This window comes from Corvus hawaiiensis, chromosome 1 (assembly GCF_020740725.1).
Source record: "Corvus hawaiiensis isolate bCorHaw1 chromosome 1, bCorHaw1.pri.cur, whole genome shotgun sequence".
Lineage (NCBI taxonomy): Eukaryota > Metazoa > Chordata > Aves > Passeriformes > Corvidae > Corvus > Corvus hawaiiensis.
Window position 1 is genome coordinate 15,966,700 of NC_063213.1, and position 212,086 is coordinate 16,178,785.

Sequence of the window (212,086 nt, forward strand, 5' to 3'; positions counted from 1 at the left end):
ATTGGGAAATGTAACTTGACTTCGTGGATTTAAATGAAAACTTGCATATTGCCTTACATGAAACTTGCCTTTGTTTCAAATAACTTCTGCATCTGGTTGTGCGCAGCCAAATGTTTTAAAGAGGCATCAAAAGCCATAGAACCATTTAAATTGGAAAGAACCTCCCAGATGGTCAAGTCCAGCCATTAACCCAGAGCTGTCAAGCTCACCAGTAGACCATGTCCCTAAGTGCCACATCTTTCAAATAAATAATAGCTGCTTGTGCTACTTGATGCTACCTCTGCTACATTGGGATTGTTACATTGAGAAGCTATAATGTAACTTGTAGTTAAAATTATCTCATTAGCATGAGCACAAATTCCCTTAAACTAACTAAAGTACTTGTGCAGTGTTACTGGATTTCAAAATGGAAACTTCTGATTCTAGTGCTGCAGCCTGTATAAGAGCAAAGAAGGTGACAAAAAAAATTTAAAAATTCTGGAATGAGTTTTGAGATATTAATTAGAATTTAATAGGTACCTGAGGATTTTATGCCACAAGACTCACTGAAAGTTAGGGGGTTTTGTGCTCTGCTTGCTGTTGCTCTGGTTTTTAAGATTCAGGATTCTTCATGCATTTCTCAAAGGCCTGGCTCCTGAAATCAAGGCATTTTCTTTGTCCTTCTTCCCTCTACCCTCTGAAGTTACATTTCTGCTTCTTGTAAAGAAAAGGCTGAAAGCGCAAAAGCAAGTAGAAAGGCTCAGAAATGCAAATACAAATAATTCTAAATATTTTCCATGATTTAACAACAGTCTCACACTTTGTGCTTGGCCTGATGTGTGTCATTTTCAGTGCCTGAAGCTGGTCATGGTCAAAGTCCTTTTGAAAATTTCACACCATGTTATACTTCAATCATATCAGATGCAATGATGGCTTTAAGAAAGGCACTCATAATCCATGTCTGTAGGACATAACTGGCTTTCTGTATATTTAAATTCCTCTCTTAGTACCTTTAGCAACTACACCCAGCTTTCCACAGTCATTATGGGTTACTCAGAACTGTCAGGGAAGCCACTTTTAGTCCAGCCTCAACGTGATCTGCAGGTGACAGGGAACAAGGTCTGGTTTGGAGACAATTCTGGAGCTTCCAGGCCGGCAGAAGCTGGAAGCCGTATGGGATGGCAGGGGGAGGAGGGCTGCTGACTCTGGGAGAGTGCATGCAGCAGCAATGAAGAAGACATGGTCTGTCTTCTGCCAGAAGTACCGACCTCACATGATGCTTCCCAGAATCAGGAATGTTAGAGGAACCAGCAATTTCAGGGCTGAAAGAGGCTCCAGGGGATCTCCTAACATCACAGTGTATTTGTCCCCTGGATAATACAAGCAAATACACGAAAGGTAAATGGGTTTGTAGTCCTTGCAGAGTACTACAACAAAAAGGGGTTTGTAGTACTTGCAGAGCTTGCTTTGGAGTCTGAAAGGCCAAAAATATGATCACGTATTTTCAACATGTAGCTGAAGACTGAAGATGGGATTTAGAAATGGAACAATTTATCAGACTGAAGCTAAAGATAGAAGTAAGTATGCTGTATAAAGGGCAGGATGAAGACATTTCAATAAAACTAACTCTGAACAAGAGAGAATAAGCAGCTGACAACATCCAGAGGAATTTTTCTGAGAGGAGAACATCAGAAGAACTGCCAGAATTGTCTAATTTTTGGATTTTTTTTGTTAACATACAAAGTTAGTATCTAACGTGAAGAAAAATTTATCACAATAGAAATAATTAAATCCTCTCCAAAATTAACATGAATTTTTATGCCATTCCACAATTATTTTTGACAAATGCTTTTAATTTGGCCCAAACAATAGCAAGGAGGCTTTGTGGTGTCATAATATGCAATCTAGACCTGAATGATTTGTTTCAGTCATCATAAAGAGGGGACAATAGAGGAAACATGACAAAAATACAGACAACGAGTAGGGCTGCACATAATTTTGACTCTCCTATTTTTATAATCTCTTTGTGGTTTGCATAAAGCCTCGGCTCCCAGATTCATGTAGTAAATAATCTAAGATTTCATTACACAAAAACAAGTTTCTAATTTCTGCGATTGCAAAAAAAAAAGCTTATACAAAGCAAGAAAAGGAACCAAAATACAACTTTTTTAGAAATAAAAAATAAAATCCACCTTTACTCTAAAAAAATCCAAAGGTGTAAAGACTTGATGCTGATATTAGAACTCAGGTCAGTATTTATAGTGCATTGGTTGCTCGGACAGATATTGCAAAGCCTTGTATCCCTCCCTTTTTCTTTCCTTAGCAACGTTCTCTCACAGCCTGGAAAATAACATGCCTCTGCCCTCTGTTTTATGTGCTTTTTCCTTCAGCAGATGCTGCTGAGCTCAGCGTCTGATTTCAGTTCTGATCTGGAGTAACTCCAGGGGCGTGCACGAAGCCATCTCACTTCTTCCCTCCTAACGGCCTGGTGGCAGGGAGGAGACTCAAGACTATTGTTCTCCCTCCCTGTGTCCCTCCTGTAGCAGCAGCCAACATTGTTCCTTTTTATTTACTTCCCCCTCTCTGTAAACCAGCAGGGCTCGAAGCAGAGGGATGCAGCTCTCCTCATTAATTAGGCTGATTTATGAGATAGTGGCACAGTGAAGGAGAGCTTTCCTAATACAGTGTTCCCCACAGGAGGCTGGGCACTCACCCAGCTGCTGGCACGGCAGTGCTGGGCCTCCCCGCCAGCTCGGACTGGAGGGCCCCTATGTCTTTGACCTTTAACATCAGTGAAAATGGACAAATACATGCAATAAACACTTTTTTCCTTCACATTATATTCTTCACAAGTTGTATGTTCCAAGTTAGAAGTCTAATTAAAATAGAGGAGAGGGATCCTTCCTTTAACTAAGTGGAAATTTTGGTTTATAAAGTACTCCTCAAGCAGGTTTGCTGTGTCACTGGAACAGCAAGAGCTGGTAGGGCTTTGTTCCTCTCCTGCTCTGTGGAAGTTTTGCATTACTTTTAAGAAAGGCCTATGTATGATGAGTTAGGAAATTTCCTTCTTCTAGGGAAAATATTATGAGTATCCTTTGAATATACTTGGTATCTTCATGGCAAAACATAGTGTATCATCGGGAAGTCCTGCTGCACTTTGGAAGTCCCATTTAAAATGTACATAGGCCTATTTAAAAATACATTTAAGCTTTTAAAAAATGTATTATACAAGCAAACAAAAAAATAAGATATCATTTACAATTCTGCCTGTTGTGTTTCTGCCAGGCAGCAGGATCAAACTTGCAAAACTTGCCAGCTGCCTGCACTTCCCAGTGCAATATTTGTGGTCACCTTTATGAAAGAAATGTACCCATCACTTGTCCTCACTAACCAGATGGTATTTGTAGTGCCTGAAGGGCAATAAAATAATTTTGTAATCACCCCCCAAGTCTACAAGAGTATATTTTGTCCAGGAGCAGATTGATGGTGCTAGAGGCATGTTCAGTAGCCTCTCACATTGCAAACTCTGTGAAAATTCTTAATGAACCCAGGGAACTGCTGGTAGAAGCAAGCCAGAGAAGTGAAAGCAATAAAAGAATGAAGAGTATGTTACCAACCAACATGAAAAATCTTACTGCAATTGTAAATGCCTCAAAATGCCTCATAGCACCCACAGGAAAAAACACATAAGCATCCAACATTTTCTGCCACCATCACGTTGTCTCAAACACTCTCAATACACTCTCCACTGGAACATTTGCCTCTGTCTTTTGCATACACAAAAAAGCAGTGCAAGCCCCAGTTTCATTCATCCCATTCCCTCATGCAAAGCCTTAGTGTATTTTTGGCTGACACAAAGTTGATCCATGAGGAAATATACCCTCCTTTTACAGACTTGCATTCCAGAAACTGAGCAAAAACATTCCTCTTCATTTTGTAAGATAGGAGAGAGATGGGGAGGGCAACCCCTGAGACCTTTACAGCTGGAAGAAAAAAAACTTTGGTGCTTATTGATACCTTATTAGTCTGTGTTCACCACGAAACAGCATCTAAAAATGTGTCCAAACCAACAAGCTGAGAGGTCACTGTTTTGATAGGTAAATATGCAACCTGAATTTTTGTGCATCCAGACACAGTGATTTCTCTGATGGATATGGGGCATTCCCATGGGAGGAGCTCATGGTGTTGCTGTGTGCAAGGGCAATCCGTGGGGAAGAGACAGAGCTATAAAATGGAGAAATGGTTAAAACACTGTGCAGTGTGCCTTTCTCCTAAACAATCATACTGTACTCGATTTCCTTCTCAGAATTGCTGCCTTGGGGAGGTAACGAATTACCATTGCCATAAATCGTAATCAAGATCAGATGTGCAAAGGAAAAGGCCTTGCTCAAATATCAAAAGGGTCTTAAACTGCCAAAACAGAGCAAGAGAGAGAAATCCTGAGCAAATCAGAGATGTAATTTATGACTGACCTTCATTTTAACTGGGAAATGTGTGCTCTTGAATGGCAATGCTCCCATGAATGCATGTTTTGTTTTGTTTCAGCTTATTGGGAATCCTTGCTGCAGCAGTATTGATCAAGCTCTCAAACAATGAGCCAGGGACAAGGAATCACATATGCATTCCAGAAACATTTTTCTGCACTGAACCTGTCTCAGCAGTGACAGTGCCTGGCTTTGTCATCCCCTCTGCCACAGCACTGCCTTCTGCGGCTCGCTTCTTTATATTTGCATCATTGCTTGTCCAAATGACTCCACATTTTCTGCATTCTCATAACCCAGTTGTCTGGGAAAAAAAATGAAGTAACAACTCTTCAAGGGGATTTTTGCTGCCACAGGAGCAGTTGATGCTTGGATGAGCTCTCAGCCATTCAGAGTCCAAGCAGTACAAGAAAAAACAGACATATTAAGTCTTTGCAGTCAAATACAAAATCATAGCACCACAGTGCCTCAGCTTCCCATGTGCTGCCTCCCTTTCTGAATTTCACAGGGTAACATTTGGGGACCCACTGTGCTTCAAAAAAGTTAGTTTAAAATCTAGTTCCAAACTTGTCTTTGCAATGGACCCATAGTGCACACCAAACATTGGGGAAATTCAGATTCACATTTCCATCTGTAATCTTTATTTCATGGCCTAATTCCAGCCATAGTTTAAAACAAAGATGCTTTGCTGCTGTTAGCTGAAGTACTGTACTGGGTTCCCTTGGCTTCCCATCAGATATGCTGTTTTAAAGCAAATACTCGTTTACATCATCTCAGAATTACACTCTGAATTCTTTTTAAATTCCAGTTAAACATTTTGATGAGAAAGTATATTTTCTAAATTCTACCTTATGTGTATGAAACTAACTTAACAACAGATAGGTTTGATGGCTGATTTAAACAAAGTGATCTTTTAAATGGAGCTTTTTCAGGTAAACCCCCCTTTGGAGTTAATTGGATGGGAGTATTTGGGTTATTTTTCATCACTGCAAGATGTTTTTCTGCCACACAAAATATGTCCATTTTCAGTAAATACAGAGACGTCTGCAACAAATTAACTTCGGAGTTTTGGAAACACAGATGGTATTTGTTGCACTTTCCCAAAGGGCTACATTTGCTCTACAGAAAGCAGAGATTTTAGCTATTCTGTTATTTTTAGGAGTTTGTTCATCCCCATCATTTCCACTTCACTCAGAAGAGATAAAATCTGCTTTGCCGTTTATCTGCTACCAAGCAGGCAGATTAAACAATTCATTTTGTCACTCGCGCTGTGTTTCTGCCGCCTCAGGCATTTAATTCTAAAACTCAGTATGTCTGTAAGGGGAGCCATGGAGATTCTGTGCTCGACAGGGAAGTCTCAGCAGCATTCGGTACATCCTGGGTAGGCAGAAATCCCGCCGGCGCTGTGTCTTTGTGCGCTTTGGCCCTGCCCGGGCAGCTCGCCGGGACCGCCAGGAGGGGGCGGTCCTGTATTTGGGAAAATAAGAGTGAAGCATTTCATAGCAGCCTTTGCAGGAGCTCATGTTCATGACTGTATACATTTTTGGAATTTTCACCCCCATCATGATGTAAGACATTTAATTTAGGACACTCCCTGGAGGGCAGAATTCCTGCGACCTTTAGACAGAACGGGCAATGGAAGGACAGAGCGGGCAGCAGGGCCTGCATCCCTCCCACCTAATCACGGGCATCCAAGGGAGAGGGCTCACTGGGAAGCCAGCTTGTCTTTGCTTCCCTCTAGAGTCGATGGATAGACCTGGCTCCTCCGATGAGCGATTCAGCACACACAGCTGTCAAAAGCACCACTCAGTTCATCATCCCTTGCTCCCAGGGGAAAAAGATTCAGACTTTGCAGGCAATAAAACACAACATGTTTTTTTGTATATCCTTCATTGTGATGCTTAAGTCATTCAAAGTGAATACTGTGAAGTAAATCACTGCTTTTTCACTTACCATGTTAGAACACACACAAGATGGCTTAAAGATGTAACTTGCCAGTGACCACCTGTTAAGAACAGAAATACTCTTGTGGCAGAGCTGTCACTGATTGACTGATAAAATATGCAAATGAAACCAGAGAGGAATTCAGAAACCTCTCAAGTGACAAATTCTTACTGAAAGTAAGATCAAATTCTTCTCTCCTGAATGACACATTTGATTTAACAGTGTTTATAATAAGCAAGTGGTGGGTTTGAGACAAATATGGGGGCAGAGCAGGACACTGCTCCTGCTTGGCAGAGCAGCAGGATTTCCCTCTGTGCCCTGCAGATTCCTTTGACGTCTGGGATTCCTCTGCCCTTCCTGATTTGACACTTTCCTTGCTGTTTTTGGGATCAGAGAAAACACATGTTAAATGTTAATCTTTTACAACTCAGTTCCTGTAGTACTGCATATGGCTTTAGGATCACTCATGGCCATAATCCTAAAGGTGTTCAGCAGCGCAGTGAAATTGGTCTCTACTGCACAGGAACTTTTAAAGTCCTGATGGGTGCCTACCTGCCTGTGAAGGCACCTGAAGTCCTTTCACAGTCTGGTCCTTTAGTCACTAGCTGTTTCATTCCTCCAGCTGACTGATGACAGTGAAAAAGCAGGATTCAAATCAAGTTTTAAACCTGTAGACAGCCTGACTGCAGTATCTTGTATTGCTCAAAGTATGGTCTTTTTCCATGGGTCCACTTTTTTTTCATTTGAGATTTTTCTAACTGTTATGTCTTGTATTCTTTTGTTATTTCTCCTACTGAACAAATAAAGAGAATAGCTGTGCTAACTTAAAGCCATCCTTAGTGACATGTTCTCTGGCCTCCTCAAGGAGCTGCATGGCATCCCTGAAATCCTTATCAACAAGTCAGGGATGCAATGCAGTAATCTGCATGGATCAGAGAGAGAATGAGCTATCCCCAGAGCTGGTCCCACAATCAACATCTCCCACTTGCTCCCCTGGGAAGCTACACAGCAGTGGCTGTGAGAATGGCTGCAAGAACACAACCTACGGCTTCCAGTCGGCAAGAACAGGGGCAGATCATCAGAGGGTAAACACAAAACTGAGCCAGTTCAGAAATACTGTATTGGTGGAGCCTACACTGCGGATTTGGCTACAAGCACCATTGGGGGATCACACCAGAGGAGAGGAACTCATGGGCGAAGGGTCACTGCACAGAAACAGTCAGTCTGGACTTCCATGCAAGTCCCAACTTGCACAGAATTCCAGACTTGCTGCATCTGTCCTCTGGCTACCAAGATGGTGAGTTCATGGTTCCACATGGTTGCTGTCAAGGCCTCACAAGGGTTTGCACAGCAGTCTTTTTGCAGGTTCAGCCTTTATTCCTACAGGCAGCACAGCTCCAGGGGGAAGAGGAGCTTCCGAGACATTCTCAGAAGCTTGATCGCTTAATGCCGTGGCCTCTTTGGAATGATTGATGTTCACACAAAACTGAGCACTGCTGTCCTTTGTGGAGATGTAAATTTCAAACCATTGTTCACTTGCCAGAGAGCTGTTCCTTCATATTGCATGTGACCCACAGTAGCACATACAGACAAACTTTCTTCTCAAGGCAACTGGCAAGCAGTGCTACATCCTCATTCTGTTGTCACTGACCTGTCCAGTTGGATCTTACACTTGTAAAACACCTTTACAGAAATTTGCAGCTAAGCCACAAACTTCCATCTCTGCTGTATCTTGCTTGCAAAACTGGATGGGTCTTCTGATGTGTTGCTCAGCAGTGTGTGGTATATCAGGTAACAGAGTGAACTGCTCAGCAGAAAGGGGCTGTGCATGCTTCGACCTCAGGCAGCTCCCATACGTCCCTGCTGTAGCACATGGATTCTCTGCCCAAAGGCATCCCATGTCCCAAGGCCTCATCTCTTGCGGCCTCAGATCTCATTGTGTCCCACTGCAGAATAAATTGAAGCACTGCTGGTGTAGATGTGACCCTTAAGGTGGTTGGTTTCTTGTCTGACACTCACCTAGTGGTTAAGGTAAGTGTGTGTTTGCCACCAGAAGCAAGAAAAGCATTGTCATTTTGCACTTGGGCAAAATGACAATGGGAATTCAAAGAGGAAGCAGTCAGTATTTGCTCGTAACCTCTGCAGAGATTATTTTCTCTTTGTTGCCTAAATCAGGAAAATCTATTACCGTAGTTAGGAAAGGGAAATATTTCTTTCTGTTTCTAAGCATGTGAATCAGACTCCCCACTGGCAAAAGGTGCCCAGCACATTGTGTTCAGTGATGTGTAGAGCCTGCAACTGTACACTGCACCAGGAGCAAAATGTGTGGCAGTACAGGAATCTGGGAAAGAGCCTAGCAAGACAGGAACCTGGGCTAGCTAAGCCCCAGATGGATCCTGCTTTGTGTAAGCCTTTGTTTTCTTTCAAAAAAAAGGTAAATTACACCAGTATTTCATTTCCTTTTTTTACCAACAAGAAGTTTGGTGTTTTCAGGATGTGGCCAACTTCTGATGAATAATGTTTTGATGATGAATGCAACCATTTGGGAACTGATAGAGATGGATAGAGAGAGGGGGATGTGTCTTCCAGTGGCAGGTATGGTGTCATACCCTACTCCTTTCCAGGGAAGCAGGGGAATGTGGGTCTGAACAGAACAAAAATTCACTTCAGTGACTTGTCAGGACTGCTCGTGTTTCCTGGCTGGTTATGAAAGCTCTTGTGGCTCAAGTGTAGCCACACTGGAATAGCATTTGATGGAGCTCCAGCCTGTTAATGTCAAATGAGCTCAAGATAAATGTCAGCTCATGACAAGTACAAGTATTTAATTTACTTCTTAACTTTGAAGCTAGTGGAAAAGACCTTCAAGGGATATTGGCAATTACCAAATTTCTGTTAAAAGTGTTTTACTTCTACAGCAGCATCTCTGAAGAAGCACCAATTGAAAGGGAGTTTTTTCTTTTCTTCTGATCACTTCTGAGTATTTATGAGTCTTTCCACTCCCACTGTTTCCACCTTAACTTTATTTTTTTCTTTTTTTTGTTCTTGTGGTACGGGTCCATGACTCCACTATCATCAGATGGTCACAGCAGACCAGGCATCCAGCCCTGAGCTCTGGCATGCAGTAGAGGACAACAGAGGGAAGTTGTTACAGCTGAGGCCAGAACTACCCAGTCTTGTTTGCAGTGGTAGAGAGGACTCAGGCACACTACTTGGGTGGCAGGACAATCTCAGTGGGAGAGGTCCAAGAAAAAGTTCTACATGCCTGAAGCAAACCCTGGGAGAAATTGTGATGCCTCAGCCCAAGAGACCAATCACAAAAAGCTTGTTTATGTGCCTGAGTTTATGGGTACCTAGGCATCATTTGTATCCAAACTTCTATTGCCACACTTGTCCAGAGATGCAGCCACCTTGTCAAACTGAGCAGCTCCATGCTTTCTTCCCACCTAAGACAGCAGCAACTGTGACAACTTTCACTTCAACACATGTAGGTTTGCATAACAGCCTAGAGGCTGGGACTTTTGCTCTGGAAATAAGCCATCACTTAAACTCCCTTCTCAACTGAAAAAAAACCTAAGTCAACAGTTCCAATGACTATAAGTCAGTAGGATACAAAATTAGGTGGGAAGAGAACAAAGTCCTCTTTTTGAAACTACGTCAGTGCAAGTCCAAGAGTGACATGGCTAGGAGGATAGGAAATGTAATGAAGCCATTCTGTAGTCCATAAATTAGGAATTTAGCTAAGTGTAATCTCAAAGCAAAAGAGGTGTGTTAGTCACTGAGATGGCAGTGTAATCTCAAGGCAAAAGGGGTATGGGAACTAGTCCCATAAAAATATATAAAGTTTCCAGCAACCAGAATTCACCAACTCCTGACCTGAGTTTATTTTTCACTGACTGCATCCCCATCCTGTTGCTTGTGGGCTCTGCTTGCAGTCTATTGTAGCAGTTTCAAGAACAGTTAATGAAAATTTTCAGGTTACTAAAAACAAAGGCTGAGGCCAGATGTAAAATGAGCAAATAGATTTTCTAGGTTACAATCGATCTTCATTTGCAACTCTCAAATCTTAAAAATAAAATGCCTGAGAACTTATCTCCAAAAAAACATTATTAAGGAGGACAAATCTAAATGGCTTGTTATGGGGAAAATACTTAAAACGTCCTTCATGGATGTTTCTCTGGATCTCTGGAACTTGGATGGTGTATTTCTTCCAAAAAAAGACTTTCTCAATGAGAAATCCTCTCCCAACCTGTACGTTCATGGCAGCAACATTCTTGAACTGCTCCACTAGTTCTCATTCATGTGCTACTGATGAGTATGGAAAAGGAGGCATGACAGACTTTCATCTTTTTTAGTCCCTGCCTGACTTCATAAAGCTATGAGCCCTGTCAGACCTTATTCTTCCTGGGAGCCTCAGGGTAATTCTGAAAGACTTTACAGTCCTCTCTTTGAACTTCTGCAATCATTTATGATTTATTTTCTTTTAAAAACAGCAAGTGGGAAATGAGTTGTCCTGTTCTGATTTCCTCTGACTGTTGTTTCTAGGGGAGGAGGCCCCTTTTCAGGGGGGTGCAAAATGTGAGCTCCAAAACTGCCACTGCCTCTAATGGAGTGGAAGGTCTGAGCTACAGGGAACCCCTGGAACATGCAGAATGCTCTCTGTTAGGGTATTTAATGCAACATTCAGTATTCATAGTGCTAAGAACAGTATGTCTGCTTTTCAAACACAGGCTTCTGAAGTACAAGGTTTACAGGTAATGCAGTAGTAACACTGCCTGCCTGTTATTTGCTCTGAAATTCTCAGTTGTGGTTAGCATGTGTCTTGAAAAATTCATTCTTAGCTGAGACTGGGGTGTCAGATAAGGGACATGTTGCTCCGGTGCTGTGACTCAGAGGCTCTTTTATTCTTTATCTGTGGCAGTGGGAGCACAGACAATGAAAGATGTATCTATGACACTTCCCTTATTGAAGTACCAGGCTTATTGTACTGCCTGTAAAGTCATAGGAAAGAAACTCCCCAGGTTTCTTTTTATTTCCCTTTTTTTTTTTTTAAGTTCAGACATGTTTGAACCAAGGCATTCCTGCTTCTTGTAGCTGCCAGCTCCTGAGCACAAGATTCAATGTTTTTCTTTTACTTGCTATAAAATGCTTAATCAAAGCCCTCCCTGCTCTGGTATAGCTGTTCTTTTATTTATTAATGTAAAAATATGAATTACTGAACTCCAGCCTTGGCAGATAAGTGAAATTGGAATGAACTTTCAGCTCTTTGGTTTCAGAAGGTGAGTAAATCTCTGGTGGAGTTTGCACACATGGTTGGAATAGTTCCCCTCGTTTACCCTGGCACAGCTCCACTGACTGCTGCTGCACTGCCCCAATTCACACTTCTAGCAGCAAGGAGTTAGAAACTCAGGGGCCTAACACAGATGTAATTTTTTCACATCATTTGTCCAGCTTACCTTTTAAAACAGAAAATTGAAAATCGTATGTTAAGAGAATGGTTATTTTTCTCCTTGGCTATTAAGGGGGACTTGACTAGAGTGGGAGAGAGGAAGGAGCTATAAGTAGTGCACTGAGGCTGACCCTGGAAGAAGAAATTAAATAACAGTATAAATATCCTTTGCTTCTCGAACCAAGTCACACACAGCATTTCTCATCTCTTTTACATAATGCCCTGGCAATAAGGAGTTCCTTTTAACCTGGTTTCCCTAGGAAATGTAGCATGTATGTTCACACCATCTGCCCATCACCTCTCCCCAGCCCTCTTCCTGCCACCTGCCACTTGTCTGCTTCCTGGCGTGTGACAGAGAAAGTCCAAAAGTGAAACCTGGCAGCTGTGTCCAGGAGAGATGAATGCCTGGCCTCCCCAGCAGGGCAAAGGGAACAGCACCCACTGGAGAAGGAGCTCTACCAAGTATAGCTGCACCAGGATGCCTCCAGACTGTAAGAGGGGACCCCCAGGACCTGGAGATGCCACAGGAAGGAACAATGGCACTGGGGGGAAGGAACTGGGAGGGTAAGGGGATATGGGAGAGAAATCCATAGGAAACCAGCTTATGTGAGCTTCACTGCACAGAGCAGTGGAGCCTGACACCAGACAGGCACTAAACTAAAGAAAATCCCTTAAATAGATAGATGTGTTCTTTCCAAAGTATTTGCTAGTAAAATAAATGAAGCCAGTTAAATTAAGCTTCCATGTTAGCATTCAGCAGTACAGCTCACCGTGATTTACCAGTCTGCTTAACTCCAGTCAGCAATGTAAATCTGGCATTTTATAATTTAGGATGGTTGATTTAAGTGTTGCTTGACGTACTGTCCACTTTTAAAAACCAGGGAACACGAAGCTGTCTGCTTGCCTTTGGAAAAGGAAATAAATATTAACTTATCTGCACAATGTGTGAGCAGATCTAGCCCTGTTGCAGGAAACTCATTAATCTCACATGGAAAATAAATAAACGAGGAGAGAAAAGGATGGGTGGGATTTCAACTTCCTCTATTTCCGTAAATCGTTATTTTATATGAACAAGTGCACGCCAAACGTTTTAAAGAGGAAAATTACTGTAAAGAACAAATAAGTTCATTGAAGCTTTTAAAAGCTTTGCAGTGGAGGGATAATTTAGGGTGGCAATGGGAAAACCCACCTGTTAAATGCTGCCTGATAGTTCCTGCTATTAGAGCACATTTTCCATTGCTGATGCCATTGTCAGTCTTGAGCCACCAGGGCTCACATTTTCCATGGCAGGTGTCTGCCTAAGGCTGGATACGTATGATGCATGTGTGCTTGTATCAAGAATTGTCTCAGACTGAATGTAAAAATTTTAGCCAAAATGGTTTTGCTCTTCAACAAGTATAAGTTTCCTTCACATTAAAAAGAATGGCAACCTCATCTTTAGAAAGTCCCAAAGGCCTCATACTTCAGAGGAAAAGCATGAAATTTGGCAGGAGTGCCTTAGCCACCCTGGAAATTCAACTCAGCCTGGGTGAATGATGAGCCTCAGCAAGATCATTTTGGTCTTGATAGAGCTTCACAGCTTGGTGTTTCAAAGATCCTGCCTTCAGTGATTCTGTGCTAGTCTGGGGCTAACTGAGATGGTTTTCTTCAGCAAGATTCTCATTTACTCCTTTTGACCCTGCTTCTGCTTTGGGGAAACTCAGAAGAAATAATCACCCAAGGAAGGAACAGGCTGGAGAGGGAGAGGGAGAGGTGTCTAGACAAAGAGCATGGGGCAAGGGAAGAAGGTTGGGACGAGAAGCCAAAAATGGTGATGTAGCACAGCTGGTGTGAGACAGGAATGTAGCAAAAGAGATGCTGGATGGGAGAAAGTGATCAGAGGGTCCGTGGTCACTTTACCCACAGTCAATGATCAACACATGTGCCATAGAATAAGATAGAGGTAGTTTTGTTTGCTGACAGGGGTCAGCTGACAGGATCTGACAGGGCACTGACAGAGCATTTAGAATTACACAGTTTTGAGAGCTACAGAAAGCATAGCTCAAGCTCAGTTTCAGTCATGGAAGGGTTGGAGTTTCAATGTATAGCCATATTAAAAAAAAAAATAAATAATTGGGAAATAGGTGATTGGCCTTTTACTTCCATAAAAATATGATTCTGCACCTGAAAACAGTCACTTGGTCAGTGGTGTTCTTGTGCTTTCTTCACAGGTGGGAGATATTGTTCCTCAATGCTTTGGAAATTCAAATACTCACTGAGATGCCTTTAATATGGCTTTAAATGTTGGCCTTTCTCAAAGACAGATATCTGTGACTGGACTAGCCAGCACTTCCACAATCATCCATGTATTAGTCAATACCTCTTCAGCATTCTAGATCTGCTCTCACATAATTTGAAAAAGTAGAAAGAGGGAAAACAGAGTGCACACTGAGCAATCACCAGTTCTCTCTGAGCCCAGCGGTTTATTCTCTGATCACTAAAGCAGCTTAAAACTGAGTAATTTGTATGGCATTCACTGCCAAGAGGCACCTGTTCCTTCAGATTAATCCATATTCATTGGTAATCTGGGATTGTTAATAGTAGTAATTTCTAACTTTGAAATATAGCTATAAATATTCTTCTTTCAGGTTTTATGACAGCCAGACCATTATGTGCTAAGGACCCCAAAAGCCATTCATCACAATCCAGATTTATATTTCTATAAAGATGTAAAACTTAGAAAAGCAGGTTTAGAATATTTATGAGAAACAGAGAACTTTTAATTTAAGCTAAGATCTAGTGATAATGCCAATTTACGGTCATAGGATGGGTGTGCCACTAATTCAGACAAATGTCTTCCTGATATGAATACAGGAAAAGCAAATGAAAGCCAAGAGTGAAAGAGACACAGCCAGCCTTAGGGGAGTGCAGGAACATCTGCAATCAAATTAAAATAGCAAATAGCATATGACCACAGGACAGCTTTTTTACAGTATGTATTTGGCAGAGCAGGCAGGGGGTAGTTGAAATACTGGTTTGGATGGCAAATACACAAGATTCAAATCCAAATCCATAAACTTATGTTGTGTTCGTTGGGAGGCAGGAATTAAATTTCAGAGATGCAGATTGGGGGACATTGGGACAGCACAAGATGGAAAGGAAAGGAGGGCACATGGTCATATGAAATGGTTCATCCCTGCTTTCACTCTACACCAAGTGTCTGTACTGTGATTCCCCCATTTTCTATCCATACAAAATTTTGATGGAAGCTTTTATAATGGTTTGGGTGCTGACAGACATTGCTCTCTCCCCTGAACAGACTCCTTGACACCTACTAAGAGCTGAGCTCTTGCAGTTTTTCGGTGTGGGGTCACCAATTTTGATTTCTTTCTTCTCTCAGCTGCCTGTTTTCACAAAATTAAACTCACCTTTGAGTAAATTCAAATATATTTGAGACCTGAGTCAATTCTGATTCAAACTTGGTAACAAATCCAATAAATATTGGGGAGACACAGACATCTAAGCCTTTACTCTTTAAAAACTAAGCAGAAAGGGAAAAAAAACCTAAACAGAAAAAAAAAGGGAATAAAAGAAACTAAAGAAACTAGACATTTAAAGATCTAATATTTTGTATGTATTGACAATCTGAATTGGGTTAACCCAAGCACATCAAAGGCTAAAAGTCATTAGGACACCTTCAGATATCACTGCAAAATCCTCCTCCCCTGCACAGCTATTTCAAAAGCTTCAGCACAGTAGAGGCTCTGCAGCTGTGGAGTGCAGTCCTTACACACAGTTCTGTGCCTTGCATTTGTTTCCTGCATGCTGATGGGAGCAGAACTGCAAGAAGTAGTTTGGAAGTCTGAAGTACTGCAAACAGTGAATCATGGCTTCAGTGGATCATCTGTCTGAAAGCCCTGTCTCAGCAGTTTGTAGCTGTTTCTGACCAGAAATCATAATGATCCGTTCAGTGGATCATTACAAGCTTCTACTGCAATGAAAGCTACCTCCCCAAAATACCACACCAGTCAGCCTAAACTCACATGCTTGGATTTTGCAAACTGTTTGCAAAAAGGAGTCTTCTCCTTAATGCCTGGATATACAGCATGAGCATGTAATATTCTCTGGATGAAGTTTAAATTAAGTGATATGGTTTCATTTACCAACTATTTTGGGGCAGGAATAGGGTTAAAAAAAGTTACTTACCTAGCTGGTTGTATATGACTACATTGGAATTAAGTTTTCTGTCTTTAATTTAGATGTTAAGAAATTAACTGAAATGAACTATACTTGTTTCTGATCTCTATCTTGAGGATCTCTGTGAACAATATATCATAGATGCACTGTGCTGAGACCCACAACAGAAAAACTGGAACTTTTACTCAGGGGTGCATAACTCTTTGATTCAGGCATAAATGTTTCTTTATTTATTAAAAGTTGACCAGGGGAAATCAAGAATTCTGGAGAAGAAATTGCACATGTTTCTGATCATCTTGATACATGCCTGAAGAAGAAACTACTATTCCCCAAACAAAAACGGGTAATTAAAAGTTATCCTTTGTGACTCCAGAATTTGAAAAAAAAATCATATGGTGCCTAATTAATGCCTATGTAAGTACTTTCATGTCTTTTCTCAGGAGTAAGATATTTATAGCCACATACAAAAACAAGAAAAAGACCTAAGGGAACACAAACAAAACCTCACCACCCAGCACCTTAACTGCAGCATCTGCAAGCCAGCAGTCATGGAATACTTGATGAAGTGCTTAAGGCTAGGAAGGCTGATAATGAGATTTCTTTTAAGTTCGCAGCGCTGCACATTAAAGAGACATTGCCAACCTGATTCTGAAAGGAAATAACATTACATAGCACAAACAGGCTGGGGGTTTTTTTTAATAGAAGACTCCCTTTCATCACCTTTTGCTGGTGTCTGGAAAGACAAACAGGTTTAGTAAGCAGCATACTCGGTCCACAAGTTTTCCCTCAATATTTTTGCATTTTATTTGTGTATTTAGTAACACTGCAGTTCTGATGCTGTGTCTGGAGAGTGCTACAGAGAGAAGAGTGATTCTGAGCTCCCACTCATTCAGTGGGCAAAAAGATGGAATTCCCCAAGATACTACCTTACACGGAATATTCTAAAGGCCACCTGCACACAGTGACACTGACTGCACACAAAGTGCTGACACATGTACAGCATAAACAACCTGGAATCAGATAGTTCCACCTATCTCTCTCTCTGGTCTGTTCAGTGGTAGAAACTATCACATTATTTGCTGCAAGATTAGATCTGGTATTTCCAGAACTACACATGAATCATCAAGTTGAAGAAAAGCCAATCACTTACTTTGTCTACTTTTCAAATCTTTTTTATAACACCAAATCATATTTTCTGGTGCAGAAGCCTTTTATAGAGGGACTATAATGTTTCTTATAAAACAGCATATGTGTAGTCCTATGCTTATCCCAACATAATTTCTTCCAGGAGTTTGTTTCCAAAAATGTCCTTGAACACTTTCTGTTGGCCTTTCCCATTCTAAATGGCAGTGAAGTGGTAATGCCAGCATGTTCCAGCTACCTGCATGGACTCGTCCAAATTAACTTCCCTGTTTTTCTAATCTCCTATGATTCTTTCTCAGCACCCCCTGTGAGGATAAAGACCGTGAGCTGACAAACAGGTAGAACACAAAAATGGATCAGTATTCAGAAAAAAATACATTCCAACAATATTAATATTGCACAACCAAGCACTAAAACTTGACAAAGCTAATTTTGTAATTCTAACTTTTAGCATAGTTTTTATTTATAACACTGCATATTTACTTTTTGGGCCTGGTGTGGGTATGAAACAATTTCTGAACCAAAAGTATCTGTTGTCTGCCAGACCCTTGTTCCCATTGTTGCAGAAGATGGAAAATGAATGGTGAATGATGACACAGGCAACTGCATGAAGAAATAGGATGGCTTTACAATTATGGTAGCCAAATGCTGTCACTGGGGGAATGGAGTCTGCTTCTGCTAGAAGGTTTCAGCAGAGGAGTTCTTATTGTGCTAATCCTTAGTTTCATATCCCTTGTTTTGGGTGCCGACTTGCTAACCTAGGATTTGATTTGTAGTCATGCTGAAGATAACTGTAGCTGAGGATGCAGAAACTGTGCTTTGAGCATACAAAGTGCTATATAGCACTAGGTACTACCAGGAAAAAGATCATAAAAATCACAAACTGAAATTAGGGGATATTTTTAATCTAGCTTAATATGCAGGTTTTACACTGTAATGCTGTAAGGGCTACAGAAACTGGAAAATAAGTGCTCATCTCTACACCCATCTGATGCTGCAGGGCTGGGTGCCCACGATATGGCAAAACACTACTGAAGACAAAGGTGCCACTTCAAGAGCACTGCCTAGTGCTCTCCTGAGGTGCAGCCCCCAATGTCTGGGGCCAGCTCTCCTGGCAGGACAGGTGCCATCCATGGCATGCCCTGGTAAGGTCTCATGAGGGTCATGTTGTCAGATTTCCAGCTGGAACAAAACACCAGCACCATCCCAATCACTCTGTTAAAAAGGATTGTCAAGAGAATGAGAGAAATGTAGCTGACTTCAGCTCAGAATAACCCCTGGTACCATCTTATCAGGGTCAGATCAGTCCATGGATGAAGCCTTCAGTCATTCTTTCTCAAAGAGTATCAATGGCAACTGAGGTGTTACTCTGTGGTAAACATTTTCAGTGGGCTGTGTGCAATGAAACTACCCCTGGAGCTCCAGAGAGTGATTCCTACAGTCTGTGCTAACATCAGCCTTATTAAACGTATATGGTCATCACCTAGAAAATGCCACATATAAGAGACTCTTAAATGCTGATGGAACGTGGTTGATCTTAAGTGACAGTAGATTAAGTGACAGGCTCAACCCAAATGGTGACATGTTGCTGCAGAGAGAAATTAAGACCAGCACCATGCACATGAACCTGTGTTCCATCTGTGTGGCATTACAACCTTCTGCACACAGAAACCTGGAGACAGCTGGAGCTTTTATTAAACACAGCCCTGAGTAAGAGGATCAACCTACCTTGAACACTCACAGTCATGCCCATACACCTTGGTCACAGGAGGAAGATCAGGAACTATTTCCAAAATAAGTGCAAGGATCTACTCAAGAAAGCAGCACTAAGTATAAAGACAATTATCTACTATTCATTTGATGAATACTGTGATACATTTCATCTACAGCAGATTTCACCATTTTTATCTTGCTATAATTAATATGATTGATAGATTAAAATCATTAAAAGCCATATTGTAACTTGAGATAGCCAGAACCTCTGCTCCTATTGTCTGGAGTCAAAATGCAGCCAACAGCCTGACCACCAAGTTGTGGCAAGTGGAAAGCTAGTAAAAATATCATTAAAAGATCTAGAGGGTTCACCCTGGAAAAGATGCACACATAGCAGGTGATTTTGTTGACTTGCCCTGACTACAACAGTGTCACTTCCAGGAATGCCCACAGTCATTGGGCTACCCACTGTGGGCTCCCACATCCCTACTAGAGCGTTGAGCGGGCACAGCATGGTCCCCTCTGGCAGTGGCCAGTTCAGCATGCAAGTAAGTGCAAGGGTGGATCCTGTGTCCAAACAAGGCAGCTGCTCATGTCCTGGGCTCTCTCTTGTCTTCTTGGAGTGTACATTCATAGGTCTTTGACAAAAAGATGATAATTTGGCTACTTTTTGTTTTATTGCAACTGTTGCCTTACTTGTTTTGTTCCCCAACACTCATTAAAAACAAGCCCTTGTATTCAAACTCCAAGCTGAGCCAAGCATTTATTCCACATCCCCTTGCTCAGGTATTCTGAACTCCCTCCCGACTCTTTGTCCTGGGTCTCTCTCATCTGGGACTGCTCACTCTATCCACTTGCCAATGCCACCCACATCCACTGGTTTCTAGGGCCAGTGTCTTTCCTGGGACTGCATTCTCAGAACATCTCCCCTCTTCATTCTCTATCAGTTTCCTTTTCTTGTGCCTCAGTTTCTTGAGTGGTTTGTTTCCCCCATCTTGCATCCACCTCTTCAGCCTACAACCCCTATATTCTTCTGGATCTTCAGTCTCTGCCAGTTGTCATTTTCTCTGGTGGCTTCAAAACAGTATTCCTGTCCTGCCAATCCTGCAGAGTTTTTGTCCTCTCTGCAAGTCCCACTTTTTACCCCACATGCTCCTACTTCCTGTTCAGCCTGCTGGTTCTCCACAGAAAGGCCTCAGATCTGTCTCTTGCACTGTTTGCCTCTGAATCAGACAGTTTCTTCCTTCACATTGCCTAGATGCCAATAGAGAGGTCACTGAAAGTGCAGGAAAGTGTCCCTGCTCTTCATTCCTTGCTTGGCTCCAGCTCAGCATGTGGCAGCTGGAAACAACCATTATTGGGAAATTCTGTCTCCATCGTGTAATCCTGGGCTGCACCATGTGTAGTGGCTTTGTACAGGGAGTGCATGCCCAGGCTAAGAGCTAAGAGGGGCTGGAGAGCCTTATTTGAACTGTGGGAATGATGCACAAACAGGACTGTAACTGTGAGAGTCATAAGCTTGCTCTGGGACAACCTTAACCCTTAAGCAGTAGCAAGTGTCTCCATAAACTGAGATTTGAATTATCCTGAAATTTGGGCAAATGAGAGTAGATTTTCTTTGGTGCATGAAAAAGCATCTGACAAAGGCCTCCCTTGCTCAACTTCAAAGCAAACTTTCTCCATAAAAAGTTTAATCTTCTCCTATTGAAAACCAATATACTCTTCCTAAGTTTAATTTCAGAAACTACTAAACCCTTTGGTTGATATTTTCCCCAGGCAAGAAAAATACCCATGTGACTATCGACTTATCCAGTGTGAATCAGGGTAGCCTGGCACAAAGAGCTGAAAGCTAGATCCTGCACTGGAAATGTCAAACCCTGTGTAACAGGCTGTATGGGCTCTTTAAAAACTCGGCAGAGCTGCTCACTCTACCATGTGGATGTGTTGGGAATCAGCTGAAGGGCTGATTCCCATCAAGCAGATTTAAATAGGTTTCCAGCTTAGGGAGAGAAATGGATGTTTGTCTCTTAGGGGAGCTGTTCCTTCCTCCCACCCCTCCCTTCTGTGTGCACATACATACACACACAAAAAAAAAAAAAAAAAAAGAGCAGAAGGGGGATAAAGGTATTCTCCAGGCAGGAAAGACCAATCCCCTATAGAGGAGCAGCACTTCTGGCAGACCTGGACAGTACTAGAGTTTAAGTGAGTTGAAAATAAAAGACTTATAATGAGATTTTGCACTAGATTGGCTGGCTTGCGCTGGCAGGCAACAAGCACAGCCAGCCTGCTTACAATTCACTCTAGAGGAGATAAGCAAAAATAGAAACCAAAGAGCCACAATCTGTTATCCAGCCTAGAGAGGTAAAAATGTTTACTTGACCACCACTCTCAGACGAAATGACAGCTGTAAGTTGCAGCCACTTGCCTTTCTCTCAGTCAGATTCAGAAAGCACTAACCTTCCACTTGCAGAAAGAGTAGAGCTCCCAATTCAGCCCTCTCCAGAGCAGACAGAGAGGAGTGTGGCATTCACCAGCTCTGGTCAGACTCATGGTCCCTATTTCTGCTCATGGTCCTGTTGGGTCTAAATCACCTTTCACAGCCAGGAGCTTGTGCCCAAGCACAGGATAGGAGTTCTAGGAAGGGTGAGAAGCAATGACTGCTTCACCCACGAAGGAAGAACAGGTTTGCCAGTGGATTTATCCAGAAGACACACTTCTTACTGGATGTGAGCTTTGCTGCAGCCTGAACTCAAAGCATCTCTGCTTCTACTTAGGAAGAGGTAAATCTGAGACCATCTTACTACCACCTGCAAGGAATTCACCTGTACTTGAGTCATCTAGAGACAATGAATGAGCACAGATTTGAAGTATCTGGCACTTATCAGGAAGCTTCAAAGCTTGTGCTGTTGAGGCACTTTGGTGAAGATTAAGAACAGCATAGCTGGGTGCAATACTGATATTAAGAGTAGGTTTTAATATATCTTGTTTGGTGAAAGAGAAAGGTGTAGGTCTTTCTGGGTCCTGGAGGAAAATTTACATTAAATTCTGATGTCTTTCCTGGTACCTGGAGGAGTACATGGCTCTCAGTTTTTGTCACACAACCTTAGTAAAGAGTAGTTTAGCTATCTGATAGAGAACAAGTATGCTTGATAATGACTGGTAATAGCTGGATAGATAATGAGCATCTTTTATCTTACATTACTTATCAGTAATAGGAACTTATTTTTCAGTCTAGAAAACTCTCTCTACAACTCAGTAAATGCACAAGTGCTGGTGGTGCATCTCAGGCACTGTGGCTCCTGTTCTGATATCCCCAATTTGTAGCCACATACATAGCAACTTTTGTGAACTGGGATGGCAAGATTAGCTCCAAAGGAACCGTCTTTCCCTCTGGAATAGACTGTTTGACAGAAGCACTCAACATCAGTTGCCCCATGAGAGAATTTTAATCTCAAAACATGCCACAAGTGTATGCCAATTTGTGAAAAAATGAACCTGGCTCCCTCTTCTTTATTAGTTAATGTGCTTTTGTGAGACTGCAGTTGCATATTTCCTGTTAATCTTGGTGTCATGTCTGTACCTGAGCAGTGGCCTCTTTTCTAATGCAATTCCTAAACCTTTAGCTCAGTACTTCAGCTGTACGTGATGATAACCTAGGATATACTAAAGGGAGATCTGTTTTCTGTTCAGTTCCATGCACTGCCCAAAGGCAATGAGCAGTAAACTCTGCTTCTTGCCTTAGCTCTGGGGAGGGTTAGACAGGGCTTAGTGGAAAAAATTTAGGCAAATGAGATCAGGCAATCAGATAGAAAATTAAAATGAAATGATAACTGCATATCTGACTATATTCTTCACACTTCTCCTGCCTGCCATTCAAAAACGTGTGGATCCCGCTCCCCAGCTTCTGACTTTGAGCATCAGACTTCTCTTTAGTCTCTAAGTGGAAGACTAAAATGCAGATGCAGGATCACACTCATGGAACAGCACATTCTTGGCTTTCAGCCACATCCAAATTCATTAATAAAAGTAGTTTTCTGTAACTGCCAGGAATGATAAAGAAAGCAGTGACATTTTAACTATCTTGTGATGCAAACAGTTCACCCTCCCAGGAGTTCAGCAAAGTAAAGTGGAAGCTTAATTAGGGATGATACATTCTCAACTTCACATTCATTATGTCTTTAATTCTTTCACAACTCCTCCACAAATCCTGAAGTTGTTTTGTAAGAAACTTTAGAATGAGCATTTAACTCAAAATACACCCTTTTTTTGGAAGTATTTCAAACAACTCTGTATTTTCTCCTCTCCAAATACCATTTTAAAATACAATATTAACATTAAGGGGTATGAAGGACATGTCTGCTTTTGGTACAGTGCAGTTTGGTGATGGTAGGTGGCTTAGTTAAGCAAATCCAAACCATTAACCAATATTAAATAAGGTACCAGTAGGTGTGCCAGGGGTCAGGAGGTGGCAGCAAAACTCTGAGAAGTTTGGTTTCTGCATGTCAATAATGGAAGTATTTTAACTGCAAACCAGAACTGATAAATCATGTAAAATTCTAGTAAGAAAAACAAGGGATGGCCAGACACTGATCATGCAATGAGGAATTTTATGAAAACTACTGAATTATATGAATTGAAAACCAGCCACCATTGAAACATGAGATAGCATTAATAATTAATGTAATAACCTAACAAATGTAACTTTTCAGAACAGGAAGACTCCAAGTTGAAGAAAGCTCTGACAGAACTTCTCAAGCTGGATGGAGTAGCATCAATAGATGTTTTGCAAAGCTCAGCAAATTGGACTGTAGTCTCATGATTGGTCAAGTTTACACACATATATATATATATAAGTAGCAATACAGAACAGCTTATCTGATATGGTTTGGAAGCAAGTTCCTGAGGAACACATCCAGGAAAGAATTCAAAGTAAAACAAAATTTGAAATGCCAAGCTGACAGGCAAATTTTTGTGAGGCAAATTGTTGTATTTCTGTTCCATCAATTTATTTCATCTGTACTTCACAAGTGAGAATTTGGTGGTATGAATGGCAGAAGGGACATCAACGTGGTTTGTAGTAAGGAAAACTTTAACGCTGAGCAAGAAGAACAAGACATATTTGGAGAAGGGACAAAACTGAACTTGGTTATTTATCAGAATTGCATGAATCTTCAAAAAAGCTTATGCACAACAGAAACATCCACAGTAAGCTCACTGAGCACGTAGAATAAAAAGGTCAGATCTGAAGATGTGTGTACCTCTATGATAGCTGGATCCTGAGGAGAAATTATCATATACTAGAAATCATAAAGGTGGTCCCACAGAAAAACACTGGGTTCTGGCTGACTACACTGAAGGTTGGTACTAAGAAAAAGATTTGAGATCAGAGAAGAGCAAACTTAGCTCACTCAGAGCTCAGGTGGGAGGGATTCCGTGGAGGATAAAGGAGTTAGTGAGCACTTGGAGTTTTTCAAGAATGGAAGCACAAAATAGTCATCCCCTTTAAAGGCAAGGAAAGCAGGTGGAGCAGAAGACCCCCTTGGCTTAACTGAGCGTTTCTGTGGCTGCTCTAAACCAAAAGAGGCTTGTACCAGAGATGGAAAAGTGAATGAATACTCATTGAGAACTACAAGGGCATTGCCAGGGTGTGCAGAGATGCAGTTAGAAAAGCAAAAGCTTAAGTTGAAATTGGCCAGAGATGTCAAAAACTGTAAGAAAGGGTTCTTCAGGTATGTAAGCAACAAGCAGAAACAGAAGGAAAATACTGGCCCACTGTTAAACAGGAGAGGTGAATTAGTCACCAACAATACTTAAAAGGCTCAAGGCTTTCTTCACCTCTCTCTTTACCAGCACTATTGGGTCCCAGGCCTTGGGAACAAAAATCCTGGTTGATGCGAATACAGACCCACCATTAGTTAATGAAGAGTTGGTGGATGAACTCTACAGGAGCTTGACCCCTACAAATCAATGGAGCCCAACAATATCCACCCAAGGGTACTATGAGAGCTGTTCATGTTATGAGGCCACTCTCCTTAAGCTTTGAGAAGTTATGGAGACTGGGGGCAACCCAGAAGACTGGAAGAAGACTAATGTCATATCCATCTATATGAACGGCTTAAAGGAGGCTTCAGGAAATTATAGGCCCATCTTTAGGTCTTACTTCAGTCTCTGGGAAAGTTATGGAATGAATCCTTCTGGGGCTATCAGATGAAGCATGTGGTTAGGAAAAGCCAGCAGGGGTTCACCAAGGGCAAGTCATGTTTGACAAACCTGATCACCTTCTACAACAAATTAACCTGTTCAGTTGATGTGGGATGAGCAGTGGACATTGTCTACATGCCTTTCTCCAAACTCTCGATACAGTTTCTGTCAGGCTCCCTCTAAAGAACTGAGGCATTATGGTCTAGACAAGAGTCCATGCAGTGGGTGGGGAGCTGGCTGAGTGGCTGCACCCAGAGTGGGGCTCCAAACAGCTCCTTTTCAAACCAGCAACCTGCCACAAATGGGGCCTCCCAGGGGTCAGTATTGGGCCCAGCACTGTTTAATATCTTCATATGCAATTTGGATGATGGGGTCAAGTGCACCCTGATGAAGTTTGCTTCCCCTAAACTGGGTGGGAAACTGGACACTTTGGGATGAAGAGCCACCCTGCAGGAAGACCTGGATAGGCTGGAAGAGTGACCTGCCAAGAACCTTATGAAGTTAACAAGTGTGAGGTATTGCACCTGGGAAAGCATAATCCATGAGTGCAGCACAGGTTGGGATCTACCCAGCTGCTAGGGAGAAGCTCTGTGGGAAGGAACGTGGCCCAAGTGGACAAGCAGTTGAATATGAGTGCACAGTCTGCTGCTGTGGCAAAGAAGCCAACAGGATCCTGGGCTGAATCAACAAGGGCATCACCAGCAGAAATAAAGATGTCATTATCCCACTCTACTCAGCACTTGCCAGACTACACCTGGAATAGTGAGTTCAGTTTTTGTCCCCACTGTGCAAAAAATAGGTGGGCAGCTGGAGAGGGTCCAGAGAAGGGCCACAAAGATGATCCAAGGGTTTAAGCCTGCCACGTGAGGAAAGGCTGAGAGAACTGGGCTTGCTCAGCCTTGAGAACAGAAGGCTCAGGGGAGACCTTATGACCATGTTCCAGTATTTAAGGCATGGCTACAAAGAAGATGGAGAGTCAATTTTTAAAATGAGACACACGGAAAAGACAAGGGGGAATGAGTACAAGTTACTTCTGCGGAGATTCTGATTGGACACAAGAGGAATATTTTTCACGAGAATAACGAACCATTAGAATAATCTCCCCAAAAAAGTGGTGTATTTCCCAAATTTGGACACTTTTAAGATTAGTCTGGGCAGGCTGCTGGATCATCTGGTCTGGATGACGGTTTTGCCAAGAAAGGTTGGACCTTTGGACCAGATAATTCTTCAGGTCCCTTCCAACCTAGCATTCCATGACTAACACTATAGACAGAAAAATTTTACAAGGTGAAGGGAAAAAAATGATGTATTTTGAGACTTTTATAAATAAAATGAAAGAAGAGCTAGAAAAATTTCTCAACCTACACCAACAAAAAATAAAGTTCAATATATTTATATTATATTCAATACATTATATTATATATAATATATATTATATTCAATATAATATTTATTCATATTAATGTATTTAAGCTCCACATGCCCTACACACACATGACAGATTTCTACTCTATCAGTCAGAAATCTGGAATCTCTAGAGCACTTTTTTGCTCTAACAAACTAGGATTTTACTACAAGTTGCATCTGTAATAGGAAGACCAGGCAAATAATGTGTACACATGAATGTGCATGTTCTTTCAATAAAATAATTTGCATAATTCATTTACTATACCTAGATATACTTCAGAGTTTTGCTGAACAAAAAATTTCAGAAGGTTTTGCAATTATAATAGGAAAAAGTGAGAAAACAAAGTATGCCTTTAATAAATGAAACTATTTTAACATATTTTCCAGTATCCTTGATTTGCAATGACTGAAACATTATATTTTCCAGTATCCTCAGTTTGCAATGACTGAAACAGATATTTTGCTGGTTCGAGTTCTGTTCAGCCAGTCCTTTGTGCTAGCCACAAGCCTGTCTGCTGAAATACTGTGAAGATGAAAGAGTAACACAAAAAAATAAGTATTTAAAATGCAATAGGAAAAAAAAGATGTCTACGACTACTTATTTCACTTGCACCACCAATACTGGAATTTGAGATGAAAAATAGAATAATAACGTTTATACTCGTATCAGAGAAAAATCAAGGAAATAAACTTGGTTTGAGACAGTTGTCTTAAGTATTTTTGGAGCAAATCAAATAGATGTGTTTGAAAAAAAACCCCACCCAACCTGTTCTCTAGAAAATTTTCTAAATAAGCAAGTCTGGTGAACTCTTCAGTAAGTGTAATGTAACACAGACTGTGTGCCACAATCCGGAGAACACAGCTTGAATGCTAGGAACAGAGTGGGAGACACCTGAGATGGCTCTGTTAAATTATGCAAGAATCTCAGCTATGCAGAGCAAGTGTGTCAGTGTCAGGAGGTGAATAACACCAAAGCAGTTTCTAAACACACACAGCTAAACATATTTGAAGCAGGAATTCTCAAATTGTCCCATAGGGCTGGCCACACTTTGAAGAGAAACTGGCTCAGTTTCACTTCCCATTAATGATCGTATAATATCTTTTTGCCAAATACAGCAATTGCCTGCATGGAAAAATAATTTCAGGAAAATATTTAATATGTTTTTAACTGCCTTGTAACAACAACTTAGCAACTGAAAAGAGAGATGCCAACACCTTGTGATGGGCTAAACCTTCAGAACTAACCGGGAAGTTTCTGTGGGAGGAATGTGATAAGCAGACATGGTACCACCTGAGATGTCTTTCTACTGCTGCATCCCCCTGAGAGAGATGTAGAATGCTGCCTTTGCAGATTTCCAACCATGTCAACGAGACAGAAGAAAATACCCCAGACATATCAGTCGTATCTGAAGTGTTTTGGGGACCAGTGTGTCTCAACAGCTTCTGAAGTGTCTTATTTCTTCTTGCCATTTTCCACCAGAAAAAGCTCTAGGAGGAAATGAAAAGGAGCAGGTCATCCAACCTGCCTAAATGTACCTTCCTAACCATATTTTACTAGTCTGACTCTTAGACTTTCAGACTTGGACTGATTTAATAATTTTGAGATGCTTAGTTCTTAACCAAAGTCACACTGAAGAATGTTCTTTGAAGATTGTTTGGAAAAACACCCTGGGTTTGGAAAAAGCACTGCCCTGTGGAAAGTTCTTCATTCTCTCCTTAGTTTCATCACGTTTCCTATTACTGAGTGTTCAGCTTACAGGAGTTGCTTTGCTTTGGATTTGTGGAGAATACACCCTTTTTCACAACCAATAGAGGGCTGAGGTCACTCCTGCCAAACCCTACAATAGGAAAGGAAGGATAATACATGGATGGGTACAATGGCAATTCATCTTTCTGGCTGGAAGCCTTGTTTTGGAGTTTTGTTGCTTAGTGTCTGTCAGCACTTTCATCCTGGGGAATTTCAATTTCTCCAACAACAACAGCCTGACAGCAACTAAAAGTTTGCATATAAAGCATCAGAACTCAGAACTATTTTTGGTAAAATTAATTTTCCAAATGAGGTTAAGTGTTAAGATATGAAAAAGTACTTGGGCGGTACTCAGCATAACAAGAAGGAAATTATTATCTTGGTATTTGTTTAATCTTGTGAAACATTTCTTTAAAAGGACAGTGAGATGAATATTCAAAATGTGATCTCAAACCCCACAAAAAATATAAATTCATCAGGAACTGAGCTACATTTGATGTGTCTAGCATTTCTAGGCACTGTAATTACTCTACTGGCTTTGAGAATAACTTATTCAAAAGCTAACCATGTATGTTCAACAGGTTCCTTTCAGGAATGGTTAAGCTGCTGATGGATCACAAAAAGAAGGACCATGTCCTGTCTTTGAAGATATGGATAAAAAGGAAGTAATTATTAATGATTTGCCCATCTAAACAAAAAATGATTGACAACATAATGAAATCATGTAATCCTGTAGTGTGACAAATATTGCTATTTTAAATTGAATAGGAAGAAATGTTGAAGGAAGCTGAATGAGAGTAGTTGCATTATACACCACATAACCATATGTCTAGTAATAAAAATGAGAGGAAACTGTAAGAAACTAGTCTTCTGGAACTGCTTACGTATGTCAATGAATTTTTGGCACAATTACACACTTCATTCAAAATGCTACTTGAAGACAATGCCGAAAGGCCCCTCTCAGTGCAGGAGAATTACAGCTGTCCAAAATCACCTGTAATGATGTACTTTGAGGAGATTAGCCAGGAAGTAGTATCAGTACAGCATGCTGTAGGCTAGGAAGCACTTCTGCAGGCTGACAGTCCAGTGCACTAAATGCTGAGTTTTGTGGACATTGGACAGCACTGCTGATGCAAACACGTGTATTTATAATACCAGTGTATTCCTTTGCTTGGAAAAGACTGAAAGAATCCTTGGCATATTTTATTATATGAAAAATAAACCCATTAAGAATAGATTCATTGAACGAGTGAAGTGTTCTTTCATACACAAATAGGACTGCAGCCTCTTCTTCTGAGGAAGCCACCACTGCCCTTGCCAGCTGCCAAGCCCTTTCCATCTCTCAACCCCCTCCCAATAGACTTTCTCCTCCTGCTCCGCATCCTGGCTCCTTCCTGGAGCAGCGCGGTGTCCCCCAGTCACGCAGCACCGAGCGGTCCCACATCAGGGCTGAGAGCACAGCACAGGCACACGGAGCCAACCCGAGGGATCGTATCCGGTATAAACACGGAGGATTCAGAGTGAAACAAAACAGGAGGAAACAAAACCCAGGAGGAGAAGCAAAACGAAATATTGTTTTCCCACCGTACCTATTAAGGAAATTTTCAATAAACATTAGAGGAACATTGTCTCATTACCACAAGATATTTGGATTGCAGTGAAATCATGTGGTTCACTGCTAGCATGTGCATTAAACAGAAGGCACGGAGCTGACAAATGAATTAATTAGCTTTGTCACTACTGCTTTCCGGGCTTGGACAAATAGCTGCTGCAGGTCACTGCTGTTCCCCTGTGCACAGCCCTGATCGATGGTTTGCAACCTTTGCCTGCAGGTCTGAGGGCTCTACTGCTAAAATGGCCCAAACAAGAAGCGAGTTCATATACCCAGCAAACAATTTAAACAAATTTCTAGAGAGGAAAATATGTGCATGCAAAGGTGATCCAACTCAAACACTTCAAATACATTGGCGTAATAAAAACGGGAAGAAGAGTAACAGCACAAATGATAACTGTGTGATGACCTTTGCATTCTCTTTCCTGCAGAGCCCTTAATGAATTTCTGGCACTCGCGGGGTTCCCGCGGCCCGCGTTAGCCGTGAGGGGGCTCATCCCCCGGGGCTCCCGGCGCGGCCGGACCGGACCCGCGGCCGAGCCTCCCCACACGGCGTCACGCGCCCCCCGCGGGCGGGCCCCCCTCCGCCGCGGGCCAATGGCGGCCCGGCCCCTCCCGCCGCCAGCCAATGGCGCGCGGGCCCTGCGAGCGGGCGGGCCGTGGGCGCGCGGCCGTTGGGCTCCTCGGGCCCCGCCCCTGGGGGCGGCGCGTGGCGCGCCCGGCCCGACCCAGCGCGGCGGCGGCGGCGGCGGCGGCGGCGGCGATGCGGAGCCGGGGCGAGCGGAGCTGCGGGTAGACGGAGCTGTGCCGCGTCCACCCATCAGGCCCGGCCGCAGGTACGAGCCGCAGTCCCGCGGGGGTCCGTGAGCTGCCGAGGGTCGCGGCGGGGGACTCCGAGGCGCCCGCGGGGCTGCGGTGCGCCGGAGGGATTTCCCGCGGGAGCGGTCGGCTGGCGAGCGGGGGGATGCGGCAGGTGCCGGGCTGTGGCTGCTCGGTCCCGGCGGCGCGGGGGGGGGGGGGCGCCGGTTCCAAGATGGCCCCCGCCCCCCGCCGCCGCCTGCCCGGGGAGCCCCCCGGGAGCCGCGCCCCTGCCCGCGGGGCTCCCTCGGGCGGGCGGCTCCGTGCGGGCAGCGCCGGGTCCCGGAGACCCCCCCGCGGGCAGCGCTGGCCGTGCGGAGCGGGCGGGGGAGCTCACGGTGGATCTAATCACGGCGAGTGCTCCGGCTTTTAAAACCTGCCGGGCTGCCGGGATTCGTTGCGCAGAGCTCGTTCTGGCAAGTAATGGACGTGACTGAGCCATTAAGGGACACCGGGCTGCGCAGCCGAGCTCTGGAGACCTATCAACTTCAATTTATGGGGTATCGGGAACAGGAGGCGTTTTTATGAATTGGCTGGTAATAACTTAAATCACCTGTGAAGCCAGCTCCTGTTAATGCTACGTTTCATCTGTGTGGAGCAATAAATAGATATTAATTTGGCGTGTTGCATGTGGAGAAGGTAGATGATATTTGTTGAAAGAGCTGGGAAGAGCGGTAGGTGCCTTTGCATGCTACTTGTGTGCTCTCACTTCTGAATTCCTAGCTTCGTTTTCTTTTATCTGTGTTAATAGCAGCCCGCCTTTCAGTGTTTCTAGAGCTTTTTTATTGTTTTGATTTCTTAAACAACTTGCCACATCTTTGTCTTTCCTTCCCTCTAATAAACTGTAGAATAACTTCAGGGACAGTAGCTTTCAGTGATCGTAGAATCGTCAAGGTTGGAAAAGACCTTTAAGATCAAGTCCAGCCGTGAACCCGTCAACACTACCACTGTAACCCCTAAAGCACTAAACCGTATCACCCAGCACTCGAATTCTTCTCTTTGATGAAGACTGAACAGTCTGGACAGTGGTGATCAGCATCACTAGACCTCATGCCTATCTTTGATAGCTGAATTCAGAATTTGTTTTTTACAGTTAGGTTTTTTGCATAAGGTCTAGGGTTCTTATTTTAAGTTTACATAGATCAAGAGCCCCATTTTAATGAGGTATGTTGTTTTGTAGGTGTTCATTCTAAAATATAGTAGTTAGAATTTTGGTATGAGGTCTCATGATCCTTCAGGTCCCTTTTATGCAGGGATGTTTATATCTTGGCCATATTTATAGAAATATTGTAATTTACAACTAGGTTATTCACTTACTGAAAGTATTCTTTGTCCTTAATTGATGTGGATGATCAAATCTATTACCTCACTTGGAATTAACATTAGGATTTTGCTAGATGTCACTGTTTGGATTGAGTAAGATTTTTTGCATTCAGGGTGTGTGATTCCATGTATCTTCTAAAAAATGTCTTAAAGCAACAGTTAATTTAGGGTTTGTGATTTAATCGTGCAGAGCTAGGAAATGAGTGAATGAGAGTCATCAGTTTCAACTGTGCCAGTTTATTCATCTGTATGAAAAGGAGTAAAGCAGTAACCTAAATGCTGAGGAGTTGATTTAAATGGTTTCAGACATCAAATAGCTTTGGACTTTATTGTGAATGTGTTTATATTTACATGTGTACACTTAAAAGGAGACAGGAAATCCTGGAGCTGCATATTGCTGTCAGCTGGGAAAGTACATCAAGGAATGGTTGCTGTATGTTTATTCTGTTCGTGTTCTCTTCTTTACGCATCCACTAGCAGTACTTATTAGAAACAGGATACTGTGTCAGATGGACCTTGAACCTGAGTTAGTATTGCGTTTTTGTGTTTGTAATAAAATGTTTTCTGTGTAGGAGCGTGTCATTAGGAAGTTAAATTTTAACTTAGGCAGGTGTCAGAGCTGTAAGTTTTTAAGAGTATAGTATAAAAGTCAATACCAGGTACAGAAAAAGCAGGCTAAGGAATATACTATTACTTTGGAAGTTTATTTGCATTTTTGTTAACATTTTTAGGGCATCCCAACACCTGATAGGAAATAGTCACAAATATGTTTTCTAAGCAGCAACTTCCAGTCCTTTCCTGAGTGCCTTGTGGGAATGCTGTGCTTCTCATGAAGATGACACTGAATCTGCTGCAACTCCCATCTTATGATGTTGCAATGTTGCCTTTCACTGAAACTCCAGCCTTAGTTCTGCTTTCATGCACTCAATCTCCCCTTTTTGTGTGGCAAGCACCCGGGCCACGCCTGAGCCTTTCACGTGTCTCCAGCTGTGGAAGGGAGCAGAAGGGATCTATAAAAACTCATTCAGTAGCCTCTTCTCTCCAAACTGGTTCTTCTGTGTTAAGTTTTACTGTGGAACTTGCTATGATAATGAGTAAAAGCAGGAAAAAATCCAGTCTTGCTGCTAGCAAAGTGTCTTTTCATTGCCTTCTAGAGTATCTTTTGGAAAGTTGTTGCAGTTAGTTAAGCAAGTTTGACCATCTAGAACTACATGAATTATGTGTAGGAGTGATGAAAGCTTCCCACATAGTTGTGCTAATCCAGTTTAATCCCAGGCTGTGGTGTATATATTCTTCCTGACCACATCTCCTGCTTGATGCTGGTTTTTGTTTGTTAAGGAAAAGATGGAGTATATAAATTGAGTCCTCCTAATTTTAGTCTTAGAAGTACAATAATATAGCTGAATTTATTTATACCTGCTTTCAGTGAACTGTGGACATTTCTATCACAAGTGATATCATATACTCATCTAATACAGACCTTGCTCTGTATTACAGAAATAGATAGGGCACAAACATTACTTAATACACTTCAAATAACTTTTACACTGCAGTATCCTTAAAAGCCCTTGACAGCCCAGACCACTAGGTCTGTACCATGTCATGTTGGCCACATGGCAGGTCTGAGAACAGTTCTGATGCCATGTTTTTGTATCTTACTGTACCATTTTTGAGCATTACCACGAGGTATTCAGTTAAGCTCTTTGAAATATGAGTTTTCAAAGACAGCAATAGGTGATAGATACATTGACATGCTCTTTATTTTAGCTGGCAGTCTTGCATTTGGGGGAAAACCAGCAGAAATAAAAAATAAGGCATGTCTGAATAGGCACAAAACTTCAATGTTCTTGAATATCTGCTTTCATTATGCTTAATTACCAAAGAACACAACTTGAATTTTCCCCCTGCTTTGGTAGGCTAACAGATTCCATGTGTTCTTAAGCAGTATCATCAAGCAGACTAGTCCTTGGGACTCCAGGTTTTGTCCTGAAAATGTTTTATCAATTTACATTGTGAATCATAGCTAGAATCAATCTTACCTCACAGTTGTAAGCTCTGAAGAAAAGATGGGCTGCTAATATACAAGGGTTTTTGGTATATTTTATCTCTTGGGATCCCATCTTGCTACAGTGGCCAACATTTTTTTTTTTTTTTTTTTTGGTCAGTGATGTAATAAGCCTGCAGCAAAAAGCTCACAAAATGAACTCTTTGTTTATATTCTCAATGACATCAGTATTTAAAGATAATGATCGAATCAGTCCATAAACTGTAACTACAAACTATATTAAAGAGGAGTTATATTATATATAATACAAATTGGTGATCCGAACTGCATTGTAGTTTGCAGTGTGTGGAGGAGATGGTGTTACATGAACATGGGAGGAATAGGCCTGCTTTGACCCTGTTTTGACTGTCAGGTGCTTGCCATACACGCACCAGGGCTGCTGTGTCCTGCTCCCCACGTGTGTTCCATGGTCTGCTGCTCCAGTTGTGCAGTTTATTGCCAGGAGGGAGACATGGGTGGTTTTGGTTTGTAGGAGGAGTAGGCAGTGCATAATGGAGTGTTGACATTTGCTGAATGTTGGTGTGCACAGCTAGTTATGGTCTGGAGGGTATTGCTGACTTTCAAACCAGAGTAATTAGCTATCATGAAGCAAAAAAATGAGCATCTTTACTACAGGCAAGAAGTCACAAGTACTTAATTTAGCACACATTTGGTGTAGTGGTAAAAGGCTTACACCTAAAATTTTGTACCAGAATTTGCATATTGTTCATGTATAAAATGGGATTATATGTCTGAAGTCTTACAGATGTTTATATCTTAGATAAATCTTACCTGTAGCTATTTTGAAATCATTGTTTTGCTTAATTATTGTTTTAAGACAAATTTATCTAGGACAGGTGTGGAGGCAGAATAAATACGCAATTTGAAATCCTCTCTCCCCCCAGCTAAAATAAGTCTTAACTTCTGTTGTTTCTGCAGGGCTTCATAGAGAATCAGATATTTGGAAGTTAACTACTTTAAATTTATTCTCCTAACTTTTAGAATGAAAAAAATGAAAGTATGTAGTATGTCATATTACTATTACCTTTTCCCTTTTCTTTCAGACTCCATAGATTCTCATCTTGGCAATCTGAAAAATGCATTATCTTAAGCCCCTGTTGAAGTGAAAAGTTATCCAGGTAGGACTCCCTTGTGGTGACTCTTGCTCATTGTTTTCTGATACTGAATCAGGCTGTTGGTTGTTTTCGACAATCCTGAGCAATAAATAGATGTGTGTAGATTAGTATTAAAGACCAAGAATAATTTCATATTGTGCTTAATATTAATAAATAGAGTTGTGAAAGTGTTGTGCCATTATGTGGTATAAATACTGTGTGTTGTAGAATTGTGAATTACTTTATTGTCTTGTAAAGACAGCCTCTTTTTTTGAGTCAAGAATGACTAAATTTTCTTATGTTATTTCATCATGTATGATAATAGAGGTTTTGAAAAAAGAGGAAAGTTTTGCAAATACAGCCAACAGTTAGTGAGGACTGACTTTGAAACATTGCATTATAAACTGTGTAACAAGCTTAGGTGTAGAGTAAAACTGCTTCAGAGCTACTAATTGTGTCTCAGAATTTGAAAACCCACATACCCATTTATAAAAAGAGCATAGAAAATCTTTATTGCTTTCATAATATATTGTTTGGTGGATTGAGCTTGGTTTAGCCAGTGAAACTGTTCTGAGAGGAACAATGTAGTTTCAGATACGAAATGCAGAGCTGCTGTTTCAGACAATATGCCATGAATGCTATCTAAAGAAACAGACTTGACATTGCTAATTATACACGAGAGCGAAGTATATTTATTTCATACATCGATGAGACTGAATTAGAAGCTTCAACTGGCGTATGGAGAGGGGTTTTTTGTGTTTTTAGAAAACACCTTACAAGTTCAGCTGGTAACAAGCCTTGCTTATTTATCACGGTCCAGAATAGCTGTAAAACAGGAATTAAATCTGGTCTAATTTTGAATCTAAAGAAACAGTCCTGAATTTCTTCAGAGGTTTGACAGTTATAGTAATGAAGATTTTCAATGGCTTAATAGATACTGTGATAGACATTTTCAATGAATAGCTGTTCATGAGCAGTTAATTATCTCATTGTAATCTAGGTCATTTGGGAAGCTGTGAACACAGTTAATTTCTGTGTTAGGATTGCATTATATGTGAAATGTGCATGTGGAAGGGGGAATGCAAAAGCTTCATCATTTTGAAACTAGCAAGGCTGGAGAAGTGACCAAAACCTACCTCTCATTGAGCAGCTTGCTACCTAGTTGACGTGAATGAAGGCTAAAGCTTAACGACGGTGTGAAATCTCTACTCTAAATCATATCTAAAAATCTTTGCTCCTCTATTAATGCTTTCCCTCCTACCAGCCCAAAGCAGTTACAGCTGCTCCCACCAGGACAAACAGCAGCCCTTTGTTAGCTGCCTTGCCTGGGGCATACCCTGTCCTGCACTGGTGCTGCTCTCTTGCCATCTGGGAATCCCAGAGACCCTGAAAGGAGCTTTTTCCTGCCTAGTCTCCAAGGTTAACTGATGCAGTAAATCTGTGTTACCTCCAGTACACATCGAGCTAACCTGTGACTTCAGTCCCAGCATTTAATTTCCTGTGGGGATGGGAACATCCAGTCTGTACCACAGATTGTAGGCTTCTTAATCAAAGATTGGTTACTCCTCCAAGGATCCAAATCTGTGACTTTAATAACATCAAGATTATACGTGCTAGAAACTTTGTCTTGGTATTGAAATGACACTACAAGTACTACAGCCCGTCGAGTCTGAAAGGGCCCTGCTTAAGCTGCAGTTCGTGACTCCCTGCTTCGAAAGCTTGTGAGTGTTTGAAATACGATACAGACGGTGACTTGGACCACCTTCCAGCTGCCTCCACCAGTCTGAGCAAGTATCGAAATGGCAAGCAAACCTCAGAGGATAAAACTGTGAATGGCATGCTTTGAGCGAAGTGCTGAGGGTGCCTTTGGTCCCCCATCTGACTGCTCTGAGAGTCATGTGTCTGTGCCGTGGGACCTGGCGAGACACCCTGGGTGCTTCTCAGGGAAGACTGGCTGGCTTCAAGAAACCTTGATCGTTAAAATGGAGAGCAAAAATCATGTGCAGCAGCTGAGTACTGAGGCAAGATAAAAGTCAGTTGTCCAGCAAACACATTTTTGGATTGAGTGTAGAAAAGACAGATGTTTTACTTTGTGTAGAGCCACGGCTACAACTTGCAAGTGCAGATGGTTGAATGCTGTTGTAGTCTCCATCTGTTTATTGATGCTGGAAGATGGTGGGCATGCTGGCAGCCAGACTGAGGGAGAAACTGTCGCTGGAAATAGCAGATTTCTGGACTGCAGCAGTGGAGGAAAATGTCTTCCTGGGCAGTTAGATGTGCAGAGTTCGGCTGTGCCACAAAGGGAAGGATTCACAAGGCAGTTACTGGAGGAGGGAAGTTACAAGGCACAAGTTACAAGTGACTTACTGGGAGTCAAATGACCACATTGATGACTGGATAAAAGTTGAAAATTTTATTGTGCCAGCTGTAAAGGCTTTTGCTTCCCAGAAGCTATGGAAACTGTTTTCTAATGCTATGTACTGTATTAAACATTATTTAAACTCCTGATTTCATGACATACGCATTTATTACTTAAGGAAGATAATGAAGATTCCTTCTCATTAGGGCCTTTTATTGAACTTGTTCACATTGATACAAGAAGATTATTAAATACCTTCATTTCCAAAGGAAAAAAGCTTGGGATAGAAACAGAAGGCTGTTAGAAACCAATACAGAAATTTGTCTGAAAAGAAGACTCTTCAGCTGACATGGCTGTGGAAGAAGAGTTTAAATATTTCAGGTACAGAAAGATATTCTAGCAGAGTTGTAAAACGTACTTTTTTCCAGATACCTGATTTTAAAAGGCATGTGCAGGCATTAATATGGATTTTGTTAAAAAACAAGTCCACACATTCCACACAGCACAGGAGTCTTAGGTAATACCTGTTAGTTAGGAAAGGTTTGCAAACTCAATAACCTTTTCTCACAGTAGAAGCTGGCTCATCTACTAATTATATTTAATAAGTCATAGAATACCAAGGGAACTTAAGAAATTTTGCCAAATGCTCTTTTTCTTTTCATATTTAGAGAAGAGTCATGTGGGGTGTGAGCGACCCAAATCAGTACTGGCTGGTTATCATCACCTTAAGTGACTGAAAAAAAGTATGGAGAAACATACCAACATGTGTAATATGAAGATGGGTCATCTCAACCCAGTAACTCTGAACCAGAGAAGTGGTTCACTTATGGCTCAGCAAACCAAAGGTGGTGTTAGCTTTTTCTTATGGTCCAGAACTAAAGCATCCTGTAGGAAGATAGGTTTAGGTAAATACTCTGTTTAACTGTTCTGTGAATAGAGGTGGACAGCAATTGTAATACAGTGTTTAATTCTGTAGCTTTGTTGTATAGGTGGACATGTGTAATCGCTCATGGCTGTTGAGTAAATGTCACTTCATTAATGTTGAATTTGTATTTTACTCCTCAGACTTTCAGCTTTATCACACTATTTAATGAATTCCAGATAGCTGTTTTGACTTCCTATGGGTGATAGCAATTACACTTGAAAGAAAACCAGATCCATTCTGGTTTCTTTTTCCAAGGACTGAGCTCACCATTTTTAAATGCTGTGAACTTACATCAGGGAGTTAAATGTCCCACCTTATTAAATCACTTACTCTGTCTGCTCTAAAGCTTTCATTTAGCTTTGATATAGTATTAATACTTAAAATGTATATATTGGTTCAATAGACACGCGCATTATTTATCAAAACACTGCAGCTTATTAAAACAAACCTGCTGTCATCACAGGTGAGAGTCTAGAGTGACACGTAGTGCCAGGAAGTGTGTTGTACATTTTCACAAGCTGGTTAATTGGAATGGTGGGTACTTCAGGAAGAAAAAACAAAAGTTGTGGATGCCTTATCCCTGGGAGTGTTCAAGGTTGGGTCAGATGAGGTTTTAAGTAACCTGATCTAGTGGGGGGTATCCCTGTGGTGGAGTTGGAACTACATGATCTTTAAGGTCCCTTCCAACCGAAACCATTCTATGATTCTATGAAAAAAAACCACCAGTTAGGTAATACGAATGGAGTATCTCCAGAATCTTGACAAGAAAATGCACGTTAATATGGTCTAAGACTAACAGACTATAGTAACAGGGAAATATTAAGTAATTGGACCTTCTGTGTCTGTTTGGTGTGTTTGTATTAATCTACTGTGTCAGAGCATCTACATGTTTTAATTGAGATTTCTTACATTTGCCCACATTGTAAAGATCTAAGTAATAAATTTAGTTATCCTCAGTTGTCTAAAAGCAAACCTAATCTCGTGTGTGATACTTACGGTTAGACATTTGTTTAGCTGCTAATTTGCAGCTCATAAGGTCGCTCAGCAGTGGGTTAAAAATAAGTGTGTCTTTCTTCAGTGCCTGCACAGGCATGGTTGGAGTTGCTGCGGTCCGTCTGCAGGATTCCAGCACGCTTCTGTTGCTCCTGGCTCCCAGGCTACAAGGACAGTGTCCTCACTACAGAGACCAGACTTTTTCATCCATGTCCTTGTACTGGGGTGCTTCTCATTCACTGGCAGGTCAAATTCAAATGCTGATTTCCCTTATTTTTTAGGTGTGCATTTGAGAGGACAGTGAGCCAAGGGCTAACCTTCCCTTTGTGCCCTCTAATTAGTGCGGGCCTCCCAACCCACGTGCTGGCCATCGCACATGAATGAAAAGCATACTGTCACCTTCTTCCTTTCTCAAGCAGGGCTAGGTTTTGATTCTGCTCTAACAACTGTTAATACCTCTCTGCTGTTGTTCCTTTTATCACTTCCTGAATAGTGGAGATTAGGAGAATATTTTCCTCTGTATATATTTTGCTGCCTTTAGAAAGAAATAGATCCCTCTGTAGTTCTTGGAATGCTTTTTAGAGGCATTAAATAATATATTGTTCTGAATTAGTAAGTAATAATATGACCTTTTCTTCTTGAGAACTCATTCTTGAATTGTATGCCAAGATGTTATCTTCCCACTTGAATGCTTGACTAGAGATCTGAGATTTGATATGGGTGTGTGTGACAGGCACACATAGCCTGCCTTCCCCGTGGAGAAGTAAGAACATGCCACAGCCTGACTGAAAGCCTAATGTCTAATTACCTTATGCTAAATCTTGTGATGTTTTTTACTATGTTGTAATAGGAAAGGTAATCCAAAATCCAGTGTTTACATGTTGCAGATGGCCTCACAAATCTAGAAACTAGAAGTTACAAACACATGGGAAACTTTGTAGTTAGATAATTTTTTTCCAGGGGGATTGGGTGTTTCTATGCATAAACTCTCTTATATGCACATCTACTATACATAAAAATTCTTTCATGATGTATGTTTTAAGTACAAGACGGTCCTCACTGCAAGGAGACTGAATGTGTGTGGGTATATGTGCATCTGCAGCTGTTATCAAGGGAAACATTTGACCTTGAGTTTCAGATGATTGTTGTATCAAACCTCTCTCACTAATGGGTCTTTCCCACCTTCCTCTTCAGTGAAACCTTTCTCAGGCTGGGGAAAAAGGCAAAAAGAGTGACGAAGTGCAGAAAGGTAAATATCAGATGCTTGCCATTCTTTTTGTAGAATCAGCACATTTCAGGAGAATTTCCTGAACTTCTGCTGGAGGGGAACAGGGAAGTAGTTCTGGAAATAGTAAAGCTAAAGGAAAAGCTCAAGTAACCCACTGGATCCTAGAGGAATCTTGTAACAAAAGGTGGATAGTAAAAACTTGAAATAAAAGCCTCTTTTTAAGGGGTCAAGGGATGAGCTGTTTGGGTCACCAGGTAAGGAACTGGCTTCAGCCCTGACATGAATTGATGTAGTGGTACCATTGCCTAGGTCAGTGGTTCCCAGTCAGTAAGTTGCATTGTCATGGGGCATAGCATTTGTTCTGTGTTTCCTTTTCTTTGTTAGACAATGCTGAAGAGAGAACAAACAGTATTGTCAGGCTGGCTTGGACTTCTCCTTGTAGCAGTTCCGTAATTGATGCTGAGACATTTCCTTCATGTAGCTAAACTGGGCTGTGTTCTGGCAGTCAAGGTGAGGTAGATTTCTTTCTCTGTTGCTGATGTCTTATCAGAGGGTTCCGGATCTGACCTATTTTCATGGGAGTCTTTGGCTTGTGACTTGGCATGGGATTGAACTCTCAGAATGTCCTATGTAGTTTTACAAACTTGGAATTAAATTTAAATGAAGAAAGAAGAAGAACCTTGCCAATAAAAACTGCAGGTTTGTGTGACTATCAGCCTGAAGCCTAGCATAAACATCTATACCTGAGATCCTGAGAATGCCCTAGTCATATTTCAAAGATAGCGTTTCAGAAAGTATTGTTTCAAAATAATATACTAAAAAATGGCTGTGCTACTTGGGACACAGCATTTCTTTGCTGTCATTGCAGTGACATAATAAAATAATTCAGGCTGCCTGGAAACTGGTTGGGGTGAGTGTAGGAGAGTAATCAGGATATCTGAAAAGGAATTCTGTAAATAGTTCATGGGTGCAGCTTGGAAGAAGCAGACACAAAGCCAAGAGTATTTTGAGATGGGTACAGTTCTTAATATCTGTGTTTTCTGAGTGCTCTAAGTTAGTTTTGTATAGACAGCTTTTCTTTTTGTATGCTTTGCAGTGCTTACAGTGTTTCTGAAGAGTTCAGTTGCCTTTTTTAATGCTTACCTTAAGGGAAGGACCTTTTGTGATACAAAATATTCTTGGTAACTTTATTCCACTTTAAGGTAAGTTTCTACAAAAATGAATAGCACTTCAAGCAATTTGTGTATTTACAATTTTGTAATATTTAGTGAAATGAAAACCAGTTCAAGTAGGTTTCATCCTCCAGTTTATCTACTTTTGTATCAGGCTGCTGAATGTCAAAATTTTATTGTCAGAGGATCTATATATTATATTGCTGTAGTTTTGTATTTTGCTATCTAACACTATGGCAAAATAATCAAAACAGTCTACAAACAGTTAACTGAAATTTATCTAGCAGTATCCAATATATCCCTTTCTGCATGTGATGGAGAGAAATGCAGCTAAAGTTGAGATGAGTATTCCTACTTCGTGGTGCAAGGGAGATCAGCTGGTGGGTTATGAGGAGGCTGTACGGAGGCCAAGAAGCAGAAATCCATTTGGCACTTCCAGATGAAAAATGATCAAAGACTTGAGGTGGAGTGGCAACAAAGATGTGAAAGTGGTCATTTGAGCTTGGCATCTGCTGCTAAGGACCAGTTTGCCGAGATTAGTAGGGTAGGTCAAGTAAAATGTGTCTGCTCGTTCTCAGCAGGGCTAATGGGAGGTCTTTTATGGATCTTTCAGCACACCTTTTTTCAAACTTGTCTGAAATATGCAGCCATACATCTAGAATATACTATAAATCAGATCTGTAGGCTCTCATATTGAGTAAAAGAGTGTATGCTGTTTTGATGACAGGGTTAAAAACCACTGGTATTCTATTATAAGCAGATGAACTAAAATGGTAGGAGAATGCTGTGGTGTGATATAAACTAACTGAAAATGGATTGTAATGCTGTCTTGCAGCTACCACGCTCTGTGCTTCACTAAGAGAATAAAGCTAAGAAAAATACAGATTGAGATTAATTTACATAAACCGTATGGCTCAGACACAAGTTTTATTCTTGTTCTGAAAAACTTTCCAAGGGTTTAACCACAATAGTTTTGCAAGGAATAGGGATATATCTTTGAATGTCAAGCAAGTTGAAAGGCTGGTATGCCTGAAAGACTGACTGCTCCTTTGAATTATAAAGGTTAGTCTAATAGAATATGTTATTCCTGGGACTGTTCATGTCTAAGCAATTGTCTTAGACCTTCATGATTGCTGTAGTTTTTCTGGTTAATGATGTGAGGGCTAAAGTGGTGATTTGAACCTTTCACCAGCAAAGCTGTTTTTGACTCCTGCCTGAGATGAAGATAGTAAGGGTTGTACCAAATAAAGAGCCTGTTGAGCATCCTAGATGTCATATTGTTTGGGCTAAGATGATCTTCTCTGTGTGTGCAGAAGGCTAGGGGTGCAGATCATTGGACTGCCTGGTTGCACGGAGACCAACTAACCTGAGCTCTTTCAGATTTGTGAGTACAGCATGAGAGGTGTACTTTCTGAAGAGGCAGCATGAACTTACGAGAAGTGAGGTTATGGGTCTAAGATATTTATGAAAAGACACTCTGTGAAGTTTATTCTTGGCAAAGTTTGTCCTGCTGTGGTATTAATATCTGGTTTTGCTTTCTTTTTTTTGTGGTGTAATTATTCAGGGGCATTGCCTGACAGATGGTTATATCTTTGAGTTGTATCGGAATGATGTTATTTGCTTGACAGTTATTGTTCTCTTAGGAACGTGGGACAGGAAAGGACCTGCCTATTCATCAAGTTTATTTTCATGCTCTTGTAGGTTTTATGTCATACAGATACAGACATATGGAGCACTGACTTCAAAGCAGCTGAGCCTTTTCCCCTTGCTATTTTAATTAGAAGCCTCTTCCAGTGCTAAATTCCTCAACATGATGAAACTGCTTACAGTGTTCAACCTAAATTTATTCATCATCAGTTGGTAACAGTCTTGTGCCAAGACTGTCCTTTTATTTTAAATAGATTTTTCTTACTGTTTTATAATTATTTGTGTGTTTATACACAGCCCTTGCTTTTCTGCTCAGCTTTATTTTTGTTAGGCTAAGGCCAAGTCCTTGCAGCCTCCCTCAGTTCTGTTGAAAGAGCAAAAGGAAGGAATGGGTAGTTGGAGACTTTTCAGCTTTCCTGTAGCAGGTTTTTCCAGTTCCCTGAGAAGGGTGTGTCTTATTCTTTGTACTATTGCTGATAAAAGAAGTGAGTAGTAGCTTCCTTGTTATTGTGGTGCACCAACAGAAACACAGAAAATTTTGTATTTTAAACTCTCTGAAAATTGTCTTTGAGTAGCAAGATTGTTCAAACAGTAGAGACTCGTGGAGTATCCTCTGATTTAGGAATGCAGGCAGTCCTATGAAAATGGTGTTGAAAGACAGGCAGATGTTTGATTGCTTCAAGTGCGTGGGTTCCATTTTATGTTTTTTGTGTTTTTCCTTAGGCTGTTAAATGTTCAGATCAGTATTCTGTGGCTGATCTGTGCACAGACAAATTCTTTGTGCATTTTTAATGACTTACTGCTAAAATACGTGATCAAAGATAAATCAGACCTGTTACAAAGGAATCAAAAACTGGAATTATGTTTAAATATTTTTCTGACTAATATTTATAGACACTTGCTACTTGTAAGGCTCTTAGTAAATCACTGTGCTCTTCAGATATTTATATTCAAAAGATATTAATGGCAGATGCAAAAGATGGATACATTTTTCAGAATTTAGGTACAAAATTTTAAGAAAAAATAATTTTAAAAAGCTTCAGTAGGAAGACCTGACCTACTTTCTTCCCATTTAAAATCCTAAAGGCTGTTGTGTTGGAAAAAATAAAGCAAATACTGTTTAAACTGCAGTGGAAGGTTTTATGTCCCAGGTTTAAAAAAGAATGTAAGCCTTGTGGTGTTCAACACCACAGCCCGTAATGATCAGGCTCCTGGCTAAGAAAGCATGGAGGCAGGTATCTAAGGACCATATGATGATGAGATTCTGATTTCCTGATTAGAATTTGAAATCTGTAATGTGGAGCACTAGTGCAGTGAAGGTGGTTGGTAGGAAACCAGGGTATACCTTAGACATTTGTATGACCCTTATGAGAAAATAAATCCCATACCCCTTTCTGCACTTTTCTCTTAGGAAGATGCTTTTGGTACCTATCTTATACATAGTAGACTGGCAGTTAATTAGCTGAGGAGTCCAAGAAGTAGGAGGCCTTGTTCCTAGGTCCGCCTCAACCTGAGGGATTTCAAGCCCACATTTTTCTCTTCCGAGTGGCATAAGCCAGTGGTTTGTGCATAGGTGGGGTATCTAACACCAGACTGCAGATTCAGACTTCTTGCCCACTGTGTTCAATCCATCAGTGTGCATTTCTGACTGCATTCTAGAATCATCGAATTGTTAAGGTCAGAAAAGACTTCTGTGATCATTGAGTCCAACCATTAACCCAGCACCACCATGCTCACCACAAAACAGTGTCCCCAAGTGCCATGGTCAACTTCCTCAGGGAGGATATGGCAGTCCTGTGTAAAGTATCCTGCAGGCTGATGTGCCAGGTATTCTCTTGAAACATGGACTCAATTCTTTTTCAGGAAAGCAAATTCTGCTACTGGGGAGAAGGAAAATCAACATCTAAACAATGTGGTTTTATTCTAATTTAATATTCTTAGCAATTGTTTGAGTACTGTTTCCTACTTAATGTTTGACCAGAAAATTTCTTAACGGCTTGAGGTACGGTAATAAGGAAATGGAATAGTAATGGCTGTCATTGATCATGTACTTCTGGGTGTGAAATTTGAGTTGTTTCAATTCATTTTTTTGAAACAATTCATTGTTTCAATTCAAATTTAAAAAAAAAAAAAGCCCTTGTATGTATCTTTCTTTTCAAAGACAGACATTATGATTTTGAATCCTGATACAGGAAAACAAATGGGAATTTATAGCTCTTATGGTTTAAAATGAATAAAAGATATTTTCTATATTTGCAGGCTATACTGGAAAATCCAAGTGTGAATTTACTCATAAAGTTAAATAATTTCTTTTCTTTTTTGTTTCTAAGTGGTGACATAACACTTCTGCAAAAAAATTCCTACTCTGTTCAGTTAAAGAAGGCAAGATTACAGTGAATGGGAGACCTTAGAAGGGGGCAACCTAGCTGGGAAACTTACTGTTAAACTTCAAAATAATTTAAAAAATTTTCTTCACATTTTTCTATGGTTTTTTGGTCCCCTGTGTGATAACCCTTAAAAGTTAGGCTTCTACCTGGGAAAAGTTGTAATAGAATGAAATTTAGTCAATTTTGGCTCTTAAGGAGTTGCATAGCTTGAAATTGAAAAAAGAATGGGAAGAATTTTCCTCAATGAAAAAAATTAAAATGATCATGCTAACTGTTGGGTTTTAGCTCCAACCTGTTAAATATTCTGTGTTTCTCAGTGTGAGACAGTGGTTGCCTTCATGCATGAGTGACTTCTTGAACAATACAATTTCTGGATGGTATGAAGCAGAATTAATGAAAAAACATGTTGAACACTGGTATGATTGCACACTTTTGGGGTTGGCTGTAAAGCAGAAGGAAACAGTGTGTGCCCAGATGGCCATTATGGGATTGGTTTTTGTGTCCTGTATTGTCTGGAATATGAAGAAAGGGCAGTCCATACATCTGATCTGCAAGACATCTTACCTTAAAGTGGTTTCGTTGTCATAGCTGGCACAGTTCACAGCAAGGAGCACATGTGCAGTGTCTGAGATACCTCAACACGGCAGCTTCTGCCAAATTTCACTCAAGTTTCCAAATGTAATATTATGCTTATGTCCTATCCTGTCTCTGACACTGAATTAAAACAGCACCTGTTAATATTAAGAATAAATGAAATTACTGTAATGTTCAGGATAAAGAGGTTTTGGTGAAAGAAAATTGGATATGAGATTTAGATTTCCTGCCTAATTAAATATTTCAAGTGGTGGTTCTACTTCAGTTTTATTTAGAAGTTAGCAGTATTACAATGCTAGCACGTGCCCTCTTACTTAAATCTTTTTTCATGAGCTGGTTTTTGCTGACACTCAGTTCAAATGCTTTTAAGGAATAATGTGAAACACTCTGGAACATCATTTTTGTTTTTGAGATAAGTGGGGTTTTTTTCAGAAGCTTGTTATTCCTCTGCATGTTGGCTGATTCTCATTTACATTTAAATCAGCTTTAGCAGAGTTGTGTAGCTTATTGGTGTTCCTCTTCAGTCTGACAGCTGAAGAATAGCAGATGTAAGTATGAACATTAGGCTAAGGCTTGCATTACGCAGCCAACATTCATTTGTTCTGGTACTCTGGAGTAGAAAGTTAAAACACTTTCTAGTTTCTGCCTCAACACACTGGTTTCTGCCTCAGCTAGTGAACATAGCTGAGTTTTTTGGGTTTAATACTGCTTTTGAATAGCGCTGAAATTACTAAAAGTGGTGAACACCTACTGTGGATTTTAGTGCTATGGGTAAAGAAAGGTAAAGCTACTGATGCACAGCTGTTTTTCTAACACCATAGCTGTCTTTCAGGATATTGTTTCAAAAGAATGTGTTTTCTTTAAGTCTGAAGAATATCTTGAAAAAAAGATCTGTTCTGGACTCTGTAACTGAATTTCTGTGAAGAGTGGTAGATAAAGGACCATGATCATCTAAGCACTGTTCTGTTTGTAGTGGGAAGAAAGAAGTGGGGGCAAGAAGATGATAGTACCTTTATTAGGATGTCGGCAAGGAGATGACTGGGGAAGAGAATACTTTCTGTTGCTGCTCAGAATGAATGGTGTGTGGCTCCTTGGATGGGAAAGCAGGAGTCGCTGGTTGACAAGGACCAAGAGATCCAAGTGGATCTTAAGTTGGGCAATGTCTACCTTGCACTGAGAAATGCAGTTAACATGACAGATTCTCCAAAAGATTAATTGTGGAGGAGTTGTCTGGGAAGAACTGAGATAATGTGGGAGAGCTGGTTATGTTCCTTGATATGACAGTTCAGTACTTTCATCTCCTAATATCCATAATGAAGAGCACTTGAAACTGTTAGAAAAGGAGCAGAAGAACTAGTGATTTTAGTTGAAGAACACTGTTTCAGAGGTTCTCATGAACGTGCATTGCTTTCAGTGGAATTAATGGAGTAGAAAAACCTGTCCTCCAGATTTTATGTGATGATAGAAGTACCTTTCTTGTCTTCTTGGAAAACCAGGTTTACTTCTGTTTGATATACTGGTGCCTGGGTGTGTCTTGTTCAAATGTCAGTCCTAACTTAGAAGCTACAGAGGTATCCTCCTCAATAAATCATTACTTGAGGGTAACACACACTAGGATTTTTTTTTTTTTAATTGAAGTGGATATTTTTGGACAGATACTATTTTAAGATTATTTTAATGGAAGGGCTTCCTCTTCCTATTTTTTAAGTTGCTCACTCACTAGTGACAATAACAGATGAAAGCATTGCATTAGTTGATATGTTGGGGTGCAGAAGAAGTAAGAAGGTAATGAATTGTAGTTTGTTTAGAGGGGAGTAAAACCCCTTTGTTTTTATTTACCATGTTGTTAAGCTCAATGAAAAGCTTAAAAATAGTATTAGTAATCATAATATTAATAATAATTATTATATTTTTGTCCACAAACCTAAGTTTAATTTAGAAAGGCTGAATTATTTGTGTGTTATTTTCCTCAATCATCACTAGCAGTTTCACCTTTTTGTGATGTGTTTGGGATGCAGATTTCACAATAATTTGTTCAAGACTGGAGTTTGTAAATCGCCATTTTAAGATTAAATATTCTGACATAATGTCACTAGCTAAAACTGTGATTGCATCAATTATAAAAATGTAAAGTAAATTTTTCATTGCTTTCAATGTCTGAATACATACTGTGAATGTCTAAAAAAATGGTGTTAAATTGCACTGGGAAGTATTTTGTTAGTATTATTACTGGTTTTCAAGTAAATTTTTGGAAGCATTTGTAATTTTAAAAAGTATGTTGCTTTCTTGAATACAGTTCATAATATAACATCATTACCATTTCTAAAATTCCTTTTATGTCCTTTCATGTTTTTCTGTGAATGATACCATTGTTCTGTCACTTACTTGAGCTCATAAACAGGAAAATATTTTCCAAATTCAGCATCATGTCAAGGCTATATTTAAGTCTTAGTTATTTCAAATCCTGTAGTACTATCTGTAGGATATATTCTTTCCTTTGGAATAATATGGCATAATCTCTTTTGTCAATTGCTGCAATGTATTCTCTGTTCTTAAAATACACAGCACAGCATCTGCTTGTGCTTCTCTCTGAGAAAATTCTGCTGCAAAAAATTTACAAGACTGTTGATTGTATCATGTAATTCTTGGGTTTTTTTATATTCTGCAGAATCCCTCTTTCTATACAGTTCTATACAGGGTTCCAGACCTCCCTTCAAACTCCTTCCCTTGTCTGCTCCTGTCCTTCCTGTCATTAAGTCACCAGTAATCGGCTGATACATAGGGGTCCACCTCCAGTCAGCCCTTAGTGACTGCCTTCAAATCTTCACGTGAATGTCTTGAAGCTTTCTCTCACAGAATATCCTAAACCAGAAGGCAGCTTGACTCCAGATTAGTGGTGACTTGTTTTCTGCAGTGGGGTGCTGAGGGGAGATCTCTGTGCCTGTTTTGTGGAGCAGTCCCTCAGTCAGAGCACAGAGCTGGGAGCGTTCTGTCTGCTCAGAGCATGCAGGTACTTTGGATTCCAAGCAACCTTGCACTGTAACTCATAGACATACCGTAGTTTCATAGCTGCAGTTAAAACTCTTCTAGCTTTCTAAAGTGGGTGGTATGTATTTTGCTAGCCTTTAATTAGATCTTAATCACAAGTAAAGAAAGTTCTGAAGGAGCTGTCTTGAAACTGGATACAATGTGTCCAACCCAAATCTATCCTATTGGGATCTAAAGTCACAAGCTGGAGTGGTAGTTACAGATGCTAAGGGCTTAAGTACCTAAGTGTTTTCTTACATAGAACATAATTACTGGAGCAATACAAACAACTTCCAAATTGAAATTAACTTGCTTTTTCCAAATAGGCAGGTTGATCAGGTGTAGAGAAAATAAACAAAGACATGTTGTACTAGAAACTACGATTATATAAGGCCCAAGAAACATAACAAAAACCAAACACTGGAATCTTCTAATTTGTTTTGAATAGTCATATAAAAATACATGGTTGTTAAATTTTTTCTTGCGTATAAACTTTTACCAATTTATACAGGAATTGGTCACAAATCTAATGTAGATAAGTATGTAGGACAGATGAAAGAAGATGCATCTAGAGAAAGGCAGAAATAGTCACGTTTCTGTGCCTCTGTTAATAAATTGGCAAAGACAAAACATTCCATTTCAAAACAGAATGAAAATGGATCCAAGCGCATGTGCAGATTTATTTTGTATCACAATGTCTGTATATTAATAGAATTCAGAGAAAAGAAGGCAAACTCAATTTGCTAATTTCAGTGAATAGATTTATTCATCTTCCTATTGAGTAATTGCAGAAGGCATTTTTCATTTTAATGAGTATTCAGAATTCTTTATCTCTTGGTTTTCTCTGTTTCCCATTAGAAATTTGCTGTCTTCAATGTGTTTGTTAGCACTTTTGTCAATATTGTATTTATTTCTATATCAATTAAGAAGTGATTGTAATGTGCAACTTGTAGACTCACTTAAGGAGGTATTGAATTTGAAAGACTTTATTATGTGATGGTGAGTTGTGGTTTAGTATGTGAACTTACTAAAATCTTCTTTCCTAAATGGGAAAAACAGCTTCTAGAAAGTGTCAAATGGTAGCTCTACAGTTTTAAGTTAGATAGATAGATCTTAAGTGTGTCAGAACTTGGTTTGTTTCAAAATAACAATTTCCTTGTTATTACATGAATAAAAAGTACTCTGGAGAGACAGCTTTTTGTAATATATGGTCTTGGCTGTTGCATTCTAGAGTCTTCACAAGCTACATGTAAAGATACTGGGTTTTCTTTACTATATTCAACAGATGTGTCAGGGAAAACAGACATCTCTGCTTAAACATAATACTAAAATACTGAGGGTTTATGTGTTTATTTCATAGTTGATGACTGATTGTGACAACCTGTATGTTGTTATTCACATCACAGTGATCTGCTTGTGATCACTTTCATGTGTAGTTTGGAGCTACTGCACTTGGCACTGTGGTGCCATCTCTCATCCTGTTGTAAATGGTTTTGTTTCACTTTTGTCTGGGATAAGCCCAGAAAAATGTGTATATGCACATCTTAGGCTTTACAAACTCTGTTTTCTTTTAACATACATTACTATGAAAACTTGTTTTTGAATTGCATTATGAAGAAAATGCCCACTTTTGAGGTTTGGGTGACAGGAAAATGCTTGGCTTAAAAAATTGAGAGACCAGGATAACTCTGCAGCAGGGTGGTGAGGCTGTGGGCTCATTCTTTTTCCCTAATCAAGAAAGATAAAAGAGATACAGCATCTTGTAATCAGCAGTAGAGCATGTGTCCCTGTTCCATCACCTGCTGCAGGTCTCATAATGAGATGGGTGTTGAATTCTGTGACCCAGTTACTGTGTACAGGCAGGTTGGGCCCTGCCTCCTACATACTTGCTGAAAGTACGGCAATGTTTCTGAGCTTCTGTACAGACAGAATAGAAATCGAAAAATCTACAGCCTGTTTCTAAAATCCTGGGCAAAATTATTTACCACCAAACTTTTGTAAATGCTTGAACATTTGCTTCTTTTCGTGGACTGATGTAATTCTAAATCTTCTGGGATATTCAGCCCCTGGAATAAAAAGAGAGATAATGGGGAACCTCATGAAATGGCTTCTCCATTAAAAGAGAATTTTGGTTTGAAGTTGAGGTGCTTGAAGGAGGACATGAAAGATAATTATAAATAGTGGGAGGAAATTAATAGGAAATTATTTTTTCACTATTTCAAGAATTTGGGGTACTGAACACAATGCAAAAAAAATGCTTTACACTTGACATGAGTTATAGAACTTATTTTCACAACATATTGTGAAGACTCAAAACAAAAAAACGGGTTCAACAAGGAGCTTTACAAGTCTGTCAGTGTTAGTGGTGATAGTCCAGAGTCAGACTGACCCACGTGGATGCTGTGCTGCTGATTGGTGGGGGAAGAAATAATTTTTATTTGTGTCGTCTTCAGTGTGTACTACAGTGCTGGCTCTCCTGAAGATAGGATCCTGTACTTAGTGGACTGTCACTGTGGCTAAGTATTGAGTGGTTTGGGGTGTTTCCTTAGTTACTGTTTTTATCTCCTATTTGAAGTTGGCTGAAGAGCAGGAAGGTGGTGTCACACCTTTGCCATCAGTGGGGGAATGTGAATCGGTCAGCTTGGGTCACCAGACGATTTTAGATTATCAATGACTTGCTTTCATGTTGAGGACATAAAGCTGACTTTCCATCTGTGTGCACATTATTCAAAAGTGGATCAAAAACCAGCAAAACAGAGACAGGGTAGTGGTGGCAGTGGTTGCAGATACATTCTGGATTAGTAGAAACTTAAGTGGCTGAAAATAAGTGCTAGATATTGATAATTTTATACTAAAATACAAGTCAGTTACTTTCCCAAGTTTTATTTTTCTAAACTTCCTTTTCCATAAAGTATCACATTGAAGTGGTCTAAGAACATTTGAGTTCAAGCATTTCCATGTGGAATGGAATGGAAAAGTCTGTTATCACTGGGTTCCAGTTTGTTCTGGTAGGACTGAAAAGACACCTATAGAGTGTGCAGGAGGGTGACAAGGTTTTGCTCAGCCTTTCTTCCGTATGCACCATGTGATGGGAATCAGGACAGGTGATTCCCAGGAAAGAACAGTAATTGCTGCTTTATTAGCTGCGGTTCAGACTTGATGGTGGCTAACGAGTGCCTAAACAGACAGTGTGGGTGTCTTACACTCATTAAGATAATATTTTAAGTATTGTTTTAAGAAATTTTCATTCCTACAGGCCAATTATACCACCACTGATTTGTGACAAATGAACTTAACCTGAATGACAGCTGAATCTGTCTGCACAACCAAATAAAACTACATAGATGAAAACATTCAGGAAGTGTGGAGAAGTCTGGTGGGATCACTGGGTGAGGTGTACCTTTTTAAGATCTCAGCAGAACGTTTTATGGTGCTTCTATCAACTGCTAAAGCAAAACTTGTTATATCATTACCTGAATTACATGAAATACAGAAGATTGGGACAACTGCTTCTAAGGTACTAAGCAAAGTTATAGCCCTCAAAATACTGGAATATACCTATGTGTTACAGACGAATTGAGCAAAGGAGTATTTTAATACCTGGCATAGGAGTGAGAAGGAAAAAGGGAGACTTCTTTTCAATAATTAATGTCTGTATCTATTTTATAAGGGTAATCATTCAGCATGTTCAATGCTTATTTGTTTTTGAGTGTACTTGAGATTGTCCTGCAGTATAAACATTGTGTTTACAGAAAAATCTGGTTCTTTTTGAGTAGCTTGTCCTCAGTGCAATGTAGAAATCTGTTATTGCAGCTGAATTTTAAACTACCTGATTCAGCAGAAGGGTTGTTGGCTTAGTGGGGAGATACTTGATTCATAATAAACCAACCATCAGTTCTGTTTTCATTCTACTCTAACTTCAAAATGAAATAAAAATGCAGTGGAACATATGAATGTGGTTGAATGTAGGAGTAAAAGATACAGTGATTCTGTTCATATCAGATATTTCTGATAACTGGGAAGTGTTGTCATTTTGTGGGGAGGGGCAAAGTGGCAAGATATTTGTTCTTTTTTGTGATGTTTTTAGAGAATTATTTGAAACAGAAAAAATGTAATATAGAATTATTTTAAACAGGAACATGATACAATTATTTTAGGAATTGTTTGTCAGTAGATTTGTAGACATTTCTGTCCCATGTTTATTTAAGTAGTCTGATCCTGTCTTTAGGATGTAAACTGATCTGTCTACTTGTGAAACTAGAAGTGATGCCTTTTATTTCTCCCACAGTTAACTTTGAAAGCATTTTAAGAATGTGGATAATTTCACTCTTCTCAAGAGAGGCTGACAATTTTTTTTTTTATTTAACATCAGCAATTGACTGGAAAACTTTAAAATGCTTTCATATGCATCTTTGAAGCCAGGAGTGAACAAGTATGTTTCCTTCCTTTCTAGAGAATTCAGGCGTCTGTTCTTGGTATTAAAATATGGAAACTATAGCTTGAATGGAAACTCAGAACCAGTCATGGTTTTGTCTCTCTATTACACTCTGATAATTTAAAAAATAGTATTTCTTGTTTAGATCATGTGAACTTGCTGAACACAGTAAGACATTTTGGTCCCTAGAAGGTGCATGGCAGGGTATTCCAAAAGCACTTATAACCAGGGGACTTCTTAGTTTTACTTCTTTGAAGTTTCTATTGCAAATTCCCGTCCTGTGATGGGAATGGGGACCACAGTAGGATTCCTTGGGGAGCCTCTGCTTCTCTGCTACATGGTTCCATCTGGTGAATTAAAGAGCTTTTGAAATAATAGCATAGAGTACATTCAGTTACTTAATACTTTCCTGCACGGTGTTTTTTTCAATGTGTAAATCTGGTGTTTCTCCCTCAGGTCATCATTAACTTGTTTGTGTATTTGGCTTAACTGACTTTACAGCCTCCCAGCACCTCCTGCAGATTAATAAGAGCAAGTTTCACCTTGGTTTTTTTTAGTCCTTTCATGACTTTACATGTGACATTCTTTCTGCTGATTGTCCATGACTAGTGCTTTCTGAGCGGCTATTTTAAAGAAGATGTGGTTTCTTGAAAGTGAGGAGAACAAATAAGGTAGCTCAGTTTATTGTGCCTAAACAAACCTTGATATAGATCTCCCTCTCCCTCTGGTGTTAGGTTGGTTTGTGTCTTGTCATCTGGAAATACAGGAAAAAAATTTGCATTTTCTCCTTCAGTCTGGAAAGATTTTCCTTTCTAGTGCAAGGAGAGCTGTGGAGTCTGAGAGACTTACACTAAAGTTTTGGAATATCTGTATATTGTTTAGGAGTGGGCCAGGGAAATTTTGTCTTTTTATGTTTCAGATTATGCTGTGTTTCATGTATTCTGCTGAGCTGGTTTTGCATCCATGGCCTGCCAAAAATATATGAGCTGAGAAGGCCCTTAAGGATATGTAGCAGAGCCAGTAGTGCCAGTTTTTGTGGGGTCCAAGTGTAGTGCCCTCTTGCTGCTGTCTCTGTGTGTGGTGGTAAATGACTGCTGCTGGTTACTGAGCACCAGCCACAAGGATTCGTGCAGGGTTTCAGAAAGCCCCAGTTTGTTCAGCTCCTGAGCCATGGAGGTGTTGGTCACTTTCCATGATAATGTAGGTGAATTTTGTATTACGGCTGTGGGAAGCTGTTTCTTCACAACCAAATTTGAAAGAATATGAGAAGAATAGTTGTCAGGTGCTCTAAAATGGAGCAGTTCTGAGATTTGCACTTACAGCTTGAGTTCATTTTGTATAAGTGTTTTGATGGTCCTACATCACACAACATGCTCGTTGAATAGATGTCTCAATCTCAGTTATTGTCAAAGTTGTAAGACTATAGTAAGGCCAGGTGATTACAGCTATGGCAAAAGGTTGGGGGAAAGGGAAGGTCAACAATCATTATGGCATTGGAAACTGGAACAGAGAAACACATCATGCCCCTGCCTCTGCAACTGGGGTGTTCTAATGAGTTTAATCACACTTTAATTAGCATTTCTAGGTAATTAAAATTTTTCAAGAGATGCTGTTAAATAGATATATTTGAGTTTGAGTTTCCAGTGTGTGTCCTTGGAAGCTGGCTTCCAAATATCCTCTCTCTCTGTTCCACAGAGGCTTAAGTTCATCGTAACTGTGGTGTTGCACATACAGGTATTCATTAAACTGTCCTTAAATGTTAGATCATCTCAAAAAGGGTAGTAGAGATTAATCAGTGCTCCTGACCAAAGCCCATCTGTGCCTTCTCTTCAAACTTGGGGATTAAGTACAGTGATGCTTTCTTGAGTGAATATTTTGGAAATGTGTGAAAACTGTGAAGCTACAGTATAGTACAGAGAACTTACATAAGTCAAATTATTTTGTAATAACCAGATTTTACAACAATTTGTTAGCATTTACTTGAACATAAATTTCTAGATTCTTATTTGCCCTGAAACATCGTGACCTTTTCTTAAGACATTAATTCCTTTTTGTTAATGACACCTTTTTCCTTACAGAGCCATACAGTGTACTTCCATACATTTTTATATAAGCAGTTGGATAGCTTCACATGAATTTTCTTAATTTTTTTTTTATTTTACTGATAAGAACAAAGGGAAACTTAATTTTTTAATATAATAATATTTTTGCTCTTAATTTCAGTAGAAGTAGCCAGTAAGTCATTGCTGAATTGGAAGTACAAAGAATTTAATAAATAATTTTATATTTCAATTAAAATTCAGATATACATTCCTATGATAGCACTTACCAGTAAATATGAATATAGTTGCATTTAAAAAATGAAATACTAGCCTCCATGATAATTTAGAGGAATAAATAAAATTTGCCATCTTTTGAGAAAGCAGAACAAGCAGATCTTCCTGACATGCTAACTTTTTCATTTGTATACAGGAAAACGAAAACAACCATTCCTGTATTGAAGTTCTGCTTGGTCACTTGGATTTTAGGCTAATTATTGAATTGAACTAGTTGAGTAATTTGAAATCAAAGAAATATTCTCTGCATATGTAAAAAGGCTGTGATACTATCCAGGGTAGTATTTCAGAAAACTCTGTCCATTGGAACCTATTTTAATATCTTCTATTGTTAGACTTTGAAATTTAGACAATTCTATTGTATGAATATTTTTAAAGGTTCTTACCTTCTGTCAGTTTGGGTCATGATTAGGTACTTACAATAACAGGTGTCTTTTTGAAATGCACTTACCTTCAGATTTTTTTAAAGTGAGAAGTTACTTCTAATGTTTCAGTATCTTTTGGTATATTGAGCAAGTAGTATGGAAGTGCAGAAGCAGCAAAAGGTCATCCTGTCTTCAGAGCTGCACTTAGATGGTTTGCAGCAAGTAAGGCCAATACGTAAGACAGTAAAGACAAATCGAATTCTCAGTGAGCATGGATTGTCCATACAGTGAGTGAGATGGGCCATATTTTGGGCAGTGTGAAGACAGAGAATGATTACTTAGGACTGTAAAATACGGATTTAGATGCAAGATAACCCAATGCTAACACAGAACATAGGTTGTTTTAAGGTATACTTGTTGGATTTTTATAGGAGGAGCCACCCTCACTTCCAGGCTAGCTTTTATGGTGAGATTAGATATTGCAAGTGTTTTCATCAAGGTTAGGAAGTAAACCTGATAGCAAATGCTTTGGTCATACTTGCTTGCACTTTGTTTTCAGGGATTCTTTTAGCTCTCAGTGAGTGCCAAGGCAATTTTTTTCTCCATTAGCCTCATACCCTTCTCCCTCTTGCACACATAAAGACTATTTTGCAGATTGCCTAAAACCCACAGGCAAGGGTGGCTTTATTTGAGGTTGAAAGATAAGAACAATGAAGCATGCGTAACTGCTCATTGCAGACTGTCCTGCTGAACCACTTCCAAGAAGTGGCTGGTTATGTATAGCAAGGTGGCAGCTTTCTGGTGTTTCTGCTACAAGAGATGGTGGTTGGGCTGGGCACTACTGGCATCTGGCTTCAGGAATCAAGCTGACTGTTGGGGTCCCTCCCTCCTGCCATGTGGTCCTGGGAGAGGGGCCCTGGGGGCACAGACACGGGGTTTCCCTGCCCCTGTTCAGCCTCGTTCCCACTGGTTGTTTTGTGTTCCCTGCGCGGGCAGGGACCCTCGGGTCCCCTGACTGAGCAGTTCCTCGGCAGAGCCCCGGCCATGGGGCTGGGGAAATAAACATCTCTGAAACATCTAGCAAGAATCGGTCCGTATATATATTCTTTCCACGGACCTCGTTGTCTGATACACGTGTTGCAGTATCCCTGCTGTAACAATGGTGGATAATGCAAGCAGAACGATCCCCGATCCCTAAGTACAGCGACGGATTTGTGAGTAAACTCCAGATTTCTCTTCTTGTTTTTGTTTTGCTCTTCCATCTCTAAATTATGGAGGAACTGTGGAAAGACTCTTGGCTCTCAGAGCTGCATATGGACATTTATCTTAAACTTGAAAAGATTCTTGAACAACGATTTGTAAATTTTAGCTTAATTCAAGCTCAAAAGGAACTGAAACATTTTGTTTCATGGTTGTTTAAGAACTTTTTCTACGTTTCTTGGAACTTGATTCTTACCGAAGACTTTTGGAAGACCGTTTGGACACAGTTAATTTCTGAGTCAAAATATATGCCAATGGAAGAGTATTTTCATGATATTATTTAATTACTGAGACTGTTGAACAATGTCAGCTGTGTCCTTGTGAAGTTAAAACTGCTTCAGGGACCGTGCAACCCAGGCCATGTGGACCGAGCCCTCTGCGAGCAGCAGCGAGGCAGTTCCCGTGCGCGGGCGGAGCGACGTGAGCTGCAGTGTCGGCAGCGGAGTGAAGTGCGGCGGTGCCCGCCCGGCCCCACACAGCGCGTGGTGGAGCGAGCCCCGTGAACGCCCGGCCGAGAGGGGCGGCGCGTGGCCGGTGGCCAGCGGCGATGGCTGCGGAGCGGAGCTGTGCCTAGCCGAAACATGCGCTGGGGCAGGGCGCAGGGGGGTCACCGCTCAGAGGCCCGGCTGAGACGTGGATGCAGCGCCTGGCAGCGGCAGCGCAGCTGTGACCGGAGGAGGCGGCGGTGTGCGGGGAGCTGAGCAGTGTGGCCCGGCCCGGGCGGTCCCAAATGCGACCGCGGGAAGAGCGTGCAGGCACGAGCAGCCCCGACGGCCCCAGCAGCCCTGGCAGTTCCAACACGAGAGCAAGCGAAAACGAAAGAGAAAGCAAAAACACAGCGAGACAGAAAACAGCAGCCACTTGGAAAAAGGAAAAAATCATCGTAGCTAAGGTTTTAGGAATAGTAAAATGGTATAATGTTAAACAAAATTATGGAGTTATAGCAAGATGTGACAACCAAGAAGACATATTCATTCATAGAACTGCTATTAAAAAGAATAACCCTGAAAAATACATCCCAAGTTTAGGAGATGGAGAAGTAGTAGAGTTCAAAATTGTGCAAGGTAGAAAAGGGTTACAAGCAGCAGAGGTCACTGGGCCTGATGGTGTTCCTGTAAAAGGCAGTATATATGCTAAAAATCGTAGTCATGTTAGATAGTACCTCCATTGTAAGCCTCCCTCTACAGTCTCCCTTTCCTAATGCCACCTTCCCTTTTTACCCTATATCCTATTACCCCCAGTGTATTCCCAATCTGTTTTTTCACCCATGGTTTTCCTCACAAAACCATGCCTTTGCCAATTGTTTCCCCAAAAATCCCTTTCCAATGCCAAGTGGGGAATGACGAGAGTGAGGGAAGAAATTAACTATTGTTGTTTAGAGTTCCAACAGGTACAAATGGAAGAAACCCTCTCCTGCCTCAGTTTCCCCACAAAGCATGCTCAGAGAGTCCTGTCTCCCTTCTGTCAGCCTTAAGATGTTCCAGAGAATCTGTTTGGACATTTAAAGACTCAGGAGGGTGGCTTGTTTTGTTTTGAAACTGTCCTTGTTTTCAATGTTAAGTTTTAAATCTCTTTTGTTAAAAATAAACAGGTGAAGTGTCGGGGTCCCTGCCCCTGCTCAGCCTCATTCCCATTGGTTGGTTTGTGTTCCCTGCGCGGGTAGAAGGACCCTTGGTACCGTGACTGGAACAGTTCCTCGGCAGAGCCCCGGCCATGGGGCTGGAGAAATAAACATCTCTGAAACAGCTAGCAAGAATCTGTCCATATATATATATTCTTTCCACCAACCTCGTTGTCTGATACACATGTTGCAGTATCCCCGCTGTAACAGCTGACCAGCTGATACTGGTGGGTTGTCAAACTCCTTAGGTCCGAAAAAGCAAAGGGAAGAGAGTGGTGGCTAGGGTGGCTAGCTCAAACTCCACCTGTCTGCATCTATGTCCAGTGTAGAACAGCACGTTTTCATGGTTGTGAAGAACTTACTGAGTGCCTAGTTGGTGTATTTTATTATTGTATTCAGAGTTAAATCTATAGCTTGAGGCTTTGTTATTTTTGTAGGTACTTCCCTCTCCCATTTTTTTAAAGTTCCCCTTCTTATAGCAATAATTTATTTTTCAAATACTTGTGCATTTGCACATCGATAACTGTTCCACAAGTGCCTGTGTCATTATTAGTAACTGATCAACTATCGATCTGACGGCTTTTGTATTAAAAGTGATAGCGTTATCACAGGATGTTCAGTGAGTCAGGTATTCTGCAAACCCTGTTGTTCCTTCCGATTGCCCATAACTGTGGGGAGGTTAGAGGCTGGGCATGCCCAGTGTGGTTATTCTGTATTATTCAAGCATAGCAGTACAACAGATATTTTCTTAAATCACCTATCAATGCTCTGATTTGGTATTGCTTTCTAACCTAGAGGTCCTAGTTCTGATTATTTTTTCTATAAGTTTGTAGTTCATGAGGGCCTGAAGGGGTTTTGTGAGTGTCCAGAAGAGGAAGGAGATTAGCAACTCTTACTCATCTTCATTTGTGACAGTATATAAGATAAGTATTCATCACAAAAGTGCACTCTACTGATCTTCAAAAATGCTCTGTTTAATTATTTACATGTACTTGTATATTTTGTGTGATTAACCCTTAGGGTGGGGGTTGGTTGGTTGTTTTCAATTTGGTTATTATCATTAATCTGTTTGTTTCTGTGTACGCTCTCTGCTTCAAATAGTGTGATGTGGTGCTTAGGAAAAAAAGTTATTCAGTAAGCTGTGTTTGTCTACAAGCTGTGAAGTTAGGAGTCTCTTATTTCTACTTGTTTTCACACTAGACAACAGTGTGAAAAGAGTTTTCTTTCTTCTCGCTGCTACCTTACTTTCTCAGCTAGGTAGGGGCAGGGCAGAGGCAGGAATTGTAGAAGAGACTTTGATGACCAGTGGAGCTGACCTTGGAGAAGCACAACTTGGGTCTTCAAGAATGTCTTGAGTAACAACATAGTTAAAACAGAATTATTTCGAAAGAAAATACTTTTTTTTTTCCTTAATGTGTGCTTGACATTTAAATGAAAAGAATTTTCCTTTTGAAAAATGAATTTGAATCTCTAAAGCTTTGGCCCATTTACCTAACAATAAGGATGACTGGATCTGTGTTGTTTCTCTATGTGTTCAGTTGTTTCTTCCACTGGGCTGTTGGATTCAGGAATTTAGGCCACACTGAAAAACTCTTCAGAGAGCTTATGTGCTTCTGCACTTCCATTTTCTTGCCACTCCCTGTGGCTGTTGCTGGCTATATTCCTTTCAGCTGAAAGGTGGTATTTTGTTTTGTTTCAAGCTGGTGGGCTACATAATGATGAAATATCTTCTGTATCCACTTCATAACTTCTAGGGACTTAACTTCCAGGTCCTAATGTTTGTTTAAGCTAGTTTATAATGTTATGAGTAAAAATTACAGTATTTGTGAAAATTAAGTTACATGTCAAAGCCCCCTTAGTATTCTTTAATCATACTGCCATACCCGAAATGAGCTGTGACAGTGATACTTTGGCAAATAATATACCATAAAAAATGGTTATATTCTAATATTTTCCACAAATCTGAAGCCTACTGATGAGTGAGAGATGAGTAGTTATGAAACTGCATGAAATTTATACTACATAATTATATTGCTCTACTGTAAAAGCTGACAGTGATGTGAAATTTGGCAGCAAATACTACTGCTGCATTTGCCCTTCTTTTGATCTTTATGACTTTTCTTCTTCTCCTCCTTCACCACCCTAGCTGAAGGTCACAGAAGATGCAAAGGAAAATTTTGGAGCATCATTTTTCTCTATCATGAGGCCAAATTCCAGATTTTGTAAAAGAGTCTACTGATTTTGCCATTGATGAGTAGATTCTGCTGTAAATCAATTCTGTTTTCAAGCACAGAGCATTAGTTCAAGAATATTGCAGTTGTCAAATGAGAAGTTACATGGACCAGATGGCTAATTGCTTGCTGGAATATGATGATGCTAGGTTTTATATTTCTGATTAAGCTGAGAGCTGTGTGGGAAACGCTAATACAGTCATCAGTAAAGAGTGGAAGTAATTAGCTTCATTTCCCCTGAAAAGAAACACAGAATGTTGTCACTTTTACCATATAGAAAATGAAACCATGTATCAAAGTTGATACCTATCAAAGCATTAGTCAGGGAACCTGGAAGGCTGAGAATTTTGATCAAAATAGAAGAAAGGGATGTGAATTGGGAAACAAGTGCTTACCTGGAACTTAAACCATTGGGAGAGGCAAGTATGTTATTTCCTATATACACCAAATTACGTCTTACATTTTTGACATTATTCCTCTTCAAACTAGCATATGCTTTCTAGTGAGGAGTTCTCACAGATTGACTTCTTTCAATGGGTACAAATTTCTTGGACATCCTTACAAGACTTAGCAAGGGCTGGCTCAGTCTTGGACATTTTAACTGAACAAGAAACACAAGTTATCTCTAGGATTAAAGTGTGTTAGTTCAATTGTAAACTAGGCATTTCACTATGTACATGTAGTTTGAAGAGAGGTAATTTAGAAATTTGCCATAGTGATAACTTTCAAGTACCTAATCAATTTTATTCCATGAGTTTTCCCTCAACCTAGAAAATGTAACTGGTATCACAGTGATAATGCTGGTATAATGAATGTGTTCTGATGGAGCACACAATGAAAACCTGTGTTTTGTCCCCTCTGACTTTTTGGTTGTCTGCTTTTACTTTGAGTAAATACTGCCTTTATAGTATGGAAACAGACCACAAAATCTGTGAAACATTTTTCATTTATCCTGATTAGAAAAGGAGAAAAATAACCACTTTATTAATAGTTATTCTGGATTGAAATGTTTTAAAAAAACTGCCTTCATAAAAAGATGAATTGACAAAATGCAACTGTGGCAACATTCTGCAATAATAAATTGCAAATATTTGTTTTAGCTGGCATTTCCCCAGTTTCCTAACTTTCTTAAAAGTATCAAAATCCAGTCCCTAATTTCTTGTAATTCTAATTTAGTCAACTTAGAAATAGGAAGAACACCCCTTTGCTGTTAGGAAATTCAATGGGCTTTTGACCCAGTGTGTTATTGTTTATAGATAATTTAATTTCACTTCTTAAACAGTTTTGAGACAGTTATTTCAGTAATGTTGTTTATGTAATGCAAAAATGATTACTTTTATAAGGGGGGGAGTAAAATGAATTTTAATGATTTTTTAGTCAATACCAGTCACATATAGTTAGAGCATTATATATCCTAAAGTTTCATGTTAGATTTTTCTTCTTAAGCAATCAAATGCAGACATGTGCGTGGCATGAGATGAAAACTGCTTTATTTTTTCCAAAGACAAGATGAAATCCGTGTTGACCTATTTGAAAAGTGCAGGAGCTCCCTCTCCTGGCTTAGAGCGCTGTAAGTTGCAAGTTTCTGGGAACTTTTTCAATTCATCACACATTTAAAAAAAAATACCTTATTTTGATTACTTACCTGTAGAGATGTTTTTCTGGTATCTTGGAAGTCATCGCAAGAATTGGTTTTGATGCCCATTTGGATTTTGCTCTGAGTACTGTATTTGTGTTTCTGCTACCTGGCTCTGTAGCCTGATAGGCAGCAGATGTTCTCTCTTGTCAGTGTGGTAATGCTGGAATGGTCACGACAGCAACACTTAATGTACTCGTAAGTTACAAATCCAATATGTCCCTTCATTAAGCCTTACCTGTGGTTTTTCACAGCTGTTAAGAGTCATGTGAGTCCTTGATGGTCACTTAGTACAAAACCCTATAAATCATCATAAGTTTGGAAAGGAGAAGTCTAAAAAATTTTTAAAAACTTTACAGTTGATGTATATATTGTGACTCCTTTCCTCCCATCCCCTCCCATCCATCTAGAGAGCAGTAGGAGAGAGGATGCTTCCTTGCTGTTTGTTTATTCAGTCATTCTCCTTTCATAGCCTCTTCAATGTTGCAAATTCTCAGAGAAATCAGATGGTTCTGTAGATACTTAAATTTGGTAGGGTCTTTTATGCAACATCATTCTCAAGGGTAGGAACCTGACTGGAAAAGGTAGCACTGGAGACAAATGTCTTACCTTAGCTATTAAAAAAAAACCCCAAACCAAGCAAAAAACCCAGTTAATTTCTGAATTCTGAGAAAGCAGGATGATTAAAACATGTATTTAATTTATCTCTATCAGTGCTGTACTCTTAAATCATCTATCAAAATAGGAGCCAAGAGTGCCAGATGAGCCCTAGCCCCTGTTCTCTTCCATATCTTACCATCTGAAGGATACTAATGCAAGGAACACACATCAATACATACCCAGTGAGACCAGTTATTTTGAAGTAACTACAATTTTTTTACAATATATGTGTTAACTGAAGTAGCTTCACTTAGCTGAACTCAGTTATCTGCCATTTCTCTGGTTTTCTGGACTTCCTAGGTATTTTTATCTTTTAATTCAGAGGCAAGATTGACCTCTGTTTACACCCTGTTACAGGAGCATAAGGGAGTATATGACATCTGTGGAAACAGTGCACATTCCTGTATTAACTTCTTCAGTGCTGTTAGGGAATCTCCAATGACAGCATCTCAAAGAAACATTTTACTGTAGAATAGTTCTGCATTGCATCATCAAAATTTCTGTATTCACAGTATTTTATTTTGCAAAGCATTATATTTATTTAAGATGTTTATGCACTTTAATTTAACTACACTTGCTCGCACAGGTATGCTTACTGCTTCATATAGCACCTTTTTCATTTCCCAGTAACTTCAAGATATGTAAGTTATAGAGGACCAATGAATAACAAAAAATGTTGAAGGCTCAGTAACAAATTTCTTAGCTCTGATTTATACAGTTTCAGGCAAGAAAAAAAAAAAAAAGGAAAAAAATACTTCGGTATTTCTAGCAAATGCCAAAATAGAATCAATGCACTATTGTTCACCTAGTTAAAATTCCAAAATCCAGGAAATGCAAACATTAAGTTTCCAACAGCAACATTAACTTGGACTCTTTGCATATCCTGTGTTTTCCTGGTATACATTAAGACTTAAAGCAATGTATTAAGCTGTGAGTTAAACAAGAAAAACAGAAAAAAAAAGTCTTCATGTAGGTACCACTGCCAAGTTTAGTTCTGTTAGCATTTGTGTTTATTGACCTTCTATAATTTTAAATTATTTTCTTCATAAAGATTGAACATGATTTTTTTTGGCCAAATGAAGTGAAATCTGAGAGCTTGTCTTCACTGCAGTGTGTACTCATCATACAGTTTACTCCTTGCCTTAAACCTGACTCTTCTTCATCCAGCAGTATCTCAGATTTGAATTAAGTGGTTTTTAATCTTGAAAATATGACTTGAACCTCAAAGGCACTCTGATTGCTGTGGGACTATAACTTAGACTATATAGGTTGGCAAGACAGAACTTAGAATTAATTCCAGGTGATACCTTTTTTGCTAATTAATTTTGCACATAACTGAAGTGTGCAGAGTAACTTAACTCACAGAGTAAATCAAATTTAAAGTAAAGATGGACTCTAACTGTATCTCCTTTTAATTCTAATGTATATTTTGGAAACTGTATATCTTATTGGTTCCAAAATTTTTAGAGTATTGCACTTGACTGTAAGTAACTGAGGACACAGGAAAGTCCTGCTCTGAGCGTGGTGGTTCCATCTCGGAGATGGTACAGAGCTGCAGGTAGACAGATCTTCATATGTGGATGTTCCTGTCTGCGACTACTGACATGTGCCACACACTTTAGGTTTCTTGCCTGTTTGAACTTGGCTAATCCATGTTCTAGAAGAAAGGGAAAGAGCCTTAAAGGAGATATTTGGAGAGTAGTAAAGCAAGGACGTGGCTGGTTAAAAATAGATTGGGAAACTGACTCTAGGTTTGGAAAGCAATGGTGTGTCATTCACATTTTCATGTGTGAAAAATGGTGTAAAAGGTCAGTGGGTTGGGAGTGGAAATGGAGACAGGACAAAGTGAAAACTGTAAGGGAAGTAAAAGTAAAGTGTCAGGAGATGGTACTATTTATAAAGAGAGGGGGTGAAGGCCAAGTTGATTACTGGAGGTTCTTGGATTCATGACAAGAATAGTGAGTACGTAGCAGTGTCGTACAAGGAAAAGGTAAAATGGATATAGATGTGAAACAAGAAACTGCAAGGCGGAATTGGGCCTGAGAGAGGGAAGCTTCTCTCCTGGAAAGAGGGAAATGGAGAAAGTGAAGATAATGAAAATATAAGTGGAAGGAAATATGTGCAGGGTGACGAGTCATACAGTGGCTTTGATGCCATGGTGCTGCCAGAGTTTGCCAAAAAGGAAGAGGGAAGAGTATGCAGCAAGGACAGAAGAGCTTTTCAGTGGCATTTGGGAGTTAGATGGAATTGGAGAATTCAAAAATGAAGGATGGTCATGGGTAGCTGTCAGAGAAGAGAGAGAAGACTGCAAGAAGTGTCTGGTATGCTTGACGTACCAGTAGTGCAGAGGCACTGGAATGTGCCATTGCTTGGCTATTCACCTTCACCTTTCTTTTCTTCTACAAACTTAAATCATAGAAAAGTTTGACTTGCAAAGCTTGTAAACTGCTTGTCAAACTTGAAAGTCAAACACAGACTTCGTCTGATTAGCCCTCTGCCCATGTGCAGTACGCTGTTTTTACTATGCACATGTACACATAAGGAATACTTTTTGTTACTTATGCTCAAGATGCAACTAATAAATTACCACTTAATAAATCAAAATGCTTTTGAAAATCGAGCTAAAGATGTACTTTCCAGACTGCTCACTGAATTTTAAAACTTCACATTGATAAAAGCAATCTGAAACCGATTAAAATGGAAATTATTGTAGTTTGGTGGTTTTTTTTTTTTTTTGGATAAAAATGTATGTTAAGAAAGTGGGGTTTATTCTGATTTTGCTCTCATAAAAAAACCCACCATGCTAATTATTCATTCATCTCTTCTCTTTACCCATCCTCTCCTCTATCAAAAAAATAGATCATCACATTTAGACAGAAGAGGATTATGGAAAATTATGCTGAGCAATGGAGAAGTGTTCAGAAGATTAGTTAATCTGAAAAAGGAGTGATCAAAAGTTCTGTAATAAAATTTGGAAGCATTGTAAAACACCTGTGCTTTATTTGGCTCTAAAGGTGTTCAAAATTTTGAGTTTGAAAAATAACATTCTGACATTGGAGGGGATATTTCTGAGTTTGAAGTAATAATTTAAATACTTACGTAATTATGAGGATTATTTTTGGATATGGCTGTTTAACAGACCTGAGAATTGGTGCATACATGTTTGTTGCACTATGAAGTAAACAATGCTGGTGACGCTAATATGTGGCTAAACTATTTAAATCAATTAGATATTTAGTAGTTTATTTAGGATCTCCTTAATCCTGGTCCTACTTCTATCACAGATTTCCCATCCACTTTTTAAAATGTGGGATCAAACTGCATTATAATACTATCAGAATATGAAATATATTTCTGAAATTGGAGTTGCACAGCCCCTTGGTGCAAAACATTTTTAATTGTTTGTTAGGGAGTGTTGAGGTTATTGGATGACTCATTGCAGCAGGTTTTACTAAACTCTTATTTGTAGAAAAATTGTCAATTTTTTCAGTATTTTGGGGGTCAGTAAGGTTTATAATTTACTGTAGTTACTTACATTTTTCAAACAGACTGTCAGGAAACCATGCCAGAACAAAACTATTTGTGCAGGTAATTAATGGAGAGGCTGTGGTACCTGCTGACAGCTATTTTCCAAGGAAAGGAATGGTTTGCAGCTAGGGGAAAAGTGTTAAAAGTGTGCCCAAACTAGTAACTCAAACTGAAAGAGCAACCTTTGATCTGAGACATAGTTTAGGTCACATTTTAATGAATAGCTTTATTAAACTAGTATATTAAACTAATATTATTCTGTCAGTTGGTACATTTTATTTGCAGAAAATTGGATCTGTCTAAGGGTATCTGACATCTACAACAGTGATGCTGTTTAAAATTAAACTGGTAGCTTTAGTGTGTTTCTTTAAAGGAATGTTTTCATGCATTTAAAGGAATGTGTTCAAACACTGACATTAAAAAATCTAAGTCTGGACAGAGCTCATGTAGGGGTTTTGTTTAAAGACAGGGAAGGTGCAGGTTGCAAAAAGTCTTGCCTCTTGTAATACTGCTACTTATTGAACATACTTCACATTTAGCATGGCAGTGTTTTCAGGATGCAAGGAACTGTCTAAAACTTAAACTGTAATACATCATAATACATAAATTAATAACAATATTACCAACTTTTGTATATCTTAGTATATTCTATATTTTATTTCTGTTTTTTCTATGTTGTATTGACTCATTGAAATAACGTACTTCTCAGTTATATTTAGAGAGGGTTTAGATAATGGTGGTTTCTAGATAAATGGTCCCTCTTTGGGTGAAGGAATATTATGGCAGAAAATAGTCTGAAAAAGGAAAATTGTGATACCAGTTTCAGTGTTGTATAGGAGTTGTTTAGGTAAGTGAGATTCTTCTGTTGGCACAGGATTACTCTCTTCAGGAGGAGAAACCTGTCTATTGCTGAAGTTTTGAAGGAAGAAGATTTTATCCTGTGCTCTTCCTTTTCCTGCCTGTCTTCTGAGCCCTTTGAACAAACTCAGTCAAACATGAGAGAGGATCTTCTTCATATATGAGCTTCTGGCATGTTTTTGGAAATGTGTGGTCAAGTTGATGCCTTTTGCTGGTCTTAAAACCAAGAGTCAAACACGGTTAGAAGGGAAAAAGGGATTTTACCTTGGTATTTATTTTAAGGATCCTTAGGTGCACCACATCCAGGTTGAATGCACCTCAATGCACACCGCAAGGCACACCCCCAAAAGATCTGGCATAACATTATAGGTCTTGCTAATTAGCATATCTATCAAAGATTCCCCAGTGAGAGGCTCAAGTGAGCCCCCCTCCCCAAGGAGCCTTCCCCTGGACGGTTCTATCTTAGTTTATAGAATGTGTTCTGGAGAGGACCTTGGGGTCTGGGGCACACTGATCCCTAGCTACGAAGCTTCTAAAATGTTTAGTCTCCTAGCCTGACAAACAAGTACAAGAATGTAGGCAAAAAGCACTAAGAATACAGAAGTTGTAAAAAGGTATAAAAGAAAAGGCAAAAAAATCATCATGGCATCAAATTAGTGACTGAAGTTGTGTGTTTTCTGTTAATGATCCAGTGAGGGAAGTATCTAATGGGAGCTCATCCTTGAAAAGAAAGAATAAAATGATAAAGGTTCAAACATGTAGCCTAGGCACCAGTCAGGACGGCCACTCACTGGAAATCAGCCTTACTTCGTTCTGGTGTTGATCAGACTGCTGGAAATAACCACACAGACTAATGGGGTATGAATTTCTACTGTCTTAATGTTTTTCAGCACATGAGTTTTTAAGTACTCTCTCTTTTTATTCCTTGTAGTCGTCAATTTTATCATTTAGATAATCTCTTTTTTTTTTCCATCTGTAAAAATTTTCCCATAAGTAGAAACCAGAGAGATCTTTCTCCTGGTTCAGTGACTTCACAGTCAAATTTGAGCCACAGAAGTAGAAGTCACATTACAAGACAAAATTATTTCAGAAGTTTTTTTTCCAAACTGTTGTTTGTTAAAGATGTAACCACAAATGTATAAATTAAATGTCAAGCAGTTACACATTTTCAGTGGAAGCTTAAGAGTGTCTAAATTATTATCTACTGTTCTCAAAGCCTTTTCACAACATCCCTATGGCATAACCTAAACAAAATGGAGAGCACTGATAGAACATTATACAGGAAAATATGCAGAAGCCTTTAATTCTTCTTATGGCTGAAGATTGATATGATGACACAACCATGAGAAAGTTAGTGAAGGCAGCTGTTGGCCTTTTCAATTTGGGACAGTCCATGTTTTCCATGTTGGTGTATTAGTTAATAACTTTTGGTTGTTGCCGTAGATATTCCTGGGTTTTTTAAGTGGACTTCATACAAAGAAATTTTTGCGATTGTTTTAGTTTTCATTACACACACAGCTGAGTGAGTGAGAGGTAGCTTCTTGCTTCTGCAGCATCCTTGAAGTCCCAGCACATTTGTGCACCATGTCCTCTATGCAGTAATTAAAGTTGAAGATTTTTTGAAGGTTCCTGTTGCCAGCAAATATGTATTGCCTGTAGGGGCGGCTGAGCAGCTTTGGAAGCCCGTCAGGAGCCACAAGGAAGTTCCAGTAGCCTGTCGAAGACCATGTGATTAAGGAGGTGAAACCTTCAGAAGAGTTTTAAGAATTCACTAGATCCCATTACATTAAAACTTTCAAAAGAGTAGACCAACATTTTCAATTCAGATTTTGTCTGCCAAAACAGATTTACTTCTCCCAGTCTAGAAAACCTCCCCTGGCAATTTCCTGTGCTCACTAGGTTTTGAAGACTTGTATACATGTCTGTAGTCACTCAATTACTTGCGGCCCCATAATGAATACAAGACTGACTGGCTGTCAAATTTCCTGTCTCCACATGAAATCTCTATCTGGTGGTTCGAATACCATTTGCAGACATTCTGGTGTAGTCCTGGAAATCAAGGTTATAGTCGTCATAACTGTAACATCCTTTAGAAAAAAATAGGCTGAATGCTTCTTGTATCAAACAACCTGGGTTTATGTGTCCCATCCCCACCCTGCCCCCCTCCTGATTTGTAGCATTGCTATGTTCATACTTTTTATGTTTTTATCTGTCATAAATTATTCAAAAGTCTTCAGTCTGCTTTTCAAATGTGAAGAAAATCCATTTATAAAGTGCCAAAATATTGAGTAACTTGTAAAATACCCTTTCAGAAATAAATATTATGGAGTTTATTGAGGTTTGTGTGAGGAGTCTGAGGTACAACCAAGACTTCATGTGTTCTGTCTCCAAATGCATGGTGCTTGCCATAAATATAAATTTGAATCAGCTTTCCTACTTCATCTTTTCTCAGAAAATGAACTTGACTGAAATAAAGCATATGCATGACTGATGGAGTCACTTCTATTCACAAGTAATAGACCATGCTAGAAAGAAGCTACTCGAGCTGAAATTACATGGAAGGCAATTCATCTTGGCACTCTCCAGCTGCCTCCCACCTGCTTGCTCTATCTGCCGCCCTCTGCCCATTCGTACTGGTCTTGTATTGACAACGTGGGTGATCAGGGACAAGATTTATCCCCTCATCCTTTGCTAAGGGGCCTTTCTTACGTGTGGGAAATGCAGAAAAATGGTTCCCTTGGACAGCTGTAATTCTGGAATTTTGCAGTTTTGGAAGGTGCTTCTGGGAGTCTTCTGCCCCACTCCTGGTCTTGTGTAGCCGGGGCATGTGTCACCCTCGTAGTTATGTCACTAATAACCTCGGTGGCGAAGGTGACTAGAACTGTGTCTGGCTTGATGACCGTGTAGTGTGTGGGAGGTGTCGGAAGACAGGGGAGCATTTCTGTGCTTTTTACAGGCATCGAGGCTTTTTTTTTCCTTAATACCTGCCGTTCAACCAGAACGCCCTAAAATAGAGATGTCTTTCACTATGCAGATAAACAGAGGCATAAAAAATTAAAATGATGCATTTTACTATTTCATGTTAATCCATTACTTAGGTTTTTATTGAAGATATTAAAAGCAGAAGCAAGGAAGGCGCGTGGCGCCTTGCAAGGAGCTCCTGTGGGGAGCGAGGGCGGGCGCTGCGCCTCCCGCGGCCGCCAGGGGTCAGGCGGGAGCCGTGAGGGGCCGTGAGGGGCCGGGCGGGCGTCGCTGTTTCCAGGCGGCGGGTGCCAGCAGAACCCGATACGGTGCGATCTATAGAAGCAAGGTACGACTGGAATAATGAAATTTCAAAAATAAGCCCTTTTTAAAGGCTGGTTGTAACAGTCCTGCTGGGTATTGTAAATGCCTCAGGTGCACTTGATACTGCTGTTACGTTCCTGGCCCTGGCTCCTAATTTTTATGGAAAGATGGATTGAACTTCAATTTAGGAATATTCGGTAATCCCTCTCAGGACATACTGTAACAGCTGGTATTTCTGTGTTGCAGCAAATCGATTCCATACAGCAGTCAGCAATGCCTGTGGCTGGGGTCCGGCAAAAACTTCCAAAGCATTTTAAATAAAGTGAGCCAAAGAAAATAGCATCATCACTGCAAAAATGTAGCTTAATTTGCACGTTAGGAAAAAAAAAAAATCCCCATCCCATTCCAGCAAAATATTAAGCATTTTACTGGTAAGGATTTCATCAGGTCATTTATTTTTCATTAATATATATTTAGGATCTGGGGGGAATAACTTTATGCTGTATATAAGTTTCTTAAATAATGAGGAGCTTGATTTTTTTTTTTTTTTTGTACTGAATGATTTACTGTGAAATAAAGAAAAATAAAGAAACTGATGGAGATTAAATATATTGCATGTATGTAGATTAACAAGATTTTCTACATTTTGCAGTGAACCCTTTTTAAGGAACCTGAATTTCTGGTTAATAGTAATGTGCTTATAATGACAATGCCTTGTTTGGCTGATTTTGGTTTTTTTCTGTTTTGTTTTTTTTTTTCTTTTTAATAGATGAAAGTATTTTAAGATGTATATAAATCAAAGATGTTTCATTAGTAGTCAGTAATTTTGTTTTAACCAGTTTCTTACACATCTTAAAGTAAAAATGCCTCCATCCTTCATACGGCTGCTGTGGCGTGTTCACGCTGGGGACTGTCCCATAGTTTGGGACAGGACTTGTCCTTCATGTGTTAAACAGAAGACAAGCAGAATTAATGTAAAGTGAATATGTTCCTTCTTAATTGGTACAATGTGTCCTTGGCTACGATGTCTTTTTTTTCTTTTTCCTCTTTTAAACTGCACCCTGGCTAGCTTTGCATATAGATGTTTTACAGCTCTTGTCATCATAAGATGAGCTTTCACTCTGGAATACTTAATTTCCTTATCCATGTTTTAAATTTTAAGTTAATGGACTTTTGTGCTGATTTGATTAATATCGAAATATTTTCATTGAAGCTGATTTTTTTTTTACTGAAGACTTAGTTTTTTTCTTCATAAACTTCTATAACTAAAAAAAATCCTAAAGCCCTAAACAATCTTAATAGATAGGCTTTTGACTTTTTATTTGGTTCTTTTCATCATAGAAGAAGTTGTCCAGGGAGGTAGCTTCTGCTGTATTTGCCTTCTTAACCAAACCACCCAGATCCACTGGGTAAACGCTTATGGGACATAAAAAACCTCATACTCAAAAAAAGTTGCCAGACTATTTAAACTATAGGCTTATGCCTGGGGACAAGCTAACAACTAACTTACGTCAAAAAATTGATTTAAAACTTATTGAACAAAATCTTGTGGATGGCCCTTAGTATCTTGCCATACTTTTAGAAATGTGGGGATTTTTTTTGGTGAAAAACAAAATTTTGAACAGCATACACTGTTTACAGCACCTGTATATCACTCTTCCACAAGACTGTTGCCAAGTTAAAATGGGTCCAAAATATGTACTTTAAGAGCCAAGACGACTTCAAAAGTCATTCTGATTAATATGAATGTGTTCAAAAAAAACCCCAAACAAAACACAAAAACCAAACCAGCAATAGTAGCAGCAAAATGCTCTTCTGTTTATTTTCTTTTCCTGAAACAGAACTATGCTGCTTTCTCTCTTCAAGGATCCTTTTTGTTTACTGAAATCTGGAAAAAACCCCTTATATTCTGCTAGCTTCTACTTCCCCCTCTCCCTGCCTTTTCCCTGCAAACACATTAGTCCCTGCCCTGCTCTAAGTAGACATATTCTGTCTTAACTCGAAATTTCTTTTTGTATGTTTGCATTCCAGTTTCATATTTTAACATATTTGAATTCAAATATGTTCACTTACATTTGAAATTAGTTTTAACTTTTGTTACATGTGCTCTGAATTTTTCTCAAGAAGTGGTTAAAAGAAAGACCCCAAATTTACAATCAGTAGACCTGTACAATTATTACAAAATATGTGTTAAAAAAACACTGACTTTGTCGTAATGAATCACAGAAAAATTCCTTACATGGTAATGGCTCCATCAACTCCACGAATCGAACTGCTGTTTACCTTAGAAAAGTATTTGCTCCAGTCCTACTTTTTACAACTTCAGTTAAAATTTAGATTATATTTCCAGGTAACAAAAAAAATCTTAAATGACTTGAAAACAATTGAAAGGAGGTTAAATAGAAACACTGAATAAATTACTGTGCTAGTAAGCAATTTTATTTTCCTGAGATAAGTAGTAGGAAAATTTGAATGACCTCAATTATTCACAGTTTTAATAAAATACCCCTAGACTTTATTTCCAGCATGCCTGACATGATGGAGTTAGAGTATAATTTACACAAGAGAAATGTGTTAAATTATCCTTAATGCAGAATGGGATTACAGGCTAGACTGAAGAAAACAAAACTTGTTTCACCTGGGGGAAACAAAAATCTTAGCAGCCATAAATAAATGCATAGCACTTGGTTTTGAGAATATTAAATAAAAGCTTATTTCATGATAATTATGTGATTTGGTTAGCTGCAGTAATATACAATTTAACAATGTTCTTAATTGTAAAATTCTGTTTCTGTTCTTTCTAGGAGAAGCTTGGACATAACATAAATCTTTGTAGACAACTTGGCTGCAAGCAGTTAAACTGAAATAAACTTCTGCCTTCTGGCTGCAGTGCTGGTTTGAGGTTTTTGCGTGACACTCTGCAGACTAAATCATGCCAGCTTTATCAACTGGATCTGGAAGTGACACAGGTACGCAGGCCAAGGAGGGGGCGTGTTTCCTCCACACCTTATTTGTTAAGTCTATATTTCAAGAAATCATCAAATAAGATAATTATGGTGTCAACAGATTCCTAATTTAAGACTTAAAACATAACCTTTTCTCCCTGAAGTTAATTTAGATACATGAAACACCACAGATAAAATACACTAATTTTGAAAACCACCTTCTTCCTCTCCATCCCCAACCTCTGAAAAAGAACATCTCTAAACATATATTTTAGATGGATCTGAAGAATTTGGATTCACCTCTTAGCATGGTTCCTACAATGTTAACTTGAAAAAGGAAGAGGAGGGAAAAAAAAGATGATGATATCATGCATGCCTTAATATTTGCAGCAGTCTAGACTATCCCCTCTGTGAGTTACAGTTATCAGTGGAGTTATTTCTGAACACAGACTATTCAGTTTTGACAACTCTGTAACAAATTAGGAGAAGAAAAATACTGTCTCAAGTTCTGTTCCTTCGCTTGCCTTCCACGTCAGAGCCCAGTTCCTGTCACTGACTGCAGGCAGTGGGATTGCAGATATGTAGCTTTCCATAGTTTTCACCTTCTTTGTGGCAATATTAGGTTATATTCAAAGGTTAAATTTCATCTTCTTGTTATGCTGACATTCTCCTCTGCCAGTATTTTTGTCCCTCTGTTTAGGATAACTAAAGCTAGTTTTTTTAGCTTGAGAGTGTTTGTTAAAAAAGGGTGATCCAGCTGAGGTTGCAATACAATACAAAAATCCCTGCTTTCCACCCCTGTGCCACATATTTTTATGGACAGAAATAACAGATTTGGAAAATTAGGAGGGAGATTTCAAGTCAGGAATCCAAAAATATGTGTGTAAGTATGTATATAAGGAACTGCATTTGATTGTTATTTTTAGTAGACTGTACAGTGCAGTGATTTTGTTTTCCCTACACGTAAAATTTATCTTAGATGAAAATATTAATCTTTACAATTAGGGTGTGGGTTTGTTTATTTGTTGCCATGGGGAAGGAGAGTTGTTGGGTTTTATATGCTTTTTTGTCTCCCTATTCCTGTATTTAAGGGATTTGACTGGGACTTTGCCAAACCCTATCTCTGCATACCTTTCTTTTCTCTCCCTCTCCTCTTGGAAACAAGTGAGTTGAAGCTGTTCAGTATGCTAAAGCTGGGTTTTGGAAGGTGTGTCAGCGTCTACTCTGGGCTAGTTTTCCACTCTGGACCTTTGCTTTCTTTATCAGGCACTCTTTTGTGTCCTTTCAAAACCGGCCTTAATTTTTAAAAAAAATTATTACTTGTTTGTTTTTTTAATGACTGTTAATATGTCTAAAAGTAATAGTCATGGACATAACTTTCCGAATAAAAGAAGAGAAGGGCTCCAAAAAGTAGAAAATAATCCTAATTTTGAAATACTGTGCGTTTGAATGCCTCTAAGCATGTTTTACTGTGTTATTTAATCCCTAAGATGCTGCAAATATACCTTTAATAATTAAGGTCTGTGTTAAAACTCAAGTGTCTCCATTGTCCCATGAAATGTATAGTAAAACATGATACAGACCATTAATATCTTGCTGTTAAGTAATACTGCTTGTAAATCCTTTTTTTTTCTGCCGCAGGTTGTAAGTTGTTTCTCTAAATAAAAATTTGCATTTGAAGTGAAAAGAGAATTTTTTTTTTCTTCTACTTTCTTTACAATACTTCTTGATGGGGCTGATACGCATTGAAGTATTTTTGGTATGGTTACATCGAACTGTGCTTTCTACCTTGGTTATGATACAGGTGGTTTCTAACTGGAGTTCTGTTTTTCTACTGTTACTCTCACTCTTAGATTAAAAAATAGTGATGTGCATAAAGTTTTTCCTACCTCTGTTGCTCCTGCGTGGGTAAGCCAGTTTTCCTCTAACCCTGTCTGCACAGACTGGTATTGTGACATGTGATGAGGTGAAACTGCTCTGTCTGGGGCACTGGGCACTTGGCAAGTCACTTAGTGGGACCTTTAGGGTAGGACAGAACTCTGTTTAGTCTGTTTGCTAAGACTTTCTTTTGTAGATACAATGACACAAAATATAGCCTAACTTTTTTTTGTGTCTGTCAGATGCTGGGTGAAATAAAAGTAAACCTGGATTTAAAAACAAAGAATTCTGTCAGGACTTGTAAATAGAAATGCATCATATGTGAATATTGAAAGTTGCCATGTCATGGACTACTGGACACTCAGTCAGTAGTATGGGAACATTAATGATTTTAAGTTTTTTTTATATAGTCTGAAGCATCAGATTGCTGTGAAAAGTAGGATAGTGTTCATGATGGGCTGTGTTTGATCAGACTAAATGTTTACCTGACTGTGTTCATTTTACCTTGCTTTTGCTTTGTCAACAGCTCTTATTAGAAGTGGCACCATGTACTTGCAGCTGCTTTCTTCATATACACTTGTCATATATCTGCTTTTGTCATATCATGTTTTAACCTGTATCTTCTTCTGAACACAAGCCATTGCTCTTAAATCTGTTTTGAGGGGCATTTACCAGGCTTTAAGCTAGGATAAATCAAAATCATGGCTACACTATTTTCAATCTTTTTTTAAATGTTTGTTTTAATTTATTCAGATCGATATAGTGACTTTTAATTTAATCTTATACCTTACCAGATTGATCATGCTTCACTAACCTAAAGACAAGGACAAAGGCTTATGTGCAGATGCTTCTTTCTCTTCCACTCTCCATTAGCCATATAGAAAACGTATTTTTATATAATAATAATTAAAAAGCTGCTCATTGTGTCTAACATCTGTGTGACCCTTAAGGTTTGTGGTCCTGTCAGTGTCAAGTCAAAGTTATCTTAAAGCAACCAGCGTGAATGGAAGGCTGAGCTCATGCCTCAGGCTGGGTCAGAAGCTTTCCATAGTTTCTGTGTTGCAAAAGTCTGCTTGCCCTCTGTGTGCAAGCCCATCACATAGATTTTTTGAAGACTGAGCAAGAAGACTTGTATTTTTGCAGGTAAAGCAAATCTGTGAGATCTGGCATTCACTTATCTGGTATATTTAGGAAGGTGTAAAATTGCAGTTCTGGCTTCACCGTAGTAGATGGCAGCTTTGTTGCTGACTTTGGCGGAGCCAAGATGACATCATTATGCTTTAAGTGTTGTTCTAATGTGAAAACATCGTAAACTTGTTGCAGATTTCTTTCCTCCCAACGCTGTATCAAGCTTGCTTAATTGACAAGTTTAAAAATGCTTTTCTGTTTGTTCTCAAAAACCAGTGCATGAATGTGCAAAGCAGACTTCATGTTTTTGTTTCATGTGTTGTCAGCAAGAAAATCACATTTATGGGCCAAGTTTAGGCACCAAGTAAAACTGTGCGAGGTTGCTTATATACAGTGAAAATCAGAAGCAGTTCTTGGATTTGGATATTGTAAATTATAGAAAGAGAAAATGTACAAGGGCTAACATTTGTTTCTTCTTGAGCACATAAAGGAGTGAGCACTGTGCCAGATAGTGGAGTTTTCTCTGTATTACAGGACTGCAAAACTGAATACATGTTAGGTTTTTAATTAAAAAAACCCAACACATTTTTTACTAACCAAATTTTAAGTTCACCTGGCCTTTAAAATATTCCTGTCTTTTGTGTTTTCGTCTCTGTTTTGTAGTAATACTAAATAGATATGTGAAATCTTTTCTAAACATTAGGTATTTTTCCAAACTGCATTTATATTAGTGTATTCTGTGGTTCTTTAAGAATTAATCTCGACCTCTGAAGCTGCATGCTGTTGATGTGGGTATGCTGAATGCTGGTAGAAATACTTTGCTAGGATAGTCCTTATGGATTTGCTTCCCAGTGGTGAGGGACCACTGCAAGCAGTGGGAAGTTCAAAGATGATTTTTCAGCCACCTGAGCCCAAAAAGATGCTGCCTTGTTTTTATTGCTTTCATATAGGTGTCTTCTCTTTATTTACTACTATATTAATGCATTTTGATCAGCATGTCAGTTTCAACATGATGTTTTCTAGGAGGATTTGATAATGAAAAGGATAAAAAGGTAGATAAAAAAAGCAATAATATGAACAAAAAGCTAAGTAGTTGGCTAAGCTGAAAGGGGGACATCAGAAACATCTATAGTGGAAGAAGCACAAATTAACCTGAAGTGCTAAAATTTTTATTTCAGACTTTTAACCCTGTTTTCAGGATTCGGAGAGAGATAGAAATCAAGAGAGTTCTATTTTTACACCCTGTTGAAAGAACGTAGCAACATAAAATGGTGGCCAAGGATCTGCGCTCATTGTTATGAGATGAAGAGAAAAGGAATTTAGGAGAGCAATGAAGGAAAGATTTCTGGGAGTTGTTCTTCCGTTGGAGGCTGCCAGGGCAAAGGCTTGCATGGTCATTGGTTCCTGCTCCAAACTGCCTTTGCTTCCCCACTGGCATCTGTGGTGGAAACAGAGCAGAGGGAAAGCCTTCACTCGCCTGCTTTACACTTGTGATTACGACTTAGGCATAGGTGTGCTGCAGCAAGTGTAGTATGTAAATGCCTTGGCTGCATCACAATTTCAAGGCTGCTTAAATTCCTCAGCACATTGAAATGCATAGATATGGCTAGATATACATGAAAATGGATATGATAGCCGAGGCAAAATTTATACTGAATTAATAAGTAGAGCCAATATTTTATCCTTGCATTCTTGATTTCTCCCCATCTCCATCTGCCAGAGGCATTAAATAGCTTTTAGGCTAACATTAATTTGAAAGATTTGGGAAAGTATGAGATGTATGGCTAGCTTTAACTGCAATCTGATTTAATTTTTAAAAATATAACTTGCTGGTGTTGGAAAGGGTATTTATTTTGGTATCAACATATTTATGGTGACTTGGAAAATTTGTTCAAAGTGAAATGAAATGTCTCTAAACGGTTCTGGTTTTTGTTAATATTTTATATTATGCTAGACTGATTCAGCAGTGTGGAATCAGAAAATGTGTGTAAGCATATTTACTGATGGGTAAACTCTTCAAACCTGTTCCAGTTTCTGGACACAAATTTAAATCCAAATGATATGGCAGCTGAAACAATTTTACCCCCTTTTTTTTTCTGGTGAGCAGTGTGTAGTTTTGTAGTAAATTTGGAAGCACAATAGCCTATACTATTTCTAAGCAGAGGCTCTGTTATATATGTCTCTGTTTGTTGGACCAAAAGCTGTAGTTACACAAGTGGGTGACAGTTCTAGTGATGCCAGGTGTCCTTTGCTGAGAGCAGACTGCCGTGCTGTCCTGCTCAAGTGTAGCTGTGCCAGCATCCAGGTTAGCCAGCAGAGCCGACATATTGTGTGCATTTAGTGTCGGATGGAAGGTTCTGTGGCTTCTCAGCCCAATATCACATCAAATCTTGGCTGATTTAAAAGAACTAAACCTGTTAATCAAAAGGCAATTTATTACTACTAAGAGGTAATGAAAAGCTTCCCTGTTAGCTGTTGCCTGCTGTGAAATACAGGGTTCAAAAATGTTTGGGTTTTTTTAATAACACATAGGTTTAGAAAAAAACCCAACAAACACAAAAACCACCTCAAAGCAACATACTAGTCTTAAATATAAACTATGAAATAATTTAATTATTTCAAATAGTTTGCTTTCCTACATTTACTTTCAAGATAAGGTGATGATACAGGATCATAGAATGGTTTGGACTGACAGGGACCTTAAAGATCATCTAACTTCAAACCCCTTCAAACACATCTAACTTCAAACACCTTTCACTAGGCCAGGTTGCTCAGAGCCCCATCCAACCTGGCCTTGAACACTGCCAGGGATGGGACAGCCCCAGCTTCTGGGAACAGCCTGTACCAGTGCCTCACCAATCTAATCACAAAGAATTTTTTCCCTGCACTAACCTAAATTTCCCCTCTTTCAGTTTGAACCATTACTTCTTGTCCTATCTCTACAGTTCCTGGCAAAGAGTTCCTCTCCAGCCTTCCTTGTAGGGCTGCTGCAGATATTGGAAATTTGCTAGGAGGTCTCTGTGCACACTTCTCTTCTCCAGGCTGAACAGCCCCAACTTCCGCAGTCTGTCAATATACTTGACTTTTTAAATTTGTGTAAATTCCTATGTTCTTCTGTAAACTTTTATATCAAGTGTATGTGGCTGTATGTATATGACTGATTGATGTATTGGCATCACTTTTTTTGAGTGTTAATTCCTAAACTAGGTCCTACAGTCAATCATAAGACTGAAATAATATACTGATTTAATTTCAGGCATCAGTACTGCCTAGGATTGCAGGAGTTCTTCTTCTACTCTCGTGACAGATATATTCTGTATGAGATACATGATCAGCATGTATCTTGACCATGGGAGGTTGAGATACATGGTAATCAAATAGTGTTTCCATTATTCTTAGGCACAACTGATTTGAAAATAGTGTAGATTTCTATTGTTTGAAGTCTTTATTCTCTCAGTGAGATATTGTGTCCTCCTTTTGCTGGTGTAAAATGCTATGTGTAGTACTCCTTGCTGCCCCTCCCCAGTGACAAGTCTCTTACAATCTCGCAAACTGTGACTGAAGAGTTAAACGTGGCCAGTGTGTCCAGTGCCTTCCTAGTGCTGGAATGAGTTCTTTCCTGACCGCCTGCCAGGTACTTGCTATTGCCTCCTCTAGGGCTGATGAAGATCTAGATAGAAACACTAAAGACTTGCCAAGCTGATGTCTATGGAAAGGACCAGTCAATTAGTCAAGGTTATTCAAGGTGCCATAGTGTGCAGGCTTCATTGGAGGAGCCAGGATTTTTTTTGTTGTTGTTTTAAAAAAGGAATATCAAATTTTTGTATGAGTTTTCCACAAGCTGCTTGTTAATTTGTCCTTGATGGGTGACTTTAAATCAGTTTTATGTATGTGTTATTCTTGCAGATAATAGGTAAGCTTTTGAATACTCATAAAGTACATTTTATGAACTTCGAAAATATCCATGTTGACACAGTGTCTAGTAACTACATTTTTGAGGGGTTTTGATTTTGACACAGCTTTGATGAGCCATACAAGCAAGAACTTTGCAGCAACAGGCTTGCCCTGTATGGATGCAAATAGAGATCAACTCTTTAACTCACATCAGAACATTAATAGTATGTGGTATGTTAAATCTGAAATACACATGTTGAGACAAATCCTAAAAGACCAATAACTGTTTCAAACAACTGCATGTTCTTTAGCTCCAGGAGCCAAGTTCCAAAACTAAAGACTTTTCCATTTTGAAGGAAATAATATTTTTAAAAGTGATGGGTTTAAATGATCACTCGTTCAACATTTTCTGTCATAACGTTGTTTTAAGGTGGGTTAACAAATTTACTGTAGCTTGGAGGAATAAAAATTAGGTACAACTTTTAAGTTACAATACTATTGCCCTTATGAATATGTGGTCTTGTTCTTTGAGGACTCTTACAGTAAAATTCTTTTTTTAATTAGAAAAAATATGCAACACTGATATTTATATTGCTCTGCCATCTGTAAGGATTTCAGCATTTTAGTTTTTTTTGTGAATTAGCAAATAAATCAAAACAGGTATTTTTCCCAAGATGCCGATCACACTTGCATGTCATGATTATCTAGTTAGTCGGTGTTCTGTAACTTTGAAAATTAATTTTTTTTTTTAGAAACACTAAACTGCAAAATTTAAAAAAAGGTACTTATTGGAACGAGTTAATCCATCTGGCTCCGCAGAGAAAAATTGTTAATCTTTAACTTTTTGTAGTGTCAGCAAGCCCATATATTCAGTGGAATTACTTAAGAGAACATAAAAAAAGAATTATTTGGAGTACATAAATTTGAGCACATAGTGGTCTTTTTACAGCTGGAGTCTGATAGGACAGTGCAGTATGTCCATCGTAATGTGCAGACATACTGCGTATGTTCTTATTTGAACCTGTGCATAAATACTAATCTCAAATTTCATAATGAAATAATTTTCACTATTTGATGTTAGTGACTGATTTTGTTATTCAACAGCAAGGATGTCAGAGCAAGTGTTTGTACTGCAATGCTGCTTGCTTGTGTGTAAGGCAAACGTCTGAGCCTTCATAGAACCATAAAGTACAGTTCAAATGTGAAAAAATGTCAGCTTGTTATAAATGGCAGCAAATAGTGCTGATTATTTTACCTTTGACAAAGTGGAAAATTTAAAGGTTGGTTTGTCCCATTTTATTAATACAATAAATTTTTACAGTGTTGTTCTGGGCCTTCAGATATATGTTCTTTAGTGTTTATTATCCCTCAGTTGCTGTAAAAACTCTAGATTTGAAGTCTGGCATCATTGTTCAGAATGCTAATTCAGGAAATTAATTAGCATATGAAAGCAAAGGCATATCCATGTTTCCATTTCTTCCCTTACGCTAACCAAAACAAAGTTGGTGTTTTCTTGTAATATGCAAGAGTGATGGAACGCAGAGCCCATATTTTTTATCATTTAGCACTAGTTTATAGCTTCCACAGACTTGTCCTAATAATGAAGCTATGAAGGATATGACAAGAATGGTGATATTAAATTTCTCTAGACTAACAGTAAATTTTTCCATTCTGATGTCAAGAATGTAGAGCATCTGGAATCTGCAGTGTGAGTGGTTCAGTTTGGGAACAGTTTCATCAATTGCTTAGCCATTTATTCTCCTCCTAGGAACAAGCAGTCTTCTGTAGAATATAACACTACAAAGGAAGCAATTTTCTAAAACTGGAAAAATTTTTTAATGTCCTGTTGTTTCTGATTTAAAAGGTTTCCATTGCTTCTTACTATTAAGTCTGATTACTTGTGCAAATCTAGTGCACACGTTTTTAAATTGGAATTGGTATTATTCTACATTTTGGTCTTCAGATCAAATAAAACTAAATTGTATTAATTAAGTTTAGAAAAAGCTGAAGATGCTCTGAAGACAGTAACTTCTTAAGTGTGTTGAAAGAACAAGTTGAAATTTACCTCTTACTCTTTTAGGCAGGGACAGTGCTGAATTTTCAAACATAGCTGGATTTTCCCTTGAAATTACTTTAGTTCAAGCTGGCAGAATGCTACAGGACTTATTCTGCAGCCATTTTGTCTTACCTGTTCTTGCAACAAGTCCAAAAGCTTCAGAGTAGTTTCTCTGTCCATGACAAACTGTTGTAAATTTTAGTTTTGGATTGTGTATGTGGATTTAGGTTATCTACATGTATGTAGTTTATATGGACTATTTCTGTAGGCAAAGCTATCTAGTTAATGGATTTTAATTCCCTATGGCACTGTTCTTGAATGAACTAAATTTTATGAAAAATTTATTGTTTGTCCAGTGTTAATTTATTACTTTTAAATCTCTTTATTCTGAGTCAGGCAATCAGATTTAATAGACTCTATAAGTACCTTCAAACAACCCTCTCCCCCTTCCACTCTTACAACAGTTTTATAATTATATTCCCATGTGCAATGCTTGTCTGCTTTTAGTAGGAGTTTCATTCTATAGGGTTTTACTGAGTTCACGGAAGTGTTAGATACTGTACCTAATTTATATTACATGAATATAAATAGCAGCATGCTGGTATCTAAAATAGGAGCTTCTTTATTTATCTGGAATTAGCTCCTGTTACTGCCACTCGATTATGTGACCTTGTTTAACATAGCAAGGGCCCTTTTTGCTCCTGTTCCACTAATCTGGGTATGTTCAGGTGTGATTACATTGTGATGGGCGTTAGGGTTCCCCCTGCCCTGAGTAGGAATTGTCAAACTTACTTCCCCTCTTAAAATTGCATAATTGTCTTACATCTCCATGTTTAATCACATTGTTAGGGGTTTTTTTATGTATGCTCAGGTCTTCTGGGAATAAATTACCTACTTTTAAAAATTGAAATAAATTAGTTTTTCTTGTGTAAGTCCTGTTTTCTGAATTTTAACACCCAAAATATTTTGATACTAGTTAATTCTAATGGGTGCATGATTCCTTTTAAATATAAATGCTGATTAAACTTCCACTAGACTAAAAAAAAAATCAAGAAACTAAGTAGAATAGCAACAGTGTATAATAAAAGCAAAAAAAAATTTTTTTGCAAGACACTCCACAGAGTGCTGCCAACATCAGGCATTAAAAACAACGGGACTTTTTTTTTTTTTTGCTTTTTTTTTTTAAATTTAAACAACTTGTAGATACGTTTTTTTAAAGCTCTTGGTTGTGTTTATTTACATTGTGGGCACCTTTCAAAAAAACGTGAGGTCCATGCATGCCATATGACTCAAGAAGGTGGGACTTCAAGAGAAACATCAAAATTGAGACCAAGAGCACAGTCAAGGCCTGGCAGGCAGTGGTAGCATTCAACTTGGAGGTACTGATACATCTCAGTCCAGGGCTTATGTGATGAATATGTGTTTTTAATTTGCAAAACCATCTGTATTTTAGGGGGTATCACTATGATCTTTTGGAAAGTTAATTTTTGGTTTTAGAAGTAATCAAAAGTCCTTGGTATGGCATCCCTTCAGACTACATAATTGCTACTGGAACAATTAAAAGAAAGTGTGGTTTTAACAGCCTGGCAGTACTAAAACCATTGTTAAACTTGCATTTTTTTTCCATGGCCTTTGGCTCTGACTTCTAGAACCACCTGAGATACTACTTACAAGTTTTGCAGGAGGTTTGAAGTTGATCTGAAGCACTCTACTATGAAATTCAGATTATTTCTATTGCTGCATGGCAGCATCTGTGTACAGTGAGATCTTACAGGGCTGCAGGAATTTGAGCTACTGCCCTTCATGTGTAGGAAAGATGCATGTGACAAATTGTGAGATTTGGTAATTAAACTTAGGCCAATGTTTGGCTGCCAATATAGTGGTGTCAACTTCATTACCAGTTTACACTAACTTGACAAATTATTGTGTCCCTGTCCATATCACAAAAGCACTTTCTTTCATATGCCATGTGCTGGTAAAAGTCACATGCCAGCCACAATTTTCACTGTTTCTTCACAGTGTAATGAATAACAACACATTTCATGTAATTTAGACACAAGTAAAAAACATGTTTTACTTGGAGGTGTGTGTAGATCCACATACTGTATTTCTTAATATATAAAAATCAAAATGCTCATCTGAAAATTTTTGATTCTATGCACCACAGAAGGAACAAGAAGGAACAAGAGAAAAGGTAAATCTTTACAGGTGCTACCACCTTCTGCCATTACCTTCTGGAGCTGAGTCAGGTGATCTGGAATTACACAAATTTAACTTTAAACATGTTCTAGATCTTTGTTTTGTGTTCTCCCCAGGTTAATACATTAAGTCCTCCTTCTGCCTGATTTTTACCTGGCTCCTTGATTGAGTTGTTTTTTTAATTCCTGGCTACATAGTGTTCCGTTTCGGGAGGAGTCTGAAGAGCAAGAGCATGCTGTTCTCCAGGACACTGCATGGCACAGTCCTCAGTTTCCACTGCTGCAGAGAAGGGCTGGATTCTCATTTCCTTCTGGCTGAAAGCTATAAACACTGGACTCTAGAGCCAAAGCAGGGAAGAACTAGAAACACGGCTATGATATTGGATAAAATCAGTCAGCACCTCTCTAATTGTCTCTACTTCCCCAGGAGAGTTGCACAGATTGAGTGCATTGCTGTGGAAGCTGGAGTAGCGCACTAGGGACATGGACGCCCATTTCTCTGGAATGGGCAATTCAGGGATATATAAGTAAGTATAGTCCACAGAAACTTTTGAGCTGGATGTGAAACCTTCATGTGTGTGAGCACCTGCAGGGTTCAGCACTCCTGGAGTGCTGGCAGGCACGGTTTTTCTCTGGGAGTTTTGTGTGTAAAACCAAAGTCTCATTATGGGCAGATTCAGTCTCTCCCTGTGTCACTAATAGTTAATCCATCAGGAAATACAAACTTTCATTTTATTTTTCACTAGGGATTTGATTGTCAAAGCTTTGAGGAGCAAGTTACAAGGAGAGAATAGTTTTATAGTTGATTACATGTGGAATTTAAGCAGATCTGATGGACCAAGGAAAAGAAAGCTTACTTTGTTACACGTTTTTTATTTTAAGGAAGTGGCTGAAGTTACTATTTTCTTTCTTCTGAATGACATGCATGAATTGTTCCTAAGCAGTTATGCCACAGTGCAAGTTACATTGAAGATTTCTTTTCCATTTCCTGACAACCTTCAGGTTATTTTGAGGTAAATATATTTGCAGTAAGAAAAGTGGCCAACTGTAAAGAATTTTTTAAATTTTCTAAATGAAGGAAAATAAATAAATGTTTTAATTTTCTAAGAGAAAATAAATGTTTTTTAAAATTTTCTAAATAAAAATGTTTTCATAAATTGTGTGATAAAAACAACCGTTTTTGCTAAGTTCTGAAGTTCTAATTGTGTGGGATGTTGTAGCCACAAATCCCATTCATACCTCTTTTCTCAGGGTGTCAGCTCAATCACTGATTGTATCTTGCTAGGCAAAGCTTGATGGTCTTTTTTTCTGTCTGCAAAATTGTAATGGTTTGAGTTGTATCTTCTTTTTGCAGTATTTCTGAAGCAAAAACGAGAACAAATTTAAATAAAAGCAGGATTCTAAGATAAATGAATACGAACCACCAAAAAATGCTTGGAGCACAAAAAGAATATATCTGGAAAGAGCTTTTTTCCCCAAAATATTTTACCGAGAGGCATTAAAAAGATGAAAATGTAAATAATCAGAACCCAAAGGTGATGTATGTAAATGTTGAAAGGGATATGTACTGCCTGAAAAGGTTGTGAAATTATGTTTACTAATAAATATTCTAAATTATAAGTTTTAAGGAGATAATAAGCATAATAACAATATGTAGCCTGTAACTTACAACAGTGTTCTTTTACCAGTAGAATATGTTGTAAATCTGTTCTTGTGATGAACAGCAGCACTTACTCAGACTAAAAATAATAACAGGACCGTGTATCTTGGATCCCAGGAGACTATTGGTGTTTTTGTAGACAGCAGACAGGAGAAAAAGGCATTTTGTCCTTTTTACCCCGAGTAATCCCACTGGAAAATTAAACATGTGCTATGAATTGATATCAGCTCATTCCAGGTTACCTCCCTAAAGAGGACTGCTGCAAACACTGTTGCTACATTTTTTGGACAGCACTTTGATGGCCTGTATGCACGATGGATATTTTATGCTGTACGCTACTGTGGAACAGTGTGCTACTGTCTGCCCCTCAGAGACCGCTGCTGAGGTGTGCCACAAATAACGGAGACCAGCAGTTGCTTTAACCCTAGAGAGAATCTCAAATACCTGCAAATTAAAAATGTTATTGAAATATTTCTGGGTGTATGTATGTCTGGGAAAATTGTGTTGGTTTTGTTTTTAAAAGTTTAATCTTGCAAAACAGAGAAGTTGCTTTTCTATTGCTGTGGATCCTTGCTGAACACAGAATTGAAAAAAATATTAAGCAATATATTAGCAAGAAATATTTAGAGAAACCACGAACCTTTTTTTAATGGACCACCCTATCCAGTTTCTGTTCTTTTAAGGAAGTTTTTCCTATTCATGACTCATTTCACTCTTTGGCTAACATCAAGGGAAATGGAATAACGATTAAGCAAAGGAATGTATGTTTTTTTCTGGGTTTGTCCTTTTTTCAAAACCTTTATGAATTTCTGCATAACCTTGTGTAAATATATATGGATGTAGAAGCTTGACAACTGTGACAAGGTAAAAAGTACGCTGCTAATACTTGTTTCTTAGTAATTTTTTCTAAATGTTCCTTTTGGTTCTACAAGTTAATGTTGTGCCGGATACTCCAGACTCCCTCTTCAGTTAAAATGACATGGTCCAGGCAGCCAATTACACAGAACTGTTAAGTGAAATTAATGAGATCACCCTAGATTACACTTTGTGTTTTATTTTCATTTTATAGGTCTGTACGAGCTGCTGGCTGCATTGCCAGCCCAGCTGCAGCCACATGTGGACAGCCAGGAAGACCTGACCTTCCTCTGGGATATGTTTGGTGAAAAAAGCCTTCATTCACTGGTGAAGGTAAACCACATTTAAGTCAGATTCTCTTTGAGAAGAGCATATGGAAAAATGTTTTGAGCGCCATCTAGTAAACCTGTGACCAAACTGTTGCTCAGTGAAAACAAAACAGCCTTGTTTTAAGTCTGTTTCTGTCAGGGTGGAAGTTGTTAAATAAGATTTTACCAAAAATACATAGATGATTTCATTTAAGAGTGATGTTCTGGCAGTGTAATGCTAATGCAACAAACATATGTTGTTTGCCCTTGTTTAGGAAAAAAAGAGTACGAAATAGTAGCAGGAAATCTGACACTTCTTTATGGTCAACATTCAAGACCTGGAGTTTAGCTTAAATAAATAAATGTTCACAGCAAAAATTAGAAGGAATATATTTTTTGAGGTCAAGTATGGCAAGAGTTCAGTAGCCACATTAATTTAAAATAATTTCCTTTAACAAAGTCAACTGAAATTCTAGTAAGCTGTTTCTTTTATTGGCTTGTCTCCATTTAATATTGTGTTTTGCTCATAAATATGCTGGACTAAAGTACAGCCTAAAATAAGTTGGACGAATACTTGAGTAAAATATTATGCTACAAAAATGATCAGCAACAAGAAATCAAAGCGTGCCGTCAGAGTACACAGAGCTACCCCAATAATCTGAAAATTGTGTATAGCTGAAAAATGGGACCAATCAGCTGGTTAAAATTATTCCACTCCTACAAAATGGTAAATATGTCGTCAATCCTCAGTACAGACCTAATTCAAGCTGGAAGGAAATTCTGAGGTCTCAAATGAGTCAGTAGATGGTAGTAACCCATGCCATGAATATATGCAGACTTGTACAGAATTTGTTAACCCTTGTCAATTACTGATCTAGAGGAAGCTTAAAATAGGGATTATTTCTAAGTAGGTTTGAAAGACTCACATTTTCCCATTTCTTTAGCTATCTTATTCTGGAAAAAGATGTAATAATGTTGATACTTGGTCAAGTGCTTGGTGATACTTTTCAAAATATCTGAGAATTTACATATAAAAGTAAACATAAGTGCCTTCTGGCAGTTGATACACAAAAGCAACAAACATTGGAACAGTGCTTGGCAATACTTGCTTGCCTAAAGAATTTCATCGAAGTTTCTAAAGTGCTGTAATTCCCAGACTCCTTGCGGCTTTGCTGCAGCTGTCTGTGCAGGTGGCTCAGAAGATCACTGTAAGAGGAATACCAGTCATCCTTCTGATGTAGGCTGACAGTGGTGTGCATCTAAGCAAAACGTTGGGTCAGTTGCTAAATTAGGTTTCTTTGTGTTTTGGGAATTAAAGAAGGCTGGCTAGAAAATGAGTGTGGATCTGTGAAACATTGTCACTCTGTTGGGGTCCCTCCCCTGCCGTGTAGCCCTGGGAGAGGGGCCCTGAGGGCACAGACACGGGGTTCCCCTGCCCCTGCTCAGCCTCGTTCCCATTGGTTGGTTTGTGTTCCCTGCGCGGGCAGAAGGACCCTTGGTCCCGTGACTGGAACAGTTCCTGAGCAGAGCTCCGGCCATGCGGCTGGAGAAATAAACATCTCTCTGAAACAGCTAGCAAGAATCTGTCTGTCCGTATATATTTCCTTTCCACGGGACTCCTGGTTTGATATATGCGTGTTGCAGGATCCCCACTGCAACAAATGGTGGAGATTTGTGAGCAGAACGATCCCCGATCCCTAAGCGACTGATTTGTGTGAGTAAACCCTGGAAACTTTGGATTCCTCTTCTTGGTTTTGCTTTGCTATTCCATATCTAAACTATGGAGGAACCGTGGGAAGACTCTTGGCTCTCAGAGCCGCATATGGACATTTATCTTAAACTTAAAATGATTCTTGAACAACGATTTGTGAATTTTAGCTTGATTCAAGCTCAAAAAGAACTGAAACACTTCCTGGCATGGTTGTTTAAGAACTTTTTCTATGTTTCTTGGGATTTAATTCTTACCAAGGGCTTTTGGAAAACCGTTTGGACACAGTTAATACTGGAGTCAAAATATATGCCGATGGAAGAATATTTTCGTGAATATTATTTAGTTACCGAGACTGTTGAGCAATGTCGGCTGTGTCCTGGTGAAGGGAAGCGTGGCGCAGGGACCGTGCGGCCCAGGCCACGTGCACCGAGCGCTCTGAGAGCAGCAGCGAGGCAGTTCCCGCGCGCGGGCGGAGCCACGCGAGCCGCAGTGTCGGTGGCGGAGCGGGGAGCGGCGGGACCCGGCGGTGCCCGCCCGGTCCTGTGCAGTGCGTGGTGGAGCGAGCCCCGTGAATGCCCGACCGAGAGGGGCGGCACGCGGGCGGCGGCTGGCGGCGATGGCGGTGGAACGGAGCCGCGCCCGGCCGAGACGCGCGCTGGAGCAGGGCGCGGGGGAGTCGTCGCTCGGGGGCCCGGCCGAGACGTGGGTGCAGCGCCCGGCAGCGGCAGCGAAGCTGCGACCAGAGGAGGCGACGCACGGAGAACTGAGCGGCGTGGCCCGGCCCGGCCCGCGCAGCCCCGAACGCGACCCCGGGAAGAGCGCGCAGGCACCAGCAGCCCCGAGAATTCCAACACGGGAGCGACCGAAGGAGAGAGCAAAGACGCAGCGAGACAGAAAACAGCAGCCACTCGAAAAAAGGAAAAGATCATAGCAACTAAGACCTTAGGGATAGTAAAATGGTATAATGTTAAGCAAAATTATGGTTTTATAACAAGGTATGACAACCAGCAAGACATATTCGTGCATAGAACTGCTATTAAAAAGAATAACCCTGAAAAATGCATCCCAAGCTTGGGAGATGGAGAAGTGGTGGAATTTAATATTGTACTAGGGAGAAAAGGGTTACAAGCATCGCAGGTCACTGGGCCTGATGGTGTTCCTGTAAAAGGCAGTATATATGCAAAAAATCGTAGTCATGTTAGACAGTATCTCCATTGTAAGCCCCCCCTACAGTTTCCCTTTCCTAATCCCACCTTTCCCTTTTACCCTATGTCCTATTACCCCCAGTGTATTCCCAGTCCGTTTTTTCATCCATGGTTTCCCTCACAAAACCATGCTTTTGCCAATTGTTTCCCCAAAAATCCCTTTCCAATGCCGAGTGGGGGATGAAAAGGGGGAGGGAAGAAGTTAAACCCTCTCCTGCCTCAGTTTCCCCACAAAGCATGCTCAGAGTTCTGTCTCCCTTCTGTCAGCCCTAAGATGTTCCAGAGAATCTGTTTGGACATTTAAAGACTCAGGAGGGTGGCTTGTTTTGTTTTGAATCTGTTCTTGTTATGTTTATCCAGTTGTTTTCATTCTCCTTTTATTAAAATAAAACGGGTGAGGTGTTGGGGTCCCTCCCCTGCCGTGTAGCCCTGGGAGAGGGGCCCTGAGGGCACAGACACGGGGTTCCCCTGCCCCTGCTCAGCCTCGTTCCCATTGGTTGGTTTGTGTTCCCTGCGCGGGCAGAAGGACCCTTGGTCCCGTGACTGGAACAGTTCCTGAGCAGAGCTCCGGCCATGCGGCTGGAGAAATAAACATCTCTCTGAAACAGCTAGCAAGAATCTGTCTGTCCGTATATATTTCCTTTCCACGGGACTCCTGGTTTGATATATGCGTGTTGCAGGATCCCCACTGCAACATCACTCCAACACTTGTTCTAATTTTTTATCGAGCCAAAACCTAAAGCTTTTCAAACTCCTTCACTTACTGCCTTTTGCCCCTTATTCCAAAAGAAGACAGCAGTTAACTGGTTTACTCACTTGGAGTATGCTTTCAGTGTGGAGCAGTTGGCTTTCGTAGCAGCTCTCCTGGTTGCATGCCCTGGTTACCATGTTGTTTGTTGTTGCAGGGTGGATTGGACTTTCTCACTGTAACAGAAAATAAAGATGAGAAAGGGGATCAAGGAATGGTCACTTTATTGCAGTTACAACAAGAGGGTGCTGAAATATTCCAGCCATCTTAATTATTTATCTTGTGCTCTGTAGGTCCAAATATTAAATATACATGAAACTCTGACCCTGCTGATGCTTCTTTTAATGTCCTATTAAGCCTCACACTATCTTAAAATAGATGTCATTCTTGAAATCTCAAAACTACATCTTTAGTGTTCACTAGTTGCCCTTCTTTAAAACAATATATTAATTTCATTTGAGAGACAAAGTTTTTTAATTACAAGAACTGAGATTATTAAGAGCATCTGGTCTGACCCAGTGTATGTCACAGGCTTTCAAACCTCACCTTTGATTTCTGTGGAGTTGTAGTATATAAAGTAGGGTATGAAGAGCTTTCAAAATGTTATCTAGTTCATGTACCTGCCTCAAGATGGGCTTAACTGTATGTGAAACCCATGGTATTTGTTTGACCTTTAATGCATTTTTAGAAGGACTGTTCATTATCCTCTCAAGTTTCAGAGAAGAGAGTCCCTAGCCTTTTTGGAAGAGACCTGAAAGAGCAGAAGAACGAACCCCATCTGCCATAGTTTTTCTTTGTTACAAGACTTCGGGAGTGCCAAATCTTTCTTTCTGAGTTCTGGTGTCTTATTTGAAAGACTGTTTTTCCTAGCAGTAACTTCTTAAAGTCAACTGTACTTGCAAAGACAAATGTTTTTAATTCTGCAGACAGAGAATGATGACACATATTTTGTAATAAAAAAAGAAAAAAGAAAGGAAAAAGTGTGCACTAGCTTTGAGCCAAGGATGTTGTGATCCTGGTATGTGGCAGTGTAGGAAGAAAACGAACATGGGTATACTACTAATTAACACTGATATTTCTCTATTTTAACACATCACTTAAGAAAAGTTTCTACACTGATCTTCTTACCTTACTGTTTAATAATTTCAGATATTATAAAAGAGCTTTTTTCCTAAGTTACAAAATGGATAAAATGCTCCAAGATTATTGAAAGACTTAAGTACAAAAGGAACTTTCTACTTTTTGTATCAATTTTCCACGTTTTATGGGTATTTAATTACTATAGCTTTTTCTTCATTGTTGTATACTATAGCATATGGTTTGCTATTCTGGCTCTCTTAATATTGAAAAGAAAAAAAGAAGAAGGAAAAAAAAAAGCCCCAAACCTTGTCTTTGAGTTCTCTTCATTCAGTATTGTTGGATAGAAATCTCTTTGAGAACTTGAATCAGCCTGAGCTGTTCTAAGAAGTTAGAAATGGAAAAGTTGTATTAGGTCATCCAATCCATTCCCCTGCAAATACTGGATTGTTCCCTACATTACATTCCTATTGTAGTTAGTAAAACCAGCAAACACTGATGCAACTGTTCTTGCTGTCCCTTTTCTTCACAAAGGAATCTGTTGATTAGATTTTAGTTTACAAAGTACAGAGAAGAGGGAATCCACAACTGTTGTTGACAGTTTGGAAGAGAAAACTGGTTCTGGATAGTGTTTAAAATTTGTTACTTCCTTGTCTTCTTACATGACTCTCAAATTTTACCAAAAATCTTCAGCTGTCTCATTCCTTTTTATATAGCAGAGATCCCATTAATTCTGTAGAGATTTATGGAATAGAAACATGAAGGGTAGATCCTTTAGGGTAATTATGAGCACTGACATAGCCAATACCTGAAATGGTACACATGCTCAGCTTGGGTATTTTTTAGAAAAGACAAGTAAAGATCTGCTCTAACTACTCCTCTGGATTATTTTTAGAGGAGCTGCAAGAATTTCCATGTGCGTTTGCTTGCTGTTAGTGCACCAGACACGTTTTACTGTTTGTCTGTTTAGCTCCAGGATGAAGCTTCCACTCGCACTGTTGCCTTACACATTTCTGGTTGTGGATGTAATGCTCAAGAGTTGAGTAAACTTTTCTGTTGCACAGCTACCAAAGCATTTCATAACCAACTGCAGTTTGCTGATTGTTTTTGGCCAACTCAGTACTGTACTTTCCATTATGAAAAAGAAGCCACAGCAAGTGGTGTTGCTCTTTCTCTTGATAGGGAGGAGTTTGTACATTCAAAAAGCTATGTGTTGAACTAGGAAAAAAGGCTACTGCAAAGGTAGGGAATACGTGGTGAATCATTTTATTGTAACTTCATAGTATTTTAGGTAGCTGGCCCTGCAAAACCTTAATTTGTGCTAATTTTCCTGGTTTCACCTGGATATGATTTGACTTGAAGTTCTAAGAATGTACATTTTCTGTGTGCTAGAGGTTGACCATGTAAATTGCAAAAACATACCAAAAATAAACTAGTCAAGTATATCCTGGTGAAATTTCTTTGGCATGTAAATTGAATTACATGATTACAGAGCCCAAATTTTACAGTCACTGTGGTATAGAAGCACTGGAAATTTTCAGTGTGAATACTCAAGATTTTTCAATATGTAAATGTGGATGGTTTCAGTATACTGTGGTTCCATTTTTGGCAATAAAAAAACCAAAGATAATATTTACAAAAACTAAGTTGATGAGGCAAAGCAAAAGGGATTGATTTGACACATCCTCAGTGACAAAATCAACTACCTGCAGATGATGTACTAAATCTTCAATCTGGACTGTACGTGGGAAGAGATGTGCAGGTTATTTTGGCATTTGTGAAAGCTTATATGGTGCAGCTTTCCCCTACTGTGTGATATGTCAGCTGTTCTGCAGCTAACATCCAGGTGTGTGCTGCCCAGATCATGTGCATTCACCTCTTGTGTCGTGCATCCAAATGGTGAATGCTCCTGCCTGGGCACAAGCTCAGGCATCCAAAGATTTGGATCTTCTTCCCATAGGAGTGTAGAGAAAATGGACTTCAGATTATATCAGTTGGGTGTGACAATTGTTCTGAATGTATTTTTCTGTATTTTTGGTGGGGGTGACCCATAAACGGAGGGAATGACATCTCTGAGTGTGCCTGAAAAGTAGATGGTGGCTGAGGAGGATGTATCAGATAGTGTAAGACTGAGCATGACACATGATAAAAAAATGAATGTTAGAGATCATACTGAGATAGAGTTGGCTTTCTGCATGGAAGGCTGATGACAATATGTTAACTACTTCTGCCCTTCAAGTTTGACATTGAAATACTTTTTGCTGGACATACAAAACTTACTTACTTTCCCATTGCTTTGTTCTTCATATATGCTTTCTCTAGAACTAATATTTATACAATCTTCATAATTTATTGTTCAATTTGTCTATTTTCTGTGTGTCTCAACACTTTTTTTTTTTTCCTGTCAATCATTATATAGAAGAGGAAGAGAGCAGGGTGTGTTTGTGAGGGGATTTTGGTGGCTAATATATTTGCACCTGTTAAGGCAGTGGTGAGAGTGGTTTCTGATTTCAGGGCAGACAAAACCAGCCACCTCAGAAGGAGCTCAGAGGTGCTCCGATACCCAAGAACAGCAAACCTGGAAAATGCACTGGAAGAGGAAGTGGGACTGGGGTTTTGTACCTAACCTCAGTTATCTAACAGATGTGAGAGGGTTGTGGTTTTGAGGGAAAGCACTGGAGAATTGGAGAGATGTATGGGCCACCTTAGAGTGGGTGGACTCATTGAATCTGATAGCTCAGTCACAAAAATGCTTCTTTGATATATGAAGACCTTAAGGTTCTTTACCGCTAAGTTCTCAACCATATTTATCTTTTAAAAGCTGTGCCTCCCCAGTAAAGCGAATAGACTGCAGGTCTCTAAATTCATGTGGAGGTCTGAAGTGCTGTTTACCTTGGAGATAGGAAAAATGAAGGAAAAGGCAGTGTGAGTAAGGATTTACCACCTGGACATCTGGGGGAGGAAGTGTGAGTGTGGAGGAGGTGGTTGACAGCCAATAACAATTCATGGCCAATGAAAATTAATTGTTCTTCAAACTTTAGAGGAGAATCAAGCAAGGTTGCCTTGTACATTATAGTTTACATCTTTCAGTCAGAGAAAGCAAGCAAAGGCTCCTCACAGTACAAGTAAAGCGATCACTCTTGTAATGCAGACTGTCCAAACAGTGCACAGATGTGGTCTGTTGTGCTGGTGTGGAAACTTTTGCTATTTCTGGCAAGAGGAGAAGGAATTTACTATAGTTGAAGTCATTAATAATGATGAATTAGATAATAGGTGGCAGTTATTTGTCATTCTTTAAATCCAGATCATCAGAGATTGAGGAAATCTTAATTTTTGTAAAGATGTCCTTGTTCTCTTGTTGAAACAGGTTTGGTCAAATCTTGCCTTAATTCCTATTGGTAAAACACGATACAGTTTTCAGCTCTAAAGAACTACCTATCAGTAGGTAGTGGGGAGTATGTGACAGTATTAGGATACTGAATCTGCAAAGATACACTAAATCTGCATGGAGGAAATTTAAGACTTTTCTTTTGCTCACTCTTTTTCTCATTTTCTGAGAGGAATGTTGATCTCTAGTTAATCTTTGAAGCTTTCTGCTTGGGTTTTATGTACAGAACAAATATGAAGGAGTGCTAGAATTTCAGTACTCGTCTCATGCAAAGTATTTGTAGGTAATGGTCTAATTTATATACCAAAATACAAACTTGCCACGTGCTTTCTGCTTACCTAAGGCTGAAAATTATTGGGAAAGTAATGCTCTATAAGAAAGCCTCTTGATGACCGACAATAGTTTGCATTCGTATTTGGAGTAATTACCACTGAAGCAATGAGTCATTTTGCTTCCATCAAAATTATTACATTTAAAAAAAGTGTAATGCAAGGTGTTACTCCTCATGAAATGCCACATAAACTTAAAGTGTTACTTCTGAAGCCAAAGTGATTTTTTGAGACTTGCTCAATTGCCAGAAACTGAAATCTGTAAGTAAAGAGATCACTATTAGCTGGAGGCAGTCAGCTGCCTTTAAACTTAATTTCCATGGGAACAGTGATCAGATTAATCAAAATAAGGTAATTGAAGTTTTATAGAAAATAGTACAGGATCTTTTCTTTATTCAGGCTGATACTGTTTCCATGAAAACATTAGGAAAAAAGGTAGGTAGCAGCCAGGCATTGAGCAAGTGACTGCTTCACTTTGTTGAGATTCAGGTAATTTCTGGTCACTCTGTGTGAGTTGAACTCTTTGACTCGTTTCTGCTTTTATAGTATAAAAATACAGTACATCAGGTAATAACTGGGCAAAAAGAAGCAAAATAAAAATGGACTCCTTTTAAAATAATAGCTAAATCTCCCAACCTTCCATGTTTCTTCTCTGAGTAAAGACGAAGTTGTTTTGCCATGTGTGTTCACTCATACATACCTGTGCTTATTTTTGCCTTCAATAAAGTGAAAAAATGCACCTCCAATTTATTCAGGCATAGCTTTGGATGGTGTAGCCTTGTTTGTAGAAGAATGCAAGTTAGGGCCAAGTGGACGGAATCATGGAATTGTGAAATATGGATAAAAATAAAACTACATAACTAAACTGATACTTTTTATAACTAAAAATATTTTTTATAATTGTAGCTAATATATCGCTTACTAGGAAGCAGACAGCTGGTGGACATAATCATTTTGTCCTTCTATTTGAAGTCTGTTGAATGGGTTCTCCTGTGGTAAATACTTCTTTTGTGGGTTTTTTTTTTCATATATTATTATTTTGTACTTTTTGGTAGAAGTTAAACTGAATATCTAGTGTTAACTTCTTTGTCAGGAGTTTACAGATTTGATGTCTCTAGGATCTTTCAGTTTCTACATCAGAGGTGCTAATGTGTTTAGTAATAGACACTTGCAACTTTTCATCTGGATTTTTATGAGGAAGTCCCATTCCTGTCATCAACTCCTCTATCAGCCCACTTTGTTAAAAATAATCATAAAAATCCAAGGATCAGATCCCAAAAGGATCAAATTGTCTTGTTGACAGTTTAGTTTCATAAAAGCTGTAGAAATTAAGTTGATATCAGAAGTCTCTACAGGTGGGTGTACCAACAAACTTTTAAAATAAAAATAAAGCAGATAAGCTTATTAAATCAGAGGTGTGAAGTGTTTGAGTATTACTTAAAACTTGTGAATAAATCAGTGCTTTGGAATGTGAAAAAACTTTGGTTTAGGTTAAAGTCCAGACAGAGGCTTTTTTTTGGATCAGTGGTAATTGATTTAAAGTTTCTGCTGGGAAACCTCCAAAGAGTAGCAGAAATCCAGCCAAAATGTACTGGACGTAAAATAAGGAAATCAATCCTTCTAAGATAAATAGTTTGTAATTTCATTGTTACCAAGGGGGCAGTGTACCAGCCTGGTAACCAAACTGGTACAGCAGTTCAAAGAGAACTTTTAGAACCAAAATCTATGCTCATACCCAGATTTTTCTTGTCTTACGAAGCTTGTGCAATATTTACTTAACCAAAGTGATACATTTTTTGTCTGTGATACTGAGACTAATGAAAGGTCTCATAACCTACTCAGTAATAGTCTGATAAATCCAAGACATCCAAGGATAATGTAATTTTAAACTGTTTTTCTACAGTGTTCTTTTTCCTTGGACCAGAAGTTCTGTGGCAGAACATGTGAGGGAGTGTTTAAAACAATTTTTTTTTGTTACTGTCTTGGACTGTTTTCCTTTTAAGAACAGAAAGTCATAACTACCCAAACCAACCTCTGCACTGTGAAAACATTTTAAGAGTTAAGAAGGATGGGATGTGATATTATAAAATCTTTCTGAAGCATGGAAACTGATACAATAAAATTTAATAAAAATTGTACTTTTAAGATTTGGCAAAAATGCCTGCCAGTGTTTCCTACCAGCAGGTTTTGTTACTGCTTATATTAGCTTTCCTTCTTTTTTTTGGAAGTCTTGGTTGTATCCTTTCTCCAGCTAATCCTTGTGAAGTTCATTTGTAGTGTTCACTAATATTTGTTACTTTACACACATATTCACTGTCTTTCCTTGGTATGAAATACAGGCATGCAAGCATCTCATATTTTCTTTTTCTGTTCTTCTGTGTTGCCCTAAGCACCTAAAAAAAACCCTAAACCAAAACCAACCTTTTTTTTCAGTTCTCTCTGTTATAATCCTTTTCCTCCTTTTTGAAGCATGGGAAGAAGAAAGCACCGTAGTATGGTAGATGTGCACTGTTCCTTTAGACTTCCACATGGCACTATTTGCATAGAAGTGTTCTCTTAACCACAGGTGGTTTTCTCTAATACCCATTTCTGTGTATCTTTGTAGAACCCAGTGCTCACTTTGCAGGTGTAGTGGCGTCAGTGAAGTTCACTTCAAACATAAGTTACATTGAGAGCTACAGCATGTAAGTGCTTAACACACCAGTACTCTCCACTTGGTGCTCAGTCACTGCAGAATAACTAGTTGGGAGCTGAAGAAATAAGATTTCAGAGCATGCAAAAAATGAGGCTTACTTGTCTATGCAAGTGTCATGGGTTGACTTGGGCCAGATGCCAGGCATCCATGAAAGCCGCTCACTCACTCCCATCTGCAGGTGGACAGAGGAGAGAAAATTGAACAAAGGGTTCACAGGTCGAGATAAGGACCAGGAGAGATCGTTCACCAAATACTATCAAGGGCAAAACAGGCTCAGCTTAGAGATATAAAGTGATTTTAATTGCCAACAAAATTAGAGCAGGATAATGAGAAGTAAAATAAGCCCTTAAAAACACCTTTCCCCCCACCCCTCCCTCTGTCCGAGCTCTATCTCCTACCCCAGTGGCACAAGGAGACAGGTAATGGAGATTAGGGTCAATTTATCACCTGAGGCTTCTCCTGCTGCTCAGGGGGAGGAGTCATTCCCCTGCTGCACCATGGGGTCCCTCCCATGGGAGACAGTTCTCCACAAACTTCTCCAAAGTAAGTCCATTTCATGAGCAACAGCTTTTCATGAATTGCTGCAAGGTGAGTCCATCCCACAGGCAACAGCCCCCTCAAATTGCTGCACTGTGGGTCACTCTTCCATGGGGTGCAGTCCTCCAAGGACAGGCTGCTCCAGCCTGGGAGCAGGGGCCCATCTTTCCACAAGTCTCCCACTGGATCACAGCCTTCTCTAGGCATCCACCTGCACCGGCATGGGCACCTCCCCCACAGGCTGCGGGTGGATCTCTTCATTCCCCATGGATTCCCATGAGCTACAGGGGCACAGCTGCTTCACCATGGTCTTCATAACGGCCTGCTGGGGAATTTCGGCTCCAGTGCCTGCAACACCTCCTCCCCCCTTCCTTCTCCGCTGACCTTGGTGTCTGCACTGTTGTCCTCCTCACGTGTTCTCACTCCTGCTCTTCTCTGGCTGAAATTAAAGCTGTGCCACAACCTTTGTTTTGATTTCTTCTTAAATATGTTAACACAGAGACATTACCACCATTTCTAATTGGCCCAGCCTTGGCCAGCAGCGTGTTCATCTTTGGAGCCATCAGGGTTTGGCTCTGCTGGACATGGTGGAAGCTTCTAGCAGCTTCTCACAGAAGCCACCTCTGTGGCCCCCCCACTAACAAAAACCAGGCCATGCAAAACTTTGACAGCAAGTCAAGGATGAGTAATTTATTACAGGCAATTGCTGTAACCTAACTGTGCCTTCAGTGCAATAGCAAAACCTGAATGTACAGATTCACTTTGACATAACATCTCCAGTATGGTGACCAGTCTGTTTCCGTACTACCGAGGAAAGGGTTTCAAGCTTTCTTGTTCCACCTGAACCACTCTGAGGTATCAGTGGTGTAAAAAAATCTTTCTTATTCTTGTGGTGACATTGAGTGATCTAAAGTTAGAGCTGTCTTGGATTTGTTTTCAAAAAACACTGGAGCCTCAGTGGGCAATTTAGAGTTGCACATGCATACCTTGTGGCCAGGTATTTTTCATGTCTTCCCCCACTCCCTAAGACCAGTTTTTCCCTCCGTGTGTTCTCCCATGTATGTCTGCAGGCTTCTTCTATTTCTTGTCTACCAAATAAGGCTTGGATTAATTCTTTATCTCTTAGGAAAATTAAGACAGTAAGTATCTGAAGAGGAAATATTTGTATGCCATGTTAACATGGCTATATAAATGCCTAGGGAAAATATTGCTTTCACCTAGTTTGCATGTATTTGCAAAGTTACACTATTTCATTAGATGCAAACTAAGTGATACTCCATCAGTGCTAGAACTGAGGGTGTTTTGAGATTTGCCAGGTGTAGTAAATACCAGGACAGGAGGACTCCTCTGTCTTGGCTGCAGAGGTGCAGTCTGGTGCAGTAAGAGATGGATGCAGCCATTGCTGAGCACCTGCACCAGTAGCCAACTGAACAGAAGGGCTACAACAGGCAGAGCAGCACTTGGCCAACACAAGCACCAATGGTGATCATATGAAAAAAAAGCAGGCAGCCTGGTCCCATTTCTCATCTCCAGCCGATCAAGGCACTGTTGAAAACACACACCCTTCTGCTCTCTAGATTTCTAAAGAGATCCATGTTTGTAGATTCCTGTAATACCAGCACAGGTGTAAAGTACAGCCTGGGCCCTAAGCTCTTTACCCAGCCACAGATTAAGACTGTAAGTCCTACCAGATAAAGGTCTCCTCTTATTTTCTGGCTACAGGGAAATACAAACATAGTCTTTTCATCATTGTCTGGACTCGGATCTCACGCAGAGAGACATACACCCATCAATAGTATTATCAATAAAATAATAATCCATTTTGACTTCTGAATTCTGTTGCTTATTTTAATTTCATTATGTATCATTCACACACTGTACTATATGCATCAGTGTAATCCTCTTGATCCTTTTACTGGTCGTTACTTCAGAACTGTTTGTTTCAGAGAATGTTAATGCTAAGTCAGGAGTTTGTGCTCTCGCCTTCAATTTTAGGTTGTTTTCCCTGATTTCAGTGCTGGTGCCTTTCTCCTTCACTCTGTTTCATAGAGCACTAACATGAAATCATTGCTCCCCTGAGGAGGAGGTTTTGACCCTTCGAGCCACTGACTCTTTTCTGCCATCTGGCTCAGGTACAGTGTGACCCTTTCTGAAGAACATGGTATTTACTGAGTGGAGAACATGGCAGAGGATGAACAGTCTTAATTTGTGTGTTGGAAATTAAATCTGTATTGTTTCCCTATCTGTAACTTTTCTTGTTGGTTTTTGCTAGCAATCACAACCTGCACAAGGTAATTCCAGTGATTTCAATTATTCACAAGTATTGCCGCCTCGATTATTTTGATAGTAGGAGTTAAAAAAAACCCCAGTCCTACCAGCTATAAATGCTAGGGATTATACATGGGATAGCCTTGAGTACTGCTTTGCGTTTGCTATGGATATAATCTTCATAAAGTATTTTAAATTTTAATGTGCTTTACAGATTAGGTTTCATGGAAGAGAGCAGTTTTTGTTGGGATTTAGTGATTAAATAGTCCAGTAACGACACTGCAGACATACAGAGCTTTAATCATGATCAAACCATAAATCAGGGTGTAATTTTGAATTTCGAAGTTTCAAACATTCTACGAAAAAAGTAACCCATGATTGTCATCATGTTAATTGGCATCTGAAATACTAAGCTAATCATACTGAGGTTTAGTGTATCATTAAAGGCTAACTACAAATCATACCATAGCACGTGCCAAGCAACAAAGCATTTGTAATTGTGTGCCTATGCACTTTCATCTGGAAACATCCACTTTCCACCAATTTCTAACTAACAATCTGACCAAGTTTTATTATTATCTTCACCCAAAAGGGAAGCAATATTTTCCTTTTGTGGTATATCAGGAAACACTGAGGTGCACCTATGTGTAGCTTGGTCACATGTTCTGTCCTGCTTCTGCTCTTTCTCTCTGTGTTTTCTGAATATGTATATTGGTCTTCTAACTTTCAGAATTGAATTAGTTTCTGTTTATTTTTTCTACTGCTAAATGAATTTTTAATGTGTGGAAGCCCTTAAATTCCCTTTGTGTTATGTGCGTTTATTATCCCTTCATAATCATTCTGTCATGGCTTCTCTGTGGGAATGTCATCCTGGTTTTTATTTACTTCAGCTTTTCCACTGATTTAATTTTGTAGGCGAGAGTGACTTCTCATACACTTGAGGCTGATCATGCAAAGATGGGTACGGTTAAAGTACTTCCCTGTATTTTGATTGAGCTGGGGGAACTCAAGTGAGTTAAGCTGGACCATTATTTTTAATCTCTTGTTCTATCAAGGGTAAACTGACATTTTTGCACAATAGGAAAGGAAATCTGTTGCTTTTTGGTTTTGTTAATGTTACAATTCATGGCATAAAAATATAAAACAAAATATCCCTGGTTAATGATACTTTCTCCTGATATTATTTAAATTTTTGCTAGTTTCATATTCAAATGCAGTGCAAACCAGGCTACATCATGCTAGCTAACGTTTAGGTTGAATCCTACTTGGGAGCAGGAGACTGGAGTTCCAGGCTGGGAACTGTCAGGAAATCTCTTGGCATCCCAGTAGTTAATATTTTTGTGTTGCTGGTCTGTATATTTATAGATCCTTATTTCAAGAATAAAATTGCTGAATTTATCCCTATATTCTTTTTTGTAATGGTAGGAGTATCAATGCAGCTCCCTTATCTTTGTTACTCTTGTCTCCTCATTAGGCAATTTCTGCTGTTTTCTACCAGCTTTCCAGTACTTAAAGACATGGTGTGCTGTAGTTTTGTACACCTGTGCAAATACATTTGTGTTACCCCTTCCAATATAAAAATAAATTAATATGTTTGCTTTGATTTGAAGCTTCCTGTGAAATGGGTTTGCATGTTTAGATGATTTAGTGCAAAACCTGAAGTGCAGTGGTCTGAAAAGGTATGGGGAAATGGCAGTAAATCTCTCCTAAATTACTGCCATTTTCTTCCAATATTTTGTCATTAGTTTTCATATTTCTCTTTATTCTACAGCACACATTGCACTTAAGTGTTGGTGTTTCTCCATCCTCTACAGGGAAGGTTGAGAATTAGTTCTGTCCTTTAACACCATTGTAATTTTCTGGTTGAACTTACTTGGAACAATTTACTCCTAACACATCTCTCTATCATTTTAAATAAAATTCAGATGCTGTCTTCATGTCTTTTTCAATTAAAAATCTTGCTATAAATGTTACTTCTTGCTCTTAATTGATTTATTAGAATCTCTTTGTTTTGATTTCCATGCAGTTTAAATTGTAGCCTGGCCTCTGGCTGCAGTGTGCAGACCTCAGCAGCTTCTCTTCTTACATTCTGTGCCTTCTGAAGTACTTACTGCAAGTCTTCTATTGCTGGTTTTTATTGACCTTAACTTTGCCCCCCTATTTATGTATTTTCTCCACATTTTTCAATTTTTCTTCACCTACTTTTACCATTATTCCCAGAAAAAGAAAAAGTGACTTTGTGTCTGGCCCTCATTGTCCAGTGTCTGTTCGGTATGTTGTGATCTGCTTGGGAGGCTTTGCTATCGATCACCTCTTTTAGAAACAAGGGAAGGCTTGAATGCAAACCATGTCTTCATAGGCATTCTTAGCTTTCATGACCATGGTTTCATTAAAGAACTTTTAAGTAAATGTTTAATTTTACGCTGGTGACTTGTCCTAATACTCTTAAGTATGAACATAATGTTAGTGATTGTTTCCTGGTTTGTTTTGCTTTGTTTTTTAACATGGACTGTATGCAGGCAGAGGGAGAAGGGAATGGTGATGTTTTTAGCTTCCTTGCCTGTTGGCAGAGGCTGCTAGAGATTTTGCCTGGTGCATTTAAACACCTTCATGTGTGGCTTTTTATTTGTCTGTTTGTCTTGCCTAAGGTTGATGTATAGGGGAGTCTACCTCTGATGGCTTTTACATTTGAAATTCTTCAGCACTGTTTATTTGCATGACTTAAGTCTCCTGCAGTTTTAAATGCAGAATTGACTAAAAATCCATTACTAGATTTCATATTTGAGAAACTGCATAAATGGGTAAGGTTAGTCCTTAGTATCTGTTTATAGTTGACCTCTTTAAAATTAATTATTTTGAGTATTTCAAAAGTATTTAATCTGTTATTTTATTGGTGTTATGGGTTAGGATCCAGTGTTTGTGGGACTTTGATGCAGTTTTAGCAGAAGTTGTGTTTACAGCAGAATTCTGCTCTGATAATGGAGGCCTTAGATAAAAGGGTTTTTTGCATCATTTGATGCTTCTGAGTAGCTTCTTTTAAAGAGTGGCTGATTTTTCTTGAGGCATGTAATAGGGAAGCAAAAGACTAAGATAGAAAATAGTAATTAAATTTTATTGTGTTATGCACATGTTGAATGCATAAAAGATCAGGTTTTTTATTTCTATCAGTAAATTTTTATATGTATGGACATGCAGTTTTCAGTGTCAGTGTTTTTCTTTAAACTTAAAGAGGAAAAACATAATGTTGTAAATTAGAATTATTTTGGTGGTGGGGGGGGTTTTGTGTTGTTGTTGTTGATTTTTGTCTTTACATCCGAATTTTATTAATTACTTGACCTTTGCTGTATCATAACAGGGGTTGCATAGGATGTAGAAAAAGCAGAACAGCAAGCTGCGTATTTCTCACATCACATAAATTGTACTGACCCCACTAGATGGTGCTAATTGATAAATGTATGTCTGTGTACATTTATATAAATGTATTTAATTTTAGCTCAAAGCATAGATGTCCATGCCTGTGAATGAAGTTTGGGTTTTGAATGGGTTAATTCTGTAACATTGAACTGCACAGAAGTGATCTCTTCAGGGAACCTGAATAGAATTCAGTCTTGGACTAACTTGCTTTGACTACAGGCTGTAAGAATGATATTTACTGTACTAAGCAGGAATAAACCAAACTCTTCATGATTTAAAGTTAGCAGTCTCTGCTTGAACAGTAAAACTGAAAAAGCCCAATTCTGTGCCAAGGTGCCTTAGCCTGTATGCAGCAAATCCTGTTATCTTCAATTAATACTTATTTGGCATTTCTATAGGATCATAGTTCTGTGGCAAATAGAGCTTGCTGAAAAAAGCAACCGTCTGACAATCAAACGGGTAGTTTAGCTGTCGTTCCTGTTAGAATTGTGTTTACTCAGTGAGCAGAGTTAGGAAAGTTCTTTCCTTTAGATTTATATTGTTAACAGAACAGTGGAAATCACTTCCTTTTGGAAAAATGTCTGGAAATTTTGTTCTGTATACTGACATAAAAATAAAAACATCAGTTTGAATTTGTGATGTTTAAAAACAGTAGTATCAGAAGAAAAGAAGTTTACAAAGCAGAACGTTTACAGGTAAAACATACTTGTGGGCAAATTAGATCCTTTTAATGTTTATATAAGTATAGGTGTTTCCTGAAAGAAAACATTGAGACATTTGAAGCATTATTGAGATAAGTACTAAATCTAGGCACATATGTGTTTTGTTTCTAGCCTCTAAATTAAATCCTAAACTTAGCCTTCAAGGAAGTTTATTAGCAGTGAATTGGGGACCTGCTTTTGTTGCACAGTGTTTCTATACTTTCTTAGCAGATTTCCAAAGACAATCCTAATCTTTCAGTTCTGTCTCACATTGAAGTTTCTTCCTCTGCTGTATTTATTTGACAAAGTAGGACCATACAGTTGTTCATTTTAAACCTGTCCTGTTACCTTTTTATTTGGAAAAGAGCTCTTTTAATTGCATATGAATTTTATTTTTTAAACATGCTATCTCCATATTCTTAGCAAGTTACCTCTTCAGTCTTCTGATTAGAACTGGGAGTAATGTAACATAAATGTGTATTAGTATTGGCACAGAAAGTGTTGTAAATTTTTGTTTGAATTCACTTTATGGTTCTTTCTTTGTTAATCAACATACCAGCATAAAGCACTCGGAAATAATAGCATATTGGTTTCGGGTTTTTTAAGTTGCTGAATCAGATAATCAAATTCATTCACCAGTCATGAAATGTTCAAGATTGCCATTTTCCCAGATGACCCTCAGCAGTAAGATGACATTTGTTGCTGGTATGTTTTCTACTTAGAAGGATTTCAGATGATGATAGTTTCCAAAGTGCAGTCAGCTATTGATGTGGTCTTTGTTCTTTACATTCCAGCAGCATCCAGACTTGTTTCTTTCCTTTTCCCGTTCATATTTTTATATATATATAAAAATATATATTTTATATATATTATATATAATATACATATATATTTATTATATAGTATAATATATATTATACTATATACAATATATGAAAATATATAATATTTATATATTATATAGTATAATTATGTTTATCTCTTTTAGATAATATTTTTTTCTGAGCAAAAAATCCTCCTCTCAGATTCATAAAGATCTTTAAATTTAAAATACCAGACCTCAAAGGGAGATACACTTTTGCTACATAAACCAGTAACATTATATTTGCACTGTTTAAAAAAGGTTTGCTATAAAGCTGAAGAAACTTACATTTCTTGAAATCTGACCAATACCAAGACTTGAAGTTTTTAATTTCTGATGTTTTAGATCAATTCTTTGGATTATTTGTTATGCATAGTAATTAAATTAGTTAGGCATACATTTTGCAAGTCTTTGTTGCCTTACTTAGACACAGTCAGGTGATACCTAAAAAGGAAGTATTTCAGTGAGAAAGAATGGAAGGTTTCCTTAAACAAAAAACAAACCCCCACGTTTATTTTTGGAATGTAGGATTGAAATAATAGAGACATGTATACATTTTTTCTAATAATTTTTATTTGAAATTTTTTTATTTTTTTTTTGAACTAACTAATTTTTAATTCATTCGTGTCTTGAGTTAAATGTTTTTCATCAAGTTTTGTGTTTAGAATCATTGTATAAAAAGCTGTTTGGTCATTGCAGTAAAAATTGTTTCCATCTCTGTTTCATTACAACTGTGCAACTTTTCTGTGTACTCTTTCTCAAAACGGAAGTTCTTCAGTGGGAGTTGCAATTCCTTTCTTGCTTACATTATGTATTCTTTAGGTAAAAGTATATTTTAAAAGTAACTTAGAAATGAAGATTTCCTGATATATTTGACATATAAACAAATATTGCAGTTGGTCATAAGTATGTCACTATCAGTAACTGAAATACCAAAAAATGTAAGCTTACAATATTTTTCTTCTAAAGAGATGTCATTTAGTAGTATTGGTTTGGAAATCAAATACATTTTTTGTCTGTGATTAGTCATTGTCTTCCTTGTGGTGATGAGGAAACTGATGCTTCGTTCCTTTGGTTATGTGCTTTTCAGTCTTTGAATAAAAAATGGTTATAATTCTGAGTATTGTTACCATTTAACCTTGTAGTCTTTATATATGGCTTTGACAGTTTTGCTGTATGCATGTTCAGTTTGCTGTGTCTGCGGTACTGCACAATATTTCCTGAGAGTTGAGTCATGATCTTTAATGAAAGATTTGGTATCTTGTGTTGTGAATGATGAACCTTACCATTTTCTTAACGAAAGGAAGAGAGAGAAATAGGCACTTACGTGAGCCCACCTCAAATTCTTTCTTCCATTTAAATCTGAATGCTCCAATTTGAAAAGTGTTTTCATTAAAGTAATAATACTGAGAGGAGGCGGAGGGGGCATCAAAGTGGGAGTGTATAGACGGAAGGGCCATAAACTGGAAAGCGCAATTTGAAACCTGGAATCCTGAGTTCAGTATTGCTCTTATGAAATATTTTTCTCAAACTTTTACCAATTTTGACATGTGTTTACACAGGTCAGTGTGTGCTTTTGGAGAAGAGAATTGCTATACTTTTATTGAATTCTGACTGGTACTGTTCAGACTGGGACATGATGCTCATGATTTTATTTGAAAATGTATTTATGAAGGGTAGCGCATTAAAATTGTAGGGATCTTTCAGCATCCACAGACTGCAGTTTGAAGACTGCTTGTTTCATAGGAAAAAAAGTGTGATGTTGTTCTGTTCTTTCTGTTCAAGGACCTAATGTGCTTAGCTCACACTATTATAGAGCTTCATTCAAATCTGGAATTGTTCTGATGCTTGTTCCTTTGGAAATGGGTTAAAAGTACAGAAAAACAGTTTTGAAAATACTGTATACAGTAGCCATGTAGACTGCTTGGCTCTAAAGGGGCAGGGAAATTTATTTTGGAGCAAGTGCAACTTGTTTAGCTTTGGTCTGAACTTCCTCTGTCTATCTAGGAACCTTTTCCTATAAGCAAAGTCATCAAAACTTTTGCTTATTACTGACAAAAAAAGACCCATTTGAATGAAGTCTGTGAAATCTCATATAATAGGACCTTTGTTTTATTGTATAAGGAACAATGAATTCAAAGTGAATTTTTTTTAAAGCAAAATAAACATTTTTAGAAACTCTGCATGAATAACTGGGTTTGTAGCCAGTATTTAATCTGTTTTGCTTAACATTGCAAAAATAAAATAGCAAATGCTATTATCATATTACCTTCTTTTAGCAACAAATGGAGAAGGAGAATCACCATCCTTTACTGGGTGTGGGGGAAATCATAGTGACAAAGAACAAGGAAAAGGCTGAGGTACTTAATGCCTTCTTTGCCTCAGTCTTTAACAGTAAGACTAGTTGCGTGGGTACCCAGCCCTTGTGCTGGAAGACAGGCACAGGGATCAGAATGATGGCCCCATAATCCAGGAGGAAATGGTGACTGACCTGCTACATCACTTAGACACACACAAGTCTATGGGGCCAGAGGGGATCCACCCAAGAGTACTGAGGGAGCTGGCAGAAGTGCTCACAAAGCCCCTTCCCATCATCTGCCAGCAGCCCTGGCTAACAGGAGAGGTCCCATTTGACTGAAAGTCAGTAAATGTGACACCCATCTACAAGAGGGGTTTGGAAGGAGGATCCAGGAAACTACAGGCATGTCAGCCTGACCTCGGAGCCGAGGAAGGTCATGAAGCTGATTGTCTTGAGTGCTATCACATGGCAGGTACCGGACAACCCAGGGGATCAGGCCTGACCAGCATGTGTTTAGGAAAGGTGGATCCTGCTTGACCAACCTGATCTCCTGTGACAAGGGGACCAGCATACTGGATGGGGAAAGACTGTGGATGTGTCTACCTGGACTTGAGTAAAACCTTTGACACAATTTCCCATAGCATTCTCCTGGCTTGGACAGGTGTGCTCTTTGCTGGGCAAAAAACTGTTGGGATGGCTGGGCCCAGCGAGTGTTGGTGAATGGAATTACATCCAGCTGGTCACTGGTCACTAGCAGTGTTCCCCAGGGCTTGGTACTGGGGCCACTTCCATTTAGTATCTCTTTATCAGTGATCTGGACGAAGGGATTGAGGGTGTCAACAACCCCTGCAATGCTACAGGCTGGGGACAGAGTGGCTCGAAAACTGCCTAGCAGAAAAGGACCCGAGGGTACTGGTTGACATCAGCTGAACGTGAGCCAGCATGTGCCCAGGTGGCCAAGAAGGCCAGTGGCATCCTGGCCTGGATCAGCAATAGTGTGGCCAGCACCTCAAATCCTGTATTCTGTACTAGGCTCCTCAAATCAGGAGGGACATTGAAGTGCTGGAGCATGTCCAGAGAAGGGCAGCAAAGCTGGTGAAGGGTCTGGAGCACAAGTCTGATGAGGAGCAGCTGAGGGAGCTGGGGGGGTTTAGCCTGGAGTAAAGGAGGCTCAGGGAAGACCTTACTGCTTTCTACAACTACCTGAAAGGAGGCTGTAGCCGGATGGGGTCAGTCTGTTCTCCCAAGTACCAAGCAATAGGACAAGAGGAAATGGCCTCAGGTTACACCAGGGGAGGTTTAGATGGGATTTTAGAAAAAATTTCTTCACTGAAAGGCACTGGAGCAGGCTGCCAGTAGAGTGGTTGAGTCATCATCCCTGAGGTATTTAAAAGATGTGTAGGTGTGGCACTTAGGGACATGGTTTAGTGGTGGACTTGGCAGTGCTGGGTTAATGGATGGACTCAGTTTTAATGGCTCTCCTTGGTTTTCAGCTAAAGGGAAGGCATGGTATATGAGCATAAAGGAGGTATTGCAGGGGGGAGGGACCCCAACATTTCACCCGTTTGTTTTTAACAAAAGAGATTTAAAACTTAACATTGAAAACAACAAGGACAGTTTCAAAACAAAACAAGCCACCCTCCTGAGTCTTGAAATATCCAAACAGATTCTCTGGAACATCTTAAGGCTGACAGAAGGGAGACAGGACTCTCCGGGCATGCTTTGTGGGGAAACTGAGGCAGGAGAGGGTTTAACTTCTTCCCTCCCCCTTTTCATCCCCCCTTCAGCATCGGAGAGGAGTTGTTGGGAAAGGGAATTGTATAGGGTAGCCATGGGGTGAAAAATGGATTAGGAATAAACTGGGGATGGGGTAAACTTAGGAAAGGGTTCATATTGGGTATAGGGTAAAAGGGGAAAGTAGGCTGTGGGTAGGGAAGTTGCTGGGATGGATAGTGTTTATAATTTTGTGCATAACGGCTGCCTTTGACTGGAATACCTCCAGGCCCAGTAACATTTGCTGCTTGTAAAACCTTCTTTCCTTGCACTATATCAAATTGTACAACTTCCCCATCTCCTATGCTTTGCAGGTAATTTTTAGGGTTATTCCTTTTAATGGCAGTTCTATGGATCAATAAATCTTCCCCTGTGTTATAAATCCCCTCGTGTTATAAATCCATAGTTGTTTTCTTCCCCTGTGTTATAAATCCCCTCGTGTTATAAATCCATAGTTGTTTTTTACATTGTACCATTTCACAGTTCCTGTGATTTTCATTGCTACAACTTCTATCACATGGTTGCATGTTTGTCGTGGCTGCTGGTCCCGCGTGGCTGCTGCCTCGCTGACTCCAGTGTCTCAGCCGGGCCCCTGCGTTGCGGCTGCTCTGCACCCTCTGAGCAGTGCTGCTCCGGTGCGTGTCTGGGCTCTGCACGGCCCCGCGCCCACGTCTCGGCCGGGCCCCCAAGCAACGACCCCCACGCGCCCTGCTCCCAGCGCGCGTTTCAGCGAGGCGTGGCTCTGCTCCACCGCCGCCAGCTGCCACCCGTGCGCTGCCCCTCTCGGTCGGGCGTTCACGGGGCTCGCTCCACCATGCGCTGCGCAGGGCCGGGCGGGCACCACCGGGTCGCGCCACTCCCACCGCGCCTCGCTCCGCCACCGACACTGCAGCTCTGCCCACATGCAGGAACTTGGTCTGCATGGCCTGCGTTGCACAGACTCTGAGCCAGGCTTCCCTTCGCCAAGACACAGCTGACATTGCTCAACAGTCTCGGTAATTAAATAATATTCACAAAAATATTCTTCCATCGGCATATATTTTGACTCAGAAATGTCCAAACAGTATTCCAAAAGTCTTTGGTAAGAATTAAATCCCAAGAAACATAGAAAAAGTTCTTAAACAACCATGCCAGGAAGTGTTTCAGTTCTTTTTGAGCTTGAAATAAGCTAAAATTTACAAATCTTTGTTCAAGAATCTTTTCAAGTTTAAGATAAATGTCCATATGCGGCTCTGAGAGCCAAGAATCTTTCCATGGTTCCTCCATAATTTAGAGATGGAACAGCAAAACAAAACAAGAAGAGAAATCCAGAGTTTCTAGAGTTTACTCACAAATCAGTCGCTGTCCTTAGGGACTGGGGATCGTTCTGCTCGCAATTCCCCACCATCTGTTACAGTGCGGATACTGTAACACGCTTATCAAACAAGGAGGCCCGTGGAAAAGAAATATATATGGACCGATTCTTGGTAGGTGTTTCGGAGAGATGTTTGTTTCTCCAGCCGTGTGGCCAGAGCTCTGCTGAGGAACTGTTGCAATCTCAGGACCTGAGGGTCCATCCCGCGCAGGGGAACACAAAACAACCAATGGGAACGAGGCTGACCAGGGGCCAGGGAAACCCCGTGTCTCCCCCCCAGGGCCGCTCTCTCAGGACCACATGGCAGGGGGAAGGGACCCCGACAACATCCTGCTGTTCGTGAAGGTTGTGTTTGTTAACAGTATCAATAGTAGGTACTTAACAGATATTGAAGTACTTTTTCTAATAAAAACAGATGTGATGGGGAGGTGAAATTTAAGGACACTGTATATATATGGCACAGAGAAGCAAGGGCAGGATCACCAGATTCATCAGTTGCTCCCTTAGTGTCTGTCTTGGTTTTCTCAATACAGAAAGAGTAGAAGAGATGCTTTTTCATTTTACAATAGAAATCAAGAGATGGGTCTTTACAGATCTGAGACTTTGATTAGATCTCTTTAGGACAAAATCAAACCTGACAATGCCCTCATGACCGTGTCAGGTTAGTCTCAGAGCTGCTACATCTGTGAGACTGCCTCAAATAAACTCCTGAGTGCAACTGTTCTTCCTGAAGCATTGAATTTTCCCTGTCTTCATCATCTTCCTCAGATGCTGCCCAGCTCATCAGGTCAATCAAGGGTGAAGGACAAGTGAGGTAATAATTGACAAAGGAACCCTGAAACCACAGATTTAAAAAAAGAAATCCAGGGAGAACAGGATTTTACCATACAACTCACTGCAGTGTGCACAGGCATTTTTTCTGTATTGAAATTTCTGGCTAGACAATAAAAACTAGTTATTTGACTGGAATGAATAATAATCCATATGACTGGAATTTTTATCAAGGCTCATTTTTGTCCCTAGCAAAATCAATACATAATTTGATTTTGCCAGTTGAGAAAAGTTGCCTTCTTTCCCCCCAAAGGTTCCTTTCTTTCATTTATAGCATGCTGTGCTTCTTTTATTGGCTTTAGTGATATAATTCATAATAATCATATGATACTTGCTATCACTGTTAACTGGGCAGTTCTGCTGTTACACCTCTGTCACACATATAAGCACTCCATAACCAAGTTCTTGCTGAATCAAATTTCAAGCAGCGTTTGCTGAGAGTCTGATTTGAAGCTGTGGCCTCTCCAAGCACCACTGCTGATATGCGCTGACTGCACCTGATTTAAAATAATGTAACTTTGTACATCTGTTGATAACACAAAATTTTTACAAAACATAACCTGACAAGAAAAATGCCCTTAAATGTGATCTATTATCACATTTTTGAATTTAGAAAATTAATGTAATTGTTTATACAGTTCTGAAATTTATTTCTGAAAATGCAATGCGATTAGAAATTTCTTAAGGAATTCTGTTTTGAATGTTGGTTATTCTGATTACTGGGTAAAGAACGCTTTTTAAGTGTCATCCAGCACATCGTGGACTCTTAGCAACCATATATTTAAGGACTGAATAATGGTAGTGTAGATTTAGATTGAATATAAGGAATAATTTTTTCATGATGGTAGTGGTAAGACACTGAAGCAGAGAAGTTACGGATGCCCCTTGTAGCGGGTTCAGTTTGCAACCGGGCAGAAACACCAATTTAGTGTAGTGGTTTGGTCCAAAATACTCATTACTATTTACCTTCTGTGAGATAAGAATTAGGAGAAAGCAAAGCAGGCACAAAATTGAAAGAAAATAAAGAAGTTTATTAGCAGACCTAAAAGAGGGGGGAGGGGGGAATCATACCACACCTTCAGAACACTTCTCCTGCCCCCACCTTTCCCCTTTCTCCCACTGTAAAAAGACGACCCTTGAGATGCTCAGTCTATTTACCACTTCCATAATAACCTTGTTCAGTTCATTTAGGGAGAGGAGTCTCTCTTGCTCATGCTATGGAGACATCTCCACAAGAGGTTCTCTCATGGCTTCACTATCACAGCGAGACAGCCGCCCATGTTGGTTCTCTGCTCACATGTGAGAGCCCCTTCCCCCAACTTGCAGCTTTTCCCACAACTGCTTTTGAGGGTCCAATCTTGAGCTACTGGGGTACCATTTTAAGGTTGAGCTGTTCAGAAACAAAAGTTCTCTTCGCCCATCTCTGGGAGCATTTAATCTCTAAGAATAGAGGCCCTCCCCTTTTCATGGGAGAAAAGGGTCCTCATCATCTTCATCTCTAGGACTATTTCTGGGAGTATCTCTAGGAACAGAGGTCTTCTTCCGATTGGGGCAAGAGTCCTCATCTCTTCCATCTCTCCCTGTTCAAATTTCTCATCAAATTACAGCTGCTTCAGCATTTGCTTATTCCAGCACAGGTGCTTCTGCTCACAAGTGCAGTTTGAACGCTCCACCCCCCATGCTTTCATGAAATTAGAACGGGTACTCTGATATATCATAGTTCATCACCACCATAGCTTTACAACAGAATTTCAGCTTTAAGCATCTCCTCCTCCTCCTCCCTCAGGATTTCAGCTCTTCTTTCTTTACTTAATGTCTGTAGCACTTACAGCACTAAAAGGGTTAATCTCACCCGGGCCTTGCAGCTGGAATTTCACTTATCACTGTTGGTCACATGATCTTTGCCGGACAGCAGGGCAGCTTCAGCTGAATCTTTGGCCGCACTGGGGGGGGGGGGGGGGGGGGGGAGGGGGGAGGGATGCACGTGCCATCTGCACGTAGCAGGGCTGGGGGGGCTGTGGGTGGAACAGGGCCCATTGGCTCCAGGATGGCTGTGTCCCGGCCCGGGCCCGGCCCGAGCAGGTCCTGGCCCGGACCTGGCAGGGCGTGGCCTGGGCCCAGCCCAGTTACCTGTTCCCTGGCTGGAAGCGAGAGAGAGAGCTTCCCAGGGTTTCTCCATTCTTAAATGTGGACCACAGAGGTGGTCAAAATTCTAAGTGGCTTTAAAAATTGTCAATATTCAAACTAGCCAGTTGATAGGTTCTGCCAGGTCATAGAGGAAGCTGTAAGCACCTCTTTGCAGGAAAATCTGGAGCTATGCTTGCTAGCTGACCCATGACACTTGTAAGTCTGCAGTGTCAGGTTGAATAAGACTCTGAGCAACTTGATCTAGTGATTGGTACCCCTGCCCATGGCAAAGACTATAGACTAAATAATTGTCGAGGTTTGACACCGGCTAAAAAAGCCAGGCACCCACAAAAAATCATTCAGTCATTCTCTCCTGCTATAGCTGAGTAGAGAAGGGGGAAAAAAAGAAGGGCTCAGTGAGTTGAGATAACGTTAGAAGAAAAACACTCTCAGGGCAAAACAGGTTCAAAACTTAAACGGTATAAAGTGAGTTTATTATTAATAGAATTAAAATAGGGTAATGAGAACTAAAATAAACCTTTAGAACACTTCTATTTCTTCCCAGCCCCTCCCTCTTTCCCACTGACAGCACAAGGAGACAAGGTACGAGGGTTTTGGTCAGTTTGTCACTTCTAATTTTTCTTCTGTTCATTAAGGGAAAGAAGGGTCTTTCTTCTGTTGTACTGTAGGGTCCCCCCGCAGGAGACAGTTCTCTGTGAAGTTCTCTTCTCCAACTTGGTTCTCTCCTCAAGAGCAGCAGCCTTGCCCAATCTGCTGCAAACGTGAATCCTTCTCACAGGCAAAATCAGGCTTCCCGAACCCGAAACTGTTGCCTACGAGTCACTTGTCATGTGAGTGCAGGTTTTTATAGCGTCTTTTGGCATCCACTCGCTCTGTCGGACAAGTGGACCTCTGCATCTCTCGTGGACCCAGTGAGCTGCAAGGGGACAGCTTACTTAACTATAGTCTTTTACCACAGTTTGCAGAAGAAACTTTCAGCTGCAGCACTTGGAGCACTTCTTCTCCCTCACTCTTTACTGACCTCAATGCAGTCATGTTGGTTCTCCTCACATGTCCTCACTTTTTCCTTTTCTCTGACTCAGAAGAAAATTGTTGTCCGAAGTAATTATTGTTCTCAAGTTCTATCAATTGAAAAGTTCTTACAAAGTCTTGCAGCGCTGAAAAGTTGATCTCATCTGGGCTCCGCACCAAGGACTTGCTTGCTATATTTCCACTACTAGCCACGTCGCCCCACCAGCCAGTATGGGCATTGCCAGCCGCTGCACTGGCTGCAAGGCCCTGGCCGCATGGCCCCACCACTCCACACCGGCCGCTCCTGGCGCCAGCCGTGTGCCTGCCTCTGGCTCTGGGAAGGCCCTGGCCGCGGCGCCTCCCCACCCCTTGGAAGAAATGAGGAAGTGCGCTCCTTTTTCTCCCTTCTTAAATGTGTCATCACAGAGGCGTTACCAACTTCTCTAGTTGGGCCAGCAACATGTCCATAGTCAGAGCCTTCAGAGATTGGCTCTGCTGGACATAGTAGAAACTTCCAGGAGTTTTTCACAAAGCCACCTCTTTGGCTACCTCTGCCTCCACCAAAAAAACCAAGCTGTGTTAAACTAACCCAGTGGTCTTTAAAGGTCAAACCATTCTATGGTTCTGTGCTTGGAGTTTGGTTTGCATTCTTTTAACATGTCTGCAGAAATTTTGGTAACTTCAGAGCCCTTTGGTCCTGATATGCATATTTAATTGTTGGCTCTATTCAAATAATGGACTCAAGTATACATATGACACATAAAAAGAGTGTTGGAGGTTTCTTTTGTTCATGTCTTTTGCTATAGCACAAAATTGAACTAGTATTTTTTGCAACTTCAGGACCTTGGTAACAGGCTTCTTTTCCTGTAATACCTCTAATGTTCCTTGCAGTGTTAACATGAGTGGGTTTAATCTTCAATGGATATAATGTTTTAAGATGACAAATTAACAAAATCCCATCAAGTTTAGTCTTAGGCCTCATTTTTGAAACTGTATTAAAATGTCCAGTTATAACCCTTGTCCACTCCTCAAAAAGCCAACCCTTGTCAGCTCCTCAAACACCCTTTAGCAGCAGATGAGGTAAGGCTCCAGCTAAGGAGCTTGGGTTTCTATCCAAGAATTTAGATGCCCTTTTGGTAATTTCGTTGCTCTAGGTGGTTGGGAGGGGAAGAAACAAGTGCTGCAGAAGGAGTCACCACTGATGCCTTAGGATTTTAGCTTTTATATTTTTCATATCCTGTAATGCTTTAGTGTGTAACTCTAAAACTCCATATAGCCTGTTGGCTACTGTTCTCCCATTTTGGTTAGACAAAACATATCCTCTCTAGGCCTGAAACTCAAGGACACCTTACTTTCTCAGGCCCCGAAATATGTAAACAAAAGTGGGTTAAGGGGGAAACAAACTTGGGGTAATGACTTCATTACCTGAAATTGTAATTGAAGGATTAACTCCTGATATGCAAATGGACCAAGCTTACGAAAGTATGAAAACCTGTGACCCGGTCGTCCATTTTGGGTGTAGCCCCTGAGGACTTTGACTGCCCAAAGTGTACCTTGAATGCCCTTCAATAAATATAACCACTTTTATTATCCTGATTTTGTCTAGCCTCTGTTTTTAGGGAGCCCCATAAGGCATCACCACCACCAGCTGACCAATGCCCATCCAGTCTCCAAACAATAGCTGCTTTGGAAAAACATGACATTATATAGTGTGAAATATCCCTCTGGTCAGTTGGGTTCAGCTGTCCCAGCTGTGTCCCCACCAGACTCTTGGCCACCTCCAGCCTACTCCCTGCAGGGCACAGAGCAAGAGCAGAGGTGGCCTTGATACTGCACAAGCGCTGTCCAACAATAGCTAAAGCCTTGCTCTGTCATCAGCACGGTTTTGGTCACTGATCTACAACACAGCACTATACAGGCTGCTGTAGTCCCAGCCAAGCCCATTGCAACAGTTTATACCAGACAGTCTGAAGGCGTTCTCATTTATTAGTGGTTTCATGCTATACTGATAAAGAAACTTTCAATTGTTTATTGTAGTGCAAGTTTTTAGTTCTTTCATTAGGGTTATCTGATGTTCTGAGTTTCTTCTAACTATTAACTTTTAGCTGTTCAGGCAGAAATATTTCCACACCATTAGCCTGCTTTTGAATTGTTAGGAAATTCATGCTTCTGCTTTTTGGAAAAAAGGCTTAAAGGAGAATTGCTCATCTGTTGTGCTGAAACTTTTTGCTGTGGCAAATTGGGCTAGAATTGAAATCCCTGAATATCTGTTTTTAAGCCTTCAGAGGCTTGCTTTGATTCTTGTAACATTCTCTCAGAGGCCTTTCTGCACTGTGCAATCACTTATTTTATATTTGAGGCAGTTTAATGTTACTATGGGGATTGAAATGCTCTTTGCAAACTTCGAGTAGTTAGCTATGATTTATTCATTTCTGTTTTGTTTGTGTTTTCTAAAATACATACTGCTAATTTCTTAGCCATATTCTATGTCTCTAACTGCAATTCAATTGGTATGACTAGAATGTGATTTAAAGGCTGTATGTATTCTAAGTTTTCCTACACCTTGTGTTCATCATGCCATAGTACTGCAGAGTTGTTCATGTATTTAAGTTCCTTAGTGTACCAAAGCTGCAATGATAAGGACTATAGGAAGGTTTGGGAACAAATGTGTAGTTTTGCATTCAGTCTGTATTTTTGTCCTGTGTAAATGGGCTTACAGACCACCACTGAGTGATGAAGATAAATCAAAGAGTTGGCTAATTTTTCTGTTACTTTCTTGTGATACAGGAGGGTTCTGGAAGGAGAAAGGAAAGGAATTAAACAATCTTTTAATTAAAATTCTACATCAAGCAAAATATTCATTCTCTTTCAGCAGAGATGATGCTATGCAATTATCATTTCTGAATGGTTTTAATAGTTATTTTCATTTGTTTCTTTGTAGCCCATCATTTCTTTTTTTCCTTCTAGGTTATTTGTTTTACCTTGACTCAAAATTGTTGGTAAATTTAGACAGTGAACTCAAGTGTCTAAATCCCAGTGTAAAGGTCATATCAGTGATCGAATGAAAACCCTAGTTCTTGTCTTGAAATCTCCCTGTATAAATGTTGAAACTATTCACAAATATGTCTTTTATGGTCATGAGTGCCTTGGAATGGTTTCTCTTGCTTCAGATATTCCAGATGCCGAACACAAATTGCAGATTAAGCCAAAATTAGCACTTACTTCTCCCTCAACAGTTTTTCTTTTGCTTTCTTTTTCCATTCTCCTAATCTGTTGTGGCTTCTTAATGTATAGATGCTTCTCTCTGTAGTAGCACCACTTTGTAGTGGTGCCACTAGTGGGGTGAAATAATTTTTTGCAAATGTACATGAACCTGAAGCTTTGGTGGATAGGTAACAGCTTCTCTGTGTACAAGAGTCTTCCATTATGCATCCATGTAAGTGACTAAGCCAATAAATAAATACAGAAGCTGCATGGCTTTTGTCAGTGCTTTGATATCAGACACTCTCGCTGTCGATATGTGATGAAAAATATAATGAAGAGAGCAGTTAGAGGAGATGTTCTTCCAATTGTTATGGACTTTCTACAACAGTATACTCAATGCCTGTCTTCTAGACACATCTTGATGCTTTGTGTGGGTGTTTGTATCGGCATTCCAGTTCAGATCACTAGTGCGTTTTTTAAAGCAATTTCCCATCTTTTCAAGTTCTGCTGCTTTGGTTTACATCAGCAGTCCAGTATATGAGATGGGTTCCTTTCTGCTGAAATTAAGCAAGCAGATAGCTGCTAATGGGTATTCAGCAGGCCAGACTAGGATAGTCCAGAGAAAAACCCGGGAAATGTATATGATGTGGTGCTTAGGTCCTTAGTGCCAATTCTTCTGTTGCATTAAACAAAGATAATTTGCATTTTTTCATGTATGCACATAATAAAACAAATTTTGCAGGTACCTTATCTTTATGCTGAGTGATATCTCATCCCATAAAATAAAACCCAAGTAAGGGAATGTTTATATAACTCATAAGAGGGTATAAGCTTCTGATGTTTCTCAAAAGGTGAAGCACTCTGGTCCAGAATTGCTGTCTGCCCCAGAATGATGGTCAGTGCAAAATAATCACAAGATCCTCTTCAGCACCTCCTGTCAGGAAGGTATCATTACCATAAAAAAAGCTCGTATCCAGAGGTGTTGACATCTTTGAGTAGTTGGTGACACCTCAGTGTGGTCGGACAGAACATTTTCACACTGTGTGTGACAGTTCTTGTCTTTTATGTGCTGCTATGGCTCACTGATGGCCAGGGGTTTTTGGGTTACAAGTGTTTGCATATAGTATCCTTACATACACTTACTCTTTACCTATGCCAACTGTTCTCTCAAAAAGACTAAGTTTGTCTTCTGTTAACTCTTTGGCACCTTTGGCACATGCTTGTCCCACTCCCCTGTTTTATTTCTATCATGTTATATTAGAACTGTACATAGAAATTAAGAAATCTAAAAGGAGAAATTAAGCTTATTTTGTAGGAGTCTTTGCTTAAGATTTTTATTTTTCTGATTTAGAAAGCTCCTCTTGCGTTTTGAAATAGTCAAGGCTGAGGACACTGCTCTGCTCTATTATAGAAAGCTTAATTCAGTCTCTCTGGGAAAATCCAGAAACAATTTTTCTTGCTTACAAGTGTGCCAAAAATTGTATAAATTTGCAAATGATTATTTTTCCCTCTTGGGGCATAACTTCAGAGTAGATTGTCAGTTTTTGCAGAACTTCATAATTCTTCTTACTCTACAGTGAAAAGAATAGGTAGTCATAAAAAAAAAAAAGCCCCACAACTTAGTCATCTGTTCAGCAGAACAGCTTTTAATGTTTTATTTACAATATATAATTCTTGCTTTAACAGACTTGGTCTCATCTGTGAAGAGATTTTCAGCACTGAGGCTTTACATGTAAATGTCAGAAGAACTTAAAACAGATGTACTATATTTCCTATTTTTAAGCATGATACAGTCCTATATTTTCCATACGTTGTATAAGTTTCTAGTAGAGAGAAGGCGATGGTATTAAAGTTACTGGACATCCGGTATTGTCGCACGATGTAAGCTAAAGTTGCCTTTTGTATTAAATAGAATTCTTTAGATTGAAGCTCAAAAAAATGGATGCAAATATGATAGATCTTATCTTGAGTAGGTGAATGCTCTCGCTTCTACTTTTGAATACACTCTCTCAAAGTGTTCCAGGGTGGTTTTAATTTCTGTTACAGTTTAATTTCATTGAGTGAAGTTTGTAAAGGGGCGAAGTATTTGCACCACCTTGTCCTGTTTTGCTTTTAATTTCTGTGTTTGGCTACTTCACATTATTCATGTTCACCAATGTAGTCACTTAATCTAGGTATTCAAATTTCAAATTCTACTTGTATAAGAATTGAAATTTGGAAATGCGGTGCTAGGCGTGCATGTATTAGCATGATTTAAAAATTTCATGTTTGAGAAAATAATTAACTGAAAGATAGCATGTGGAAAGGTTGCCAAAGCATATGGCGGTGTGCGCAGTAGTTTTTTAAAGGTGTTTGTCATAAATGCAGTCATTCATCACCCTGAATTCTGGTAAGTTCAAAGGCCACCAGGTGAGCTCGCAAATGTGCTCTGTCATCCTTGAAAGACAACAGAGGTGACCTAGTGCCCAGTGAGTAGGAAAAGGCAAGTGCTGTGCTCGTCTTCAAAAAAGGCCTAAAAATACAACATGAAGAACTAGAGGTCAGTCAGCAGTACTGTGATCTGTGGGGGAAATTATAGAACCAACCACCTTGGAACACATTTTTGGACACAAGGCGGGAAGGACTTGCCTGGAAATGCATTTTTGCTTCACTGAAATGTTTGCTTTATCAGTGGAGTTGCACTAGATATCCTGTCTTACTGCATTCAGGAAGCTATTATATAGAAGTGCGGCATACATTATGGATACATTAGTTATCCAGGAGTTAGAGGTGTGAGGTAACTGTTTTTATGATGCATGTGGTAATTTTATACTAATGTGAAAGGTAATCCCCGTATTGCACATTGATTGCATCTTTGTGCACAGACTGGTGGTTTTTAATTTCCGTAGGTATATCCTTTAAATTACAAAGATGTAAAAGACAGATGTTGTCATCTAATGATCTGATTTAAAAAATAGATTTAACTAATAAGGCGAACTACTATCAAATAAAATCAGATATTTGGGGGAAAAACCCCACTGTGTATTGCACCTCAAGTGGAAGTGCGCTGAGGTTGCAGTGTCTGTTACCATAGACCATGGAATGTTTATCCCTAGAGTCACTCATTGTGCTAGTAAATTAATAAATTTTTCCACCTGATGTAGCAAAAGCCAATATCTAGAACTGTCTAGTAGCAGTTAAATTTTCCTGCTTACTTGTTTAGCTTCTGGTTTTTTTTGGGTTAGGCAGTTACTCTCTACAACTCTATAATCAAATAAAACCTTAATGATTGTCCTTAAATGCTTAACTGGAGTACCATATCCACTCTTAGGAAAACAAAAATTTGTTTTCAGTCATTTCTAGCTATAGACAGAGCCAATAACTAGTTTAAGTTACACTGTGCCACCTCTTGAAAACCTACTTTTTGTTGCATGAATTTACACTTGTATAACATTTTTCTCAAAGATGGTTTAAACAAGACTGTGTCCACATCTTTTTGTTTGGTTGACTTTTTCCTTTTTCCTTTTTTTAATTTCAGTGGTAAAGTTGCCCAGGATAAAACCAGCTTCATCAGCAGTGGCACTTCTTTTTTCTTTGAGAAACTAGGTGGTAGCATAGGCAACTGCTTCTGACCGCAGAGCTGACGGAAGCTCAATCTGGGTAAAATCAAGATGTTGCTGAAACAATCAAAAAATGATGGATTTGAGACTTTGTGATTTACTGTGCCTTTTAGTTATTCGAGTTCACAGTCTAAGTAAATCACAAATTTCTGCCAAAGTTGGGGAGCTGCAACTCCTTGTTTTGTTTAGTTTCTTTGCTTTGTGAGCTAGAAATATGAAGTTGTCCAGTCACTTATAGTTTTGTGAAATCCAGTATGAATTAGTCTAAGTAATTGCTGAGTAAACAATGTCTACATAAGCAATGTAAAATTCAGATTCATATTCTGGAGACAGTAGTGCTTTGCATGTAGTTTCCAGATGAGAACAAATTATTTTGCAACTTAGAAATCAAGTGACTTTAGTGCTTTCATGCTTCACCATGACATGTCAGAACTTCAGCAACTCCTTTAACCAATGACATACTGAAATAATCTTATTAAGATTGCAGAAATGATGAAGGAATCAATCAAGACTGAGACCTTGCTATGCCATAACGTATTAACATGCTCTTTACTTCAAACAACATATAGTCTAAATGAGGAAAAACAGGTGTGGACTTAGGGTTATGAAGCACAGCAGAAGACAGGAAAAATGGCAGGCACAAGTGTCACTGACACGGCATTATCTTGTTATGGATGTAGTTGTGAAAGTACAGTTTAAATTAAAAAGAATGGGCTTAAAGAATGAGCTTTAAATTAAAGAGTGAGGGAGTCCTAGACACTGAGAGGAGTGAGTGCTGCTGCGGGAGAAGTAAGCAGAGAAAAGCAAGTGTGGAAGAAGGGGAAAGGTTGGAGGGAACACTTGGTGCAAAATGAAGATGATCTGGTGAACTCTGAGTATTTTCAGTGTGTGAAGAGTGGTTTGGTTGCTCTTTAAATCTATCCCTGTTGCCTGGCATCTGTCCCGCTACTCCCTCAGCAGCGTGCTGGGGAGTGTTAGGGTATCATTGGGGATCCTGTTTCCCAAGGACATGAGGGAGTCCCCAGCCAAGTTCTGCACCCCACATCCTCTGCCAGACCTTGTTTACCCCTCCTTGCTGAGCACAGAAGTCCTCAATTTAGCTCCTTCTGCAACTCCTCCAACCATCTGGAGTTCATGCCTCCTTCAGAGCAGTAGAACTAAAGCATGAAATCTATGAGTGTGGTATATTTGCATTAGTTCCGACTACTGTTGTCTTTTTTTTTTAGATTTTAATTAATATTTGTATATGCATGTATCTTCAGGAAAATAATGTAAATGAAGTTAAATGTTTAATATAGTCCTTTATGCTATTCTGAAATAGCTTTAAAGAAACTTGTTAGAAGTCTTAAAATACTTTGGGTCTTAAAAAGCACTCATACTGGAAAAAATCTAAATTTTGAAAGGCATAACTTGTGGAGGAGGGAACAGGGTGGTGTTTAAATGATGGTGTATCCTTTCCGTTTTTGAAAAAACGAAAGCACAGTGCATCTTTAATGTTGATAATTCCTCATTAAAAACCTTAACTTGCTGAAGAACTGCCTTTCTTTCAGATGTGTCAGAATTCATATTAGCACTATTTTGCCCTTGTTTCTGAATTATTTTAATGACAGCAGCTGCTCCATCAAGTTGTCTGTCAAGATGTGGGTGGCAAGCTATTATTTCACTTCATAAATCATAATTTACAGGGGGTTTTATATCCCTCTTGGGGATAAACACTTTATGCTTTGTGTTTTCAGCAGCAATATAAAATGTAATTGATACTTGAAGCAATATGTTAGAAATATAGACAGAGAAAGCCAGGAGAGAAAAATCACAAATGTTTAGTTTTTCTGTGGGTTGGTCTGCATACTGAGCATTTTTTCCATCTGATTTCATATTCTTAGCACTTCAACAGAGGATGATGATGAATTGCATTTACATGATTGCTGCCTGTAGGTTACTATAAGGATGTTTAGTTACAGTCAGTCAACAGACTCAACAGGGTTGTTTTGTACCATTTCTCATGCTGCTAAATAAACTTACCACTTTGTACTATTGTCTTCCAGATTCATGAAAAACTGCATTATTATGAAAAACAGAACCCGGTGCCCATACTCCATGGTGCAGCAGCCTTGGCAGATGATGTAAGTGTCCCCTGCTGAGATCAGTGGTACCAAGTCTCCCAAAAAACTGTCTGCAAGCAGAACTCTTCACAGTGCAAACATACGAATGTAATCCTCTGAGCTGAACTCATAAGAAGCTGCAAAGGTGTCCAAAGGTTCTGTCATCACTGGGCTTGTTGCTGATACTTGATTTTTATTCACTTGCATGTTATAAAAGCATTGCATCTAGATATCTTCTTGTTCTGCTTTAGTAACCAAGCAATAAAAATTACAGGTTGGAACTCTACTGGGAGGGGAAAAGCTGTCAACTATTACTGTTTTGAGAAAGTCACAGACAAGAGGAATGCTTTGGAAATATAAAGACAAATGAGATATCAGCACTGCTGACAGAACATGAGAAACGACAAATAATATTACAGAAATGAAGCATATGAAATGCCTAGGATGGAGGCTTGTTAAAAAAAAATCAAAACTATTTAAGAAGAAGTACAGTAGTGATTTATTGATATTGGAGCTTTCCAAATTGCCTTCATAACCAAAAACTAAATTGTAAAAGTGGTCAGCATTGATGGAGTAGTTAATTTCCTGTTACTATAATTTTTATTTTCAAGGAAAAGAATCCAACCTGCCATTTCTTGCTATTTGGTTAATTCTAGGATTCAGATGAATTGTGAACACACCTGTATAAACTATGACTGAACCCGAGGTAGGCCAGAATAGAGAAATGTTTAATAAACTGTGGTTTAGGTGAAATCCAGAAATCTTTGTTGCAATTGATGATGTCAGGTTGCGTTTTGGAAAAGGCAATATGTATTTGGGTCCATTTAAAATACAGCATGTTTGAAACTTCACATGCTTTATAGATGTTTTAAAATCCTAACTATCTATTTATATAATTAATAGATTTTGTTTTTTAAATATAACAAATGATTAAATGTCGTGAATTGAGATTGGTAGCATTTTAACAAAAAATTCAATTAAACTTATTTGAAGACTATTGAAAAAAGGATACATGGTAATTTAATCATGTTTCAGTAGGAAGAGAGTTATATCCTGTAACATACCAACTATAATAATACATTAGCCTTGACATCAGGCATATATTAGTAATATTTTTTTAACCTTCACATAGCTTTGAATAATGTTGATAGTAATTTTGAAAATTAGAAAGCTGGTTGAAATTCTCTTCATTAAGTTCTTGCTGACATATTAATAATCCTTGATAATATTTGTGTTATGGATCTCTGGGCTAAAATTCTCAATAAAAATAATTTCTTATTTTTGGATGCAAAACTTAGTGTTTGATACTTTCAGAAATGCTGAGCTATCTCATTCTTTGTTCAGACCCATTTAAAATATATAGTTTTGGAAATCCCCAAATTAAAGTACTCTGTCACTCCTCAGTTGAGACAGGTTGGGGCTTTTAACCCTATGAATGTATTATTATGTACATATGGTAGTATTTTTAACTGTACATGTTGGGACATGATTGTCTCTAGACATCTACTTACTTTATATGTACACTTTCTTTTTAATAGATACTGTTGCTGGTTCTTCATTAATTATGTGTAGCTGAACTGCCAGTTTTTTGGGCACTGTCCCATAGGGTAAGGATGTCCTTTGGTGGCTGAAGTCAGGCTAGCACACTGCAGAATTTTCTATGTTTCGATAGCTATCAGCAAGTTTTGAGGAAGCAAATTTACATGCAGTGGGCTTTGTAACTCCAAAACTCATGAAGTTTCAGGATTAAAGTACTATTTGTTTTCTGGCATGTTTGTCTGACTGGTTGTAAACTTCAAGGATTTAAGAGCATGTTGATGTTATAAAACACGCTTTCATTTCAATAGGCTTTAAATTAATGTTTTCTCTTCCTACTGATAGTAACTGTTCTGTAGTTAAAGAAGGAGATATTAGCAAGTAGATATTTCCTGCTTGATTTAAAACCCAAATCTGAGGTGCTGCTATCATAAATAAAACTGTTTAAGGACTGTGTTTTTATTTTTGTGTTATTTTTTAAAGCATGTTTAGAAGTAACTATTGTGGCAAGGTTTTTCTAAACATTTTCATATTCCTGGCTGCCATACCTTCTCTCCCCTCTTTCCCAAGGACTTTCAGGCTGAATTTCCCATCAGACATTCTGTTTGCCTCTTATTTTGAAGCAGCAGTGTCCGACATAAGGCTCAATGATTTCATTCAAATTACCTAAATATCTATCCTGGTTCCAGCCAGGACAGGGTTAATTTTTTTCTCTAGTTGGGAGAGGGCGTGGTTAGGACATGGAGGTTATTCCATACCACCTCATGCCATTTCAGAGAGTTCATGAAAGGGACTCTCTTCCCAGAAGAAAGGGTTTGTTCCAATCGACAAAAGGGGGTGGAAGAAGCCATCCAGTATTGTCTATTATCAGGGAGTTTTTCCATATGAATAATTTCTTTTTTTTGCACCTTTTATTATTAATATTGTTACTATTACTTATTTAGTAATAGCATATACATATAGTATAGTACATTTTCTTATCACTGTTTCCAGTAAATTGTTCTTACTTCATCCTGTGATCTTTGCCTTTTGTGCCTCCAGTTGGAGGGGGAAGGGAAAGTGGTGCGTGGTTTTAGTGGGAGTACTAAATTGGAGAATACCATTCCTAAACCACGACAATATCACTGGCAGGATAGGTATATACAGCAAGTAAGGCCTCTAGGTTGTTAGAGAGACTGTTCTGGCAGAAGAAGTTTCAGAACTTCCTCCAGAAGCTTTAAAGACCAGTCCCTGGTGCTCCCCATCTTGCCAGCCTCACTCCACATCCAGTCCTCTTCCTTGCTTTTCTTCCCCTCTCTGTAGTGGCAGCTTTTCATAAAGAGCTTGTTGAAATGTTATGGTTCCCTCAAGAGATCACAGAGGAGGTTTTCAGACAGTTTTCCTGCAGTCTTTAGCATAGGAGGAGATCTCATGGTGTCAGTGTGTCCAGAGTATGCCATGTACTGCTTCTGGTAGCTGTTTCAAATCTCAGCCCTTTAACAACAGCAACCACAAATCCAGTCTAAAACAGCTGAGGTGATATCTGTTTGCTAATCTGAAAACACGACTTTGTCTTTCAATCTTTGTTTTCCTTCTCTTCTATCACAAGGTATTAAATGTGCCTAAAACTTTCATGAAAATATTTGGAAAATAGTATAAGTCACATGAAGACAAGTTTTAAATTATTTTATCTCTGAAAAATACTTTCTAAATTATAAGATTAAATTTCTGTTAAAGCAGTAATGAAGTATGTTTTCTCACTATTCTAAACCTTATGTATGTGCATTTGCATTTGCACCACCAAAGCAAATGCCAGTTCTGCTGGAGTTGATACTTGTGCACAGTTCATCTGAGAGAAAAATGCTGAAATGGTCATTCTGCTGAGAGGTTTCTTGTCTTCATCAGTGAAACACGAATTAATATATTGATTTTATTCTCCAGTGATGAGCAATATAGTCTAAAGAATTAAAAGAGAATCAAGGGTAACCCATGTCATATACCTGCTGTCATTCCTATCACAGAATATTTTCAGCTTTGCAGGGCTTTTCCTTAAAACATGCAGACTCAGTTGCAGTCAGATTACCTCAATATTTGGCTTTGTGTCTAAAAATATTTCATTCTGACCTTTCCTACAGAGATTGTTTTTTAATCTTTTGGTATTAAGACACAAATATTGTTAATATTAGCACCAAGGTACTTGCTGGATGTTTTTAGCTATGAATTATGGTTCAAAGTCTGTAGGATAGTAGGTGATGAATTTTTGTTACTCTGTTTAATTTGAAGGTTAAAAGAAAAAAAAGGTATTGAGACCATGTCTGATGTCTGTAATGACTTCTTCAGATAGATTTGTCTATTATATATAATTATGCAAAATATACATCTATCCATTTATCTTGAAAATGTATACAAAAATGAAAGTACAAATTTGAAATTAGGTTAGACAAATAAAATTACTTGCTGCAAATAGCCAATCTTTCTTTGAGACATTTTTATTATACTGATTTAATGCAAAGAAAACAAGTGATTACCTGAAATCACGTTTTGCATTATAAGCCATGTAGCTTCTGAATTTTAAGCCAAAGTTCAGTGTTGTGAAATGTATTTTAGCTTTTCCTTCTTCTGGAAAAATAGTTTGAGTCTAAAATCCTGTAGTAAAATATGCCTCTTGAGTCCAAATTAGTTGAGAATGGCATGATAAGAAAAACCCAAGATGTGAGCCAAATAGCTGTGGGATTAAAAATGAAACTGCTCCTCTATTGTTCAGCAAGCCACGATTTTGTAGTGTAACCAAACATAAATTACTGATCTTGTTGCTAGTACATAGTTTGTGCATTTTACAGGCTTGAATTGCTGATGACCTGTTATAAATTACATTATGATTAACCCGCTTCACATTTAACAAGCTCCTTCCAGTGTATGTGTAAACATAATAAAAGGTTCAGATTGCTTGCACTGTAGGGGCACTTTGCTTTCTTATCCCAGTCCTAAACAGCACAGCTACTGTGGGGTTTTGGAAGCAGTGTGGATTTCACCACCTCATTCGAGACTGTTTTTTATAGACAGTGTCAAAGTTTGATCCAGTCATTTTTACAAGCAGTTCTTTGTCTGCACGCAAAGGACCATTCACTTAAATGAAGTGCTGGGATTTGCCCCCTTTGCTATAAATCAGAATGTGATCTGGCTGCACCCTTGCCAGAAATGATTACTTGTGTTAAACTGAGCCAAAAGGCCTGGCTTAAATCTGGTCCACTGAGGGCCAGAAACAGAAGCGTGGTGATTGATGGTGTTTTCCTTCATGCTGGCTTCTGTTTGAACATGCTGGAAAGCAATAACCTTGAACAAGATAGATTCTGGATTGTCACTGATGCGCTGGGTAAAACAACGCTTTGCTAATGGTCTTTGTGTTGATTCCATCTCCCACCTAGCTGGCTGAGGAGCTGCAGAGAAAACCACTGAGCAGTGAGATTAGAGAGCTGCTGAAACTCCTTGCAAAACCCAATCTCAAGGTGAGGATGAGTTGCACCTGCAAAGTGCCTTCTGCGTGGGTGTGTGCATCTGCTTCCTTGGGCTGGGTGTGGGTTTGTCTGCTTTAACAAGTACTGTGTAAGAACATATGTAGTGTTAATCAGAAATACCTGTGATGAAGAAACACATTTAATGTTGCCTATAAATTATTATGCTGTTACTTATACTTATAAAGGGAATCACTTATTCACAAGGGATATTTAATAATAATAATAATAATAATAATAATAATAATAATTTTTTTCTTTTGCTATCTTTTAATGCATGTACTTCATAAATTTGTTACAACCGTGCTCTTCCTAAAAGATTGTCGGTCATATTGATTTAACTGCATCATGCATAAGGAGTGCAACCTGGTACTTGGGACAAAATTCATGATGGAAAACGTTTTTAAAAACATTTAATTTTGAAAACTTTCTGTAAAACTCCTGGGGTTCTCTGTGGTGTTTTTGAGGAACTTGGTACCTTTTGTCTGACAGAAGACTATGGAACCATTGAACCATTGAGGTGGGTGGAGGTTGTCTGGTTCAACGTGCTGCTCAAAGCAGGGTCAACACTGAGTTCAGAGCAGGTTGTTCAGGGCTTTGTCCCATTAGGTCTTGGAAATAAATGCCTGGGAACAGACATTCTACAAATACTCTGTGTGGCCTCTTCCAATTCCTAATCACCCTCCTGAAGGTGGATTCCTAAGTGAAAATGCTTTCCTTACATCCAGTCAGAACCTCCCGTGTGTATCATTGTTGATGCACGGGAGCATATTGTTTTTCCATTGTTAAGAGAAAGAAGACCTTAGTGCTTTAGATGCATATTGCAGTGGTAATTAAATGCAGCAGTTGATAAGTTGAAAACTGCAGAGTGGAAAGGAGCAGTTGCTCTTTTGTCTTACGTGTAAAACACTGATCACAAAACCTGAGAAGCTATGGTATCTTCAAAGTGCTATAAGATTTTAAAGATAATTACACCTGCTTTTTGAAGATTTTTGCACTGTTTTTTTTCCATAGTTTGTAAAGTGACAAGCTGTTTTTCTTTGAAGGGGTAAGTAATGCCAATGGCATATTAGAAGAGGAATTGTTGGGGCATGAAATTGCAGAGATCCTAAGCTTTGCTGTAGGTATTTCCTTAGTGACTGTCCATGTGTGCTTCATACTTCTGAAGTTTTGGTGGGTTGAGTCTGAAAACAGCTCATGTGCCACAACTGCATCTCTCCCTCTCCTTTTCTTCCTTTCTCTCACTTATTCCCTCACACACTCACTCTCGCTGTCTGTTCCTTGGTAGCAGTGAAAGGCAATGTGATAATCTTAGTGGGATTTCAGGGAAAGAAGTGCCTTCCCCTCAGAGTGGTTAATGTGACTGAACAACTGCAGTAACTTAGCAAATGTCTTTCTTGGCTGCAGGGGGAGATGGCCAGCTGCAGGGTACCAAGCCCTTTGCATGGCCAGACTGCCTAATCCTGCACAAGGTGTATGTTTCCCTGCCCTGCAGGAGCCTTGCAGGTGTTTGTGTGAGGTAGGGGTAAGAACTGACAGTATTCAAGGTACTTTTGTTTGTCCATTATCTTCTCCCTCACCATGTCATGGCAAATGTGCCTCAGAGAGATGGTAAATTATCACTGCTCCCTCCTCCATCATGTTGACCAGGTGACTGTACTGCATTCAGTCAGAGGCTGTATTTGAAATTCTTCTGTTGATCTCCCCTGCTCTCTCTTGGACAGAAAAGGAAAGGAAGGCCGTTTCTGGGACTCGGTACTTCCAGTTTCTCCTCACAGATTACCTAGTCTCTTCAGTTGTATATGAGTTTATGCCATACATTGTGTAAGTTTTTCTAGCCCTTTGCTATTAGGTTTATGGCTTGAGAGGGTTTCTTTGTTTTGTTCTAGATTCCTGGGACAAAATGATGGCCAGAACAGCTCTTTTTCACACACCTGAAATTACTTGGGATAATTGATCTCTTTTTTCCAATGATGTTCCATAGACTTTATCTAAAAACATATAGGCTTAATTTGGGATTTACTTAAGGAACATTACTTTGCAGGGGAAGCTTTCCTCTCCTGACCAGATTTATAACTGCAGTGTTAGCTGGAGCCAGGAGAGCTTCCACTTTCTTACAGCTCTGCTCTAAGTTTATGGCATGGTGAAGGATGGTTAGGATTAGTTTATTGCACTACCTCCCTGCCTCCACAAGTCTGATGGTGTAAGGGGACAGGTCTAGCAAGGTGTTCATAACTTGCAGGTTTGGTTAGCAGGCAAAAAAAGGCTGGGAGAGGTTTCTAATCATGCCTGATTAGATAAATATTTCTGTATTTTAATTCTGTATTACAAAATTCTTTTGTTGAATTTATTTCTGAGTGTTTGCATCTGATGAGTAAAACTGACTAATTGTGGTGCTTGTCATTTTCATCCACAGAGAAGTTTTCTAAAGAAGAAAGTAGTTTCTCTGAGGCAGTTACATTTATCAGACCTGAGGTTTTCAAAATGTCCTAAAAGTAATTCTAAGGTTTTGTCAGGTGCATTTCCTTTTGAAAAGAAAAATAAATTGGGCATTTCTAGTCTTGTAAAAACTGCATGAAGTATCCAGTTACAGCATGGGGTTTTTTTCCCTGCTGTCAAATGTGGCATCACTTACCGTAATTAAATGAACTAATAAATGGTTGTGGTTTATCTTTTCTGATTAAAACAGAACTCTGGAAGTAAAACAGAGCACGTAGCTCTGGGAAATCAAGTGAATTTGTTTAACTGTGTGTTAGACATTTCATTTGTGTTCTGGATTTTAAATATAATTGTGGAGCCCTGTGGACACAGGCCAGTCACACTTACTATTTTTAATTTCTATTACCAAATAAGGACTTAGAGTTTGCATTCTTTAATCTTGCTTTACCTTGTTAAAGATACCAAGAAATAGAACAGTATTTCCATACCCTAGAACCTGAATGCAGTTGAATACTGTATTTTTATTTTTAAGCAGACCAGAAATTAGCTCTTTGAAGTAGAATTATAGAATAACCTGAGTTGAAATGGACCCATAAGGATCATCAAAGTCCAACCCTGGCCCTGCACAGGACAGCCAAAGAATCACACCATGAGCCTGACAGCATTGACCAAATATATCCAACTGTCAGGCTTGGTGCTGTGACCACTTCCATGGGGAGCCTGTTCCAGTGCCCAACCACCCTCTGGTATCCAACCTGAACCTCCCCTGACACACCTTCAGTCCATTCCCTTGGATCCTGTCACAGGTCGCCACATGTGTCTGTCCCTCTTCATCCCCTCATGAAGATGTTGACTGCAGTGAGGTCTCTCCTCAGTCTCCTCCAGGCTGAACAGACCAAGTGACCTCATCCACTCCTCATATGGCTTCACCTCCAGACCTTTCACCAGACAGAAACTGCACTTTAAGATATCTAAAATACATTTGCGGAGAGCAGGGCAGGCAGACCCAAGCCTGATCTGCTGGCATTTCAAATCACCCAAAACTTTCTCACTTAGGTCCAAACACCATTCTGACCAGAGCTACGCAGCACTGCCCATAGGCTGGCCTGACCATAACTATATATATCTGTATCTATAGCTATAAGTTTTGTATCTTCAATTTATACATTTTATTGCAATTTAATAAAACCAACCAAACAAAATGCCCAAGCACCTTACACACAAACACAACAATGTAAGTTTCAATACATTTAGTTTCATTTTAACTTTAACATGTTAAACTCTTAAGCTGTTTTTTAACATGAAAACTAGAATATATAGTTGGGGAATACATGAGGAAAAAGTATTTCTGATTTAAGAGAAGACCTCCTGTGAGTGCTTTTGTACAAAATATGAATAGCATAAAGAAATAAGTATTCTCACATTTAGTCAGTTGTTTATAATTTGGCAAAACTAAAGGAATTTATGTGACAGCAAAAAAGAACATCTTTAAATAGGAGAGTTGTACAGAATTTTGAAAATAATGACAAAAATTTAAAAAATTATGATGCATCACCAGTGCAACTAAGAGAGATGTCTTTATAGATATTTGGGTTTTTTATGAATCGGGAAGTACTGCTGTTGAGAGCACTAAACATGTTTTGTTTTGGTTTTTTTTATTAGTATCTTGTCTAGAGACAAAATACTTTTCATTGTTATGCAATTGTGTAAATTGGAACATATAATTGGAAGACTAAGATTCAAGATGCTAATACAAAATACATCTAAAAGGGAATTTAATTTTAGCTATTTAATGAATATGTCACAATCAAGTTAGAAAAATGGTCTTATCTGTTAGTAGGGATGAAAAAGGGAAGAGGAAAAGCAGTCACTAGAGTAACTCTGTCAGTAACAGGGCAGAACTCCAGTGGAGAACACTGTAAGAAAGGAGATGTACAAATGACAGATGATCAAGCTAAGAATGAAAGACTTTAAAGCTTCCAAATTCTCTTCCACATTTCATTAAAAACTGTCTTAAATAATTAGGTTTCAGTTTCTTTTCTAACAAGCTGGAAAAAACTGTGTTCTTTTTGGGATGGTGCCATGACAGAGGAGCATAATTGTTATTTCTTTTTAAAATTATTTGAAAAACTGGAACAAATAACTATAAGAATTAACATTTTAGGCACTTAATTTATTGCTGTGGCTGTAAATAAAAAAGACTGTTAAAGAATGAACCATCTTTTAGTCCACTGAATGATGTTATCCCAATTATACTAATTTTGAGACAGGCTTGGTATATATTATTCAGATCTAAATAACTTTTAACTTTGGGTTTATAACAGCATTATAACGTTTGTGGTCATTACATACCAAAATAAGCAATTTGCCATTGAAGTTAATCTCTATTAGGGTAAATTAAGTGTGTTTTAAATTATGTCAAATATGTCATCTGTGGTCATTGGTGTAATGTGCAGAACAATAATTATTTCAAAAGCTAATGCCACTGTGCTTAAACTATTCTGAAGAATGTTTATACCTTTATGACCCAGAGGAAATGAAGCTGTTCCAGTGGTGGTTCTGCCTGTTTCAGTGGAGTTTATCTTCTGTTTATGTGTGCTGGAAGGTTTGCCAGCTGCTGATCTGAAATATAAACCAGGTACCTAAACAAGGGCACCAGGCAGGACTGTGAATGAGTTCAGTGCCTCATGGTGCACCAGAATGTAAAGTATTTGGGTCACTTTGGGGCACTGTACCTGTAGCCATAGAGGGAGCAAGTGGTGGACATGCAGTATTTTTCTTGTCTTCTCTTTTATTACCATAGAATGAACAGAATTTTGGAAGTAACTTTAAGATAACTTGCAGAGTGAAGGAAAAACTGCTCTTGTATGATTGGGAATGTTACTGTTCATACAAAATACAGATTCTTTGTTTTAAGTTCGGGGGTGGAGGGTTTAATTTCTTTCAAATGGCAAAGGTGCATACACCAGCAAATTGCAAGTAGGATTTATGCTTGCTGTTTTATTTGCAATTCATTTGTGGTACACTTGACTTTCAGTTTCACAAAATAATTTACATTTGTAAATATTTTCATCTAATTTCATGTCTTTGGCTTTCCTTCAGAATAGAACCATGAGTTAAACAAAATTAAAGCTGCAGATAATGAAGCTAGTGCACTTTGTTCTTCATGTACATACTTCATATATTTGATTAGGTTTCTTTGAAAGAAGAAGTAATGCTTCTTTGAGCATGAAGCATACCTTTAATGTTGTCCTGTCCTGTTCTGGTTTTCTTGTATTTACTGGGAGTTTGTAAATTCTACCCTTTATTTCATAAACAACTGCTGATACCATCATCCCTGTCATCTGAGGCTTACTGGGTTTGCATAGTAGCCTAGTAGACTGTTCAGATCAAAGTGCAGCTTGTTCTGTTAAGAAACCAAACATTATAAGCCTTTATCAGCAGAGCCTTCTAAAGCTGCCTTACAGTCACTGGTGAAAATTGATATAAATTAATGTCCAGGAGACTGCTGGCTTTTTTCTACCAGAACTTTAACATACAAAGAACTGAAAGAAAATACTGTGCTATAATAATATAAAAAAAAATCCATTTTTGCTTTGAAAAGTTCATGAAGCATTTCATGTACCATGTAATTAAAAAAAAATAAAGTTAATCTAAACTTTGTCTTCTTTCCAACATTTCCTTTGTAATTAGACCTGCTGAAGATTTTCCGTCAGGGCTTTTTCACTGAGCTGTGTGTTTTCTGCAAAGTCAACATTTTCCACTGGAAATGGTTGGGATTTGCCTATAACTGTTCAGGTTTTGCATCTGAAGAACTCAAATACAAATTTCAGGTTCATTAAGATCTGAGCTACATTTCGGCTGCTACTGTATCCTAGGCACTTGGGGAACTTTTTGGCCCTGTCCTGTTACAGACTTGTCTTCCCAGATGTACCAATGTTTTCTACTCTTGCACATGTCCTGGGAGACTGTTGTCCTCTTTATGAAATATTTATGCTTGCAAATGGTAACACAAACACAATATCTGTTTAGGAAGCGTAATTTCCCATGATCTTTAACTATTTACTCATCACTGGTCTGCGAGATGTGTTGGTAGGACTGGTCGTAGGAATTGTGCTGATACATTAAGAGATTTTACTATACAAACACTTTAAATTTATTAATATGGTGAGCTGGAGTACAATGTACTTCATATGTCAACTGAAAAGTTACCTATATAATCCTTACTTGCAAAATCACATGCCATTAATTTGTAAATCTGCAAGAATATGCTTGATTTTTGATGGTATGCTGTGAAATATCAGCAGGGAGATAGAAATACTTATTTTTCCCCCTGAGTAATAGGTGCTAATGACTGGAACAGTCAGCAAGGACCACAGCACTGATGGTTTGATGACATTGGTTGATGGATAGATAGCCCATAGATGTTCTGAGCATACCAGCCATGGAGCTGGGGTAGAGGGGACAGTGCTGGGAGACTTTTGTTGGCAAATGACTGAAATCCTTCTGCCCAGTATTTTGTGGCTTTAAACTATTTGCCACTTTGAGAAGCTATCCATCACATATTTTGGAAACCAGTTGCAGGAAAAATATATTTTATTTGTAACCCTTCTCAATTTTAGACCTTGACTTCTGATTTCCACTTCTGCTTGCACCCATAATTAAAAAAAAAAAATTACAGAAAACTCTTCTGGATAAGGACAGCTGGAAAAATAAGTTGCTGTCTTTATTTTTGGATTGTTCATGTTACTGGGATGGAGTAAGTAAAACAAAAACATAATGGCAAAATAGTCCTTTTAAAAACAGCAAGAAAAGCCTTGATTTTTCACATTTGTCAGGCAGAGAAAATCAGAAAGCAGTTGTGGCACACTCTTACTGTTGTAGGAACTGACATATACCAATATACAACATATTAGAAGCATAGAGACAAAATGATAGAAAGGAGGTGAAAGAATATGCTGCATGAGAACATTTAAGTAACAACCATCATATTACTCTGGAAATGCTCTCAGGTCCATCTGGTGATAACTCGGCTCATGTCCAGTGCAGAGCTTGTCTGTTGATCTTAGACGTATGGATATGAGAATGCTCACTAGCAGCCAACATATAATAAACAAAGTGATAGATAACATAAACAAAAGTGAAGCCAGGCAGGTTGGCAGCAGAAAATATTAAATCTGAAAAGTAAATCAAAGAAATTCTTTGGTTATATATACAAACTTTCCAACATGAGGGAACCAACTCTCACCCACCTAAGAATGTTGAATTGCATACATGTAACTACAGCATTCAGATACAGAACATAAAAGTTGGCAACATTGCTGAAGCTGGTAATTTAGGAGGAGGAAAAAATCATGACATAAAATCACATCCCTTTCAAGTAGAAATTCCATTCATCTGCTGAAAATGGACTCTGGAAATGGAGAAACTGCACAATATGAAGCAAGTAGTCCCTTTTTTTAGATGTGATCTTTTTATGCTGCTTTTTCCTTCAGTGGTGTTTTTCCTTTGCATTTGCTGGACCATATTTTATTTGAACTCTCCATTCAACAGTCTCCTCTTTTCTACATAATTTTTTGTTAGGTTCCCATGTAGTATGAGTACTCTATTGCTGAATTTAAGACCTCCTTATCAGAGATGAATACAAGTTATTATTTTCTGGAGGAATTAGGCTTACTCAGATTCTTTTAAACTTTTGAATCAATAGATTTTTTTTCTTTTGAGGACTTTAGACACCATGTCAATGTCAAGTAAAGGCTGGGTCATTCCTAAAGACAGTTTTTCAGAAAAGGCAACTGCATCCTCAGATTTTACTTTCTTTAGTTTATATTTTCATATGATTTCTCTGGGATGTCTTTGGATGGTTTTAAACCAAGAAAAGGTATATGCTACCACTGTAGACACTTAGTATTCTCAGGAAGCTGCCACTTTTTCAAAAAAGGAATTGATTAAGGATTGCCAAGATATTAAAAGAATGCTGCTGTCTCGGCATTTTCCACTCTGAAAACCATTTATTTGTATTCTTGGAAGTTACTTAAACAGGGCTTTGAGCTTCAAGGACACTTTAGCTACATAAATCATGTTGCGAATGTAAAACAGACTGTTCAGATTCTTCACTATTGATTTAAAATCAGAGCTTTTTTTGCTGTTATCCACAACTGAGGGAGAACATAGGGCTGTCATCTGGAAGGGTATTAACACCTTTGCCAGATGACATGGATGGACAAACTGCATATTTCTGTGAACACTGAGAACAGTTTGACTTGGGAAGCATCTCCGGGGGCTGTGAACATTGAGCCAGAGGAAGTGGGGGTCTGAAGACGCAGAAAGTTCATTTTTCTGTTGGCTGTTGCCGTCTGGCTACCAGCTGCAGGTAAACCCATCAATTCAGAGTGGTGAATCTGAAATCAAGAAATAGCATTTTCAGGCAAGGAAATTACCCTTTTTTGAAAGGAAGTTCACATAGTCATGAATAAAGTCCACCACAGTAAAGAGGAAAAAGTAATATATACTGAATATTTATCCAACTGAGATGTTGCTGTGCTAAGATCATTAGTCCACGGTAGATATTAAGAACTCAAAACCACACATGTACACAGTATGTGTTATTATTTTGAACCACTGCTGTGACCCAGCTGCATCAAAGTCCGATTGGAAGAGAAAAGGATTTAATTGCCAACTGGACAAGAGGGCAACTCTAGTTTAAGTACAGATGGGACACTTGCAAGCATGGAATGTTATTTTCTCTTTTATACATATGTAACTGCTGTCTTCTCATACAATGTATAATTTCTAGATGTTTTATAAAGAGTATATAGGAAAATTTATCATTTGAAGGATGGAAAGAAGTAAATTAGCCCAGATTTTTTTTACCTCTTACTTAGTACACCCCTTGGTGTACGAAGGTGTTTCCTGATTAAGAACACAAAATTATGCTTAAGATAAAGGACCTTATTTAATTTTTTTTACCATCCCTGTTTTGCTTATGTTGATTGAATAGTGTGAGTGATCCTCAGTAGCAAAAGCAAACTGAAGTTAAGTGATTTCTTTAACATTATTTACTCTATGTATTTAACTTGGGAATTTTGTACAGAACAGAAAATCCCAGATTTCTCTTGGAAAGTGATTAGATTAGTGCAGCATCAGAAAGAATAATACTATTTCTCTGCTTGATGTGTGATTACTGTAGCTTATAAAAAATGTTTTTTGCTCTTGCTCCAGCCATCCTCTGGCCACTTTAGCAGCACAACTGAGTTTCTCCTGTCTGTAGTTTTATTGCTTGCTTCTGCTTCTGGATTATACTTCATGCTTTAGCCAAGCTGGAGAGTTCAGCTAATGTGATTGTTCTTATCTGCTAATTGAGACGCCTGTTTTCACCTGCCTTTTTGTTCCCTTGTTAACCCTTGTCTTGCATCGCGGTTAGAGTTGCACATAGTCCCTTAGCAGGCAGTGGTGGTGGTGAAGAGACTGCCACGTGCTGTTGATTTCTGATGGCTGCTTTACCACACACTGGCTAGTGTCTGTATGCCATCACCATAGTGCTTCGGCTTTCTGCTGGTTTATTCTACTATTTTCCAAATTCTTGCACATGTTTGGCTTTTATGACTCTTATGCTTCTCCTTCCGTTCTGATGCTCTTGATGGTCTTTCCTTCAGTGGTTCAGTCTTCTCCCAGCTCTTTCAGCTTTTCTTCTTTGGTGTCTGTTGCTGGATGACATCACTCACATTATTTTAATTTTATGCGAGTTACTCATAAATTAATCTTGCCAATCTTAAATAATTTTCTCCACCAACATTTTCATCCTTTTTTTATTTCTTCTGTAACCTTATCTCAAAGGAAAGTATAATATGACTTGAGCTCTCTGGTGGATGAGCTCTGCCAGGTGAGTTCAGGGGCACATTGCTGTGGTTGCTGATAAGGTTACTTTTCTCCTCAAGTGAAACTTTTCTGTGCCAGCCTCAGTGGCAGTTACTGGCACCATGGCAAAGCAAAGAGGTGGGAAAATGTCTGTGTCTCACCTGATGGAGTTCAAGCTGAACTGCCAGAGAAGGTGGCTGGTGCTAATGATCCAAACTGTGCGCCGGGACAGCACAGTCATGGGCCATTTTGTTCCATTTTGCTGACTGTGCTGCCAGGGCAGTAATGTGCTCCACAGCAGGGTCGCCAGCCGCTGGGTTGGCACTGTCGCACTCTTGTTGCAGCTGTTGGCTCTCGTAAAAGTTGGTTTGAGCTGCTGCAAAGTTTCTGTTGATGACTATTCAATATTTAAGCTTCCAATAATGGGGTTTTTTTCCCAATTACTATTAAAAAAGAGGGTGCTTTTGTTTCTTCACCCATTCTGTTTCGCTTCTTTAACTTACCATTTTCTAAAATGCTTTTCTAGACTACTAAACGCAAAGTATCAATTAAAAATAAATCCTAGATGGAGATTTTTTTTAATAAAGAGAATTAGAAAACATAAGGAGCTGTGTTCATGAACCAGGCACTGCTGGTGTATTTTTACTCTTACAGATCTCAAAATATAAAGAGAAGCAAAAAATAATATGAAATTTGTCATCGTTTTAGAAGAGCAAAAATGTAGTCAGTCTAGTTAAGAGATACACATTTTTCAAAGGGTAGAATTGTTTTCATTAATAACATTCTCAATTTAAATAAACATTTAAAATTTCAGAACAGTTTAAGAAAAAGTACTTGTAACATTTCCAATGTCAGATTTTCTTTGTGTAAGTTGATAGTGTAAAATTTCAATTTATAAACTGTGAAATGATCAGTGATAGTTTTAATATGAAAAATACAGCACTAGTTATTAGACATTTCAGAGGTCCAGTGAAAGTATTCATTTCCAGCTAGATCATGTCTAAGAATTTAGCTGAACATCAATATTTATATTTAGGTAGTGCAGGAGTTTGAATCATACCTTCTTTCAAGTTCTAAATAAGGACCATGTTTACATTAGTGAATCATAAGCATAGAACTTAGAGCTGAAATAAAATCTTTTTCTCCAGAGGTGCTTAAATATACATGACCCAAATCTTGGATCCTATGTACATAGTTCCAAAGAGCTGTGTATTTGAAAACAAAACCAAAGCATTAAAAAAAAAAAAAAATTGGTAAACACTTCTTGCAGTTTCCTGAGAGAGTTAAACAATTAATTAGTATAGTGGAAATGAATCAGTTCTTCAGTTCTTATGTACAAAAAGAGAACATTGCTACCTTTACATTGCCTTGTGCATTTACTGCCCAATTATTCAGGGTAAATCTTGTACATCTTAGGATCCAAGTTTTATTTCTTGGCACTTGTTACTTGTTTATTTTTAAATAAAATCCCATCCTTCTCTATACACATCTAGTCTGATATACAGTTTTTTAGACTATATTAATTGAATGGTACAATGATTCTGCTGAAGATCTATGAATCCAGTAGTTTCTTCATGTGTTCAAAACATATGGAAGTGCTCTCAAGGACAGACTGATCACTTCTGTTGAACATGTTAAATGAAATCAAAATGGTGTTTTAAGTTTTGTTTGTAAATTAGTTATTGCCCGAAGTCTGTGCTGATGAATATTTCAGAGCAACTACAGTGGACAGGGTAGTGTATTAAAAGAAGCAACGATGGAAAACAAGAAGGAAAGAAATCTTAGCATGTTCACTGTACATCATAAACAAGTTTGTGATGACAGAAGCTCTTCTGAAAGCTTGACTGAGAAAAGGCACATAATTTCTGGCATTCCTGCTCTTATCTGAAATATGTATCTTTGCACTGAGATAAAGTAGTGCTGGAGTTTGAGGAAAAGATATATTGCTAATTGTAGTACATTGTGGTTTAATATGTTCTTTGGGAGAAGAAAGGAATGGGTTGATACGTTCCAGTTGTTGTGAAGTTGAAGCGAAGAAAAGCATCATAAATACCAGGCATTGATTGGTACTGGCTTGTAGCACTTGGGATGCATCAGTGTTCCATATGTGGAGTCCAGGAGCCTGATCTGGCAGTCAGAGCAGGGAAGTGTCTTATTAACACTGGTGGCATCATTCAGTGTAGAAGTGGACAGAATCTGTTTTGCAAGTTTCATTGTCAAGACAAGGTTCTTTTGAACATGTTTTAAGCGTCTGCCTTTTACTCTTGAAATGGTGCTTTATATTATTTTCATCTGTTTTCTCTATCTGCCTGATTGTTTTTAAACTGCAATATAGAACCTCATTAAATTGAACCAGTCCATGAATGTGCCCTAGCTTTATGTGGAAAAATGTAATTACAGAAGACTAGTTTTAGAAGTCTTAACTGTAAGTAGCCTGAAGTAAAAGCAAACACTACTTTTGTTTTAGTGTATCTTTGATATTTCACATACATCTTTAGAGGACTGCATGTGATTACTTGGCTTTTACATATGTAATGCATCACAATAAACATTTCCAGGAGGATCCATAATTGCTAGCCTGAGGTTTTTAGCTCAGATCTAAAGTAAAACTGATCTTTTGTTGGAGGAAGACGGTAATTTCTGATGGTAAGTAGTATAAATTCATAACTGTTATTGGGAAGAAACCCAGAAATAATTAGTGTGTTGAAGTGTTTTTATTAAATTGTACAATGTGCATAAAAATTCGTAAAACAATAGTAATTTATCACGAAGCAGGCACGATCTTCTTGTGTGTTTATTTTGTTGAAGCCCTAAGTTTAAATTTAGACTTCAGAACTTGAAGATTACCATATGCTCTTTGCCTTCAGCTTTTGACATGGTAGCTGTAGCATTGCCTGGAAATTGTTTTCTGTTGTTAAAAGTTTCCTCCATTCAGAAAATAACCCCCTGGAATAGCATAATGGAAGTGTCATGCTTTTTAAAAACATTTGTGTTATCCTTGAGAACATAGAGTTTCTGGTCATTTGTGTACTCAGTCAAATACTGTCCACCTATTACTAAATAGCAAGGAAACTGGCATCAGAGAAATGTAGCCTTTTTCTGTCCTTTATTAAGAAAAGCTGTTAAATATTCACGTAGTGAGAGGAAACTACTTGAAAACAGAAGCAACTGAAAGCAGTAGATAGAATTATATGTACGGCTGTTGCTGTTGTATGTGGTACATTGTACAGTTTTCACTGCAAAAGTTAAAGCATTACTTCACCATTTTTCACCAGTTTACAAGGTATTACAAATAATGAAGATCTTTCAAAATAGAAAAGAACTTCACGAGTTCTGTATCCAGAAAGAACTGTGAATTTTGTGTTATCACTGAGATTTTTTTTAGCCTTGGGAGAATGAGCTTTCTAATTTCCTTTGCCTTTCAAGAGTCTTTATTTCCTGAAAGTTCACAAATTATTTTATTTTTAAGATGGGACCTTTTGTCAATCTTTGTTAGGGTTTTCTTTGAAAAATCTATTTTTCAAGCTATGCATGAACTGGAGAAGCAACAGAAAGAAAGGAAGCAAGAAAGACATATAACAGGTGATTGATAAGCACCTGCCTAAACCAAATTGTTTCAGTAGTATGTTCCTCAATCTTAGTTAATTCTATAATAAATAAAAAATTCCTAAGATAATTTGAGGCTCACATGAAAGGAATCCAGTAACCAGGTAAGCTTTCAGAGCTCCTGTGAAAGGAAGGTTGGGTAACAGCTTCCTGTCATACATCTTGTGCTTGGACAGAAGTCTTGGAAAGTGCTTATTTTGCTTATTTGTTTCATAGGACTGCCTACTGTATCAAATAAACATTTTACTTAGGGCAAGTATAATTATTTACTTACTTCTGGAGACTAAGGTTTTCTCCTGTTCATAGTTCTTGTAATTTCAAGCTAGCATGCAAAGCACGTGGTGTTTTTGTATGTATGAAGACAGTTCTCCATCTGCAATTTACTAGTAGCATACACTGTATATATGGAAACATATTCTTTATGGAGTTGTTTCATCGGTTTGAAATGAAGTACAATTGTATACAAGAATTCTATTCAATCTACTTGCATCACTGTAGTAGAGTCAAGGTATAAATAATATCCTCTGCTTTGCCTTCCCTAAACTTTTCAGATGCCAAATAATATACTGACTGTTAATGTTTCCAGGCTTTGCTCTCTGTACATGATACTGTTGCTCAGAAGAACTACGATCCTGTCTTGCCCCCCATGCCTGATGATATTGATGAAGAAGAGGATTCAGTTAAAATAATTAGGCTCGTCAAAAACCGGGAACCGTTGGTAGGTAACTCTGTCTTTTGGTTTGGGGTTTTGTGTTTGCATGCAGGGTGGGGAGTGCTCAGATTATGAACGTGGATGGGTGATATTAACTTGAAACATGGATAGACAGACATTACACATGGTTGTTTGTAACATTAATTAATACACTTGTGACTTCCATTCACAGTCATTGTTAGTAAAGCATATGAAATGAATAATAAGATTTTGATCATCATGGTGTTTAAGCATTATATATGTGGGCCAGTCTGAGCATTTGGATCAAATATGTATTTGTCTTTTATCTTGAATTCAAATCATGAGCTTACTTTAAAATGAGAGACAGAGAATGAATCCCCAAAGAAATCTTGACCTGTGTTGTGAACTGTGCCTGTTAGCATTCATGTAAAAAACCATGACCTTTCAGTACACTGAAAAGAAAGCATGAAAACATATTTTAAAATACTTGAATTGAAATCTGGGCAAATTTAAGATGTCTGTTGTTGTACTTTGCATTATGAATACTAGAAAGTTAATATCTTCATGGGGATATCTGGAAAAATGAAAGGACTAAACCTAGGTTGTATTACAAGAATATTAAAATGCTTTACTGATTTGGTTATTTTTATTTGCTGTAGAGTGGGAGTCATCTTGTATAAAATTTAACTATGTTCTTTTTCCCCTGCAAACCAGTAAGGGCTTTGTTTTATGTTATACTGAATATTTTGTTTTAATGGACAGCAATCCTGGAGAAATACCTGCAAACGTACTTTGAGAAGGTCATCATACTGTACTTGAGATGACAGTGGGAGAGTGCTGCTTCTATTAGACATACAAGGGTAGCTTGTCCCACAGTAGATACCTTACTATCACTCTTAATTCTTGATGGATTTCTGGCATCAATAAACAAGAAATGAGTTTTCTTATTGACTGACTGTAGGTACCCATGGGCATAATTACAAGTTTGACCATATGGAAAGTTCTTACTTTGTTTTAACATACTAAATATTTTTTCCTCAAATATTTAAATCACAGCTTTAAGCTTTTTATATTTTTTTATCAAAGAAATTCCTTGAGAAAGAAAACAAGCTTGCTTTAGGATTTAATATCAGCTTATTCATTCTGAAAGGTATGTGGAGATTTGAACATACCGTATGAAATGAAGTCTAATTGAGCAGCTTCTTTTTAGTGTTAATTAAAACACCTTTTTTTAATTTGTCAGAAAAAGCTTAATAAAATCTTAACTTACATAGTTTCATGTTACAAACATGATTTGTTACTAAGACTTAGGAGTTAAATACCGTAAGTTAATAGTATCTCAAAATGGATTGGATAATAGTAACTTAAAACGTAACTCAGATATTTTCTGAAAACTTCTAAGAAATATATACATTGTATATTGGCTTTTGAGATTTTAAGCTCTCTTAAAGGGACAAAACCAGTTGCTTAAGCCAAAGGTTATCCTTGAGCTGTTTGTCAAATTCCACTCTTGCCTCCTCACTCCAGTGGGACACTGAGCTGTTCCAGATACCTGTGTGTCTATTTAAGCCCAGACAGCAGCGCAGCCCCACACAGCCACTCACTCATTTTCCCCAGTGGGATGGGGGAGAGAACTGGAGGGATGAACATGAGAAAACTCGTGGGTTGAGATAGACAGTTCAATAGGTAAAGCAAAAGCTCCATGTGCAAGCAAAGCAAAATAAGGAATTCGTTCACCACTTCCCCTGAGCAGGCAAGTGTTCAGCCATCCCCAGAACAGCAGGGCTCTATCACTTGTAATTGTTTCTTGGGTAGACAAAAACCATCACTCCACACATCCCCCCTTCCTTTTTCTTCCCCTGGTTTTATTGCAGAGCATGACAGTATGTGGTGTAGGATATCCCTCTGGTCAGGTGGGGTCAGCTGTCCAGTTGTGTCCTCTCCCAGTTCCTTGTGCACCCCCAGCCTCCTCACTGGTGGGGTGAGGAGCAGAAAAGCCTTGACAGTGTGTAAGCACTGCTCAGCAACAGTTAAATTATCCCTGTGTTATCAACACTGTTTTCATCACAAATATAAAACCAAGCACCCTAGGAGCTACCATGAAGGAAATTAACCCTATCCCAGCCAAAACCTGTACAATCTCTTAAATCCACACTTGGCACAACTCTTGTGCTACAGAGGTAACAGAGAGGGGGTTTTAGATCTTGTACTAGACATGACAGCAGCCATGGAAAATATAAAACATCTGAGCAAACTAATTTCTGTAGTTCAAGACTGCTTTGTTTATTTACCAAAGTGAAAACAGCCTTACAATGGAATCTGTTGTAGACCTTTTATTAAGAGGAGGCAAAGGGTGGGAGCTAATTGCAGCATACAAGTACTTGAGAGTGGGGAGCTCACAAGGACAATAAATTCAAACTCCTCAGCAGTGAAAGATGCTAAAACATGGGGCAGCGGTGACAAGGTGCAGCCCTGGGAGGTTTAGACTAAGAATTGACAGAAGTATTCCATTAGTTAGGAAGTCCAGTACTGGGGCAGACTAACCACACATGTGGAATCTCCGGCATTTCTAAGGTTGTGCTTTATCTGTGTGGGAAAATTATTTGTGATCTTTCCAGATCCTGAGCCTATCTTGATGTTTTATTTTTGTTAGAGAAGAGCTTATGGTGAGTCCTGTTACTTGTTCTCCAGGAAGAGTTCAAAGAATATAGTGTCCTCCTCCTCTTCCATAATGCATGTTCAATCCATTTTAGCATTATTCATGTTCATGTCAAACATTAATTTCTTTGTGTCAGATTTACAGCGACTTACTGTGACACCATCACCACAATACATAACAAACCTATTATTTGTGTCTTTGTCTTCTCTAGATTTTTTTCCCCTTAGGTGGGGGTGAGAAGAAACATGGATTGTAATTCAGATAAGGTCTTAATGAAATATAGCATGGCAGAATAACTAAAGGCAGGCTTATACTATGTATATTAGCTCTACTGTGTTTATGCTTCCCAAAGTTATTTTACTAAAGGAAGCTAGACCATGATCTATGTTTACTAAACTAATTATAATTTCATTTACTATTTATTTGTATGTCTTTTCAATGGATTTTCCTTCAGAGCTTGCTCTGAAGTCTTGGATATTCTTAGTAGAGATCAAAGAGTCTCTACTTGTTCTGTTAATCGATTTGCTATTCTCCAGTCAAAAAGTCTGGCTTGCACTTGCAACATTGTATCAGGATCCTACTTCTGGAAGCAACTGAGCTTGAGATTGGAGGTACTACACAATATTTTTACTGGGATAGAGATTGTCTGGTTTCTTGACTTGAAGATACTGAGCTCTTTAGACTTTTCTTCCACTCCAGACACAGTCTCATATTCTATTTGTACCCAAGCAGTAGAGATTGTTTTCCTGCAAAGCCATGAACTTTACATCAGTTGAACACCCTGGACATTCTGAATTGCATTTCCTTTGGATGACTTTCAACCGTGCTCACTGTGAAGCAATTAGGCACTCTCTTAACTTCTTTGGAATATACCTAGTGACCATTTTTATATAAAACTGCTCCACATTTCCTCTTGTGCTCCTGTTCATGCTTTTCTCTGAGTTAAGCACCTCACCAGTGTTCTAAGCAGGGGTTAATAATATATTAATGAAGCCTGAGCTCCCAGGAGTAATCATTTCAAAAGAGAGGGAAACACATGGTTTGTAGGAGGGCCTTCTGTTTGCCAGATTTCATCAATTCAGAAGTCAGTGCTGAACTTTCCCCCAGTTTTTTGAGAGAGGTGTTTTAAACTTTTTATTAATCCTTCCACAGTATTGGGTTTGGCAGTTTTTTAAGGCTCTGTTAGCAAATGCCATTCCAGCAGCGTCTCCCTCAAGTGAGGTGAAATTGTGTTAGGATGTTTTATTTTAACAAAGAAATTTGGAACATCTCTGAACCTTAGATAAAGAGAAGTAGAAACATCTCTTTTCAGAGAGAATCCAAAATTCACTTATCTGTAATTGGGCTTTTTATCAGAGCTTGGAGAGCTTTTACTTATGCCTACCTCTCCAAGGCTTTTTCAGCCACAGCCCTGTTCCTAGTTAGCATTTCTGATATCCGGGATGAATAACCATACTACCAGGAGTTCAGTACCTGGCCTCCTACTACTTCCAGCTTCCAAATGTAATACTCCAGGTTTGTTACAGCTGTTACTCTGAATACAATGCTTCTTCACATTAAGATGGTGGCTTCTTTGTCACAAAGATTCATTTCACATAAATCTGGCTATTTGAAAACTGACGTCTATGCCATGCCGTGTCTAGAGTCAAGAGAAAAATAGGCAGCTCCAGAGATTGGCCCATGCCATCTATTTAAGATTCCTGATTTAATGAAAGGACGATTCATTCTCCAGAGCTACAGAAGTAGCCTGGACATGTAACTTGAACTATGTACCTTATTTCCATAGCTGAACTTTGTTGAAATGAATTTTGGTGATTTAAAGGAGTCATTTGTATGTTCTGTCCATGCAGATGCTACAGCTTTCACTTACCTCACACTCTTAGTCCCTGTAGCTCAGTTCACGTTAGTGGATGAACCTAGCTGGTTTTTTGGTGGGATTAATTTGGACGTAGGGCTAGCTTTAGTCTACATAGTCTACATAAAAGTGCATATCAACTTTTAAATAACTCCTCACTGTAAGGTAGGTAACTGATACTTGTATTTGCACTTTCAATAGAGAATGAATTAACATAAGGCTTATTGAAGTACTTATTTGCATTTATCATCTTTATGTGCTTTTGTTTAACAGAGGGGTATGCAAAAATATTACTGATGTTTCAAATTCTCTTATTAGTAATATATTTTACAGGCTAGTTTTTCTGTCTTTAAAAATAAAGACTTAAAATGTTTATATTCTGGAACCGCAGATAAATGGATGAACTAATAAAGCTCACATCTGTGAAACCCTGAGCAATGCTTATCACTGAGTGGTACTACATTAAAAATGGAGGGGGAAAAAAAAGCAACTAAAAAACAGTGAAAGAGCCTTGCTGAAGGAGCTTGTATTATTTTTAGTGCTTTTGTATGGTATACCTTTAAGCATTTTCTCAGTCTGATCACCATATGGCTCCCAAACTCCTTATTTTTCCCTTTAAAAGTATTTTAAACTGAGCTATGCTATTACATCTGTATATGTCTCATTTAGGGTAACTTACACTTTTGGCTCACAACACCGAAAATATTTTCCAGGTTTCAAGGTCCAGTCTAACCTTCTTCCATTTTTAAAGCTCTAAATGAGGAGCTGAACTGCACATGTAACAAAGTACTGGAGCTGAACATCTTATAAGGAGAATTTCTTGCCAGATTATATATGCCTCACAGTTTAAGCAGGGCTGGCAGCAGGACAAGAGAAGCTGCTTTTTCAGAAAATCAGCTCCTCAGGTTTTCAAAAAGAAATCCACTTGTGTTTGATGATTTAAGAATTCTAAATTGGGAATAAAGTAGAATTTATAGAACCCTCTTCTTAATTTGTGTACTAAAGGTACAAATACATAAACTCAAATAGTGTTTTTCATGGGCCTGCCCATTTACTTTGGGTCTGCCACAGAGGAGCTCCTGACAGTGAGCAAACTTGGGTTAAATAATTTTCCTGTCATTTTGAACTTTTGTCCTTTGTTTGAAAATTTCAATTTACCTGTTATCTTCATGGGGCCATCTTTCAGATCAGTTAATCTGTGCTAGGAGAATTAATTTTGTGCCAGTAGTGATAATCACATACAGCATGAAGTGACTGTTCCACTTGGACAAGAACCTTATTGTTACTTCCAGATGCTGTTTGGGTCAATAGTGTGGTCTTTGATTGCACACAGGTTTTTTTCTAGGATCTGTCTAAAAAGCCTGGCGAAGTGAAGTACCACTTTCCAGATATCAGCGTGGGGCTGAGATAGTGGGTGATCACAGGGGAGGGCTGTCAGTCATTGCTTGCCATTTGCATTTGGTGGCATTTCATTGTGTTGACTTCTAGGTAAAAGGCATAAAGCCTTTCTCATGAAGGCTCTTTCCTTGATTAATTAGGAGAGCCTGTTCTCTATGGACAGTGTAGTGGAAATGTCCTGTATTTATGCCTCTAGCATCCTAATCTTGCTTTTTTTTCTTTTTGATGGATATATTCAGAAAAAAAAAAAACCAAAAAATCCTTTTTACTTTAAAACGGGTAAAACATTCCAGATATTAATAATAAACTTTAAATTAGTAGCTGTTGCTGCAAGTCAGAACTTAATATTGAGATATAAGCTAGGGGGCTTAAGGCTGTTTAATAGATTCCTAATGATATGCAATTCTTTTTGCACGGAAGTCTAGTAATGAGTTCTTAAAGTGAGATTAGCTGCAGCTAAATCTATATTTTTGAAACTCTCAGACTAATTTGAAACTGTTATGAAAACAAGTGCATGCTGATATAATTACATAATAAACAATACATAAGAATAAGGCTGGCAAATTGCAGAATTACTTTGCTTATAGATAGAATTTCAGACTAATAAATTTAGGATGTAAAATGAAATGCACAAACAGCACATCAGTTTTGCTGTGGTGTGCTGGCTGCTGTTGAAGTTTCAGTCAAAGTGAATGGTGACTGTTTTTAATTTTTTTCTATTTGCTGTAAATGCAACTTGCATGCAAAAAATGTAAATCAATCTCCCATTTTTTGTCTTCATGACTTGTGCTGTATTTCAATCTTAGAGGTAAAGGGAAACAAGTTTATTTACAGTCAGTGAAATTGCTAACTGTAGAAAAACCTCAGCTCCGTTATTTGTATAATTTTCAGCTTTATGTTCATGAAACACTTAAAAATTGAAGTAGTGATAAATATGATGTTCATGTTTATTCTAAACACATATAGGAAGGTAGCTATAAAAGCCATTAAATTACTCAAGGAACTTCCTTAAAAAGTATTTCTGTACCTTACTCCAAGCACAACACTTCTCTGATGGAAGGAAATTTTAACCAGTGATGGCAGAGTGCACGTAGCACTCAGAGGTGAAGTAGTACTGTTCATTCACTAATTGCAAATATGGAAATTTTCAGAAAGTTGACTTGCCTGACAGAGTCCTTAATATCTCTGTTGATTAACAAAGTTAGAGCTATTGCAGGTAACTAATTAGATTAATATGGGAAAGTAATCATGTGCAGTTAAAAACCTGATGGACAAGGCATGCTGTTTTATTCTGTTGTTTTTTGAAAATACTGAATCAAGTAACCTTTTTGGAGGTGATTATGCAGTATGACTTACCTAGTTAAAATTCCCCTGTGTTGTTCTGTGAATTCTGTCTCCCAGAACAGGGCCAGCATTTCCTCCCTCACTCTCCCAGTTCTGCCTGAAAGGACTGGCACTGCAGCTGAGGCAGCAGCTCCATGCCTCTGTGTCCCTTCTCACTTGGCACTGCTGCTACCTGCTGCTTCCCAATCACCTTGTGCCCCTTTTCAGTGCACCCTCACAGTTCTTGTTACAAAGGCATTTTTCTCATCTAGACAGCTGTGCATTGGAAGTTTAACGACACAATGTCATTTTACCTCAGTGCCCTGCGCTGTCTATGCATAATGTATGAAAACAGCCATGACTAACTCAGGAAATGTTCCCTTCTTCTGTATTTCTGTCCTGTGAGTATTCCATGTGAGCCCCAACACTCAAGGACATTTCTCAAATTTGTATTTGTTTATTGATAACACTGTAAAGCAAAAGGATGATCAGTGGGTGCACAGCCAGTTCCGAGCATGAAGTGTAACAATTATGAACAGTGATATACCTTCTGTACCTGTAGTATGTTGTATGGCCTATTTTCATGTGGGAACAACAATTTATCAGTTTGCAGCAGTAGTTTAGTTAAATTTTAGCAGCAGACTCATATAAGGTATGCTGCAGTTACCATTGAATTGAAAAGCAAACTTTTTCCATCATTGTCCTTTTTTCTTTAAACCTGTGTACTCACAGAATGCATGAGTTACTTCCGATTGAAAAAGAAGACAAATTTTAAGAGGACAGAAATAGAGCAACATATTTTGTATATTCTTTTCATAAGCAAGTATCATTCCTGGTTTAATCACGTATTAATACAATGTCAGCTTTTTGCCATTTTACATAGCAAATGTTTTTTAGTGTAGTGTATTAAAATTATGCTGAGATTAACCAAATAACTTTCTTTTTTCTATTTTTTTTACTGAAGGGAGCTACTATTAAAAAGGATGAACATACTGGTGCAATTGTGGTGGCCAGGATAATGCGTGGAGGAGCTGCAGATAGAAGTGGTAAGGTGTTGCTGGTTTGGCACTAGCCATTCAAGTTCTAGAACTCAGAACGATCAAATGGCATATTTTTTAGAAATTAAATACATCACAAGCAGAAGTATTTGGGCTCTGGACAGTTCTCCAAAGTGATAATTCAATACTGTTGAAAGTATGCTGATTTTTTTCCCTAATTCAGTTGCAGCAAGGTATCTTTGAGTTAGTGGATACAGAGGGATTTTTATATATATATTGTGGTTTGTTTCCAATTGATGACATCCACTTAAAATCATAGAATATGCTGAGTTGGAAGGGACCCAGTAGGATCATCAAGTCCTACTCCTGTCCCTGTGCCAGACACCCCAAGAATCACACACCATGATGGGATATGCCAACTTGCTGATGGAGGAACTCGTGGTGCTGACATTATTTTATATTAGAATATCCATTTGGAGTTTCAGCTGGTAGTTTTCAAAATAACAGCACATCCTTGACCACCATAGTTCAGTTTGGGATGCTCAGTGTCTGCAAAAACTTAATCAAGAAGTCCTGAATCATACACTAAGGTGTCTTTTTCTCTGAAGAAAATCTAGGACAGCTGTGTTTCACTCTTAGATGCAGTCATGGAGTAAATCTAGATACACATACATCGATAGATAGATAGATTAGATAGATAGATAGATAGATTAGCAAGCATTTGTGCCACAAATTAGCACTCCCAGCCTAAGTGATCTTTGCACTACTTGCAGCTGTCTAGCATTAAGAAAGTAGTATGAGTAGAAAAAGAATTGGCACAGATATTTTTCAAACAGCTGCATGAAAGTCTGGAGAAGTTGTAGAGAAGGTGGTACTAATTTTAGGAGGAAGACAGGGAGATGAGTTAACCAACCACCTTATCAAATTTGTCTGAGAGGACAGTAGCTGTTATGTTCACCATATATTCCTGGTTTTAAGTTAGAGCTTAAAGTGTATGAAAGTTGGAGCTTAAAGTGTATGAACAAGGGAGAAACAAGCTGAATGGTAATGGCAGTTTATGTGTAATACATAGCTACAGCTTCACAACTTCTCTTTTTCTTCTGTAGGGCTTATTCATGTTGGTGATGAACTGAGGGAAGTCAATGGGATTCCTGTAGATGATAAAAAGCCTGAAGAAATAATACACATTTTGGTAAATACCAAGCATTTTAAAATTAATTTAGAAGAGTCAAGAAAAAGTAATTAGATTTACGATTTCTACTGTATTTCTTAGAAAAAAAATATATTCTACTATGTCTTTTCTTCCAGTGCCACGATTTACAAACCTGTCATTTCTCTTAGAGTGATTTTCCATGCATTACATATATATGCAATTATAGATTACTTGTAAAGAGTTAAAGACAGTAATATTGCCATAAATATATTGCAGAATGTTGCAGACTTCAGTTTATAATCTACAGATTTAAGGCCCACCATGATCTGTTGAGTTTAATCTATTTTAAATTTATTCATTAATAACTCATTAATAACTCATTGTCACTCCATGTGACAATTAATTAATAATACAAGTACTAGATAGACTGGTATATGAAGATTTTATATGACATTGATTTACAGTATATAGCCATAGATATTATTCTGTCTGTGCTCTTCTATACTGAAGTCTCTAAAACCAGCCTGATTTCTCATTATTGAAACACTTGGAAATTAGCTAATTTAGACTTTCTCAGAAATATTTAATATTTTTACATCAAAGAAATTGATGAGGTTCATGACAGCTCTGTTATTCTTGCTGTAGGCATTTCTATATACATAAATACCTTGCTGTCCTTCTGAATTGAGTAGCTGTCTCACAGTTTTAGTTCAGTAACCGAGATGATTCATTTCAAGTGCTAGCCTGCTGATATTCATTCTTGCTTTATGGTTTCACGTTCCCTACAGAACCATAGCTTCCTTCAAAAATTAATATTTTAAAATGTCTAGAAACAAAATACCACTGGAAAGGTGTGAACAATTTCCCCATTTACCTTTTTGAGGTACAGTATAAACATCAAAAGCTAGTTAGAGCTTGTTTCTAAAGTAACAAAACTATGGATTCCAGCCCTACGGCGGGTGAAATAAGACCTTGGCTGCTGCCTGTCAAACAGTGAACCTTGGATTGCAGACATGCCAGCAGAAGAATGTCTCACTTGGTAGTGGACAGGCCTGTTTCCATTTTGCTTAAATCGTTGGCTGTCTGTAGCACTCTGCTCGTTTTATGAAACTTGTCGGCTGCATGCAATAGTAGCAGAGCCTCCAACTGATTAGCACTTCCTTCAATAGCAAAATGTCACTGAGGCAGTGGGAATATATTGTGGTTAATAAGTAAAATGCAGCCAGACACACTTTAAGTGGGATATAAGGAAAGATGAATGGATGAGGTGGTTGATGATGGCTAACTTGTTTAAGATTTATAGTGGAGGGCTTTTTTTCCATTTAGTACATGTAGTCTATTCAAATATGTTTTTCTTTTCTAGTTTCTCAAAGTTGCCAAGAGAATAAATCCCCCCCAATAGCTCTATATGATAAATATGGCACAAGCCTGTTTGAATTTTTCTGTAATTTGTTTTTTTTTTTTGAAAAATGAAATGTTAGTTCGATTTTTCCAGGGATGTCCAAACTGTGCCAGGAGTCCAGCAGTTGCTTCTAATATGCATATATTTTAGCTGTAGCATTTTCTTCTGCCTTCAGTACAGAAGTGGGACCTCTGAACCATGCAGGTCCCAGTTTTTAACGGTCCATCTGCCCCACCAGAGAAGCAAATAAACCCAAGCATTTCAAGTGGGTATTTTAATTTTTGTAGTGCAAAGTTTGGTTAGGTGAAGGTGTCAAACTCCAGAGATCATGCTTGGGAGAGGATAGACTCATTATATTTTTTTTAATTCATTTGAATTTTTTCATCTTCTAAGATTTCTTTGAAATGTATAGCTTAATTCTCAGTGCATTTTCTTTTCAAATGTTCACCAGGCTCAGTCTCAAGGAGCCATTACATTTAAAATTATACCCAGTGTGAAGGAAGAAATGCCAATGAAGGAAGGCAAGGTAAGCAAGACTATTTCAGAAGCCATCACAGTAACTGTTATGCTGAGGATGATATGTATTTTTTGCTTGGATGACAGAACCAAGATTGTGATTTATGCCTGTGGACTCAATTTTTGCAACATGCCAATTTATAGTACACTGTACGCTTCAATACACAGGTGCTGAATTTATGATTGGGTGTAACATGGTTTTTAAGCCTGAACTCTCAGCTGTGTACTTGACAGGTAGTCTTACACCTTTTGCAAGGACCTCGCTTGCTTCCAAGTACTCCTGCCATTGTTCACTAGGTAGAAGACACTCGATAGCATCTTGGTTCAACAGAATCTTCTCTGTTCCTCATATGGGCACACTATGCACCTGCAAAGTCCTGCTTGCCCTGAGTCACAGAGCCTTTAAATCCATTGAGGCTGCAGTTGCAGAAGCAATGAGTTGAACATTCCCGTATGAACTTCCAATGCTAGACATCAATAAGAATGTTTTGCAGCAGTAAATGTTTACATTATTTAGTTCAGTGGTTTTGAACTGTAGAAACAGAAAAGGGATGTACCTTTGGATTGCATTTAATATTTTGATTCTAAAGATAAAACACTCTTTGTTTCAGATGTTTATCAGAGCCTTATTTGACTATGATCCTAATGAAGATAAAGCAATTCCTTGTAAAGAAGCTGGACTTGCTTTCAGAAAAGGAGATATCCTTCAGATCATGAGCCAGGATGATGCAACCTGGTGGCAAGCCAAACATGAAGGTGATGCCAATCCCAGAGCAGGCTTGATCCCTTCAAAGCATTTCCAGGAGAGGTGAGCTACTGAGAAGCATAATTTCATTATTTTTTGAAGTAAGAGAATAATAGTCTTATTGCTGAGTTGTTAAGTTAGCGTAGTTGGCATGTGTAATGCTCGTAGTTTACATGGGTACAATAAATGTGCATTTGCAGCAGGACAAGTGAACTTGGAAACATGTTGCTGAAATACTCTGGATTTCCTTATTTCTCTGGCTAGAATTGATAATGACAAAAACTGATAGGATAACGCTGATCCAGATTGAAAGAAAAAACATATGGAAAATAGCACATCAGTATCTGCATCCACACTGATGTACTATGCAGGAATAAGAACTGCAGCAGGTTTTGGAGAGCTTACAAAAATTTCAGGCAAGATTTAATTTTTTTAGATTGTGAATGGATTGCATTGTTTTAAGTTAATTTCTTATAAAATCTTTTGGGTATTTTGCAATAGTCTCATGATATTAAGTGTTTATTAATCGCAAATTTGCAGTGAAAACTGAGGAGTTTGTGTCTTTTCCCCACCACCTCCCATTTTATAGGAGATTTGCACTAAGAAGACCAGAAGTGCAGGTTCAGCCACTGAAAATTTCCAACAGAAAATCATGTAAGTCTGTTAACCTGGAATAGAAATAATACTCCATATCTCTAACCTTATAAAATAGCAGTTTGTTTCAACTATAGGACGCATTTCTCCTGGGCACTACAGCTTCTTGATCCCATTTTATCAATAGGAAAATAAATACAAATAATGTCATTAAAAGCTTTAAAAGTAGCTAGAAACTTTCCCAGCCCTCTGACTTTGTTTTTGAAGTATTGAGCCCAATTAATATTTTGATATGTAGTATTTCAAAGGTTGAAGAATATTCTTATATTTCAAAGGTTGAAGAATATTCTTTTCCTGTTGAAAAAGTACAGAATTGGCTGAACAGTTTATATAATTTGGACTGCACCAACACAGTGAAATTTATATTAAGAGTAAGATAAAAGGTCTGATAGTCTCCCCTTCTCTCGCCCATATAGTTAGTAATTTTTTGTGTCCCATGAAGCAGTAGAATTTTTTAAAAGTCAGAACATTTGTTTCGCTGATACACATTCACAGAATCATTTCTTAATGTTTTTTAAACAAACTCATCCTTAATAGTGTCTGTTTTTAAATACAGTAGTTGCACAATTTAAGAAAAACAACCTCTAAGAAAGCTCATACATTGAAACAAATATTTTCTCTTCACTGGAATTTACATCGACATCTGGGTTAAGTATTATTGCATGTTTTACTTGACCTGTTATTTCTTTCAGTTGTGCAGACTCATAACAAAGTCAGCAATATAAGAAACTATCACACTTCAGTAGGATCTAAATCTTAAATACAAACATGATTGTGAGTTCAACTAGAAGTATTCAGAAAGTGGTCTAACGTTTCCAATCACCTTTCATTATCTAACAATGAAAGAAAAAGTATGGGTACTATGGCAAACAGTGGATGCTGGCGCACTAAGTGCCAAACTAAATGCTTTTAACTTTAAAACTCCTCACCAAGGTTTCTGTTGCAATTTTCCTAACTTCTTGCTATGGTTGTTGTGTTCTGAAGCTTGACAGTAACTGTTATTTTTCTAATAATCTGTGTTTTCTATCTTTCATTCCATTTCACTCTTTGGTTGTGTGCCCTAATGCTATTGTTAACTCCAAAGCCCTTGATTAGCTTTGTAATTACAGTAACAGACATTACAATTGCACTATAGCTTTTCTGTTTACATAGATCTTAGAAACAAGAGGAGCTCCTCCAGCTTGAAGTAAATCTGTTGTTTTTCTAGGTTCTAGGTCAAGTTGCTCTGCCCCAGTTTTGGAAAAGTGTCTGATCCCAGGGTATAGCTATTTCTCTCTGCCCACTGTTCTTGACTCTGGATAATACACTCAACAAGAGCCTTCAATTAAGGTGGCACTGGTGCTTTTGAAGAGGTAAATCAGCTGCTGCAGCAACACTGCATGAATCCTTTTGTAATGGACTGCATCTTTCTAGTGACCTTCAAGTGAAAGGTTTTACAAGATGCATCTCATCCTTCCAAATAGGTAGCCTGAACTTGATTGGGAATTGCCAAAATTACAGCCTAAAGAAGACCCAGAGTACAATGTCTACTGTTGTCTCTGCTTTTTCCACTGACTCCCTTAACTAGCTTAAACAGGGAGAAGAGTTCCTCTCCCCCTTTCTTTTAAAACATGACAGAGCATGAGGGCCAAGCAGTATGCCTATTACTGTTCTCTTGTGGAATTTCTTTGAACAAGGCAAGTTCCAGGTAAATACCATCTAGAAGGCAATGGTGCCTTTTGAAGGAGGAAAGACTGCAGAGTAATGTAGGTTTATCATTCTCTCTCTTCCTTTTTTCTTAAGAAAGTCTGCTGCTGTATCTGCCAGATTTTCATGGGAACAGGGGAAATGCTGTTCTGAGTAGAGATTTATCCCTTTGTTCAAAGACTAAACATGTTTTTAGTGCTGGGAGGGAATTCAGATCCTTCATAGAGAAGACATTTTAAAGACCAGAATTCAGCTGTAGAAAAACTGTTGTGACTAGGATGTTGCTCAAGTTGCTCTCAGGAAAACCTTCCACTTGCTTGGATTTTCAAGAAGGTTCTTCTGGGAAGCTCTGCACCTCTGTGATCTTTCTAAAGTTAATCAGTTTTTTTGTTTTACCAAGCATAGCAGTGAAGTTGTGAGATATGGAGGCCATGTCTGTATTTGTGCACAGCAATCATCTTGCCAAAATTGGGACATGCTGGAAAATTATGCATTGCTCAGCTGAACAACCAGCATTCTGACAGTACCAGAAACATTGTAAGGAAGGTGACACAGAGAACAGGAAATGGGAAAGAACTGCTGGGTTCAGTTTTATTTTTTTTTAGCCCATGTGTGAAGGTGGGAAATTGATAATGCTTGACTTCTTCAGACTTCTTTTTAATCCTTCATCTTAATATAGGGTTTTCCAGTGTTTGGAAGGGTAATTATGTGGGAAAACATGTTCTGCAGATCATCCTGAACTTGCTGTATATTGAGAAGCTGCTTGCTATTGCAGTGGATTCCATCCAGTCACATGACCTGAATTTCCTTAGCAGTTTGGAGAAAAAGGGCACTTTGCCAGTTGCTATTCTTATGGCTTTCAAAAAAGATGAAAACCTATTGACTTCAGGAGAGCTGCTGAGAGATGTCCCTTTCCTGACAGGACTGGGAGTTGCACTAGGAAGCTTTCTTGACACCTGGTATGTAGCTGTGGATGTTGGTCTGCTCTGTTCAGTCAACTCACTCCACAAATCCCATGTTTTGCAATGAGGAAAAAACCTTGATACATACCTTTGTTTTTAATAGGGAGAATCAAGGAAAAATATTCTGTTTTCTTGAATACCCAAAAAATGTGAGTCAGCTCTGGTTTCTTAGGTGGGCTTTTAGGGTGGCAGTGTCCTTCTACTTGAAAATTAATCTAAAAATCAGTTAAAATCATATAATATGCAAGAAGTATCCTATAACTTCTTTTTTCCTTTTCTTCTCAAGCCAATTCTGGAACTGGAAAGGATTGTTATATTTGTCTATACAAAGAGCTCTCTGAAACAGTCAAGAACTGTTTATGCTTTGATAATTAAATATGTTTGAAAACCTGAAAGGAGATAGATTGGATGACTTTTGGGAAGCGTTCTTTCTGTTTCCTATTTTGAATTTTTCACTCTTTTCAGCATAGCAATGCATGTAGTTTGCTAATCTTTACACATATTTGTGTATTATATGCTTGGAAGCAAAATAAAAGTGGGCCTTTTAGGTGATGATCGTATGCATACCCATATTGAGGAAAGAGTAAAAAATACTTTCTACAAAACCTTTTCTGCAAGAATTATTTGCACTGAAATAAATCCAGTCTAGTTCTAAGTTACTAAAAGGATCAGTTTTTAATGGAAATGCCAATTCTTATTTTCACTTTAATAGCCAAGTGAACTGTTCCATCATGTGTATGTGTAAATACACATGCCTATCCAGCATTTAGCCCTTTTCTTGAAAGATAAAACATAATAATTCTCACATGGTACCTGTTAAAGTGAAAAACATTTTACATGTCATGTGTGCACTGGAGGAGGGGGCAGAACAATGTACACTCCATATTGAAAGGTAAGTGAAATCATACATTTCCATGTGCAAATGGAGAAGATGCAGAGTTTGATGGTACCTGGGACTGAAGTTGAAAGAAACTGGCAATGTAGGTGGAACCTGCACTGACAAGAGGAAGATGTAGAAAAAGTAGGAATAAAAAATAAAGGTAAAAGAGAGGAAGTGAAATTTCGTATTGAGGATGAAGAAAAGGAGAAGGAATTGCAACAAGGGCAATGGAAGAACAGATGGACAAAATCTGCCCCTTAGCCCCATTAAGCAAAACCCCACAGAGGATGGGCTTTGATATTATTAGATTAATGCAATTAACAGTATTATGCAGGAGTGTTGCTATAGTCATTGCTATTTGTGCAGTGGTTCAATTGCTTGCTGATTCTGTTTAAATAAAATACTAATATATGTATTTTGTAAAAGTCTTTGAAACAGTGAATGCAAAAATTACTGACAAGAACTCTGACCTGATTTTTTTTGCTATTGTTGGTAGAAAACCTTAGTAAGTTCAACAGTAATATCTGACACGTGAGATAAGTGGCTGTTAGATGTTCAGACCTGCTGATAAGATTGATATGTTAATTCCCAGGCTCAGGGTTAGTGCAGAAGTGATGGAGGAATAACGAACCACTGAAGCATATTCAGCATTTTTTCAGTACTTAACAGCAATGACTTTTCAGCAAAAAGTGGTTTTGTACATTAATACTGTGGGGAAAAGATAGTGGGGAAAAAATTGTAGGAACAGGCAGCATAGGAAAAAAAATAGGAAAATGGAATGAAAGTAAAGGAACAGAGTTGCATGAGATTGTGTGCGTAGGACTAACCCTGCATGTGCTGGAATGGTGAACATGCCATATACCTGAGTGGGTGTGAGGGAACTCTCTGGGATGCAGAGGGAGGTACTGTTGGTGTGTCTGCCTGTGTGCAACAGGCTTTCATGTGTCTGAGCTTGTGAGCCACTGCTGAATGCCAGCTCCACAGAAACCTGCTCACCTGGTATTCCTCAATAATACTTAACAGCATTCCCGGCTTTAGGAGGTCACCTTAGCTTGGACAGCTTTGTCAGCCAGAGATGGTTCTGTGAGTTGTCCTGTTGCTGCATGCCAGCTAAATTGGAGTGATATGAGACTTTGTATGAGGAAGAATTATTTTTTAAATAGCTCCCAGTCTGTTAACTTCAATACAAAGACTGCTCATGCTCTGACTGTAATAGATATTGCCAACAGGTTTGGTCATTCTTGCATGTGTAGACTACGTTAATTTGTAGGCACAAGTGCTAAACTGTTTTTTTAAGGAACAAAAAATCTTTTCATAACAACCAAACAACTTACTATTCTGCAGTTGTTATAAACTGCAATTATCAGCCAAATTATATTCCTTCAGCATAATTTTGCTTTCACAGTGGTTACTCTGTTTATTCTTATGTTATGTATGTGTTGTCTCTGGTATGAAAATTGCTGGTAACTTTATATTTTATACGAGCGTAGCCTGTAAGCTCTGTTAGTTTGTGCACTGCATTCATATGTGTACATGTACATCCATACCCTGTGTACAGTTTAATATATGTTTGTAGCATATATGACAGAGTTGTTCAGAGATGTCTTTTTCATGAAAATACATTTGTTCTGTGTATTTAATGCTAAATGTAAATACTTACTGTGATAAAGCCATCACCATATAGTTTTTCTAAGGCTTAAAACCCATTTTACTTTCAATTTTGATTTACCATATATGACTGGCATTGTATGAGCAAGAGGAAAGACTTAACTGCAGCCAAATGGTGTTCATTCAAACAAGATGTAACCCAGTTTACCCATAGTTGAGTGTCTTTTGAATTGAAGATTGTGTTCTGCCAACAAAAAAATTTTAACAGGCTAGAAGAATAAATGTTTTGTACAACTTGTGTTTGAAGACCAAACATTTAGGATAAATGTATATTAGGATTATTTTGCTTGTTATAATTGCTGCACAATCTTAACTCTGCCTTTCTTCTCAGTATTTTTCTGTGTTCATATTTGAAACTTGATTGCCCACCTGCAGATAGTTACGAGTATATAAAAAAAATAAACCAGACCTATAAATTAGCACATTAGCATTTTTGTTCAGAAGTCTCCTGTCCTTACAAATCTTAACTTCCTACTACCACAGAGAAATTAAGGAAACCGGAAGCTGGATGTCATTTGAGTCTAGGTCACATGAGACAGAACTGGAAATGGATCTGTCCTTCACTGCAAGACCATCCTTCTTCATTTTCCAAATTATCTTCGTAGAGATACTGTTACCTGATGGTTTTATGAGAGAATTAAATTAGATCATCTTAAATTTCCTATTGCATGAACTTATATGTATCATTCAATCTACAAAACTCCATAGGATAAAAACCTGCAAAACAGTAAAAATGTTGATTGCTATGTGGGACTGTTCATCACTAAAAAATCAAGACTGCTTAATAAGGTAGAGCATTGTCCCAAAGTAAAGTATAGTTTAAGGAATAATTCAACTTTTTTGTGATAAGAAACTAGAACAGAGCTGCTGGGTCTAATTTTAGATTGAGAAACATCTAAGTAAAATTGCTTGGTGGAAATATTTTTGAAAGAAAATCAACAAAAGCTAAAATTCTTAATCTGGTGCTGGACTGTTCCAAAGAGTTGAGAATGCTCCTGGAAGTGGCCCTGGTTTTGAGCTTCCTAAGTAGTATAATTTAGGTGAGGCCCCCAAAACCAAATCTTGATTACATTTCAGTTAAAATACATACAAAAACACAGTGTATGCGATACTGGTTTTCATTGTTGTAGTTTAGCATTATTGGCTACGCTGAAATCTTTCTAAAATGAATAAAACCACCTACTTCTTAAGCTTCCATTGCACTTGTGTTTCCTATTTCTTTTTTCCCATTTGTCTTGTTACAGCTTTGTTGTTGTTTCATAAACCTGTTTCATGACTATTTTCTTTGGAACTTCCTCTCCCTTCTTACCACAATATATTTCATTGATTGTATTTCTTGTTTTCTCTGTGTTTTATTTGCTCGATGTTGCCTTATGGTTTGGGTTTGGTTTTTTTTTCATTTTGTCGTTGCTTTTGTTTTCCTACTTCCCATCAGATTTCCTCCTCTTCAGTCCTTGACCTCTTTTAGTCTTTAATTTTTCCCTTCTAGATGAAGATCTCTATTTCCTTTCTCAGCCCACTTCAACTTAGTGAAACTGTATTGAAAAACTGTATAGTTTTTCATGTCTCAGAACTTTGGAACTTTGGACACTTACTTGCTGCATGCATACAACTGCTCCAGATGCACAGAGCTGTATTTAGTAGTGAATCACAATACAAAGTTTCCTGGCAAGTCACCTCTGACTTTACTAGGGACAGGCAATAGCCCTGGTAAAATTCCTTGTAAAGTTCAAACTGGGAGCTACATGTTGATGACTGTTTATAGCTGCATTAAGCTATGAAAACCCAGTGATTTCCAAGATATTTTCATTACAGACTTATTTTCAACCTTAAAAGTAGCCCAAGAAAGTTAAGAGCAGTATTAAGAAGGAAGATTTTTAACAAAACACAAAAAGTTCAAAACTCCTTTACTTTATCTCAGCATTAAACCTCAGCTTGTAGACATTTTGGCTTGTGCTCTCTGGGATCAGCTGACTCACTTGGGAATCCTAATGTCTTTCATTTATGGATAAGCATGTTCCCTTTCCTGGCAGGGGTAGCCCAGAAGCCTGGATTCCTTTCAGCTGTTCTCAGCCCTGATGCTGTAACTTCACCATCTACCACACCTGCAGGACTCCTGTGAGTTCTGCAGTGGTCAGGCTTGAGCGAGTGTACACCTGTTCAGACCTCTGTCCATGTGTACACACAGACCTTCTTTGCTCCTGCTCTGGTTTTTCATGTTCATAAATGAGGACTTACCTGTTACCATTGTTAAAATACCAGACAGTATTTTAAAATGCACACTCACTAGTTAAGTCAAATAATTTTCTTGAATTCAGGAGACTTTTAAAATCTATTTATATGAACTGGTGTTGAGCATTAGTGACTTGTTTTCAGGAGATACATTGTAGTCTACTGAAAGTCATGGAAATGGAAATATAGAAAAACTTGGACATTACAGAGAAGGAGAAAAGAATTAGTACCTGGAAGCCAGCCTGCCATTCCAGATCCAGCTTTAGGGCATTTGTCAAGAACTGGGAGCTTTTAAGGTCAAGAGAGGAAAATGGATCCAGTGCTTTCACTTTTAACTCACAAAACTGTCTACGCTCTTTTAAGACACCAGATGTGGTCAACCAAGCAGTGTTCACCTTAGGGGACTTCCCAGCCAACTTAAACCATATGGTCACCTTGACCATAGAAATAAACTTTAAATAAGATTCAAAAAAGTCTTCCAAATTTGTATTTTAAAATGTAAGTCCTCAAGAAAAATGGTACCAAGAAATGATTGTACAAAACATTATTTTTCCTGCAGCAAAAGAGACTCTTAATTTCATGATGTGGAATGAGAAAAGCTCTTCCATGTGGTCATATATGCAAGGGAATTTTGACCTAGTTTTTATTTTGTACATTAGTTATGCATAAAAGGTTGTAAAATAGCTCTTGAATAATTTTTCACACTCTGAGAAAAGACATGCTTCATGGAAAGTCTTTGAAATAATTATATTTTAAGCCTATTTATTCACATTTTAAAGGAAATTTGAATGAAAGGTAGATTGTTAAATCTCTCTATAAATCTTAACCTTAGTATGTATTATCTTTGTGCACAGAACTCCATTATATTTATTTTTCTTTTCTGTATAACCCAAAAGATGATTAGAAAAAATGTATGTTTTCTACTATCAAGGCAGCAGAAATTTATTGATTTACTATAGGTAAGGAGAAAGTCTTAAGTAGATCTATTGTATTAGGATAATGTCAGAGAAAAGATTACAAGAGTATATAAATTCTTCCAGCATGTTTTCAGCTGCAATTGTAGACTTAAAAAAAACAAGACAAAACAAAAAAACAAACCAACAAACAAAACCAACCAAACAGAAAAGCCATAACCAAAAAAGCCTCTTCAAAATCCGTCTCCACGGGCAGTACCAGCTGTTACTATAAGTGCAAAAAAATACTGAGATTGTGTTCATGGTAGTGTTTCTTAGAAATTCTAGATTAAGATTGATTGATTTGAACTAACAAACTTTACATTTAATACCAAAGAGATCGTCCATGACAACTGGGTAAGGTCATTGCTACCAAATGAATAGTGGAAGAATCTCATATGGGAAGTTTAAAGTGCACGTAGTATTTCAATGCCTTTTTACGTCGTTTTCTGAGTGCAGTTAAACTCAGTACTGGTATGTTGGTATATGCCTCAATTTAATAGGTGCTGTCAAGAGAATTTGAGAGTAGCTTACATACCTGAATTTTTTCCTATTTATGAAGTATTAAACAATAATACTTTGTCTTTTTGGCTGTTCTAAGATGAGGAAGCGGTTGAGTGTGGTAGGTGCATTTTTCTTTTTCGATTTAACTTTTCTTTCTTAGGTTATGTTTTCACTCAATTTAATTATTTCCTTTCCTATTTTTCCTTTGTGCTTCTCAGAGGAAATTGAAGGTACATGTATAAAAGTTTCCCTGAATAGCCCAATAATTTTATTTAGAGAACATGTGTTTAGAATTAAATTGAATATAGTCCAATCTTTCTAAGAGATGTTATACCTATGATGCTTTTATATTGCCACCAAATACATTGAATCATGTTTTAAAGTAGATAAAAATACCAGAATATTCCTAGTTGCTTCATTTAATGATCAGTAATTTGAACTATTGTTTTAAACTGCTTTCTCTCTCTTGAACTTCTGCAAGATATGTATAGAAAAGTAGTATGATAGAATAATACTAGCAGCACTTGGGTGGGCTGGGATGGAAAGAGATGGTTCTGAGTTAATTTCATGGCCATCAGAGGTCTTGCGTTTCTAATTAATACTGACAGACTATTTCTCTGAGATGGTAGAAAGTTCATCTATGTGGTATCATCGTTACTGTTTTCCCTCTGAGTGTAGCCAGTTACTGTTATGTTTGCAGCATATGTTAAAGTAATAGCAGCTGATCTCTTGTGGTTTTTTGTTTGGTTGGTTGGGGTTTTTTGGGTTTTTTTTTACTTAAGAGGCTTTTGTTTATAAAAGCATTAGAAATTGTAGCTCATATTTTTGATCAAAGGGCTTCTGGCATGTAAAAATATACATTATAGCTATTTTATATTAAATGAGAGGATGTGTTTTTGATCAAAAACCTTTCTGTCTAATCCAGTGAGCCAAAACTTAAAGCTAAAGTCTGATAATGTATAGTTTACAAAAAAGCTTGATTTACATCAGATCATTTTGCTTTCTTTTAAGTGGCATATTTTCTATTAACTGATAAAATGTGAATAATACAGTGTTAGAATTCTTTTTAGAATGGTTGTTGTCATCACAACTTTTGCTTGAAAAGGTAAAAAGATCAGTGTGCATGCTGCAAAATCCAAGAATATCTCCAGCTAAAATATAAAACAATAAATATTGTTTTATGTTTTTAAGAAAATGGCTTATTGAAGGCTTTTTAATGCTATGCTTTGTACAGTTGTCATTTTTAAAATAATTTCTTCTGTATTTTTTTGCTGGGCTTCTAACTATTCTGCTTTATTTCTTGGCTTTATTCTGTATGCTTTTACCCTTCGTCCAGAAGATGCTGAATGTTCTGGTCACAACAGTGGATCCTATCTAGGTGAGCAATTGGTTACAAACGACAATTTTTTTCCTTTCTTTCAGCTTCTTTTCCGTGGAGCTACTGTGTCCACTTTGCTTTTGGGGGTAATCTGCATACAAATGTCCTTAATCTGCATGACAAATGCATGAATATTAAGGTTTTAAACATGGCTCATTGGATTTGACATAAAGGGTTTATGTAGTGTATGCCTTTACCTGGTTAAACATGGGCTACTAAAATACTGGTTTGATTTTAAAGTCAAAATTTTTAAAGTACATGAAGTAAGCAAAGTGTTTAATGAAACAAAAAGGTTACTGTATCATGAAAAATTTGAGTAATTATTTTAAAGCACTTTCAAGGTTTTATTCAAGTTTTGTGTACACATTTTTTCTTTGTACATGTCTATCTAACCACTTTGGGAGGATTCAGTGAGAATACAGAGTAAATTTGCAGGCACCAGTTCTTTTTCCACATTACAAATATAATAAGTCATAATAACTCAGTAGCTTAAATCTAGCTTTAAAGCTAGTCTGAGCTCAATGTATCATTGCAGGGAGTGGGAAAGAGGAGGGGAAAGAGTCCTTTGGCTTCAGTTTCAAGATTCCAAATTTCAAACAAATGTAACATTTAAAAAAGGTGAATGTTCCATGATATGTTTCAACTTTTTAATTTGTGCCATTTTGAAGGCTATATAAAAATATTTTAGTTGAAACTGTCCAGAATTCCTGCCAGCTGGAGGCTGGCTGGAGCAGATTTTGTGGCAACCAGCCCTTTTCCCAAGACTTTCATCCTCCTACTACAAGAGGAGTGGGAAGAAACTTGTCGAAGTACTTCAGTACATCCAAGCCATTGGGTTCACCAGTGCTGTAAACTGGAGTTGGTTTTCACATTGTGCTTTAATGGTTTTAAATGTGGTATATAAACTACATCAGGTATACACAAAGTATATAATTGAAAGAACTTTGACCTTTTTACAAAACCTTAGTGTGGTATAATTCCATCATGTGTTTGTGGAACTCGTGGTCATCTGATCATGTTGCAAATACACATCTTACCTTTGTTAAGTAATCAACTAAGTTAATGTTGAATTGTAATTGTATTGAAATATTGAGTATGTTTGGAAAATGATAATTTGGATGTGATTCCAGATGAAATTAATTTTCCTTATCAAATAATTTCTTTGAAACAGGAGCAACACTCTCCCATGAATTGTTAGGGTGAGACTATCATGGTTTTGCAATCAGATCTTAGTGGGCTGCTGCTTTATTTGAGAATGAAGGTAGCTAAACAGAATCCACCTTTTCTTGGTGCTGTAGCCTTTTTCATGGAAACGTTTTGGTCCATAGTTAGCAAAAAGACATGGCGATCTTGGGAGGGAGGTGTCTTGAGGAAGAAGCTACTGTTGTCCCAGAAGCAAAGGACAAAAAATCAAGATGGAGTATAGTTCACTTAGGCAAAACTTTACAAAAATTATTCAGAATTATTAAGTACAGTTCAGGCAATGGTTTTTTTCTTGGGAGCTTCCATATAGTGGCATGCTGCCATCAGTCCAGAGGTGGTACCTTCAGCCTTCTCCTGCTGGGTATGTGCTTTTGGAATGAGATGTCAGAGAGGAGAGTCAGAAGGCAGAAAAACTAGGGCCAATTTTGGAGTAAGGACACAAGTATATTCACTGATTGTGAGTAAGTAGCTTTTTGATTTAGAAATTAGAGGTTCCTTGGAGCTCTTCACTAAGGATCATTCGTTAAAAAAGCAGGTAGGTTTTTGAAAGTTGATGTTACCATTCTTTTGCATGCAGTAACAGGACACAGTGATTTATAAATCAAACTGTCTCATGCACTTCAGTGTCTCCTTGTTTCACAAACCATATATATATAGGCTCTGGCACTTCAATCCATGAACCAGATTATTCTGTGAACATCTGACCCTCTCTGAAAGGATATGTACTTCAGACCACTTACAAGGTGGTCATGAAGAGCACAGGAAGAGAGTGTTCAGAAGGCAGAATGACTGAACCATTAGGGGTCAAATCTTTTATATCCAAGGTTATACTGCTATTAATTTGAACCCTCTCCTCTACAGTGACTCAGATAAATGTAATGATTTTTCACCAAATTCTAATATTTAAGTCACAGTATAGTATTGTATGTTTCTGCTGTAATTTCCTGAGGAATTGTTGAGGAAAAAGTTAGGAGTTTGCCTTTGCCAAGCTTAAATTCTAGTTACATTGCTCGAACCTTTATGAACATACAGTAAATATAGATGAATGTCATCTGTTTACTATTCTCAATTTCGTCTTTAAAATCCAGACATAATCTAAATTTTTATTAACCCTGTCTAAATGTGCAAGCTGGGAATCAGTCCAGAAGCAAACAGAGTAAGAAGTCTGCTCTGTGTTTGTGCAGTTCTGTGTAACAATAGAAATCCTCAGTATATGAGCCAGTGTAAAAAAATACCAATATTGTGTGGGAAAAAGAATATCCAGAAATATCTAGTAAAAATGTTATGTTCATACAAACCTAGATAATGACCGTGGTACCAAACTTACTTTTGTCAGTAATATGAATACAAAGGGTGCTCTTAAATGCATTTACAATTAAATAGAAGTTGTTCACTCTATGATGACATTAAATTCCGTGAAGAACATATGTAATATAAACACGTACTTAAGTACTTGTTTTAATGAATGAAAATTAACAAAAGCCTGTGGAAGTGCTTTTTGACATTCTGGAGCCTTACTTGTGAATTCATGAAGCATGCATGAATTTATATTTTATTATTTCCTGTTAGTGTAGTTTCTCTGAACTTGAGAAATTTACTTTCTGGTGTTATTAGTATATTTGGACTGAAATTTACACAACATAGTTGCAATCTACTTATTCAGAATTATGTCATTAAATGTAAATAAGCACATCTATTTACATCATCATCCTTTTAAAATATTGCAAGGGGGGCAGGTTCACACACTGCCTGTTTTCAGTTTGGATTTCTGTGTGAGGCCCCAGTGGATTTCTCTGTGTAAGTGTACGGATGTTGTTCTGAGATGACGAAATGTGTACTGCTAAGGGTTAAAAGAATAATCAAACTTTTCTGCTAAGGTGTTTTTTTCATTCTTAGAGATCTAAGTGGTTTCTCTTGGATTGTTGGGCCTTAATTAAGTTTATTAGTATTTTATTTTTATTTCATATTGAGAAATATTACAAGTTTTGAAGACATCAGTAGTTTGAGAACATTTGTTCTTAATATTTTCTTCCCTGAGCCTGCTCTTATTTCACCAGATCTGTTACATTCCAGCAGTAGTTTATGGGTTTGCATGTTCAGTAAGCTTCTAGTTGTGTAGCTGTAACCAGTGAGCTGGTGCAAGCTTCTGAGTGTTCAGGAAATTATGTCGCTTTAGTGACAGAATTTTCCCCTTTTATTTTATAGTCTGCATACTTGGCAACTAAGGTTAATCTCTGCTGATATCCATATTCCACAGACAGTGTAGCCTGCAGCTCCTTTCATATTCATCAAGTTTTATATTATCAAATATTATCAAATATTCTAGGCAAGCAATACTTTTTCCTTTTCTTCTTTATAGAGATATACTTTTAAATTACCTAATGATACCTAAATAATTTTATAGAAACTTTTTCTGTTGCATATTAGTATTTGGTTTGGTTCTCTGTAGTAATTGTCACTACATTTTTAATGATGCTCTATTGTTAATTTAAATATATGGAGTTTGGTTTTCATGTTTTCAAAACTATAAAATATGCAAACATTAGTAGAATATTTTTTGCCTTTTCATAAATGTTTTTATTCCTTACAAGTACAATAATATTGTTTCAGTTCAGCCTAATACTTTTGTGCAGTCATAGTTCCCAACATAAAATGCAATTACAAATGCAGACATTCAATAGAAAATATTTATTAGCATTTCTATAAAATAGCTTCTAGGTCACAGTAAAGTTAAGCCATGTATGAGAGGACACGTAATGGCAGATGATGAGCGATGAAGAATGAAGATGCTTTCAGGAATGCAGCAGCAGTACCATAAAAGTGTTCGACATACTTGAAACAGTGTCATCCTTACTCTTGGAACTGTACGTTTTAAAACTGCTGTTTTAAAGCAAGGTTTCTTGAGTTACTGTATGGGGCTATTCAGATGGACTTCGAGGAATAGTTTAAAACACTTTCATATTTACAATAGTCATAAAGTGGCGAAGCAAACAGCATATCACAAACTTAATAGTCAGTAGTTGTACAGAGCATCTTCACCAGCACACTGCAGAGAAGTCAGCCTTACTTTGTCTTCTGTATTTGTCTCACGTTTGTTCCTTTTAATTAGTATATTTTATTTTCTGTAACATCTAAGTCCTGGTTGAACTTCTTGTTGAGCTTTCTTAATATATAGGACAATATTACTATTTTCATTTTACCAATGAGTTTCAGTGGCAGAAATATTTATTCAAAGAAATGCATGTTAGCAGTGGAATCATATCACCTGAGTCTTTGTTATGTTTTCTGTGGAGCCTGTAAAAGTGACAAGGGAAAAATCAGACTGCAGACAGCACTGAAAGATTTTCTCCTTTTTGAAGGAATAAAAGAAATAAAAATTATTAAATAGTCCACCACCTATTAGTAGTAGTTTGGTAGTTTGGTAGTTTGGTAACAAAATCTGAATAAATTGGTTGGAGAAAAGAGGAACAACTTAAAAATGTTCATACTAAAACCTAAAAGCGGGGATTGAATTTATATGAAGACTTTGCAGAAAAAATATTTTTCCTAAAGATTGCACAGTTCACCATTTAAGTGGAGGTTGAGAAGCTGTTCTAATGGCATTTTGAGACAGCTGATCAGGGGCACAGAGCTCTTGTAACTGTAAGTTCAACACCAAACTGGAATGGAGACCATTGATTTAGCTTCATTTGGTCATTATCCTTACTTTTTGCCTTTTCCAGGTATGTGGATTCTTGTTCTTGTAGCAAAGCTCTTACTTTTGTAAACCATTTCATAGTCAATGGTGAAGAATTATTCTTTTTTTTTTCTCTATTTTTTCTTTTTCCATAAAATGATTATACAGAAAAAAAAATGCAACAAACAGAATAATTTTCAGCTTTTTGGGAAACTTCTTCTGTTGGTTTTTGTCTTTTGTGGAGCATTTTAGATGAGGCCTCAGGAAACTTGTAACTCACTTCCTGTGTCTGTAGTCTGTATTGCTAAAGCTACTTTTCTTTATATAGCTGTCTCAAATCATAACTACAGGCATAGTTATGATCAAGAGAACATCCTTGTGTCATGATGGACTTCACCATAGGGAAGGCAAGATCTCCCAGGCCCTCTTGTGGGTGTGTAAGCTCTCCAGCAGGGCATTTCTCTTTCTGACTGCAGTCACTTCAGTGTTAGTGTTCTCTAAATAATAAAATAATGTAACCCAGTTTATTTCATTATGTTTTCATAGCTCATATTTTGATGTTTTTTCTATGCCAGCCCACATCCTACTTAGTCTAGACTATACTTCTTGAAATATCATCTCCCCTTTCTGTGGATGCTAGATCTCCTTTGTCATAGATTTTCATTTTACTTATTGGTATTTTGAATATGAATGGGTTGACATCATGGTATTCTCAAAGACATTTTTCTTCACTTTTTATGTGTGTGCATGTGTTGTAGATTCCCATAGGTATAGGGGCTCACATCAATTAAATAACTTGGTTAACATCCTCTGTGGTCCAGGTTCCATGATAATTCATGTTAGTGAAACTGTGTGTGTGCAAAATGTTAAACCTGTAACTAAGCCTTGTAGCATTTCTCTTGAGATCTGGTTCTAAATATTTGCAGAACTGAATCTTGAACTTGCACGAAATTACCTTTGAAGAAGAAATTGTAATATGAATACTTCTCAAACACCTAAACTTGAGTGCTATTACAAGAATATGAAAACATTTTGCTGAAAATTTGGGGTCACCAAATGTTTAAGTGTTTAATGTCCTATTAAGTGTTCTGGGGGAAAAACCCAACAACTTGTCCAGTATTTAAAGTATAGTTTGTGTTTTACTCTGCTACCACCAGGTAGTGAAATCAGCTTTGCAGTCTTTGCAGTCTTTCCTGTACTTCCATATAGAACAAAAGTGGTGTTGTAGAGATACCAGTAAAATATAATATAATGCAATATAAAGGATTTATTTTAAAAAGTAAGGTAAGCATTAACAGAGGAGTAAATTAGTTTTTAACATGTAGTGTAGAGCAGGTTTTTTGTGCTGTTCTGCTTGAAAATGCCTATGATTTTCTCCTTTGAGAGTGCTTAAAAGCTATGTGAAATTTCAATTCTTCTTTAGAAGGCACTATAGATGTCACACTGTTGATGCAATTGTAAATATAGATTTAGTAGCAATATTAACTTTTAATTTCATAATATGGGTACTGTATTGTCTAAGCTGTTTCTAGTATTTTGTAATTTAACTATGAGTGTTTGGATTGACTATTAAACATATTCAGGAAAGGTTTCATGCACTTTTTAAATATACTACCAGCATGGAGCTAAGCAAAACAGAATTGTTCAAGGAACTAAATCTCATCAACCCTTTCAACCACCAGTTGTGTTTCTATCATATATTGTATTGGTGTGCTGTGGTGATTTAATAGACATGCATTAGATGTGGTATGAGAGTCCAGCTTGCATGAATTGCCTTATGTATATATATTAATTTATAAGATACTCAAATTGTCTAAATAATCTAAATATATTAACAATTTATTGCAATTGTATTTTGCAGTTTGTTGTTGCAAAGGTTATGTTTTTTATTGGTAATATTAATTTTGCAGTTTAAATAGGTACCTGATATAGTTTAAAAACATGGGAAATATCATTCTAATGACCTGGCTTATTAAACATATAATATACTTTTTATTCCATGCTCCAATCCTTGAATGTTTGGAAGAGACTATTTTCAAATGTTTTAAGAAGACTTACTTTCTTACTTTGAAAAAACCCTGTTCTTACTGCAGCTGGTTTTAGAAGAAGCTTTCGTCTTAGCAGAAAAGATAAAAAAACAAACAAGTCCATGTATGAGTGCAAGAAGAGTGATCAGTATGATACAGCAGATATCCCAACCTATGAAGAAGTTGCAAAATATAGACGACAACCTAATGACAAATACAGGCTTGTTGTTTTGGTTGGTAAGTTGTTTTCTTTATTTTTGACCTGGTAAAACAGAGACCTGCTGATTAGCACAATGCTTACCAAAAAGTCATTTAGATTGGAAGGGTTCTCAGGAGTTGACCTGGTCCAGCCTCCCACTGAGCAAGATTAACACTAGATTCAAAGCAGGTTGCTGATAGCAGCAACTTTGGGAATCTGTCGTCCCATCATGTCTTCTATTGTCTTCCCACCTCACACCTCAGTAAAGAGATGGCCTCCATCTTTTCAGTGAGTATCAGAAGGGTGCTGGTGGGTCCCCCTGAAGACACCTCTTCCCCAAGCTAGGCAAGCCCAATTCGCTCAGTCTCTCTCAAAGGTCATGTGCTTCAGCTCTTGACCATCTTGGAGGCCCTCTGATGTCTTTGATCCAGTTTATCAACAGTGTTGTAGTGCAGGGCTTGTGGACAGAGTATTCCTCACAGGTCTAACAAGTGCTGAGTGAAGGGGAAGAATCATTCCCCCCTATCTGTGGGCCAGGCTCTTGCTGATACAGCCCAGTCTCCTGTTACCCTTCATTGCTGCCAGAGAAGGCTGGGGACTCATGCTTAGCTCTGCCCACCTGGACCCCAAGGTCCTTGCCATCCAGCCAGCAGTCCCCAGCCTGTAATGCAGAACTTTGTCTTCATCAAATTTCATAAAGTTCTGCCACCCTATGCCTGTAGCGCTCTGGATGGAAGCCCTGCCCTTGAGCAAGTCACTTGCCTCACCCATCTTGGCATCAGCAAGCTTTGTAAGGGCCCACTCTGTGTCATTGGTATGGATGTGAAAGAGAGTATGTCCCAGGGAACTCCTCTTATAATGAGTCCTAGAGCACAGACCAATAAGCCCTTCCCTTTAAACATGCTCCAGTTTTCACCTGTCTAGTAGTCCACCTTTCTAGAGAGGATGTCCCAACTTGCATATAAGGATGCTTTATGAGATTGTGTTTAAAGCTTTCCTAAACCAAGGGGAGATGACATTAAAATACAGCTACCACGGTTACAAGTCTGAACGTGGCAGTCAAGCTGTACTAAAACTCAAAAGAATTGTGTTGGTATTCCACTCTTAGAGATCAATCAATATATCTTAAGAGATCAGTCAATCAATATATTTATGTAGGAAAAAAAAGGACAGGATAAATACCTGAGGTCAATGAAGACAGACAATAAAAGTGGAAAGAAACAAAAACACCTACTGCATTAGAAAAAGTAAATGGACAAGTAGTAAGAAAGGTGGATGCAAGGTCTACCTCTGTAGGCCAAGGATGAATGTAAGCATAGCTGCAGAAGACTCAACATTATCATCCTTAGTCAGCTTTCTGTTCTTCTATAATCTGTCACTGCCATGGCTTCCTCACAGCATTTATTATATAACCAAAATGTATTGCTTCAGTCTCCCCAAAAGAGAGAAAGTGCATTATCTTAAGCTTTTTAAAGGCAATGATTGGCATACCAATGAGTAATGAGTTACCATTGCTAGCAGTGTGTAATGTCTCACTGATTATTGTTTCTTTGGCAGTAGCACATAGGCTGATGCTTCATTAGGAAAATTTCCTGCATTCTGAAAGCAGCAGAGCAGAGGAATATAACCCTCTATCAGGGACTTTTAGGAACTGTTGAGTAGCTGTGTTTTTATATTGCTCATATCCAAGGGAACATTAAATTGAGTTTTTAATAAACAGTTTTGTCACTCTCCAGCACTAAAAATCAGCCACCTACTAGTGTGATTGTGGGCTATATACAACAAGTAATAACATGGTTGAGTTGATTTTACAGTTACATCAACATAGTGTAGTGCAAACGTGTGATAAATAGACTTTTTATAACAATTTGTGTATGTCTGATCTAAGGAATGCCTAGAGATTCCATTTGAATTTTGTTGTAATAAATCAAATGAAGAAAGAGTGCTTTTTCAGTAACAAAAGCAATTCAGAAATTTATTGCAGACTTCAGTAATTCTAATGTTTTTTCTCTGGATATTAAGAGCAGCTTAAGTCTGGCCAATACCATAAAAATGTCTTGGGCAAAATGTGGAAAAACTAGCAGAGCTAAGCAATACAGGTATAGTAGAAGCGAACACATTTTTAAAAGCTTTTTGTGTGCCAGTAGCAGCATTCCATATAATACATTTAATATAATTTGGATAGTAGTACCAGGAAAGAAAGGGACATACAATTAATTTATAGCTGTAATTGATGGAGGCACTAGATGTCTATTGTGTTATAGGTCTAAATATATAATTTACTGTTTAAAAGGGAGCATTTAGGTTTGGTTTTGCCCTTTTTTTAGGGGGAGGGAGTTTGACAACTTCAAAACAAATTTAACTTAATTTTGAATTGGTCTAGTCTACTTTAAAGAACATGAATTGCACACACAGTCATTTTAGTACCCTGTAGTGTGATACACACTACTCTCTGGTTCAGCTCAATGTACCAGTTTGTCAGGATTTTACCTTGTCTGCAAATGTAAGTTCATGAATAAAGCCCTGCAAATCCTTGGGGCTTAAATAACATCATCTGAAGCAGTAATGATACAAACATTTCTGTGTGCTTTTAATTGTTAGGATTGTGATGAGTCTGCTAAAAACAAAATTATCCAATATTATGTCACCAGTCAGCTTCTAGTAACCTACTGTTCCCAAACTGCCAAGAAATCCTTAAAGTCTTCCATCACAAATATTGCCTGCATCCTAAGTGTTATACCTCACAGCCTTATCAGACAAAGGCAGAGTATTTTAATGCATGTATTATTTAGACACCAGAATTTTCATTTATATCAATGAGGGAAAAGTCCTGCTCACAAAGTCTTCTGCTGTGGTTAATTTTAAGAGCCAGAGTAGCATAAATTTTATTTCCTTAGAGTTAGAATGAATGTGCTGCATGCTATAACTTTATCTGGCATAGTTTCAGCTAAGTCAGAGCTTTCTGAAGGGGCAGTGCTAGGATAAAGCGAAGTTGTCAGTAACAAACCATGAGCATTTGTCCCACAGAATACACACTGTTTTGTGCATGCAGTGTGATCACCAAAGCTGTGCAGAACCTTTCAGGTGCTGTGGTCACCCATGGTGATGCCTCTGTCCAAAGTGGGCAGTGGTGGAAGCAAGGACCAGAGGTGTGTAACCATAAAGGAGAAGTTGGTGGTGGTGTCTGACACGATCAGAAAAGCATCTGTCTCTGAATGAGGCTGTCAGTACTTCTCACAAAGATGTGCTTCTGTTCACTACTGTGAAGGAAAGGAATCTGGGACTGGAAAAGCTCTCTATTTGTTGTATTGCTTAGATATCTTTTAAAATCCATCACCTCTGGTTTTATCATGAAGGAGTATATGATGAGGCCAGGTCTATTTCAGAGCAAAGGAGGATGAAATGAATGGGCCTTTTAACTCTCCACATCTCCTGACTTAGCTTTAACATGTTCAGTAGTGGCTTGCAGAGTCTTAGGTGATCTGCTGCAGTAGTGCAGGAAAATGGCCTGCCATGGCCATGCTACTTCCGGTAAACTAACTGGACAATGACGAAGGAGACCTATAATTGCTATCTGCCTTAAACCTTCCTGACTGAAGGCATGGGAAGGTCAGCAAGGTTCAGGAATAAATACGTAGGATGTAACATAGTGCCTAGCCTTGCCCATGAGAACACCAGGATGAACTCATTGATCCTGCTTCAGTGAACAGCAGATCTCGAAGTACACTCCCACTGCTTGTTAAAATGTACTGAAACACAAAATAATGAGGTTCTCCTTTCCTACCACACTGAGCTACAGTCAGACATGCTTGTGCAGTTACTGCGTTATAGTGTACTAGGAATTGAGCCACAGCGCCTCTCACAAGGCATGTCTCTTACTGGGTCCTTATGATCCCAGAGGGGATATTGTCACAAACTCACAAAATCTTTTCTGAAAGACCACTTTCATTTTCTTTTAAAAAGACTATTAGGAGCTCATTATGTGTCTATTGGTGAAGAATGGCTGGTTGGCTTAACCCTCCCAAGACCTAAACTTAGAGTTTTTTTAGTTTTCTTCAGACATGTATGAGTGGTACAAAATTTAGTGCAAGTTTTAATGATGGGTAGCTTAATTCTGCAGATGTCCCTCAATAAAGTGAGGTAGGCACTGCAGTCCACTTGTGTAGGATTTGACTATTAACATGACTTAACATGCAAGAGCAAGCAGCACAAATGTTCCTTTGAAAAAAGTAAACAAAGTATCTCTAAATCTGTCACTGTAACTATAAATATTGCTGCCTAGGGTGATTTATAGTAAATGAAAACTATGCTACAGTCATGGACCCTGCATGCCTTACATTTGACTATAAGAATCTGGATTGTCCTTTTAAGTCCTGACACTTTATTCTCTTTTTGAGTTCAAATTGTGTTCAGATTCATAACTATTAGAAACTGGCATCATTCTCTGCTGCATCAAAATGAAAATAATATTTAGAAGGGCACTGTATATAACACCTGGGAGAGGTAGTGTAAAAATCCACATAATGGATGGCTTTGCTGAGCTGGAATCAGCCTTCAGTGTCCACATGCTACAGTTATGAGAATTCTGTGAGGACAGCACTGAAAAAGAAGAGTCTATACCTTTCAGTAGTTCAATTTAAAGATGATTTTTAAATGGTAATCTGGAAAGGGAGACAGTAGTAGTGAAGTTGTGGTCTGGAAGCAGAGTTGAGCTAAGTTTCCAAAGCATGTGTCGCAGGAAGTGAAGCCTGGATTCTTTATATATATAAATAGAGCTAAAAGCGTACTGTTGATTTGACAGCATGTAGACTGAGGAAATAATATTTGTGTAGATTTGATGAGAAAGACTTTTTGCTTAAAAGTAATAGAGTGATTTTTAAAAATTGAGTTCCATTTGGTTTGGTTTACTTTGCTAGGATATATTAAGAGTTTTAATTACTTTTCATCTAAAAGTCCATATTTGCCTTAAATAGCTAAACTATTGTAAAAAGGAAAAAAAAAAGATAACAAAAGTAATGCCATTATCTACACAACACATTGTAGTCCTCTGCAGACATGCACCAGTAGAGGCTGCTGTACACCATATTAAATAAACATTTATACATACTGATAGATTAATTTACAGGAAGGTCAGAGATGGCACTTGAAATGTAGTTGTGTGTTTAACTAATGTGAACACATAGAAATTTTAAATGTAGAAACTCTAAGATTTTACAGCAGGACCATAGTCTGGGCGTAGCAGCAAAGTAGCAAGCACTTGCTTTTCATCATTATGTGTTTCAGCTCCAGACAGGGTGTTTGGTCATTTTTACAAACAGGCACCTCAAGGTACTGAAGCATCAGTCTGGTTTTGGACTCTGACTAGTATTAGCGATTACAACTAGCGATTACAACACTATTTCATTGAAATGTTTATTAGGTTTTGTATTTACAATGTTTAAAATGTCTTTGTTAAGAAGCACTCTATACATAAACCTGTCACTTTTACTAGATATGCAACAACTTTCCTTAAAACCACAGGTATTATCCTTGCATTACTTGGGATATGGTTCCAATGACTCATTCTCCTTTGCCTTCTGCTCTTGACCTGGCTCTGTAGAAATGAAGGCTCTCCACTGTCAGAAACATAAGAACATGCAGAGCTGAGCTCCCTTCACACACAGCACCATGTCCCTGTCACCAAAGTGGGCACGCAGGCTGGAGCCCTTCACGAAGGGTTCCTGGGGACAGGCAGCGAGTGCCTGTGGAGCCTTTGAGACCTCACAGGACAGAGTGCCCTCACTGAGACCTAAGGCACCGCTGGCAAACAGCTAAGAAACCCAAAAGCCAAGAGGAATGTCTTGCTCAGTAGCTTCTAGTACAGCACTACTCAAGTGGAGGTGGAGGAGACGGGTCAAAAAAATTCCATGCAGTCTTTGTTTATTCCTGCCATCCTCTTTCCAAGAGTGGTCTCTCTTTGGCAGTCGCATGACGAAGGAAACATTTGCTTTGGACCAGTTCAGACAGCAAGCAGGAGACAAGCACAGTTTAAAAGAAAATCAACAACAAAGAAAGAAACCCAAACATCCCAAATGGGTTGTGACCTGGCAAGTGCTGCCCTTCCTTCCTCTCTCCATGCAATGCCACCCTCACACAGTCGAAAGGTGGATGGTGACAGCTACAGCCAGCCAGGACCTGGGCAGTGTTCCTGCCTGCAGCAGGGGCTGGCAGGAGCAGTGCTTCCAGGGCATGAGAAGGTGGAAGCAATTGTCCCCAGGGGCATCTGGTGCAGGCAAGGGATGCAGCAGCAGGAGGGAGTGAGGCCATGTCAACACAGAGTGCAGAGGCTTTGGGGGCACTTTGCACATTGCCAGCTGGGGTCCTGTAGTCTGAAAGTTGGGGATATTCTGGCAAAATAAACAGCCAAATCAGTTTTTATTCTGGAAAGCTGCAGGTTAGGATGCAGGGGTTTGTAGTAGGGCTGAGATGGAGGTGGGTGCACACTGAGGGTAGTTGCTGTAGAAAAGAAAGTCAGCTTTGCTGGCACCTTTTGTCACTGATTTTTCCTCAGTAATAAAGTCAGAGCAGAGTAACTGCCAACTACATCCCCTGAAATTTGTCAGCTCTGTATATTCTAGGAGAGGCTGGAACCATGGGCATTTCCAAATCCCTGATTAAGAGGCAGTAATGTCACAGCTACATGCTATGTAGTCTTATCTTGGAGTATACTTGCACCTGAATACAAGAGACAACTGGCTGTTGGGAAACAGGACAATTTTTTTCTTTCAGGTCCTGTAGGGGTTGGACTGAATGAACTTAAACGGAAATTGCTCATCAGCGATACCCAGCACTACGGGGTAACAGTGCCACGTAAGTAAAAATGCACTTCTATTCTCTAATGATATATTTGCATTATTATAATTTATTATTGTATTACCTTTAAGGTACTTTCAAATTTGGGTCTCTAAATGCATGCTTGGCATCCAAATTACTTTTCTAATTTTTAAAAGTGCTGCTGCAGTTCTGTATTAAATGCTCCCTAAAAAAACTGATAGGGCTTTTTGGCTCAGAGGCATTGCAGTACAATTTCAGTACAAGTTTAGCATGATTGATGTCAGTGAGGTTTAGTAAATGAAACTCTGCTGAAGAACACCCTGGATTTGGCTGTAAAGCAGTGAAATGTACTCTGTTGCATTCAGCAAACTGGCCTTTATCTGTTAGGCTGAAAAATGAAGACTGATGATAAACAGTTTAATCCAGTGAATAAATTAATTAAATCTCTTTAATTAGCTTTAGAAGAGTTGATTTGGGGATGTTTTTTCCTCTTTCCCCTATCTGACCAAGTAGTGTGATTTTTATAAAATCGAATAGCATTGTTCTCTATTAACTTCTACAATACTTTATCGGGTTTTCTTTAATATGGAGAACTCAACTGTTTTAGACTTCCATTTCTTGATTTGCTTTCTACTTGTACCTTCTATAGGGATCCTTCAAAAATATTGTTCCAACTTTCTGAATTTGGGAAATCCTGTCACAGGTTTTTTGCAAGTGCAGATACTTTGTAAAGCATATATATATGAATGAATTTGCTAAAGTAGAAAAATTAATGCATTTGGTTTGGCAAGTCATTTCTTTTGCATGTATTTGCTTCAGCTGGGTATTGAAAGCAAGAACAACAAAAAAGCCAGATGTTCCCAAAATATTTAACTCATTGAAGTATATGCAGTCATTTGCCCAAAAATATTTCTCTAAAAATTGCCAGTATTCATCAAGCTGCCTTCTCTTTTTTCTCTTCCAAATTTATGGTTATAATTTAAAACAAACATGTAAAGAAATCCCTCTCCCTGAAATTCAGTAAGTCAGGACTTGGAGAGAGAACTGGGGTTCCTGTCTTGAAAATGTTCCTCATTTTGTCAGCCTAAGAAGAAGAGCATTATATCAAATGGCATTTAAGACTGTATTGCTGCAAGCAGGTTTTGTGTGTCCATATGTGATGGAGAATACATGATGCTGTAGTATTCAACTTGTTTGAAACAGGATGTTTTAATGAGTTCATTAATCATAAGTGGCAACCCCACAAATACGTTTCATGTATAAGCAAAACCCTTATACCTACTTGGGGGAAAGTAAGAAGTGCAAATAATACAGGGCTACTGAAAGAAAACAGAGTTCTATTTTGATCACCGGATAAAGAAAAGCACTAAAACATAAAGTTCACACCCCATTTTTTTACTACCATGCTTCACATGCCATAGCTACAAGTGTTGTTAATGAACATAATGTTTTATAAATCAGGATGGTGTGCTTGTTTCCCTTTACGGTGTCATATGCTAATAAGTTTAACGAGAGGCAAGGCTGGGGTAATTGTTATGGACTGCTGCTCCTTTTATTGTTCAGCTGTCCTCATTTTATTGGATTTTTCCACTAGTTAATAAAAAATGATAATCTGATACTTGTCCAATAGGTTTTTTCCTGCTTTTCCTGCATGCATTTAAAACTCAATCCTGTAATGTGCTTGTGTGCTGCCTTCCAGATCCAGAGCAGCCTTATATGCTTCAGAAGTGAGGGAAGTGCTAGGCTTAGTATTGCACAAAGAGTTTGTGCTTTTCCATTTTTCCTGAACTGGTTTGCATTATATTGTTTTGTGCATATTTTTCTTTTTTTTTATATGATGAAACTGCAGACACTACCCGTCCAAGGAGAAGCCAAGAAAGTGATGGTGTCGAATACATTTTCATTTCCAAGCACTTGTTTGAGACAGACGTACAGAATAACAAGTATGTTGAAGAGATTTTTAACTAGAACTGCAGTTAAGACAATGGTTTATTATAAAATGGGGCTGGTTGTTATTGTAGATAATAAGTCAAAGTGGATATAACTTGCAGTGATTTAAAGATGTGTTAAAATTACATTTTGTTATATAAGCAGCTGGGAAAAAACACAGAGCAAAAAAAAAGGCATTACGTGCAAACAACAGTTTCTAAGCGTACAAGCAGTTTCAGTACCTCAGCTTCTCAAGAAGATACTGAAATTATAGGTGCTTAGGATGGGGGAGCATTCTTTTAATAGAGCATCTTCTGTCATAGCAGCAAAGCATTGCAGCTCTAGGGAAGGGGGGGCGTGGAAGTGCTGCAGACGTGCCTGAGTCAATGTTTGCATAGTTCTGCTCTCTTTCAGGCCAGGCACTTCCTCTGCTTTTGAGTTTAGAGATCCACAGTGAAGCCCCTGCCTGTACACCCTCCAGAAAGTAAACTAAAATGAAGAGACAATGGTAGCATCGTGCTCTCCAGCAGCCTGTAAAATTCTGTAGCTTGAAATTCTGCCCCAGTTTCAGAGGGCAAAAGTGTATTAGACACAAAGCTGTGGGTTTTATTGAAACGTCAAACTTTTGAAGCTTTGCTTTTCTGGCAAATAGTGCTTGTACTTTTATAGCAAATAACCAGCCGCCTTGGTTCCACCAGCACCATCGTCAGTCCTCCTCCTCTTCTGAGACAGAGAATTTGGATATTCTGTAGTGTGCAATGAAATTTCAGTAGTTTCTATTGTTTAGCTTATCCACTGTTTTATTGCATTGCATTAGTTCAGAAAAAGAGGTGATGGAAAACATTAGTGGGCTGTTGGACTACAGTACTTTTTTCTCTTTAACTGTAATACAAGCAGGTGTTACTGATTTGAAAGCAGTAAAGTAGAAGATTTCTTAAAATTGACATGCTGAAGTACTTGACAGCATTTCCTTTATAAAACATGGTAGAACTCTTATGTAAAGTAAAATATTTTTGCTCCTGAATTAAATCTTATAAAGCAAACTGTTAAGGTTTTTTCTGGAGAAAATGGAAATGATTCCAGTTGTTTTCACTTTCTGCCACAGGTTTATCGAGTATGGCGAGTATAAGAACAACTACTATGGTACAAGTTTAGACTCTGTTCGATCAGTTCTAGCTAAAAACAAGGTTTGTTTGTTGGATGTGCAACCTCATGTAAGTAAGCATGTCTTCTGAACTCTTGTACTTCCCCATATTGCATATTGCAATTCCAGGGAAAAAGTATTTCTAAAAAGGTGTACTTTATCCCACACTGAATGACTGTTGAGTGGGTTTGCTGGCTACCTTTATCTCAGCAAGGCTCTCTGAAAAGAGACAAATATACAGCCAGTAAATAAGGGAATTGGAAGCCTGCAGCATAATACCAAAGATTTAATTACAGAACACTCCTGTATTTCCATTCATCTTTCTGTTAGCTTGGGCAAGAGATTGTCCCTGAAACTTTAATTTCAGAATAGCTTTATCATGCAGTCCAGCAACTCTGTCTCACATGTTTCACTAGACTGTTCATGCCAAAGGTTTCCCTGCAGGGTGAACATGAGTCAAGGGATGCACTAAATGTGATGTTGGCTGGATAATTGTTAAGAACATTCCTCTCTAAACCATTTTTTCTTGCATTGACCTTGTTTTTTAACCCCTCTGAACAGCTCCACCAGGAATTTTTTTGCTCCTAATAACCCCAGTGCTTCCAGGAGCTGGACTAGTTTGTTTAACCTAGCCAAAACATCTCTTCTCCAAGGGTGGCCAGTGTATGCCTTCTGAACCTTGGCAGCTTATGTGCAGCTCCTGGGGCAGTTTCAGATGCAGGCTTGTGCCCTGGGAGCAGGGCAGCAGCTCCACTGGCAGAGGAGTGGCCGGGGAAACCATACCCCATGCCAGGGGAAGAGGGGAGCTGACGAGACCATTGCCTGTCCCACACAGCCCTGTGTTCCTGCAGAGCACTAAATTCTTTTAGGGACCCAAGCTTGTGAACCATTCTGGGACTCCACTCTCCAATATGGGATTTTCCTGTGGACCCTGGCAGTGTGGAAAGGATAGAAAGCTTCTGACCATCCATACTACCACCCTGTGCTGCAACTGAATCATAGACCTGCCTCTAACACCACACAGTAGCTTGCTCAGGAAGAACAAACAGCAGGGAGTTGTGTGGTGGGCACAGAGTACTGAAGAGAAGAATCACTGACCTTTTGTGAACTTTTCATGGGTACAGAAGGAGTTATTCTTGCTAAAATGAACTTTTCCTCCCCTGGACACCTGCTGTTCCCCTCCATCCTCTTGCTGCCAGTGGCACTGGTGTGCACAACTCAGCTTTTGCCAGACTGATGGGGTTTACCAGCAGGCATGTGGAAATCAAGACCAGTGATCACCCTTGGAGAAAGGGTGTTCTTACCATTCTGAAAATTCTCCTTACATGAATCAATGCTGGTCAGCAGAGCAGGATGAGAGTAAATGAAAAATACCCGCCTAGAAATGCTTTATGGGTTTATTCTGGTCAGTGGGGAGTTTCTTTTATTACAGTAAATTCCATTTTGCAAAATCAACTAATTAATTAAAATCTTTCCTCTTCCCAGACAGTGAAACACTTGCGGACGTACGAGTTTAAACCATTTGTTATATTTATAAAGCCTCCATCACTTGACCGTTTGAGAGAGACCAGAAAAAATGCCAAGATTATTTCAAGTAAAGATGATAAGGGAACTGCAAAACCCTTTACAGTAAGTATAATTAGACATGGTAAAAGATGAGAACCTGTTAAGTGTTTTGTTGTAGAAGTTTACCTTGAAAATAAAGGTGATCACTGGATCTCATTGACTGCACTTGTCAGGGCTTACACAAGCATCTTTCTGTTTCCCAGCCTCTCTCACATTACACATTTACTGTGGTGTTTTCATTGTTTGATATGCTCATGGGTATTTACAATTTCCATGGTCCTCTGATTTTATGTCATTGAAGAACCCCCACAGTGCAAGCATATCTTTATGAGAGATAATGCTGTGGATTTCCTTTAAAAAATTTGCACCTGGGCTTAGATGTTTCTGTTCAAATATAAGAATTCATTTGTTTTATCAATGTATTAAGGGGTCTAAATTAAGAGCAAAATTCAAATATAAAAAACAATTAAAAAATAAATGCTACTGTAATAAAAAGCCCATATTTGTGGATAAGAGAAATAGAGGGGTTTTTAAATGTTATAGGAAAATAAACACTGTAAGATAGAAGAAGAAATAGCTAAGCAAGGAAAAAATGCTGGTTTTTGTCAATAGTCAGAAAAAAAATCTAGATTACCCAATATTAACATACTTGCTTCCTTGTAATATAATGAAATCTTATTTAATTGAAACTACAGCAAAGTTGATCATTGTTAGACTGTTTATCTAGTGTGTATAATTTTTCCTCATTCAGATGTTATTTAGGATTTTTTAGGTTTTTTTTCAAAGTCAGTCACAGATATAGTCACAGATTGTATCTGTGTACAATGTGCATTTGGAATAGTTTGGAAACTTCATGCTGTCAGAAAATGTTGGTTTGTTACTTATAAAAAGTAAGAGGAGTTTGTTTGTAAGAGCAACCTTCAGGACATTGCTTAGTTAGGACAGGTTTAATCTCTCAAAGTCATTTAAACAAGTTGCTAAGGTTTATTCCCTCCCCAAAGATGACGAAAAATCCACTAAGCCAGATCGAAGAAAGCATAAAATGTTGACTGCTACCAAGCTCTTAAAAGAAAAAAGGCTGTGCTGTAATACATGGTGTGCTAGTAGCAAGCCAAGACTAACATAAAGAAACTTTAAATGTATCATCAAAGTAAACAGCTAGAAACATTTTGCACTGGTGCTGCTAACAGAAAATGTCTCTGTAATTACCATCCAGTGACTAATTGTGTCATTTCAAGGGAAGAGATGAAAGAATTGCCTGTTGAGCAGAGTCAACTCATCAGAATACTCTCTGAGATCACTTGTAGTGGTAATTTCTGTTTTTTTAAATTAGAAGTACAGTTTCCATCTCCTGATGAAATAAGAAATAAGCGATTAGACCGTGTTTAATACAGAATGAGTTTATGCAGTGTTGCTATGGACTGGCTGTGCACTGATCTTCATTGCACTGATCTTACTAGGAAGAAGATTTTCATGAAATGATTAAATCTGCCCATGTGATGGAGAGCCAGTATGGCCACCTTTTTGACAAGGTGATAGTCAACGATGACCTCGCTACAGCTTACAGTGAGCTTAAAACAACTTTTGACAGGTTGGAGACCGAGACCTTCTGGGTTCCTGTCAGCTGGCTGCACTCATAGTAACGTTTTAAGTAGAAAAAACCTCTGTTGTGGTATCAGCATCTAAACCTGGGGCATGGTTAGGCTTTACTCGATGGCCATTTTCTTGGGAGGAGGGCTTTTAACTCTACTGAGCAGCAGGTATACTCTTCATGCACTTGGAACTGGTCCTGTTTTCCTGTGTCTTCAATTCTCTTGCCCACAATTTGGGGCAGAACAGTCAGATTATACCAGAGATTTACTGTGCTCCATAAAGTGAGCTAATACTAGTGTAGCAAAACTGCCAAACACCTCTTTATCAACATCTGTGTTTCTCCAAGGTGAGTGTTTTTAACAGAGAGTTTGCAGAAGATAGAAATCAATGCTGGAGATCAGCACTTCAATGGTTTTAGGCATAACTGTTCCTATAAAAGAGCACATCAGCACTTGGAAGTTATTGCCCTTTTAATGTTTGAGAGAACTGAAACAGGCAAAAGTGACCAACATTTTTATGAGGAAGACATCATAATTTTAATTATGCATCAGTGTGTTTTCACTTTTCTAGATGTGAACCTTGTCTTACATGTACAGACTGATTTAAGTATTCCTTTGCAATTACATAATCATGTGAAGAAAGATGTACTCAGTGGCTTAATTGTGAAATACTCAGCTGTGAGTATGCATGGATTGAAAATACTTTCACACATGCTCTGTGGCACAACAAAGAAAAGTCATGGGAATAATTATTTAAATAGGAAAAAATGTGAGTTGGTGTGTGTATATAACTTCAAAGTCTTTGGGATTAAACTTCTGTAAAATCAGTGGCAAAGTGATACGAATAGCAACAAAATAGAGAATAATTTTTTTCCTCCTTTAAATTGATTTCAAATATTTTTTGGCATGCTTTAGAACAATTTTCCCATCAGAAATTTTCAAACAGTGAGGAAACCTTGGACATCTGAGAAGCAGTTGAAAGAGATAAATTCTTTTTATTGTCGAGTATATAGTGATACTTTCTAGTAGTGTAACATGTATTTTGTCTCCACTCAAAAATAAATTAATGCTGTAGAGTTCTCTATAAAAAACATCCTTGACACTTTGACACTGGTCAGACAGTTGGAAACCCTGTTTCAAGATCTGATGTGTCAGTGTAAGCAAATGTATATTAGAGGATGTATTTTTAATATAGATAATTTGGTATTTTTCTTTATTTACTACTGATATGCAGCAAATGAGTACAGATGTAAAGACCAAGTAACACCTGTGTGTTGTGTTGTGAATATGTCTTGTAAGTACAGAATGTGTATAGGAACTTGCTGACTTCAGATCTTCCCATCTGTGGTATTCAAACAGGAAACCATTATTTCATGTTAATCTGTAAAGAGAATATAGCTCTCTTGTTTAAAGAAAGAATAATTTAGTGAAACTTTATATATTTATGAAAGGGTTGAAAAGGGATGTTAAGTTTTAAAATTTCTTGTCAATGTGATCATTTATTAAAGAGATTACTAAGTCTGTAATTTGAAACAGTCTCTGTAAATGGAGCTCAACATTCCATGTAAATATTTTATTTCAGTTCGTATGCTGATAAAGCCATCAGGTTTTGCAGTTTTATTCTAAATGTGTATTTAATGTGTGGGCCATTGCATTTGGCTTAGAGTCTTATAAAACAAATGAAATGTAAGAAACAACAGCAAAATCCCTAGGAGTCTGGAAATGTTTATGCAAGAGTTACAGATGTACTGAGTCCCAGTATGGATACATACTCTGCTTGAACAGCCCTACTGTAACTTCTGTCAAATTTCACCATTTTCCTGGTGGACTTAAACTTTTTTTGTAACATAAATAGGAATTTGTTGATTAAATTAACTGCACAGAGATTATCTGAGTTGAGAAGACATTTTCTATTTTTTTTTTTTATTACTGAAAATCAAACTATTTTTCAGGGGATATGGAATTCAGTGGGTCAGTTTGCCTTTGAGATGCCAGGTGCCTTCACCATCTCTTGAAATGGAGAGGACACTCGGCATCTCTCAGGATCTGGCCATCTCCAGCAGAAGGGGCTTTAGTCCTCACTAAAACACTATTAGCACTGCTTCTAACCTTGGCTGTCTTGGAACATTGGGGTACAATAATGCTCACATAAAGGACCTGCTTTTCTCTTTATGAAGTAGATGCTAGAATAATCTGCAAACTCCCTGGTAGGGACAGTTCTGGCTGTCCTGCAGGCTGTTTTTCCTGTCTTTTTGAAATTAATTTAATTCCCATTCCTGGGTCAGTGTGGTCTAGGAGGGTCTTGTGCACAGCTTTGCTGTCCTGGGCAGCAGTAAGCAGCGTGGTGCTCAGCTGCATTCCCAGAGACACTGACCCTCTGATCCGCGGCACAGTCCTGGCAGGAGTCTCCCAGACCGATGGCTGCCTGCCCTGTCTCTGAGCCAGGAGCTAATTCCTGAATAGTAACACCTGCAAAAGAAAGGGAATCTCAAAAATACAGATCCAACCAACAGAGTAAAATGTGCACAGTCTTTGAGGAGCTAGAAATGGTTTTAATTACATTACTAAATTGCTTTTGAAAAATCAACATTATTGCAGTGTTAACTTCAAAAGCTAAAAATCAAAGCCCTCCACGAGGCAGGCAGAGATGACAGTAAGTCTAGGCAAAAAAATTTTAGCCCAACAGTTTCAACAGGACAGGAGCCTGCTTATCAGGATGGATGCTGAGCCTGTGTGCTGAACTATTCTGGGATACCAAGGGGAACAGGGGGGTGGATTGTTCCTTTGACTCCTAAGAATTTGGGAATGAAGACAACTAAACATGTTTCCAATATTCCACATATTCAAGTTCTGCTGTGTGGGTTTTTAGAGAAATATATGTTTTGACAGTCAAGTCCAGATGTTTTTATTGTGTTCTAGCTGTTTGCTGTAGTTAAACAAAGGGTAGTACTTTTTAATATTGTACCAAGCTCTATACTTGAATTCACCATCAGGTCCTTGGTTGATGTCTTACCTGAAATCTGATCTTACCTTCTTATGCAAAACAATAAATTATTGATATATCACTGAAGGTGTTTTTTCTTTATTGTAAATTGCACCATAAAATATCATAGACTTATAGAATGGTTGGCGTGGGAAGGGACCTTAAAGATCATCTCATTCCAACCCCCTGCCATTGTCAGGAACACTTTCACTTGACCAGGTTACTCTGAGCCCCATCCAACCTGGCCTTGAACATTGCCAGCAATGGGGCATCCACAATGTCTCTGGACGACCTGTTTGTGTCTTACCCCTCTCACAGTAAAGAATTTCTTCCTAATACCTAATCTAAACCCACCATCCTTCATCTTAAAGCCATTCCCCCTTGTTCTATCGCAACATTGCCTTGTATAAAGTCCTTCTCCAGCTCTCTTGTAGCTCCCTTTCAGCACTGGAAGGTGCTATTATAAGGTCTCCTCAGAGCCTTCTCTTCTCCAGGATGAATAAAATTACTTAAAAAGGTAAAATGCCTAAGTAGTAAATTATTTAATGGGACTCTCTATTAACTGTAATGCTCCGATTATCTTAAATGGAAAAACAAAGCACCCTAGAACAAGAACAACAATTCTTAATATTTCATTTTTATTGCCAAACTCTTCTTCAGAATTGATGTTTACCCTTTCCTGTAGCCCACCCCATAATGAACCATTTTCTTTCTGAGAGGAAAAGCTTATGTCAGTGGATCAGACTGGAATATCAGCTTATCTGGGCTTGCAAAGTCTCAGAGTGTTATCCAAGTTGTTGACTTGGAGTGTTTCACCGGGCACATACATTTCTAGGCCACTCACTAGTCCCACAGGAAGTTGTGCTCATTTGTAGGACTCAGAGAAAGTAATGCTTGAACTCAGTTACTTTTTGCATTGTGTTATGCGTTTTCCAGAAAACAAAAAAGAAGCCTAACACAAACTAGGATTAGAGAGAAGACTTTTAAGCCCCTTCTGTTTTGTTTCAGTGCACTATTTTGCATTTCCCACATGTACTTCAGTTCAGGTTTCTACTATGTGTGGAGAATTTTTTCTTCAGTAAAGCTCATATTTAGCTTTTCTGAGATTGTTTCAAAGGATGAGTAGTTTCTTCAGAGATTTGAAGTTATAATCTAGTCTATTTTTGCTACTGCTCTCTCTACAGTCATTTCCCCACAGGATTAAGAGTTTTCTCTGTATCAGTGCTTAAAGTCATTTGTACTTGAAATTTGCCCAAGATCCTTCTGCTCTCAGAGTCATTAAGTATTTATCATATATTACCATGATTAATGTATGATACCAAGCATTCAACAGAAAAACGTCTGAACACAAAATTAAAGGAAGACTGTAGGTGTATTTATTGTTTAGGAATTCTGGTGCTAGATAATAGTTAAAGGTTTCAGCAGAAATACACACAAAACCATTTGGAAACAGTTAAAGTCTGGTCTTAAATTTTGTCTTATGTTAAATGGCAGTACAAATGAGAGAATTTGGAGTTCTAGACAGCTGGAGACTTTTCCCCTCTTGATATCTGTGTCTGAAATACAAGCTGGATATTTGGAAGACTGTATGGAATGATTTTACATCTCTATAATAAAATACTATGGTATTTTGTGTAACTGACATCCAACATTTGAACCAAGAGGGCAAATCTGTGTGATTATTGAGACTTTGCTTTGCTTCTGTTTCAGTTGTACGCTTACGTATGTTTAAACAATTTTTAAAGACTCAGTGGCAAAAGCTACCAGCTACACATTTCAATATGTGGAGAAAAATATCCTCAGGGTTTCCAAGAAGGTTCAAATGGCTCCAACAGTATCTGAAAACTTGTTAATAGGAAATAAATAGAGAAAATTAGGTCACAATTATTTTGTAATTAGATCTGTTTCTTTTCAGTAGCTGGGTTAATATTCAGAACTTGAATATGTTAAAAAAACCCAGAAGGTGATAATTTTCAAGTGAAATTTAGATTTGTGTTTTAACAAAGATGTTACAAGCTTTCTATAGGATTATACACAGGCTCATAGAAACTTTGGGTACATGTTTTAAAGTGAGGGTCTGTGGGTATGGCAGAGATGAACTGAGAACATTAAAAATTCAAGTACTGCCTTGAAAATACATATTTGGTTTTGTAAATCACTGAACAGAAGGTCAGAGACCTGTCTGCAAATGTGCTGTGGTTTCTGTTCCCTCCTTGGTAAATACAAATAAGCACCAGTAATTCTTCATTGGTAAACAAAACTAAAATTGTCCAAATTACGGTGCTGAAATGTAGTATTCCTGGTGATGTTGGCCAAGGTGATGCTTTACTTCCTTCTAACTTGATTAACTTTTGCAGCAAGAGTACGGCAATCACAGCTCTAACTCAAAATTACCAAACTGTGTTTAGTCATTGGCAGTTTCATTCTTTGTTTTCCTCTTCACCCTTGTACAGCTTCAATTCAGTAATTCAGTCATACAAGGAGGGGAAAAGGGACGATTAACTGATCTTGGAAAACAGACACCAAAAATTTGATACAAGGGCATTTTTACCTCCTTCCCAATGGGCACTGGGGTGGTGTGTTCCTGAAATGCAAGTGAAGAGCTAGTGTTTTTTCCAGATGGAGAGCACCTGAACAGTGTTTTGTCCCATGAAAATAATTGCTCTGAGAGTTCCCTGTGGCCTGTTGGATGCATGATAGCAGCATGTGGTAAAAATGACCAGGAGCAATTCTAAATTTTATGCAGCCGATGTTGGCTTCAGGGGTTCTTGTTTAAGGCAATGGCCATTGGGGGCAGTTCTGCTTGTTTTCTGTGTGACCTCTGGACATTTCCTGGTGTGTTCTCTCCCTTTTCTAGACTTGCATTAATGACTTGTTTTTAAGCAAATACGGTTCCCTAAAATTGGTCTTAACCTTAGGTAGTGGGAGTAGTCATGTTTCACGATCAAGGCCTGTATTCATGATGGGGAAGTTGCCCAGATGTGCGCATGGGTTGAGACCACTCCACAGAGCTTTCTTTGCATGCCCTGTGTGGGTTATGCTTCTCCACTAAACCGACTTGGATGCAGCTTCTGGAGCCCTACCCCCACATACAGACTGGCCTGTGTTAGGCACCAAATGAACATGGACTAAAGACATAGTCCCAGGTTCAAAGGAGCTGACTAAACAAAGTGAGAGAGATGGCAAAGCAGTGCAGCAGGAAGGTGCAAAGAGATGCACTGGGCACAACTCTTCCTACCAGCTGGCACAGAGGCAGTGCTGGCCTAATGGGGCTGTCAGATCTAGGATTCAGCACCTCATGGAAGGACCAGGTGGTTGGAGCTCCCTGGCAGGGCTTTGGCCCATGCTGTGCAGTGCCCAAGCACAGCTGAGGGCTTGCAGAAGCCTGGCCCTGGCAGCTGTGCAGCCAGCTTGGCTGCAGGAGGGAATTAGCTGTGTGTGTATGAGCTGTGCTCCGCCTCCTTCCTGCAGAGCCACAACGGCAGGTCTGGTCTTGTCCCGTTTCCCTGCCTGGTGCCAATGGAGGCAGGAATGCTCCAAGTCCTGTGTGCAGTCCTGGCTACTACTGACTGTAAGGCACAAAAGGAGTTTTCTTGTTTGGTTGTGGTTTTTTCATTGTTGTTGTTGAAAACTGGCTTGAAAGCTTTGTTATTATTGGTGCTATCTGGATAGTATGAAAGAGCAGCCTAACTTATTGGCCCTGCTGGGTTATTATTCCAGATGTTTTTCTTTACACAGCTGTTAAGCAGGAAGTAGAACCAAAACCAAAGATTGATTTGAACCATTGTTTTGTCAAAAACCAGAACTGAACCTGAATTATTGTCTTCTTTTGACTTCATTGAATTCAGATCATCACTAGCCACAGCTGGATTCAACCCCAGCTCAAACCGCACTGAAAAAAGCACAGAGCCTGACCACACTTTTGAGTAGGTGAGACTTTGAAGGCCAAGAGCCTGCATCTTGTCATGAGTGCAGCTGATGTTACCTTCAAGCCAACAGCAGCTTTTACTAAGTGTGTATGCACAGGTACATATTGTTACGTATTTATCAAGTGCTTTAGTGTACACCAGTTTATTTTAATGAAAAACGCAGGCTTATGTTGCATAATTGGAAGATTACGGGCAGACTAAAGAAAAAAGTCAAAGAATACCAAAGTTTTAGCAAATAGATGTACAGTTTTACTCCAGCAGGACTCGCACATCTCAGGAAACTTAGAATTTTACATTTCGTATATATTGGTTTGTCCCTTTTTTCTGGAAGTCAAAAGAGCTTGATTGAATGCAGACTACAAACTTGTTCACTGCAAACCTAGTTAAACATGAAATCTTGTGGGATTAGCTTAATTGTTCCCTAAATGAAAAGGCTACTTTGTACACAGACTACAATTTTATGCTTGCCAGATAAAGAAATGTGAACCTGTCCAGAGACACAGGAATTTGTCTGTGTAGGAGTATCACTGGGCCAACTGTCTTGCTTTTTATGCGATATTGTGGTGTAAAACATCACTCCACTGGTTTCATTTTACAGAAAATAGTCTTTGTGGTGGTACCCTGTGGGAACTGAAGTATCAAGTTCTATTTTCCCTTCAAAAATCCAACTCCATTCATACCCTGCTCCTGACACTGCGCTCTCCGTGAGTGTCAGCCAGCGCGTGGGCTCGGGGGATGCTGCGGCACGGCAGGGGAGCTGCAGGGAAGCTGTTCCAAGCAAAGCAGGAGGTGCCACTCTTTGCCAGGGGAGAGGCTGCCATAGGTAACACCACAGTGTTTGAAATGAGGGATGGTATCCCTGATAAGATTACACAGTAACTAAGTAAATGAGGAAAATATTTTATTATTCCATTTTTAATTTTCAGAGGATTACGTGACACTTCTGATTATCAGACATTATTACTGTGACTGCACAGTCTTCTGTTTTTCTTTGGCTTCCCTACTGCCTCCTTGAAAGCAAGGGTTGCTGTAATTAAAGACTTTATTTGTTATATAAATGTAACCATAAAACATGTGGAGTTCCTATCTTCCAAAGCTACCAGACCAAGCAAATAAAGACAAAGTTTCTGCAAATGTTCTCAAGTGACCAATTCTATTTAATCTCGTTTCCTTTCTTCCTAACCAGTCTTCTCAAAAAGCCTCTCCATGTCAGGGGCCAAGAGTTTAACAAAGGCAGTTTGAAGCAGAGAGGAGAGGCTGGCCAGGAACCGCTGGAATAGAGAGGCTGGGGCAATGCTGGGCTCTCAACACTGGCAAGTCTCCAAGCCTGCACAAAAGTGAGCAACCTATGGGTGAAGACAGCGTGGGAAGATGATTTGAGCAGCGTCATTCACTCCACTCCCTCCACTACAAGAAGGAGCCGTCACCACCCTTAGCCCTTCACCTACGCACATTTAGCAAGGAGCAGTTGCATTACCTGTGTCAGGTAACACACTCCAGTGTGTAATTCTTGACTACCTCGTGGCAGACTCTGCATGTGCTTCCCCTTCACAGTGTCACTGAACATAGCTCTTGACTTGGTGGTCTCCAGAAATCATCTTCTGAAAGTGGAATTAAAACCTGACTACCCTTAAGAGCCTGTTTGAGTCCAGCAAGTCCCGTGACGGGCATGGTTGAAGTGTCTGTGTATTGCTGACAAGGTGATAGCACTTTTAATCCTGAGCCTCCTTCACATTCACCTACTTTGTGCCAGAGGGGTGACTGGTGTTAACTCTGCTGCTGCAACCGTGTTTAAGTACCCGCAGTGAGACACTCCGCTCAGATTTTCTGCAGGAACTCCTGCGTCGCTCCCAGCTACACTTATTTGACTGTCACAAAGTGTAAGTGGAAAACACAAGAGGCCAGATTCTCTCCAAATCTGAGCAAGCTCTGCAGGGAGGCAGTGCTACTGCTCTGCTTCCCTCACAGCTCCACTTACAGCAGTGGTTACTTGGCTTGGGCTCATGAGCATCATGTAAAGTCCTTATGGATCCTCATGGTTCCAGTGCTCAGGATTGATGATTCTTTCTTCTCTTTTAGCATCTTGTGAATAACTTAGAATTTTTTTATGCCAGTGCAACTCCCTCTCTTCCTGGTAAATTGACTCATTTTGTGCTATTGGAAAGTGCTTAGTCTGGATTGCTTCACTGTGAATACCTAATGGCTGCTGCTGCTTTCTGTATCATGTGCCTTGGACAAGGGTGAAATATCAGCAGAGAGCTGACACCACTTCAATCCCTAAAGGAGCGATAGTAGGAACTCCTCCTGTAGTTAGCCTCAAATGACTTTCATCTGTACCACTTGAGCATACAGGATGGTTCCTTCAGTTTAACAGCGTGGCACAGATGAGATGGCAGTGGATGAACACGATAAACACACAGTGCTGGTGAAGTTAGAAAAGTTTGATTTTTATTTTAACAGTATCAGAGTTTTACCTCTTGTCTTTCTGTGCCTGGGAAATCAGGGATGCCTTTGCTCTGAAGACCTTGTAATCTAATGCCAGGTCTTGCTGACTTTTACAGTTGAACCTTAGTGTGTTTCATGTGTGGTCCCTTTGACTTCTGCAACACTCCTCACAATGGGGTTGGCAGCTCTTATCCTGGAACCAAGCTGATTACTTCTCTGGGCTCAGGGTTTGGCTTTGAGATAAGATGCAATCAGGAAAGATGATAAATATTTCAGCAACTAATCAAATGTGTGAGAGCTGTCTGGTTATTATCTTTGGATTAGTATCTGAGATTAGTATCTGGGAGCAAACTTCAATGCAAATGCATCGAAGTCCCGTCAAACACGTGGTAGTAAACATGTGTGGCTGATAAATCTATTGACTCTTTGTCTAAATTATTTAATGGAAATTGTGGGACTGCATTAGATGGCCCTGCCCTTTGCTGCTCAGCTGTCCTTCCAGCATTTCATTTCTTTTACACCTACAATGTGGTCACAATAAATCTTCTCTCACACTTTTAAGTAATTTCCCAAGAGCTCTCAAAATGGAGGCAGCAATTCATTGCTGTCACTTTAGGCAATTATTACTGAAATCTATGAAACAGTGTTTCAGAATAATTAACCTTAGTTCACCTTAAGCCTTGAAAGATTTTCTAGCGTTGCTCAGCAGCCTGTAAGCTGCCAGTCATTCATTTGTACATTCGGAGCTCGCAAACCCTGTCGAGTGAGCTCTGTCTGCTTTACTGATTTCAGCTCATGCACAGGCACAGCACTGTACAGCTCAACTTGTAAACGGCGTATCTTGGGGGTTTTTGTTATTATATTTCTGTGTAATACTTTCCAAACTCTACTTTATTGTATTTTATAGTTAAAAAACCACCTGGATATTCCTTTTCAATTTTTTTCTTCTTTTTTTCTTTTTTTTTCCTTTTTGTTTTTGAGACTATCTCTAAGCCCTTAGCCTTGCATGTTTTTGTAATGTGTAAGACAGACTCAGACAGAGGCTTGAGAAGACTTGTGCAGCTGGTAGCTTTTTGATGATTTCATTTCACAATTCTTTAGAAATAAATATGGGTACTAATGAGAACAATCAGTAAAATGTCAGTTGTACAAAATATAAGTGATCTGTTCTAGAAAAATACAAAAACTTCCGTCAGTTCATCTACACCTGTGCATCATTCTACTTTAGCAGAGTAAAAAAAGTAAAGTCTAATGGATGTATGGTAAGGATACAAATGTTTTGATCCAAGGAAACATCATAAATCCTTTATACTAGAACTTTTGGTGAATGTTTTAAAGACTGGGAGATGGGGATGTGTCCAGGTGTCCTTTGAACCCTGCAAGGTGATTAAAATGAACAGTATAAAGCCGAAGTGACAGTACCGAAATACATGGAGATAAATGCATGGGATGGGGATTTACAGAAGAAGAACAGCAGGTTCACGGGAATGGCAAGACTATCATGCATGGGAAATAGGGGAAAGGAATATTTACAACTTTCTCCAAGTGGGAAAACTGGTTGTGGGGAATCTCTTTAAATATCTTCTTTCACAGGAAGTAAAATCTTATTTATTTATCTCAAGTAAAATATTCATTACTCTGCTGGAAAAAAAATGAGAGCCATGATGAGTTGAAAGGGTACAGCCAGTTACAATCAGCATCTAAGGTCTTCATGAAACAGTGAAATATTCAGTGCTAGAAGGGGATAATCAGTTTTAGACATTTTAAAATTAATACAAAATGCTACTCTCCCATTTTCGCTGTACAGCCTGGGTTTTAGAATGTCAAGAAAGTATTTGACATTTACAAGAGACTGCAGGCTCTAATACAAATCATTTTTATCCATTTATGCATTTTAACCACCACGCTGAGTGAATTGTTGGCTCTGTGCAATTAGTCTCTGCGCTTCTTGACAATATAACCACAGATTTTCACAAATTCTATTAAAAATGCAAGGTGGAAGCTCTGTTCTCCAAGTCTGCTAGTTTGCTTCTAGAAAAACATTTAATTTCTTACAAACCTGATATAAATAGGCCAGCTGACAAGTATCCCAAAAGAACAGAATATGCTTGGAATAGTAAGTTTTGAACTGACATATTTCTGGCAAAAGAAAAGTTATACAAGCTGTATTTGTCTGAAAAATTAAAAATAGGAGCCTTTGTCATATATAGCAAGAGAGGCCAGGTTGAGTCATGATTGATGTCACTTGAAAGAATACTTTAAGCTTAGAAAATGACATCAGAATCATCAGAATTTGGTGAGATTTAGAGTGGTTCCTGAAGCCAGGGTGCTGGGGATTCAGGAAGATACTTTGTGGATGATACACAGCACACTGCCAGACATCATCTGAACAGAAGCCAGGAGTTACGGTACTTTCAGATTACATTTCTGAATGATGGGTATAATTTGTTTTAATAACATTCATTTTAAGTTAAATGCATGTTTTCAGTTTTTTAGATTTGGTGCAACTCCCCATTTCAGGCTGGCAGAGCAGTCTGTCACTGCCTGACCTCTCCCCTTACTCACTTACATGACAAGTTTCCAAGAGCAGTCAGGAGTGCTTTCCTTATTACCACGAGTCTGCAAATACAGCAGGATCTCTTTCCATTTACTCTTCTCCAGTTTTAGTGCTCAATTCCTGCTGACTTTACTACTGAGCATTTATAAGTCAGACTGTAACAGTACATATGTATGTTAGAAGTATTTCTTTTAGCTCCCAGGCTAAAACTAAACTTTGTCTGTCTGTCTGCTACTGCTGGTGTTAAAATGGAAGTAACAAAACAGAAAAGGCGCTTGAATTTCGCTTTATTAAAGATAACCAATAAATCGTGCAGAGCCCAGGTCACGGAGAGGCTGAGCAGAGCTTTTGCTGTGCGGAGGAGCGAACCTCTCTGGAATAGTTTCTTACATTTCTCCTTTGATTTGCCACATATAACAAGTCTTTGCTCCATAAAGTAATTTTAGTGTGAAAATTGGTATATTTAATCTAAGTACACAAAGCTACTTTTGATCTGGTTAGTCTGTTTTGCTTTGAAATAGCTTTTAAACATGAAGAGAAAGTAAACTGCAAATCACATTTCTGAGCAGACTTGTACTTGCATTTAGCAGCAGCATGTTTTGTTCCTAAAAATGATAGATATTAGTGAAAAAGAGAGTTGTACAGTTGCTTGGCTGCATGCCTTTAACAATATGCATAATCAGTTTTCATAACTAAAATGAGTTCATTCCAGGAAAATAAAAAGTTCATCCCGCAAGCAGCTCCGTGGGTGAAGCGTGTGTGTGTGTGTGTGTGTTAGCTGAGAGCCGCCGTTATCTGCCATTTAGATTTGCACGTCGTGCTCGTTCCTGTTCTGTTTGAAGAGCCAAGTGGGGGATGAATTATTCCTGGTATTCCTGACTTTTACTTCAAGCCAATAAACACCTGTGTGCGACTGGTCTGCCAGAGCCATTCCATGAAACATCTGGGCATGCTCCAGCCCTGGGGCTACTGGCGTTCAAAACAGTTTTCCCAGATCCTACCGCTCACCGCAGCTGCAATCGGGCCTGATTACACGCAGGAATTGGATCAGGAATCCCATCACTCCCATGCACCCAACACTCCTGGTGGTAGAAGAGGCAGACAAAAGGACAAGGGCTATGGTGGATTATGTCAGTGGTGAGGCAGAGGGAACTGTGTGTGATTCCTTTGAGCAGAGGGAGTTTTCCATGCCCTCCTGTGTTGTGTAGCGCACAGACAGGACCCGCGCTGGAGGACGAATCATGCCATAGTAAAAGTGGATGTGCTCTGTACAACCTGTACTTTGCTGCAGCTGTTGGAAGGACACAGTGAATGAAGCAGACAATTGCAGAGAACACGTTTTCATGATTAACGCATGAGTGCAGCTCTGGGGAACCGAATCGTATCCCTGCCTTTGCCACAGATTTCCTGTGCGATACAAGTCACTTTGCACATGTGGTTGTTAACTCTGTTTTTCGTGGTGCTTGGTATGGAGGAGTGTAATTTGCAGAAGTGCCACTGCAAACTGTAGGCAGTGGGAGCTGTGCTGTGCTGAACACTGAGAAAGCAGGCACCCTGCATCCCAATGAGGCAGGCAAGCAAAGTGGAGGAAGGGATTACAAAGATAAATCTTCGTGAGTTCAATTTCTGTGGTTGAAGAACAGCTTGAAGGGGCTTGTCCTTCTTAAACTTGTTCTTCCCTGTACCTAAAATAAGAACAGCAAATTTCTAGCTAAATACAAGTGCAGTATTTGTGAGCAATTGCTGAGTTTAAGATAGATCTGCTAAGCTGAGAAGTAGTAAAGTTACTGTTTAGCACTTGTCTGTCCTTATCTTTCTTCTTCATCTTTTTAAATGGAAATGTTATTCCATCACTGAGCAGTCACTGAAGAAGTTCCTATTAAAGCAATATTGTGAATGAATACATGTATGCTTTTACTGGTCATATGTAAATTAGAGATTCAGTAACTTCTGTGTTTTCCCATAGTCTTAAGGTGCAAAACAAAAGCTTAACAGTACAGCTAAAAGGAATAAAAATACTATACTGTTCTGTTGGTAGAAAGACAATAGGACACTTAATGGGAAGATACTTCTTGAAGTGAAGAGTTACTTTTCTGCTTACACACAAAATAAAGCATGATAGTTTGTGTATTGTGGATCTTATACATCACAGATTACATGAAAAAATGTATAGCTTTTTGTGTGGAAGCCTTCCTTCTATCAAGATGGGCAAAGGCATATGTGAAATGGAACAATGAGAACAGGAAAATCTATAACTTCACAGATTTCTGTAGCATAGTTTTGTCAGCTTAAATATTGTCATTCCTTGATATTGTAATCCCGTGCCAAGGACAATTACAATTTGCTTTTCAGAAGTTCTATTTATTTTGCATAATTACCATATTTTATTAGAAAAGTCTTCTATTCCTCCACTGGTTAATCACAGGTTTTTAAAACAATACATTTGGGAGTGTCTTTTTTATTAAACTGGAAGAGGTATGCTCCATTCCACCAGAGGTGTTAGTTACATAGGTGACTAGAAAATTACAGGATTTTTTTTTACTTTAGTAATCACAAACACATAGTACAATGGAAACCCAACTATTTTCAAAATTTTGTTTATTTGAGATGTAACCTATATTTTTGTTGGAATACAGATCATACACTCAGGATGTACACAAGGCACCAAAAGAAGAATTCAGGCAATCCAAATCCACAAAAGTGGTTCAGAAAACCTCTGTTTTACTGACTGTAAAATGTGAATTCATTTGGCTCCATTGTTTTAGTCCCGTCAGTGTGCTAAGTGCCAAAGCTCAGGTTTCTGTGAGTACATCAAACTCTCAGTTTCTACCTGCAGCTTCTTTTAACCCCACTAAAGGACAAGTCTGGACTTGGTTCCTCGAGGGTTCGCTTCAGTCCAGGTGCCCTGAGCACACCTACCACTTAGTGACACCACTGGCTGCTTCCAGGATGGATCTCACTCATGTCCTGGGCTCGTGGGTACTTGGCAATTGCCCGTGACCTTGTGGAGTTGTCCAGTAAAGTGGTGAGTTACAGAGGACCTGGGTTCCTGCACGCTTCAGAGTCCCTGCCTGACTGTGCAAAGCTTCAGCCAGTTTTATAGAAGGAAATCCCACTGGACAGAGACAGGAGCTCCATGAGGAGCCCTGGGAGAGTGCCTTAGAGCCCTGCACCCACACAGGCACCCCCAGGCTCCCCAGAGAAATGGAGAGGTTCAGAAACCCCTCTACACTCACCATTCCTGTCTGGCAGACTCAAGAGCTGAGCACAGCATGTCTGTATGTGCAGTGCAGCATGTTCACAAAATCTGAAAGCTGTAAAATGTTTTGAGATTCATTTAAATATGGTCTGCTCTCAATCTTAAACACAGCATATATAATGATCACCAAAAGTGGACATGAAAAAAATCACCATATCATCCTTTACATTTACCAGTAAAGCAGACAACATCAAGTATTTCTAATTACTGTATCCTACTTCTATAGAGAATAAAATAAAGCTGGGTTTAATTGTAGTCTCAATAGAGTGAGATTGCAAACAATTTGCCCCCCTGAAGATTCTACTCAATCCTTCCCCATGTGGCGTATTTAATTCCAGTTTTGCTTACTTTAAACTGAATGGAATTTTTGTACCAAATTAGGACAACTAAGTCCTTCCACGCAGAAAACTACTAAGCTCACTGAATATTTTTCTGTTGTGGTGCCAAACCATACAGTAATCATACTGAGGATATGGATGGAAGAAACATTGCTCTGCACAGTAATTCCATATAGGAATCACTATTGATTACAGCGAGGCTACTTTATGGGTAATGGTAAATTATGAGGTTTCTCTGGTAAGTGAGAACATTGATTTACACAAGTAATGCAAAGGCTCACACGTAAACTGAACTCAGACTTCAACTGTCAGCCGTAACACATCTATTTATACCGCAGATCTGTGCTTAGCTACTTATATTTAATTACAATCAGTTGTGGTGCCTCCATTTTCTGTGTTTACACAGAGAATCACATTTCTGAGGTCAAATGGAATGACAGTTATACTGTAGTTATTTGAAAACATGCTTAGCTGTACATTATGCCTGTATCTGAGGACTAAATTTCTGCAGAAGAGAGGATGCGTATGATTCATCAATCTTTCCTTACATGAATAAAATTTCACACACTTCAGTTTTAGTCAGGGCATGTCTGTGCTGCACAACATGGAGAGATACCCAGAGCAGCTCAAAAGGAGCCAGGTTGGGTAACTGGAAGCAGTTTAACCACATTGCTTAATGCTGCACACTGTCTAATTTACCCTGGTTTGTAGCAAAGTAAATTAGCTTTGACAAAGCACTGCACAAATAGGCTACCCTGCTCCCAGCCCATGAGCCAGCTTTGGCACCGATTTCTACGTCAGACTTACTGTGCAGTACAGCACAGCTACTAGCAGATGCAAAAGACTGCTTGCATAAAAATGTGCAGATTCAGATCCTCAAATTTTATTCTGCGCTCATTCATTTTAATAGCATAAAACATTTTTAATTCTTAAATGTCCCTGATTAAAATTCAGTGGTATCACTGAACCAGAACATCAAAAGGCTACAATACCACTATAAATGAATCACTAAAGCACATCAGTTTAGGCTTGCCATGCTCAAACAGGCTTTTTTTTTTTTTTTTAATTTATTTACTGACAGCAGTAGCAATCTGCTAATTGGTAGCAGATTTATTCAGACTCTTAAGCCTAATTTCTACTGACCTTTGGCATCCTTATTTCCAGCATGAAAGGCTTTACCAAAATCCTAACAGATCACAAAGCTTTCACACTGAAACCTCAGAAGAAAAATGTCATTAATATAACCACAGTATGTTTTAGAATGTCACAGGACCTAGATTTTTTTTAAATACTCTGAAAAAATGAAGCTTTACTGCCTGCTTTCTGACAGCACTGTTGATAGACCAAATCTTTCCTCCCATGAAATCAATGACAGAAATCCACCAATGACAATGGGTGCAGACACTAAGGTCTTGCCAGGTACAATTTTCCAGTAGGGACAGAATCCTTTTTCATCTCTCAAAAATTATTTCAAACTTCCTAGTAAGACAGTCTTTTGGCATCATAATCAGCAACCTTTTCAATACCAAAGCAAAACATGCTAACTTGATATTCCAGGAAAAAATTATGTTCAAACTATTCTGTTATTCTTCCCAAATCTAAACAGAGCACATACACATGCATTTTGAAAAAGTGGCCTGCTTCAGCCCCCATATTTTACACTCAGAGTTGAAGGCTTGCTGAAAATCAACAGGTCTTGTAATAAGCTGAAATATTAATTTATGTATAAATTGGGTAGAAAAGTAAGAGTTTTAAAAACTAGATAGTTTCAATCTCTATCTCTGCTTGAGCTAAAATATAGATGTAAGAGCTATGCAACTCCTTCTACAATAAAATAACTAACTACCTAACTGTGGCAGAGCTCCAGATCCTCCAGAAGAACCTTAATGATCCTAAATTTAAATTAAAATACTTGGATGTATACAGTTATTACCAGAGAAAGAAACGGAAAAAATCAGAGGAAAAATGTACCCATATGGAGGACTCTAATATCCATGGCACAGATCTTGAGAACAATACCAGAAAATTGGCTGAATTAACTGTATCAGAATGTACACTATGCAAGAAGACATGTATATGCAACACGCATTTCTGCTTCTCTCAATAAAAATAATTTTGATAAAAAGGCAACTTTCCTCTCCACATTGAAGTTCTACTGTAAAAAGACTTGGAATGGAGCTATAATCTCTGTTCTCATCCACGCAGGACTTCATTTTCATCCAAGTTGAGTGAAGATGTCATATTCATCAAACATATTCTATGGACTTAGAACTGGTTTTTTATTTTGCTTTGTTTCACAGTTCACACAGTGCAATGACTATGAAGCAGAAATTTAGATAAATACATTATTTTTCTACCAGACACTGGATTAATGCTCAACCTTGCAACATCCAACTGTTGCTCTATATTAATTTTACAGCCAGTTGCTGCTCAAACCCTGTAGCGATTTGGCTTTATTCTGATCTCCACTCCTCTCATAATTTCACATTTTCCCATATAATATTACCGTACCACCATAAATGATAGAAGCAGTCTCTTCAAAACCAGTGATTGCTCCAAGGTGCTTGAATTTCTGCCTTGAAATGACCTACAAAGAAGAGAAAATGCCCTGATGTCAGTCTTGGCTTTCTTTCTGATTATATAACAGGGGAAAAATGATACAGATTTTTTTTACTCATATTTTTATGTTAGTTTTGTAAAAACTATGCAGGGAATTATCCAGAATTACTAGTGGTCATTACCTAAGGAGTGAAATGGGGCTACCACAGTAATAACTGGGAGCTGAGTAACTGGAAAGTATTTTAACCTTCTCTCTAACTATGTAGTGTCTTTTTTGTGTTTGTATTCACACCTCATGCAAGAATCTGCTCTTCAAGAAACGGTCAAAATCTCTCTCCCGATTAATATCCCCACATTACAGTCCAAAATACTTTCCACCAATAACTCTCATTTTTTCTCTAGGAAAAGAAATTCATAACTGGAGACTACTTATGACATTCTATTTCTAATTTTAAAACAAACTCCTTTTCACACTCCCACCACAAAACAAACAGCCCAATCCTTTCTCCCTTTTTCCCCTTGAAAAAGAAGGCAATTTATAGAAACTACTAAGAAAGCAAAAGACATTTGAGCATGTCAGTAGCATTCACTTTCAGAAGGTTTATGTTTGAAAGCTAAAAACACTGTCCTCAATACAGTACAAGACACACTATCTGCAGTATTGCTTTTATTATCAAATTATTGCAAATGTCTAGCACCACAAGCTAAACCTATAACTAAGAAGTGTAGCTAGCAATTTTTCTGCATACATTTAAAAATAATTTTCCATCTTATTTTTACTCGCCAGAAAGTTGAATTCATTTCTAAGGTACAAAGTGTTTTAGGATACACCTAACTTAGTTTGCAGAGTTACTAGTTAGTCCATTACACTTGGCACACACTGTTTGGGACAGTTTTCTTGGTTTGATTTTGTTTTGTTTTAATTGAATCTCTACTACTTTGGAGAAAAGTACCATTGCCTGATTTACACTAAAGCCTTAAAAGGCTGCTATATCCTTCTGATGCTGCACGGACATTGTATTAACTTTGTAGTTATAATCCACTCATACAGCCAATTCAACTCACCAAAGGGCAAGTTTTAAAAGACACTATGTATTTCCACTGATACTGAATTGCTATACTATTAAGGTCAGAACAATTAACCAGTTCTAGAAAAGCATTTTATCTATACATCAAAATGCATAGATATTCTTTCTCCCTGAAAAAATATAGGCAAAATATGATTTTTTTAATGCAGGGAAGAATCAATCATAAAAATAAAGAGAAATAGCCATTAATGCTTTCTGTGTGTAAGGGGTTGTACCAGTACATGAACAAATTAAGGTGGCTCATTGAGTCAATACTTTGGTGACACCTCGCATTTTAAAACAATTCCAAATTTATTCATATACTTAGAAAGCTCTACTTCAGAACAGCTTTCTCCAAAGCTTTCTCTTTCAGTGGTATTAGGCACACATATTTTTTTGCAGAAATTTCAAGGCAAAGTATTACATGAAGAGGGAATTGAGGTTGAAGATGCAAAAAGATAATGCAGGGATTAAAAAGTAAAATCTTTGAATGTAATTATTCCCCACTAGAGTATTACAAACCCAGGAAAAACAACCTAAGTTTCACTGAAGCAACATGCCACCATCTTAAGGCCCCTGACAACCTGAGATTTTTTTTTTTTTCCAATGATGCAAAGAAAATAAGTGAATGAATTTACTGCATCTTTCAAAACCACAGTCTTCTAACCTAGTATTCCAAATATTAGTATGACACAGTTACAGTCATCTAGTTATTACACCAGACTGTTTATTTCTTTCAAATTATACTCAAAAATCCTGGGTAGTAGTAAATAGAAATTAACAAAAAGGAATAAATAGCCATCTACAAAATAGAGGGAAGTCTAGTAACACCGTTCATATTTTGAAATATTATAACTTTTACTGATAGAAACTGATTAAATCACATTCAGTCTTGGACTGTAAAACATGAATCCCATCTGGAAGCCATTTCTAAAAAAGAGCAGCAGAATCTCTGTTACTGTCATTGTTCAGAAAATAACTGTGCAGATATTGTCAATCTATCACTCATTAACCAAAATATTGTCCTTCCTTATTTTCTTTGAAGATTTTTGAGTAACTCTCTCTTTGCCAGACACCCATGCACACCCTTGCACACCTCTGCCCCTTGCAGGAAGTCCCATTTGAAAAGTGGCCTTTTCTGTTTCTTAATTTCTAGGCCCAAGAGAGTGTATTGCACAATGTTCAAGCCTTAAAAATCCCCACTGCAAATAATCTGGCATTTTTTGAAGCACATAATTACTCAGAAAACAAGATGTGAGTATGAGATCACAACACAGAAATCAGAGACGGGGTGAAAAATTAGTAGTCCTTTTCTTTCTAAAGATTAAGTTTTAAACATTGTTTTCCATTAAATCTTGCTTAAAGAAATCAACAGATTCATCATGTCCTCTGCTTCATTTTCCATTCTTATGTACATCATCTTTTGAGCTGAAATCCTGCCTTTCCACAAAGCACTGCTCCCCAATTAAAAAAAACCCCCAAACACACAAAAACCCCAAAAGACAACAACAAACAACAACAGATGACCAGAAATAAAGATGCAAGAAAAGGTTGGTTAACAACTCCACCCACCTAAATGGTGCATTTGTACTGATACAAAATTAAATAAAAGCAGCACAAATGGATTTTTTTATTTCTCTTATTAAACCCTTTACATCAAAACAGTAGGAGTTTGGTTCGTTTTGTGAATGCCAAAAATATGTAAATGTTTCAAGAAAGGCAAGCTAATGAATAATAAAAGGAAATTGATGAATATTATATTGTTTTCTGCTGATTTTCAGCTTGTCTGACAAACTGACCATGAAGCTGATCAGCTAAACTGCTATTTAACAGAAGGACTAGCTGGTCTGATTGACCTTTTTTATTTTATGCAAACCTCTACAATTTTTTTTACAATGGGTGTTACTGTTCTTCTTCAACAGTAATAATTTACACCCTCTTCTATAATAATGTGAGGAAAAATATGCATGAAAAATTTCTTGCACATTCTGGCTGCAACTTTGAGATTGTAAAAAAAATTTCCAATTGCCTTACTCTCCATGTTAACAAATTCTTCATATTCCCCATTTCTTTGTGCCAGTAAGAAATGATCTCATCTTTTGTTACTGGCAAACATCTCACCTACTGTTTTATAAAATGTCTTTTACATTCAAAATGTAAAAACAACAGAGAAAAAAATCACTTGTACATAAATGTACTACTACCAGTTTACAGAATTAGCCAAACATGGTGCAAATGCCATCTCTGGGCGGACCCAGTTCCTGAGTGAGCTGTTTTTGAGAACACATTACAGCTTTATTGCCTGGAATTTTTTGCACACTGATTTTGGGGCACCAAAAGAACACTTTTATATTTCTTTAAATGATTACTTAATGATTAAATCTTTAAATGATTACTTAACACTTTAGCTTTCAGGCAAAATTTTCTTGCAAGGTATCCACTTACACTCTTGTGCTAGTTAAGTGAGGAAGTACCTAAATACTTATTTTTTAGTGATAGCTGATGTAAGAGGGCAAGATTCCTTGTCATCCAGCAAGATAGGCCTGAATGTAACCAAGGGAATAAGCCAGAGCTCAAATACCAATGCAATAACTGCTGTAATGACTTGCTACAGCTGATATATGTCTGAAAACGTGCAAAAACCTACACAGCACAGAGACTACAAGCAGTAACAGAAATTGTTCATATCAGTTAATTATTTCCAAGACCACAACCCTCTGTGAAATACGTTTCAAATTTAATATCAGATTCAAAAGCTACTTTGGAAAGAGGAAGAGGATGAGAACTAAAATACAGAGACCACATGCTAGAAATATTTTTTTTCCTTTAAAAGTGGAATTTGATTTTATAAGGGCAAACTGCAGTATTATATGCTCAAATCCTGCAGAAAGCTACAAACCCATCAGCTGAAAATAAAAGTAATGGATTAAAAATTGGTTGATTTATTCAGTTACAAGGTGACAACAATCCCCAAATGTGAAAACCAAATGTAATCCTAGAGTGTAGTAGAGGAACTTCCAAAAGAGATGAAGACTATTAATGCCATTGTAATGGATCTTTGTGAAAGGATCTTAGAAACAGTGCTGAATAGAAAAAAAAGCTCAGAACACAGGCAAATAAGGGATACTAAGATGGTAAAAGAAATTATGAACTTGCAGTCTGAGTCTAGAGGAACTGGACTGGTTTAGCCAAGCAAAGTTAAGTCTAGGACAAAATATTCTAACTCAGAAAATGGGTGTAAAATCTATGGAGGAAAAGTAGCTGTTGAAAATAAGATAAAGAACCAACATTTATACAAGAAAAAGTACACACAAACTAGTCATACATATTGAGGTTATAAATTAAATCAGGTGGTTTCCAGCCTTCAGAAGAGTTAGAGCAGTCTTCCTAGGAGTACTGCTATGCTACAAACTCTGCATTTGCCACAAAGAAAAAAGAGGAAAACTTCTGACTCTTGAGCATCCATAGGCATTGCTTCTTATACCAGATCCCAGCAGCATTCCTCACTGCTGGCTTGCAGAATCTGTTCTGCTTTATCATTTTTTGACTTACCTGTCCCCACAGAAAGTTCCACTGGTAACTAAGCCTGAGCTAGTTACCAAAGCTCCTTTTATGGTCAGTGGAGATGCATAGTCTTTGAGGGCACACCATCCCATTTATCTTTGTCATTGAAATATCTTTGCTTCTTGCTGTTCAGTGGAACAGAGTGATCTCATTTAGGAATTCTATTTCTTACTCCACCGACTTCTTGCTTAAAATACTCATCTCTCTGTGAAAACTCACTGTCTTCACTCCCCACCACCCATGGCAGGGATACTTTTACTCCCTTTCCCATTTTGTTTCTTGCACCTTCTGCCCTCAAAACCAATTTTTAAAGAGTCATTATTTCAGTAAAATGAAGAGATTTAATCCCTTCTGGAAATGCATTCATACATAGTATTCCATACAGAAAAGAAATTGCCTTAAGTCTTTAACCAGGCTTTTAACTAAAAAATTCTCTTTCAGTTTCACTTAATAAAATTAGTAATTTTCTATCTACTCTAAGTTAAACAAGTAAAACAAGAAAAGCCAATCCTATTCTTAAGCCATTAATGTGCAGACTTCATGTACTTATACATAGTTCCTGCTTGAAAGTTTAGGTAAGTAAAATGTATATGGACAATCATCTCCATGCAAAAAAGTGTATTAATCCCATACTGTTATTCTTTGAGATATATCCCACATACATTCCATGACCTTCCTCATTGTTAGAGGTTTCTTACCCGGCTGAGTTCTCAGCTGGTAAATGACTCTTGGCTATGTTGACTCTATAGTGTAG

General features: G+C 38.6%; 1 protein-coding gene across 9 annotated transcripts; it reads left to right on the top strand.

Moving 5' to 3' along the window:
• Positions 1–30,561: 30,561 nt before the first annotated feature.
• MPP7 (MAGUK p55 scaffold protein 7) lies at positions 30,562–191,696 on the top strand. Of its 9 annotated transcripts, XM_048294327.1 has the most exons (22): positions 30,562–30,685; positions 35,139–35,213; positions 71,983–72,167; positions 74,541–74,705; positions 88,565–88,683; positions 125,858–125,935; positions 130,855–130,935; positions 145,430–145,561; positions 153,716–153,797; positions 154,856–154,941; positions 156,756–156,830; positions 157,432–157,628; positions 158,155–158,219; positions 167,202–167,222; positions 167,323–167,334; positions 168,441–168,482; positions 175,455–175,625; positions 182,356–182,436; positions 184,250–184,343; positions 185,435–185,543; positions 186,959–187,102; positions 188,500–191,696. In XM_048294327.1, the coding sequence occupies exons 4-22, from the start codon at positions 74,669–74,671 to the stop codon at positions 188,677–188,679; spliced, it is 1,806 nt and encodes a 601-aa protein (XP_048150284.1). In that variant the 5' UTR covers positions 30,562–30,685; positions 35,139–35,213; positions 71,983–72,167; positions 74,541–74,668; the 3' UTR covers positions 188,680–191,696. The 9 variants fall into 9 exon arrangements, with proteins under 9 accessions (XP_048150284.1, XP_048150275.1, XP_048150332.1 ...); XM_048294318.1 differs by lacking the exon at positions 71,983–72,167; XM_048294375.1 differs by lacking the exon at positions 71,983–72,167 and having other exon boundaries at positions 168,444–168,482.
• The last annotated feature ends 20,390 nt before the right edge of the window (positions 191,697–212,086 follow it).

Bases quoted from the DNA above. Each gene is read 5' to 3' on its own strand.
- MPP7 (XM_048294327.1), top strand. From the start codon at position 74,669: ATGCCAGCTTTATCAACTGGATCTGGAAGTGACACAG. The intron at 156,831-157,431 runs GTAAGCAAGACT...TCTTTGTTTCAG, and splicing joins TGCCAATGAAGGAAGGCAAG to ATGTTTATCAGAGCCTTATT. The intron at 157,629-158,154 runs GTGAGCTACTGA...CCCATTTTATAG, and splicing joins TCAAAGCATTTCCAGGAGAG to GAGATTTGCACTAAGAAGAC.